The 288,358-nt window shown below is 41.1% G+C and overlaps 1 protein-coding gene across 3 annotated transcripts; it reads right to left on the bottom strand.

The window, feature by feature from the left end:
* Positions 1-143,806: 143,806 nt before the first annotated feature.
* syk (spleen tyrosine kinase) lies at positions 143,807-275,748 on the bottom strand. Of its 3 annotated transcripts, none has more exons than XM_072281690.1 (14): positions 275,395-275,748; positions 232,495-232,955; positions 214,619-214,779; positions 204,769-204,907; positions 195,352-195,433; positions 193,350-193,399; positions 185,802-185,864; positions 174,934-175,024; positions 172,210-172,387; positions 166,185-166,388; positions 164,868-165,057; positions 162,563-162,703; positions 152,628-152,740; positions 143,807-146,293 (listed from the first exon to the last, which is right to left on the bottom strand). In XM_072281690.1, the coding sequence occupies exons 2-14, from the start codon at positions 232,894-232,896 to the stop codon at positions 146,218-146,220; spliced, it is 1,890 nt and encodes a 629-aa protein (XP_072137791.1). In that variant the 5' UTR covers positions 232,897-232,955; positions 275,395-275,748; the 3' UTR covers positions 143,807-146,217. The 3 variants fall into 3 exon arrangements, with proteins under 3 accessions (XP_072137791.1, XP_072137792.1, XP_072137793.1); XM_072281691.1 differs by having other exon boundaries at positions 232,495-232,950; XM_072281692.1 differs by lacking the exon at positions 185,802-185,864.
* Between the last annotated feature and the right edge of the window lie 12,610 nt (positions 275,749-288,358).

The following is a 288,358-nucleotide window of genomic DNA, read 5'->3' as shown; positions in this document are numbered from 1 at the left end:
TAAATTGATATTAATTGAGAATTTTGTGACAGTTTACTTGCTCATTTTAAGTTAAACTCTATCAGCTAGCTTGAAGAACAGGTTTTTCCTTTGCACTCAATGAACAGGAGTAAGTGCTGGACCCATAAAACTGGTTGAGAGTGCTTATGCGAGAGCAATAATTTAAAAAATCAGTGTGTAACACTTGATTGGAAGTGCTGTAATAAGTCTCGGAAGAGATGGGGGGAGAGCCAGTCTGTGGCCATTTGACGTCAGCCAGACTGAAATACTTTCAACACACAACGGTGCTATTGTCGTCGACAGGTTTGATGACATTATCAGCATTAGAAAGTAGGGGGAATTTTGACCTTTCAATGGAAATGTTAAGGTGATTGCATCAGTTTGTTGCCAGCATGTTTTTAGGCAGACTTCAGATAATTTGTCAAGCAATATACAAGCATCCAGACAAACTCCTGTTTAATCATTTGAGTCATAAGCCATGGTCTAGTGAAATGCTTATTTTATCATATTTGTTGGCAGCAAGCCAGAATAACAAGGGGATTTTGCTCAACCCTTCACCTCACTACTAACCTGTATTAACATTTAATAAGCAGAATTTTAAAGTAAATTGTCATCAGCGTGTTGTCACCATTTTACATCAGGCCAAAGATCATCCATAAGGACTAAGAAATCCCACAACAATGTAGGAGGATTTTCTATCCTGCTCAAAGGTTGCTTGGATACTTTGTACACTGGGAATGTACTTCTGAACTTTTGATCTGGGTCCTTTACTTATTTCTATCTATTGAATGTGTAAGAAGGTTTTATTCTTTAAGTTGGTTGATGAAGTTCATATTAGAAAGCACAAAATTTGAAACCCAATAAAATTGGCAAGTAAAATCATTTCAGTGATCAGAGGCTATAAATACCAGCCTGTTTGCATTATGGTTAAAAATCCATGTCTTTAGTATGGATTAATGTATGTGCAAGTTGCTGAGCCTGTGCTGTAACTACAAATGATACACAACAATTGGGTTAAAATCAATCATATGAGTGCTGCTGAACCTATAAGAATGGCAAATGACACAGGCCTCAAACTCCAAAACACAATTTAAGTGGTCAAGTCGAGACCTAGTTCAGCATTAGTTAAAAGGCCCAGACCCCAAGTCAGTTTTTTTCAGCTTTTCATCTTGGCAATTGCTCCTGACTCCACTGTCCTCCACAACACTTGTCCCAACAATGATCTCTGCATGACTGGGCCTGAGCATCATTCTATCATACCTCTCCGATCTGCTTCACTCCTTGAGTTTACTGCACGGGTTTAGGAAAAACAGTCTTCTGTTCAGGTTTTCACGTGCAAGGTCTGCTCGTCTCTGCTTGATGATTGAGCTCCACATGTGGTAGAATACTGCACTCTGGAAGCCTTGCACAGAATCACCAGTGGCTGCCCCTTTTTGCGATGTGTTTTGTAATTTCTAGTTCAAGATCTATGAATTGTTGTGGTTCCTGTCACTTACAAAATTCAGCTGGCCAATAGGTGGAGCTATAGAGCTACCTCATGTTCAAACATCCCCATCACAGTAAGTACTTCATCAGTCTTTCATTTTTAAATACTGTTGCGGCTGTTTAAATCTTTAGCTCTTCCTCTGGCTATGATCTGAAATGTAGCTGAAATGAATTTATTTGTCCTTCTCCTTCAGTCTTCCTCTCTTCTCCATTTTCTATCAGCTTGGGAGCCTCTCCCACTGAAACATCATCAACAACTCACTATTCCTCATTGATGAACTTCAGTACAATAGGCTTCACCTTCAAAAACTACATATCTGCCCAGCCCGCTGGCCACCTGCTCTTCCTCCTTGGAAGAGTCTGCACTAATCAGCTCAAACCCACAAAAAGGGCTAAAAGTCTTCCTCGATTCTGAGGAACTGCCTAAAGGAGATAATCAAAATACAGAGAGTGCTCGCAAATGGAACCTGTCCCTTAGGCAGTGCATCAGCAGTATATTGGAAACAAGTTAACGGGGATAAGAGTGAGTGAGAAATATGTGAAGCACAGGAATTTAGGGTGGAAAGAGAATCTGGAAGAGAGTGGACTGTGAACAGACTGTGGCAAATGAGTAGATTGGTGCAGATGGTCAGAGAGGCAGCTGGTGGACAAGAAGAAAGAGAGCTTGGGCTAGTATGCAGGAGAAAGCGTTTAATGCTAGAACCATGAAATAGTGAGTTCAATGTCTACCACTGTAAAATAACATCTTCTCCAACCTAACGTGAGAGGCTTGCCCGGAGGTTGATTTGTTTCCGAGATGTGAGGCCTATTCCAGCCTGCCGGGAGTGAGGGTGAATTTATGGCCTTGATCAGGCATGTGGGATTGAAAATCTCTAAGGTTTTAACACAAAACATAGTGCAATACTCATTTGGTTTAAACACATCAATACTTCCATTGGTTTCGGGAACAATTGTATAAAACTATGAGGGGCAGTGATAGGGTCAATGTACACAGTCCTATTCCCAGGGCTGGGGAAATCAAGAACTAATGGGCATGTTTGGAGAGGGGGAGATTGAAAAGGATCCTGAGGGGTTTTCACTCAGAGGGTGGATAGTATATGAAATGATCTGCCAGAGGAAGTGGTTGAAGCAGGTATGTACATTAATTGCATTTAAAAGGTAATTGGATAGGTACAAGGATAGGAAGGTTTTAGAGGGATATGGACCAAATGTGGGTAAATGGAATAGCTTTAATGGGAATCCTGGTTGGCATAGAACAGATGGCCTGAAGGGCTTGTTTTATGCTATATGACTCTACGACTATATTTCTATTACGTATCACATGGAAACAAGATATATATATTTAAACAGAGAATCTGGATTATATTCAGTTGATATCCATATGTTTTCAACTATATTCTATGCCGACCAGAAATAAATTTGCTACAGATTTTGGAGGACTTCAGAGTTTTATGAAATGATTTGCTTAATACATTTCATACTTTAACCAAGTGAAGTTATACCCAATGGTGAAAGTTAACCACTTCCCTGAATTTTCCTTTACTCAAATTTCAAGAATTTGCAGCCTTTTGGGAGCTATACTGTAATATTTTACTTCAGAATCAGAATCCAATTTATTATCACTGGCATGTGACGTGAAATTTGTTAACTTAGCGGCAGCAGTTCAATGCAATACATAATCTAGCAGAGAAAAAAAATAAGCAAATCAATTACAGTATACGTATATTGAATAGATAAAAAATGTGCAAAAACAGAAATACTGTATATTAAAAAGTGATGTGGTGTCCAGGGGTTCAATGTCTTTTAGGAATCAGATGGCAGAGGGGAAGGAGCTGTTTCTGAATTGCTGAGTGTGTGCCTTCAGGCTTCTGTACCTTCTACCTGATGGTAACAGTGAGAAAAGGGCATGCCCTGGGTGCTGGAGGTCCTTAATAACAGACGCTGCCTTTCTGAGACACCACTCCCTAAAGGTGTCCTGGGTACTTTGTTGGCTGGTACCCAAGATGGAGCTGACTAGATTTACAACCCTCTGCAGCTTCTTTCAGTCCTGTGCAGTAGCACCCCCTCCCCGCAATACCAGACAGTGATGCAGCCTGTCAGAATGCTCTCCACGGTACATCTATAGAAGTTTTTGAGTGTATATGTTGACATGGCAAATCTCTTCAAACTCCTAATGAAGTATAGCTACTGTCTTGCCTTCTTTATAACTACATCGATATGTTGGGACCAGGTTAGATCCTCAGATATCTTGACACCCAGGAACTTGAAGCTGCTCCATCTCTCCCCTTCTGATCCCTCTATGAGGATTGGTATGTGTTCCTTTATCTTACCCTTCCTGAAGTCCACAATCAGCTCTTTTGTCTTACTGACGTTGAATGCCAGGTTGTTGCTGCGGCACCACTCCACTAGTTGGTATATCTCACTCCTGTACGCCTTCTTGTCACCACCTGAGATTCTACCAACAATGGTTGTATCATCAGCAAATTTGTCAATGGTATTTGAGCTATGGCTAGTCACACAGTTATATGTATATAGAGAGTAGAACCCTAAGCATACACCCCTGAGTTGTGCCAGTGTTGATCGTCAGTGAAGAGGATATGTTATTACCAATCCACACAGATTGTGGTCTTCTGGTTAGGAAGTTGAAGATCCAATTGCAGAGGGAGGTACAGAGGCCAACATTCTGCAACTTATCAATCAGGATTGTGGGAATGATGGTATTAAATGGCTTTACATCAAAATAAAATGTGTAATCTGATTTCAAGTGGATCACCTGTTTTATGGTTATTTCCTGTTTACATAGAAGTATAAATATTAAAACAAATTAGGTGTTTTAGCAGGTTTTGAGATGTGTTCTGTGCATTAAGCTTACTCTAAAACTATGTTAATATAAGTCAATATAAGAAAAATACAAAACTTTCCCCATTCCCGGTTTTTAATTCAGGCATCTTGGCCCTTTCCTCTCAGTCCTAATGAAGGGTCTCAGCCCAAAACATCAACTGTTTACTCTTTTCCACAGCTGCTGCCTGACCTGCTGAGTTCCTCCAGCATTTTGTGTGTGTGTTACTTTGGATTTCTAGCATCTGCAGATTTTCTCAAGTTTGCAAAAATATTGACTGTAATTGTGCTGAGTATGAGAAATGCAAGCATTAACGTGTTTCTTTGAGTTTCCTGGTTCCTTATGGCAACAGAGACCAAAGCCTATTTATTACAGTTGGATTCATACTGCATCTACAATATTGACAGTAGGTTTCAGATGAACATGTGCACCCCACCTCAACTATAAATGATAAATTAGAAAACTACTTTTTAAAGCTATTGAAAGTCAATATATGATAGCAGCAAATTCCCAAAGGAGCTAATGGGGTAAATTCAGTAGGCAGGTCCTTCTGCATGTCTTCAATTAAAATGACAACATTTGCATATATGTATTGATCATTAGTAGAATATGCTGCCAATCTTCAGTTATTCACTATTAATGAGTTTTTATCAAACCACTGCAATACAACTGTAATAAAAACCTCTTACTTAAGTAAAAACTAATCAATGACTTGAGAGAGAACTTGAAACTATCAGGGCACTGGAGCAGGGATCCAATTGCAGACCCAGTATTGTGCACACAGTGATATTAATTGAGTAACAAATCCCAAGGTGCAAACAAAGTCAGCATCAAAGTTGAGGCAGAGATCAAAACATCCAGAGAAATCCAAAAACCAGAATCAAGAAACAGGCAGAGTTGATATTAAGACGGACAGAGTACAGATACAAATGCTAGAAAAACTCAGGAAAACTTACTGGCACAATCTAGCAACAAACAGGTGAAAACACAGGACTAAAATACACTGGGCAATAAACAGAGAGGCAGGTGATTGGTGGAGCACAATGAGACACAAGTGGCAGCAATACAGATAATAATGAGGAGCAGATGAGAGATGGAGTACTCGGTAATCCAGGGGCCGGAGTAGAGCAGGAGTGGGGACAGCAGCACATGGCAATACAAAACTACAGACTGACAGCTAGGGGCAAACACACTAAAAGACAAATTTCAACTGGAGGTACTGACAGAATCTTAAAAATACATTTGATAGGGTAGATGTTTAGTAGACGACGTGTCCATTTGTGGGGCATTCTAAAACTAAGAGCCATAAATATATATGTGTGACTAGTAAGTCTAATAAGGAACTGGCAAGAAACTTCCTTTATTCAAAGAGTGAAGGGAGTATTCAACGTGTTACAACACAGGGAGCTTGATGTGCAGCTTTCATATAACATTCAAATATCTATTTGAAAATTGAATTAATTGATATTACAGAATGCTTCTGCCTTCTTGGTTCATCTGCTTTTTTTTTTGATTTTCACTTAAAATGTTGGCAAGTTACCTATCTATAACAGGTCACAGGCACTATCTATATCTATTTCATTCTACACATAGTACCATATGTATAAATAGCAAAGATCACATAGTTGCAGTAAAAACAGGAACCATGGCTGACATTTTTTTTGTGAATGCAGTACTGAGGTCAATTGCAACAGCAGACTTATCATCACCCTGGCTGAGATAAGCTAACCAGCCTCATAACAAGGCTCAAACATAGGCCTTCTCAGTTTGTGTGGGATTTACTTAACAGTAGATATAGCTTATCAATAGAAGAATCTGGACTGTCAATTCTCTTTTTAGGATTAACTGTTGCTGATGTTATGTCCCCTGTGACTTTTCCAGATCAGTTGCAGGGCTGAAGATGATATAGTCACACAAATGGAGTTTCTATCTAATTGCCACCATTACAGACTGTACAAAATAAACTGAGATAAAAAACCAAGGAAATTGTTTTAAGAGCGCAAGTAGATGCCTGAGTTGCTTGAGGTATGTATTTAATTTCTATGAAGACAGTATGCACTAAAAAGCTTGGTACGTTGAAAACAGGTGTAACTCTCAGGTTCGGCCAACGGCGTTAGTCTAGGGAAGACAGTCTCTGGCCCCACCAAACGTGTGAAATCGGAGGTGCAAAACCTCTTGCTTGTGTGGATGTTGTGTGATCTGCTCCCCCGTTACAAACCAGTACCACAAAATAACGGACAGTACACCATATGAAATTAAGTGGTTTAGTTTTATAATTCTTAATTTAACTAAAGGGTTAGTAAAGAAAAACAAAAAGAAAAGGGCCCATTTTAATGAAACAGTCTAATGTACACAAGTTGGAGCTCACGGTTTCCTTTCCATTGGTCCTCCATCGATTTCCCCAGGCTTTGCTGACACCCGGCCCCACTCCAAGTCCCATCCTTTCTGATGTCTGTGACCTCTCCTTTCTGGCATCTTCTTGCTTCATCTTCCTTTGAACAAAAGACCCAGATCACCTCAGTCTCAGGCACACAACAAGAAAAAAACACTCCCTTCATTGGACGCCGCACATTCCAAAGCCCCTGTTATCTCTAGCCATAATCCAAACACTGCTGCTACAGAAAAACAATTACATTAGCAGCAAAACCTTTCCCAGGGTGCTACACTCTTTCCCCACCAAATTTAGTCATGTTCTCATGACGCTGGGATAATTTGCCAACCCTTCCTACAAAGCACACAAGTCCAACCCAGGTGTGAAAGGCAGTGACATAGCTCCCCAAAGCAGTAGGGGCCACACTCTGTTCCTCCGGTGCTACATAAGCCAGCCTATTTGGTGGTCTCCTGATTCTTTGCAAACTCCGTACCCCCTCATCTACTGCTTCATGTTGCGACACTACTGGGGGTACTTCTGGTCTACCTGGCGAGGCCTCCCCTGGTCGATCACTCGTGCCCACCTGCAATTCGGACCCCTCTGTCCCTTGGCTGAGCCCCAATTCATCCCTTGCAGGGTCCCGCTGAAACCCAGGCTGTCCACAGATAGCACCCCCCCGCCCCCCATTTCACCTGACTCAACATAAGGAGGGTTGGGAACCTCTTCCTCAATCAGTGTGGTGTTAGCAAAAGGCAGCATATACCACACCCTCATTCCCTCATCCTCTGAATCAGTGTCCCACTCAGGGGCGGGGCCGATCTAATCTCTCCTGCTGTTGACTTTCAGTCCCCCTGCACCACCTCAGAGTCCTCTTACCAGGTGTAGGCTCCAGGTCAGGCTCTGGGTCAACCTGCACCTCTTGTTCCAGAGGCAGGAGGTGGTTCCGATGGAGAATCTTGACAGGCCCATTCCCATCCTCTGGTTTCACCTGGAATACAGGTACGTTTGGCATCTGACTCTCCAACACATAGGGTGTAGCCGCCCAGCGAACAGCCAACTTGTGCTTCCCAGGTAGCTCCAAATTCCTTATGAGGACTCGGTCTCCCGGCATGAGCTGGGAGAACCTAACCTTTTAATCATACCTCCTCTTATTTCCTTGATTCTACTTGGCAGCCGCGACCCCAGCTAATTCATAAGCCCTTTTCAGCTCCCTTCTCATATCAGACACATACTTCAGATAAGTCTTCGGTGGTAAGTCGTCCTCATCAGTCCCAAAACAAAGGGCGGTGGACAACCTCGCCTTGCGCTCAAACATCAGATAATATGGCTAGTACCTGGTAGCTTCATTACGGGTACAGTTGTAGCAATGGACCAGATGTCCAATATGTTGACTCCATCTGCTCTTCTTGCTGATCTCCATGGTTCCAAGCACGTCTAGCGAGGTCTGATTAAACCTCTCAGGCTGGGGATCACTGCAGGTGATAAACAGAAGTCCTCAACTTCTTGACTCCGAGCATGCTCAGTAACTCGTGGATGAGCCTACTCTTGAAACCCCATCCCTGATCACTAGTATCCACCTGGGAAGGCCATAACAAATGAAAAACTTTTCCCATAACACCTTAGCCGCTGTGGACACTCTCTGATCCTTGGTAGGGATAGCTTGCACATATCCGGTGTAATGATCCGTGATGACGAAGACATTTGCCATGTTGCTGGCATCTGGCTCTATTGACAGGAAATCCATACACACTAGGTCAAGGGGCTCCGCACTCTGCAAGTGGGATAAGGGAGCTGCCCTTCAAGGCAGTGTCTTCCGCCGTATGCATCGAATGCATGACTTGTAGTATCCTTTGACCTCCGGTTTCATTCGCGGCCAGTAAAACCGATCTCTGAGCAATCCATAGGTCTTTTCAACCCTCAGATGTCCAGAATCATCATGAATTGACTTCAACACAATCCTCCAATACTTCTCTGGCAGAACCAGCTGGGAATGCCGAGGTTGGTCCGGAGGTGATGTGACCCGGTATAGGATCTGGTTCCTCAACTCTAATCTAGGTTATTCTCTCAGTAATGGAGGCATCGCGGCGTGTTTCATCTTCTCCGCTTGGGCCCTGTCTCCCTTTTCGACCGCTGACCAAATGGTACTGATGCCCGGGTCATCTCGCTGAGCAGCTGCCAGTTCCCCAGAACTCAATTCCGGCAACAGGTTTGTCTCCAGAGCTGTCAGGTTACAGTAAACTTGTGGAATGGCGTCATCAGAATCTCCCAATTGATCTACCGCTTGATCCTGCCCTTGCCTTCAAACTGCCTTCACCGTGATGGCAAACTGACATATGGCCTTCACTCCCGGGGCAGGAACGCTCTCCCACTCTTCCTGTTTGTCCAGACCCTCATGCGCACGTCAGGACAAAGCATCAGCATCAATATTCCTACTTCCCAGCCAGTACTTCAGGCTGAAATCATAGGCAGACAATGCCACCAACCACCGATGGCCTGTGGCATCCAATGTCGCTGAGGTCAGGATATAAGTTAGAGGGTTGTTGTCCATCCTCAACTCAAACTTGGCACCATAGAGGTAGTCACTCAACTTATCCACCACAGACCATTTCAATGCTAGAAACTCCAGCTTGTGTGTGGGATAGTTTTTCTCAGAGGGCAAAAGACTCCGGCTGACAAACGCAACAAGTCTTAACCCGATGCCCTGATCCTGATACAGGACACCCCCTAGGCCCTCTCTGCTGGCATCCATATGCAGTACACACAGCAACTGGGGGTCTGCAAAAGCCAGCACAGACTCCTGTGTCAGCAGCTCCTTCAGCGACTGAAAGGCCTCTTCACATTTCACGTCTCACCTTGGTCCAAAGGGCTCCGAAAGGCTAAGGTACTCTTTACCCTCCTCTCATTTTGTCCTCCTCCCTTTCTGTCCACACAGAAGCTGATTTAAAGGGTGACTCAATTTTGCTTAGCCCTTCACGAACCTCCGATAGTACCCACAGAACCCAAGGAACGAGGGCAAAGTGCTCACAGTTTGGGCCCTTGGCCATGTGGTCACTGCCTCTATCTTAGATGGATCTGTAAATACTCCATTCTGTGAGACTATGTGCCCAGGGCATCAAAGGGTATGGGGTGAAAGCAGGGGAGTGGGGATGACTGGATGAAGTAGATCAGTCCATGATTGAATGGTGGAGCAGACTCGATGGGCTGAATGGCCTACTTCTGCTCCTAAATTTTATGGTCTTATGGTCTTATGAACAGATGTCTTGCAGAATTGGCACTTGTCCAGTGAAAGATTTAACCCTTCAGCTTCCAGACAGCCTAGCACCTTCAGTAACCTCGCTTCATTTTCCTCCAAGGTGGACCCAAATACTGTGAGTTCATCCAGATACACCAATACTTCAAGCAAGTTCATATCCCCACCGTTTTCTCCATGACACGTTGGAAGGTTGCGTGGGCTCCTGATATGCCCTGGGGCATCCTTTTGAACTTCAAGAATCCCAGGGAACATATAAATGCCGTCTTCTCTTTGTCAGCCTCACTCATGGGGATCTGGGAATATCCACTCCTCAAGTCCAGCACACTGAACCACTTCGCACCACTCAGACAGGGCAGCGTGTTTTTGATCCTTGGGACTGTACTGTATACTGGTCGGGGACGGTACACCGGTTCAGTGTCCTATAGTCCACACACATCCGTCCCTTCCCATTCTTCTCCCTGGCCACTACTATTGGAGATGCATAGAGGCTTCTGGACTCGGTGATGACCCCAGCTTCCTAACTAACACAAATGCTGCAGAATGTCTTCCACCTCTGCAGGGGCCAGTCGTCGTGACCTGTCTCTGAACGGAGAGTGTGATGCATGGTCTTGGAACAACACACATCAAACTCATCAGTGGAAAGGGCATCTTCCAGTTTCAACATCTTCTCTATCAACCTCTTCTTCCAACCCGCAGGTACCGGGGAGTCCCTAAGGTTGAATGACTCAGTAGTCAACTTTCCCCAGTTTGCAGAGGGTTGCGTCTTGACTTGTCTCACTGGGACGCTAGACATTATCGTCACCGGGAACAGACACGCCAGGGGCATCCCCTGCTTGAAGGTGACCTCCCTCTTCGCAGTGTTCCTGACAATCACTGCCATCCTGTGCGCCTGTACAACCGAGGGCTTCTGCAATTCGGGCCTCACCAGTACCCCAGCAGGTAATCCTGACTCCTCCTCATGGTCTTCCGGAGTGTCCACTAAGAGGACCTCGCCCTCGGGCATCTCAGGAAATTTGGGGGTACCCATCACTCTCGCTACTTTCCTGGGTTGTGATACAAATGGCTTCAACTGGGTGAACCACACAGTCCCTCATCTAAACTCGTTATCCAGCCCAATGCAGCCACGCTCTTCCGCAAAACAGGTCGAAACACCAGGTGAACGGACAATGTTCTCAGAAAGCTCTCTCCAGCTTTCTCCTTGCAGGCTCCCATGAGCCTCCTCACAGGAGGAGTGTTGGTCCCCTCAAGAATTGAAACGCCGCCCTTCTCAACAGGGTCCAGACAAACCAGCACTAATGTATCAAGGACCTCAGACACTCCCACATCGGCCTCCGAGAACTCCAGCTTCACTGACAAATAACCATCGTATGGATAATCACCAGCACTAGACCCCAGATCTCCAGTGCTCTGAGTGGCATCAATGGTAAATGTGTCAGATACCAATTGTAAAACAGACGGTACAGCAAAGTGACCTGCAACCCTGTGTCGAGTATGGCTCTAGCATAAATACCCTCCATCTGTCGCGATACACTGGAGCTTGTCCCCACTAAGCCTTCAGGAATAGGGTTTTTCACTTTCGAGGGTTCCTTGGTATATTGCTGGGAACATGTCTCCCCTGAGACACCAGGCCATTCCCTCACTGAGTCTCCTCTAAGTTTCCCCGTATCTCTCTCTGCTTAGGTACCTGGGGGTTCACTCTCCAAGGGGTTTCCCATCGTTCACACTCCCACCTGAAGTGCCCCTCTTCACCACAGTTATAACAGACAATACTGGCCGCTCCCCTTCTCGCGGAACCCAGCTACCAGCAGTCCTCTGTGTAGTCCTTCCCTTTAGGGGGTCTGCCTCCCTATCAGTTCCATCATATGGGGGGCCACACCCACTGATAACAACCGAGACAGCTCAGTTCTCAACTCTGCCATGATCTCCTTTACCACTCCCCGAGTTGGGCTATCTGTGGTCATTTCAACACAAGCGGCTACTACCGAGGACTGTACCCTGCTGACGGAGCCCTCCTGTGCCTCCAATGCGTTCTCCTCCTCCCGTACTTCTCTGATCAGCTCAACAAACGAGGGTGGGGGGCACGTCTTACGAGGCAGTCGGAGACCCCAAGCGATCAGGTCCTGGGACTGGGCGCCCTTTGCTATCTGGTCCATTATTAACTGATCCACCTCAGCCGCCTGAATGACCCCTCTGTGCTGCAAGCAATTTAGCTGCCTCTTTAGCCGAAAGATGTAGGCAGAAAGCTTTTCCCCTTTCTCCTGACGTGTGTCCTGAAACCCCATCATGAGCTCCATTGGACTTCCTGTCGTGCTAAACGCATTTTTCAGTACTTGCATGTAAGTGGCAGCAGTGGCAAGGGGTTACTGGGACTTTACAGCTCTCAGAACGTCAGCAGCACAACCCCTCAAACTCTCAAACAATCTCTGTCTCTTTACGTCATCAGAGCACTGCCGCTCATCTAACAACTGAGAGGTCTGCTCTGCACAAGTCTCATACTCCTCTTCCCCCTCGGGGATGGTCTTTATTCCACGGCCCCCCTCTCCTGGGGCCCCAGTAGCACCAGGCAGTTCCACTGTTGTTACTTCAGTGCTAGTTTGAAATAAAACAAGATCTGTGCCCACCATTTTATCAAACTTCAATCCCACAATAGTAATTTTACTGACAGTTTTAACAGTACTTCAAAGTCGAATTAACAATTCATCTGGAATACAAATATCTACCCCACTCAACACGCATGCATTCATTACTGGTAACCCCGTGGATGCACACCACTCAACTCCAGCGGCATCCATACTAGCACAGACTTAAACACGCAACCCATTGGTTCAATGCACAGGGCAATCACACAGCATCAAACGAAATTGATCTCGGACGAGTCCCCACAATTGTAACCCTCAGGTTCTGTTGGCTGCGTAAGTATAGGGAAGACAGAATCTGACCTCGCCAAACATGTGAAATATGAGCTGCAAAATCTCTTGCTTGTGTGGATGCTGTGTGATCTGTTCCCCCGTTACAAATCAGTACCACAAAATAACAGAGAGTACACCATATGCAATTAAATGATTTAGCTCTATAATTCTTAATTTGACTAAAGGGTTAGTAAAGCAAAACAGAAAGAAAAGGGCCCATTTTAATGAAACAGTCTAATGTGCACAAGTTGGAGCTCACAGTTTCCCTTCCGTTGGTCCTCCATCGATTTCCTGTGGGCTTCGTCAACTCCCGGCCCCACTCCAAGTCCTCTCCTTTCTGGTGTCTGCGACCTCACCTTTCTGGCATCTTCTCTCTTCATCTTCCTCTGAACAAAAGATCCAAATCACCTCAGTCTCAGGCATACAACAAGAAAAAAACCCTCCCTTCATTGGACGCTGCACATTCCAAAGCCCCCGTTATCTCTAGCCATAACCTAAACACTGCTGCTCCAGAAAAACCATTACATTAGCAGTGAAACCTTTCCCAGGGTGTTACACAGTTAGCACCCACTTCCCAGAAGATATCCTTAATCAAGGAATGACTCTGTTGCGGACCCTGGAGTTACTATAGTTTGGCCACATATAATCAGATAGCTTTCCACACACAATCACAAACAAGGGAAAATCTGCAGATGCTGGAAATCCAAGCAACACTCTTAAAATGCTGAAGGAACTCAGCAGGCCAGGCAGCATCTATGTAAAATTGTTCAGTCAACGTTTTGGGCCAATACCCTTCAGCAGGACTTGCCCTGCTGAAGGGTCTCAGTTCAAAATGTCAAATGTACATTTTTGCCATAGATGCTGCCTGGCCTGCTGAGCTCCTCCAGCATGTTGTGTGTGTGTCTTGCCACTCTTAATATTAGTGTGCAAAGATATCCAGACTGGTATGAGAATCCTGCTGGACTCATCTTGAATGGCTAAACAGACCTTATGTGCAGAAGATATCTCATCTGTATCATTTGTACAACTTACTATTTAGATAATTATGTTTAGAGTCACAGAGACATAGCCCAACTTGCTATGCCATCCAAGATGTTGATCTAAGCCAGTCCCCTTCGCCTATAGTAGGCCCTTACCTTCTTGGCCTTCTCTATCCATACACCTGTCCAAATGTATCTTTAAAAATTATATTTGTTCCTACCACTATAACTTCCTCTGGTAATTCTGTTTCATATATCAACCACCTTTCTGCTATGTAGTTCAAGACAACCAAAGTAAAAGAAGTTCTAATGCAATGCAATGGGATTTTTATCCTGATCTATTCAGGATTACCATCAACAATAGTTAATCGGATAAGCATTATAAGTCAAGATTTCCAGAACGGAATTGCTTTATTATTGCCATGTGCGTCATCCAGGTAGAGCATGCCATTCATAAGGTAGTAAAAAGAAAATAGAATGCAGTGTATAGTTCTACAGTTACAGAGAAAATGCAATGCAGGTAAACAAGTAAAGTGCATGGGCCATGATGGGTTAGATATGGAAATCAAGAATTCATCTCCAGCATATGAGAGGTCCATTCCAGAGTCTGATAATAGTGGGATGGAACCTGTCCTTGAGCCTGGTGTTCTGTTGGTGGTTCTGAGGTGCAGTTTTGATTAAGGGGGGTACATAGCCAGAATCAAAGCATGTATATCTTCACACCTGAACCTTACATGAAACTTTCAACTCAGCGAAGTTATTTGTGAAATTCTGGGCAAAACATATTACAATAAATTATCATTATATTCAGAAATATTAAATGGAGTGAGGAAATTGCTGTCACTTGGATCTGGCTGCATATCAGAAGATTTTTATCTGATTCTATACAATCAAATAATTCATAGAACAAGTATTATATTTACGGTCATCTTTGTGAAAATAACCCAAATGCAAAATTAGATCAAGTAATTCAGTACGGGATCCATTCGACTTTGTCCGCAGTTTTCCCAGCATCAGATGTACAAGAGACAATATCGTTTGTTGTAAAATACACAATTGATATTAATTACAGCTCCCAGATCCAGAAAACAACACTTGATTGATAGATCAGTACAACTTGTGAAGTTTTCATTTTCAGAAGCATTAAATGGCTGTTTGACTCACAACAGGACGTTTCACGAGGTTGCTCCAAATTTGACTGAAAGTTGATTGCATATCTCAGAATGCTCAGACTGTGCTCAATTTATCAAAGAGTGTTTTATGGAGAATTTAATCATTCAGCAAATGATATAAGGAGCATCCTGGGGGTCCCTTTCCTTACGAAAAGGAGATTTCTCTCCTCTTGCCTGATGAGGTGCTGTGCCAGAGAAACTTTCTTACAGTAGCAATTTCTGGCTCAGCAGAAGATATGAAGCAAGGTACTTTTTAATTGTATTTTTATAGGCCTTATCTATATGCAGGAGGCAGATATTCATGGGTAGGATAAAGGAAGAAGAGAGGAGGAGGTGGAAATGTGCAAGGGTGTGTGTCTGAGTGACTGTCACAATTAAATTAGTATTTATAGTGCTGTAAAGGTCACATTGACATGTCTTGATATTTTTACATCATTGCGCTGTTGTAGGCAAATTTTCCCTCCAAGCATTTATCTGATTCATCAACATTTCCTTATTCCTTCTCTCTCTGACTCTCTCTTTTCCCTTACTTCTCTTGCCCCCCCATCTCCCTGTTAATCTCTATCTCTCTATCTCCATTTCTATCTCTCCAAGGAGAAGCTAAGTGATCATTATATCCCCGGTCTCCCTCTTAAACGCAGCGTATGATGCTGCTCTCTGGTTGCCATGCAGAGGAAGCCTTTGCATGCTCATACCCTTCCTTGATTGTTACAGGGTAAAATGCCAGCTGCTGCAATGAATTGAGAGTTCTCCTGTTGCGATCTGCACAGGGCTCAACTCAACACATTTCCCTTCTTGGACACAATACTGTCATTTGCTTCCTGACTCTGTTCAGTGATGCGTTTTGCCATTTCTGTCATCGTCTCTATTGGATCAACTCTTTGATCAGCTCTTGTCTCCCTCTTACAGAAATTAATTGGTTTATGTTCACATTCCTAACTTGGTGTCCTATTTTCCCAAAATCTTTCTTTGCACCATGTAACCCAATCATCATTCCAACGTCCCATTTCTGATAGTCAAGCTTTTCTGGACAGAGTTAACACACAAACTTTGTCATATTGTTTAAAACTTTTCTTTTCCTAGGATGAATCAGAATTTTCTTTGCATCTCAGCTGCCTCTCTCTACTCCCCTTGGTTGAAAAAAGCTCAGTCACGTTCTACAGATCAGTGATCAGCAGGAGTATAACCGGTTGTGGAATATGATATCAACCGGAAAAATAAACAAGCCACTGCAGGTGTTCTCTTCCAGACTGACATTCCCAGCACAAACCTGCAGTTATCCACAGCCGACTCCCTTTCGCAGATCACCCACACGCTCAACTCCACATTCCCTGAACAGGCACTCTGTTCTAGCATGGAAGGAAAGCTCTTTATTTATTTATTTTAGTTATTTCAGAGAAGGCCCTTTGAGCCGTGCTGCACCAACAACCCAAACAACCCCAATTTAACCCTAGCCTAACCATGGAGCAATTTAAAATGACCAGTTAACCTATCCGTTACATTTTTGGATTGTGGGAGGAAAGTGGAGCACTTGGGAAAACCCATGCATTCCATGGACAGGACACACAGACTTTTTACAGGTGACGCCAGAACTGAACTCCAAACTCCGGCACCCCAAGCTGAAAAGAGCATCACGCTAACCACTACACTACTGTGTCAGGTGAGTCGATGGAAAGATTCAAGGATGTTCTCAAAGCTTCCCTGAAAAATTCCCACTGAATCCTGAAAAACCCTGGCCATTCTCAGCAGCATATGGGGTGATACTGAGAACCCCGTGCCCATTCACCAGGAGCACATGGATATCCACCATGAATTCCGGAAGGAGTGAATTACTTTACAGTCTATGCAGTCACTCGTCCAGTCAGTCACCTGCTGCCACACATATAGTCAAGTATGTGCATCCCATATTGACCTCGTTAATCTCTTCAATGATCAGAATGAGAATGGCAGCTGGTTTTCCTTGATCCTGAGGAAGCACTGGTAGAAAATATCTAATTTAGGTCCTGTGTTAAACTTGATTACTATTGGAATCTTTCTCTTGGTGTGTTTTCCAAAATTCTCACTGATTTCTCATTGGGCAATCATGGTTATAATGAGACAAGTATGTGCTTAATATCATTTATTTCACGAAGTGCTCAAATAGAAATGAACAACGTGGAAGACTAATATCTGGGACTAGCTTGTCAGGCAAACCAGGAGATGAGACAACAGATCTCAACTCTGGTGGCAAGTTCAGTTGCAGTTGAGGGCATATTGTATTTCTTCTTGATCCATTTCAGATTCAGAATCAGATTTAATATCACCAACACACGTCATGAAATTTGTTAGCTTTACCGCAGCAGTACAATGAAATAAATGATAAATAAATAAATATAGAGAAAAAATGGAGGACCTGAAATGTCAACTGTACCTCTTCTGAGAGATGCTGCCTGGCCTGCTGCGTTCACCAGCAACTTTGATGTGTGTTGTTTAGTTTAGATAACATTTTTGAAGAAACACTGTACACATGTACTGTTAAGACAACAGAGCCACTTCCGTGAGATACTTTTAGAGAAGAAGAAATGTCCAACACTCTTCCAAAACATAAATATTGATTACTGTGGCAGAAGGTCAGATAACTCTGTAGTTCTCTTAAAACATTACAGCGATTCAGGAACAGCTTCTTCCCATCTGTCATTTGATTTCTAAATGGACACTGAACCCACGAACACTACCTCACTACTTTTTTATTTCTGTTTTCTTTTTTGCACTGTTTATTTTAACTCAACTATTTATTAGATGTATTAATGTAACTCCATTTTTTCTCTATATTTATTTATCATTTATTTCATTGTACTGCTGCGGTAAAGCTAACAACTTTCATGACGTGTGTTGGTGATATTAAATCTGATACTGAATCTGAAATGGATCAAGAAGAAATACAATATGCCCTCAACTGCAACTGAACTTGCCACCAGAGTTGAGATCTGTTGTCTCATCTCCTGGTTTGCCTGACAAGCTAGTCCCAGATATTAGTCTTCCACGTTGTTCATTTCTATTTGAGCACTTCGTGAAATAAATGATATTAAGCACATACTTGTCTCATTATAACCATGATTGCCCAATGAGAAATCAGTGAGAATTTTGGAAAACACACCAAGAGAAAGATTCCAATAGTAATCAAGTTTAACACAGGACCTAAATTAGATATTTTCTACCGGTGCTTCCTCAGGATCAAGGAAAACCAGCTGCCATTCTCATTCTGATCATTGAAGAGATTAACGAGGTCAATATGGGATGCACATACTTGACTATATGTGTGGCAGCAGGTGACTGACTGGACGAGTGACTGCATAGACTGTAAAGTAATTCACTCCTTCCGGAATTCATGGTGGATATCCATGTGCCCCCGGTGAATGGGCACGGGGTTCTCAGTATCACCCCATATGCTGCTGAGAATGGCCAGGATTTTCAGGATTCAGTGGGAATTTTTCAGGGAAGCTTTAAGAACATCCTTGAATCTTTCCATTGACTCACCTGACACAGTAGTGTAGTGGTTAGCGTGATGCTCTTTTCAGCTCGGGGTGCCAGAGTTTGGATTTCAATTCCGGCGTCACCTGTAAAGAGTCTGTGTGTCCCGGCAATTTTCTTAATGCTCGCAACACCAGAATGGTCAGTGTGCGGCATCTAAAATCTTTTCAACTCCTCTATTGCTATTAAACAGAATCATACTATTAAATCAAGTCATATAATTAATTATATTACAGTCTTCAGTCTTCATGCAAACACTTGATTTTTTTCTTTTCCTTATATGTGTTTACAAACGATATTGCATCTTTAAAGCCTCATTCAGTAAATCGGATATCAATATACCTGTATACAAACTTTTCTGTAAAGATCATGTTTTCACAACTGGGGTCTAAAATATCATGTTATAGCAGTGATAACACAACGACAATTGCAGTTTGTTTTAAATGTTTATGCACTATCATGCCAATCAATTTAAATAAAATAATAGCCAGCCTTTGCTTTGGGGTTGTCAACTTTGAAACAAGAATTGCTAACAAAACCCATCAGTCTCTGACCAAAGGTTTACCTGACAGAATTTTTTCATTCCAAAGATAATTTCCTATGCTTCCTTCTAAATATGAATCTTTCCTTCCATTTTCCGTCAATGTCTGTGAAGTGAACTTAATTGTTTTAACTGTTATCGGGACTATCGTCCATTAGATATTTTAATATAGCTTCCACTTCATTTAAATTGCCAAGCACTTTTCAACATTTATGCTATATAGTAGTGAAATAACCTAGACTATTTCCAAGATCCAATTTACATAAATCATATAGTTTTTGCTATTCTTTGCCCATCCTCACTTATCCCATTTGGGTGCATTAGGACTGTGTCCTGAAAGACCTTACATATTTAAGTGTCTGCTTAAATGCCTCTTAGTATTGTATTTGATTACATCACCTCCTCTGGCTGTGTGATGCAAACATTAATCAACCTCTGTGTAAAAACTTACCCTTCTGACCCCTTTTAAAGCTCCTTCCTCTCACCTTAAAATCTGTTTCCACCTCTCCCGTCCCATCCCAAACCATGATGGGAAAAAGATTTTGACTATATACTGCATCTATAATCATCTTATAATCTTCCACACTCCAATCTCCTTTGCTTCAGGAGAAACAAGCCTAGCCTATCCAATCCATTCTTTGTAATCCATCTAGGTGAATCAGCTCTGCACTCTCAAAGAAACTCTCATCTTTCTTACAGTGCAGTAACCAGAGTGACACACAGTACTCAAAGTGTGGCCGAAAAGTTGTAAAATCTGACTAAAAGATGGCTTAATACTGTATCAAGAAAAAGTACCCATGTTCTATTTTTTTAAGTTTCCTTAATTTCATGATTGCTTCCACTTTTACTTTGACTGGTTGCAATCCATTTGTAACTACTTTTAGTCTAAAGTAAACACTTCTTTCTGTATGAATGAAAACTTGCTTTTCTTGACCTTTACAACGTACTTATGTACTGTCTGAACTTCTCTTCTAATACAACAAGATTTTCTTCCTCAGTACTTATGGTTATTACTCCTCCATCGTGATTGCATGGGCAGTGTTCTATATCTTGTAGTACATCTTCCATTGCAGTTTGACAGACCTCTGGTATAATCTCACGCTATAAAATATGCATGAATAGCATCTCCTATGTACATAAATTGACAAATATTTCTGATCCTCCTGATTCAACTTAGCACAAGCATGTGAGAGGTCTACTTTGGTGAATACTTTAACTCCTGCCAATATATCGATCTTTGAAGTAGGCTATGGCTATTGGTACATCATCAACTACCTCGCTCAGTGTATGATGTAACCACCAGAGATGAAGGCCTTGACTGTGTTTGGTACAACCACAATGATGTAGCTCAGTCACTCCAGCTTGTCTTCATTAGAACCCATTCAAACTACCTAATACTTCCTCCATCTGCTTCTTCAATGAGCCTGGAAGATAGTTAACATCAAGGCTGATGGCAGATATACTGTATTTTGTACCTGGCTTGACATAACAATGACTACTATAAATTGTAATAGTCATGGAAGTATTTTCTCTAACATCTCAGCATACTTCCCCAATAATATTTCTAAACATGACTTTAAAGCATCCATGCTGAACTCTAACATTCTTAGCTCATGGTTATTCATCAATGATAGTTAATCACTTTAATCAGCTACAACCACTGATAGCCGAATTTGTTGTTTGATGTGACTCACAAAACCTTTCATCTGTCTCTGTGTCTTCAGTATATTAACATGAATATGTTTTCGGGTCCACTGTGAGCTTTGACAGTGATATTTGATTGAAATGACCAAGATAAACATTCTTCCCCATGATTGATCAACCTGCTACTAGGCAACGCACACAAAATGCTGGAGGAACTCAGCAGGCCAGGGAGCATCCATGGAAAAGACTGTTGTCGATGTTTTAGGCTGAAACCCTTCAGCAGGACTGGAGAAAAAAAAGCTGAGGAGTTGATTTAAAAGGTGGGGGGGGAGGAGGGGAGAGAGAAACAGCAGGCGATAGGTGAAACCTGAGGAGGGAGGGATGAAGTAAAGAGCAGGGAAGTTGATTGGTGAAAGAGCCATGGAGGAAGAAAAGGGGGAAGGAGCACCAGAGGGAGGCAATGAGCAGGCAAGGAGACAATATGTGAGAGGGAAAAGCGGATGGGAAATGGTGAAGGAGAGGGAGGGGGTGTGGTTGGGGGGCACACCCAGAAGCTCTAGAAATCGATGTTCATACCATCAAGTTGGAGGCGACCCGAACATAATATAAGGTGTTGTTCCTCCAACCAAAGTGTGGCCTCATCACAACAATGGAGGAGGCCATAGACAGACATATCGGAAGTGGAATTAAAATGGGTGGCCACTGAGAGATCCCGCTTGTTCTGGCAGATGGAGCGTGGGTGCTCAGCGAAGCGGTCTCCCGGTCTACATCGGGTCTCACTGATATACAGGAGGCCAGACTGCGAGCTCAGAACACAGAATATGACCACAACAGACTCATGGGTGAAGTGTCGCCTCACCTGGAAGGACTGCTTATGGTCCTGAACGGTAGTGAGGGAGGAGGTGCAGGGGCAGGTGTAGCACTTGTTGGGCTTGCCAGGAGTGAGATCAGTGGGGAGGGGTGAATGGACAAGGGAGTTGTGTAGGGAGCGATCCCTGCAGAAAGCAGAATGTGAGGGGGAAGGAAAGATGTGCTTGGTGGTGGGGTCCTGTTGGAGATGGTGGAAGTTTTGGAGAACTATGTGTTTCAGAGAATTATGTACTACACTGCAAAGTCTCTTCCAGGGATGCATACCCTGAAGAAGTTTAAATCTTCCCTTCGACGGGAGTGCAGTGAAACTCTCTCTCACTGCTCCCCCTCTGTGATCTCTGTGGCCCTCCGATCTTTGACCACATGCTTACTAAGACCCATTACCATAGCCACGTATCCTTTCTGGAACAGGTCTTTGCCGCCAACTTGTACCACACGGTTTTCAGATTCGTTTTCAAGCTTCTTGGTTTGGACCCTTTGAGAACCCCAGGTACTCAAGTTCAATTGACTGTTTCTCCCACTGCTTCTCCCACCACGTTCTACGCAGAATGCTTTCCACGTTGAGGAGCTATCTATTGTCCCTATCTCAGTCACTTCCACAACTCCAGGATTCTCTCTCTGCCACCTGTAATGGACCTGACCATTACTTTATCCTCCGCTGGATCCACGATTTCAGTCACCGGTTCTTTGACTTTCTCATGTCCGGCAAGGATTGGAAGGTCACCTGTCTACAGACCATGGAACCTGCTGACTCCAAGGCCAGCAGGCCCAGATGTCTCCAGACTGCGAACCCTGCTGTCGACCTCAATGGCTCTAATGATCCAGAGCAGATTCAAAACCTGGTCTCCACCGCCATCAACACAGGTTCCAATGACCTCAGATATCTCCAAAGTGCAGATTGTACCACCTCCAACACCAGCTCTGGCCTTGGCCTACTGGCTGGGTCTTCATACTGCCACTGGAACCCCTATCTTCCCTTCCCCGCCCACTACTCCGCAATCTCATCTCTCTCTCAGGTCCCGCCGCCAGCTCTTCGGTCCTCGGAGACTCCATCTTCCTCTCATCCTGCCATTTCTGAACAGCCCAAACGTCCCATTTCCTCAGACACTACCAAGCCCCATTCCTCCCTCCTATCCCAGCTCTCATCCATGTCAGGTCTTTACCATTCTCTCCGACCTCCCCCTCTCTGAGGCAGAAGGTTCTGTTCTCAGTAAGGGCCTCACCTTTGCCCCCCTGCGCCCACATCTGGGTGAGTTCCATGCCCACCATGACATGGAGTTCTTCTTCAGCTATCTCCGTCTCCGAGACTTTTCCTTTGGCAAGGGCTCTCCGCCCCATACTGATGATCCCTTCTCCTGACTTCAACCCTCCTCCTCTTCCTGGACACTCTGCCCTGGTCTTCTGCCTACTCATTGCCAACTGCCGATGGGACATCAACTGTCTAGACTTCAACACTCCTCTCTCCTATTCCAACCTCACTCCTCCAAACACTTTGCTCCCCAGTCCCTCTGCACTAATCCTAACCTCATCATCAAACCTACTGATAAGGGGGGTGCTGTAGTAGTCTGGTATACTGACCTCTAACTTGCTGAGACCCAGCGCCAACTCACAGACACCTCTTCTTACTTACTGCTCATACAGGCCTCCATCAAGGGACACCAGACATTGTCTCCCACACCATCACTGACGTTAATGACTCTGGGGATCTCCCATCCACCAACACCAACCTCATAGTTCCCACACCCTGTACCTCCCGTTTCTACCTTCTGCCCAAGATCCACAAACCCACTTGTCCAGGTAGACCCATTGTTTCAGCTTGTTCCTGCTCCACTGAACTCATATCTGCATAACTCAACTCTGTTTTATTCCCCCTAGTTCAGTCCCTTCCTACCTACATCCATGACACTTCACATGCTCTTGATCTTTTCAAGGATTTCAAGTTCCCTGGCCCCCATCATCTTATTTTCACCAGTCCCTAGACACCTCCATCCCCCACCAGAAAGGCCTCAAAGTCCTCTGTTTCTTTCTGGACACCAGACCCAACTAATTCCCCTCCACCACCACTCTCCTCTGCCTAGCAGAACTTGTCTGCTCTTTAAATAATTTCTCCTTTGGCTCCTCCCACTTCCTTCAAACAAAAGGGGTAGCCATGGGCACTCGCATGGGTCCCAGCTATGCTTGCCTGTTTGTCGACTATGTGGAACAGTCTGTGTTCCAAGCCTACACTGGTGGCTGTCCTCCATTTTTCCTACACGACATCGACGACTGCATTGGTGCTGCTTCTTGCACCCATGCTGATCCCATCGACCTCATCCACTTTGCCTCCAACTTCCACCCTGCCCTGAAGTTTACCTGGTCCATTTCCAACATCTCCCTCTCCTTTCTTGATCTCACTGTCACTGTCTCTGAAGATAGCTGTTATAATAGACACTGATGTCTATTATAAACCTATGGACTCTCACAGATACCTGGACTATATATCTTCCCACTCTGTTACATGTAAAAAAACGCCACCCCCTTCTCTCAATTCCTCTGTTTCTGCTGCATCTACTCTCAGGTTAAGGCTTTACTTTCTAGAACAAAGGAGATGTCCTCCTTTTTCAAAGAAAGTGGCTTCCCTTCCTCCACCATCAACAATGCCCTCTCCCGCATCTCTTCCATTTCATGCACGTCTGCTCTTACCCCATCCTCCCGCCACCCTACCAGTGATAGGGTTCCTCTTGTCCTCACCTACTACCCCAACAGCCTCCGCGTCCAGCACATAATTCTCCGAATCTTCCGCCATCTACACCAGGATCCCACCACCAAGCACTATCTTGTCTGCCCATCGACTCCCTCTGGTGCTCCTTCCTTCTATTCTTTCTTCCATGGCCTTCTGTCTTTTTCATCAATCAACTTCCAAGCTCTTTACTTCATCCCTCCGCCTTCCGGGTTCACCGATCACCCGGTGTTTCTCTCTCCTCTCCTCCACCTTTTATATCTACCCCACAGCTTTTTTTCCTCCAGTCTTGCTGAAGGGTTTCGGCCCAAAACGTCGACAATACTCCTTTTCTCAATGCTGCCTGGCCTGCTGAGTTCCTCCAGCATTTTGTGTGAGTTGCTGGGATTTCCAGCATCTGCAGATTTTCTCTTATTTGTAACCTTCTACTATGTTGGTGCATTGATCATTTAAACATTCTTTTGTCTTTAAGTAATGGTGCTTTTCTCCATTCTCCCTGGTGGTATAAATGATACACGACCATTATTCATTGTTCTCACTGGCTTCATGCACTGTGTAGACTTAGTTCTTCGGTTCCCTTTTCACAATGCAAGCTTCTCTGTTGTGGAGTTATAACTTATAATACACATATGGGTATTTTTAACATTGTTGTGTACTATCCTATTAAAATGTCTAAACATGATTATGAAACTTGGAAGGTTTCTGTTCCATCTATTACAGCAACTTGGACAAACCTTACACATGCTTTGCACCGTGGGGTAACAGCAGGACTCTACCACGGGTAGATAAGATTGCCCAACGCATCATCACTAACCCACACATGAAGGCCAGGAGCTGGACTTGGTTGTCATAGGCTATTTGAGAAGCATTTATTAGGTAGTGGGAGCTTATCCACATTACCACTCCTGGCTATAACAACCTTAAGGAACCCTTATATGACAACCTCAGTATTTTATGAACTGGACAGGCTTTCATTCCATTTACCTGCAGCTAATGCATGTTGGTGTTTAAGTCCCAAGAAGCTAACTACATTTTATTCTGTACCAATTTATTACATTGCCACCTGAAACCCATAGCCAGATGCCAAGTACTCTCCAAATATCCGGACCTGCCTCTCAGTTTTTTCGCACGACCTTACTCTCCCTTTTCTATTTTCTATTTATGATTTATAATTTAGATTTATAATATTTACCATCGATTTGTACACCAGGGAGCGCGAAGCGCAGAATCAAATGTTGCTGCGATGATTGTACACTTTAGTATCAATTGTTTGGCGACAATACAGTATAAAGTATAAACTGTAGATGGCCAGAATGTTTATGTCTATTGCAGAAATGTCAAATACCAAAGGGCATGGCTTTAAGATGATAGGGAGAAGGTTAAAAGGGATGTGTGACACTCAAGGCCAGAGGGTGTCTCTGAGATCATTCTCACAAACCTCCTCTGGGCCTTCTCCAATGCCAGAACAGTGCATGCTTCCTTCAATACAGTTATGGTGCCCATAACTGCTCAAAATACTCCAAATGTCATTTAACCATTGCCTTATAAAGCCTCAGCATTACATCCTTGCTTTTATATTCTAGTCCTCTCATAATGAATGTGAACATTGCATTTGCCTTCCGTACTACAGTCTCATTCAGCAAGATAACCTGAAGGGAATCCTACACCAGCACTCCCAAGATTCTTTGAACCTTTAATTTCTGAACTTTCTCCCCATTTTGAAAATTGTCTATGCTTTTATTCCTTCTAGCAAAGTGCATGACCATACATTTCTCTATGTTGTATTCCATCTACTATTTCTTTACTTTTTCTCTCAACCTATTTAAATCCTTCTGCAGAGTCACTGCTTCCTCAACAGTGCCCGATCCTCCACTTATCTTTGTGTCATCTGCAAACTTGGCCATATAATATGAAAAGTAGTTCACCAAACAGCAACTCCTGAGGGACACTACCAATCACTGGCAGCCAACCAGCAAAGCACCCCTGTATTTCCAGCTCTTTGCCTTCTGCTGGTCTGCCAATTTTCTGTCCATGCTAGTATCTTTCCTGTAATACCATGAGCTGCTATCTGTTTAGCAGCTTCATGTGTGGCACCTTGTCAAAAGCCTTTTGAAAATCTAAGTAAGCAACATCCACTGACTCTCCTTTGTCTATCCTACTTCTTACTTCCTCAAAGAATTCTAACAGGTTTGTCAAGCAAAGTCTACCCTTAAGGGGAATATGATGACTTTGGACTATTTTACTATGTACTTCCAAGTACTCCAAATTTTGCCTCCCCTTCACACCTATTTTCAAAGACTGGAGTGACGTTTGTGAATTTCTGTTCTTCTGGCTCTAGTGATTCTTAAATGGTTGCTACTAATGTCCCCTCTCTTCAGCTTCCTCTTTCAAAATGCTAGCGTGTAGTCCTTCCAGTCCAGGTGACTTGACCACCTTAGACCTTCGAGCTTTCAAGGCAGCTTCTCCTTAGAAAAATACTTGTAAAACAAAATACTTACTCAGTTTGTCCATATTTCTTTGTTCCTCATTACTAACTCTCCAGCATGATTTTCCAGTGGTCCCATGTTCAATCTTGCCTCTCTTTTACTATTTGTGTATTTGAAAAAGTCTTTGGACATCTTCTTATATATTATTGGCCAGCTTTCCTTTATATTTCATCTTTTCTGTGCTATTGCTTTAAAACTTCCCAGTCCTCTAATTTCCAGCATTATTGTATGCCCTCTCTTTTGCTTTTATTCTTCCCTTGTCAGCCACAATTGCCTCATCCTCTTGTTAGAATGCTTATTTTTCATTGGTATGAAATGATCCTGTGTCTTCTGAATTACTCCCAGAAACTCGAGCCATTGTGGCACTATAGTTATCCTTGCTTCCTTCTCCTTCCTGATGTAGAATCTTGACATGAGATGTTAACGTGCACCTTTGGCTTCTGCAGATGCTGCATTTTCCAGCATTCTGTTTTTCTTTTAATCCCAGTTTCCTTCATCTTCAAATGGAATGTACAACCTTTACAGGTAGAAGAAAAGTCTGCTGACCATATTGATACATTGTGTTAACTGATCAATGCTATTAAGAAGAGATTTATTTAGAGTGCTGAGAATGAATTGAAAATACTTACTTAGCATAAATGCATCACAACCAGTTTCAGCAACTTTTGCAACAAATGACAGATGTTCAAAGGTCCATACACAGTCTGAATGGAAAGAGATTCATTAGCACATAAAGCTGGATATCAGACCAATCTATTGTAACATGTAACCCTTCTGACGAATGAAAATCCTGGCTAACTTGTGCAGATGTTGGTAATACTGACATAAAATGAGTGGTTAGCTCTGATCATCTATATCCTATATCGGGGCATAGAAAAGGTGATAGTCATGGGGGATTTCAATATACAAGTAAATTGGGAAAATCAGGTTGGTGCTGGATCCTAAGAGATGGAACTTGTAGAATGCCTACAAGATGGCTTTTTAGAGCTGCTTGTAGTTAAGCGCACTAGGGAGAAGGCAATTCTGGATTGGGTGTTGTGTGATGAACAAGATTTGATTAGGAAGCTGAAGGTAAAGGAACCCTTAGGAGACAATGATCATAAAATGACAGAATTCACCCTGCAGTTTGAGAGGGAGAAGGTAAAGTCAGACGTATCAGTATTATAGTGTAATAATGGGAATTACAGAGGCATAATTAATAAACTACATATGAGTGTAGTTGCAATTACTAAGGAGAAGGTGCTTGGGAAAATGGAAGTTCTAAACGTAGGTAAGTTATCTGGACCAGATGGACTATACCACAGGGTTCTGAAAGAGGTAGTTGAAGAGATTGTTGAGACATTAGTAATGATCTTTCAAGAATCACTAGATTGTGGAATAGTTCCAGAGGACTGGAAAATAGCAAATGTCACTCCACACTTTAAGAAGGAAGGGAGAAAGATGAAAGGAATTTTTTTTCCAGTTAGCCTGATTTCAGTGTTTGTGAAAATGTTTCAGTCCATTATTAAGAATGAGGTTTTGGAGTACTTGGAGGCATATGATAAAAGAAGCCAAAGTCAGCATGGTTTCCCTAAGGGAAAAGTTAGAGTCATAGAGTCATGGAAAAGCACAACACAGAAGCAGATCCTTCAGCCCATCTAGTCCATGCCAAACCATTTAAGCTGCCTGCTCCCATCAACCTGTACCGGAACAATAGCCTTCAATACCCTTACTATCCAGGTGCCTATCCAAACTCCTTTTAAATGTTCAAGTCAAGCTTGCATGCAAGACTTGCACTGGCAGCTCGTCCCACGCTCCCATGACCTTCTGAGTGAAGAAGTTTCCTCTTATGTTCCCCTTAAACTTTTCACCTTTTACCCTTAACCCATGACCTCTAGTTGTACACCCACACAACCTCAATAGATAAAGTTTGCTTGCACTTACCCAATCTATACCCCTCATATTTTTGTATAACTATCAAATCTCCCCTCAATCTTCTAAGTTCTCAGAATCAGGTTTATTATCACTGGCATGTGACGTGAAATTTGTTAACTTAGCAGCAGCAGTTCAATGCAATACATAATCTAGCAGAGAGAAAAAATATTAATAAATAAAATTAAAATAATAATAATAAATAAATCAATTATGCATATTGAATAGATTTTTAAAAACGTGCAAAAACAGAAATACTGTATTTTTTTTAAAAAGAGAGGTTGTGTCCAAAGATTCAATGTTCATTTAGGAATCGGATGGCAGAGGGGAAGAAGCTGTTTCTGAATCGCTGAGTGTGTGCCTTCAGGCTTCTGTATCTCCTACCTGATGGTAACAGTGAGAAAGGGGCATGCCCTGAGGGCTGGAGGTCCTTAATAATGGATGCCGCCTTTCTGAGATACCACTCCCTAAAGATGTCCTGGGTACTTTGTAGGCTGGTACCCAAGATGGAGCTGACTAGATTCACAACCTTCTGCAGCTTCTTTTGGTCCTGTGCAGTAGCCCCTCCATACCAGACAGTGATGCAGCCTGTCAGATCTTGACACCCAGGAACTTGACTAAAGTCCTAACCTATTCACCTTTCCTAATAATCCAGATCCTCCCATCTTGGCAACAGATCTTGTTGCAAGCCATGACAGTTTTACTTACGTCCACTACACCCCCAATCTTGGTGTCATCTGTAAATTTGCTGATTCAATTAACTACATTATTTTCCAGATCATTCATATAGATGACAAACATCAATGGACCAAGCACTGCTTTCTGTGGTACACCACTAGTCACAGGACTCCAGCCATCTACTATGATCTATTACCACTCTCTGGCTTCTCCCACAAAGCCATTGTCTAATCCAATTTACTACTTCATCTTGAATGCCTAGCGACTGAACCTTCTTGACCAACCTCCCATTTGGAATCTTGTCAAATGCCTTGCTGAAGTCCATATTGACAACATCCATTGCCTTGCCTTCATCAACCTTCCTGCTAACTTCCTCAAAAAACTCTATAAGATTGGTTAGACATGACCTACCATGTACAAAGCCATGCTGAATATCCCTAGACAGTCCATGGCTATCCAAATTTTTATATCTGGTCAGAGGGTGGTGAATCTATGGAATTTGTTGCTATGGGCGGCAGTGGAGGCCAAATCATTGGGTGTATTTAAGGCAGAGATTGATAGGTATCTGAGTAGCCAGGGCATCAAAGGTTATGGTGAGAAGGCGGGGGAGTGGAACTAAATGGGAGAATGGATCAGCTCATGATAAAATGGTGGAGCAGACTCGATGGGCCGAATAGCCGACTTCTGCTCCTTTGTCTTATGGTCTTATGGTCCCTTATAATATCTTCCACTAACTTTCCCACTACTGATACCAGGCTCACTGGCCTATAATTTTCTGTTTTATTTTTAGAGCCTTTCTTAACAGTAGAACATTATGCCTCACTTCTACAGACTCTGTATCCATCTCCTGACTAAATACAGATGTAAAAAATTCATTTAACCCTTACATACTGTTCGGGTCAAATTTGACCCGTTTTGACATTTGACAGCAGTAAAAACACCCTAAATGTCATTTTTTTTAGCCGAAATTTGATGACTTTTCGTAAAGTGACCCAAAATGTGCAAAAATGAAAATATTTTAAAATTTTATACTTTTGTACAAGTGCTACAAATTTTTGTACATTGAGGCTGTTCTGGGTCAGATTTGACCCGTATCTATTGAAATGGATTTTAGATCTCTGAAACATTAATTAAGGATTAATCACCCATTTATTAATGTCAGATCGGCTATTTATACATTCTAAATAGATCTGTGGTTCAAAATTTGGTATAGACACCTGTTATGAGGGGATTCTTGGGCCAGGTCAAAATTGACCCGGACCATACTGTGGAGGTATGGAATATGAATAAGTTGCCTAGGTTAAGATCTTCCCATCTCTTTTGGCTCCAGACACAGATTACCATTCTGATTTTACAGAGGACCAATTTTGTCCTTTGCAATCATTTTGTTCTTAACGTATCTGTAGAATTCCTTAGGATTCTCCTTCACCTTGTCCGCTGGAGCAACCTCATGCCTTCTTTTAGCCCTCCTGATTTCTTTCTTAAGAGTTCTCTTGCATTTCTTATACTCCGTAAGCACCTCATTTGTTCCTACCTGCCTATACTTGCTATGCACCTCCTTGTTTTTGCTTAACTGAGGCTTCAATACCTCTTGAAAATCGAAGTTCCCTAAACCTGTTTACCTTTCATTCTGACAGGCACAAACAAGATCTGTACTCTCAAAATGTCACTTTTGAAGGCCTCACACTTACCAAGTACACCTTTGCTAGTAAACAGCCTGTCCCAATCCACACTTGTCAGATCCTTTCTAATACCATCAAAATTGCCCTTTCTTCCATTTAGAATTTCAACCCCATGGACCAGACCTATCTTTCTGCGTATTTGCTTTGAAACTAGTGGCATTATGATCACTAGATACAAAGTGTTCTCTTTCAATAAACTTTTGTCATCTGCCCTTCCTCATTCCCTATTAGCAGATTAAGTGTCACACACTCTCTCGTTGGGACTTCTATGTAATGATTAAGGAAACTTTCCTGAATACATTTGATAAACTCTATCCCATCTTGTTCCTTTTACAGTATGGGAGTTCCAGTCAATATGTAGAAAGGTAAAATCACAACCTCATATTTCCTGCAACAGTCTGCAATCTCTCTGCAAACTTGTTTCACTGAATCCCTTGAACTTTGGGGTGGTCTGTAATGTAGCCTCTTTAATGTGGTCATACTTTTCTTATTCCTCAGTTCCATCCATAATTCCTCACTAGACAAGTTCTCCAGTCTGTCCCTCCTGCAACCAAGTTTCACTAATGGCTGGTGGTGGTATCCTTTAGTCTCGCTAGACCATGGATCTGTGCCTGGAAAGGTTCTCCAGGGCACAGGCCTGGGCAAGGTTGTATAGAAAACTGGCAGTTGCCCATGCAGCAAGTCTCCCCTCTCCACGACACCGATGTTGTCCAAGGGAAGGGCAAGGACCGATACAGATTCGTACCAGTGACGTCGCAGGAGTTGCCAGAACGAGGTTGTAGGCAACGTCAGACTGCCTTAGGGACTTCAGCTCCGGATTTGTCCTCAGGGTTTACTCCCGAAGCCTTCCCCATGAGTGGGTATGGCCACAAGGCAGCGGAGGTTTGAAATCAGTTTTCCATCTCTTAGATGGACTGCCCTCCCAGGCTGACGAGCTCCATCTACCCGAAGCACTGGTTTTAAGGTGCCAGGACCCACATTTGCCCCTTCTCCTGTCAGTAGAAACAGTTCCGCCGGGCTTAGAGGCTAAGCCACACAAGAAGGCCAGAAGTTGGACTTGGTTGTCAGAGGCTATTTGAGGCGCATGCCGTGAGGAGCACTTTTGGGTAGTGGGAGCTTGTCCCCACTCACTCCTCTGCTTGACAACCTTGGAACCTAATGGCTACAATATCATAATTCCATGTGTGTTGATCCATGTCCTAAGCTCATCTGCCTTTCCTACAATACTTGTTAAATTAATATATATGCAGCTTAGAACATTAGTCGCACATGCTCAACGTTTTGATTTCTGACTTTGTCTGAGGTCTAACAACATCTGTCTCCTCAAGCTCTCCACTATCTGTTCTGGCACTTTGGTTCTATACCCCTACAATTTTAGGTTAAACCCATCCCTCCTGTGCGCACTAATAAGCCTTCCCACTAAGATATTAGCATCCTTTCGTTAAGGTGCAAACCATCTCTTCTATGTAGGTTGTTAAAAAGCATTGTTTTTCTTCATGTATATGAAGCTGCACATAAACTGGGGAAAGGCTTGGCTTTTTCAAGATTGTCATCCATACCAACACGGCGTACAGACCTTTAGAGATAAAGAAAATGAGTATTCCTTGTAATTTACTGTGCCAGATGTTTTGTTTACCTATAGTTTCTTTATAAGAGCAGAAGACCATAAGACATAGGTGCAGAATTAGGCCATTCACCATACTAGGTCTGCTTCACCATTCCATCATGGCAGATCTATTATCCCTCACAACCCCATTCTCCTGCCTTTGTTAGTTAGGGGAACAGGAAGGATGTTCTGTGGATGAGAATAAGATTCCTGGATGATATGTTGCCTCCTGGGTGCCAGGGTCCGGGACATCTCGGATCGAGTCCATAAGACCATAAGATATAGGAGCAGAATTAGGCCAATCGGCCCATCGAGTCTGCTCCACTATTCAATCATGGCTGATTCTTTTTTCCCTCCTCAGCCCCACTCCCTGGCCTTCACCCCGTGACCTTTGATGCCATATCCAATCTAGAACTTGACAAGCTCTGTCTCAAATACACCCAACAACCTGGCCTCCACAGCTGCCTGTGGTTATAAATTCCACAAATCTACCAACTTCAGGCTAAGGAAATTTCTCCACATCTCTGTTTTAAATGGACGCCTCTCTATCCTGACGCTATGCCCTCTTGTCCTAGACTCCCCCACAATGGAAAACATTCTTTCCACATCTACTCTGTCAAAGGTTTCAATGCGATCCCCCGTTACCCTTCTAAATTCCAGTGAGTACAGACCCAGAGCTATCAAACGTTCCTCATACAATAACCCTTTCATTCCCAGAGTATTCCTTGTGAAACTCCTCTGAACTCTCTTTTATTCTGTGCTTTTCCAGCACATCTTTTCTTAGATGAGCCACGCAAGACTGTTAACCCTTAGCATTCTTAAGTGGGACGGTGAACAGACAGAGGTTGTGGTACCAATGATGTAGGTTGGAAGAGTGACAAGGTTCAGGAAGTTAGGCGCTAAGTTAAAGCATAGGACCTGCAGGATTGTGATCACAGGATTGCTACCCATGCCATGTGCTAGTGAGGTCAGAAATAGGAAGATTATGCAGCTTAACACGTGGTTAAGAAGTTGGTATAGGAGGGAAGGCATCAGAGTTTTTGATCATATGGCTTTCATTCAGGGAAGGTGGGACCTGTACAGAAGGGACTGTTTGAACCAGTTTCCTCTGATAATATACTGGACCTAAAATCTGCCATTCCTCCAAAGATGCAGAGGAGAATCATACTATTCTCTGACCATGACTGCCATTTTGAATAGAGGGCATCAAAACAAAATGTCTGATTTGAGATAAACCTATGCATTGGACGCACCAGTGAACCAAATACTAACTATTTAGGCAATGGCTGTCATTAGTTACACACATATCACCAAAATTCAAAGGTGTGTGAACTAATGTTCAGTTAGCACAGATTCAACCCTAGATCTTCCTGATCGCAGATGATATGACTTATTTATCGACTAGGATCACATAAAATGGAGATACAGGATAGTGATCCCAAAAGCTCAGTAGAAGATGTTTACAAAAGCAGTCCATACAAAACACTTCGGTATCAAAAATATAAAGGCAGTGGCCAAAGGATTTGTCAAATTGTATGCCATTGGCTAAGACATAGAAGAATAAGCCAATAGATGTACAGTAATACACACCAAATGCTGGAGGAACTCAGCAGGCCAGGCAGCACTAATGGAAACGAGTAAACAGTCATCGTTTCAGGCTGAAAGTTTGAGGTGTAAAAGTGTCAAGATAGACTGTACCAATAGTTTCACATTGAATATTATCAAAAGGTGAAGCCCAGTTTTTGGTTATTAATTGTCAGTTATTTGAAAAAGGCTCACATACCAGTATGAATGTACAATAGAATAATTAAGATCTATACCACAATGGCATTATGACTAGAGTATCTGCAACAAGAGAAAATCTGCAGATGCTGCAAATGCAAAGCAACATACACAAGATGCTGGAGGAACTCAGAAGGCCAGGAACATCTATGGAAAAGAGTAAACAGTCAGTGTTTTGGGCCGAAACCCTTTATCAGGACTTGTGTGTGTTGTGTGGTTTGTGTTTGAGTGTCTTGCCTGGAGAATCTGTGTCAGATTACTGTCCCAAAGTATACAGATCCTCTCAGCTTTAACTATTCTTGATTATGAAAAACAGTGAAATAAATCAGTTTTCCTTGTCTTTATCACCCAGTTTCCAATGTGAAAGCAGAAAGATTAATCAGAATGGTAAGGAAGGTTTTGAAAAACAGGTCAAGGAAATACAGTCATAACACAATTCTTAGTATTCTCCCTAAGCTATGATGCCACATCTTATTCTCCAAAATGATATACTCCTGTTGGTCTGTTAATCAACTGAAGGCTCAGACTGTCAAATGTTGTCCCTTGAATTTGTTGCAGGAAGTAGAGAAGTTTTAAACAGAAACATAAATCACAAAGAGAATTTCTGCATGACAGAGTCCAAATAGTCTAAGACTGTTGAGAGATAGTGAAGTTGTAGAGATAATAGAATGTGTTCCACAAAATCCATGTTGACATAGTGTACAACAGTGAGCAAAGCAAGGATTGTAGAATTGAAGATGTTCCTGAAGTGAGTTGCATAATAGGACAGGTTTTGGTCAACTTGTAATCTTACTCATGATAGCTATTATTAAGTGCAGAGTGTTAGGTTCTATAACTACAAAACATAAAGCTTATTGCAAGAAAAATGCAGCCAGGGATAAATGTGTCTACTTTGTTTTCACCTTAATGAGGCACGCACATATAATGTAGTTCTGTAATGACATATGCCATTGAGGTACTTTTGCATTTAACCTGTAATGAATTATGTAAACAACAAACAATGCTTAGTCAAGAAATATATTTACAATACTACTGAAATATTGACTGCACAACACAGAGCTAGGTGAAACTCCAATATCTGACAAAGCTCCAAGCCCACTATATGTTAATTCAGCACCTGGAGAAGATCACATCAAGTGCATAAACAAATAACTCAATTAAATCTGTAAAAATTCAGAGATTGTTTTTGAAAAGGATGTAGCATGTTGCGTGTAATAATGGTTGTGAATAATTGATCTTATATGAAGGCTATTATTTCTTAAAGGTCTGCGGCATGTGGCTAAATGCTCTCTCTCAGCTACACAAGGTAAATTGAGTGCTCTAGGTAATCTTCTAATAAGGTGGGACTTATTCTGAGCTTCTTGTATCTCTTGTACTTTCTTACACACTTTGAAAATGGACATTGTTGGAAGTTAGAGCTCCACAAAAAATAAACGCTACAATTTATAAGGTATCCCATCTTGCCTCAGATCCCATTCTTGGATATTCCCATCTCACTGACCAGCCCTCATCAGCATCTTTCTTCAAAATGGTACTTCAATAACTCCCACTCAACTTCCTTCAGTATCATTGTTGATGGGAGGTTCTACAGTTGGTTTGGGATGCCTCCCTGGATCATACTTCCATCTTTAAAAGCTTTCTCAAAAACGCATCCACTTAACCAATTTTTTTTTTGCTGATTTTCTTACTAGTGCTCAGTGACTGTTTTTCTTTTAAAAAAAAATCTTGAGATGCCTTTTACTATATAAAACCAAATACTTTATACTTTATTGTTGCTAAACAATTGATACTAGAACGTACAATCATCACAGCGATATTTGATTCTGTGCTTCCAGCTCCCTGGAGTACAAATTGATAGTAAATATTAAAAATTTAAATTATAAATCATAAATAGAAAATAGAAAAATGGAAAGTAAGGTAGTGCAAAAAAAAACCGAGAGGCAGGTCCGGATATTTGGAGGGTACGGCCCAGATCCGGGTCAGGATCCGTTCAGCAGTCTTATCACAGTTGGAAAGAAGCTGCTCCCAAATCTGGCCGTACGAGTCTTCAAGCTCCTGAGCCTTCTCCTGGAGGGAAGAGGGATGAAAAGTGTGTTGGCTTGGTGGGTCATGTCCTTGATTATCCTGGCAGCACTGCTCCAACAACGTGCAGTGTAAAGTGAGTCCAAGGATGGAAGATCGGTTTGTGTGATATGCTGCGCTGTGTTCACGATCTTCTGCAGCTTCATTCGGTCTTGGACAGGACAACTTCCATACCAGGTTGTGATGCGCCCTAGAAGAATGCTTTCTACGGTGCATGTATAATAGTTAGTGAGGGTTTTAGGGGACAGGCCAAATTTCTTTAGTTTTCTCAGGAAGTAAAGGTGCTGGTGGGCCTTCTTGGCAGTGAACTCTGCTTGGTTGGACCAAGTCAGGTCATTTGTAATACTGACCCCGAAGAACTTAAAGCTTTTGACCTGTTCCACTTGCGCACCACCGATGTAAATGGGGTCGTGCGGTCCGCTACTCCTTCTGAAGTCAACAACCAATTCCTTCATCTTGCTGATGTTGAGGGATAGGTTATTGTCTTCGCACCATGCCACAAGGTTCTTAATTTCCTCTCTGTACCCAAACTCATCATAAACCAAATGGTTATTATGTTGTGACTTTGAATGTGCCACATGGAGAGTGGAGCTGTAAATGTAGAAGCTCCTGAGCAGACGTTCTGCAAGAATCTCTCATGATTGCATCTTGAAAAAAATCTCACTGAACTCTAAGTACATTGAGATCTTATATAACACTCTACGAATAGAAAAAATAATAGCGGGTGATTAAATGCAATTTCAACTTTGATATGCCGAGTTTGGGCACATGGCTGAAAAGAGTTATAATTTTTACAATATGACAACATTTAAACTGACTAGAACACCATCAAATGGTCTGTGTCTGGTCAGAAGGCTTCTGAGCATAAAATCTTTGACACTAAAAATATCATTATGTTGAGGGATGACTCCCTGGATGTATAAACATTTCAAATATTGATTAAGAGGACAAATATATCTTTAACTGTGCATTAAGTGACAGGAAGGCCACTTAATTCCTTTCATGATTTCAATCTGTGAGTTTCAATAGAGGCCAAGTAATAGGATTGTTTAACCCTAAATAATTTATAATCATACAAAACCAGAATGGTTGGTTTTGCTGTCTTTAAAGTATTGATGGGTAGCATAGTGTTTCACAGAAGTATTAATAAACAGATTATATTGTCATTTTTCTGACTGTTGTACTTGAAGATTGGTGCTCATTGGCAATATTGATTGCTATCCACTTAGTTCCTAATTATAACTGACATTCAATCCCAAACAGTTATTTGAGCCAAGGATATATGACTAACAGTACAGCAGACAGGTTGAAAAATAATAAAATATTTGATGCATTGTGACCCTGCATTGCTGTATCCCCAATAACACCAATGCCGAAAAATGTTAATGTGGAACAGTTACAAGTGTGAACCACACAGGAAGAGGAACAAAAACCTCCAGTCCTTGCTTCTTCTGTTTGTGATCAGCTTGCTTAGCCACAAACTGAACAGCTTATTAAGAAAACTCCAAGAATAAGTAGACTGAAAAAAACCATAAATTCAAATAACCACACATTGACCACAGTGCAGACCTGTATGTACTGGTAATTTGCTTCTTGAAATCAAACGTTCCTACCGTCTTTAAGAGAAGGATTAGATATGTACTGGTCATGCTGTAAATATTCATGGCAGCGCTATCTTAAAACTAAGTTAGTGTTTAAATATGATGTTTAGAACTGGTAATTAAATTGAGCACCTGCAACCTCAAAAAACATCTATTCTTGTCTGGGGAAAAGCAGAGATTTTTCCCAATGTTCAAGGCAACAATTCTTCCTTTTAAAATGTTATGCAAAAATATTGGAGATTAGAATTGAAATAAAGAGCCAGGGGATATGTAAAATGAGATGCCAAATTCCCAGCACTTGTTTTACACTTGAGTGCAGGATCAAATTCTTATCCTAAGCCAATTCTTTTCCTAATCTGCATTTCGGCAGATTAATATGCAAAAGATTCTAATTTAAAATTTATCAAAACTCCATTAGTTAGCACCATGACACTTGCTCAATAATTACGTCCGCTGAATGTCAAGTGGAATTAAGGATGGATTATTGAAATAAGTTGTAGTGACATCAAAAGCTAATAGCCAAAGTTAAGCAATGTATACATAATACTAATTCCAAGACTAGTTTACTCCCTGGATTCTTTGCCTGATCTTTAGTAACAAAACATCATAGGTCTTTTGGAAAAAAATATTTATTCCTTTGACATACTGTTAAAAAAATTGGAATGCAAAAGAATCAGACAAAGCAATTATAGATGTGCAACATCCGATATACACCTGTGTAGTTTGAAGTAATTGATTCTAAAGCTAGTTATTATTTCCCCCAATTGTCATTCTGGCTTTAATAACTTTAGAGAGATCATAGACTCCTGAATTTTCATGTTATTTAGACATCTGACCGAAGTGGGAGCAAGTTTATCATTTTAATATAAGATTAAGGCAATGATTTCCTCTCAAAATTGGTCAATTTTAGGACTTTCATAACAAAGTTTAAGATAACTGGTACAAAACCTAACTGGTTTAGGCATTGACACCCACAACAAGTAGTCTTCATTTTCTAATAAACACAAGAAAACAAAAGAAGTGCAAGGGTATTAAATTGTCCCGTGATTAGGCTCGGGTTAAATTAGGGGTCGCTGTGTGGTGAGGCTCGAAGGGCTGGAAGAGTCTATTCTGTGCTGTATCTTCATAAGCAAATAAATACAATTAAATACCAGCTAAGCGTTGAGGAATTCTAGCTCTTCTTCAAGTTCGTAGTACAGTGACAACACCAGCATATACTGTCTGTAATAAAATCGGTCTAATTTAATCTATCCAATTAGCGCCACATAAGTTGATTCTTAATCATCAGAAAAATAAAAGTTGTGATTGTCAGAAGTCCAGTCAAGTGGGACTCATCACAAATAATCTGCTGGTTAATACTCAGTTTGTGTTTCATCAGGATCTATCATTGACACTAAGGCATTTGACCATGTGACATAAAGGCGGACTGGTAAAAATGGTCAATGAGAATCCAGAGCAACATCTATACAACTGTGAGGGCTAAGCCGAAACCAAAGGAAGATGGTAGTCTTTGTTGAAGAGGGTCATTTCATCCTAGAATATTGCTGAAAGAGTTCCCTAGAGTAGTTTCAGCAGCTTCATCAATGGCTTGTTCTCCATCTTAAAATAAAGCAATGATCTCCTCCAGCAAGCAGGTCTGATCACTTCCTCTTGGCAATGAAGGGATTTACCAGTGTTGACTCCCCCATCACTAGCATCCTGGTGTTCAGCAATGGCAAACCGCAATAAACAGCTTCTGTAGGTTTCTTCAACAGCAACTAACTTAAAACGCCTAGCATCTAAAATAGTGGGTAGATGGTAATATATTTATCAGCAGGTTCTCCTCCTCACTCACATCTCAGCTTGAATATATCATTGTTACTTCATCATCACTGGATTAATAATCCTGAATTCATATCCAATGGTAATGTGTGTGGTGTTTCACCACAAGGACAATTAGAAAGGACAGCTCATCACCATCCAGTCAAGGGATAGATGACTGAACATTTAATATTGACTTTATTCGGGAAGCAGAGAGCTTTGATCCAAAAACAAGCGGAGAGCTTTTCCCCGCACTTCCCGTTTCTACCTCCTACCCAAGATCCACAAGCCTGCCTGTCCAGGTGGACCCATTGTCTCAGCTTGCTCCTGCCCCACCGAACTCATTTCTGCATACCTTGACACTGTTTTATCCCCCCTTGTTCAATCCCTTCCTACCTATTTTCGTGACACTTCTCACGCTCTGAAACTTTTCGATGATTTTAAGTTCCCTGGCCCCTACCGTTTTATTTTCACCATGGATGTCCAGTCCCTATCTCCATCCCCCATCAGGAAGGTCTCAAAGCTCTCCGCTTCTTTTTGGATTTCAGACCTAACCAGTTCCCCTATACCACCACTCTGCTCCGTCTAGCAGAATTAGTCCTTACTCTTAATAATTTCTCCTTTGGCTCCTCCCACTTCCTCCAAACTAAAGGTGTAGCCATGGGCACCCATATGGGTCCTAGCTATGCCTGCCTTTTTGTTGGTTTTGTGGAACAATCTATGTTCAAAACCTGCATTGGTATCTGTCCCCCACTTTTCCTTCGCTACATCGACAACTGCATTGGTGCTGCTTCCTGCACGCATGCTGAGCTCGTTGACTTCATTATCTTTGCCTCCAACCTTCACCCTGCCCTCAAGTTCACCTGGTCCATTTCCGACACCCCCCTCCCCTTTCTAGATCTTTCTGTCTCTATCTCTGGAGACAGCTTATCTACAGATATCTACTATAAGCCTACTGACTCTCACAGCTATCTGGACTATTCCTCTTCTCACCCTGTCTCTTGCAAAAATGCCATCCCCTTCTCGCAATTCCTCCACCTCCGCCGCATCTGCTCTCAGGATGAGGCTTTTCATTCCAGGACAAAGGAGATGTCCTCCTCTTTTAAAGAAAGGGGCTTCCGTTCCTCCACCATCAACTCTGCTCTCAAACGCATCTCCCCCATTTCACGTACATCTGCTCTCACTCCATCCTCCCACTAGGAATAGGGTTCCCCTTGTCCTCATCTACCAACCCACCAGCCTCCGGGTCCAACATATTTTTCTCCGTAACTTCCGCCACCTCCAACGGGATCCCACCACTAAGCACATCTTTCTCTCCCCCCACCTCTGCTTTCTGCAAGGATCACTCCCTATGTGACTCCCTTGTCCATTCGTCTCCCCGATCCCTCCCCACCGATCTCCCTCCTGGCAGTTATCTTTGTAAGCGGAACAAGTGCTACACATGCCCTTACACTTCCTCCCTCACTGCCATTCAGGAACCCAGACAGTCTTTCCAGGTGAGGCGACACTTCACCTGTCAGTCGGCTGGGGTGATATACTACGTCCGGTGCTCCTGGTGCGACCTTCTATATATTGGTGAGACCCGACGCAGACTGGGAGATTGTTTCGCTGAACACCTACGCTCTGTCCACCAGAGAAAGCAGGATCTCCCAGTGGCCACACATTTTAATTCCACGTCCCATTCCCATCCTGATATGTCTATCCACAGCCTCCTCTGCTGTAAAGATGAAGCCACACTCAGGTTGGAGGAACAACACCTTATATTCTGTCTGGGTAGCCTCCAACCTGATGGCATGAACATTGACTTCTCAAACTTCCGCTAATGCCCCACCTCCCCCTCGTACCCCATCCGTTATTTATTTATTTATTTATTTATTTATATACACACATTCTTTTTCTCTCTCTCCTTTTTCTCCCTCTGTCCCTCTCACTATACCCCTTGCCCATCCTCTGGGCTTCCTCCCTCCCATTTTCTTTCTCCCTAGGCCTCATGTCCCATGATCCTCTCATATCCCTTTTGCCAATCAACTGTCCAGCTCTTGGCTCCATCCCTCCCCCTCCTGTCTTCTCCTATCATTTCAGATCTCCCCCTCCCACTCCCACTTTCATATCTATTACTAGCTCTTGCTTCAGTTAGTCCTGATGAAGGGTCTCGGCTCGAAACGTCAACTGTACCTCTTCCTAGAGATGCTACCTGGCCTGCTGCGTTCACCAGCAACTTTGATATGTGTTGGTTGTAATAAAAAACATACTTATGCAATGATTGCTCCAGGTTTAAGTCAGGACAAAATTCAAGTGCAGGAGGAAAGATTACAAACTATCTTAAACATTTACTGGGAAATACAGACAGTATACATTTTTAAATGTGGCAAGCTGATATTTTTCATAATTTTAAAATTTCACCATAATATCAGGTGATTAGCAGAACTTCTCGCATCCTGCTTTTATACTTTGTAGAGTTCAACTGGAACCCCATTAGTGCAAAATATTGGCAAATTTATAGCACAGTAAATGGAGAAAACTTAAAGCATAAGAAGCTTGGTAAAGGGAAGTAACACCTTTATCGATGGAGAGAGGCAGAAAGAGAGAAAGAAGCAGATGGCTACAACAGGATTTATATATTATACATAAGTTCCAGGCAATTAAAATGTCAGATGAAAAGTTATCGATCTGAAATGTTAACTCTGTTTCCCTTGCACAGATGCTGCCTCACCTAATGAGTGTTATCAATTTATCAGTCTACACTACGGATTTCTAACATCTGTAAAAATATTTTTGAACTGAATATTTATTCATTTTTTAATGATAGTTAGGGATTTTTCAAAACTCTTGCTAAATTCTTTGGTATTACTGTTCCACAGGGCAAGAGGAGTAAGACATTTTTCATTGACCAGCCTCTTGCACTTGATACTGGCTCACACAGAAAATGTAAGCAGAATTAGAATCAGGTTTAATATCACTAATGTCACTTAGTTTGTTGTTTTGCAGCAGGAATACTTTGCAATACATAATAAAAAGCTATAAATTACAAATAGAAGTACAGTAGATTCTGGTTAATTGGGCCATTGGTTAATTGGGGCAGCCACTTATTTGGGACAACTCAGAAAGAGCAAAAAAAATTGAGAGAATAGCCAGGAGTCCTGTCAGTTATTTGGGACACTATGTTGCTTAATTGGGACAGGCAACAGTTGCTCAACATTTTTTAACTAGCGTCAGTCATATGCAATTCGTGTGGTTGTTAGACACTACACTGTGCTTAGAGCGAACAGATTTGAAATAGTATCACTTGCGTGTTTGTGTTCAAAAATCAGTAATTTTTGTCATTGATAGTTGGCGAATAATAAATAGTAAGACAGTTCAGAACTGTTTTGCTCACTGTGGTTTCAATCATTCAGGCTTGGAGATGCCAGAAACGGCCGGGAATGAATATGAAACATTTCTACTACTTCAACAAGTTAGGAACTACGAAGGATTTGAAGGCATCGATAATCATCTTTAATGTTACAATTAAAATGACAATTTGGAGTATGAAATCATTAAAAGCGCTGTATGAAGGCAGTACATTGTCAGCACTAGATGTCTGTACTGATTTTGATCATCTACAGCCAATCAAAAGATCATGAAAGCATACACTGAATGAATCACTCCACTGATAAATATTAGAAACTAATACACAGCTTTATAGTACAGTAATAATTTTGATAGTGTTCTAATTTATTCTAAATTTTATTTAAATAGATATTTTGTTTCTCAGTTAAATGATGGTTCATCTTTTTTATTCCTTTTTAACTGTTTCCACAAAAGTTTGGCTAATTGCAACAGCCACTTAATTGGACCAAAATGTACTCATCCTGATGTGCTGGAATTCACTGTATATATAAAATTTAAATTAAATTAGTATTGCAAAAAGAGAGCAAAATAAATAAATAAATACATGTAGTGAGGTTGTGTACATGGGTTCAGTGTCCATTCAGAAATCTGATGGCAGAGGGGAAGAAAATGTGTGTCCTTGTACCACCTCCTTGATGGTAGCAGTGAAAAGAGGGCATTTCTGAGGTGATGGGTGTTCGTAATGATGGATGCCATCTTTTTGATGCATCGCCTTTGAAGGTTTTTTGGATGTTGGGGAGACTAGTGGCACAATGGAGCTGGCTGAGTTTACAACTTTCTGCAGATTTTTATGACGCTGTGCAGCGGCCCCTCCATACCAGGCAGTGACGTAACAAGCTGGAATGCTCTCCATAGTGCATCTGTAGAAATTTGCGAATGTCTTTGGTGACATACCAAATATCTTCAAATTCCTAGTGAAATATAGCTGCTGCCATGCCTTCTTAGTAATTACATCAATATGTTGGGCCCAGGATAGATCTTCAGAGATGCTGGCGCCCAGGAACCTGAATCTGCTCACCCTTTTCACTGCTGATCCTTCGATGAGGACTGGTGTGTGTTTCCTCGGCTTCCCTTCCTGAAGTCCGCAATTAATTCCTTGGTCTTGCTGGCATTGAGTACATGATTGTTGTTGCAATGCCACTCAACTAGATGATCTACTTCATTCCTGTACACCTCCTTGTCACCATCTGAAATTTTGCCAACGATAGTTGTGTCATCAGCATATTTATACATGGCATTTGAGCTCTGTCTAGCTAGACAGGCATGGGTGTAGAGTGAATAGAGCAGAGGGCTAAGTACGCCTGCTGAGGTGCACCAGTGTTGACTGTCAGTGAGGAGGAGATGTTATTTCTGAGCCACACTGATTGTGGTCTCCTGGTGAGGAAGTCAAGTTGCAGAGAGAGGTACAGAGGCCCATGTTTTGGAACTGATCGAGGTTGATTAGAACCGAGCGTATGGTTGTGTTGAACGCTGATCTATAATCAATAAACAGTAGACTGATGTAGATATTGTCAGTGGCTGGGTAACCCAAGACCAAGTGGAGAGCCAGTGGGATTGTATCCGCTGTAGAGCTATTGTGACATGAGACAACTTAGAGCAGTCCTGGGTCCTTGCTTAGGCCAGGGTTGATTCTGGCCATGACCAACTTCTCAAAAGTACTTCATCATAGTAGACGTGAGTCCAACTGGGAGATAGTCATTGAGGCACCTCACCTTGTTCTTCTTGGGCACTGATATGATTGTCACCTCTTTGAAGCAAGTAGGAACCTCTGACTTCAGCAGTGAGAAATTGAAGATGTCCTTGAACATTCCAACAGTTGGTTAGCATAGGTTTTCAGTGCCCTACCTGGTACACCATCAGGGTCTGATGTCTTGTGAGGGTTCACCCTCTTGAAAGATGTTCTGCCATTGGCCTCCAAAACAGAGATCACAGGGTCACCAGATGTCACAGGGATTTGCACAGGTGTATTCTCCCTTTCAAAGCGTGCATGAAAGGCATTGAGCTCATCTGGGAGTGAAGTGTCACGGCCATGATGTTAGGTTTCATGAAGTAAAGGCCCTGTAAACCCTGCTAGAGCTGATGTGCATCCAATTCCGCCTTTGACTTCAATTGGAATTGTTCTTTCAAATAGCCTTTTGTAGGTCACGATTGGACTTCTTATATAATTCTGGATCTCTGAAAGGACCTCAGCCCTCAGCTGACCAAGAATCTCCTAGTTCACCCACAGATTTTGGTGTGGGTATGTCTGGTATGTTCTCAAAGGCACACACTCATCCACACAGGTCTTGATGAAGTTGGTGACAACTGTGGTATATTCATTCAGATTTGAAGATGAATCCCTGAATATTGGCCAGCTCACAGTCTCAAAGTAGGCTTGAGAGTGCCCCTCTACCTCCTTTGACCACAACTTCTTGGTCCTCACCTTTAGTACTGCGGTCTTAACTCTCTGCCTATATACTGACAGTGGAAGTACAACCAGATGATCGGTCATTCCAAAGTGTGGGCATGGGATGGTATGGTAAGTGTCCTTGATGGTGTAGAACAGTGGTCAAGTGTATTGGCTCCTCTGGTTCGGCAGATGATATGTTGGTGGTAGTTGTTCAGAGACTCCTTCAACCTTGCCTAGTTGAAATCCCCTGCAATGGTAGGGAAACTACCTGGGGGTGCTGTTTTGTGACTGTTGATCATGGTGCTCAGCTTCTCCAGTGCCTGCCTGATGTTGACCTGAGGTGGAATGTACACTACCAGGGTGATGGCAGAAAACACCTTCGGCGGAAAAATGAGATGACATTTGATTGCCAGATGTACCATGTCAGGTGAACAGGACTGAGACAGAACTGCCACGTCTGTGCAATATGATAACTTAATCATAATGCATACACCATCTCCCCTAACTTTAGCAGACTCAACTGCCCTATCTTTGTGGAGAATGGTGAAGCCATTGGGCTGCAGTGCTGGGTCAGAAATGGTGGAGGTGAGCCATGTTTCCTTGAAGCAAAGTACACAGCAGTCCCTGATGTCCCTCTAGTACTGCAATTTTGCTCTGTGATCTTCAATTTTATTTCCCAGAGAATGTACATTCACAATCTGGATAGTCTGAAGTGGGGTTGATGGCCTTTGCATTCCAATCGTACCTGCAGACTGGCTTGTCTTTCACACTTCATTTTCCTTAAAGGAGAACTGCACTTGCTGTCCGGGGTCTGCTGATCTTGAGTATTGACTGATTTTTTAAAACTTCTTAAGGCTTTGATTGGATCTCAGCTCTAGTAGTCCTATAGAGGAATATTTGATGATTCCTGTCAGAGCAGCATGCAAAAATGTACCCTTTCAAAATTAAAGTCGTACTTTATCATTACTCACTTGATTTCAATTGTTATCCTTTCCTCTTCCAATTGCATCAGTTCTTCATCTATCAGTTCTTGGTCATGGGATGCCAAAACTTCTTCAACATCATCGTCGTCAGCTTTCACAAGCCAAACTCACGTTGTCCTTACTTCGTTCACCACGATCAAAACGCTTAATTATGTCTAGTCTTACGCTAAGTGTAACACCCTTACGAGCTCTTTTAGGCTTTTCCGATACCTTAGAACCCATCTTGCGAACGGCTGCTCACAGGCATGTGTTTAAGCAATGCCGGCTAGAATGCCATTCCGAATCCGGGGCAGAGCGGCTGCTTGGGGCGCACGGTTTTTTTTATCGCGCGCTGCTTTTCCCCGCACGCTGCCTTTCTTCATAACAGTGAAGACACCTTCTGTTAGCGAAAACAGGGAACTAATGTAGGTCTTTCGTAACAGTGAGGTTTCGTAAAGCGAACGTTCGAAAAGCTGGAGACACCTGTATCCAGTCTGCAACAAATGGAGTATTTTGAATGTATTCAAAAATTATCAAAACAAAATCAATCAAGCGATTAAAAATTATTAATGTGATTTCATGTAAAAATTGCAAAAACTAGATATCTGAACAAATGTAAATTACATACTGTCTCTCAGTGGGATTTGCATTCGTTTTTAAAGGGGGAGCTCTGCCATTATACTTCATGATGAGTGTCATATCACAGAGCAGTCTGGAAAAGGGTAGTGAAGAGTGGCCAGCAAATTCAGGACCTTCACACTCACACCTACATTCATGAGAAACCCAAACTCTGTCACACTTCTACACATTACCGAGCCAATGCTTCATCCAAATATGGGATAAAAATGTTCCTGTAAAATTGTAAGCATTTAAAAATAAAGTCAGCATTGTTTTGTAGCCAACTAATTGCAAACAGCAATGGACCATAAATACCAAAGGAGATTAGGATGCAGTTTTGTTTTTATGTAGCTAGCTGAGAGAGCCATAAATGATGGTATGGGAGGCTACTCTCAGGTCAAGACTGAGTACAACATTGAGACAGGGTGCAATGACATGAGATAAATTGTCTCTGATACCAGACTCCACAAAGTGACAAAGCATGGCATTACTAATCGTTTGTATCCCAATACTTAATGATAACATCAGAAACAGAGAATTTTAAATGATAAACTTTAAGAACTATCATTGCACTTTTCTATTTCCAAAAAAGAAGTTTAACGCAGTTAATGAATTACATACTCTTGTATTACTAATGAAAGAGAACTTTCCAAGGATGCTGGCAATCTTCTGCTCGTGTGATAATCAGAGATTTAGAAATCCTTATATAATGTGATGACTTCACTTTGATCTATTTCATACATGAGAACTTTGATTTCAGTTGTACTGTGGATCAAGAAACACACCTAACTTATTAGATTGGTTAAAAGTTTAGGACTAACAAAATTCTGCCAAGATACTGTACATGAAATAGTCACTCATTCATCACTCTCACAATCATTGTAGAATACAGAATTATCTTATCCTCCTATTTATCATTAGGACATGTAGCATCCTGGAACACATACAACCTTATTTTTGTTTTGTAATTCTTATTTGCAATTTGTGGCTCAGTGGATATTTTTCTCATCTCTGGCTCAAAGGATTGTGGGGTTGCCTCTGCCTAGACATTAGCAGTCTAGCTTGGTACTCAAGGAATGCTGCACTATCAGAGTCCTCGAAGGATGGACAACGAATGCCAACCATGACAACAAACTGAATAAAAATACCAGCTAAACACTCATAACAATAGATTTCACTGTTCAAGTTTTGGAAGCACTGCCATCAAGTGGTTCAGTCTTACAACTGCCACCTGTGGTCAGGACGGTTTTATCTGTCCATTTGTCTATATGGCTGGCTGCCATCTTGTCAATATGTCGGGGTGTGTGTGAGGGAACGTTGAATTCTGTAGCAGGAGAGAGAGTTTACAAGAAGCAGGTGGGCCAGTCGGTATATTCTGGATGCCAGAGTTCCTGAGGAGACATTGGATTGTGGATAATTAGGCACTTGGTAAAGGCCGAAAAAGAAGCTATGCTTCAGTAGGACGGCCAGTGTGGGAGCAGCTATTGTGTGAGTGGGCCAGTGTCAAGAGCTCGGGCTTTGGCTCACAGAGGCGGCAGTGAGGAGAGGCAAAAGCTGTAAGTCGATTTTTTTCATTTAATTGCAAAGTTAGAGCAGTGGGGATGCCAGGCAGGATAGTGGAATGCTCTCCTTGCAGGATATGGGAAGGCAGGAAGACCTCCAGGAAGTCCATTCAGCTTCAGCTTCTCTCAGACTGTGTTAAGGAATTGGAATGGAACCAGATAAACTCCAGATCATTTGGGAGGCTGAGGGTTTTTTCAACTGGACGTACAGGGAGGTAGTTACAGACGAAGTGCAGGGCACAGATAAGTGGGTGACTGCAAAGAAGGGGAAAGGGGATAGGCAGTCAATGAAGAGTGTGGAAAAGAGTACAGTCGATGTTTCGGGCCTGGACCGTTCAGCAGGACCGCTTTGGATACTGTTGGGGAGAATGATCCAGTCAGTTCTCTGGCACTGAGTCTGACTCTGTGGCTCAGAACGGGGGGGTGGGGGGTGGGGGGGGAGGTGGGTAAGGAAAGGAGTGCAGCAGTGATAGATGATTTCTATATTTAGAGGAACAGAGAGGAGGTTTTGTGTATGTGAAAGAGACTCCTGGATAGTACGATGAGGGATGTCTCACCTCAGGTCCAGAGTATTCTAAAAGGTGAGAGTGATCAGCTGGAAGTCATGGTGCTGAAGAGAGAATATAGGGAGTTAGGTAGAAGGCTGAAAAGCACGATCTCATGGATAGTAATCTCTGGATTGCTCTCTGTGGCATGTACCAGTAAGGGTAAGAATAGGGTGATTTGGCAGATGAATATGTGGCTGAGGGTGTGGTACAGAGGGCAAGATTTCAGATTTCTGGATCATTGGGATCTCTTCTTGGGAAAGTATGGCCTGTTCAAAAAATATGGAATACAGCTGAGCCTGAGGCAGATCAATATCCTTGTGGGCAGGTTTGCTGGAGACGAGGGGAGGATTTAAACTAATTTGGCAAGGGGATGGGAACCGGGGTGATAAGGCTGAGTATGGGACAGTTGGTAAAGTAGATGCAGTGTGCAGTGAGGCTGTGAGGAAGGACAGGCAGATGATAGAGCAAAATTGCAGTCAATAGGATGAGTTAAAGTGTAACAGGGAGCAAAAATCAAAACGGGCAATGAATACGGTACTGAAGGTGTTATATTTCAATGCACGCAGTATATGGAATAAGATAGATGACCTTGTCTTGTGGTTAGAGATTGGCAAGTATGATGTTGTGGGAATTTCCGTATCATGGCTGAAGATCATAGTTTGGTGTTTAACACCCAAGGATACACATTGTATTGAAAGAACAGTCTGGTAGGCAGAAGGATAGGGTTGGTTCTGTTGGTTAAAAAATAAAATCAAAACCTTAGAAAGAGGTGTCATGGGATCAGAAGATGTAGAATTGTTGTCGGTGGAATTAAGAAACTGCAAGGGTGTAACGATTCTGATAGGATTTATATACAGGCCTTCAGACAGTAGCCAGGATGTGGGTTACAAATTGTAAGGCATATAAAAAGGACAATGTTACAATAGTCATGGAGGATTTCAATATGCAGGTAGATTGGGAAATCTGATTGGTGCTGAGTCCCAAGAGAGGGTATTTGTAGAATGCCTATGAGATGACTTTTTAGAACAGCTTGTGGTTGAGGCCATGATGGAATGACAATTCTGGATTGCGTGTTATGTTATGACCCAGACTGGATTAGGAAACTGAAGGAAAAGGAACACTTCAGAGGCTGGATTCTTAATATGATAGAATTCACCCTGCAGTTTGAGAAGGAAAATCTAAAATCAGATGTATCTACATTACAGTGGAGTAAAGGGAATTACAGAGGCCTGAGAGAGGAGCTGGTCAAAGATATTTGGAAGGGGACACTGGCAGGGATGGAGGCAGAACAACAATAGTTGGTGTTTCTGGGGACAGTTCGGAAGGTGCAGGAAACATATATCTCAAAGATGAAGATGTATTCTGAAGGGAGGATGAGGCAACCAGGCCTTACAAGGGAAATGAAAGACAGCATAAAAGCAAAAAAAGAGGGCATATAACAAAAATTAGTGCTATGGTAAAGGACTGGGAAGCTTTTAGAAACTAACAGAAGGCAACTAAAAAGCCATAAAAAGAGAAAAGATAAAGATATGAAGGTCAGCTAGCCAATAATATAAAAAAGAACACAAAAGGTTTTATCAAATATATCAGGAGTAAAAGAGAGACGGGAGTGGATATCAGACTGCTGGAAATAACGCTGAAGAGGTAGTAATGGAAGACAAAAAAATGCTGGATGAACTTAGTAAGTATTTTGTGTCAGTCTTCATTGTGTAAAACACAAGCAGAATGCCAGAAATGTGAGAATGTCAGGGAGAGTTTATGTGATTACTAAGGAGAAGGGGCTTGGGAAGCTGAAAAGAAGGCAGATAAGTCACCTGCACCAGATGGACTACACCCAGGGGTACTGAAAGAGGCAGCTGAAGACATTGTGGAGGCATTAGTAAAGATCTTTCAACAATCATTAAATTCTGGAATGTTTCCTGAGGACTGGAAAATGGCAAATGTCACTCCAGTCTTTAAGAAGCCAGTTGACCAGACTTCAGTGGTTGGGAAGATGTTGGAATTCATTATTAAGGATGAATTTTCAGGGCATTTGGAGGAACATGATAAAATAGGCCAAAGTCAGCATTGATTCTTTAAGGGGAAAACTTGTGTGACAAAACTGTTGGAATTCTTTGAGGATATAACAAGCAGGATAGTCAAAGGAGAGTCAGTGGATGTTGTTTACTTGGATTTTCAGAAGGCCTTTGACAAGATCCCCTATCTGAGACCATTTAGCAAGATAAGAATCCATGGTATTACAGGAAAGTTACTCGCATGGATAGAAGATTGGCTGACTGGCAGGAGACAAAGAGTGGGAATAAAAGGGACCTTTTCTGGTTGGCTGCCAGTGACTTAGACTTGTGCCATGATGTTGCAGCCACTTCTTTTCACATGGTATGTCAATGATTTGGATGAAGGAATTAATGACTTTGTGGCCAAGATTGCGGGTGTTGACAAGATATTTGGAAGTGTAGGTGGTTCTGGGGTACCATGCTGTCTATAAAGGACTTGGACAGATTGGGGGAATGGGCAAAGAAGTGGCAAATGGAATATAGTGTAGTAAAGTGTATGGTCGTGCATTTTGGTAGAAGGAATAAAGACTACTTTCTAAGTGGAAAAAAATTCAAAAATAAGAGGTGCAAGGGTACTAGGGAGTCCTCATGCAGGATTTCCTATAGGTTAGCAACACACACAAAATGCTTGAGGAACTTAGCAGGCCTGGCAGCATCTATAGAAATGGGAAATAGTCGACCTTTCAGGATAAGACGAGGAGGGGCCTCATCCCAAAACGTCAGCTGTTTACTCTTTTCCACAGATACTGCCTGGCCTGCTGAGTTCTTCCTGCATTTTGTGTGCATTGCTTTGGATTTCCAGCAATTGCAGAGTTTCTCATGTTTGGGTTTCCTAATGGTTAACTCACAAAGTTTCACGCCATTATGGCTCAGGGCAATGGAGTTCAGAGCTCAATCTCAGTGTCCTCCATAAGGTGTTTGTCTGTTCTCCTAGTGGATTGTGTTGGTTTCCTCTGCATGCTCGAATTTCCTCCCACAGTCCAAAGATGTACCGCTTAATAGGGTAACCTAACATTGTAAATTGACCCGTGACTAGGCTAGGGTTAAATCAGGGGTTGCAAGTAGCATAGCTCGGAGGGCTGGCAGGGCTGATCTGTGCTGTATCTCTAAATAAAATAGAAAACTAAATCAATAAATAAAGTTTGAGTCAGTGATAGGGAAGGCAAGTGCAATGTTAGCATTTATTTCTAAAGGACTAGAACATAAAAGCAAGCAGTAATACTAAGGCTTTATAAGGCATTGATCAGATCACACTTGTGGTATTATGATCAGTTCTGGGCTTTTTTCAAAGAAAAGATGCGGTGGTTTTGGAGAGGGACCAGAGGAGTTAATGAAAATGATTCTGGGAGTGAAAGGGTTAAAATATGAGAGCATTTAATGGCCTTGGACCTATTCTTGCTGGAGTTTAGAAAAATTGGGGGTGATCTAATTGAAAGCTATCAAATATTGAAAGGCCTAGATAGAGTGGATGTGGAGAGGATGTTTCCTATTGTGGGGAGTCTAGGACTACAATTGAGGGACTCCATTTAGAACAGAGATGAGGAGAAATTTCTTTTGCCACAGGGTAGTGAAGCTGTGGAATTCATTGCCCACAGACAGCTCTGGAGACCAAGTCATTAAGTATATTTAAAGAGGAGGCTGATAGTTTCTTAATTAGTCAAAGCTTCAAAGGTTATGGGGAGAAGGCAGGAGAATGGGGTTGAGAGGGATAATAAATCAGCCATGATGGAATGGTGGAGCAGACTCGATGGTCTGAAAGGCATAATTCTACTCCAATGTCTTATGGTCTTATCTCAGAGGATCTATTAAATTTCATAATATTGTTACCTGGCTTAAAAAAGGTTTGGAAAATTGAATGGTCTGAAATTCCTTTTAATGAACATGTCTGGGCATGTTTACTCCTTGAGCCAAAGCAAACCATCACAATGAAATTTCCTTTTTCCACCCTTCTCTCGATCTTTGTTGATCATTGCTTTTATGCATTTAGTTTAGTTCTAAATTTTGCCATCAAGAACTACTTTGATAGTTCTGGCAACGAACTTGCATCTGCTTCTGTGTAATTTATGGATTAGTCTCATTTTCAAAGTTTTTCCTGCACTTGCTATTTCTGGAGCATATTTTGAGTTCTGCAGAGCTGTCATTGCTATGATTTAGAATGACTTGCAGCAATATTTCCATGAAGTGGCTTAGAGCCTCCCAACTACAACTTCTGTTAACACACTCCAAATGCTGGAGGAACTCAGCAGGCCAGGTAGCATCTATGGAAAAGAGTACAGTCGGTGTTTCAGGCCAAAACCCTTCATCTGGGCTGGAAAAGAAGATGAGGAGTCAGAGTAAGAAAGTGGGGAGAGCAGAGGACGAACCACAGGTGACAGGAGAAACTGGGAGGGGTGAAGTAAAGAGCTGGGAAGTTGATTGTTGAGAGATACAGGGTTGGAGAAGGGGAATCTGATAGGAGAGAAAGAAAAAGGGGAGGAGCGCCAGAGAGAGGTGATAAGCAGATATGGAGATAAGGTGTGAGAGGGAAATGGGAATGGGGAATGGTGAAGTTCGGGAGGCCATTACTGGAAGTTCGAGAAATCGATGTTCATGCCATCAGGTTGGAGGCTACCCAGACGGAATGTAAGGTGTTGCTTCTCCAACCTGAGTGTGGCCTCATCGTGACAGTAGAGGAGGCCATGGATAGACATGTTGGAATGGGAATAGGAAGTGGAATTAAAATAGGTGGCCACTAGGAGGTCCTATTTTTTTCTGGTGGGTGCTTGGCAAAGCGGGTCTCCCAATCTGCTCACCGATATACAGGAGGCCATACTGGGAGCACCGGATACAGTAGTTGACCCCAACAGACTCATAGGTGAAGTGTTCCCTCACCTGGAAGGACTGTTTGGGGCCCTGAATGGTAGTGAGGGAGGAGGTATAGGGGCAGGTGTTCCATTTGCAAGGAAGAGTGCCAGGAGTGAGACCAGTGAGGAGGGATGAACGGACAAGGGAGTTGTGGAGTCATGCATGGAGAAATCCCTGCAGAAAGCAGGAAGTGTTGGGGGGGGGTGGGTGGAAGGATGTGCTTGGTGGTGGGATCCTGCTAGAGATGGCGGAAGTTCCGGAGAATTATGTGCTGGCCACGGAGTCTGGTGGGATGGGAGGTGAGGACAAGAAGAACCTTATCCCTGGTGGGGTAGTGGGAGGATGGGGTGAGGGCAGATGTGTGTGAAATGGAAGAGATGTGGGCGAGGGCAGTGTTGATGGTGGAGGAAGGGATGCCCCTTTCCTTGAAGGAGGACATCTCCTTAATTCTGGAATGAAAAACCTCATCCTGAAAGCAGATGTGTAACCTACTGACTCTCACAGCTACCTGGACTATACCTGTTCCCACCCAGTTACTTGTAAAAATGCCATCTCATTCTCTCAATTCCTCCACCTCCGCCGTATCTGCTGTCAGCCACTGCTCCCTCTAAGCTGCGCAGAACACAGCCACACAGTAACTAACATGGCCCCCACATACATAGCTTTTGTTGCATTGCAGCTGTAAATTTCTTTTATATACAGTTTCATTAAAGTGCTGCTCAGTTTTGAGCCTGCGTAAAAATTTCCTACTCAAAGCAATGGTTGGTCTCTGCAGTTGGAAGAAAATTAGAGGGAACATTACATGGGGCCATTATAATCATATACACTTTTAGGATTTAAAATTGTGTAAAGGATGTTGATTGACTGCTGATTTGTGTATGCATATATAATCTTATCAGGAGTCACTCTGGCAAACATTTGAAAAGGGTGGTCTCACACCCTTTTGCAAACTGAGAAGTATTGCTGGGTTATGACTTGAATCAATGATATGACACCAGCCTTGTAAACTAGATCTCAGCAACTTAGCAAATACCAGGTGCTCAGTCTGCAAATGAAGTGATACGGTACATTGCATTGTTCATTCAGGACATCCAAATGTATATCACAGCCAGTGAAACATTTCTGGAGTCCAGTGTAACAGAGGAAGCGAAACCACTAACTTAGTGACAGCAAGCTCCCAACAAGCTGTTCTACCATAGTGACTACATAATCTGCTTTTAGTGATGTTGATTGAGGGATCAACATTTCTGGGACACCATAAGACATGGGAGTAGAAGTAGGCCACTCAGCCCATCGAGTCTACTCCACCATTCCATCATGGCTGATTTATTAGAGTAGAAGTAGGCCACTCAGCCCATCGAGTCTACTCCACCATTCCATCATGGCTGATTTATTATCCCCTTCAATCCCATTCTCTTGCTTTCTCCCCTTAACCATTGATGCCCTGACTACACAAAAATATATCAGCCTTTGCTTTAAATATACTCCATGACTTGGCCTCCATGGCCATCCATGTAATGAATTCCACTGATTCACTACCCTCTGGTTATGGAAGTTCCTTCTCCTCTCCGTTATAAATAGATGTCTCTCAGTTCTGAGGCTGTTCCTTCTGGTCCTAGACTCACTCACTACAGAAAACAGCTTCTACTTCTGGCTAGGTTACAATGGGAGTCCTTATGCAGGATTCTCTAACGGTTAACTTGCAGTTTGAGTCAGTGGTAAGATGACACCTGCCCAGAATGCTCCTTTCGTCGACATCTTCTGGATAAATCATGAAACCATCTTTTCCACTTCTTTTATGTCTTTTACGTTTGTTTCTCATCTTGGATGTGATTCTGGAACAGTTTGGAGCCTGCGGTTTTGCAGTTTGGAGATCGTCTGGGTGTTTCAGCACTCTGCAGTCTCCGAGAGGATTCCGGGAGGCAGAGGCAAACCTCGTGGCGAGGAGGCTGCAGGATGGCGTGTGGGCCGATGCTTGACCCCATTTTGCTGATCATACCTTCCATTGTTCACCATTTAAAGCGAATGAGGATGATTGCAGCATCCAGGTGGGTGCGGAAGTTTGGAGATGGTTTGGGTGCTTCGGTGCTCTGCGGTCTCCGAGAGGATTCCGGGAGGCAGAGGAGATGAGTTATTAACTTCAACCTTTCTGCATAATCACTCAAAGAGCTGAACTGCATGTGAATGTAACGAGAGCTATGTAACTCATCTCCTTCTACCTTAGGCCACAAACTTATCAGTCACTCCTGCTGTGGACCACTTGCTGGAGGACCAAGACGCTGACGTCTACAAAGAAGGGATCCGTATGCTCCACGACTGCTGGACTAAGTGTGTAAATGTAGGAGGGGACAATGTTGAAAAATAAATGTGCTAGGTTTTCTAAAATTGACTCCTTCTACCTTAGGCCACGAACTTATCAATCACCCCTCATTGACCATTTAAGCTGCCTACTCCCATTGCCCTGCACCGGGACCATAGCCCTCTATACCCTTACTATCCATGTATCCATCCAAACTTCTCCTGAATGTTGAAATTGAGCTCGCATGTATCACTTGTGCTGGCAGCTCATTCCACCCTCTCACAACCCACTGAGTAAAGAAACTTCCCCTCGTGTTCCCCTCAAACCTCTCGTCTGCAGTCTTCTGTGTCTCCATGACCTCTGTGTAACATTGCACCCCGCAGAGCTGACAGGAGTTGCCGTTTGAAGATGTTTGAGCTGATCTTCACCAAGCATGGTAAATCCTTCAATTTTTTGAAAAGCTGTATCTCTATTGACAAAGATCTCCTCAGCTGTCACATCCCATTGCCTTTTGACCATCCATCCAGGGGGCCTCCTGGCCCCATGCAAATAGAGGATGCATCTTCCTTCCTTTGTGGTTTCTTTCTCCCTCTCCCCTACATAATTAAAAAGCTTTTCTATTCTTCTTATCAGAGTGGATAATCTCACATTATTCTCCACATGCCATTTAATTCTCACTTGCTCAACCTGCTCACATCCTGTTGGAGACTTTCCATCTTGCTTGCCCACCTATCTTTGTATTGTGATCAAATTTGTCTGCAGTGCATTTGATCTCTTCATCCAAGTTACTAACATAAATTGTGGATTGAAGCACTAGCAGTGATACTTCTGGTGCTTACTCATTACAACTTGCAACTCTGAAAGTGATCTATTTATCCCAGCTCTGTTTTCTGCTCTAATCAATCTGTTCTAAACATTCTTAATGTCTGTAGTAACCTTTTACCCTGTGCCTCACTGAACCTATTCAAGAAATTTAAATACATTACGGCTACACATTCCACTTTATCCTTGTAACATCCTCAAAGATCTCAAATATAATTTTGCTTTCATAAAACCATGTTGTCTTTGCGTGATTGTGTTTTGATCATCTAAGGTTCACAACGCTGCTCTATAGGTGCCTGCCATGCATTAATTTAGCTCAGTGATGGAGCTCCAAGCTAGTAGCAATGTGATTAACAATGGCTGAATGCTGAATTCACCAAAGCGAGTGAACTGGGGGATTTTGCACAGTTAATCTTGCAGGTTACACACGATCGTGGTATCGTATCTGTTTTCAAGTGTTGTGTAATTTAGGTTACTGTGACTATAGGCAAGGTCACCACAGCCTTGTTTTGCATTTTGCAGTGTGAACTCTTGCTCATGAAAATGTACCAGCTGATAATAGAGAACTGAGAATGTTGCAACTTGTTCTCTGCACTGCGTCTGAAAAGTATAATATACAATTGCATACTGCAGTCGGAGTTGGAAGGAGTGCAGAATAGAATCGCATTCCATTCCTTACCCTCAACCCCAGCATTCTAAATAAGCACACAGAACAAGAAAATCACAAGCCATCAGGAAAGAAGCACATTTTTTATAAGTGACTTATTCCCTCCAGTTTATTTTCCACATCCTTCTCATCATATTGACATTGTCATGCATGGCTGAATGTTTTTAACATCGTTTGAAGAAATCACACATCAATAAACTAGATCTGCTTTTGATAAATGTACTTATTGTCCAATGACTAACAATGTGGGATTATAAAATTGCACTACACAAATTACGTGGAGTGCTGCTGTGAGTCACTAGGCCTATAGCTGCTAAAGTGGTGTTTGATTTATCTCATTCAATTTACTGCTCATCCAATCTTCCGAAATACACAGTAACCTATTGTTCAATTGCTGCTGTTGAGTTACAAAGTGAATCTTATGACAAGCCAACTAAATCTGTCCAATTTATAAAAAGTAGATTTATTTTAGAGTAGAAGTCTAATTCAGTCAAAAAATACATTTTACTTACAAATCAAACCAGATGTTAGCACACTATACTTGGAACAGTCAGGCTAACAGGATATCCAGGTCAGTTTTTTTGTGCACCGTACTATACGACTGCATTTGTTCAGTGCCAAATTAATCCATGATAAGCATGTGATATTGCTCACATAGTTACAGAGGCCAATTAGTACATCATGTAAAGCAATTCCAGATCAAAAGCATGAGTGGGGGTGACTTGACAACCTCTGAGAATGAGCATGAGGGTTGTGCGTGATTGTTCTGATGCAAGAAACTCTTTGGATCTGCGCTATTTGCTGGTCTTTCAGTATCCTTCCAATACTAGCCACCTTGTTGCTGAACTTTGCACGTCAGCAGTGCCTCAGGATTGCGAGAGGCCAGCCGCGGTTAAAATGAGATGATGGTTTCCTCACCTCTAGAATCTCTCCTTACATCAACTGCCCACATGTCAGAATCTCTTACGAGTTGCAGAGAGAGCAAATATGCATCTCTTAAATTGTTTCTCCTCATGACAACCCTATCCCTGAACACTTCCCCTTGATTATAGCCACAAATTTAAAAATAATGGCAGCACAATGAGAACACCATAAAGTTAATTTAGACCATAAGACCATGAGCAGAATTACTAGGTGCAGAATTAGACCATTCGGCCTGTTGAGACTTTTCTGTCATTCCATCATGGCTGATTTATTATCCCTCTCAACCCCATTCTCCTGCCTTCTCCCTGTAACCTTTAATCCCCAGATTAATGAAAAAGCTAGCAACCTTCACCATAAATATACCCAATGATTTTGCCTGAACAGCTGTCTGTGGCAAAGAATTCTACAGATTCACCATCCTCAGGCTGTAGAAATGTTCAATTCTGAGGCTATGCCCACTGGTCGTAGACCCATCCACTATAGGAAACATGAACTCCATCCAGACCTTTCAATATTCGGTAGTTTTCAACGAGATTGCCCCCTTCCCTATTCTTCTAAACTACAGCAAGTCGCTGGCCAGAAGGAACGACAGTCTACAAGTCAGTAAATTCAAATGAATCAAGGATAGTGGAAGCAGACAGATTAATTGTCTTTGTTCTTGCCGCGTGTTTGGGGATGGAGGCTGCCATTTCGTGAAGACACTCTGTTCTCCATTTTGTGAGTATGAAGGATTTAGCTTGATCAATGTTTTAAAGAAGACACAATGATGCTCCAGTTAATCTGCTGGACTACAGATCATTTCCAAATAAGTTATTTGTGAGATGTTCTTTGGTTGGATATAACATGCAGATTTGTGAATACTGAGGTTGGTGCCTGCCTGGAGTGATTCGAGCTGGTTGCTGATCGAAAGTAAAAAGCCATAAATTATCAACTGTCACTTGCTGGGAAGAAGGCAATGTATGGAAGTTGACTTGGAGTAGAACCAATAACAAAGTGTTAAAAGTCAGACAAAAGACCTGTAGCCAATGACACTGGAATGCAATATTTGAATTGATAAGGAATGGATATAAAAGAAGTGGATGTTTCGTGTGTGCTGGGTAACTTTGAAGAATAACCATCGCAGACAGAAGCATGAGCGACCATCAGTGGAACACGCGGTGAGTGAACCGGGAATACAAGGAACTTCTGGCTAGTGTAGACTCAGGAGAGTCAGGGAAACTTAGCAGGCGTGCCCACAAGGTATGTAGTGTATGAGTTCACGTACTTGTTAGTTTAAACAACAAAGGTACTTGTCGGTAAACACAGATCTCTCTGTGCCTCACTGATCATTGTAACAATGGATGATTAGTTGAACAAAGTACAGGCCCGGAGCCATGAAACACTTTTCATATGTTAACCCTTTCATTCCTGGGATCATACTTGTGAACTTCTTCTCAACCTTCTCCAATGTCAGCACATCGTTTCTTCAATAAGAAGCTCAAAACCACCCACAGTACTCCAAATGCAGTCTGATCAATGCCTGATAAATCCTCAGCATTACATTCTTGCTTTTATTGTCTGGTCTTCTCAAGATGAAAGCTAACATTGCATTTGCTTTCCTTACCACTGACTCAACCTGCAAGTTAACTTCTAGGGAATCCTGGATGATGACTCCCAAGTCCTTCTGCACTTCTGATTTTTAAATTTTCTCCCCAAATACAAAATAGTCCATACCTTTATTCCTTCTTCCAAAGTGCATAACCATACATTTCCCTACATTAAATTCCATGTGCCACTTCTTTGCCCATCCACCAATCTAGCTAAGTCCTTCTGCAGAAATCCTGCTTTCTCAGACTACCTGCCCCTCCTCCTATCTTTGTATCATCTGCAAAATGGGCCACAAAGCCGTCAATTCCTTCATTCAAAGCATTGATGTACGACATGAAATAAGGCAGTTCCAACAGTGACCCCTGTAGAACACCAATAGTCACTAGCAGCCAAATAGAAAAGGACTCCCTTATTCCCACCTTTTGTCTCCTGCCAGTTAGCCAATCTTCTATTCATGCTAGTATCTTTCCTGTAATACCATGGGCACTTATTTTGTTAAGCAGCCTCATGTGTGGCACCTTGTCAAAGGTTTTCTGAAAATCCAAATAAATAACGTCCACTGCCTTTCCTTTGTTTATCCTGCCTGTTATTTCCTCAAAGAATTCCAACTGATCTGTCAGGCAAGACTTAACGTTTAGAAAACCATGCTGACTTTGGCCTATTTTATCATGTGCCTCCAAGTACCCCAAAACCTTATCTTTAATAATAGACTCCAATATCTTCCCAACTACTGAAGTCAGGCTAATTGGCCTATAATTTTCTTTCTTCTGCCCTCCTCCTTTCTTAAAGAGCGGAGTGACATTTGCAATTTTCCAATCCCCAAGAAACATTCTAGAATCTAGTGATTCTTGAAAGATCATTACTAATGTCTCCACAATCTCTTCAGATACCTCTTTCAGAAAACTGGAGTGTAGTCCATTTGGTCCAAGAAACTTATCTACCTTCAGACTTTTCAGTTTCCCAAACATCTTCTCCTTAGTAATAGTAACAAACTCACTTCTGCCCCCTGACCCTCTCACATTTCTGGCATTCTGCTAGTGGCACCCACAGTGAAGATTGATGCAAAGTATTTATTAAGATCCTGCATCATTTCTTTGTCCCCCATTACTACCTGCCCAGCGTCATTTTCCAGCAGTCCGATATCCATCCTCACCTCTCTTTTACTCTGTATATATCTGAAAAAACATTTATATTATTGGTTAGCTTACCTTCATATCTTTATCTTTTCTTTATTTATGGATTTTTTAGTTGCCTTCTTTAGGTTTTTTAAAGCTTCCCAATCCTCTACCTTTCCATTGACTTTTGCTAAGGCAAATGCAATGTTAGCATTCATTTCCAGAGGACTAGAATATAAAAGCAAAGATATAATGCTGAGACTTTATAAAGCACAGGTAAGGCCTCACTTGGAGTATGGTGTGCAGTTTTGGGCCCCTTATCTTAGAAAGGATGTGTTGACACGAGAGAGGTTTCAAAAGAGGTTCATGAAAATGATTCCAGGATTAAACAGCTTGTAACATGAAGCATGTTTGATGGTTCTAGGCCTGTATTCACTTGAAAATAGAAGAATGAAGAGTGACCTAATTGAAACCTATCAAATGGTGAAAGGTCTTGATGGAGTGGATGTGGAGATGATGTTTCCTATTGTGGGAAATTCTAAGACCAGAGGACGCAGCCTCAAAATAGCGGGGTGTCTTTTTAGAATGGAGATGAGGAGGAACTTCTTTAGCCAGGGAGTGGTGAATCTGTGGAATTTGTTGCTTCAGAAAGCTGAGGAGGCCAAGTCTTTATGTATATTGAAGGCAGAGTTTGATAGATTCTTGATCGGTCAGGGGCAGGAAGGGATGCAGGAGGAAGGTAGGAGATTGGAGCTGAGAGGAAAAGTGGTTCAGCCATGATGAAATAGCGGAGCAGACTTGATGGGGCAAATGACCTAATTCTGCTCCTATATCTTATGATTTTATCTTATTACATGTCCTCTCTTTTGATCTTAAGCTGTCTTTAATTTCCCTTGTCAGCCACAGTTGCATCATGCTCACTTTAGAATACTGCATCTTTTGGATATATCTTTCCTGGACCTTCCAAGTTTCCCCCAGAAACACTAGCCACTTCTGTTCTGCCATCATCCCTTCTAGTGTCCCCTTCTAATCAACTTTGGCCAGCTTCTCCCTCATGACTCTAATTCCCTTTACTCCACTGTATTTTGGATACATTTGATTTTAGCTTCTCCTTCTCAAACTGCAGGGTGAATTCTATCATATTATGATCACAGGCTCCTAAGGGCTCCTTTACCTTACGCTTCCTTATCTAATCTGGGTCACTACATAATGCCCTGTCCAGAATTGTGGTTTTCCTAGTGGGCTCAATCACAAGCTGTTCTAAAAACCCATTTTATAGGCGTTCTACATATTCCCTCTCTAAGGATCCAGCATAAACCTGATTTTCCAATCTAACTGCGTATTAAAGTTCTCCACTATTATTACAACATTGCCCTTTTCACAAGCCTTTTCTATCTCCCATTGTGGCCCACATCCTAGCTGCCTTAGGAAGCCTGTGTATAACTCCCATCAGGGTTTTTTAACTCTTGCAGTTTCTAACTCTACCCACAAGGGTTCTGCATCTTCCCATCCCATGTCACCTCTTTTTAAGGTTTTGATTTAATTTTTTACCAATAGAGCAACCCCACCCCCTCTGCATACCTGCCTGTTCTTTTGATACAATGTATATACTTGGATGTTAAGTACCCAACTCTGATCTTTCAGCCACAACTCAGCAATGCCCACAACGTCAATGCCATTTGCAAACTGTGCTGCAAGATCATCTACCTGGAGACTGGGAAGAGAAAGAGAAGTTATTTAGTTTTTACTAATGTTTACTGTTTTTAATTACTCTTAGTGTTTAATAATTTTGATTATATTTAGTTTTTTTTTAAAATTTTCAAATATTGTGGAGTTTTGAATATCAAAGACATTTAGAAACTTCTATATTCCTGGTTTTGCCTGGAGTCAAAGTACCAACTTCTGTCAGTGGTTGTCATGGTGATCTGGGGACAGGCCTCTCCACAGAGGCCTACTTATTGCTGATCATGTCTTACCACATGGCATAGGGGTACAGAGATCCAGTAAAGCTTAGCCCCCACATCAGCACAGATAGATGTGGCAGGGCACCGATTGCATGCAGCAAGACTCATTGACGGGCCAAGAGCAGCCTGATCCAATTCATTGAGATTCCAATGCAAATGCAGTCCAAAATAGATTTCTGCTGTACTTGGACAAGATATTTCTATTCTTTACATGCTACTAATGGCATAGTAGGTTGTTGCTTGTGTCTTTGAGAGTAAAGGCAAAAATAAGAAATTAATGAGCCTGAACTGAGAAAGGCTGGAGAGGAGCTGGCAGGAACTTCTGAATTGCACTCACGTTCATCAACTCACACAGCGACCGAAACTCCTTATTCCTCCACAATGTTCCCTGTCATACAGCATTTTCCAGTGTAATCCTCAGAAATCAGTGAACTCACAACAGCCTGCAGTATTTAGGAACAATTCTTCTGGTCTTCAAATACTTAGGTTATTTCTTCAGCGGTTTGATCAGGGCACGACTGCGCAAGTGCGTGGACATCAATCAGAACAGCGAGAAGAGTTTAAAAACAAGAAGAGTTTAAAAGGAGACAGTTATTTCTTCAGCGGTTTGATCGAGGCACAACTGCACAAGTGCGTAGACATCAGCCAGTTAGAATAGCAAGAAGAGTTTAAAAGGAGACAGCTTTATAGAGCAGGTGCTAAAGTAGAGGGAGACAGAGTAGGAAGGCTTTGACTCAACGGGGCTTCGGCGATAATGGGTCAAGGCGAGGTAGGTTGCCTGTTAGAATATAGAATATAGATATGTGTGTGAGGCCAGTGTCATGTGCTCGGTGTCAGATGTGGGAAGTCCCGGAGACCCCCAGCCTCCTGGATGGCCACATCTGCACCAGGTCCACCAAGGCTCAGCTCCTTAGGGACCATGTTAGGGAACTGGAGATGCAGCTTGATGACCCTCACCTGGTCATGGAGAGTGAGGAGGAGATTGAGAGGAGCTATGGGCAGGTAGTCACATGGGAGCCTTGGGAGACAGATAAGTGGGTAACAATCAGGAGAGGGAAGGGCAAGAATCAGATGCTAGAGAGTACCCCTATGGCTGTCCCTCTTGACAATAAGTACTCCTGTTTGAGTACTGTTGGGAGGGATGGCCTACCTGGAGGAAGCAACAGTGGCCGTGCCTCTGGCACAGAGTCTGGCCCTGTGGCTCAGAAGGGTAGGGAAAGAAAGAGGATGGCAGCAGTGATAGGAGACTCTATAGTTAGAGGGTCAGACAGGCGATTCTATGGATGCAGGAAAGAAACGCGGATGGTAGTTTGCCTCCCAGGTGCCAGGGTCCGGGATGTTTCTGATCATGTCCACGATATCCTGAAGTGGGAAGGAGAACAGTCAGAGGTCATGGAACATATTGGTACCAACGACATAGGCAGGAAAAGGGACGAGATCCTGAAAGCAGATTACAGGGAGTTAGGAAGGAAGTTGAGAAGCAGGACCAGAAAGGTAGTAATCTCAGGATTACTGCCTGTGCCACGTGACAGTGCGTATAGGAACAGAATGAGGTGGAGGATAAATGCATGGCTGACAGATTAGAGCAGAGGGCAGGGATTCAGATTTCTGGATCATTGGGACCTCTTCTGGGATGGGTTGCACTTGAATCTCAGGGGGACCAATATCCTGGCGGAACGGTTTGCAAAGGCTATTGGGGAGAGTTTAAACTGAATTGCTGGGGGTGGGAACTGAACTGAAGAGACGGAGGAAGAGTCAGTTGGCTCACAAATAGAGAAAACTTGGAGACAGTGTGAGAGGGAGGATAGGCAGGTGATAGAGAAGGGATATGCTCAGACCGATGGTTTGAGATGTCTCTATTTTAATGCAAGGAGTATTATGAACAAAGCAGATGAGCTTAGAGCATGGATCAGTACTTGGAGCTATGATGTCGTGGCCATTACAGAGACATGGATGGCTCAGGGGCAGGAATGTTTACTTCAAGTGCCAGGATTTAGATGTTTCAGAAAGGACAGGGAGGGAGGCAAAAGAGGTGGGGGTGTGGCACTGCTGATCAGAGATAGTGTCGTGGCTGCAGAAAAGGAGGAAATCAGGGAGGGATGGTCTACGGAGTTTCTGTGGGTGGAAGTTAGGAACAGGAAGGGGTCAATAACTCTACTAATAGGCATCTGTTAGTCTCGTGAGACCATGGATTTGCGCCTTGGAAGGTTTCCAGGGTGCAGGCCTGGGCAAGATTGTATGGAAGACTGGCAGTTGCCTATGCTGCAAGTCCTCCCTCTCCACGCCACCGATGTTGTCCAAGGGAAGGGCACTAGGGCCGATACAGCTTGGCACCGGTGTCATCGCAGAGCAATGTGTGGTTAAGTGCCTTGCTCAAGGACACAACATGCTGCCTCAGCTAAGGCTTGAACTAACAACCTTCAGATCAAATGACCAATGCCTTAACTACTTGGACACGTGCCAACACCACTGGGTGTTTTTTATAGACCACCCAATAGTAACAGGGACATCGAGGAGCATATAGGGAGACAAGTTCTGGAAAGGTGTAATAATAACAGGGTTGTTGTGGTGGGAGATTTTAATTTCCCAAATATTGATTGGCTTCTCCCTAGAGCAGTGGGGTTTAGATAGGGTGGAGTGTGTTAAGTGTGTTCAGGAAGGTTTCTTGACACAATATGTAAGTAAGCCTACAAGAAGAGAGGCTGTACTTGATCTGGTATTGGGAAATGAACCTGGTCAGGTGTCAGATCTCTCAGTGGGACAGCATTTTGGAGATGTGATCACAATTCTATCTTCTTTACAATAACATTGGAGAGGGATAGAAACAGACAAGTTAGGGAAACGTTTAATTAGAGTAAGCGGAAATATGAGCTTATCAGGCAGGAACTTGGAAGCATAAATTGAAAACAGATGTTCTCAGGGAAACGTACAGAAGAAATGTGGCAAATGTTCAGGGGATAGTTGCGTGGAGTTCTGCAAAGGTATGTTCCAATGAGACAGGTAAAGGATGGTAAGGTACAGGAACCATGGTGTACAAAGGCTGTTGTAAATCTAGGCAAGAAGAAAAGAAAAGCTTAGTTCAGAAAACTAGGTAATGGTGGAGATCTAGAAGATTATAAGGCTCGCAGGAAGGAGCTAAAGAATGAAATAGGAGAGCCAGAAGGGGCCATGAAAAGGCCTTGGTGGACAGGATTAAGGAAAACCCCAAGGCATTCTACAAGTATGTGAAGAGAAAGAGGACAGGACTGATCAAGTATGACAGTGGAAAAGTGTGTATGGAACAGGAGGTTCTGGAGGATTGGAAGGTTGCGGATGTTGTTCCCTTATTCAAGAAAGAGAGTAGAGATAGTCCAGGAAATTACAGACCAGTGAGTCTTACTTCAGTGGTTGGTAAGTTGATGGAGAAGATCCTGAGAGGTAGGATTTATGAACATTTGGAGAGGCTTTGTCAAAGGCAGGTCGTGCCTTATGAGCCTGACTGAAGTTTTTGAGGATGTGACTAAACACATTGATGGAGGTAGAGCAATAGATGTAGTGTATATGGATTTCAGCAAGGCATTTGATAAGGTACCCCATGCAAGGCTTATTGAGAAAGTAAGGAGGCTTTGTGGATCCAGAACTGGCTTGCCCACAGAAGACAAAGAGTGGTTATAGATGGGTCATATTCTGCATGGAGGTCAGTCACGAGTGACGTGTCTTAGGGATCTGTTCTGGGACTCCTACTCTTTGCGATTTTTATAACTGACCTGGATGAGGAATTGGAAGGATGGGTAATTAAATTTGCTGATGACACAAAGGTTGGGGTGTTATGGGTAGTGTGGAGGGCTGTGGGACATCAATAGGATGCGAGACTGGGCTGAGAAGTGGTTGATGCAGTTCAACCCAGATAAGTGTGAAGTGGTTCATTTTGGTAGGTCAAATATGATGGCAGAATATAGTATTAATGGTAAGACTCTTGGCAGTGTGGAGGATCATAGGGATCTTGGGGTCCGAGTGCATAGGACACTCAAAGCTGCTGTGCAGGTTGACTCGGTGGTTAAGAAGGCATATGGTGCATTGGCTTTCATCAACCATGGGATGTTGCCTGGATTGGGGACATGCCATGTGAGAATAGATTGAGTGAACTTGGCCTTTTCTCCTTGGAGCAACGAAGGATGAGAAGTGACCTGATAGAGGTGTACAAGATGATGAGAGGCATTGATCGTGTGAGTAATCAGAGGCTTTTTCCCAGGGCTGAAATTGTTGCCACAAGAGGACACAAGTTTAAGGTTCCTGGGAGTAGGTACAGAGGGGAGATGTCAGGAGTAAGTTTTTTATGCAGAGAGTGGTGAGTGCGTGGAATGGGCTGTCGGCGATGGTGGTGGACGCAGATATGATAGGGTCTTTTAAGAGACTCCTGGATAGGTACATGGAGCTTAGAAAAATAGAGGGCTATGGGTAACCCTAGTTAATTTCTAAGGTAAGGACATGTTCAGCACAGCTTTGTGGGCTGAAGAACCTGTACTGTTTTGTAGGTTTTCTATGTTTCTATGTTTCTATGTCAAACTCCCATTATTTAACAAATAGCTCTAGAAGTATTATAACATGATAGCCAACCACACCCTCCCACCCCTCCACTGATTACAATCAGACCATCAGAGTGCTGGGAAACCACTTCGCTGAACATCTACGCTCTGTCTGCCAGAACAAGCAGGATCTCCCAGTGGCCACCCATTTTAATTCCACTTCCCATTCCCATTCCCATAGGTCCATCCATCGCCTCCTCAACTGTCGGGTTAAGGCCACATTTAGGTTAGAGGAATAACACCTTACATTCCGTTTGGGTAGCCTCCAACCTGATGGCATGAAATCGATTTCTCAAACTTCCAGTAATGATAATGCCTCCATCACCACCCCAACTCCACCATTTCCCATCCCCTTGTCCCTCTCTCATGTTATCTCCTTGCCTGCCCATTGCCTCCTCCCTCCACCCCCTTTCTTCTTTCTTCCATGGCCTTCATGTCTCTTTCACCAATCAACTTCCTAGCTCTTTGCTTCAACCCCCTCCCCCCTCCAAGTTTCACCTTTTGCCTGGCGTTTCTCCCTCCCCTCCCACCACCCTTCAAATCTACTCCTCGGCTTTTTTTTCTCCAGTCCTGCCGAAGGGTTTCGGCCTGAATCGTCAACTGTACTTTTTCCCATAGATGCTGCCCGGCCTGCTGAGTTCCTCCAGCATTCTGTGTGTGCTGATCAGACCATCAGAGACCGCTTGTGCAGAGTGATCAAGGGAAAGCTAATTCGAAGTAGTCATTTCAAATGCAATTTATAGATCATCTCCTGACAAATGCCATGTCAAAGTGAAGTAGAAATCCACGACTACTGCTGTGGTTCTACCCTTCTCTGCCCTGGTGTTCCTGAGAAACTCTGCCCCCACTGCTGCAGCAAAGTATGCTACATAATGCAGCAGACTGTCATCTACTTTGAAGATGATCTCAAGCAGTTCTTATATGCTCGATAAGAACTGGCAAAAAATGAACAGGGACTCTAAATATAGATCAGTCTGATGTTCCTTAACATTAGAGAGGAGAGTTCCCCAATGTAATTTCCAGTGATCTAGCTAAGATAACTAACTCTTTGTTGCTGGACCCCAGAGATAAATTATAGGAACACACTTCACAATTTAATATTTTTAGTCTATTTATTTGGAGAAAAACCGTTTTCATATCTGACACACCCAGTGGTAAATGCACATTGATGAAATAACCAGCTCAGGTTTGGAATGAACTTGAATTCTTTTCTTCAAATAAATGCTCGTTAACTTGGTTTACTGTAAAGAAAAAATATTTTGAAGTATTGCTGTTACTATCATTTTTCTATCCATTTTTATTAAACTAGGTCTTTCAATTTCTTATAAATGCTGACAGTGCCTGCTTCTTTATCATTCATAATAGAGAAAGAAAATATTGTAGATTGTTAGCAGAATAACCATCACGTCATTTAAGAGTAAGATTGAACCATATAAAAATAGGCTAAGAAATGACAGCAAGCATTAAGTTTTCATTCATTTTCATCAGCCGTACTTTCTAATCTATTAAAGGACAAATTCAATTTTTCCATTTCTGTAACCAGCCTGTGGAATAAGGTGGTCTATAATATGGTTGGGTGCTCTGTTGTCGCCACCTAATGGTCAGTCATCTTTAAATTTAGAGATATGGCGCAGTAACAGGCCTTTTTGGCCCAATGGGACCGTGCCATCCATTTACACCCAACTAACCTAATAACCCATACTTGTTTGGAATGTGGGAGGAAATCAGAGCACCCAGAAGAATCCTACACTGTCACAGGAAAATGTATAAACGCTTTACAGACAGCGCTGGAACTGAACCTGGGATGCTGGCACTGTAATACTACACTAATTGCTATGCCACTGTGTCACCTAATGACAGAGAAGCAGGGAAGTCAAAACGTGACATGTTCACCAAAACTAGAATCCCTCTTCACTTGCTTTAAGTTGAACTAATTTTTTTTAGGTCATGAGGACATGCAGTCCTCTTTTATTGTCATTTAGTATGCATGCATTAAGAAATGATACAATGTTCCTCCAGAATGATATCACAGAAACACAAGACAAACCAAGACTTAAAAAAAACCTGACAAAACCACATAATTATAACATATAGTTACAACAGTACAAAGCAATACCGTAATTTGATAAAGAACAGACCATGGGCACGGTAAAAAAAAGTCTCAAAGTCTCTCGAAAGTCCCATCACCTCATGCAGACGGTAGAAGGGAGAAACTCTCCCTGCCATGAATCTCCAGCACCGCAAACTTGCTGATGCAGCACCCTGGAAGCACCTGACCAAGGCCGACTCTTGAGTCCGTCTGAAAACTTCGAGCCTCCGACCAGCCCTCTGACACCGAGCACCGAGCACCATCTCTGCCGAGCGCTTCGACCCCGGCCCCAGCACAGGCGATAGGCAAAGCCGAAGATTTGGGGCCTTCTCCTCCGGAGATTCTTGATCTCAATGATAATTTTCATTTTCAGTATGAAATAAATGTCTTATTGACACCCCATGAATATTATATCTGTATTTTAAGATGTTGTATCTTCTAAGAGAAATTTCATGATAATACATTGCAAGCTGATTGGACAGGCTTTGAACATTCAATAACTTTAACTGCTTATGGTTACAATCTCATTGTCACTGATATTTCTCTCCTAATACCCTCTGTGTAGCCTAGGCTAACCAGGAGGTATGAAGAAAAGGTAAAGATTTCTGGCAAAACTGTCTCATGTATTAGACAGTGCTGACTATCTCATAAGCTTCCTACAGAACTGAGATTACTTCCTGAATGAGTACCAATTGATTATATAATTACAGGTTGGTACCCCTTATTCGAAAATCTAAAACCTGAAAGCCTTCAAAATCAAAAATTTTTTTGATTGCTGACGTGATGTCACAAATGGAAAATTCCATAAGGTTCTGGGAAGGTTCCCAGGCAGCGTTTAGATCTCTGCGTACCAGAGACATTTCTGAGAAGAGACCTCACATCTGTAATGAACAGAAGTTAATGACAAAATTTAAAAAGCGGCATAAAGCAAAAAATGAAGATCTTGAATGTGTATTGAAAGAGTGGATTCATCAACGTCGGAGTGAAATATGCCACTTAATGATATGATCTTTAATGGCAAAGTGAAAATTGAAGGTAATTGTGAATATTCAGCAGGCTGGTTGCGGAACTTTTTTAAAAAAAGGCACGGCATTACATTTTTAAAGATTTAATATTTTTAAAGATAAAGTATCTGCTGAGCATGAAGCAGGAGAGTATTTACTTGGAGATTGCCAAGATCGCCGCTGATGAAAATTTAACACCAGAACAAGTCTACAATGCTGATTATTTTTATACCTTACGTAAATCCTAAAAAAAGTAAAATACAAATACAGTGTACTGTAAACTTTTAATCAAAACTCTGCATCATAGGTGGAGATTGAAAACCTGCTGTTTGTTGCTGTTAAACAGTTAATTCAGATATTCTGAAGCTGTCATGGTGCTTTTGGTACACTGCACACATTATATTTTCATGACATTGATTGATGGAATGTAATAATCATTACTGTTCAACACATATATGTGATAAACAAGTGTAAGACAAAGACTGCTTACTGGTGGCACATAAATTCAGAGTTGTAAATGATGGTGCTTCATTAGATAGTCTAAAATCTGAAAAAATCCAAAATCCAAAACACTTCCAGCCCTGATAAAAGGTCTTGGCCTGAAATGTCAACTGTTTTTCCTTTCCATAGATGCTATCTGCCCTGCTGAGATCCTCCAGCATTTTGTATGTGTTACTTCTTTTATCCACTGCTGCCTCTGGTTTCTTTCTCTCCGTCTCTCTGTCTGTTTCATCTGTCTCTCTAGGTCTCTCTCCCCTGAATCTCTCTGTCTCTCCATCTCTCACATGTCTCTCTCTCTCTCTCACCTGTTTCTCTATCTCTCTGTTTCTCTCACCTATCTCTCTTTCTCTCTCTCACCTGTTTCTCTATCTCTCTGTTTCTCTCACCTATCTCTCTTTCTCTCTCTCACCTGTCTCTCTCCAATTCTAAAGTGGAATTTATTTTTTCTCACTTTTTGTTCACACTTGCTCCATTTTCCATAAATTTCATTCAACTCATTATATGTGGAAGTTCAGGTAATCTCCTTGGGTTGTGAGTGCATAACTCATAGACACCCAACATATAAACAAGCTCCTTTAAAATTATTAAACTCAAAACTCTGTACTTTTGAGTGTACACATACATTCATTCCAATGAACAGCAGAACTAAATTCATCTCTGTCTCCACTTTCAGTAAATGTTCGTCCTTACCTGTCTTTTGTACTTTTGATACCATTCATCACAATTTGCAGATATATGATTACCAAATCAAGTGACTTTTATGTATTCTCCTGACTTACAGACTATACAGACTAAATTGACTTATGGACGTCTGTAAAAATGAAACCTGTTCATTATAAGACCATAAGACATAGGAGCAGAATTAGGCCATTCAGCCCATTTAGTCTGTTCTGCCGTTCCATCATGGCTGATCCTGGATCCCACTCAGCCCCATACACCTGACTTCTCGTGTCCTTTGATACTTTGACCTATCAGGAAATAATAATGGGCAAAATAATGGCGGATGGAATACAGTGTTGGGAAATGTATGATTATGCATTTTGGTAAAAGGAACAAAAGTGTAGACTATTATCTAAATGGGGAGAAAATTCAGACATCAGAGGTGCAAAGGGACTTAGGAGTCCTTGTGCAAGACTCCCAGAAGGTTAGTTTACAGGTTGAGTTTGTGGTAAAGAAAACAAATGCTCTGTTGGCATTTAATTCAAGGGGAATAGAATATAAAAGCAAGGAAATAATGCTGATCCTTTATAACAGAAACATAGAACATAGAAAACCTACGGAACAATACAGGCCCTTCGGCCCACAATGCTTCACTGAACATGTACTTACTTCAGAAATTACCTCAGGTTACCCATAGCTCTCTATTTTCCTAAGCTCCATGTACCTATCCAGGAGCCTCTTGAAAGACCCTATCGTATCCGCCTCCACCACCATCGCTGGCAGCCCATTCCACGCACTCACCTCTCTCCGTGTAAAAAGCCTATCCCTGACGTCTCCTCTGTACTTACTTTCAAGCACCTTAAACCTGTGTCCTCTTGTGGCAACCATTTCAGCCCTGGGAAAAAGCCTCTGACTATCCACACGATCAATGCCTCTCATCATCTTATACACCTCTATCAGGTCACCTCTCATCCTCTGACTCTCCAAAGAGAAAAGTCTGAGTTTACTCAACCTATTCTCATAAGGCATGCTGCCCAATCCAGGCAACATCCTTGTAAATCTCCTCTGCACGCTTTCTATAGTTTCCACATCCTTCCTGTAGTGAAGTGACCAGAACTGAGCACAGTACTCCAAGTGGGGTCTGACCAGGGTCCTATATAGCTGTAACATTACCTCTCAGCTCTTGAACTCAATCCCATGGTTGATGAAGGCCAATGCACCGTATGCCTTCTTAACCACAGAGTCAACCTGTGCAGCAGCTTTGAGTGTCCTATGAACTTGGACCCCAAGATCCCTCTGACCCTCCACACTGCCAAGAATCTGACAGCCCTCCATACTATCCACAACACCCCCAACTTTGTGTCATCAGCAGATTTACTCACCCATCCCTCCACCTCCTCATCCAGGTCATTTATAAAAATCACGAAGAGAAGGGGTCCCAGAGCAGATCTTTGAGGCACACCACTGGTCACTGACCTCCATGCAGAATATGACCCATCTACAACTACTCTTTGCCTTCTGTGGGCAAGCCAGTTCTGGATCCACAAAGCAATGTCCCCTTGGATCCCATGCCTCCTTACTTTCTCAATAAGCCTTGAATAATACACTAGTCAGGCCGCACTTGGAGAATTGTCAACAGGTTTGGGCCCCTTATTTCAGAAAGGATCTGTTGTCATTGGAGAGAGTCCAGAGGAGTTCACGAGGATGATTCTGGGACTGAAGGGGTTAACATATGAGGAGCATTTGGCAGCTTTGGACCTGTATTCACTAGCACTTAGAAGAATGTGGGGGGGGGGGATCTCACTGAAACCTACTGAATGTTGAAAGGATTAGATAGGGTGGATGTGGAGAGGTTGTTTCCTATGGTGGGGGTATCCAGAACTAGAGGGCACAGCCTCAAAACTGAGAGGCAATCCTTTTGAACAGAGGTAAGCAGGAATTTTTTTAGCCAAAGGCTGGGGAATCTGTGGAATGCTCTGCCACAAACAGCTGTGGCGACCAAGACTGTGAGGATATTTAAAGCAAAAGTTGATAGTTTATTGATAGGTCAGGGCATCAAAGATTATAGTGAGAAGGCAGGTGTATAGGGTTGAGTGGGATCCAAGATCACCCATGATGGAATGCCACAGTCGACTCGATGGGTTGCATGGCCTAACTCTGCTCCTATGTCTTATGGTCTTATTGAATGTCCTGATAAAAAAAATCCATATTAAAAATACTTCGTGTCCTCAAAAACAACTTCAAATAATCCACAACTAATGGAGATGACAAGTTAATCTATCTTTAGTGTTGAGTGTAAAATATTGGCCCTCGAGGGATAAAAAACTTATCATCTATAAAGTTTTAATTTTGAAGGGAAAGATGATCAAGTTATTCAAAATAATAAGCAGTTGTAATGGAATTAATTAGATGAAACCATTTTCTCTGGCAGAACAGATGAACACATTCTGAGATAATTAATGTAAAAAACAAAAGGGAACATAGACATAGACACAGAATAGTACAGCACAGTACAGGCCCTTCGGCCCACAATGTTGTGCTGACCCTCAAACCCTGCCTCCCATATAACCTCCCACCTTAAATTCCTCCATATACCTGTCTAGTAGTCTCTTAAATTTCACTAGTGTATCTGCCTCCACCACTGACTCAGGCAGGGTATTCCACACACCAACCACTCTCTGAGTGAAAAACCTTCCTCTAATATCCCCCTTGAACTTCCCACCCCTTACCTTAAAGCCATGTCCTCTTGTATTGAGCAGTGGTGCCCTGGGGAAGAGGTGCTGGCTATCCACTCTATTTATTCCTCTTAATATCTTGTACACCTCTATCATGTCTCCTCTCATCCTTCTTCTCTCCAAAGAGCAAAGCCCTAGCTCCCTTAATCTTTGATCATAATCCATATTCTCTTAACCAGGCAGTATCCTGGTAAATCTCCTCTGTACCCTTTCTAATGCTTTCACATCCTTCCTATAGTGAGGTGACCAGAACTGGACACAGTACTCCAAGTGTGGCCTAACCAGAGTTTTATAGAGCTGCATCATTACCTCGCAACTCTTAAACTCTGTCCCTCGACTTATGAAAGCTAACAACCCATAAGCTTTCTTAACTACCCTATCTACCTGTCAGGCAACCTTCAGGGATCTGTGGACATGGATCCCCAGATCCCTCTGCTCCTCCACACTACCAAGTATCCTGCCATTGACTTTGTACTCTGCCTTGGAGTTTGTCCTTCCAAAGTGTACCACCAAACACTTCTCCGGGTTGAACTCCATCTGCCACTTCTCAGTCCACTTCTGCAGTGGGATCAACAGTTGATCTGCCACCTGTCTTCAGGAGAGAGAGGTAAGTAAAGACAATGGAGCAGTATTTGGAAATGTTAATGAAGAGACGGGAGAGCTTAACGGAAGAAGACAGAGGTCTGGGAAGTGTCAAGACCAGCTCCTCTTTGAACCCTGAACTGTTTGAAGTGATGGACAGGCGATACCCCAGCAGGGGGATAAAAAGGGACAGGTTCGCTAAGGCAAGACACACATGACACCCCGAGGTAACGAGACCCTGGAAGCGGTGCGTCTCCCACAAGTCGGTGGGAGTTTTTGGAGGGCTGGTCGCGGGACCAAGCCATAGACGCACGGGGTGGAAAGGAACGATTGGCGGGAACCTGGTGTGTGTCGGCCCTTGCCTGGGTGCCAGGTTCACTGTAGAGGAAATGGAGGGGTCACAGTCGGTGACCTCAGAAGACATTACAAAGGGCTCGCCCGAAAGCTAACTGCGAGGAATATCGAAGGTCTGTGTGGAAGCCGTTTTTGAATATTCATTCGCTTTCTCTCCCTCTCTCCCACAGCAGTGATTACTGTGAACTGAACTGAACTCAATTGAACTGAACTTTGCGTCACTTTGAAACTGGCCATTTACCCCTAGACGACGATAGAGCTTGATTGATCCTATTATCCTAGTTTCTGTGTACATGTGTGTTTATCATTGCTGAACTGTTGTATTCATTATCCTTTTGATTAGAGTAATGTGTTGCTTATTTCTTTAATAAAACTTTCTTACTTCCAGTAATCCAGACTCCAACTGAGTGATCCATTTCTGCTGGTTTGGCAACCCAGTTACGGGGTACGTAACATAAGTGGGGTTCTCGTCCGCGATTTTGAACGCTAAATTTGGGACGGGGTAAATTGATTGGGTTAAAATTCCCGAAAGAAAGAAAAGGCAAACAGCAGAAATGGAGATTGAGGAATTTCTAAAGGCGCCGACCTTGGAGGCATTAGAGGATGCCAGGAAAGCGGAATTGGTAGCTGTGGCCAAACGGTTGAATCTTGTTAAGGGGAAGTTGACAATGAGGAGAGAGGAGATACACAGAGCTATCATAGAGCACTATGTATCTAAAGGTGTGTTTCCCCAAGGGGAGCTGGAGGTGGCGTCTATTGAAAAACCTGCTGGAGACGCGGTACAGGTGCAGCTTGAAAAACTGAGACTCGAGCACGAGTTCCGGGTACGGCAGTTAGAACACGAAGAGAAGCAGTTAGAAAGGCAGGAGAAAGAGAAACAGTTAGAAAGGCAGGAGAGAGAGAGAGAGTTAGAAAGGCAGGAGAAAGAGAAACAGTTAGAAAGGCAGGAGAGAGAGAGAGACAGTTACAACGACAAGAGAGAGAGAGGCAGTTGGAGCGAGAGGAGAAACAGAGGGAAAGGGAATTTGAGCTGGAGAAGTTAAGGTTAAGGGCAGAGCAGGGGCCCGTGCCGAACCAAGGTAGAGGGTTCCGGGCGACCCAGGAGGTTAGGGTGGTTCCCCCATTTGACGATACTGATGTGGATCGGTACTTTCTCCACTTCGAAAAAGTTACTACAAGTCAGGACTGGCCGAGGGATAAGTGGGCTGTTTTGCTTCAGAGTGTACTGAAAGGGAAAGCCCAACAAGCTTACTCAGCTTTGTCCGCGGAAGATGCCCAGAGGTATGAGGTGGTGAAAGAGGCCATCCTCAGGATTTATGAGTTGGTCCCGGAGGCATACCGGCAGAGGTTCCGGAATGTGAGGAAGCAGTGGGACCGCACGTATTTAGAGCTTGTCCGTGAGATGCAGACATATTGTGAGCGTTGGTTTGCCTCGAAGGGGGTAGAGGGTGATTATGACAGACTGCTACAGCTGATCCTGATTGAGCAGTTTAAAGGTTGTGTCCCTGAGGGTATGAGACCCTACCTAGATGAGAAAGAGGCAGCCACGTTAGCCGCAACTGCTAAGTTAGCAGATGAGTACGCGTTGACGCATAGAATGAAGTTTGCCCCGAGTAAAGGCTACCAGAAGGGTAGTCAGGATGGCGGGGAGAGTCCGCCAGAAAAGTCAGAAAATAAGCCGGGGACTAGTGAGAAGGATAAGGTAGACCAGGAGCAGTCTGGTAGGAAGTCTCCTGGGGTCGTCTGTTATAATTGTGGGAAAGCCGGACACTTTGCGTCCAGGTGCTTTGCCCCAAAGAAGGAGACGGGAAAAGGAAAAACGGCGATTTTGACTGGCTGTATCGAGCTGGTAAGCGAACCACTAGGAGAGGAAAGGTCTACCAAAGTTCAGGAAGGGTGCGAGAGGTTTATCTCGGCTGGATTGGTGTCAGTGAAGGAGGGATTAAACCCAGTTCCAGTGCGGATCTGGAGAGACACGGGAGAGTGTCAGTCATTGATATTGAAGAGTGTATTAGAATTTAGTTCAGAGACCCAGACTGGGGAGGTCAAAGTCAAAGGTATTGGGGAAGGGACAGAGGCAGTCCCTTTGCACCAGATACACCTACAAAGCAACCTGGTCTCTGGACTAGTCACGATCAGGGTGAGGCCCGAATTACCGATGAAAGGCGTGGAAGTCTTGCTCGGTAATGACCTCGCCGGGGGAATCGTGTTCCCAGCTGTGAGATTGACAGGTCAGCCTGCCAGCATTGAGGCCCTGCCCATGGACTCACAGGTTCATCTGGGGACTCCCGAAGTAAATTTAGCTGAGACGTACCAGGAGAAGGTAGAAAATGAAAAGAAGGAGTGTAGTGAAACAAGAGGTAGTGAGGGAGCTGAGACAGACTTAGCATTAGCCAGGAAGGAATTTGTGCAGGCGCAGGAGCGAGACGAGAGGCTGATGGTTTTGGTGGACACAGCTCTCTCTGACGCAGAATTAAGAAGGGAGCCAGTAGGCTATTGTGTGGAGGAGTAAGTGCTAAGGAAAAAAGGGAGACCAAGTACCGTACCCGCAGATGAGGAATGGGGGGTGGTGCAAAAGAGTTATGGGGATGAGATTTTTAACCTGGCCCACAAGGTACCCCTCGGTGGACATTTTGAGGTGCTGGAGGAAACAGTTGGTGGAATCATGAAAGAGGTTTACCGGCTGCACAGGAGGAAGGATGTTATTGATTATGGCAGGTGCGAACTGAGACGGTCACAGGCTTTTGATATGCTAACAAACCTAGTCGGTGTTAGCATGGAAATCAATGAAGCTAGGGTCCCCCTGATAAGAAAAAAACACCATTTTGAAAAGATGAGTATGGTATCGACCAGATGAGAGGAGGCTATTGTTTTGGCCAGCTCTGCTGATAAAGTCTCTCCCTTAATCCCCGAAAAAAGCGACTCTTTAGGAGAAGTAATTAAACGACTCGTGTGTTTGATTGTCCCGAGGCGATGCAAAGAACGGGACGTTGGGTGGTGTTTGTCACGCTAGGCCAGCCTAGTGAACAACAACCCTATAGAATGACTAATTCAGTGACAAAAAGGCTAACGAAGACAGAAGTGTGTATTGGCGACGTAATACGGCTGTCTGAAGCCAGCTTGATAGTGAACCTTGAAAAAAATGAGCTCGGCCACACGAAGGCCACTTATCTGGGAATTGTGGTGACACAGGGGCAGCTGGCAGCGATGCAAGCTACAGTGGCAGGCTATCTCTGACATCCCAACCCCGACAGACAAGAGGGTCCTCAGAAGGCTCTTGGAGATGGTGGGGTACCGTAGGAAGTTTTGCAATAACTCTGCGGTTACTACCCCTCCCCCTCCTACTAAGCCCTTGTGAGAGAAAACTAAGTCGGAATGGGACGACCCTTGTTATTGTGGTCCGGGACGAAACCCAATGAGAGGTTACATTGATCGCAATTCATCAGTGTTTTTGGCCACTATGAAGTTTGCTAAGTTGGAGCCTGGTTTAAGGGATTATTAATAACACATATAAAAGGAACAGAAAATGTGATTGCTGACTGTCTGTCAGGTGTTGACAACTTAAAATTCGCTGTATTAGCCAAATAGCTGATAAAGATGTATATTTGTGTGTATAAAGTAATGTATTCATGTTTGTAATTTTTACCCCAGTAAAAATCCTTAAAGGTGAGGGGCGTGACGAAGGTACACATAGACCAAGATATTGACTGTCCTGTGCTATCACCGGTGGGATCAACAGTTGATCTGCCACCTGTCTTCAGGAGAGAGAGATAAGTAAAGACAATGGAGCAGCATTTGGAAATGTTAATGAAGAGACGGGAGAGCTTAACAGAAGGAGACAGCGGTCTGGGAAGTGTCAAGACCGGCTCCTCTTTGAACCCTGAACTGTTTGAAGTGATGGACAGGCGATATCCCAGCAGGGGGATAAAAAGGGACAGGTTCGCTAAGGCAGCACACACACGACACCACGAGGTAACGAGACCCTGGAAGCGGTGCGTCTCCCACAAGTCGGTGGGAGTTTTTGGAGGGCTGGTCGCGGGACCAAGCCATAGACGCACAGGGTGGAAAGGAACGATAGGCGGGAACCTGGTGTGTGTCCGCCCTTGCCTGGGTGCCAGGTTCACTGTAGAGGAACGGAGGGGTCACAGTCGGTGACCTCAGAAGACATTACAAAGGGCTCGCCCGAAAGCTGACTGCAAGGAATATCTAAGGTCTGTGTGGAAGCCGTTTTTGAATATTCATTCACTTTCTCTCCCTCTCTCCCACGGCAGTGATTACTGTGAACTGAACTGAACTCAATTGAACTGAACTTTGCGTCACTTTGAAACTGGTCATTTACCCCTAGACGACGATAGAGCTTGATTGATCCTATTATCCTAGTTTCTGTGTACATGTGTGTTTATCATTGCTGAACTGTTGTATTCATTATCCTTTTGATTAGAGTACTGTGTTGCTTATTTCTTTAATAAAACTTCCTTAGTTCCAGTAATCCAGACTCCAACTGAGTGATCCATTTCTGCTGGTTTGGCAACCCAGTTACGGGGTACGTAACACAACCCATAAACCTTCTTAACTACCCTATCTACCTGTCAGGCAACTTTCAGGGATCTGTGGACATGGATCCCCAGATCCCTCTGCTCCTCCACACTACCAAGTATCCTGCCATTGACTTTGTACTCTGCCTTGGAGTTTGTCCTTCCAAAGTGTACCACCTCACACTTCTCCGGGTTGAACTCCATCTGCCACTTCTCAGTCCACTTCTGCAACCTATCAATGTCCCTCTGCAATCTTCGACAGTCCTCTACACTATCTACAACACCACTAACATTTGTGTAATCTGCAAACTTGCCAACCCACCCTTCTACCCCCACATCCAGGTCGTTAATAAAAATCACGAAAAGTAGAGGTCCCAGAACAGATCCTTGTGGGACACCACTAGTCACAACCCTCCAATCCGGATGTACTTCCTCCACCATGACCCTCTGCCTTCTGCAGGCAAGCCAGTCCTGAATCCACCTGGCCAAACTTCCCTGGATCCCATGCCTTCTGACTTTCTGAATAAGCTTACGGTGTGGAACCTTGTCAAACGCCTTACTAAAATCCATGTAGATCACATCCACTGCACTACCCTCATCTATATGCCTGGTCACCTCCTCAAAGAACTCTATCAGGCTTGTTAGAAATGATCTGCCCTTCACAAAGCCATGCTGACTGTCCCTGATCAGACCATGATTCTCTAAATGCCCATAGATCCTATCTCTAAGAATCTTTTCCAACAGCTTTCCCACCACAGATGTAAGGCTCACTGGTCTATAATTACCCGGACTGTCCCTGCTACCCTTTTTGAACAAGGGGATAATATTCGCCTCCCTCGAATCCTCCGTACCATTCCTGTGGACAACAAGGACATAAAAATCCTAGCCAGAGGCTCAGCAATCTCTTCCCTCACCTCGTGGAGCAGCCTGGGGAATATTCCGTCAGGCCCCGGGGACTTATCTGTCCTAATGTATTTTAACAACTCCAACACCTCCTCTCTCTTAATACCAACATGCTCCAGAACATCAACCTCACTCATATTGTCCTCACTGTCATCAAGTTCCCTCTCATTGGTGAATGCCGAAGAGAAGTATTCATTGAGGACCTTGCTCACTTCCACAGCCTCCAGGCACATCTTCCCACCTTTATCTCTAATTGGTCCTTCCTTCACTCCTGTTATCCTTTTGTTCTTCAAATAATTGAAGAATGTCTTGAGGTTTTCCTTTACCCTACTTGCCAAGGCCTTCTCATGCCCCCTTCTTGCTCTTCTCAGCCCCTTCTTAAGCTCCTTTCTTGCTACCCTATATTCCTCAATAGACCCATCTGAACAGGTCAAGAGCCGATGTAATTTGGATTACACAATCCATAAAGGTAGTGAATGCAGATTCAATAGTAACATTTAAAGGAGAATTGAATAAATGCTAAAATTGCAAGATGATCGAGAAAGAGCTGGAGACAGTCAATAATTATGTAGTTCTTACATGCGTGGATAGATTAGCCTTCTCCAAAGTTGTAAGATATTGTGGTTCTAAAACCATTGTCAATGCATCTCCTAGACCAGTTTTACTACTAAAATAGGGATTTCTTCCATATTCCCAAGCCCTGAAGACACTGGCACTATGAAAGAAAGACACCTATTGCCAAAAAGCAGTGTGGCAGCAATTAAGTAAGAACAAGTTTCACTGATAGAAGAAGGAGCTTCCCAAGGATTCTTCCAAATTCTTAACCTTAGTTTAGTTGACAAGGCTGAAAGTTGAAATATCTAAGTGTGAACCTGAGAGGGATCTTCTTCACTTGGAGGATGTTTGACTGTGGAATGAGCTGCCAGCGGAAGTTGTTGGATACGGGTTCAATGTAACATTTAAGAGACGTTTGGATGGTACATGGTTGAGGGAGATAAGGAAGGATATAGTGCAGGTGCAGACCATGGGACTAGGCAAAAAATGAGGCTGGCATGGATGAGATGGGCTGAAAGGCCTATTTCTATGTTGTGTTATTCTATACCTCTTAAGAGAAAAGATACAAGGCATTTTCCTTCCAAAATGCATTCAGCAGAACTTTCTGCTGCAGGAGCAGGATTTGGCACTGCTTTTCTGCTTTTGTCTGAAACTAGCAGCAACCGAGCTATAAGGCTGAGCTGAACAGAAGAGTCCCTCTAACTGATGTAGAGATGCATTTTCATTCGAAAAAGTTGCTTGCTCCTTATTTGAGCTTCTGAGAAAAGTAGCAAAGAATACAATGTACTGTGTTGCAGCTGTGTAAGTGCCTTAGCATTCTTTTCCTTTACAAACATGACTCTGTGCAAAGAGAGACATAGAAAAAAACATGGAATATTTCCCAACACATCTTGGCAAGAATAACAAATTGGGAAATATTGTGAATAGTCATAAGGCTCTGTGTTGTCTGAGTCAGGAAATGTCAGAGCTTGGTTAATAAATAAAAGCTGTTCAAGCATCTATAAGTATGTGCTTCTTGACTATAGTACTTGAGCAACACTTATTCTTGATATATTAATGAACATCATGGTGTGTGTCTATGTAATTAAAGAAACTGTAATAATCATAACCACCAGCTGTTCTTCTGAGAAGTTCCAATAATCTTTTGCAATAGGCTTTCATAACTGATCCACATGACATAACAAATAGTCCAATATGTTTGGCTTTAATCTCCAGCATGACCCAATTGTCCTGGAACACTGTAGGGCCTGGCAAACTTTAACATAGTTTTGAGTGCCAAACTTTTCTTCCTGGAAGTTAAACCAAGGAAATCTTGGTAATCCATTAACTGTGTGGGATGCTTGATTCCTTTAAAAGAAAATTGGAAAGTTTGATTTTCTTTACCATAACCATTCTCAGATTATTAACATCACCATATGGGTTTCAAAATGTCTAACTAGAATGTTCATTCAAATGCTCCAAAAATTGTCTGCTAATTGCTACAATATGGAATTGGGAAAAATGAAAAAAAAATGGTTTATAGTTCTAATAAAGCATCTCCCTTTGAGATATCAATAGGTCAGTTTTGTATTCTGAGTGGAATCTGATAAGATAGCAATGTTTAGGGGTCATTTAGACAGACAGATGAAAAGACAAGGAACCAAAGAATATAGACCATGTGCAGACAGATCTGCAGTTGCAGTTGTGATCATGGCTAGCACAGACTGTGGGCCAAAGGGCCTTTTCCTGTGCTATATTTTCTAGGTTCTATTCTCTGTTTTTCTATGTATTATGGCGTTCTTTCCCCTCAATCAAGTGGTATGAAAGAAGAAAGTCTCATGTGAATGAACTGTAGTCAGCTTCTTTTTATTTGTAAGAACTACAAAAAGAATGAGACTCATCCCTTCTGCCTAAACAATGTCCATATACTTCTGTTTCCTGCATGTTCATGTGTGTGTCTAAGAGTTTAGAGTCATAGAATCAGCACAGAACCAGGGCCTTTGGCCCATCTATTCCATGCTGATCCATTTAACCTGCCTACAGCCATTGACCTGCACCGGGACCACAGCCCTCCATACCCCTACCATCCACGTGCCCAGCCAGACTTCTCCTGAATGTTGAAATTGAGTTTCTTGAAACCTCTAATGTACTTGCCTCCACCACCACCCGGATGTGCAGTCCAGACACCAAAAGCACTCTGCACAAAATACTTGCCCCACACATCTCCTTTGAATTTAGCCCCTCTTACCTTAATGCCCTCTGGTATGAGATATTTCAACCCTGCGATAAAGATACCAGCTGTCCAATTATCCCTCTCGTAATCTTATCAAGCTCTATCAGACCTCCTGTCAGCTTCTGCTACTCCAGAGAAAACAACCCGAGACTGGCAACCTCTCAATATAGTAAATGCCCTCTAACCCAGGCGGCATCCTGGTAAACCTCTCCAAAGCCTCCACATCCTTCCTATAATGGGAAGACCGAAACTGAATGCTTGTTCTACCTTGGCCACTAATGTATTTCTAGGCTCCAGGGGTCACTTCTCGTCTGTTCAATAGGCTGTTGTGGGAGAAGCAGAAAAATGAAATGCAATTACTTGAAACTCAGTCCAACAAACCAATGGATTTAATTATCAGTTACGAGTCCACAGGTATGATCATTGTGATGTCAGTAAATAATCATATAAATATTTTGAACTTTTTAATTCAAGTTAGTAGGAAAAGTTGATTATACTGTATGTGATTGTAGAAAGACTAAACAAATCATATTACAGATTTTGATATGTTATGGGTATTGACTCTTATGCGTAGGTCTCCAAATCTTCAAAGTGCACGGATCGGTGATGAAAACAGTAATCCACTTACAACAAGCACTAGATGTAAGACATGATGTACATTGACAGAGACAAGATGGAGACTCCCTCCTCCCTCACACTCTCTGCAAATTAAAACTAACTTGTATTCGCTCTTTCCTAGTACCGTATTGAAATGTTAAATCTTTCTTTTTCCACAGACACTACCTGACCTGGTTTTTGCTTTAGTATTGGTTTAGGGAACCTTTCTCTGAACTGCTTCCACACATTAACATCCATCCTTCTTTAAATATGCCGCTATGTCCACTGAATGCTCTGTATAATTGAAGCATAATCTCAGCTCCACTTTCCTGCACTGTCCCGTATCCTTCGATCCCAACAATATCTAAAATGCTAGCAAAGGCAATTCTTAATTAATTTACTTACTGGGCTTTCGTGTCCTCTGACAGAGCGTTCTAAAAAATGACCACCTTCTGAGCAATGTAATGTCTCCGCATCTCAGTCCTAAATAATATACCAATATTTCAAAATGGTGCTCTCTTGTTCTAGATCCCCCATCAAACCAAAATGATCACATCGTATAACCACTGCATCTGTTATGTCTACATCTACTGTAGCTTTTTCAAAACTCTGGGATGTACGTCATACTAGTATGACATTTTTTAACCTGTATTAATTTCCTTCAGTTTTCTTGCTAGAAAAAATGTATTCTCTATTATTTCTGACAAGAGTTTTGTGTTGCTTCCTTGAAGATGGACACAAAGGAATTCTTTAATTCTCTGCCATTTGCTCATTTCCCATTATAAATTCTCCCATCTCTCTCTGTAAGGTTTGCCTTTTGGCTTTGCCAGTCTTATCCTTCATGCATACCTAGAGAAGTTTTAATAGTCCATTGTTATGTTTCTCACTGTGTAACCCATCCAATTTGTACAGGTGCCACTGGCCCCATATGCAGAAGCCATGCCCAAAAAACCTAAATGCTTTCACAGCACCACTGATTCATTCAGTGCTCTATTCTCCTATTTCTGAACTTATGCAATATCTATTAATATGAACCTCTGTATTACAGCTGCTACTTTGTGCATATTTCATCAGCAGAGTTTCTAACTATGCTGTGCCAATTCTCACATTTAGTCCTCCATTACTTCTTTGGGGAATTTATAGCAAATCTTGTCAGTGAAAACACCTCTGATAGGAAAGCAGTGATGAATGGAGAGGCAATTGAAACTGCACATTAAACAAACACAGCAATATCAGTACAGAAACTTATAGTCATAGAGAACTACAGCCATGTCACACTGTTATTCTGCCTAGTCCCATTGACCAGCACCTGGACCATAGCTTTCCATACACATTCCATCCATGTACTTACTTTAAATGTTGCAATCTAACCCATATCCACCACTTCTTTCAGCAGCACATTCCACCCTCACACAATCCTCTGAGTGAAGCAGATCCCCTTAAATATTTCACCTTTCGCCCTTAACCTATAGCTTCTAGTTCTAGTCAGAATCAGAATCAGATTCAATATCACCGGTATAGGTTGTGAAATCTGTTAACTTTACGGCAGCAGTACAATGAAATACATGATAAATATAGAGAAAAAAACTGAGTGACTTTAAGTATTTATACGTCTATTACATAGATAAGTTAAAGTAAGTGGTGCAAAGCCAAAATAAAAAAGTAGTGAGGTAGTGTTCATGGGTTCAATCTCCATTTAGAAAACAGATAGCAGAGGAGAGGAGGCTGATCCTGAATCACTGAGTGTGTGCCTCAGACTTCTCCACCTCCTTCCCGATGGCAACAGTGTGAAGAGGACATGCTGTGGGGTGGTGGGGATCCTTAATGATGGACGTTGCCTTCCTAAGGCTCCGTTCCTTGAAGATGTCTTAGATACTATGGAGGCTGGTACCTATGATAGAGTTGACTAATATTACAGGTTACTGCAACTTATTTTGATCTTGTGCAGTAGCCCGCGCCCCCCCCCATACCAGACAGTGATGCAGCCACAGTACGTTTGTAGAAGTTTTCAGGTGTTTCAATTGACAAACCAAATCTCCTCAAATTCCTAATGAAATATAGGCTCTGTCTTGCCTTCTTTATAGCTGCATCAATATTTTGCACCCAGCTTAAGTCCTTAGAGAGAGTGACACCCAGGAACTTGAAATTGCTCATTCTCTCCTCTTCTGACCCTTCTATAAGGATTGGGTTGTGTTTCTTCATTTTACCTGTCTTGAAGTCCGCAGTCTGCTCCTTGGTCTTACTGATATTGAGTGCAAGGTCATTGCTGCGACACCACTCCAATAACGTATATCTTGTTCCTGTACGTCCTTTCATCACCATCTGAAGTTCTGCCAGCAATGGCAGTATCATCAGCAAATTTATAGATAATGTTTAAACTACACCTAACCAAACAGTCATGGGTGTAGAGAGAGTAGAGCAGTGGGCTAGGCACACAACCCTTTGAAGCGCCAGTGTTAATTGTCAGCGAGGTGGAGATGTTATTTCCAGTCAGCACATCTCAGTGGAAAAATCCTGCTTGCATTTACACTATCTATATCCATTAGAACTTCTTTTTGCTATGTTTCAGGGAATAAAGTCTGAACCTATTTCAATCCATGCCTGCTGGATTCTTTCAGATGCCATCAAAACTGGCCTTTCTCCAATATATAATTTCAACCAGATAGTGAGTGCTATTCTCTTCCATAATTATCTTTAAACCAATGGAATTATTATCCCTGCATCCAAAATGTTCCCCTGCACACACTTATGTGACCTGCTCTGTCTCATTCCCTAAAAGAAGATTGCACTCTCTCGAGTTGGGACCTCTATATATGGATTAAGGAAACTTTCTTGAACACATTTAACAAACTCTATCACATTTTACAATATGGGAGTCCCAGGCAATATGTGGAAAGTTAAAACTTCCTTAAAAAAATTGACAATTGAATGGATGGTATTTTCCAAAGAACATTGAAAATCAGAACTGAGATAACAGGTGACCTAATGCAGTCTACCTTCTCTTCCGTCCTTTGTGGCAAATTCCCTTGGTCAAAGCTCAATAAAATCCGATTATTTTTTCATTTCAGAGTGTAATAAAAATTTAAACTCAAGTTGCAGATACTCCATGTTGCAAAAATGTTCTTTCACAGTTGAATAATTACTGAAGTACACTGCTCAAAGGAAATTTAGTTACTTATTTATTACGAATTTACATATATTTCACTATATATTACCTTGTGATTTATTTTCTTGTGGGCATTTATAGGAAAATAAAGAAATACAATAGAATTTAAGAAAAGCTCTCTACATAAATAAAGACTGACAAACAACCAAGAAGCAAAAGAAAACAAATAGTACAAATAGACAAATAAAATTGAGAAGATGAGTTGCAGAGACCTTGAAAGTGAGTCTGTAGGTTGTGAAATAAGTTCAGAGCTGAGGTGAGTGGCTTTCTATGTTGGTTCAGGAGCCCAATGGTTGTAGAGCAATAACTATTCTTGATCTTGGTGGTGTGGGACATAAGGCTCTTATATCTCCTGCCCAATGGTAGTAGTGAGAAGAGGGGATGGCTTGGATGACGTAAGTCTTCGATAATGTATGCTGGTTTCTTATGGCAATGTGCTTTATGGTGAGAAGGGCTTTGCCTATGATTGTCAGGGCTGTACCACCATTTTCTGTAGACTATTCCATTCCTGGGCATTGGTGTTTCCATACCAGGCCGTGATGCAATCCATCAGAATACTCTCTACTACGCATCTATATAATGTTGTTGATGTTTTAGATGACATGTCAAATCTATGCAAGCTTCTAAGAAGTTGTACAGTAGGTGCTGTCATGCCTTTTTTGCGATGGCACACAAGTGCTGGTAGCAGGACAGCAAGGAATTTGAAGGTATTGACCCTCTCCAACTCTGATCCCTTAATGAGGAGTGGCTCATAGACCTCTGGCTTCTTCCCCCTGTACACCATAAGACATTGGAGCAGAAATCAGTCATTTGGTCCATCGGATCTACTGTGCCATTTCATCATGGCTGATCCATTTCCCCCTCAACCACATTCTCCTGCCTTCTTCCCCTGACCCTCCATGCTCTGACTTATCAAGAATCTATCAACCTGCGCCTGAAACTCATCCAATGACCTGACTTCCACAGCTGCCTGTGGCAATAAATTCCACAACTTCACCACTCTCTGACTAAAGAAATTCCTGCTTATCTCCATTCCAAATGGGCATCTCTCTATTCCAAGTTTGTACCCTTTGGTTCTACTCTGGTTTGAATCAACTTTTCCACATCCACTCTATCTAGGCCTTTCAACATTCGATAGTTTTCAATGAGATTTCCCTCTCCGGCTCATTTTTCTAAATTCCAGTGAATACAGGCACAGAGCCATCAAATGCACCTCAAATGATAAGCTTTTCATTCCTGGAATAATTCTCGTGAACCTTCTCTGTACTCTGTCTGGTGACAACTTTCTTAGATAAGAGGCCCAAACCTGCTCACAATACTCCAAGTGAGGCCTCACCAGTGCCTTAAAAACCCTCAACATTACATTCTTGTTTTTATATTCTAGTCCTCTTGAAGTGAAAATTAACATTGCATTTGACTTCCTCATCACCGACTCAGCCTGCAAGTTAATCTTTACAAAATTTTGCACAAGGACTCCCAAGTCTCTTTGCACCTCAGAATTTTGAATTTTCATCCCATTTAGAAAATAGTCTTGGCTTTTATTTCTTTTACCAAAGTGCATGATCTTACACATCTCAACACTAAATTTCACCTGCCACTTCTTTGCCCATTCTCCTAAACTGTCTAAGTTCTTCTACAGACTCCAGGTTCCTCAACACTACATGCTCATCCACCTATCTTCATATCGTCTACAAACTTGGCCAGAAAGCCATCAATTCTTTCATCTAAATCATTGACGTACAACATAAAAAGAAGTGGTCCCAACATCGACCCCTGTGGAACACCAGCAGCCAATGAGAAAAGGCTCCCTTTATTCCCACCCTTTACCTCCTGCAAATCGAGCAATGCTCTATCCATGGTAGTACCTTTCCTCTAATACTATGCTGAATTTAGCCTATTTACCATGTGCTTCCAAGTTTTTGAAACATCACTCTTAACAATTAACTCCAACATCCTCCCACTCACTGAGGTCAGGCTAACTGGCCTATAATTTCCTTTCTTCTGCCTCCCTCCTTCCCTTTGTGAAGAGTGGAGCAACATTTGCAATTTTCCAGTCCTCTGGAACTATGCCAGAATCTAGTGGTTTTTGAAAGGTCATTACTAGTACCTCCTCAATCTCTTCATTTGCCTTGTTCAGAACCCTGTGGTGTAGTCCATCTGATCCAAATGACTTATCTACCTTCAGACCTTTCAGCTTCCCAAGCACCTTCTCCCTAATAATAGCAACTGCACTCACTTCTGCCTTCTGATACTCGTGAACTTCCAGCATACTGCTAGTGCCTTACACAGTGAAGACTGATGCAAAGTACTTATTCATTTCATCCGCCATTTCAGAGTTGATAATCAGCTTATTGGTTTTGCTGATGTTGAGTGAGACGTTGTTGTTATGACATCATTCGACCAGATTTTCAATCTCCTTCTCTGTTCCAATTTGTCACCACCTTTGATTTGGTCAACAACAGTGGTGTCATCAGAAAACTTAAATATGGCATTGCAGCTGTACTTAGTCACATAATCAAAGGTAGAATGTAAATAGAGCAGGTTGCTAAGCACACAACCTTGTGCTACACCTTTGCTGATGTTGACTGTGGAAAGGATGTTGTTCCAAATCTGTACTGACTGAGGTCTTCAAGTGAGGAGATTAAGGAACCAGTTGGACAGGGAGGAATCGAAGCCTGGGTCTTGGAGCTTACTGATTAGTTTCGAAGGGATGATAGTTGTAGTCAATGAAGAGCATCCTGCTGCATGTACCCTCACCATCCTGATGTTCCAGAGCTGAGTGAGGAGCCAATTAAATGGTAACTGTTGTGACGGTAGGCAAATTGGAGTGCATCCATTTTCTTTCATTGATATACTCTATTACATTTTCCTTTCCTTCATAGTGATAGTCTACATTTGAGTAACACGATTAATATAAAAAGCAACTCATGATACCTCAGAATTGAGACAGATAGAGGAATGAACAGAAATGAAACAGAAGCTTAGTTGAATTGCCATTATGTTTGTAAAGCTGCAAAGTGATGAGGAAAGGATGAAGCACAGAATGCAGCACAGATGAGTATTCCATCACTTGTCCTAGGATAAGAAGAGGAGGGATACACAAAATGGCTAGTGTAAGGAGACAAAGGATTGCAGGCAGAAATCTTACGATTTGGTAAGTTCCAGAAGAAGGATATTCAGAAGGATTAAGTCTGACCTATCCATAAGACCCTGATGGCATCGTCAACCATATGGAAGATGACTTTACAGCTGAGGATTATGTCAGAAAGGGCCAGCTGGCATAGAAAGAAGATGAGTTGACAATGATAGGTTGTTATAAGACATAAATCATTAGAGGAAAATACCTGTCTTGTATTGCTTCATATTTCCTTGATTATTACCTTTATTTTCTGTGCTCAAAACCACAGTTTCCAAATTTTATTTTCATCTTTGCTGACTTTGTTGATCTCACCCAGTGGTCATGTTTCTTCTGCAGTCTGTGGATGTTGATGCATACAATCACAATGATGCTAAACTTGCAAAGCGCAATTTATTTGTAAAGCAATAATTCAATATAACTATCCCATTTCAACGTCAGCTTGGTCTTGATCGGCCTGATAATCTTTTCCTCCAAAATCTAAATAAGAATCTTGGCTTTACTACTGCCTAACTATTATTTGTTTGAACAAAATCCTTTAATCATGTATTCGCTTTAATTGATTTATATTAAATTACATTTCTAGTAAAACAACATAGTATTTGCCAGAAAATACTGAAATCACTGTTTGATATTCAAAGTGAAAAAAAACTCTTAAGTTTACAATTTAACTTCATAAATTATTGTGACATTAGTGAGAGTTCTCCAGAACAGCAAGAAATTGGGGATGATTCCAATTACGTGATGTTCTATGCTCCAGCTTCTACATGAAATGCTCAAAAGGGAGTTAAGGGCTAAAGATCAGGGACTACTCGTAATAGATATTTCCTTTGTCTTGATCCTGAAAGATGCCAAGTCATGTGTGTGTATGCCTGTTGTCTCATTGGAGAAGGTGAAGTTGATTTGGATCTAGGTTAAAAGGCCACTGTCCTAAGTGCATATCCAGTACGTCTGATCTTCATTTCAGGTAGAGGGAGACCTGGTAACAAATTTGTGTTACTTATCTATTTGTAGGACACCTCAAAATCTTCCACAATGTAGCTTTGAGGCCTCAGCCCCTCTACTCGTTGTCCAATTTATAAATTGAAGCACATTTTCCAACTATAAGTTTAACACAGATATTTGGCAATCATACTGCACAAAGTTTGGGTTGGATACGTTACTTATTCTGGCCCCGGCAAAATCTATTCCTGCTTTCTGAAATTGAAGAATTCGTGTTGACCTCCTGACATGATAACATCTACAAAGATTTATCACTTAGTTTAGAGGATATGAGCCTAAAGCAATTTGTAAAATTTGCCATTGATCTGGCCACTATTCGGTTTGTGTTTCTGAGTTTTCATTACACTTCCCCTTCTGGTGGAGGATGAGGTGCATTTTACTTCACTGTGGATTCTTGATAAACACCTTGGAAATCTGCCACTTGAGTTAAAAAATTCCAGCCTAGCGGAGGTTGAACTCAACAGTTTCACTGCTTTTAGATATGGGATATTGGCAGCAGTTTCTGTTTTCACCAAATTCAGTAGAAACCTCACTGGGGGAATTTGAAAGCTGATTTCTAGGTACACTTTCATATAGTATTTGGAAATACTTCCATCAGGATGATATCCAGGGCATTTTATGGAAGAACAGTTGAATGAAACAGCTGTTGAGGCAAAGAACAAACTTTGGTCAAAGGAACTATGTTCCAAAAGAAGAGGGAATTGAAGAAGTTTGGGGGTGTGGGGTGGTGGTAGAGGTTGAATTTTATAGAAAATGACCTGATCTTTGAAGATATATAGAGCAGTAATGAAGTGCACACTGACTAAAAAAAAACCTTCTTGGAATTAAATGTTTGCACATATTCAGGCATCCTTTACTTAAGGGTATGCAGAGAGCATCTGCTTTTCATTTCTGTCTTCTAAATCTATGCCTAATTGGAACTGAATACATTTGTTCAGACATATATTAGATAGGAGTGTGGAATTCCCCAAGTCCAGCCTGACTTTGACTCATATGCCACAGCTGCTTTGCTTGGTTCCAATAAAAATTGACTGTAATATAATGCGTTTGACATTATGCTCTCAGAAAAAATATAGATATTATTTCTGAGGTAAAGGGTATTTTGAGACCAATTAACATCCTAGGTTGTGCTTCAGTATGGAACTCATCCGATTTAATCTTATTGTAGTCTGGTAAGGGTTAATAAATATGTAATTATTTATATCTTCCAGAATGAAGAAACAAGAGAGTTTGGTCAACATTGACAGTTGAACCGTTTAATTTTCATTTTTAGTGTCCAAATTTACCTTTTATGAGGACAAACAGATGTCTTATCCGAGACACACCACAAGCATGGGTGAACCATTGGCTTCACATTTTTACGGAAATTGAACTGCATGCCATGGTCTCTTTTCCACACACAAGGTTCGCTTGCGATGTAAAAAATAAACTTACTCATATCAGATTGAAGCAGGCTGCTACTGTCTAACCAGACTTTCAAAGTGGGGATAGGCTGTGGCTTCAGCTACTTGCAGAGTGGGACCAGCTGAGATGAATGTGGACTCCCACAGAGGATGGCTTGCTTCCGGCAGGTGTCCCAGACACTGGGCCATCAGATCCCACCACAGATCCTCATATGCAGAAAGTTGTGCAAAAATATACACTTACTGTCTGATGTGAGAAAAATGGACTCTTCCGTTGGTTAGTATCGTGGAAAGATCAAGAATAGTCTGTGGCAACATCCAGTAAAGCTTCCTTCATGAAGGTACAGCCTGAAGCCTTTAAATTAAAAAAAGCAAAAAGTACAAGGGGGAAATAAAACCACCCTGTTTCCCATTAAACATCTAAAGACAAGTTACAGGTCTAGACATTTAAAAGCTATTTTTAAAAACTAAACAATTTTGAATATTATATAAGTCAAATCAAATCACATAAAATAAAATTGTTAAAAGTATTTCAGGGTGAAATCTTTTAAAGATAAATTGCTTTTTACATTTAAAGTTATATCTGGCATACCAGCAAAGGCTAGTTGAGTGTTTCTCTTGAAGACGTACTAAAGCAGTTTGTTTACATCAGATAATGTTTTCCTCCCCAGTATCTGATCTATTATTTCACTTGCTATATTTTTTCTATATTTTACTGATATGCTGGCCATATTTCTGATTTCTGCTCAAAATTTGTGAATATAAATCTAAAATTAAAACTGAAAATCACTGGATTAAAATATCTGAAAAATGTATTTGTTGTCATAATATGTTGGAAATTAGTCAAGTGCAGCATACCTATATGAACTATCTAAATTGTGATACTCGCAATATGGCTTGCTTGTAGCTTTTTCACTTGAATGCAAACAAGAAATAGTTTTTGCTTACAGTGCCAAAAAGAGAGCCTGGAAAGTGGACCCATTTTCCCAAAGGTTGTCTTCCCATTCTCTACTGATATGTTTCACATGAGGATAATTTACAGTATTTGTTCCTCATAATGCTTAGCTTGATGAAATATTTTTTAGAATACTGACAGGTACAGAGGAACAGAGGGCTCCAGGAGTATATCTGTATAATTTAAAGCATTCTGAGCTGGTTAAAGAGGCAGAGAGTATGGCTATTTACATTAGTTGAGGTTTAGAATATGAGATTAAGGAACGCCCGAGTTATATATGTCACTAGCTAGATACAGCTACAGTGTCATTTAATTTAACTGATATGGTGATCACAGTTTTGAGCTTGCGTCAGTGGAAAGATACAATTACAGTGGAGAAGGCACAGTGGTGATTCAGGAGGATGTTGCTAAGCCTAGAAATGTTTAGCCAACAAGGACTAATGAGTAAATTGGTATTTTCTTTGGAACAAAGGAGGCATAAGGGAGATTTGATTAAGTTTATAAAAGTACTTGTGAGCCATTGCACGAATAAATAAATATTTTGCTTTAGCAGATGGGTCAAAATATATGTAAAAGATTTAATGAGATTGATTAAGGGATAGTGGGGAGATGCACAGAGGGAAATTGTTCAGAGAGTACTGCCAGAAAGGAAATAGAAACAAAAACCTTCCAATGTTTCAGAAGTGCTTGAATGTGTATTGGAAAAGTCATGGACAGAAGGTCTTAACAGCAAATGCAAGAAAGTGGGATTAGCTATTTCAAAGACAAAGTTCAAAGTAAATTTATTATCAAAGTACATATATTCACCATGTGCAACCTTGAGTGACATTTTCTTGAAGGCATTCACCGTAAATACAAGAAACATAATAGAAGAAATGAAAGATTTTTTTTAGGAATATATGGGTTGGCACAGCATCGAGGGCTGAAGGGCCTGTACTGTGCTGTAGTATTCTAGTGTCTAGTGTCTAGTGTCTATGACGCCCCCAGCAGGACAGACAAACAATCAATGTGCAAAAGACAACAAGCTGTGCAACTGCAAATAGAGAAAAAAAAGAAATAATAGTAAGCGATAAATATTCTGAATATGAGATAAAGAGTCCTTGAAAGTGAGTCCTTAAGGTTGTGGGAACAGTTCAAGGATGGGCCGAGTGAGGTTGAGTGAAGCTATCCCCTCTGGTTGAGGGGTAATAACTGTACCTGGTGGTGTGCGTCCTGATGCTTCTATACTTTCTTCCTGATGGTAGTAGTAAGTAAAGAGTATGGTCTGGATGGTGGGGGTCCTTGATGATGGAAGCTGCTCTCCTGCAACAGCGCTCCATGTAGATGTGTTCTATGGTGGGGAAGGCTTTACCCAGGATAGACTGGGCTGTATCCACTACTTTTTTCATTCAAGGGCATTGGTGTTTCTATACCAGGCTGTGATGAAACCAGTCAATATACTCTCTATGACAGATCTACAGAAGTTTGTCAAAGTTTCAGATGACTTGCCAATTCTTCCTTAACTTCGAAGTAGAGGCGGTGCCATGGCATTTACAGTATGTGCTAGACCAGGGGTGGCCAACCTTTTACATTCCATGCGTCAATTTTTTCACTCACCAGCTCAGATACGATTTTTTCATGCACGAGCTCTATATTAACATATTTTTACAAGAACTGAATGGGGGTACAAGAGTTATATGGCGCATCTGAACACGTGAGTGAAAAAATTGATGCATGAAATGTAAAAGGTTGGCCACCCCTGTGCTAGACCCAGAACAGATCCCCTGAAATTATAACGCCAAGGAATTTAAAGTTGCTGACCCTCTCCACCTCTGATCCCCCGATGAGAACTGGCTCATGGCCTTCAGTTTCCTCCTTTTGAAGTCAATAATCATCTCCTTGGTTGCTGACATTGAGTAAGAGGTTGTTGTGGCACCACTCAGCCAGATTTTCAATCTCCCTCCTACATGCTGATTCCTCTCCACCTTTGATTTGGCCAATGACAGTTATTTTTGATGACATGAAAATATGACCTTCTTATCTGTCACAAATTTTCTTGGATTCTCTGATGTTTATCTTAAGGCAACTATGGAATTCGGGGACCAATATTTATACTACTATAAGGTCTCAGAAAGCTGCCATCATATGGCATATTTATAAATTTTTGAGTTAATTTATTCTTGCGTATAATGAGCTAAAATATTTTTTGTGATTTTGATATCAGTAACACAGCTGTTTAGCTTAGGAACCTAGAGATAATTTATTCTTATTTTATGGACGCTATTAAACATTGAATCAGGCAACAATGAGTAGTAACTTTGGGCTTCCACATCATTCACTTTTGTGGACTTCATTGGAAGAGTTTTCCCAAATCTTTCTGTCAAAGTACAGTGAGGAACAAAAAAATCTGCAAGCATCACTTCCTTAGTATATGTTCATTTACTGTGTCAGAGTAACTTAGTGGGATCACATATAAGAACAGAAGACTCAGGTTTTAGTACCAATTCAACAAAGTAGTACAAGTGAACAGACAAATAAGGTTTGTGCAGTTTACGGATTTGCAGTTGATACAGTTGATAAGGGGGAATAAAATCTTGTCAGCATTTATTCTAAGTTGTCAGTAAACCAAAGAAACCTTACTAGGCATTGCTTTATGCTAAAAATCAGTTTAGCTATACTAAACTTAAGTCCATAAAGAAGACATTTACCCCTTTGAGGCTCTGCTGCCTTGTTGGAAGTGTATTCTAGTTTGCTCAAGCTGCTGTCCTTTCATTGTATTCTTGAAAACTGTTGTGTTTTAGGTATCTAAACCATTCAAAATAATTTCACAGGCTATAAAATCAATTTGCTCAACCAATCTAAATCCAGAGACAGAGTTATGTCTTCACTCTATCATCAACCTCAACCAAGAGTCTTAGTCTCAAGTATGTCGACTTTTTGTTCTTAACAATATTGCTTTAGTAGAAACTGCTACAAAATCAGTGCTTTCCAGGAGACCGCATTAACTTTGATAAAGAGTTACCAAACCTCAAAGGTACATGTGGGAGGCACGTGCTTTCTTTCAAAGGTTTACTCATCGCTAGAATCAATGTATTTGTGGTCTTCAATCTATTGCACATCATCACCCGCATTTGAATCACGTGACCTGAATTTAAAACCAAATCTTTGCCTCGTGTTTCATTTGGACTAAGCTATTGTAACCCAAGAGTATTGCTATCAGCATGAAGACAAAAGCTAAAGAGCAAGCAGATGGCCTCTTGATAGCTAGGAGCAGATAAGATGTTCGGCATTACTCTCTGTGGGTGAATGTTCAACCTGTCTTCCCACATAACACATAAGTGAGCATGTAGGCTATAACAACCACTTCAGAAAAGCACCTGCATCTTTTCAACCATTTTTGCACATAGAGCTAAAATCTTGCTTCCGGAAAATAAGCTTCCGGAAACCAACTGTGGTTCTGGCTTGTCTGTATCTATGTGTACTGCTACTGGTCTTTTTAACCACCTGTTTGTGGGCCTTGTTTTAAGCTCCTTGGTTTACTTTACAAATTCTTGTATTATTTCTGATACAGAGGAATCAGCCCTTATGAAATATAAGCATCGTAAACACTAAATACCACTAATTTCAACTTAACCTTACACAAGTTCAATTTGTTGCTTATTTTAATTAGAACAACTCTCAGCATGAAACGTCGACTATTTATTAATTTCCAGAGATGCGGCCTGACCTGCTGAATTCCTCCAGTATTTTGTGTGTGTTGCTTTGGATTTCCAGCATCTGCAGAATTCCTTGGTGTTTATATTTGATATTTTGTAATTTTATTTGAATTTCACTACATTTTCTTTCATAACCTTATGAGGTTATTGAGGTGTACATCAAGGTATAATGTCATTTTCCGCACTGGCCATTTCCTGTTGAAATTCTACTCCTATTCCTGTTGAGATTCACAATTTTGAAAAACTAAATTCCTCCGTATCTCCCTCTTAAATAGTCATAATCTTAATTATAGTCATACTTTATTAATCCCGGGGGAAATTCGTTTTTGTTACAGTTGCTCCATAAATAATAAACAGTAATAGAACCATAAATAGTTAAATAGTAATATGTAAATTATGCCAGTAAGTTATGAAATAAGTCCAGGACCAGCCTATTGGCTCAGGATGTCTGACCCTCCAAGGGAGGAGTTGTAAAGGTTGATGGCCACAGGCAGGAATGACTTCCTATGACGCTCAGTGCTGCATCTCGGTGGAATGAGCCGCTGGCTGAATGTACTCCAGTGCCCACCCAGTACATTATGTAGTGGATGGGAGACATTGTCCAAGATGGCATGCAACTTGGACAGCATCCTCTTTTTAGACACCACCGTGAGAGAGTCCAGTTCCATCCCCATGACATCAGTGGCCTTACGAATGAGTTTGTTGATTTTATTGGTGTCTGCCACCCTCAGCCTGCTGCCCCAGCGCTCCAGCAAACATGGTAGCACATGATAACATGATAATGGAAGACCCATTACCTGAAATTACACTCTCTAGTTCTAGATTCTCTCAGAGCGACAACGTCCTATCAAATCAATGACAGCATTGGATGCCAGAAATATTAAAATCACAATACTGCAAAAGTAAGCACAAAAATGGCAGATATATGATCTGAACTTTTTTTTAAATACTGCCAAGATTAGTGATTTTTAATATGCTTTTATTTTGCATTATTACTACACAGTGGCCCAGTTTCTACCAGATGAATCAGAGTGGAATCTGCTACATTATGTAAGCAGAAATACTGAGAGTCACTTTGGATAACCTTCAAAGTGTGGCACTGGGATTATGATGGATAACATCTCTGGGCCCATTGATTGCAAGGTGATGCAATACCTGCCTGCTTATTTTCATAAATGCTGCATCTAGACTCTGCTCCCTTCAGAGTTCATTGGGTGCCTTGGGTCATAAGGGAGTCTGAAATCACCAATATTAAGATAAAGTATGAAATGAAAATAAAGCACTCTGTTGCTTTTACATAGATAGTGTTTGGAAATAGTATCCAGGAAATGCCAAAAAAGTGTATAAATAATTTGTTACCATTCTACATTGAATGCTGTGATAGCCATTTATTCCGCACTATGTTATATTTATAGTTACATCGGGGAGTAATCCAATACATTCACACTCTTTCCAGAGGATCATATTCTGCCTCTCATAATGGAACAGTTAAAAGAGATGAAAGATGACCTTCATATTCAGAGGGCTGAGGGGCTGTGGTGGGGTGGCTGGAAGCTATGTGACTTAGGTGCTTAGGAGGACAAGAATGGGGGAGGCTCTGCAGGCATATGTTCAAGAAAGTGGCAACTCCTAAGTGACTGGAGAATAGCAACAGGAACCTACATTCACTCAGGAAGAGAATGAATAACACCAATCAAAATATCAAGGCCGTTTCCCCAGAAGTTGGATTATGCAAAATTATATTCTTTTTAATGCAATCAAATTTCTATGAAAATGAAAAGTGGATGAAAATCAGCAGCTTAAAGTATGGATCACAAAGCAAGAGAAGAAATTGCTGGAGCCCTTACTGAGATATTTTCACTCGGCCTTAGAAACTGCAATTTTCATCACGACTCCATCTCTTCTTTTCTACCAATCAAGAAAAATTGCAGGCTTTACCTCACCCTCACACGTTTACTAAAGCTGCCAAATCCACAACTCAAAATAGTACAGTGGTGCCACAGCAGTTAATTTGCTGGACTGATAATAAAGATAGCTAGGCTAACAATGCAGAGATAAAGTTAAAGGACCGGACCTCAGGGTGGTGATCTCAGAAACGGCTATCTGTGCCAAGTGCTAGTGAGACAACAGACAGGAAGATAATACGATTTAACACGTGGCTAAGTAGATGGGGCAGAAGGAAGGGCTTCAGATTTTTGGATCATTGGGTTCTCTTCCAGGAAAGGTGGAACTTGTACAAATGGGACAATTTGCACCTGTAATAGAGAGAGACCAATATCCTTGTGGAATGGCTTGCTGGTGCTGCTGTGTGTAAAGTAGAGTTGCTGTGAATGGGAACCAGAGTGCCAGGGCAGTTAGTGGAGTAGTTGTGGACAAAATAGATATAAAACCTACAACAAAGACAAGAAAAGAAAGGTTGAGCATGGTAGGGCTAATGTTCTGAGTTGCATCTATTTAAGTTCAAAGAATATTGTAGGCAAGGTAGAAGAACTTAGTGCATGTGAAGTCATGATATTATTACCATTAGAAAGACTTGGTTGCAGGTTGGGCAGGACTGGCAGCCTAATATACTGGGGTTCTGTTGTTTTAGACTTAATAGTGGGGAGGGGTGACTTTACTCATCAGAGAAAATGTCACAGGCATGATCAGACAAGACAGATTGGAGGGCTTGTTTTTTGAGGTTATATGAAAGGAACTGAGGAATAAGAAAAGGATGACCATGTTAATGGGATTATACTCCCAAAAGTTAGTGGAATTTTAGAGGAGGAAATTTGTAGAGTGATAGCAGACAGCTCAATAAAAATTGGGTTGTGATAGTAGATGATTTTAACACTCTACATATTGAATCTCAAAGTTGTGTATGGTCGACATGCTTTGATTATCAATTTACTTCGAGATTTGACTTTGAATGTTGACTGGAACTCCCATACTATAGAAGGGCCAAGTGGCATAGAGTTTGTTAAGTGTGTTCAGGAAAGTTTCCTTAATTGATATAAAGGGATGCCAACTAGAAAGCGTGCAATACTGGATCTCTTATTAAGGAACAAGACAGGGCTGGTTGCAGTAGCGTGTGAAGGAGAATATTCTGAATCTAGTGATCATAATTCTCAGATTGAGATTCTAAATTGGAAAAAGGCCAATTTTGATGGCAACAGAAGGGAAACGGCAGGTATAGATTGGGATAGGCTGTTTTCTGACAAAGGATACTTGGTAAGTGTGAGGCCTTCCCGTTCTTTCAATAGGAGTCTTTGATTGGAATACAGCACAGGTGCAATAGGCGCGTTCCCACGCAAGTCTGGCAAAGAGCTTTACAAAGTAGGAATTTTTTTCAACTGAAGTCTTTGAATGCAGTACTGTGCAGACACAGTAGAAGCATTCCCGTACAAGTCTGGCAAACAGTTTTAAAATGTCATTCTCCATAAAACAGGTATATCATTTAGTGGAGCAGTCATCATGGGCGAGGCCATCATCGGATTGGACTGAGTCAGGCTTAACAGGGGTTTGGCGAGAACAGGCAGAGGCAAAGTAAGTAGGTAACTTTACTCTTGAGAGAATAGGGAGTATATCCACAGGGCCAGTGTTCTGTTCTGGGGGTCAGATGTGGGATTTCCAGGAGCCTACCAGCCTCCCCGACGGCCACAACTGCACCAGGTACATCGAGATGCAGCTCCTTAGAGACCATGTTAAGGAACTGGAGCTGCAGCTCGATGACCTTCGGCTTGTTAGGGAAAGTGAAGGGGTGATAGATGGGAAGAACAAGGAGGTATTCACCCCAAGGCTACAGGAGATAGATAGATGAGTGAGTGTCGGAGAGGGAAGGAAGAATGTCAAATAGTGGAGAGCACCCTTGTGGCTGTCAGCAGTAACAATAAGTACTCCATTTTGAGTAATGTTTGGGGGGGTTGACCTGTCTGGGGGAAACAACATCAACCATGCCTCTGGCTCTGTGGCTCAGAAGGGCAGGAAACTGAAGAGGATGGCAGCAGTAATAGGGGACTCTATACTGAGGGGAACAGATAGGTAATACTGTAGTCACAATTAAGAAATGGATGGTTGTATGCCTCTCAGGTGCCAGGGTCTGCGATGTTTCTGAACACATCTACGATATCCTGAAAAAGGAGGGTGAGCAGCCAGAAGTCGTGGTACATAGTGGTATCAGCGATATAGGGAGAAAAAGGGAAGAGGTCCTGAAAACAGAATACAGGGAGTTAGGAAGGAAGCTGAGAAGCAGGACCTCAAGGGTAGTAATCTTGGGATTGCTGCCTGTGCCACATGAGAGTGAGGATAGGAATAGAATGAGGTGGCAGATAAATGTGTGGCTGAAGAATTGGAGCAGGAGCAGGGATTCAGATTTCCTGATAATTGGCAGGTGTGACCTGTACAAAAGGGACAGGTTCTCAAGATCACAAGACAAAGGAGCAGAAGTAGGCCATTCGGCCCATCGAGTCTGCTCCGCCACTTCACCATGAACTAAACTATTCTCCCATCTAGTTCCAATTTCCGGCTTTTTCCCCATATCCCTTGCTACCCTGACTAATTACATACCTGTCAATCTCCTCCTTAAACACCCTCAATGATCAAGCCTCCACAGCTATATGTGGCAACGAATTCCATAGATCCATGACCCTCTGGCCAAAAAAATTTCTCCTCATCTCTGTTTTAAATGGGTACCCTCTAATTCAATCAGAATAGGATCCCTTTATTCCCACCCTTTACTTTCTGCCTATCAGCTGATGCTCCACCCATTCTGATATCTTTCCTGTAATTCCATGGGCTCTCATCTTATTAAACAGCCTCTTATACGGCATCTTATCGAAGGCCTTTTGAAAATCCAAATACACAACATCCACAGCCTCTCCCTTGTCAATCTTAGTTGAGGTTACCTCAAAAAATTCAGATAGACTGGTGAGGCAGGATCTTCTCTTCATGAAATCACGCTGGCTTGGGCCTATCTTGTCATGCACCTCGAGGTATTTCATAACCTCGTCCTTGAGGATCGACTCCAATAACTTTCCAACTACCGATGCCAGACTAATAGGTCTGTAATTTTCTTTTTGCTGCCTCCTTCCTTTCTTAAATAGCAGAACTACATTTGCGACCTTCCAGTCCTCCGGAACCATGCCAGAATCTATTGATTCCTGGAAGATCATTTCCAATGCCTCCACCATCTCCAAAGCCACCTCCTTCAGAACCCATGGGTGCACCTCATCTGGACTGGGAGACTTATCTATTCTTAGTCCATCTAGCTTCCCAAGCACTTTCTCTCTAGTAATCTTGACTGTACCTAATTCTATTTCCTGAGACCTCTGGCTATCAGGTATGTTGCTAATGTCTTCCACTGTGAAGACTGATGCAAAATACTCATTTAGTTCCTCTGCCATCTCTTTGTTACCCATTATAATGGAGAGGAGAAGATGCTGGTGCGACACAGCTTGCAGCAGCCACTGCGGTGAATGATATCTGTTATCTGTCAAGTAGGGTGCCGTGCACGATCCTGATTTGATGGAGACAGACATGAGAGCACGGAGGAACATCTGTGAAACTTCTGAAATGCTTGTTTCGCTGCCGCCGCTACTGTGTGATCCAGCATCTCCGGAGGGGAAGGCCCCGAGTCCTTGCCTTTGCTTGTTGATCAGCGGCTGGGGCGGGGTTGAAGCGCTTGGCAGGGATGGTGCTCGGTGCTTGGTGTTGGAGGGCTGGTCGCAGGCTAGAAGTTTTCGGACGGACTCGGAGTCGGCTGTGGTCGGGAGCTTCCAATGGTGCTGCATCGGCAAGTTTGAGGGACTGGAGGTTCATGGCTGGGAGAGTTTCTCCCTTCTACCGTCTGCGTGAGATGATGAGGCTTTCGGGACTTGAGGCTTTTTTTTACTGTGCCCATGGTCTGCTCTTTATCAAATCAGAGTATTGCTTTGCACTGTTGTAACTATTTGTTATAATTAGATTAGATTAGATTATGAGGACATGCAGTCCTCTTTTATTGTCATTTAGTAATGCATACATTAACAAATAAGACAATGTTCCTCCAGTGTGATATCACAGAAACACAAGACAGACCAAGACTGAAAAACTGACAAAAACCACGTGATTATAACATAATTATGTGGTTTTGTCAGTTTAGTCTTGGTTTGTCCTGTGTTTCTGTGATATCTTTCTGGAGGAACATTGTAAATGACAATAAAAGAGGACTAAGTGTCCTCATAATCTAATCTAATTTCTTCAGATCATTTTCAATCGGTCCTATATCTACCCGTGTCACTCTTTTACTCTCAATATATTTTTTAAAACACTTAGCATCCTTTATTATGTTAATTGCCAACTTCCTTTCATAATTCATCTTTTCTTTCCTAATGACTTTCTTAGTTTCCTTCTGTAAGTTTTTAAAAGTCATCCAGTCCTCAGTTTTCCCACTAATTTTTGCTTCTTTGTACATTGTCTCTTTTGCTTTTATTTTAGCCTTAACCTCTCTTGTTAGCCACATTTGTGCCATTTTTCCCCTCACAATTTTCTTTTTTCTTGGAATATACTTTTCCTGCACTTTCCTTATTTCTTGTAGGAATTTCATCCAATTCTGCCCTACCGACCCTCCATCTAGCTTACTTTTCCAATCGACGCCAGTTCCTCTCTCATACCACTGTAATTTCCTTTGTTCCACTGAAATATTGATACTCCTGATACCAGCTTCTCCTTTTCAAATTTGAAACTGAACTCAGTCATATTATGATCACTATTTCCAAGGGGTTCCATTACCTCCAGCTCCGTAATCGCCCAGGTTCATTACACAGCGCTCAATCCAAAACAGCCAGTCCCCTGGGGGGCTTCTGGACAAGTTGCTCCAAAAAGACATCCCGTAGGCATTCTACAAATTCCCTCTCCTGAGATCCAGTACCTTCCTGACTTTCCCAATCCACTTTCATATTAAAATCGCCCATAATTATCTTGACATTTTCCTTCTGACACTCTTTTTCTATTTCCAGCTGTAACTTGTAGTCCACATCCCGGCTGCTGTTTGGAGGCCTGTATATAACTGCTATTAGTGTCTTTTTACACTTGCTATTTCTTAATTCTACCCACAAAGATTCTACCTCTTCTGATCCTATGTCCCTTCTTTCTAGTGATTTGATATCGTTGCTTACCATCAGGGCCACGCCACCCCCTTTACCTACCTTCCTATCCTTCCTGTACACTGTATATCCTGGGACATTCAGCTCCCAGTCATATCCATCATTTAGCCATGACTCGGTGATGGCCACAATGTCATATATTTTAACCTGTGGCTGTACAACAAGGTCATCCACTTTATTTCTAATGCTGCATGCATTTAAGTACAGTACATTTAGATCAGTATCTGTTACTGACTTTCCTATATTTCTATTGCACGCAAATTATCTTGTCTATTCACCTGCCTGTCCTTCTTGCCATCTTTGCTGCACAGTACCTTTGACTTATTTCTGTTTTCCTCTTCCTCGACCCTAACACCCTGGTTTCCTTTCCCCTGCCAACTTAGTTTAAAACCTCCCTAACAGCTATATTAAACAATCCCAACAGGATATTAGTACCCTTTGAGTTCATCGTTTTTGTGCAAGTCATACCTCCCCCAAAATAGATCCCAATGATCCAAGAATTTGAAGCTCTGCCCCCTGCACCAGTTACTTAGCCACACATTCATCAGCTTAATTCTGCTATTCTCACCATCATTAGCGTGTGGCTCAGGCAGTAATCCTGAGATTATTACTCCGGAGGTCCGGCTTTTCAATTTTCTTCCTAGCTCCCAGTAATCTTCCTTCAGGACCTCCTCTCTTTTTCTGTCTATGTCATTGCTACCAACACGCACCAAGACTTCTGGCTGCTCACCCTCTCTCCTCAGAATACTTTGGACCCAATCTGTGGGTTGCACTTGAATCCGAGGGGGACCAATATTCTTGCAGGCTGGCTTACTTGAGGTGTTGGGAGTGGTTTAAACTAATATGGCAGGGGCTTGGGAGCCAGTATGATAGAGCTGAGGATGAGCCAGAAGGTTACAAATAGATGATGGGTGTGACATAAATGTAAGGAAGGACAAGCCAATGATTGGATACAAATACAGACAGAGCAAAGAGTTAAATTGTACCACAGAGGCAAAATTCAGAAGGGCAAAGAATGCAGGACTGAAGGTGCTGTATTTAAATGTGTGTAGCATTTGGAATAAGGTGGACAAATTCATGGCACAATTAGAGATTGGTTGGTATGACGTTGTGGGCATCACTGAGTCATGGCTGAAAGAATGCCATAGCTGGGAGCCCAACATCAAAGGGTATACTTTGCATCAAAAGGACAGGCAGGAAGACATTAGGGGTGGTGTGGTTGGGAAAAGATGGAGTTACATCTATAGAAAAAAGGTGACTTAGGGTCAGAGAATGTTGAATCTTTGTGGGTGGAGATAAGAAACTGCAAGGGTGAAAGAAACATTATGGGAATCATATGTAGGCCTCCAAATAGTAGACAAGATGTGGGGTTGAGATTGCAAAGGAAGCTGGAAAGGTCTTGTAATTAGGGTAATGCCGCAACTGTAATGGAGGACTTCAATACACAAAGAGATTAGAAAAATCAGGTTGGTGTTGGATCACAAGGGATGGAATTTACTGAATACCTATGAGATGGCTTTTTGGAACAACTTGTGTTTGAGCCTACTTGGGGAAAGGCTATCTTAGATTGGGTGTTGTGTTATAACCCAGGTCTTATTAGGGAGCTTAATGTAAAGGAACCCTTAGGAGGCAGTGATCATGATATGATTGAATTCATATTGCAGTTTGAGAGGGAGAAGCATAACTCACATGTATCAATATCACAATGGAATAAAGGGAATTAAAGGGGTATGAGAGAGAAGCTTACCTAGGTGGGATTGGAGGCGGATACTGGTGGGGATGACAGCAGAGCAGAGGTGGCAGAAGTTTCTGGGAATAGTTCACAAAGCACAGGATAGGTATGTCCCACAGAAGAAAATATTTTCAAATGGCAGGGATAGGCAACCGTGGCTGACAAGGAAAATCAAAGACTGCATAAAACCCAAGGACAGGGCATATAAGGTAGCAAAAGTGATTGGGAAGTTGGGTGATTGGAAACCTTTTAAAATCCAACACAAGGCAACTAAATAAAAAGGGAAAAGATGAAACATGAGGGAAAGCTAACCTATCATCTAAAGTAGGATATTAAAAGTTTTTTTCAGTTACATAAAGAGTAAAAGAGAGGCGAGAGTTGATATGGTCCACTGAAAAATGTGCTGGAGAGGTAGTAATGGGAGACAGAGAAATGGCAGATGAAATTAATGGGTATTTTGCATCAGTCTTCACTGTGGAAGACACTATCAGTGTGCCAGGTGTTGAGGTGTGAAGGAAGAGAAGTGAGTGCATTTGCTATTACATGGGAGAAGATGTTCAAAAAGCTGAAAGACCTAAAGGTACATAAGTCACCTGGACCAGATGAACAGCACCCTAGAGTTCTGAAAGAGGTAGCAGAGAAGATTGTGGAGGCATTACTAATGATTTATCACAAATTATTGGACTCTGGCATGGTTCTGGGGGAACTGGAAAATTGCAAATGCCACTCCACTCCTTAAGAAGGGAAGAAGGCAAAATAAAAGGAAATTATAGGTCGATAAGCCTAACTTCAGTGGTTGGGAAAGTGTGGGAGTCTATTATTAAGGATGAGGTTTTGGGGTACTTGGAGACTAATGATAAAATGAGTTGAAGTCAGCAAAGTTTCTGTAAAGGGAAATCTTGCCTGATGAATCTGTTGGAATTCTTTGAGGAAATTATAAGTAGGATAGATAAAGGGGATACAGGCATATTGTATATTTGGATTTTCAGAAGGCCTTTGACAAGGTGCCACACATGAGGCTGCTTACCAAGTTAAGTAGGAACAAAAGAATCCTTTTCTGGTTGCTTGCCTGTGACTAGTGGTGTTCCACGTCGGGTTGGCTTTGGGACCTCTTCTATTTATGCTCTATATCAATGACTTAGATAATGGAATAGATTGCTGTATTGCCAAGTTTGCAGATGATATGAAGATTGGTGGAGGGGCAGGTAGTGTTGAAGAAACAAGAAGGCTGCAGAAGGACTTAGACAGATTAGGAGAAAGGGCAAGAAAGTGATAAATGAAATACAGTGTTGGAAAATGCATCGTCATGCACTTCGACAGAAGAAATAAAGGTGCAGACTATTTTCCAAACGAGGAGAAAACCCAAAAATCTGAGATGCAAAGGGACTTGTGCAGAACATCCGAAAGGGTTAACTTGCAGGTTGAGTCGGTTATGAGGACGGCAAATGCAATGTTAGCATTCATTTCAAGAGGTCTAGAATAAAAGAGCAGGGATGTGATGCTGAGGCTTTATAAGGCAGTGGCGTTGAATCATTGTGGATAGAGCTAAGAAACTGCAAGGGTAAAAAGATCCTGGTGGGAGTTATATAGAGACCCCCAAGCAGTAGTAAGGATGTGGCCTACAAATTACAAATGGAGATAGAAAATGCATGCCATAGGGCAATTCTGCAGTCTTCCTGGGGGACTTCAATATGCAGGTATATTGGGAAAATCAGGTTAGTGATGGATTCCAGGAAGGGAAATTTCTAGAGTGTCTAAGGGATGGTTTTTTAGAGCAGCTCATGGTTGAACCCACTAGAGAATCAGCTAGTCTGGTTCACTGTTGTGCAATGAACCAGAATTGATTAGAGAGCTTAAGATAAAAGAACCCTTATGGGGAAATGATCATAATATGATCAAATCCACCCTGAAAGTCAGAATTATCAGTATTACAGTGGAGTAAATGGAATTACAACGACATGAGAGAGGACTTAGCCAGAATTGATTGGAAAAGAACACTGGCAGGGATAACGGCAAAGCACCAATAGCTGGAATTTCTGAAAGTAATTTGAAAGTCACAGGTTATATCCATCCCAAAGAGAAAGAAATATTCTTTCTGTGGACACAGGAAAGAAACACAGTTAGTAGTTTGCCTCCCAGGTGCCAGGGTCCAGGATGTTTCTGATTGCATCCATGATATCCTGAAGTGGGGATGCGAACAGTTAGAAGTTGTGGTACATATTAGTAGCAACGACATAGGTAGGAAAAAGGAAGAGGTCCTGAAAATAGACTACAGGGAGTTAGGAAGGTAGTTGAGAAGCAAGACCTCAAAGGTAGTAATCTCGGGATTACTGCCTGTGTCATGTGATAGTGAGTATAGGAATAGAGTGAGGTGGAGGATAAATGTGTGGGTGAGGGGGCATGAAGTGTGTGAAGTTACCATAAATAGAGAAACTGTTCTTGGGAAACTGAAAGGTCTGAAGGTAGATAAGTCAACTGGATCAGATGGTGTACACCCCAAGGATCTGAAAGAGGTGGCTGAAGAGATTGTGGAGGTATTGGTAAAACCTTTTTTAAGAATCACTCGATTCCAGAATGGTTCCAGAAGACTGGAAAATTGCAAATGTCACTCAACTCTTTGAGAAGGGAGAGAGGCCAGTTAGTCTGACCTCAGTGGTTGGGGAGATGTTGGAGTTGATTAATAAGGATGACGTCTCAGGGTATTTGGAGGCACATGATAAAGTAGACCATGGACAGCATGGTTTCCTCAAGGGAAAACTTTGTTTGACAAATCTGCTGGAAGATTTTGAAGAAATAACAAGTAGGATAGACTGAGGAGAATCAAATTTTCAGAAGGTCTTTGATAAGGTGACACACATGAGGCTGCTTAACAAGCTACAAGCCCATGGTATTACAGGAAAGATTCTAGTTTGGATAAAGTGGTGGCTGTTTGATAGGAGGCAAAGAATGAGAATAAAGGGAGCTTTTTCTGGCTGGCTGCCAGTAACTAGTGATATTTCACAGGGATCTGTGTTGGGACCGATTCTTTCTATATTATATGTCAATGATTTGGATGATGGAATTGATGGCTTTGTGGCAAAGTTTGCAGACAATATGAAGATAGGCAGAGAGGCGGGTAATTTTTAAGAAGTAGGGAGGTTACAGAAGAATTTAGACAGATTAGGAGAATGGCCACAGAAATGGCAGATGGAATACAGTGTTGGGAAGTGTATGGTCATGCACTTTGGTCGAAAAACTTTTTGACTATTTTCCGAATGGAGATAAAACAGAAAAAGACTGTGATGCAGGATTCCCTAAAGGTTAATTTGCAGGTTAAGACTGTGGTGGGGAAGAGAAATGCAATGTTAGCATTCATTTCAAGAGGACTAGAATATAAAAGCAAGGATGTAATGTTGAAACTTTATAAAGCACTGGTGAGGCCACACTTGGTGTATAAGTGAACAGTTTTGGGCCCCTTATCTCGGAAAGTATTTGCTGAAACTAGAGAGGGTTCAAAGGAGGTTCAAGAAAATATTCCAGGATTGAATGACTTGTCATATGAAGAGTGTCTGATGGCTCTGGGCCGGTATTCACTGGAATACAGAAGAATGAGAGGTGACTTGTTTGAGACCTATCGAATGGTGAAAGGCCTTGATAGAGTGGATGTGGAGAGGATGTTTCATATGATAGGAGAGTTGAAGACAAGAGGACATGGCCTCAGAATAGAGGGGTGTCCTTTTAGAACAGAGGTAAGGAGGAGTTTCTTTAGCCAGTGAGTGGTGAACCTGTGGAATTCTTTGCCGCAGTCAGCTGTGAAGGCCAAGTATTCATGTATATTTAAGGCAAAGGTTGATAGATTCTTGATTGGTCAGGGCATGAAGAGACATGGGGAGAAGGCAGGATGTTGAAGCTGAGAGGAAAATTGGATCAGCCATGATGAAATGGCACAGCAGACTCTATGGGCCAAATGGCCTAATTCTGCTCCTACATCTTATGGTCTTATGCAGAACCAGAATCAGATTTAATACCACCAGCAAATGTCATGAATTTTTTTAACTTTACAGCAGCAGTACAATTAAATAAATATCGAAAAAAAACTGAATGTACATCAAATATATATATATATATATATATATGTCTATTAAATAGTTACGTTAAAATAAGTAATGCAAAAAAAACAGAAATATAAAAGTAGGAGGTAGTGTTCATGGGTTCCATGTCTATTTAGAAATTGGATGGCAGAGGAAGAAGCTGTTCCTGAGTTGCTGAGTGTGTGCCTTCAGGCTTCTGTAGCTCCTTCCTGATGGTGATAGTGTGAAGAGTTTTAAGACCATAAGGCTATGAGTCCCTAAGACATAGAAGCAGAATTAGGCCATTCAGCCCATTGAGACCACTCCACCATTCATGGCTGATCCTGGGTCCCACTCAACCCTATACACCTGCCCTCTCACCATATCCTTTGATTCCCTGGCCAATCTTAAATAAACCCATGGTCTTGTCCTCCACCGCAGTCTATGGCAGAGCATTCCACAGATTCACTATTCTCTGGGTAAAAAAGAGTCCTCCTTACCTCTGTTTTAAAAGGTCACCCCTCAGTTTTGAAGCTGTGTCTTCTAGTTCTGGATACCCCCACCATAGGAAACATACTCTCCACATCCACCCTATCCAGTCCTTTCAACATTTGGTTGGTTTCAATAAGATTCCCCATGCAGTGAGTACAGGCCCAAAGCTGCCAAAACACTCCTCAAATGTTAACCCTTTCTTTCCCAGAATCACCCTTGTGAACCTCCTCTGGACCCTCTCCAATGAAAACACATCCTTTCCAAGATATGGGGCCCAGAACTGTTGACAATATTCCAGAAGTGGCCTGACAACTGTCTTATAAAGGCTCAGCATTGCTTTTGTATTCTATTCCCCTTGAAATAAATGCTAACATTGCATTTGCCTTCCTTACCAGAGATTCAACCTGTAAATTAACCTTCTGAGAGTCTTGCACGAGGACTCCTAAGTCCCTCTGCACCTCTGACGTTTAAACCTTCTCCCACTTAGTTAATAGTCCACACTAGTTTTCCTTTTACCAAAATGCATTGTCATACATTTCCCAACTCTGTATTCCATCTGCTACTTTTTGGCCCATTCTTCCAATTTGACTTGGTCCTGCTGGAATTGCATTGCTTCCTCAGCACTACCTACCCCTCCACCTATCTTCATATCATCTGCAAACTTTGCCACAAAGCCATTAATTCCATTAATCATTGACAAACAATGTCAAAAGTAGCGGTTCCAATACTGACCCCTGAGGAACTTCACTAGTCACTGGCAGCCAACCAGAAAAGACCCTTTTATTCCCACATGCTGCCTCCCACCTATCAGCCCTTCCTCTATCCATGCCAGCATCTTTCCTATAATGCCATAGGATTTTATCTTGCTCAGCAGCCTCATGTGTGGCACCTTATCAAATGCCATGTAAGTGACATCCTTGTTAGGCAAGATTTCTCTTTACAGAAACGTTGCTGACTTCAACTCATTTTATCATTAGTCTTCAAGTACCTCAAAATCTCATCCTTAATAATAGATTCCAACAATTTCCCAACCACTGAGGTTAGCTTTACTGGCCTATAATTTCCTTTCTTTTGCCTTCCTTCCTTCTTAAAGAGCGGAGTGACATTTGCAATTTTCCGGTCCTCCAGAACCATGCCAGAGTCCAATGATTCTTAAAAGATCATTACTAATGTTTCCGCAATCTCTACTGCTACCTCCTTCAGAACTCTAGGGTTCAATTCATCTTGTCCAGGTGACTTATGTACCTTTAGGTCTTTCAGCTTTTTGAGAACCTTCTCCCTTGTAATAGTAACTGCACTCACTCCTCTTCCCTCACACCTCAACACCAGGCACATTGCTAGTGTCTCCATAGTGAAGACTGGTGCAAAATACTCATTCAGTTCATCTGCCATTTCCTTGTCCTCTGTTATTATTTCTTCAGCCTCATTTTCTAGTGGTCTTGTATTCACTCTCATCTGTCTTTTATTTTTTATATACTTTTTAAAGCTTTTTCTATACACTTTTCTTTTGCTTGCTAGCCTGCTTTCATATTTCATCTTTTCTCTCCTAATGATTTTATTTTGTTGCTTTCTGTAGGCTTCTAAAAGCTTCCGAATCCTCTATCTGCCCACTAATTTTTACTTTGTTTTATGCCCTCGCTTTTGCTTTTGCATTAGCTTTGTCAGCCATGGTTGTACTATTTTGCCATTTGAGTATTTCTTTTCTTTTGGAATACATCTATCCTCTATATTCCTCATTTTCCCTGAAACTCAAGCCATTGCTGCTCTGCTGTCATCCCTGCCAGCATCTCTTTTCAGCTTACTTTGGCCAAGTCCTCTCTCATTCCACTGTAATTTCCTTTACTCCACTGAAGTACTGCTTTGTCAGACCTTACTTTTTCTCTATCAAGTTTCAAGTTGAACTCAATCATATTGTGATCACCTCTTCCTAAGGGTTCCTTTACCTGAAGCTCTCTAATCGTCTTTGCAATCCAATAAAGTATAGCTGATCCCCTAGTGGCCTTAATGACAAACTGCTCTAAAACGCCATCTTGTAAGTATTCAACAAATTCACTCTCTTAAGATCCATTACCAACCTGATTTTCCCAATCTACCTGCATGTTAAAATCTCATATGTCTATCTTAACATTGCCCTTTTGATATGCTTTTTTCTGTTTCCTGTTGTAATCTGTCGTTCACATCCAAGCTATTGTTTGGAGGCCTGTATATAACTGCCATCAGTTCCTTTTACCCTTGCAGTTTCTTAACTCAACCCACAAGGATTCAATATCTTCTGATCCTATGTCACATCTTTTAATAATTTGATACCATTCTTTACCAGTAGAGCCAAGCCCCACCCTCTCAAAGCATTTCATCACAGTGGATGTAAGTACTACTGGATGGTAGACAATGAGGCAGGTTACCATGTTCATCCTGGGCACTGGTATGATTGAAGTCTGCTTTAAGCAGGTGGGTACTTCAGACTGCTAAAGCGGGGATTAAACATATCAGTGAACACTCCAGCTAGTTGATTAGTACGGGTCTTAAATACTCGGCCAGGTATCCTGTCTGGGCCAGATGCTTTCCATCTGCGTTTGCCCTCCTGAAGGACGCTCTCACGTGAGCCTCAAAGACTGAAATCACAGGGCCATCAGGGGCTCTAAGAGCTTGTGAAGATGCCTTTGTGTTTTGTCAGTCAAAGAGAGCATAAGAGGCATTGAGCTCATCTGGGAGTGAGACTTTGTTGTCACTTGATTTTACTTTGTTGGAGGTGGTAGCATTTAACTACTGCCACAGCTGTGGAACAACCTTCTATGATTCATTTTGGTCCAGAGTAACCACTTCGCATGTGAGATGGCTTTCCAGAGGTCATACCTGGACCTCTACTTTTCACCAGACCTGAATGCCATTGATCTGGTTCTCTTGCTTCATTCAGAGCTTCTGGTCAGGAAGACTCTGAATGATTTTGTGAGGACACACTGGTCCATGACTTTATAAAGCCCACTGACTTTATAAAATCCATGATAACCATGGCATATTCTTTGAGATCCCCGATGATTCCTTGAACATGGCCCAGTCCATCAAGGTCAAACTGTAAAATTTGATGAGATATACAAAATTATGAGGAGTATAGATAGGGAAAATGCAAGCAAGCTTTTTCCTTTGAGGTTGAGTGAGGCTAGAATTAGAGTCATACGTTCAGGGTGAAAGTTGAAATATTTAAAGGGAACTTTTTGTCTCAGAGGGTGGTACGAGTTTGGAACAAGCTACCAAAGGAAGTGGTGGATGTGCGTCCAATTGCAACATTTATTAGAAGTTTGGATAATTACACGCATGGAAGCTGCATGGAGGGCTATGGTCTAGGTGTGGGTCAATGGGACTAGGCAGAATAAGAGTTTGTCATGGACTTGATGGGCCAAAAGGCCTGTTTCAGTGCTCTGGTACTCTTTGACTCTCTGACTCTACAAGGACAGAATATGCTGGAAACACATTGCAGTAAAGGCCAGATCCATGGAATTGGAAAAAAAGGTAGTTTTGCAATTAAGGTCTTTTCTTCAGAATCTACTACTGTTACCTGCTGTGTGTTTCCAATATTACCTGTCTATTATTTTAGACAGCTGGCATTTGCACTTGTGCGATTAGCAATGCAGAGGTTAGATGGCAACTTTGGATTTTAATTTTGTTCAAAACTGGCACTGGAAAAAAAGTCAGACTAGGCATAAGTAATAATGATCATATAGCTACTGGATACCATAAAATCCATGTAATCAACTAATACCTTCGGGGAAGGAAGTCTACCATCCTTACCTGGCCTGGGCTGCATTAACTCCAAAGCCAGTTTTACATGCCCTCTGAAATCGTAATGGACATGGACATGGAGGACATGGTCCTGACGAAGGGTCTTGGCCCGAAACTTTGACTGTACCTCTACCTAGAGATGCTGCCTGGCCTGCTGTGTTCACCAGCAACTTTTATGTGTGTTGTATGGACATGTAATATTCACTCCAAGTCTAAAGTCCTTGCAAATTCCTCCACATGAGCATCTAAGAATTGGGATCTCAACTAGGAGGTCTACCCAATGTATTTATGAAACAACAGTCTGACACTGTTATGCTTATGGACATCTTTTCAGGCCTTTCCATCACGATTATTGAATATATCTTGCCTTATGGACAGGATTCACCTTCCCTGGTAATAGGGACTGGTGGAATATGGCACAGTGGTACGCAGGTAGGATGGAATTGACCTGAGAGTACTCAGCATTGACACCAGAAACCATGAGGTCTCCTGGCATCAGACTACACCATGGCCAATGAAACCTTCTGACTATCAGCTGCCTTCAGTTGATCAATGGGTGACCCTTCATGTTGCAGAATAGCTGGAAGAAGCACTGAACAAAGCGAGGGACCAGAGTCTATACTGGATGGGAGATTTCAATGCCTATTGCAACGAGTGACTAAGCTGGCTGAGTTCTGAAGAACATATTAGAGCCAGCAGAGAATGAACCAACATGAAGGATAATCCTGCTGTCTTGTTCTCATCAGTTTACTTGTGAATCTGTCCAGAATTGCACTGCTAGAGGTAACCACTACCACCAGTCTCAAGGACAGCTTCTATCCCACTGTTATAAGACTATTAAATGTTTTCCCAGTACAATAAGATGGACTCTTGACCTCACAATCTACCTCATTTTGATTTTGCACCTTATTGTTTACCTGAACTGAAATTTCTTTGTAGATATTACACTTCATTCCACATTCTGTTTTTACCATGTTCTACCTCAATGCACCATGTAATGGTTTGATCTGTAGGAGCTGTGTGCAAGACAAGCTTTTCACCGTATCTTGGTACTTCTTGGGCCCTCGGATCCCAGTGGAGAGTAGGCCATTGATGACCTCCCGTCTCCATCGTCCAAAGTCGCTGGTATGGTTGGAGTTCATCAATGATTCTGCAAACCATTTCATCCACTGAACTGGGGATTGGCTTATACAGCTTTACCAGAGCCCTGTTGGCCAGACTTACCCGTTTCCACCTCTCAAGATGGGGATGTAGGGTTGGACTTTGAGAGGTGTATTTCGGTACATGGAACGATAATAAACCAATTTCAATTCCAATTTTTTGTGGAAGCAAAGTCCTGCTTTTACATGAACATGTGTGGCATTACAATTGTGCTAAACAGGATAGAACTGATGTGCCTACAAAATGGAATGTCTACCATGCACTTTGCATGAATAACAACAGCAGAAGGGCATGCCACAACAGTCCATGTACACATAGCCTAGCATGTCCTTCACCTCGTCATCACATTCAAGACTGGGGTCAACAGTGGATCAATGAAGAGTGCATTATTCATGTGGGGAGCAGCAAAAGGCATTCCTGTATATGCTGAAGATTCCATCTGATGAATCTTTGCTACAGGACCACTTGCTATGTAGAGCTTAGTGATATCACAACAAACTAATCAAATCAAAGCTCTGTAGCTCCATTACATCTAGCCTTGAATGCTGGCAGACAAGAATATTCAGTCTGAAAAATAGTAGGATTCAGTACCCTGATCCTAAGGACTAGGCTGAAGGATCCCAGCTGTGTTCTGCCATAAGTGCTTAATGGATGATTCATTTTGCCTTCTGCCTCACTTTGACAAAAATTCATCTTTAGCCAATTTGGTTCATTGCATGTGATATCAAGAAGTGGTTGAGAGCAGAGACAATGAGACCAAGCAACATGCTGGTTGTTGAACTGAAGATTCATTCTTCACTACTATGCACCTCTCTAACCAAACTGTTCCAGTACATTTTGACACTGAAGTCTTTCTAATAATGTGCACAATTATACTATTCACAGAAAGGAAGACAAATCTAATCCAACTACCCTTTTCGATCGATGGAGGCTTTGGTCAAAGGTGCTATGAATTAAGCTGTTTACTGATGCCTTGTTTGGGTTTGACCAGGATCATCAGGTATTTTATACTATCATAGCATTGGTCTAAGTATGAGCTAAAGAACCAAAATCACATATACAGTTAGTAAATTGTGAAAACGCTAGAGAGAGTTCACAGGTCAGGCAGCATTTCTGGAAAAGGAAACAGAATAAATGTTTCAGTTCAATGACCTTTTATTGAGTAATGTACCAGTTTGGGGAATAATGTGCTGACGTTATTCCCCATGCAAAATGTCCTTTGGAGAATTGCAAGGGAATTTTGATTACACTGTCTTGGGGGTGAGACAACAAGGCCTTAAAAATAAAGTGCCAGACCAACAGAACAGCAAGTAAAATACGCACATCTTCCTTTGCTGCCAAACTGCAAACACTTCCCACAACTCAAAACTCCATGCTTAAAGAGCATCCCCAGATACCCACATATTCATTCCATTCCTGAGCCCTTTCTCAGACCTTCTACTGTTTATTCCTCGATCTTTCATCTGTTGTTCCTTTTTTCGAGTGATTTACTATTTACCCTGTTATTCTCCAAGCTCCTTGCCTGGTAAATCACAGGATCCCAGCCTGGTCATAGCTCCAAAGGAGACCATTCAACTCATCCATTATATAAGTGCATTCCAGCTAGTTCCTTCCTCTTGCCCCCACTCCCCCAAAGTTCTGCAAATTCTTTCCTTTCAGATAGTTATCCAGCTCCCTTTTGTTCTCTATGATTGAATCTGTCTCTGGTTTATTCCAGACCCTCAAAACATTGTAAGAAATAATTTCCAATTGTCATGTTTTACAAGTCAACTTCATTCTTTGACGCCTGGTATTGACATCTCTGCACATGGGAACGATGGAACGACGGCTCTCAACCTATTTAGTCTATCCCCTTCATGATTTTAAATACCTTTATCTCTTCTGTTCCAAGAAGGACATTCCCATTTCCCCCAGTCTAATTCCAGTAAATCTCTCGTACATCTTCTTCAAAGCCTTCACATCCATGCCAAACAGAAGCACCCAGTACTGAGCACAAAACTGCAGTAGGAGTTGAAGAAATGTTTTATGTATGGCCATATTGGCCTTCATGCTCTTATACTGTGTACAGTACCTCTATTTATAAAGCCCAAGATGCCATTTGTTTAAAAGCACTTTCCTCATTTCATCTATTAATCTCAATATATCCTCAGAGTTTTCTGATCTTGAACCCCTTTGAAAATTGTGATCTTTAATGAGTACTGTCTCGGTTTATTCTGTCTACTGAAATGAAACAATTCATACTTTATCTGCTACCTATCCACTCTTTCTACCAACACTCCTTTTTCACTCAAAAGATCATACTCTTTCTCAGTTCATTATGCTATCAAAAAAATAAATTACTTTTGTCCCTTAGGGAATAAATTCTACTGTTATTACCTAATATAGTTGGATTTTAATTTAAGATTTATGTTGTATTCATTACAGAAGTGCCTAAACTCCAAAGAACTTTAAGAATGACTGGTCCACTTGAGGAACTTGATCCATTTTTAGGTGAACAATAATCATTGTCCTACCTCATCTGCAATATTTAGTGAAAACAGAAATTTCTGGAAATATATAATTCCTTTCACAGGCCAAAGAAAAGGACAAACAGAACAGAGATAATTCTTACCCAATACCTAACAGCAGTAGATCATAGCACAGAACTGCTTAATTTGGCTATGGGTGGTTTACACATTTAAATTCTTTTTCTATCCAGCAAGCCCCTCAGAATCTGTTTAGAGGAACAATAGAGGAAAAATGTTCTCCAGACATTTATCAAATTGTAAAGACCACAATTAAAATATTGGTTGACTTCTCTTTATAGGTGTTCTGACTTAGCAGAATGTTATATCTATAAGTTATATTAGCATTTTATTTCTATTTCTGATACATTTAAATTACACATTAATTTTCAGATCAGTTTAAATACACTAACGATATGTCCAATGAAAATAATGTAAAACACTATTATTGAATTATTTCAATGGAGAATTAGAAATCTACTGAAGTAATTCAATCGTAACATTTATCTGAACACATATCTATTTAATTTAGAACCTGAATGATTGCTGCTGGTCCTATTTCTTTATCTTACTTTCCATTTCATTACATACATAAAACACCTTATATTGTAACATCAATGCATCTATTTGCAGTTCCCTCACTTGCAGTTACATGGCATTGTTAAATTTTGAGATATACATATCAGGCCACATCGTAAATAAGGGTCCACCTTTGATAACGTTGTGGCTTCCTTAACAGGACAGTTTGTGGCGAAGGCATATCTTACACAGTTAAGGAATTTTAAGACGAGGGTGTAAGGTGTCTTTGTTAAATACACTGGTTTAAATTTAGTAAAAGGTTCTTTATTTTAACTTTACTGAGTTGTGGTTACTTGGCAGTTTTTTATTTTTTTAAGAGGATGCTGGCATGAGTGGCACGTCAAGAATTTATTGTCCAACCTGTGAGTTGTCTTCCTAAACTGCTGCATTTAGTTTATGGAAAGTACATTTAAGTAAGGATTGCTGTGAAGTTGAGGGTTTCAGCACTAATCAAGGAAGGATGATGGATTTCTAAATCGGAATGGTGCATTACATGGAATCAAGTTTTAGGATGGTGTTGTTCTCTTGTGTTAATTTTCTTAGTCTTCCTAGACAGAGAAGGTCCTAATTCCTGGAAATCTTGTTGACTTGATTAAATGGAAGGCTTAATTAAATTAATCTTATTTCATGAATTGATGGGATTTTTGGAAGTAAGGGAAGAGAAAGAAAGTAAAGGGAAATTATAAAATCATTACTGTTGCTACACAACTTCCTGGGTGAAATATACAGACCCACCAAAATTAATCATCCTAATTGGTTAACCAGAGGCTATCATATATGGGGTTGGAATCATTTCCTAATACTCCAAAGTCTTTGGCAATCCCCTTTATATTGCAACATTACAGAGTTGATTTGTAACTGAAGGCTACACAAGTGCGATGAACTTTGGATATTACACATCAAGCCACACTGTTAAAATGAATCCACTTCTGACAATGTTGTTGCATAGAGCACAGATCAGGAAGGAGAAGGGCTGCCCTCAACTTGCCTGGATGAGTGTAGCTCCAAGAACACTCAAAAAGCCATAACTTTGTCAAAGGAGGGTCCGTTATACGAGTTGGCCCAAAAAGATTCATAAAGGATACTGGTAGTCAAAACCCTCATCCCAAAATTCAATAACTAAAAAAAATCTAAATGTTCGAAAGATGGGCTTTGCTAATGACTGGTCCGGTATTAATTTTATTCTCTTCTGTTGCAACAGAACAGCTTGCTAGGCCATTTCCATTATGGTCAAGATCCAATAGCGCTGCTGTAGATTTGAAGTCAAGTTTGGAGTAATGGCAGTAAGCTTCCTTCAAGAAGAACATTATTGAGTCTGTTTTTTAAAAAATAAATCCAGATTATTAAGTAAATGAATTTAAATTTCATAACTGCAGTGATGAAACTTGCTCGTGAAATTTGGATTCTCGGAATGATTCCAGGATTGTTAAGGGCAATAAACATATACACATACAATGGATTCCAGTTAATTGAGACCAGTACATTTTGGGCAATTTGTTGAAGATGCAAAGGAATAGTTAAAAGAGTATAAAAAAATACAAACTACCATTCAAGTGAGTAACAAATAATAAATTTAAATGAAATTCAGAACAAATTAGAACATTATCAATACTACTACAATATCATAAAACTGTATATTAGTTCCTAATAGTTATTGATGGAGGAATTAATACAGTACATGTTGCCATGTTCTTTTAATTGACTGTAAATGTACAAAATCAGCACAGCCATCTAGTTTTACAGTACCTATAAAAAGTATTCAATCCTTCCCCCCCCCCCCCCGGAAGTTTTCATGTTTTATTGTTTTACAACATTGAATCACAGTGGATTTAATTTGGCTTTTTTGACACTGATCAACAGAAAAAATACTCTTTAGTGCCAAAGTGAAAACAGATCTCTACAAAGTGATCTAAATAAATCACAAAAAATATAAAACACAAAATAATTGATTGCATAAGTATTCAGCCCCCACGCCCCTTTAATATGACACACTAAATCATCACTGGTGTGGCCAATTGGTTTTAGAAGTCACGTAATTAGTTAAATGGAGATTTGTTTTTGGAGACCTGTGTGCAGTCAAAGCATTACAATTGATTGTAGTAAAAAACACCTGTATGTAGAAGGTCCCACTGCTGGTGAGTCAGTATCCTTGCAAGAACTACATCATGAAGACAAAAGAACACACCCAGCAACTCTGCAAAAAGGTTATTGAAAAGCAGAAATCAGGAACTGGATAGAAAAAAAATTTCAAGTCACTGAATATCCCTTGGAGGACAGTTAAGTCAATCATCAAGAAACAGAAAGAATATGGCACAGCTGTAAATCTGGCTAGAGCGGGCCATCCTCAAGAACTGAATGACCGTGCAAGAAGGAGACTAGTGAGGGAAGCCACCAAGGGATCAATGACGACTCTGGAGGAGCTACAAGCTTCAGTAGCTAAGATGGGAGAGACAGCCCATACAACCGTTGTTGGGTGCTTTACCATTCTCTGCTTTATGGGAGAGTGGCAAAGAGAAAGCAACTGTTGAAAAAACACTGACATGAAATCTCAGCTAGAATTTGCTAGAAGGCATGTGGTGGACTCTGAAGTTAGCTGGAAGAAGGTTCAATGGTCCAATGAAACCAAAATTGAGCTTTTTGGCCATCAGACTAGATGTACCGCGCATCTTCAAAAGCACACCATCCCTACCATAAATCATGGTGTTGGTTGCATCATGTTGTGAGGATGCTTCACTGCAGCAGGCCCAGGAAGGCTTGTGAAGGTGGAGGGTAAAGTAAGTCTCTAGGTGGCCTCCCTCCCAGTCATTCAGTTCTTGAGGACAGCTAGATCTAGGCAGATTTACAGGTGTGCCATATTCTTTCTATTTCTTGATGAGTGACAACTGTACTCCAAGGGATATTCAGTAACTTGGAAATCTTTTTCTTTCCATCCCCTGACTTGTGCTTTTCAATAACCTTTTTTCAGAGTTGCTTAGTGTGTTCTTTTGTCTTCATGATGTTGTCATGGTCCAGATCAGGGTCCCTTTAAATTTAGCTTGTTTATGTTACGATCTGGACCATTGATTCCCTGTTTTCCCGTGTCCCTCGACTTTGATGATTAGAGGCAATTAACACTCGGCTGAACCGGTGGTTTATAGTTTCCAACTTTCAGCCGTTCGGTGTGGGAGCGTCTGCAAAGACTGCCAAAGTCACGGCGTGCCAATGTCATCTGGCCAGAGCAAGCCTTGTCTCCGCCCAAAGCGAGTGTTGGTAATTCGCCTTTCCTCACCGGAACAACCCTGTCCAGTTACCTCGCCGAAGCCAGCCTGCAAAGTTTCCTCATCAAGGTGGGTCCGTCAGTAAACCTGCCGGAGAGAATCAAGAGCCACTGTCTACTGTTCCTGGGCCAAGTCGAGAGCTCGCCACTACCCGGAGGTTCCAAGCACCACGTCCTGGCTCCGGCGGCATCCAAGTACCACGTCCACGTCCTGGCTCCGGTGGCTTCCAAGTACCACGTCCACGTCCTGGCTCCGGTGGCGTCCAAGTACCACGTCCATGTCCTGGCCCTGACGGCGTCCAAGTACCACGTCCACATCCTGGCTCTGGCGGCGTTCAAGTACCATGTCAAGTCCTGGCCCTGGCGGCTTCCAGTTCTGAGTCAAGTCCTGGCCCTGACGGTCTGTGATTCCTGTCCTACCCCCTTGTCTGAATCCTTTCTCTGCAGACCCCGCCTGCACTTTGGTCTAGTTCCATCACCGGGGCTAGATAGATACTGTCTGGTGTTTATTCGTGTTGGTCTTGTCTTGTCCTGTCCTCGCCTCCATGGGGTAAGTCAGGTCGTCTTGCCGTTGCCCCGCGGAGGGTCATGAGTCCCGGCCCTATGTCCTGTACCCAAGGAGGGGTCCTGGCTCTCTGTTCTGTGTGTGAGTCCCGGCCCTATGTCCTGTACCCAAGGAGGGGTCCCGGCTCTCTGTTCTGTGTATGTGTCCATGGTTCCATGTACCTGCTCTCCCGAGACCGAGGCTCTGTGTTCCCATGTTCCTCCTCTCCCTAGCCCATGTCATGTCCATGCCTGGTTCTGGGGTCCGAGCCCGAGGCAAGACCCAGGTACTGGGTCCTTGCCCAGTCTCGGGCTCGGAGTCCATACCCTAGCCTCTTCATGTCTCCTCTAGTTCTGGGAGCCGATTCTGAGTCCTAGCCCAGACTCTTGGTCCCAGCCTAGTCATAGTCCTCAGTCCTTGTCCAGTTCGCTACTCCTGCTCCTGTCTAGCTCTCCTGATATCAAACAATAAACTAAATTTAATTAACCTCACAAGATGTGTCTCGCATTTGGGTCCACCCTTGCTCCCAATGCCCCTCCATTGTGACAGATGTACTTCTAAAAGTAAATGGCTGCACCAGTGATGATTTGATGTGTCATATTGGGTGGCAGGGGGTGAATTCTTATACAATTCATTATTTTGTGTTTTATATTTGTAATTTATTTAGATCACTTTGTAGGGATCTGTCTTCACTTTGACATGAAAGAGTCTTTTCTATTGATCAATGTCAAAAACCCCAAATTAAATCCACTGTGATTCAATGTTGTAAAACAATAAAACATGTAAACTTCTGGGGGGGGCGGGGTTGAATACTTTTTATAGCCACTGTATATATATATATATACACACATTCATATATATATATAGCATTCCTTGATTTCCAAAGTTGCAACTCACTCATGATCTTCAGAGAATCATTTTGAAACAACAGAAGGTTTATAAACAGGCAAAAACCACAGATCATAAGTGAATTATTTTCAAGTTGTAACTCAGAAGGTGTATCAGAGATCATTACAAGGAAATAATCTGTTTAATTTCAATGTTATTAACTTCATAGACCCCACTCTTTTGGTATCACTCTTTACAGAGACTTCTGTGGTAAAGCTATATCAGAAGGAATTGGAATATCTTTACCCTTCTTCCACAACAAAACATGCCTCTCGATGGTACTTTTTTAATACCTATCCTTCTGAGATTTTGGAGGCACTCTCCTTTCCTTTTACCATCTTTGCAAAATCCATTCTTGAGGTGGTAGATCTCTCCAGAATCTGGAAGAGCGTTGTTTGTAATGCACATGTAAATTTGCGAGCTGGCTACCCAGGTCAAAATCAAAATTGGGTTTATCAACATCAAAGTCAAGTTTATTGTTGTATATACAAAAACATTTATGCACAGGTGCAATGAAAAGTTTACTTGCTGCAGCATCACAGACACAGAGCATCATACATACAGTACTTACAAGAAAAACAAGTTGAGCATACGTTATACACAACTGTATGAGAAAGAATATGATTAGAAGCAATGACAATGAAAGTCATTTTAGTGCAAAGTTGTCGAAGTGATCATAGTGTTGCTAAATTATAGTAATACGGTTTTGCCAGTTGGTTCAAGAATGAAATGGTAGAAAAGAAGTACAGTAGTAGGCCTGGAACCTGGTAGTTTGAGTCTTCAGGCTTCTGTACCTCCTGTCCAATGGTAGCTACAAAAAGATGGCCGGGCGCAGATGGTGGGGACCTTTGATGACAGATGTTGCCTTTTTGATGCAGAGTCTCCTCTGCAAACTACCAATACTGGAGAGGGGTGTGCCTGTGAATTTTTGGACAGAATCCACTACTCTCGGCACGGTCTTTTGATGTGAGGTCTTGCAATAGATCAATAGAGCAACACACTCTGGCATTGATCCGAAGTAATATTTATATTGCAAAATCCAACAATGCTTTGCCATGGTAGATCACAATGTCTATTGTACCTTTAAATACAGCATTGGGGTGAAATACATCATTATTTTAATAACTTTAAAACTGCTCCCAGAAACATGTCCATACCATGATATTCTGTAATGCAAAGTGTCAAGAAATGAAAGCCAAAAATAAAATAAAATTGATACAATTATTTCATGAAAATATATTTTATTCTGTGTCTCAGATTCCCTTTTTTTTGGTAGTGATTGTGAATTCTGTGAGGTTGAATTTCCCTTATCCAGACATCTGTAATGCATGAGTTATGTATATAGCAGTTTCGAGGTTAAGTCTTGCAAAAATGGTGATTAGATCAATAGTGCAGTCAGAGCAGAATAAAGAGAAATGTGAGATTATTGTTAGAAAGAATCCAAATGTGGTGTGTCAAATGTAGGGTTCCAGACTATTGCTAAAGATTGACGTGCTGTTACAAAAGCTAAGCAGGTAAACAGAATCTTAAAGGGATGTTAAGCAAAGAGTTATCCTCCTACAACCATTTAGAGCTTTGTTAAGACCACACTTGGAGTACGGCCTACAATTCTGTCTCCTTATTTAAACTTGTCTTCGAGGCACTGTAGAGATGGTACATTAGATTGATTCTTGGGATGATATTTGTTGTCCAATGAAAACATATTGAGCCGAATAAACTGCAGTGTAGTCTAGAATAATGGGATGTAAGGCACTGGTGAGGCCTCACCTCACCAGTATTGTGAACAGTTTTGGCTCCTTATCTAACAAAATATGTGCTGGGAATGGAGAGGGTTCAGAAGAGGTTCACAAGGATGACTCTGGGAATGAAAGGGTTATCATATAAGGAATGTTTGTTGACCCTGAGTCTGTACTCGCTGGAATTTAGAAGGATCTCAATAAAACCTTTCGAATGTTGAAAGGCCTAGACAGAGTAGATGTGGATAGGATGTTTCCCATGGTGGAGGAGTCTAGGACAAGAGGACACAGCTTCAGGATAGAGGGCGTCCATTTAAAACAGAAATGCAGTGAAATTCCTTTGGCCAAAGGGTGGTGAACTTGTGGAATTTGTTACCACCAGCCGCTGTGGAGGCTAGGCCATTGGGTGTATTTAAGGTGGAGACTGATAGGTTCTTGATGGCCATGGCATCGAAGGTTATAGGGAGTGGGGCTGAGGAGAAGGAAAAAAGGATCAGCCATGATTGAATGGTGGAGCAGACTCAATGGGCCAAATGGCCTAATTCTGCTCCTATGTCTTAAGGTCTAATGAGGAAGCAATTTATATGCAAATAGGATATATAAGCAATTTTTTCCTTCTGCTTTGTTTTCATTTTGAATTTCATCAGTAATATTACAGTTTCTTTTTGGATAGCTTTGCAGATGGATTAGTAAATTAGTGAAGTGAGTTGGGGAGACAGCTCAGAAAATGTACAGGAAAAGCGTCCTTCTCATTGCTAGAGTAATCAAAGACATCACCTGCCCCAAGCATTCTTTCTTCTCCCCTCTTCCATTGGGTATGTAACACTAGGCTTAAGAACAACTTCTATCCCACTGTCATAAAACTATTGAATGGTTGATGATCAGACGGACCCCTGACCTCATAATCAACGTCATTATGATTTTGCACATTATTTTCATCCGGCTTTGTTCTTTCTCTGTAGCTGTTACGCTTTATGCTGCATCTGTGATTGCTTTACCTTATTTACTTTGTGATGAATTGATCTGTATTAACAGTAGACAAGACATGCTTTTCACTGTATACAGTATGTGAGAATGATAATAATACCAATTGATGAGCTAATAACAAAGGACATTGGATACAAGTCAACCTGTCTAATAGCTGTGAATCAAATTTTCAATATCTGTTTATTAGCTGGATGTTTGGATTGGAGCTAAGAGGCAGATTTCCCCTTGTTCACCAGCACATCAAATTGCAAGGTATGTGTATGAGGAAACATCAGGTGGGAAGCATTTGACACACATAATAAAACTCTCTCAATCTTCAAGCATTTGAAAAAATGGTGTTAATAGGGGTAGTTGGTGATGAGGGGATGAAATAAAATTTCATTGGTTATAGCAGGGGTCCCCAACCTTTTTGCACCGTGGACCGGTTTAATATTGACAATATTCTTGCGGACCGGCTGACCGGTGGGGGCGGGGGGTGGTGGTGGTGTTAATCATGACCGGAATATAGGTGGTAAGTCAACTAAGTCACTTATAAGTGGCGAATACACTCAATTTTGTTTCTAAAAGGGTTTATCTAATGAATTTAATATTAAACACACAGCACATATTTTCCTCGTATGAACATATAAAATCATTGCAACACACCAATATCGCTGAATCAGTGGGAGCCCTGGGCTTGTTTCCCTGCAACAAGATTGTCCTCTATCGAGGGGTGATGGAAGACAGTGATACTCGAAGGGGGTTCCTTATGTTCAGTCTATTCTGCAATTTAGTTTTTGTTGCTTTCATTGCAGAAAATTCTGCTTCGCAGAGATATGATGTGGGAAATGGAAGCAATGTTTTCAGTGTTTTCGTGGCTATCTCAGGATATTCAGCCTTGACTTTGATCCAGAATGCCGGCAGAGATGTTATGTCAAACATACTTTTCAGCCTGTTGTCATTTGCAAGCTTGAGGAGTTGATCTTCTTCCCGTGCTGACATGGATGACGCACGGGTAATGACCCCGCGTGCGTTCAAGTTCAACAGTGGGCGTGACAGGGAATGAGGAAAGGTGCAGCTGACTCATATCGTTTCATATCGCCAAATCATAACGTTTCCTCATGGCCCGGTAGCACATGCTTTGCGGCCCGGCACCAGTTCGCGGCCGGGTGGTGGAGACCACTGGGTTATAGGACTGCTGTGGCACGGCTCAAATGTCTTCTGAGTGCATTGTTCAGACAATTATTTACACAGAATACAAAAAAGGATAATGTGTCCCATGTTATATACCTTTTGATCTGTATGTGTAATTTTGGAAAGCAGGATTACTCTACTCAGTGCCTCTTAAATCTATTGTCTGAGAAAAACCGGTTAATTAAACAGTCACTAGGTGGCAACACACTGCCACCTAGTGACATTTTGCTGTACCTGCTACCTTATGAAAGAGCAGATGAATGCTCATGGTTACCATAATAACCACGTAAGATCAACACAAATAAAGGATTAGTTGGTGTGGGATGACATTCATAAGTTTAAAACTTCTTGGAGTGCAAGAAGGGCGAGACTGCGCAGGCGCGTGACGTCAGCAGGACCGCACGGGGAGTTTAAAAAGGCGGTAGCAGAGTGTAGGGCTTTGGCTCCAACGGGCTTCGGCGAAAAGCGGGAAGAGGCGAGAGCGAAGCACCAACTCTTTTTTCTCTCCCCCCCCCACCCCTTTCGCGAATCGGCCTGGACAGACAGGAACAGCAGGGCTCTCACAGCTAACGGTTTAAAAAGTTTGTCTGTTTGGCGAGGTAAGTGGGTGAGTAGACTTATTTTTCCTGTTTCATTCGTGTAGAATTAGATAGCATGCCTGCAGGGTTAGTGCTTTGTTCAGGGTGTCAGATGTGGGAATCCTGGGAGACTTCCAGCCTCCCTGATGGCTACATCTGCGCCAGGTGCACCGAGGTGCAGCTCCTCAGAGACCGTGTTAGGGATCTGGAGCTGCAGCTTGATGACCTACTGCTTATCAGGGAAAGTGAAGAGGTGATAGACAGGAGCTACAGGGAGGTAGTCATCCCTAGGCTACAGGAGTCAGTAGTCATCCCTAGGCTACAGGAGTCAGAACACTGGGTCACTGTCAAGAGAGGGAAGGGAAATGCCCGGATAGTGGAGAGCACCCCTGTAGCTGTCCCCCTCAGCAACAAATATCTTGTTCTGGATGCTGTTGAGGAGGATGACCTGACGGGGGACGCCCACGGTAACCGGGTCTCTGGCACTGAGCCTGGCGCTGTTGTGCAGGAGAGAAAGAGGGTGAAGAGAAATGCAGCAGTTGTGGGGGATTCCATAGTCAGGGGAACAGACAGGAGATTCTGTGAGCCTGACAGAGATACCCGCATGGTGTGTTGCCTCCCAGGTGCCAGGGTACGGGATGTCTCGGATCAGGTCCTGAATATTCTAAAGGGGGAGGGTGAGCAGCCAGTTGTCTTGGTACATGTTGGTACCAATGACATAGATAAGACAAAGGAGGAGGTCCTGAAGAGAGATTTCCAGGAGTTAGGAAGGAAGCTGAGAAGCAGGACCTCCAGGGTAGTAATCTCGGGATTGCTACCTGTGCCACGTGCTAGCGAGGGCAAGAGTAGTCGGATCAGGCAGATGAATGCGTGGCTGAGAGACTGGTGTAGGGGGCAGGGCTTCAGATTCTTGGATAATTGGGATCTCTTCTGGGGGAAGTATGACCTGTTCAAAAAGGACAAGTTACACCTGAACCCGAAGGGGACCAATATCCTGGCGGGAAAGTTTAATAGAGCTGTTAGGGAGGGTTTAAACTAATTTGGCAGGGGGATGGGAACCGGAATGATAGAGCGAAGGAAGGGGAAAACAGAAATAAATCTAAGATATTGAGCAGTAAAGATGTCAGGAAAGACAGGCAGGTGATGGGGCAAATGTGTAGCCATTGGGATGAGTTGCAGTGCAATAAAGTTGCAGTGAAATCAAAGCAAAAAGTATCAAATACTGGTCTTAAGGTGTTGTACTTAAATGCACGCAGCATAAGGAATAAGGTGGATGATCTTGTTGTACAGCTACAGATTGGCAGGTATGATATTGTGGCCATCACTGAGACCTGGCTAAAGGATGCATGTCCCTGGGAGCTGAACGTCCAAAGATACACGGTGTATCGGAAGGATAAGAAGGTAGGCAGAGGGGGAGGCGTGGCTTTGTTGGTAAGAAATGATATTAAATCATTAGAAAGAGGTGATAAAGGATCGGAAGGTGCAGAATCTTTATAGGTTGAGCTAAGGAATAGCAGGGGTAAAAGGACCCTGATAGCAGTTACTTATAGGCCTCCAAACAGCTGCAGGGATGTGGACTACAAATTACAACTGGAAATAGAAAAGGCTTGTCAGAAGGGCAATGTTATGATAATTGTGGGGGATTTTAACATGCGAGTAGATTGGAAAAATTAGGTCGGCACTGGATCTTAAGAGAGAGAATTTGTAGAATGTCTGAGAGATGGCTTTTTAGAACAGCTTGTTGTTGAGCCCACTAGGGGATCGGCTGTACTGGATTAGGTATTGTGTAATGAACCGGAGGTGATTGGAGAGATTGAGGTGAAGGAACCCTTAGGAGGCAGTGATCATAACATGATTGAGTTCACTGTGAAATTAGAAAAAGAGAAGCTGAAATCTGATGTGTCTGTGTTTCAGTGGAGTAAAGGAAACTATAGTGGCATGAGAGAGGATCTGGCCAAAGTTGACTGGAAAGAGACACTGGCGGGAAAGACGGCAGAGCAGCAGTGGCTGGAGTTCATGCGAGAAATGAGGAATGTGCAAGACAGGTATATTCCAAAAAAGAAGAAATTTACGAGTGGAAAAAGGATGCAACCGTGGTTGACAAGAGAAGTCAAAGCCAAAGTTAAAGCTAAGGAGAGGGCATACAAGGAAGCAAAAATTAGTGGGAAGACAGAGGATTGGGAAGTCTCTAAAACCTTACAAAAAGAAACCAAGAAGGTCATTAAGAGAGAAAAGATTAACTATGAAAGGAAACTAGCAAATAATATCAAAGAGGATACTAAAAGCTTTTTCAAGTATATAAAGAGTAAAAGACAGGTGAGAGTAGATATAGGACCAATAGAAAATGATACTGGAGAAATTGTAATGGGAGATGAGGAGATGGCAGAGGAACTGAACAAGTATTTTGCATCAGTCTTCACTGAGGAAGACAGCAGGATACCGGACACTCAAGGGTTGCAGGGAAGAGAAGTGTGCGCAGTCACAATTACGACAGAGAAAGTACTCAGGAAGCTGAATAGGCTAAAGGTCGATAAATCTCCTGGACCAGATGGAATGCACCCTCGTGTTCTGAAGGAAGTAGCTGTGGAGATTGCGGAGGCATTAGCGATGTTCTTTCAAAAGTCGATAGATTCTAGCATGGTTCCGGAAGACTGGAAGATTGCAAATGTCACTCCGCTATTTAAGAAGGGGACAAGGAAGCAAAAAGGAAATTATAGACCTGTTAGCTTGACGTCGGTGGTTGGAAAGTTGTTGGAGTCGATTGTCAAGGATGAGGTTACAGAGTACCTGGAGGCATATGACAAGATAGGCAGAACTCAGCATGGATTCCTTAAAGGAAAATCCTGCCTGACAAACCTATTACAATTTTTTGAGGAAATTACCAGTAGGCTAGACAAGGGAGATGTAGTGGATGTTGTATATTTGGATTTTCAGAAAGCCTTTGACAAGGTGCCACACATGAGGCTGCTTAACAAGATAAGAGCCCATGGAATTACAGGAAAGTTACATACGTGGATAGAGCATTGGCTGATTGGCAGGAAACAGAGAGTGGGAATAAAGGGATCCTATTCTGGTTGGCTGCCGGTTACCAGTGGTGTTCCACAGGGATCAGTGTTAGGGCCGCTTCTTTTTACATTGTACATCAACGATTTGGATTATGGAATAGATGGCTTTGTGGCTAAGTTTGCTGACGATACGAAGATAGGTGGAGGGGCCGGTAGTGCTGAGGAAACGGAGAGTCTGCAGAGAGACTTGGATAGATTGGAAGAATGGGCAGAGAAGTGGCAAATGAAGTACAATGTTGGAAAATGTATGGTTATGCACTTTGGCAGAAAAAATAAACGGGCAGACTATTATTTAAATGGGGAAAGAATTCAAAGTTCTGAGATGCAACGGGACTTGGGAGTCCTCGTACAGGATTCCCTTAAAGTTAACCTCCAGGTTGAGTCGATAGTGAAGAAGGCGAATGCAATATTGGCATTCATTTCTAGAGGAATGGAGTATAGGAGCAGGGATGTGATGTTGAGGCTCTATAAGGCACTGGTGAGACCTCACTTGGAGTACTGTGGGCAGTTTTGGTCTCCTTATTTAAGAAAGGATGTGCTGCTGTTGGAGAGGGTACAGAGAAGATTCACTAGAATGATTCCGGGAATGAGAGGGTTAACATATGAGGAACGTTTGTCCGCTCTTGGACTGTATTCCTTGGAGTTTAGAAGAATGAGGGGAGACCTCATAGAAACATTTCGAATGTTAAAAGGCATGGACAGAGTGGATGTGGCAAAGTTGTTTCCCATGATGGGGGAGTCTAGTACGAGAGGGCATGACTTCAGGATTGAAGGGCGCCCTTTCAGAACAGAAATGAGAAAAAATTTTTTTAGTCAGAGGGTGGTGAATCTATGGAATTTGTTGTCACAGGCAGCAGTGGAGGCCAAGTCATTGGGTGTCTTTAAGGCAGAGATTGATAGGTATCTGAGTAGCCAGGGCATCAAAGGTTATGGTGAGAAGGCGGGGCAGTGGGACTAAATAGGATAAAATGGATCAGCTCATGAAAAAATGGCGGAGCAGACTCGATGGGCTGAATGGCCTACTTCTGCTCCTTTGTCTTATGGTCTTATGGTCTTTAAATAAGAGATAATTTAAAAAAAAACTAAGCTGTAGAATATTAGAATCACATGAGAGTTCTGTCAGTTAATATATGGAGTGAATAATATATTATATATTGTATTAATAATACATAATTTATTAATAATATATTAATAAGTATACAGTACATTGATACATACAATCAGAGACTACTTTATTATGTTCATCCTGTACCTAATATAGTGGCCACAGCTGCTGTAATCTATCCGCTTCATGGTTTGACATGTTGTGCATTCAGAGACCCACTTCTGCACACCACTGTTGAAACATGTGGCTATTTGTGTTACAATCACTTTCTTGTCAGCTTGAACCAGTCTGGCCATTCTCTTCTGACCTATCTCACTAACAAGGCATTCTCGCTCACAGAACCAGCCGCTCACTGGTTGTTTATTGTTTTTTTTTTGTTTTTTTGTACCTCATCTGGCGCCAACAATCATTCCATGGTCAACGTCACAGAGATCACATTTGTCCCCCATTCTGATGTTTGCTCTGTACAACAATCGAACCTCTTGACCGTGTCTGTAAACATTTATGTGTTGAGTTGCTGCCACATGATCAGCTGATTAGATATTTGCATTGATGAGCAGATGTACAAGTGCAGCTAATAAAGTGGCAACTGACTGTGTGTGTGTACAAATACATAGTTTTTCTCTCCCCTTATGGATGGTCAGTATGTTTATATTTCCCCTCAATCTCAGGCCCTTTACCAGAGGTCTGGGAGTTTGAGTGTTTGGCGCATGTGCTCCTCTGGACTGAGATCTCAGATATTGTTCCCGGGAACTGGAGCCGCTCTTCCAGTCCAGGTGTCACAGCTACAAGTGCTCCTATCCCCACTGGGATTACTCTGGCTTTAACTTTCCATATCCTTTCTATCTGCTCTTTGAAGCCCTGGTATTTCTCCAGCTTCTCAATTTCTTTCTTCCTGATGTTACTGGCTTTCTGGATTGCCACATCTATTACTATTGCTTTCTTCTGTTCCTTGCCCAGCATTACTATGTCTGTTTGGTTTGCCAGTACCTGCTTATCAGTCTGTATTTGGAAGTCCCACAGGATCTTAGCTCTGTCGTTCTCCACTGACCTCGGGTGTTTCCCATTTGGACTTGGGAGTGTCCAATCCATACTCAGCACAGGTGTTCCTGTAGACAATTCCTGCAACTTGCTTGTACCATTCAGTGTATGCTGTTCCTGCCTGCATGTCGCATCCTGCTGCTCTGTGCTGGATGCTCTCAGTGGATTCCTTGCACAGTCTGCATCTTGGGTCTTGTCTGGTGTGATAGATCCCTGCTTGTATTACCCTTGTGCTCAGCGCCTGTCCTTGTGCAGCCATGAGTAGCGCCTCTTTATATAAATATTTATATACACATGTATAGTGAAATACAGCTCTTAACATGAACTAACCTTTTTAATAAAAGTCAGAAGCCTCAGATGAAAGCTGGTGGTAAAATGAAAGGGGTGAACATCCTCTATAAACCAGCATGACTAATGACTGCCTCTGGTCTTGGTGGTGAGTCCCATGGTGGAATTGGGGGGGTTGGATGATGGCCAAATATCCTCCAGCATGTCTCAGACAACCACATTGCTGACATGGAAGTCGAAGGTGCTTTGGTGATGATGGTGGCTCCCTACAGATTTATCACCCACCTTGGAGCTTGATCCAGCTCACTGAAAATTTAAGTGACAAAATCCACTTTTTCATTACATTATACATCATAAGGTTTGAATTTAAAAAAATCTCCTGCAGGTGTTGAATATTTGAACTAAAGACAGAAAATAGTGGAGAGACCCAGCAGATCAGGCAGCAAGAGAAAGAGAAAGAGCAGATCAGTGGACAGAGAAACGTAGATAATATTTCAGGTTAAGGATCCTTTTCCGGTCAGAAATATTAATGCTGTTTCTTTTTCCATATTGAGACTATTCTACACAAAGTTATATCTAGTCTTGGAACATTATCTCTTAAAACTTAAAAATATCTTATTTTAGAATAATTTTGCCAGATTTGTCTGCTCCCTTTTCCCAGCATTCCTAATTCTAGTGGGGGAACAGTATTGTTTGATACAAAAAGCAAGCTGTGGGGAAACTCAGCAAGCCAGGTAGCATCTGTGAGTGAACAGAGAGTGTAGGGGAGAAAACTAGTACAAAGGTATGAGGCAAAAGCTGGTGATTTATAGATGAAGAGTGAAAGGCAGGAGGAGGAAGGGAGACTGGAAATATCAATAGAGGCTAGGAAGAGTCCCCTTCTACCCTGGCCTTTCACCCTACTAGGCAATGCATCCAGCACATCTGAGGAGACATCTTAGGTATCCTGATCTCATGGTCTCACCTTGAGAAAGATACAGTGGAGGCAGAAACATTGCTGTCCTTAAAAAAAGACAAGATGGACAGAGGTGTAGTCGGATCACGAACAAGAGACAATCTGCAGATATTGAAAATCCAAGCAACACACACAAAATGCTGGAGGAACTCAGCAGGCCAGGCAGCATCTGTGGAAAAGAGTACAGTCAACATTTCAGGTCGAGACCCTTCAGCAGGACACTGGTGATTTCCTCCAGCACTTAGTGTGTGTTGCAGAGGTGTAGTCAATGCAGCCGTGTAAGACAATGGGTTTGTTGTAAATGTCAGTAGATAATTTGTCTCCTGAACTGGAGAGAGAAATAGTCTAAGTGAATTTTTGGGCAGGGTGGAAGCTGGTTGAGCAGTTGGCAAGATCAACAGGTCCTGCGTGGGGGCAGGAGGCAGCACTAATACAGTCATTGAGTTAGCAGAGAAAGTGTTGGAGAGCAAAGCCAGAGCGGGTTTGGAACAAAGAAAAGACAAATGTAGCTGGGCTCGTTCGATTCATAGAAAGTGCGAGGAATCAAAGGGGAAGTTCGGGGGAAGCACAAGTTTCAGCAGGAGGGGGAGGGTTTTACTGGAAAGCAGCTGGTTGGATCTACTGAATGGTTTTTAGAAAGAAACAGAAAACCTCTAAGCTTTCATGATGGGGAATGGATGTGTAGAGGACAAGGTGTCCATGGTGAAGATGAGGTGGTGGGGGCCAGGAAATTAGAAGTTTTTAAAACAGTGGAGAGTATACATGTAGATGGGAAGGGACTGGGCAGGGTGGGGGGGGGGCAGGTGAAAGATAGAGTCGAAGTATGAGGAGATGAATTCAATGCCAGACAGCTGCTCACTGGGTAGTTCTGTTTGTGAATCTTTGGTAGGAGTTAGGACTGGTCATCATGGGCTGTAGACTGCAGAGGGGAGACTTCCAGAGGTGATGAAGCCATAACAGTACAAAGACAGAGAGCTAATGATCACCAATAGGCCCATGATGTAAGGGAAGGTACGAGGAGGAGTCTGGGAGTTGCCATCTGGTCATGGCAAGGTCGAGGTCAGTTTGCCAGATCAAAATGGTGTCGCCCTCGCCTGTGGGGTTGATGATGAAGTTGGAAATGGTACAGAGTGAGCAGATCGCTACACATTTGGAGGGGTGAGTTTGGAGTGGGTGGGGGAGTGCAGAAGTCAAGACGGTTGATGTTGAATTAACCAAACATGGAATATTACAGAACAGTGCGGGCTTTTTGGCCCACATTGTTGAAGCAGTTGGAGATGAAAAGACTAGAAGAGGGTAAAAGGCTGAAGTTAAGTTGATTGTCATATGTAAAAGTACATGTATGCACAATGCAATGAAAAGTGTACCTCCTCAGCTCCACAATCACGTAGCTTTAGACATACAATACTCACAAGAAAAACATAAACATAAATAACACAAAATGCCCACTAAAGAACACAATTAGAACAAAACAAATTTCATTGTACTGCAAAGTCATTGCAGTGCAAAAGGGTGTTCAGGGGCAAGAGGAGCACTGGAGATGGGAGAAATGGTTATCAGTGGGAGAGGGGGTGGGCTAAGGACTCATTACCAAACAAAAAGGCATGGAGGTGGAGTGCTTAAAAATCATAGGAGGGTGGGTCTGAAACTTTTGAAGGTATGGGCGAAAGAGTACAACGTTGGTGCCCTTGCTGTAGAAAGGCTGCTCAACATCAGAGAGGATGGTAAAGTCATGGTGGGGGTTGGTGCTGGGGTCAGGTGCCAGGTCAGAAGACGGGGGCAATGGAGTCAGGGCACAGGTGCCTGAGAGATGTGATAGTGGGAAGGGGGCTCAGAGGAGATGGGAGAATGATAGATTGGGTTCTTGTGGATGGACAGGAGAGTTTGGCAAGATCGGTAGAAAGGAAGAAGTGGTGTCAAGGGTTTCAGCCTGAAGCATTGTCAAGATAAGTAACTTAGAATCTTGGACTAAGAAGAGCTCAAAGGAAGCGATGGCACTTTGTGAGTTCAATATCAGTTAAATTAAGGAACCCAGAACTTTTATTTGTATTAATGAGCAGGAAGCTATCAGAGTATTGCAGAATCTACCTGGTTTTTCAGCACCCATTAAGTCTGAGCATTCACTGTTTCAAAGACTACATGTACAGTGTTGTTTGACTATCTGCTTCCTGAGTTGAAACAAATCTCCATGAGAGCGGCAGAGAGACCTGTGGAGAGCCTACAAGGAGGGAGAGGGAGGGGTAAGGGCGAGGAGGAAGGCAGAGAGGGGAGAGGGGGAGTGAAGGGGTGGCAGGTGGGGTAGAGGGGAAGGAGAGTGGGATAGGGGAGGAGGGAGAGGGCAGGGTAGAGGTGAGAGGGAAAGGAGAGAGGTGGGTAGTGATGTGTGCAGTGCAGGAGATAGTGAAAGAGAAGGTAGAAACAGCTTCTGTAAGGTTATTTAGAATCATATGAAGGGTGATTGGCAGATGGAACCAAATGCAAAAGGCTTGGGAAGGGTGGACCAAGGGAAAAGAATCACAGGTCACGGGTGGGTGTTGGGCAGTTGATAATGAAGCTAGGTAACTGGAAGGTGTGGGAATGGAATGGAAGGAGTACTTAGGTGGACGAGTGGATGTGTGGGTACCTGAAATTGGAGATATCAATGTTCATAGCATTGAATTGTTGGCTACCCAAGTAGAATATGAGGAATTGTTCTCCTATTTCAAATTTGGCCTCACCATAGCAGTGCATAAGGTCAGAGATAGATGGGATGGTGTATAAATAGACAGGGAAGTTGAAAAGACATGGCACCATAAACTCAAGAAGATCACAGTGGCCAGAATACAGATATTGCACAAAACCGTTTCTACTTGCTCTTGCTGACATAGAGACGGTTATATTGAAAGCATAGAGTGGAATTAATGAAGTTGGAGGGGTGCACATGAATCTATACCTCACTTCAATGTGTTGGTTAGGTCCTGGGTGGTGATGGGGCAGGAGATATAATTATTAATCCTCCTACATCTGCGGGGGAAAATGCCAAGGCATGGGGAGGGGTGAGTGGACAGGGATGGGCAGACCAGGGAATCACAGAGTAAGTGCTCTGACTGGGAAACTTCCAGTAAGCTTTTCAGTTTTTCTGTGGAATAGATTGAAGATGATTCAAAACCTATTTTTTTTCAAGGAGCCAGAATAATTCTAGGAAAGAACTACCCACACTATATGACTTGATAGTTCCTTGACCTGGTGAGGCATAGAATCATCCTGCTTTGGAAGATAATAGTGAGTAATAAATAATGTATGCTCCTACAGTTTTAATTTTCATGCCCTTTTATGAGGGAATATGGTTTACTAGTTTCCTGGTAGTAGCTAGGTACTTGCTGCATCACAATAACTTTCTGCATGCACTGAACCACTTGCAAGAGCCAACATTAATACACAAAGTGGCTCTCTTAACATTTACATAATAACATTCAAACAAATACTATTTTTAAATCCATAAGGATTATCCTTGAATGGAAAATCCTACAAAAAGTAGTGGATATGACTCGGTCTGCCATGGGTAAAGCCCTCCCCACCATTGAGCACATCTATACAGAGTGCTATCACAGGGAAGCTGGACCCCCACCACTCAGCCCATGCTCTCTTCTTGCTGCTACCATCAGGATGAAGGTACAGGAACCTCAGGACTTGCAGCACCAGGTTCAGTGAAAGTTATTACCCCTCAAACATCAGACTCTTGAGCCAGAGGGGATAACTTCACTCAACTTCACTTGCTCCATTACTGAACTATTCCACAACCTATGGACTCACTTCCAAAGACTCTTTATCTCATGTTCTCGATATTTATTGTTTATTTGTTTATTGATTTATTATTATTTTCTCCTTTGCATTTGTGTAGTTTGCTGTCTTTTGCACATTAGTTGGTTACCTGTTGGGTACGGCCTTTTAGTTATTCTATTATTTCTTGGTTTTACTGCATATGCCCACAAGAAAACAAATCTCATGGTTGTGTATGGTGATATACATGTACTTTGATAATAAACTTATTTTGAACTTTGAATGCCACCAAATTGCCAACATCAGCAATGCATTTTCCAAGTGATCTTCAGTGTCTTTCATTATGTGGAGTCAATTACATTGCTTTGTCTGTTGACTAGTTTGGAACTACTTAATAGAAAGTAACCGATAACTAATACAAACAAAAAAATTAATACCATTAAGACTGAAAACCTAAGGGCAAGTTTATAAAATTAGGCAGTCACTCATTTGCTAAGAATGTTAGTCAGGAATTTGGGTATGAGATATAAGATCGATATAAGATCTATGGAGCAGAATGTTGAGTCCACCTGGGTAGAGATTAAGAATAGTAAAGGGAAAAAAATCACTAGTGGGAGTTGTCCATAGGCCACCTAATAAAAATATTGCAGTGGCAGAGGCGATTAACCAGAAATAACTGAGGCTTGTAAGAATGGAACGACAGTTGTCATGGGGGATGTTAACTTCCACATAGATTGGGTGAATCAGGTTGGTCAAGGAAGTCTTGAGGAGGACTTCATAGAATGCATCAGTGATGGCTTTCTTGAGCAGCATGTTAGTGAATCTTCAAGGGAAAATGCTATCTTAGATCTAGTCCTGTGCAATGAGACAGGTAAGATTAATGATCTTGTAGTCAGGGATCCTCTTGGAAAGAGTGATCATAGTATGATTGAATTTTGCATTCAGATGCAGGATGAAATAGTTAGATCTAAAACTAATGTATTATGCTTGAACAAGGGAGACTACAACAAGATGAGGGAGGAGTTGGCTAATGTGAATTGGGAGCACAGGCTATTTGATAGGACAGTTGAGGAACAGTGGAATACTTTCAAAGAGATTTTTCACAGGGCTCAACAAAAGTATATTCCAGTCAAAAGTAAGGACAGTAAGTGTGGGGAGTGCCAGCCTTGGATAACTAAGGAAATAAAAGATAGTATCAAATTAAAAGCTCATGTGTACAAAGTCGCAAAGAGTAGTGGGAGACTGGAGGATTAGGAAAACTTTAAAAAGCAACTAAGAACAACTAAACAAGAAATAAGGAAAGGGAAGATAGAGTATGAAAGTAAATTAGCACAAAATATAAAAACAGATAGCAATAGTTTTTATAAACATACAAAGTGGAAGAAGCAGGTGGCTAAAGTCAATGTAGGTCCCTTGGAAGACGAGAAGGGAAATTGATATTGGGTGATAAGGAAATGGCTGAGGCATTGAGCGACTACTTTACATCGGTCTTTACAGTGGAGGACACATCTAATATGCCAAAGAAGGATGTTATGGACAAATTGGGAGGTGAGGACCTCGATAAAATCACTGTCACTAATGAGATAGTGATGAGCAAACTAGAGCACCTGAAGGTAGATAAGTCCCCTGGTCCTGATGGGATGCATCCCAGGGTGCTGAGGGAATTGGAGGAGGTTATAGTAGACGTGTTGGTAATCATTTATCAAAATTCTCTAGACTCTGGGTAAGTTCCGGTGGATTGGAAGACAGCAAATGTCACGCCACTTTTTAAAAAAGGATGTAGGCAAAAGACTGGCAACTATAGGCCAGTTAGCTTAACATCTGTAGTCGGGAAAATGCTTGAAGCTGTCATTAAGGAAGAAATAGCAAAACATTTAGAAAGGAGTGGTTCCATCATACAGGTGCAGCATGGATTCAGAAAGGGCAGGTCTTGTTTGACAAACTTATTGGAGTTCTTTGAGGACATAATGAGTACAGTGGATAGAGGAGAACAGGTAGATGTCGTATACTTGGATTTTCAGAAGGCGTTCGATAAAGTGCCGCACAAGAGACTTATAAACAAAGATATAGATGCATAGAGTCGGAGGAAGTGTATTGGTTAACCAATAGAAGGCAGAGAGTTGGTATAAATAGGTGTTTCTCTGGTTGGCAGTCAGTGCTGAATGGGATGCCACAGGGATCAGTGCAGCTGTTTACCATTTACATTGATGATTTGGAAGAGGGGACTGAGTGTAGCGTAGCAAAATTTTCTGATGACACTAAATGAGTGGAAAAGCAAATTGTACAGAGAATGTGGAGAGTTTGCAGAGGGATATAGATAGGTTAAGTGAGTGGGCCAAGGTCTGGCAGATGGAATACAACGTTGGTAAATGCGAGATCATCCACTTTGAAAGGAATAATAGAAGAGCAGATTATTATTTAAATGGTGAAAGGTTGCAGCATGCTGTTGTGCAGAGGGACTTGGGAATGCTTGTTCATGAATAGCAAAAAGTTGGCTTGCAGGTACAACAGGTTATTAAGAAGGCAAATGGAATGTTGGTCTTCATTGCTAGAGGGATTGAATTCAAGAGCAGGGAGGTCATGCTGCAACTATACAGGGTACTGGTGAGGTCGCACCTGGAGTACTGTGTGCATTTCTGGTCTCCATACTTGAGGAAGGATATACTGGCTTTGGAGGCAGTGCAGAGGAGGTTCACCAGGTTGATTCCAGAGATGAAGGGGTTAACCTATGAGGAGAGATTGAGTCAGCTGGGCCTGTACTCTCCGGAATTCAGAAGAATGAAGTGGGATCTTATAGAAACATACAAAATTTTGAAAGGGATACATAAGATAGAAGTTGGAAAGATGTTTCCATTGGTAGGTGAGACTAGAACTAGGGGACATTGCCTCAAGATTCAGGAGAGATTTAGGATGGAGATGAGGAGAAACTGTTTTTCCCAGAGAGTGGTAAATCTGTGGAATTCTCTGCCCAGGGAAGCAGTTGAGGCTTCTTCACTAAATACACTTAAGATGCAGTTAGATAGATTTTAACATAGTAGGGGATTTAAGAGTTATGGGGAAAAGGCAGGTAGATGGAGCTAAGTTTACGGACAGATCAGCCATGATCTTATTGAATGGCAGGGCAAGCTCGATGGGCCAGCTGGCCTACTCCTGCTCCTATTTCTTATGTTCTTATGTCCTTATGTAATTAACATTAATGTTTCATGTTTAAATGATAACTTGGCTCTTCTGTAGACAAGGTGCCAGATTCAATATTCAATGTTTTCCTAAAACATGTCCACGTTTGACATTAATGTCTGTTATGGAATTGATCATTACACTAGGCCCTTTTCCAAGTTTTAAGCTTGTTAAAACTTAGCAAATAATTGATGATGGAGATTAGAAAAGGATACACATGTAAATGATAGGACCTGCTATCATTTTCTTACTGATAACAACCAATGTGGAACAGGGGTATTTATCTGCACTTTATAGAGAAAATAGTGTAATCTGTTAAAGGAGGATTTAACTTTGGATTTGAACTAATCTACTATAATGGGAAAGTCAGAAACAAATAGAGAATTGCTGGAAAAATTCAGCAGGCCAGACAACATCTGTGAAAAGAAAAACTCTCTCTGAAACCCTCCATAGAACTGAAACCTTAACTGAACTGCGGTTAACTGGTTGACCAAAGGTCTCAGAACTGAAATGTTAACTGTTTCTTTAGGATGGTGGTAAATGTTGGTAGCTCAGTTTGAGGCGTTTGATGCTGTATTGTTCGCCGAGTTTGGCAATTGGCTTGCAGACGTTTCCTCACCAGTAGAGGTGACCTTCTCAGTACGCAGTTTTTTGAGTTTCTCTCAGGGACTGCTCCTGTTCGTTTGCTTCGGTCCTGATTGGCTACCACATCAGTTGACCTTTGAATTCTATTGGCTCGCAGTCCTTTGGCTCTTAGGGGCTCAGAGATGGCATTTATTTCGATATGTTTGTTTATGGAGTTATCAGAAGAGTACCATGCTTCTAAAAGTTCTCATGGCTCTTTCAAGTTTGCCTGCGCTAGAAACTTTGTGGCGTCCCAGCTGAAGTGGTGTCCTTCTCAGTTTTCACGTATCTGTTTCTTTTTCCACATACGGTATGTCGCCTGGCGAGCTGAGTGTTTCCAGAATTTTCTGTTGATATTTTATACTTTAATTATAGATCTGACTTGCATAAAGATTTTCTGGATTTGACCCATATTTTGTGGTACAGAAATAGTCCATAAATATTGGTTCACAGAAAGGAAACTGATGCATACTAATGCTCTCTAATTGTGATTAAAATTTACTGGACGTACTCCCTCTGAATTTTGTCTTCTCTTTGATAGTTTTGTCCACATCTTTTAATATACACTTATGGGTGAGAATGAATCAGAGTATGTGGGAATGGCATTACTATTAACTAGCTTTGGGCTGTGGTCATGGTCTTACATTGTACTCTACTTTTAATTTTTTTTTACAATTATGGCCCTTTTGGCTCAGTTTGCAAATTCTTGACAGTACAATTCCATAACTCATGACCACAAAGCAGCAGGTAATTTCAATTGATCCAGGCAGGAGCCAGACTGAAAGAGCTCTATATTTCCATAACCATTAAATTTGTTACCTTACCACTGTACTTATCGGCTTTGATCTTGAACTTCAGACCAACTTTGGTCATGTTAACAGATTCAGTATTATCTCTAGCTTTAAGAAGGCACAACTTTAATGAAAACACTTAGTACATCTTTTCCATCTTTCGTAATTACGCATCACAATGACATAAATTGTAGGAAGGCACGTCATTATTACATTAACTTAATGTCTGCAATTTTGTCTGTGACTGGGACAGAAATCACTTTGTATTGAAGAGAATTCTTCTTTTAGTATCCATGTGATCATCTGTGACTCTCCTGAGCAAGCTTCCTTTATTAGTACTGGGTTTTCTTTCTTGCCTCTCCCATGCCAGGTGGCAAGACACATTGAGTCCCAATGATCTAACCTTCATGAATCTTGAAACATTTGAGCTTGTGTTTTGAAAGCAGAATCTTCCATTTGGTGAGTTATTGGTCAAGTGGATACACAAAAATTTTAGTGATTCAGTATTATCATACAGTAATATTAAGTTGTTTCAATGTGATATTAATGTTAATTACAGGTAGATGCAACCTGCCTGATCTAACAAGGTTGCAGGTAGAATCTCGATATGATAGGCTCTGTTGTATTTTAATTGTAGTCAGATAAACGGATCTCTTATTCAAACTTCAACTAAAAATTTGTAGTTTAAAATGTGATCATGACTTTCACATTCTTAGTTCTCAGTGCATTTTGTGTATATTCCCATCAATTTTAATTTCTGGGCTAAGCTTTGAGTTGCTGGCATGCTGGAAGTCGAAAGTGATGGGGGCAAAACATGCACAGAGGTCTCACACACACACACACAAACATACACGAACACACACAACCGCAGCACACACCCTCAGAAGAGGAATAGTGGGCAGAGTGTGCCGCTTGGACTCACAAATCTGCCTCACCATTCAAGACCATCATGGCTGATCTGCACCAGGTTCATCTTATCTTCTCTGCCAATTCCCCAAGGGCCTCAATTCCCCACTGTTTCAAAACTGTGTCCACCACCTCTTCAAATACTCCTAGAGATCCTGCCGCCGCAGTCCACCCAGGTGTACAGATCTAGAGATGCACCATGCACTGTGTGAAAGAAAATGATATATTTGTTCAGGTTTTCTGACCAACTAGATTGAGTGATAAAGGAAGTATGAGTCAATTTCAACTTGACTATTGAATAGATGTTGAAAACTTGGGGGTTCAAAGTTCCAAATTCAGTAGAAAAATCTGCTCAAGAGGTTAAACAGAGCAGGAAAGGTGACTAATTGCCCCTTCAGCTACATCCTGATGTGTATTTGTTTCTAAGCACCTAATTCTGCCCTTTTAGACAATTCTAGCACATCACTCTTAACATGAGCTCTCCATTCGTCTTGAAGGTTCAACCACCCCACCCCTTCCCCCCTCCCCGGTATTTTTTTCACCTTCTGCATATCCCCATTTCTTCAGCCACCATGGACATTCGCTTCCATAGTTATAGAATGTCACGTCTCTTTCTTATTGGCGTCTTTTGAAAAGTTCTCTATCCATCCATTCATTCACCCAAAACAACACATTCCATGAATAGGGTCTTTCAAGGCAGCAGCCAAAAAGGCTACCATAAATACCATAGTATTTAAAGAGGTAATTGCCTGGCAGTCATTTAGCTCTTTGTATGTGAGTTTCAAGTAGCTTGGAAAATCATTTGGTCCCATAGTTAAACTTACTAACCCATCTTAAGTATCTGTCTGGACACATGACAAATGTATTAAGATGAGAAACTCGGCCCTCCAGTGGTGCTACATATGCAGAGTCTTACACGGTCAGGTTGGATGTAGGAATGGAATGGAAGCAGCTTTTAATACGGTTAACCATTACATTCCTCTGCTTCGGTTTCCAAAACCACGTAATCATGTGACTCATAACTCAAACCACTTGCCTCTTTCTAAATCACAGACAGAAAATTTAAACTGCATTGCTTTGCATATAAATACCTGAATATTTGTTTAATATTTAACTGACTCAAGAGTGACAGTGTTTTGTGCGGCCTTTTACCATGGTAAATATAAATCAAGAAGTACCTTATCATTAAATTTTACGAGTTTTGAATTCTTGGAAACACTAAAGCAGTGCCGATATGGCAAAATTAAACTTAAGCCAACGTTTCTATTGTAAGATCCCTATTACCAATGAAGCTACTGTTCTTTAGAAAAATAGTTGACGGAGGATTCAGCATAGGCTATGTAGGGTCAATTCCTTAAATACCGTGAATGTCACACAACCAGCTGAATGATAAAGGGTAAATTGATAGAATCCTGAAATAAACAGTTTGCTCTTTGAGGTCTTCATCTCCCAGGTGGAAATAAAGCTTTTTGTTCTTTCTACATTTATTTCATATATATTGCATTGAGGCAGTTTCATTTTTATCACTGAGTATAACTTGCTTATAAACAGCATGGCAAATACAAATATTATCAAATTCTATCCAAAGAATCTGCAAGATTCTTATTAAGTATTCTACTCCTTTGAAATGGCGTAGTGGAATTCACGCAGCTTGTGCTCCACAGTAACAAATCCTGGCCGTTCATTTGCTCTGGAGAGACAAAATAGAAATGCAAAATAACTTACAACTTGCAGTAGGTTAACCTAGCAACATAATGCTCACTTTCTTTATATAGCATTCCCAGATGCAGTTTCTCTCCTGCTATTGACAGACTGAATAGATGAGAGATGTTATCAAAATAAAATTCTCAGCAAATTACAACTTCTATCCAGCAGTAAAGGATGAGGCAATCCCAACAATGCAAAACCTTGCTGGATGTCTTCCTGATGCTCCTGCATTTAGCCTAATGTCTCCCTCCTACATTAAAGAAGCTATTTCAACTTCTTTTTGAATAGCATGCATAATGTGAATTTTTAGAAATCAAGAAGCAAAGCTAAAGGTAGGATCTGTATTTGAAATACACTTTGTATACTAAATAAGAACAGAAGCTATTTTTTACCATTTGGAAATGGGTTGGAGAGGTTAATGGATGTCAAAGGACCTGATGTAAATATTGTGAAAAGACTTGCATTAATACAGCACCTTCCACAATCTCAAGGTGTCCTGAGATGCTGTTTAGCCAATGAAGTACTTTTTTGAACTGATCCAGGAAAAATGCCAAAAATCTTTCCTTCTCTAGATTCAATTACTTGTTGTAGTGATGGTGTATGGAAGATTAGAATTATCAAGGGGAGGACTGTCCACTCTTTTCCAAAATTTGCCATAGGATTTTCTATGTACACTTGAAAGGACTTAGATTTCATAGTTCATCTTAAGGTCAGCACCTTTGACAATGCAGCATTTGTTCAGTTTTAGGATAAATTTTGTGCCCAGTTCTCGGGAGTGGGATTTGAACACACAATCTTTAGCCTCATAGAAAACAAATATATTAATGAATCTCTGGTGATCACAGAATGTTGCAAAGCTCCATCAATTGTTTTACTGGTGTCAGAGGGCAATGATCTGGGAGTAGCCGATTACAAGCACGTGAAATCTGATTTTCTTGGTGTCATGTCTTTCACTGCTTTGGTCTTCATCTTTTAGTTACTTCTTAGAGTTATATTGCATGGAGAAAGATCTTTCGGCTCCTATGTGTTCATGCAGATCAAGACGTTCATTCAAGCAAATTCCATTTCCCAGCACTTGGCCTGTATTCCCATGAAACACTTGTTGGCTGTGCACCTGATGACAAGTTTCGAAAATGTACCTACTGTATCTGCCTCAATTACATCCTCTGGCAACTTCTTCCATATATTTACCACACACTGGAAAAGTGGTCTCCTTAGGTTCTTGTTAATCTAACCGTAAAACTATGTCCTCCCGATTTTGTTTCTCCAACCCTGGGGGGACAACGACCACTCACCTTATCAATGTTCTTCATGATTTTGTAAATTTTAATCATCTCTATGAGAGCACCCTCTGAGTCTTCTACATTACAAAGAATAAAAGCTCTAACTTTTCCCTGTAACACACATCAAAGTTGCTGGTGAACGTAGCAGGCCAGGCAGCATCTCTAGGAAGAGGTACAGTCAACGTTTCGGGCTGGGACCCTTCGTCAGGACTAACTGAAGGAAGAGTTAGTAAACTACTAGCTCTTCCTTCAGTTAGTCCTGACGAAAGGTCTCGGCCCGAAACGTCGACTGTACCTCTTCCTAGAGATGCTGCCTGGCCTGCTGCGTTCACCAGCAACTTTGATGTGTGTTGCTTGAATTTCCAACATCTGCAGAGCTCCTCGTGTGAACTTTTCCCTGTAACTCAGTCCTTTGAGTTCTGGCAACATCCTTGTAAATCTCTTTTTCCGCACACTTTCCAGTTTGATCATTGTTTCCAATCACTGATACCAAAACTGAACACAATACTCCAGCTGTGGCCTCACCAATGCTTTGTTACATTGCAACATAACCAAACAGCTTCTATATTCAATGCCAAGGCTGTTGAAGGCCAACATACCAAAAGGTTTTTTAATGCCCTGCCTATCTGAGACTCCCCTTTAAGGAAACTATGCATTTGTACTCCAAAGTCCCTCTGTTCTACATCAGTACCTATATTACTGCCTACATACAAAGTCAGGAACCAAAAGGGCGAGTATGGTGGGACTAATGTTTTGAGTTGAATATATTTCAATGCAAAGAATATTGTAGGGAAGGCGGATGAGCTTGGGGTATGGATCAGCACGTGGAATAATGTCATTGTTGCCATAAGTGGTTACAGGAAGGGCAGGACTGGCAGCTCAATGCTCCAGGGTTCCCTTGTTTTAGATGTGATAGAGTGGGAGGGATTAAAGAGGGAGGAGGACATTACTAGTCAGGGAAAATATCATGGCAGGGTTCAGCCAAGACAGACTGGAGAGCTCATCTAGTGAGGCTTTATGGGTAGACCTGAGATATAAGGAAGGCATGACCACGTTAATGGGAGTATATTATAGACCACCCAAAAGTCCATGGGATTCAGAGGATTTGTAGAGAGATTGCAGACTGTTGTAAGAAACATAAGGTTGTGATTTTAATTTTCCATATATTGACTGGGACTCCCATACTGTAAACGGGCTGGATCTGAAAGAATTTGTTAAGTGCATTCAGGAAAATTTCCTTTACCAGTACATAGAAGTCCTAACTAGAGACAGTGTGATACTAGATTTTCTATTTGGAACTGAGACAGGGCAGGTGACTGGAGTTTGCGTAGAGGATCACTTTGTATCTAGTGATCATAATGCCATTAGCTTCGAGGTAATTATGGGAAAGGATAGGCCTGAGCCTCGGGTTGAGATTCTAAATTGGAGAAAGGCCAATTTTGATGGTATCAGAAAGGAACTGGCAAGTGTGGATTGGGACAGGTTGTTTTCTGACAAAGGTATATTTGGTAAGTGGATGCCTTCAAAAGTGAAATTTTGAGAGTACTGAGTTTGTATGTTCCTGACAGAATAAAAGGCAAGGATAGCAGGTTTAAGGGGACTTTGTATTTTGCAAAACATTGAGGCCCTGATTAAGAAAAAAGAAGGAGGGGCACAGCAGATATAGACAGGCAGATATAAATGAGGTACTCGAGGAGTATAAGAAATGCAAAAGAACACTTAAAAAGGAATTCAGGAGGGCTAAAAGAAGACATGAGGTTGCTTGAGCAGAGAAAGTGAAGGAGAATCCAAAGGCAACTACAGATATATTAAGAGCAAAAGGATAGCAAGGGACAATATTAATCCTCTGGAAGATTAGAGTGTAATTTATGTGTGGAGCTGAAAGAGATGGGGGGAGATCTTAAATGGATTTTTTGCCTCCGTACTTGCTCAGGAGATGAACACAGAGTCTACAGATGTGAGGCAATGCAGCAGCAAGGTCATGGACCATGTGCAGATTACGTAGGAGGATGTGATTGTTCTCTTGAGGCAAATTAGGGTGGATAAGTCTCCAGGGCCTGACAATATGTTCCCTCAGACCTGGTGGAAGGATAGTGCAGAAATTGCAGGGACCCTAGCAGAGATATTTAAAACATCTTCAGCCATGGTGATGTGCCAGAAGATTGGAGGATAGCTAATCTTGTTCCACTGTTTATGAAAGGTAATAAAGCAGGAAATTATAGACCAGTGAGCCTGACATCAGTAGTGGGAAAGTTATTGGATGGTATTCTAAGGGATAGGATACATAGGATAACAAGGGATTGGATGGACAGGACTGATTAGGGATAGTCTACATGGCTTTGTGTGTGGTAAGTCATGTCTAACTAATCTTAGAGTTTTTCGAGTAAGTTACCAGGAAAGTTAATGAAGGCAAGGCAGTGGATGTTGTCGGCATGGACTTTAACAAGATCCCACATGGGAGGTTGGTCAAGAATGTTCAGTCACTTGGCATTCAAGATGAGGTAATAAATTGGATTAGACATTAGCTTCACGTGAGAAGCCAGAGAGTAGTTGTAGATGGTTGCATCTCTGACTGGAGGCCTGTGACTAGTGCAGTGAAGCAGGGATTGGTGCTGGGTCCATTGATGTTTGTCATCTACATCAATGATTTGGATGATATTGTGGTAAACTGGATCAGCAGATTGGTGGATGGCACCAAGACTGGAACTATAGTAGACAGTGAGGAAGGCTATCAAAGCTTGCAGTAGGATTTGGACCAGGCTGGAAAAGTGGGCTGAAAAATGATAGATGGAATTTAATGCAAACAGGTATGAGGTGTTGCACTTTGGGAGGACTAATCAGGTTAGATCTTACACACTGAGGGATATGGGAATACAGATCCATAATTCCTTGTAAGTGGTGTCACAGGTAGATAGGGTCGTAAAGAAATCTTTTGACATATTGGCCTTCATAAATCAATGTACTGAGTACAGGAGTTGGGATGTTATGTTGAAATTATATAACGTGTCAGTGAGGCCTAATTTGGAGTATTGTGTCCAGTTTTGGTCACCTACGTACAGGAAAGGTGTAAATAAGATTGCAAAGAAAATTTTCAAGGATGTTGCCAGACTTGAAGAACTGAGATATATGGAAAGGTTGGTACTTTATTCCCTACCATGTAAAAGATTGCAGGGAGTTTTGATTGAGATATACAAAATTATGAGGGGTATTATGAGGGTAACTACAAGCAGGCTTTTTCCATTGATGTTGGCTGAGATGACAACTAGAGGTCATAGGTTAAGGCTGAAAGGTGAAATGCTAAAGGGGAACATGAGCAGGAACGTCTTCACTCAGAGGGTGATGCGAGTGTGGAACAAGCTGCCAGTGTAAGTGGTGAATGCAGATTCAAATTCAACACATGAGAAATTTGGAAAGGTACATGGATGGGAGGGGTATGGAGGGATATGTTCTGGGTACAGATTAATGGCTTGGCATAAACTACATGAGGTGAATGGCCTGTTTCTGTGTTGTGGTGTTCTGTGGCTATATGACTCCACCTTTCCACTCAGTGTATAAGTTCAACCTTGATTGTCCTTGCAAAGTGTATCACTTTCCACTTAACTGAAGTTAATTCCATTTGCCATTTCTCCGGCCACCTGCACAGCTGATTAAGATGCCACTGCAGTTCTTGATACCCTTCTTTACTGACTATGAAACCACCTATGTTAGTGTCACCTGCAAGCTTCATAACTATTCTTCATATACTCTCATTCAAATCATTAATATTGCTGATGAATAAAAATGGACCCACCAATAATGACTGGCCACAGCATTATTCACAGGCCTCCCGTCTGAGAGGCATCCTTCTGCCATTACACTCCGTTCCCTGCCATCAGACAATTTTATATCCAGTTTGCTAGCTCTCCTTAGATGCCATACGACCTAAACTTCCAGAGTAGCCTGCTATGTGAACTCTTGTTGAAATCTATATTGACTACATCTACTGCCCCTCTCATGAACTATCCTCATCACTTTACAAAAAAACTCTATCAAATTCATAAGATAAGATCTCCCACATACAACATCTTGATGGCTACCCCAAATGAAACAAATGTAAGGATATTTTATCCCTCATAATGCTTTCCAGCAACTTCCTTAATACAGATGTTAAGCAAACAGGTCTAAAATTACCTGGCCCATCCTTGCAGTCCTCCTTAAATAAAGGTACATTTCCTATCCTCCAGTCTTTAGGCGCCTTCCCAAAGGGTAGCGAGATTGCAAGATCTCAGCAAGGGCTCCTGTATTTTCTTCTCTAGCCTCCCATAGTGTTCTTGGATATACAAGTATCTCAGTGAAGGCTCTGCATTTTCTTATCTAGTTTCCCATCACGTTATTTGATATTCCTCAACCAGGCAGGTTGATTTGTTTACTTTCATACACCTCAACACATGCAATACCACTTGCTTTTTCACATGGGAGACAGTAAGGGGAAAGCTGCTCAGGAAATCACTGAAATAATTAACTCTAGGTCTAACAAAGGATAAATTTCTGCCTACATGAACACGACTTCCCTCTATATAGTTTATTTCATAATAACCTGCACTGGGTATTTTGGGTAATAAGCCACTAAGTCACTTTGATCACACAATGAAGTCACTTGGTACATTAATTGTTGTAGCTACAGCTCATCTCGCTGGTATGAACTGAGAAACGCAGCAGGGTACTGCTGAGTCTTTTTAATTTTCCCCTCAGCTTATATTTTTCTGTTCTGGGCCCTTCCCCTTACAAAGTGGGTTATTGATTACTCAATAAATTAATAACCTACTTCTGTAACCCTTAAACTACACCTTAGGTCTGTGCCATGTACAGTAATAACTCTAGAAACTATGGTATATTTTCCTATAAATGGAATCAGAAGATAATGGAAAATCATTTCAAAATTCATAATCAGCAATATCCAAGATAAGCAGAGGGCAGAGGGTGTAAAATAACTCATGTAATGTAGGGCCTCTGTTTTGCTACAGATCCAGCTGAAAAAGGGGGGAAAATACTCACTTGTACGTCCAGCATTCTTGCATCAATTCAAACATTTCAACAGGACATCTGGCTGGTATTTCCAATCGCTGGCCTGCTTCGATCATTTGTACAACTTCTTGGCCCTTCATTCCCTGTGCAGATAAGTTCAGGCTCTTTTAAGACATTTTGCAGTCAAATATAATGAATAATGGACAACATCTTACAGCATTTAATCTTAGATATGCAAAATGGCCATAACATGTGATGCCAGGTAGAGAGTTCATGTTGTATTATTACAGGTCAAAGGTTCACAATCCTGGCTAATCAGCATTTGTGGTATTATTATAAACCCTTCACACCATTACTGGAATGACTTATAAAACCTGGGCTAATTCCCCCTCGCCACCACACCTTTGCTGTCACACACCATTCTCCACATGTTCAGCAAATGATTGGCATGGTGTGCTCGAAGTGCACTACATCTGCCAAGGATTTAGCTTGTTTGAATTTGTTGTTTCAGACCACTTGAACCACAACACAGGCCTTGAGGGCCTTGAGAAAAACTCTTCCCCTTCAGAATCTCTTAAAAATTCTTCCCTTCTCTTTAAAACTATGCTGCCTTATTTCTCAAACACCAATCATCGGGTAAATTTCCCTACCTACTCCTTGTGGCTTATAATTTTATATACCTCTGTTATCAGATCAGTCCTCACCCTCCTTTGCTCCAGCGAAATCAGGGCCAGCCTATGCAATGTCTCCCCATAACTAATGTCCTCTAATTTGGGTGACATCATGGTCAATGTCCACTGCACTCTCTCCAGGGTCATCACATCCTTCCTAAAATGCAGCAATCAATTCGAACACAGTCTAACCAGTTCCAATATAATCTCCCATCATTTATATATCATGCCCTGATCTATCAAGGAAAACATGCCCTCTCCTTTCTTTACCGTCCTATCTACATGTGTTGATACTTTCAGGGAACAATGAACCTCAATCCCAATGTTCTTGTGTTCATCAGCACTACTTAGTGCCCTACTATTTACTGAATGTGGACCCCCCCCCCGCAATGTTTGACTTGCCAAACTGCATAACCTCACACTTGTCTGAGCTAAATTCCATCTGCCAACACTCCACCCATCTTTCCACCTAACCTGTATCCTGCAGTAGCTCCAACCTTTTGTCTCATCTACAAGCTTACTAATACAAAACTCATAAATTTACATCCAAGTCATTAAAATATATCACAAGCAACAAAAGTTCCAGCACTGATCCCTGTAGTACACCACTTGTCACAGAGTTACAATCGGATAAAATACCCTGCCACCATTATCCTCTGCCACCCATCATCAAGCTAATTTAAAATCCAATTAGCCAGCTTGCCTTGGAAATCAAGTTCAAATTTATTGCCATCTGACTCTACATATATACAACCAAAGAAAACAAAGTTCCTCCTAAACATTGGAAACAACGTTCCTCATATACCTAAACCTTCTATACTAACCACTGTGCAGGACCTTGTCAAATGATTCAGGAGGTTCACGTAGATGATGTCTACTAACTTGCCTCCATCAATCTTCTTAGTTGTCCCCTCAAAAAACACAAAACTGGTGAAACATGGGTGTCTCCAATACAAAGCAGTGTTGACTACCCTTGATCAGACCCTGTCTTTCAAAATGTACATAGATCCCATTCCTTCAAATTTTCACCAGTACAGTGGATTCCGGTTATACATCTGACCAATATATTTAGGCCAATTAGGCAGCTGCCCCAAATTAACCAAAGTATCATGGAAATAGTTAAAAAGGTATAAAAAGGACAAATTGCCATTTAACATGGTAAAAAAATTATGCATTTAAATGAAATAAAGATCAAATTGGAACACTACCAATAGTACTGCAGTACTATTAAACTGTGTATTAGTTCCCAACAGTTATGGACAGAGGAGTTCATCCAATGTACGCTGCTGTGTTCTTTTGATTGACTGTAAATGAACAAGATCAGCACAGACAACTAGAGCTGATAATGGACTGCATTTATACAACACTTTCATGACTGCATCCTCCATAGCTTCATTTTCATTGTAACATTCAAGATGGTTCCTGATACCTTCATAGTTCCTAACTTGTTGAAGTAGTGAAATAATTTCATTCTCACTCCAAGCCATCTCTAGCATCTCCAAGACTGAATGCTTGAAACCACAGTGAACAAAACGGTTCTGAATTGTCTTACTGCTTATTTCTCACCAACTGTCAGTGACAAAAATCACTGCTTTTTGAATACAAACACACGCAACTAACACTATTTAAAACCTATTCACTCTAAGCATGGTGTAGTGTCTAACAGCCACACAACATGCACATGACTGAAGCTAGTTCCTGTCCTAATGAAGTGGTGTAGTGTCCCAAATAAACAAAATGAATCCCAGTTATTTTCTCAATTTGTTTTTGTTCTTGAAGTTATCTTAAATAAGCTGCTTCTCCGATTAACCATAAACCACTGTATTTTCCCTATCACTAGCACAAGGATTATTGTGCTGTGGTTATTTGGCTTAACCCTGCTGCCTTTAAACATAGAAATAACCTTGGAACCTTCAGGTAATTATTAATTTCTTTAGTCTTTGCAGATTTTGCTGGATTCTTTTTCCAGGCTGCACAGAAAATTAGCTGATCTGTGGGAAACAGCAGGGATTTGTTAACAATAGATCTTGCTGGTTTATTTTATGAGATCAATACCACGTCGGTTAGAAGACCAACCTGGAAGTTGTATAAATGTACAGTTCAAAAATATGAGCTGCTTCAAAAATGTTAAAGGACACAGAAATAATGTTAATTTTGTGATGTGAGTTGATAATTGATAATTGGAGATGGAACACAGACTGCAAGGGTAAAGGTCATCTTCTGCAGGTGATAAAATATGGTAAAATATGTTCCCCAGGAACAGATGGTGGGGCTTTACGTCCTTCACAATATATATTCTCACTTGCCTGAAGGAGTGGGGAACTGCATGGGAGAAATTAGTTACACTATTGATCCAGACAGCTTCCAGCCAGAAACAAAGATAACTTCAGTGATGCCTGATCTGTGGATTGAAGCTGTTACAGTGTTGGTTTTAATGAGTAATGGTAGCCACCAGAACAGTACCTGGGGGTGGGATGTCTGCAATCTTTCTGATATTTCTCCAGTAAGATTTAGCTTTGCCAACCCAGTTAAGAGATTCCTCACAAAATTCACCACTAATGTAGGATGTTTCTCAGCTCTGCAGAAGACATCACCAACTGATTGTTTACATTGCAACACTTCTGTGTTTTCACTATTTACAATTTTACGTGACAGTTATAATGGTGTGAGAAAGAAAACATTGATACAAAATTATCTTAAAGTAAGGACATTAATAATTAATATTTAACACTACTAAATAATGCTCGATAGTTTCTATATTTGAATAGATAAAACATTGTGGGATTTAGGTAAAGATAATGCCAATCTATTGTCTAAAAATTTTTATTAGACCATTTGAGAACCAGGCAGAGAAACTGACAAAAAAAAATTGAGTATTAGGATGGAGCTCAACTTCCTAGGCTCTTTATACACACTCCGTAAGTATACAAATTCTCAAATAAGGCTGAAGAATTTCCCTTGATTTCAGTTTAGTTTGGGGAGGCAACTCGAAGTCCAACACACTCAAATGAAGCCTGATGTAGAGCCTGGAACCTGGCAGAGTCAGAGGAGTTCCCAGTATGCTGCCTGGCAGACATGTGGGTAGAATAACCACCCCACTGTAAATTTTCCTTAGTGTGTGGATCTGTGGTAGAATCGGGGGTGGGGGGGGCATCGATGGGAAGCTCGGGCCATCAGAGTTCAGAAATCAAATCTGATACCTTCTGCTAGGAACTTATATGTCCTCCTTGTGAACACGAGTTTCCTCCGGTTTCCTCCCACAGGAAGACATAGCGGTTAGTAGATTAATTGCTCAGTGTAAATTGTCCTGTGATTAGGCTAGGGTTAAATAGTTTAGTTGCTGGGTGATGCGGTTTATTAGGCCGGAAGGGCCTGCCCATGCCATACCTCTAAATAAATAAATATATTGGATTAGTGTAACTGTATGCCCGATGATTGGTGTGGACTTGTTCTCTTGAAAGGCTGCTTACGTTTTGTATGACTTCAGACTCTAGAAAGGTAAGTGTACTCGTCTCGCAAATGGTGGGACTCCGATAGGTGCTCATGTTTAGATTATAATCTGGACCCTGTAGACAGTTTTATTTTCTATGTTTAGCATTGCGGGGAATGTAGGAGGTGAAAAGATGCACTTGTGCCAAGCCATGACAACTATAAGGCTTCTGGGAGGCAGAAAGGCCTAATGCCAACCCAGCTCAGCCACTGACACTGTAGGTTAACAGTCACAGAGCACAGAACATAGAAGAATACAGACCAGAAACAGGTCCTTTGGCCCACAATACTTGTGCTGACCAAGAAGACAATTAAAAGACTATTAGAAGACTATTCCCATTTGCCTGCACATGGTCTATGTCCTTGCATTCCCTGGCTGTTCAGGTTTTTATCTAAATTCCTTTCAATTGTTGCTATAGTAATGTCCTACTGGTGTGAACACATCACATTGTCTTTTTGTATCATATGATTTACTGAAGCTAAGAAAGTGGAATGTAATTGAGCAAAATGCATGCATCTTTTATCTAGAGTTGAAAGTAACTATTTTATTGTATTGAATTGTAGAAATGAGTGGACACCCATCAATTGAAGAATACAGTTAAGAAGGGTGTGCTTAATGGGATAGCCTGTGCCTTTGGAATTGATTGGGATTTTTCAATTGAAGATGCTCTTAACTAAAATTTACATTGTAGTCCAAATTAGTGTTTACCCATGAAACTCCTCTTACCCTTTATAGCCATCAACAACAAAAACAACAATGTGCTAGATATTGCCTTTAAGATAACAAAATAATCAATCAAGATGCGACCAAACCTGGAGAAGGCAGCTGACCATAAGCTTGACTAAAAAGCAAAACCTTATTGAACATCTGCTAGGAAGAAAAGGCAGACTGAGAGATAGATAGGGAGACTTCCATTAAACTTCATAAACCTCATTTAAGTCTCATGTTTATCTAGCTTACCCATAACTGTGTTGACACTGCTCATCTTAATCACTGATAATATTCATGAGATCGACACTTGAACTACTCACTAGGTAGAGCTAGCTGGGTCTACAATTTTAAATTTGCTTAGCGATACAGTGCGGAGTAGATCCTTCTGGCCCTTCGAGCCACGCCGCCCAGCAACACCCAACAAACCCTATTAACACTAACCTGATCACAGGACAGTTTACAATGACCAATTAACCTTCCAGGCACTTGTTTAGACTGTGGGAGGAAACGGGAGGACCTGGAAAGCACCCAAGCATTCTGTAGGGAGGATGTACGCAGACTCCTTACAGAACGGCATCAGAACTGAACTCTGAACTCTAGAACAGCCCAAGCTGTAGCAGCATCACGCTAACCACTACACCACCTTTTAAAGTTCTTAGTAGTTCTCTCTTACCCCATAATAGATGTTTATCCTATCATGCTCATTTGCAGTTTTGAAATCCCCTATTAAGTCATTCTTCAATTTCCTGTTCTCTATACAAATAAATTCTTGTCTACTTAATCTATATTGATAGGTATGACATCTTATTTCAGATATAATTACATCTTTTTATAATTATCTATTAAATAATTTAACAAACTCTCCACTGTTTCTAAATCCTTTTTATAATAGGAGACAAGAATTGCTCGTAGATCCTAAGTGCTGTCTAATGAGAATTAATTAGAAATTAAGTAATCTCTACTTTTCAGTTCTGTCTTTCTAGAAATGAAGCATGGTGCTTTGCTTTCTTTACAAATGCCTTACTGACTTGCATTGCTAATCTTAGTGTTGTTTGTGTCCACAACCCCAGATCCATCATGCGCCTCCACTCCATCTACACACGAGTTCAAAGAAAAATGTAGCGTCTTTGCTCTTCCCAGGGCTCAAGGTGTTAGCTTCCAAGAAGTGATTATACAAGTAGGATTGCATTCCCTAGAATGTAACATTTAAAGGTGTTGATTTAGGGTCAATGATTTTTAAAGGTTCATTTATCAAAGCATGTATCCATATTCAACTCTGCATCTTATCCAGGTAGACACGAAACAAAGTAAGACCATGAAAGTCATTCAGGGAAAAACATCAAACCCTCCACCTCCCACGTACAAAAAAGCAAAAAAGGACAGCATCTGATCTGACCCCCCCCCAAACCCCCCCTCCCCCGCACAAAACGGAACAGGAGCATCGACACGCCATCCCACAAAAAATGAGCAGAAAACTATCAGGACATCAACCCCCAAACAACCTTCGCTCACACAACAAAATGGAAAAGGAACGGGGAATTAAATAAAACACAAAATATAAAAACCATAAGCTTGAAAAAGCCCACAGTCCATAAACGCAACATTCCAATCCATGAACTACGATACCATCCTACAATATCACCAATATTCATCGAAAGAAGCAGATAGCCTAGGTTGCAAAAAAACTTTTCTGTGATATCTATCTGAGAGGCCGAAGTTAGAACATCCTTCAAGAGGGTGAACCATCACAAGTTATCAGGCCCCAATGCTATACCGGGCAGGGTACGTTGGAGTGTTCAAAGGCATGTTCATCCTCCCACTGCTGCAGTCAGTGAGAGGGTGAACACCTGCTTCAAACAAGCATCAATCATACCGGTGATCAAGAACAGCAGAGGGAGCTACCTCAGCAACTATCACCTGACAGCACTCATACCTACTGCGATGAAGAGCTTTAAAAAGTTGATCGTGGCTAGAATTAACCCCTTCTTGCTCAAGGACCTAGATCCACTGTAATTTGCCTACCATTACAACAGCTCTACGGCAATGCAATCTCAATGGCTTTCCATTTGACCTTGGACCATCTGGATGTCAGCAATACTTATGTCAGGTTGCTGTTTATTGAATTCAGCTCACGTACAACACTATAATCCTCTCAGGCTTCAAAGTCTGGGCCTCTGTACCTCCCTCTGCAACTGGATCCTTGATGTCCTCATCAGGAGTCCACAGTCCGTGCAGATCAGAAATAACATCTCCTCCCTCGCTGACAATCAACACCAGCGCACCTTAAGGATGTGTGCTTATCCTACTGCTCTACTTTCTCTGCATTCATGACCGTGTGGTTAGGCACAGTTCAAACACCATCTATAAATTCGTCGATGATGCATGTTGTTGGCAGAACGTCAGATGGTGATGAGGAGGTGTACTGGAGTAAGATAGATCAGCTAGTTGAGTGGTGTTGCAACAACTACCCTCCACTCAACATCAGTAAGATAAACAAATTAATTGTGGACTTCAGGAAGGTGAGATCAGGGAACACATACCAGTCCTCTTCAAGGAGTCAGCAGTGGACAGGATAAGCAGCTTCAAGTTCTTGGGTGTCTACATCTCAGAGGATTTATCCTGGGTTAAACACATTGATGCAAACGCAAAGGTCCACCAGAGATTATAGTTCATTGGGAGTTTGAGGAGATTTGGTATTTTAGATTAGATTTTTTAGATTGTGAGAACACTCAGTCCTCGTTTATTGTCATTTAGAAATGCATGCATGCATTAAGAAATGATACAATGTTCCTCCTAAGTGATATCACAGAAAACAGGACAAACCAAAGACTAACCCTGACAGAACCACATAATTATAACATATAGTTACAGCAGTGCAAAACAATACCATAATTTGATGAACAGCAGACCTTGGGCACAGTAAAAAAAAGTCTCAAAGTCTCAATCGACTTCCGAGTCCCTGATAGCAGGCGGCAAAAGGGAGAAACTCCCTGCCATAAACCTTCAGGCACCGACAACTGCCGATGCATTGGAAGCACCCGACAACAGCCGACACTGAGTCCGTCCATCCGAAAACTTCAAGCCTCCGACCAGCCCCTCCGATACAGCCTCCTGAGCGCCATCCTCTGCCGAGTGCCTTCGACCTCGCCCTGGATGCCAAAACAAGCAAAGCCGAGGATTCGGGGCCTTCTCCTCTGGAGATTCTGAACCACACAGTAGCAGCGGCAGCGAAGCGGGCATTTCAGAAGTTTCTCCAGATGTTCCTCCGTACTCTCACGTCTGTCTCCATCAAATCAGAATTGTGCACGGTACCCTACTTGACAGATTACAGATATCATTCACCGGAGAGGCTGTGTGCGCTGCATTGCAGCGCCATCTTCTCCTCCTCCTTAGGTATGTCACCTAAGACTTCAGCAAATTCCTACAAATGCATTGTGGAGAGCACTCTTACTGGTTGCACAACTGCCTGGTATGGAGGCTCTAATTCAGGGGTTCCACATCTGTGGTTCATGAAGCCCTCGGTTAATGGTAAGGCTCCATAGCATAAAAAAGGCTGGGAACCCCTGCTGTAATGCATAAGATCAAAAAAAGCAGTAGAGGGCTGTAGACCCAGCTAGCTCTATCATGGGCACCAGCCTCCTTACCATCAAGGCCATCTTCAAAAGGAGGTGCCTCAAGGAGCTGGCATCTATTATTAAGGACCCTTGCCACCCAACACATGCCATCTTCTCATTACTACCACCAGGGAGGAGCCTGAAGATGCACATTCAATGTAGCTTCTTCACTTCCACCGTCAGATTTATTAACGGTCCATGAACCCATGAAAACTACCTCGCTATTTTGCCCTCTTATTGCACTATTTATTTATTTTTCTATATTTCTTATTATAACATAGTAATTGCTATGTATTGTACTGTACCACTGCTGCAAAATATCAGGATACAACAGGGTCTTTTAAGAGCCTCTTAGATAGGTACATTGAGCTCAGAAGCATAGAGGGTTATGTGCTAGGGAAATTCTAGGCAGTTTCGAGATTAGGTAACATGGTTGGCACAACATAGTGGGCTGAAGGGCCTGTAGTGTGCTGTAGTTTTCTATGTTCTGTGTTCTATTTCACAACATATGTCAGTGATTCTGATTCTCCACAATTGAAGGAGCTGAAGATAATGGGGATTATTACTTAAACTTGAGACCAAGCTATCTTAGCTATATAAAGAACAAGTAAATACCAATAAAGACTGATGTGATGAAGGACTATTTGGGAGCACCAGCCCAGTGGAAGAAGGGAAGTAAAACCTGAGATGTTTAGGTAATTCTTAGCAACTGAAGTGATTTGAATGAGCTGTGTGATTCAATTGACATCAGTAGATTGAATCACTCTTAGCTAAGAGTGAGCTAAACCATTGTGGTCAGAAGATCTCCAAATTGAAACATTGTAAAGGGAACAATGGCGCAGATGTTTCCTGTTTCCTCCCAGTATTATAAGATTCATAGAAGGGGCAAAAAGTGAACATTCTGGAAGATTAGAATAAGGAACATTAGAAATCCAAATAGCAATAACTGTCATGAAGAAGAGGATTCTGAAGTCTCACTCTTGGAATGAACCTGGCCAGTTGCTCCAGAATGGACAATCTCTAGATCTGAATCCATCAGGAAGCTCATAACAGTGTATTAAATCATGGAAGTGTTTAAGTAAGGTCGAATGGTCATTTGCATAGTTGACCAGAGGAGAAAGTTCAACAATATTCAGAGCAAAAGTTTGAAAACAAGGGTTGGCACAAGAAAGGTGCAAGGTCAATTACTAACCTTAAATCTGAGGTTGATATTTTGGTAGTCAAATATACTGATGAATGTTCACACACAATGTCAGTGTATGAGATACAATGAGCCAAATGCTTTACTTTGATTCCTACAATATTCGTGAAGAAAGGCTGATTAACACAATACTGCCAAGTCTGTTTCCTCCTCCATCAGCAACTACAGCAAAGATTTCAATAACATCACAGCAAGCTAGCAGAAGCCTTTGATTTCAGCTGGAGGAGGTGCATAGTTCATGAAACTAACATTGTTTACTACATTAGAACAAAACTTACTTTGTATGGCTTCTGCCCATAGGAAAACGCTTCCCACATCATCACACCAAAGCTCCAGACGTCACTTTTGCTGGAAAACTTGTAGTAGTTAATAGATTCTGGTGCATACCATTTTATTGGCCATTTACCTGTACTTTTGGCCTAAAACAAATGTCAGAAGAACAAGAGAAAGAAACTGGTGATATTGTAGCACTTGACTTCTTAACAAACGTAAAATGCAGTATCATAATAATTATTTAATCGTGTATGTTGGCACATTAGTGCTAACACTAATCTCAGGTAGTGAATAGTCAGTTTACCAGAGTGAGATAAGACATCTGGTTGAGTAGCATCTCAAAAACACCTCTCACTCAACATCAGCTAAATCAAAACGCTGATTGCTGACTTCAGGAAAGTGAAGGAGAATGAAAATGTGCCACTGTACATTGAGGAAACAGCAGTGAGGAGATAGTGCTTTGAATTCCTGGGTGTGAACATATCAGATGACTGGTCCTGGGTCCAGCACAAAGGTGCAATCATAAGGAAAGTGCGCTGGCATCTTTACTTGTTTAGGAGGTTTGATTTTTTTATACCAAACTTCTACAGATGTTCTGTTGAAAGTATCCTGACTGACTGGCCATGGCATTTTTTTTGTAGCTGCCATTGGGCAGGAGATACAGAAGCCACCTGGATCAAGAAGAGCTAAATCCCTTAAACCACTTATTTGGCTCTTAAGCCAAATGGCAAATGCTTACTCATTATGGCTTAGCACATTAGGAACACTTTGACAGTTTGCACCAAAATAGACTTTGTTCTTCTGTTCTAATTATGTTTTCTTGTAAAAATATTGTGTATAAGTTATGTTTAATTATATCTTTCTGGATTATATAATATGATTTTATGTATGATTATACGATACTATGTGCCTAAGGTGCTACTGCAAGTAAGCTTATCATTGCACCTGTGAATTGTGACAAATCTTTTCCATTAATTGGATGGTGCTAGTGAAACTTAGAGATGTTTTGCAGGCAGCAAACATCAAATATACTTTTTCTGGAGTACGATTGCCACAATCAGCCTGTAATTTCTATTTGGGAGTTGTGCTTTTGAACTGTCTGTATACCCGATGTTTTCACGGCGTTCTGAATGATTCAACAAACTGGACTCTCGAGAATGCAGGTACGGCCACAGTGGCCATTGCTGGATTGGACTCAGGGCCAGTTTGAAGTGGCAAGAGTGAATAAATAAATTGATGTTTAGCTGATTTAAGTACTGAGCCAGATTAAAATATTAAGGTGTTGAGGCCAAGGGAAAAGGAGGAGCATAGCGAAGAAGCTCCTGGACTGGCTTCACTATCTTCCATGCAGCTATCAGGCTCCTGGACCGGCTGCAGCATTGAACTGACTCTGTAGCTGTGGAATCACTTTCAGAACTCTGTGCTTTATGTTTGTGTATTACTTATCTACTGTTTTCACTGTTTGCATGATTTGTTCCTTTTTTTGCACATTGGATGTTTGATCGTCTTTGTTGTGTAGGTTTTTTTTCATGGATTCTGTTGTTTTTTTTGTGGCTGTCCGCAAGAAGACAAAACTCGAGGTTGTATATAGTATATATAAATGTACTTTGAACTGTGAACTTTGAACTTTGCATGTAAAGAAGAACAAACTGCGCCAAAGAAACGTTCTGCAAGTTGGGCATGTAACACCAGGAAGAAAGTCACAAGGAGAAAAACTGTGAAGTATATATTATTGTCATGAATAAACTGCAACTATTCGAAATAAACATTCATTTTAAATATTTAAAACACAATTTTGGTGCTTCATTATAAGCAGGGCAATTATGTTCCAAATTCTTCTGAAAGATTTAGCTTAAAACATTCATGTAAAGACAGCTGAAAGCTTGTCATTAATGCTGATTGTGGGGAGGCTGATGAATGATATGGGGAGAGGAAGGAGTAATGAGGTGCTAATGGTGAGTGAAAAGACAGTGAGGTGTGAAAATGAATGCCCAGACAGACTGCTCAATAATACAATAGGGTGGGACACAATTATGAAGAAGTCACAAAGATAAACTCAGAATATTAAATAGAGATCTAAATATCCTGTAGATTGGTATCATTTTGTGTTTTAAAAGATGACTGATTCAAGTTAATTATGCAAATGAGAGGCACTTCAGAGTTTGCAGATGATAAAGGCTTTCATTAAGAGGTGGATGAATAGATATTCCAGTTATAATCCATCATTAATTACTTAGTTTGCAACATGGGAAATTTATGATTGAAATCCAAGATATACTGAGGTCAATAAAGGGCATTTTTACGACTTACCTTGTAGTAATTCTCCTCAGAGTTTATGGCTTTTGACAGACCAAAGTCGCTGATTTTAGCATAATGCTGAGTTACAAGGAGAACATTCCTTGCCGCTAAATCTCGGTGCACGTAATTTTTCTCTTCTAAGTACTTCATGCCCATGGACACCTGATGCACCAATTCAACTATGTTGTTAATGCTAACGTCTCTGAAAATAAAGGACATTTTAATTCAATTATTATCTGGGGAAGTTAAAATGAATGATCAATAATTATAAGTATCGCAGCATACAGATTATCTATTCTTATAGATACTTTCTATTGTCTTATCTCCCTTTTACTTAGATCAGCAAGGTTGAAGTGTATACATGAATGGGATTTAGTGGATGATGGACATGGTGGAGAGCATTGGAATGATTGTGTAGGGAGGTGACAAGGTCATGGATGGAATAATGACACCACTGAAGGTAACATTACCCCAACTAGAATGGAAAGCTTAGAGTTGGTTGCTTGGCTTTGAGATAAGTTGAAGCTTAGATGCTTTTGCCCTGTGCCAGCAACCTGGATGAAATGGTGCCTTGGAAAAAGAGTTTGTTAACGATGGTCAAAATTCCTTGTTTGACTGGAGGAAATCAGATCTCATCTAACACTAGATATTGTACAAACCAGTGCAAACTGTTGCAAAATAATGATAACTTTTAATCCTATAGCCATCTACATAAGGAATGCTGCCTATAGCAACTACCAGTTGTAATTAAAATTAACAATGGGAATTTGAACTTCTCTTATTAATGGACAGAATGTGTCTACAATACGCTTGCATGTTACACAAAGTCCAAGTAAACAGGAGCTGATTTATTGTTATATAACACTAAATCATTATTCAGATTTGTTCATCAACAATTGATTCTCTTCTGTTCTCTACATGAAACAACCAGACAGTTCTACAGAAGACTTATCAGAATGGCTGATTCTTTAGAATCAGTAGTTACAAGTTATGCTAAGTGCTGCTTCTAATATATTAAAAAGCCTGCTGGGTTAATAGTTAACAAGGTGTTAATTGTTTCTGGCTATTTAGTAACATAACCCCTTTAAAATGCAGTTTGACATTTGGCAATCAATTCATTTGGGTGCAGAAGCAAAGTAAACAAAATTAATAATTATAAATCTTTTGTTGCAATTCAAAAACTTATTTAGTACATAGACAAAATGACAATAAGTATTTTTTGGCCTACTTGAATATGTGACTGAAAGCCTTCAAATTTGCGGCCTTTGAAGACCTAATTGATTTGTTTAATAGTCCAGTGTGAAGAAGTATATGAAAAATCAAACTCACTTGTGAGTCATTAGAAATTTATTCATTTGGCCTTGTTCAGCGAGTTCCATCACCAGCATTAAACACTCTCTCTCGCAGATGCCAATCATGCGCACGATATAGGGGTTATCAAGTTGATGCATGAATTGTGCCTCCTTCATCAGCTCATCCTTTACTGCAGGATCATCACTCTTTAATACTTTTACTGCTACGCTTATATTTTTCCTGTTAAAAGAAATCCAAAGATATAATCCCAAACATTGACACATGCATAAGAATGGAGTACTTCAAAAGTTGTCAGGTTGCAATTTACATTTCCCCAATACAAGATGTAAATTTAGAATCTTGATCCCTGCACCAAGTTCTCTGAGAAGATTTTTGAGTATTTTGTAACTAAATTGATTATTATTGTCTCTGTTGTTGGTTATGTTATGAAATAAGAACTAGGAGCAGGAACCAATGGTTGAACCCGCTACTCACCATTCAGGTGAATCTACTCCACTATACAATGAGATCTTGGCAGATCCTAAGTCTCAAGCTCGCTTGCTAATTGATCAGTACACCCTCCATTTACCTTATTGTTTTCAAACATTATCTATAACAGCCTAAGCACCCACCAGCCTTCGAGGTCCAGAATTCTGAAATATTTACCCATTTCTGATTCATCAGACATTTTCCTGTCTCGATCTGAGATGGCCAGCCCTTATCCTGAGGTTATTTTTTCATGTTCCTGATTTTTCACGTAACGAAAATAGCCTCTCAGCATTGGCACAGCCATTAAAGCTGCTACCACACAGTTCTAGTGACACCGGCACACTCCTGATCTATGGTGATATCTGTGTGAAGTTTGCTCTTCCTCCCTGGACTTTCCTCAGGTTTCCACCCACATCCCAAAGACATCTGGGTTATTGGGTTAATTGGCCACTGTAAATTGACCCTAGTGTATAGAAAGAACATAGAACAGTAGAGACCAGAATCAGGCCCTTCAGTCCACAAAGTTGTGCCGAACCAACTCAATTAGTAAAAAATGGCCAACTAATCTTCTGCCACACAGTGTCCATTTCCTTCAATTCTCTCGCATTTATGTGCCTATCGAAACTTTTCTGAGAAGTCCCTAATGTATCTTCCTCTACTACCACCCTGGGCAACGTTTCCCAGGCATCCACTACTCTCAGTGTACAAAACTTGCCCCTCACATCTCCTTTGAACTTAGCCTCTCTCACCTCAAATGCATGCCTTATCATACTACTCATTTCAACCCTGGAAAAAGATACTGCCTGTCTACTCTAGCTATACCTCTCATGATCATATAGACCTTTATGAGATCTCCCCTCATCCTCCACTTCAGAGAAAACAACCCAGGTTTGTCCAACCTCTCATTATAGCACATGCCCTGTAATCTAGGTAGCGTCTTGATAATCTTTTTCTGCATCCTCTCCAAAGACTCAACATCTTTTTGATAGTGGGGCAAACAGAACAATGCTCCAGATGTGGCCCAACTAGAGTTTTATAAAGCTATAACATAATTTTCTGATTTTGAAACTCAGTGTCTTGACTAATAAAGACAAGTATGTCATGTCTTCTTAACCACCCTGTCAACCTGTGTAGCCACTTTTAGGGTGCTATGAACTTGAAACACAAGATCCCTCTGCTCCTCAACACTGGTCTTGGGGGTTTCAAGGGTAATGCACTTAACAGTGTACTTTCTCTTTACACTTGACCTACCAATGTTCAACACTTCAGATTTGACTGGGTTTAACTCCATCTGCCACTTCTCTGCCCATATCCACAAATGATCTATATCCCATTGTATTCTTTGCCAGTCTTATAAGCTAACCACAACACCACCAATCTTTTATCATCAGAAAACTTACTAATCCACCCACCTACATTTTCATCCAGGTCATTTATATAGAACATAGAAATCTACAGCAAATTACAGGCCTTTCGGCCCACAATGTTGTGCCGAGCATGTAAGCTACTCTAGAAACTGCCTAGAATTTCCCTAGCACATGTACCTATCTAAGAGGCTCTTAAAAGACCCTACTGTATCTGCTTCCACCACCACCTCTGGCAATGTATTCCACACACCCATCATTCTCTGTGTGAAAAACTTACCCCTGACATCCTCTCAGTATCTATTTCCAGGCACCTTAAAATGTCCCCTTGTGTTAGCCATTTCAATCCTGGGAAAAGGCCTCTGGCTATCCACATGATCAATGGCCTTCATCATCTTATACACCTCTATCAGGTCACCTCTTATCCTCCGTCGCTCCAAGGGGAAAAGGCCAAGTTTACTCAACCTGTTCTCATAAGGTACGCCCTCCAATCCAGGCAACATCCTTGTAAATCTCCTCTGCACTCTCTCTATAGTATTCACATCCATCCTTCCTGTAGTGAGGTGACCAGAACTGAACACAGTATTCCAAGTGGGGTCTGACCAAGGTCTTGTATAGCTGTAACATTACCTCACGGCTCTTGAACTCAATTCGATGGTTAATGAATGCCTACACACCGTATGCCTTCTTAACGACACTGTCAACCTGCGCAACAGCTTTGAGTGTCCTATAGACATGGAACCCAAGATCCCTTAGATCCTCCACACCGCCGTGAGTCTTACCATTAATATTATATTCTGTCTTCAGATTTGACCTACCAAAATGAATCACTTCACACTTCACACTTATCTGGCTTGAAGTCCATCTGCTACTCCTTAGCCCAGTTCTACATCCTATCAATATCCCAATGTAATATCTGAGAACCCTCCAGACTATCCACAACACCCTCAACCTTTGTGTCAACAGCAAATTTACTAACCCACCCTTCCACTTCTTCAGTCAGGTCATTTATAAAAATCACAAAGAGGAAGGGTCCCAGAACAGATCCCTGAGGAACACCACTGGTCACCAACCTCCAGGTAGAATACGGACTATCTACAACCACTCTTTGCCTTCTGTGGGCAAGCCAATTCTGGATCCACAAAGTCTCCTTGGATCCCATGCCTCCTTACTTTTTGAAGGAGCCTTGCATGTGGAGCCTTATCAAATGCCTTACTGAATTCCATGTACACTATATTCACTGCTCTACTTTCATCAATGTGTTTTGCTACATCCTCAAAGAATTCAATCAGGCACGACCTACCCTAGACAAAGCCATGCTGACTATCTCTAATCAGATTATGTCTCTCCAAATGCTAATAAATCCTCCCTCTCAGGATCTTCTCCAACAACTTGCCCACCACTGAAGTCAGGCTCACAGGTCTATAATTTGCTGGGTTATTTATACTTCCTTTCTTGAACAAGGGAACAACATTTGCAGCCCCCTAATCCTCTGGTACTTCTCCCGCCCCTATTGATGATGCAAAGATCATTATAAGGGGCTCAGCAATCTCCACCCTTGCTTCCCACAGTGGCCTGGGGTACATCTCATCCGGTCCCGGTGACTTATCTAACTTAATGCTTTTGAAAAGCTCCAACACATCCTCTTTCTTAATGTCTATATGTTCAAGCTTTTCAGTCTGCTGTAAGTCATCTCCACAATTGCCAAGGTCTTTTTCCCTGGTGAATATTGAAGCAAAGTATTCATTAAGTACCTCTGCTACCTCTTCCGATTCCATGCACACGTTTCTACTATCACACCTGACGGGTCCTATTCTCACACGGCTCATCCCCTTATACATCACAAACAGCAGAATTCCCAATGTAGGTCCCTGCAGAACACCACTAATGACAGACCTCCAGCTAGAATAAGCCCCTTTGACTGCTATCCTCTGTCTTCTACAGACAAGCCAGTTCTGAATCTAAATGGCCAATTCACCATGGATCCCACACAGCTTAATCTTCCACATGAGCTTCCCTTGAGGGACCTTGTCAAATGCCTTAATGAAATCCATGCAGATAGCATCCACAGCCCTACCTTCATCAATCACCCTCATCACCTCGTCAAAAGACTGAATCAAATTAGTAAGACACAACTTGCCTTGCACAAAGTCATGCTGGCTCTCCCTAATTAGGCCACAGTTCTAGTTAGATGTGTGGCAGAATGTTAGGAAAATTGATGGGAAAGTGGGGAGAATAAAAACGGGATTACCATAGGATTAGTGTAAAAGGTTATTCATGAGTGGGATGGATTCAGTGGGTCGTAAGGCTCCATGATAATCTTTTTACCCATGTACAATAACCCCAATTCCCTATATATAATAGTCTCTGCCTTGACTACTTAATTGTCCAAATGCTTCTTAAATGCAGTGATTGTTTCATTCTCTTTCACAGTACAATCCAGATATCAACCTTTCTCTCTAGAAAACAGTACTCTCAGACCCCTTTTTTCCCCTTTCCTTAAATCTATGGCACCTTATTTTTGATATCCCTATCACGGGAATAAAAGATTCTGACTACCTATGCCTCTCATAATCTTATAGACCTCTATCACATCAGCCCTTAGCCTCTTTCACTACAAGGAAAACAAGTCCAGCCCATCCAATCGCTCCCCAAAGCTGAATTCTTCCAATCTAGGCAACATCCGGATAAATTTCCATTGCATTCTCTCCATCAATCACATCCTTCCCCAAAGGCACAAGGACCAGAACTACATGTAATACTGCAAGTATGGCAACTTTTTGCTTCACTGCTGTACGTAGAGCCAAGACTGCCTGGAGAATACATCAGAATGCTATGATGTCGAGGTTGGAGTCTGAGATACATAGAAACCATAGAAACTACAGAACAGAAACAGGCCTTTTGGCTCTTCTTGGCTGTGCCGAACCATTTTCTGCCTTTTCACATCTGACTCTAAGTCAGTTTGAGGCAGGTCAACATTATTGGTTATCTTCTGTTTCTTCACAAGTTCATGATACAAGTTCTATAAATACATTCAATGGTCAAGTAGCCTATCAATCCTGCTGTCAAAGGTGACATTGTAACTGTTAATAAGGTACTGGAGTGTCACTATTGCCAATAAAACAATTACAAGCTCTATGATACGTCCACTCAAATGGCATAACTCCTGTTGGGAGGACAAAAAATGTGCAATCAACTACACCCTTGAAATGCTGTTTAAGGAGACAAACAAAATCCGATAAGGCATTTTTAGGATTGTATAGTTTGCAAAGCTCAGAACATTTGGAGAGTGAGGATCAATTTAGTCTATTTAAAGGTGCAAAAATTGTGATTCTGAGAGTAAGGTGGACAAAATCATGTAACCCCAACACCCCTTTTAACAGTTCTGAACACACCCAGTCTTGTATTATGACAATATATGTTGATATTTGACCTCAATTAGCCAGTTATTCTAATATTGATATATTTTCAAGGTAATATAATATTGTCACCTTTCTCACAATGACACTTTGCCAGGAGGGATAATGTGCAAGTAATATTGTATATTCTTCATAATTATGGAAATATAACATGAGATTGCTTAAGTACTGAAAAGATTGCTTAATTTAACTCTGAGTATTACTTGCATGTTTTAACTGTTAACTTCTTTAAAATTGAGCCATATGACATCTTTAACTGATCCCTAACCTAACCAAAGCCCAAGCTGTAGGGAATGGCTAAACAGGTTTGGACTTTATTCCCTGGACGGTAGGAGAATGAGTAGGAGAGTGTAGGAGATTTGATAGAGGTGAACACAATTATGAGGGGTATAGATAAGGTAAATGCAAGCAGACTTTTTTTCCACTGAGGCTGGGTGACACGAGAACTCGAGGTCATAGGTTAAGGGTGGAAGGTGAAATATTTAAGGGAAACCCAAGGGGGAACTTCTTCACTCTGTGTGTGGTGCAAGTGTGGAACGAGCTGACAGCGGAAGTGGTAGATGCGTGTTTGATTGCAACATTTAAGAGAAGTTGGATAAGTAAATGGAAGGGAAGGGTATGGAGGGTATGGTCTAGGTGCACAGTCTGGATGAGCCAAAGGGCCTGTTTCTGTACTGCGGTGCCCCGTGACTCTAAAACACACTTAGGAAACGAACATTTCATAAAGCTGCTTACAGTGTATTTTCTGTGTCATATCAGTTTGTTCCTTCTAAACATGTAAACACTTACTTCCTCATTCTGTAAATTCCTTTCTTTACTGTACCAAAGTTACCAGATCCAAGTTCCTTCTCTTCCAGTATGAGGCAATCATTTTGCAAGTAAAGTGTCTTTCCCTGCAGCTCGTCAGGGTCAGCATACGGACTCTCATAAACGCTGGTATCCATGGGCATGGCATCTTTCCGTACACCTACAGTGTGGCAGAGAGGTACTCAGTACTGAACTCAACTCTGGTCATACAGTGCACTCATTCAGCAGTTATTAACTTTATATAATTAACCAATTTGGCAGCATTAACCCATACTGCTTGTGGTAGCAGACCGAGATTTCAAAAGAAAACAGGCTCTATTTTCATTATTGGTTCTTAACTCAGCTGAATTTCAGGAATTTGGGAAGGAGCTGGTTGGATATTTGATTATAAGAGTGTATTTCTGTGGGGATGGGAGGAGAGGGTTGTAGCAGATGGTAGTGGGAAGGGGGAGTGGTTGTCTCTAAATCTTCCATCAAGGCAGCCGCAGGGAAGCTGTCTCTCCTTGGATAAAGTTATGATGGAGAATGTGGAAAATCATGTGGAAATTCATCTCTATGCCTTTAATAATATCAAGACAACACACACAACACAGATGGGATGGGGGGGGGGGACATATATTGCATTCACTCTTAATTTTTAAAACTGATAACTGTCAGGAATGAAACACTGTAATGGTGTGCAGGATGTAATCCATAGCCATAATATTCCAGTCAGCATATCTCAAATATCAGCCAGCCAGTTAGTAAAGGAGATTCATTTTATTTTTTATTATCTAGAGATATATTTTGGGAGAGGCCCTGCTGACCCTCCAAGCCACACCACCCAGCAACCTCCAGCGACACTATTTTAACCCTAACCTAATCTCGGGTTAATTTAAAATGACCAATTAACCATCCAGTATGTCTTTGGACTGCGGGGGGAAACCGGAGCACCCAGCGAAAACCCACACATTCCACAGAGAGAAGGTACAGAGAATCCTGGCAGAAGACACTGGGACTGAACTTGGAACTCCGAAGCCTCGAGCTGGAGTAGAGACATGCTGTAGTAAAAAAGAAACTTTGGACGGGGAGGATGGGGTAAGGAAACAAAACAATGAGTATTTCAGTTGTGAATATCTCAACGGGTATGATTTCAAAACTTGAAAAATGCTTTCAAAATTAGCCATAAGGGTAGGTTGGACAAACTAGGACTGTCTTCTCTGGGGTACCAGAGACTGAGGGGAGATCTGATAGAAGGTTATAAAGTTATGAGAGACATAGGGTAGAAAAGTCAAATTCTAGAGGACAAGCTTTAAGATGAGAGGTGCACACACAAAATGCTGGAGGAACACAGCAGGCCAGGCAGCATCTATGGAAAAAGCACAGTCGACATTTCGGGCCAAACCCCTTCGGCAGGACTCGTGAGAGTGTAATGTTTACTTGTAAAGATGAGAGGTGTAATGTTTAAAGGAGAGTTGCAGGCTAACTATTTTTAAACAGAAGAGTGGTAGGTGCTTGTAACATGCTGCCAAGGCACATGAACATACAGGGAATGGAGAGACATGGATGAAGTGCAGGAAGATTGGTTTAATTTAATTTGGCGTCATGGTCGTTAAGGACATAGTGGGCTAAAGTGCCTATTTCTGAGCTGCAGTGTTCTGTGTTCAATATGTTTCTTGAATGGCCAGATCAAAACAAATCATATTGCAGATTGGATAATCTGATAGCAGAGTCTAGAGGACACAATATTTTAAGACATGACCAAACAGGCAGACCAACTTATTCTAAGACTTTGTAGAGAGTGAGCTAACAAATAAGACTAGTATTTTTGAAAGGTAAATTCAGTTAATTTTGTAAGGCTGGTCATTGTCAGACAAATTGCAAGAATGATCTTTCGTGATGTCATACTCAGTTTCACCTTGTTAGCCTCCAGTATTAATGTGCATTCCTGAAACTCCTGGAGCTTTGACCACTCCCTACTTGTGCCAATGTACTCTGGGCTTTACGTGGGTGAGCAATCATGAATGTAGGGACAAATCGCTTCTCCGCATCAGTTAAATAATTACCTTCCTTGGAAAGTCCAGTACAATGAATTTTGAGATCCTTATGTAAAGCAATGGGCTTGCATATCGGCAGAATTTATACCGGGGTTAACAAAATTATTTTATTTTGCTGCTTAGATCACACATTTGCTCTATTGCTATCTTGCACATACCTTCCAACTTTATATCAAAGAATAAAATAATTTGGAAACGTTTCTATCTTTTTGTGCAATTATGAGTGCCACCATGAATTGCTGATTGATAAACACTCTGTGATGTGCCTTGAGATAATTTGCTATGTTAAACATGAGGAAATCTGCAGATGCTGGAATTTCAAGCAACACACATAAAAGTTGCTGGTGAACACAGCAGGCCAGGCAGCATCTCTAGGAAGAGGTACAGTTGACGTTTCGGGCCGAGACCCTTTGTCAGGACTCTACAGTCGACGTTTCGGGCCGAGACGTCGACTGTACCTCTTCCTAGAGATGCTGGCTCGCCTGCTGCATTCACCAGCAACTTTTATGTGTGTTGCTTGCTATGTTAAAGATATTTATAAATGGAAATTATTGTAGCAACATTCACATGTTGCTGCAATTCACACTGCTGAAATGTCATTATTGACCTTTTTTATTATAGCAGAACAGAGAAGTTCATTGTTAACAGATAAAACAGAATCAGGACTCACCTCTTTCTACCACTTCAGTCTGTCTATTAGGCCTGGACATGTATGGGTTCAAAGTTGTTGCAATAACAGAACGGTCAACCATTGTTGATTTCTAAAAAAATACAAATCAATGTTAATTAGGCCTTATTATAATGTCTTCATTTGGTAGGGAGAGCTGGATTGAATAAGTATTGTAATTTATCAAGATCATTGTATTCTAAGCATGCAAGTAAAGCGTATGCCGCATGTTAAATCAGTGTTTATTATGCTAGCCCACTATAAGGAGGTAAATGCAAGCAGTGAAATGTATTAACGGTACACAGAGGAGCTAATGAAAGGCCGACACATAACAAGAGAAAACATTGTTAGGTTACAAGTTCTTGTGAGAAGATCGCCATTTTTCTTCTACTTTGTTTTGCTTATTTGAAGGCAAGATCATTCAGACAGTTCCGAAGCAACTTAAGTGTGAAAGCCTTGATGGTTTGATGACCAGCATCTGCAGTGTTGCTGAAACGGCGATTTGCCACTGGAATGTACCTTCCTAACCCTCTTCCCAAATGCATCCAAAACCCCTTATATGCTACAGTTTCTCCCCACGGTCTCAACAAATTGATTTTCCACAAACATAATCTGTTCAGAAGCTGTCTCTCTGCTTGATCCTTCAGCTCATTTCCATTCATTCCTAGGGACTGAAGTTCCTCTGTTGGCCTCCCCATTGAACTGATGTTTTTAATCCAAGGGTCAGTCCCAATCCGCTTAATCTTACTGCCTTTGCCTCTCTCAGTTACTTTTATTTTTGAAACAGTTGCTAACAACTAACTTGTGTTTACTCTTGGATGCCTTTAAAAGCACCCTTGTCAAGTATAACTAACTGCATTCTAAATTCCTGAGCACCTTAGAATCAGGATGAGAGTCAGGTTTAGTATCACCATCATATGTCGTGAAATTTATTAACTAAATGGCAGCAGTACAATATAATACATGATAATATAGAAAAAAATAAATTTCGGTAAGCATATATATGTATATTAAATGGTTAAAATAAAAATAGTAGTGTAAAAACAGGAATAATAAAAAAGAGGTAGTGTCATTTCAATGTCCTTTTAGGAATTGGATGGCAGAGGGGAAGAAGATGTTCCTGAATCACTGAGTGTCTGCCTTCAGGCTTCTGTACCTCCTTCCTGGTGGTAACAGTGAGAAGAGGGCATGTATGTAAACCTCTCTGTATGTAAGCCACACTCTTGAAGTGACATATGATGGAAACCATGACTTGCTAACACAGTATGCAACTAAAATAATGTTCCCTACCATCCTGTCTCTTGATTGTAGCTTTGATCTCTCTTAATAACCTTCTCTAACTGCCTTCTTTCAGTGAGAGTTTGGATATGCTTCTCCACAATGATTGTTGTTCAAATGCAAGAGCTTGTCCCCTCTTCTTTTTATGGAACTTTTGTCTTGCTTTTCCAGTAATTTGTAATTAAATCAATACAATTTTAATGTTGGAGAAGTATTTCAACCAAGTTCTTCCCTGACACCAAGTTCACTATCTTGGAATCAACAGCAAAATAACTTTTTCCTTTTGTGATTACTTTCACAGTATAACACCGCAAGAGAATTACTTGTGGTTGGGTCAAATGTGACATATCAATGGATATGATTCATAGTAACACACACAAAATGCTGGAGTCTAAAGCATTGACTATCTCTCCATTTCCATAGATGCTGCCGGAACTGCTGAGCTCCTCCAGCATTGTGTGTGTGTGTGTGTGTGTGTTCAGATTTCCAGCATCTGCAGACTTTCTTGTCTTCAGCATGCTTTCAGTTCAGTGCAGAGGTCAGGTTAATTTTTCTATATTTTCCTGCGGCAGTTTTAAAATGCGCAAGGAATAATAATTTTAGCTATCTTTGTGCTAGGTTGGATGAAAACAGCTCCTGGATTCAAAACACTAAAAATTGTCAGATAAATATTGCAGTGTGTTTAACATCAGTAACAACAGGGGGCAGTGCAGCATTAGTTTTTTAGAGATCAGTTTAATCTAATCGCCAGACTGTTCCTTCTTCCCACTAATAACATTGCTAAAAGACACACCTTTCTCATCAGTGAGTCTGTGCTCCACCTTTCATAATTTTTGTGCTCACTAAGTAGAGGATTGAAGTGAATGCCTTTATCCAAAGCTGTGGGGAATGAAAGATAGCAATAAAGTAATCAAACAGTGACTGCAACTAAAACCACTTGCCCCTTTCTTGGGTTGCTTCATCTGGACAGATTGCAGCAGCAATAATCTGCTTAAATGTTCCTTGGGAGCTTAAACAAGAAAAAAATCTGTAGATGCTGGAAATCTGAGCAACACACAAAATGCTGAGTTCCTCCAGCACTTTGTGTGTGTTCCTTGGGAGCTCAGCTTGGATTGCTGCGATCTGCGTCTAACATTCATGTCCAACCCACAGGTGTCATTCACACAAAGTTGCCAAACACGAGGCGTTTTTCTTTTCTGCCGTAACATTAATGAAACTTGTGAAAGATGAGAAATGTGTGCAAAGAACCTGATGAAACTACTAATATGATTTAATCAGTGCTCCTATTGGCTAAGATGTCTTTTTGGAATGTAATCTTGTAAAATTGCCTTTGATAAATACTTGGCTGAATTACTCTTCCTGATAATTCTGCTTGCCTGCCTGCATGAATTACTGAATCTGATTCTGTACCATGTTTCCCAGTGAGCATTTCTCTAGTGGGTCAGCAAGTTACACTCCAGTAACCAGGGTTTCATCCTGACATTGAGTCTGTGTGGAGTCTCCACGTTCTCCCTGTGACCTCATCACATCCCTCTGGTGTTCTGGTTTGCTCCTATGTCTCAAGGGTGTTGCTTCGTAAGTTAAATGAACCACTATAATCTGCTGGAGCATGTGAGAAAGTAGGTTAAAGGGAAGTAAGGGAACAGAACTACAGGGAGTGTATTAAGTGTCAGTGCAATAGGACAAATTTCCTCCTTTGTTCCAGGGAGAAGTACTTTGAATATGAAAAACTATCATATCAAAACCATGGTTCAAACAATAAGTTATGGCTCTTTATATGATACCTGCACCATCACACATTTATTGCAACTGTTCCTCTGATTATTATTTTTTCAGTGACCAAATCATATGTTCTTTCATATCTTCTGTTGCCAATGAGTACAGACCTCAAAGTGTTCGATGCAGAGATATCAACACTGGGCATACTTAGATTGCGATCAATAGTCAAACAAAAGAGGCAGAATGCAAACCCATTAAAACAAATAAGACTGTCAATCTTTTCAGAGTGATACGTCAGATTATATAACCAGTAGTTTTAATGCTATTGACTTGATGTGAGTAATCTTAACATTAGGGACATCATACTAATTAACAATGGAATGAAGAATGATATATACTGTAAATAAGAACTAAGAAATAGGAGCAGGAGTAGGCCATCTTGCCCGTTGAGCCTGCTCCACCATTCAATAAGATCGTGGCTGATCTGGCCATGGACTCATCTCCACCTACCTGCCTTTCCCCCATAACCCTTAATTCCCCTACTATGCAAAAATCTATCCAACCTTGTCTTAAATATATGTCCTTAGGTACCCTCCACTGCTTCATTGGGCAGAAGATTCCACAGTTTCACCACTCTCTGGGAAAAGCAGTTCCTCCTCATCTCTGTCCTAAATCTACTCCCACGAATCTTGAGGCTATGTCCCCTAGTTCTAGTTTCACCTACCAGTGGAAACAACTTTCCTGCCTCTATCTTAACTATCACTTTTATAATTTTATGTTTCTACAAGATCTCCTCTCATTCTTCTGAATTCCAGCAAGTACAGTCCCAGGTGACTCAATTTCTCCTCATAGTCTTACTTATCGTTCCTCAAGTAAAGAGACCAGAACTACATGCAGTACTCTAGGTGCTGCCTCACCAGTACCCTGTACAGTTGCAGCATAACCTCCCTGCTCTTAAATTCAATCCCTCTAGCAATGAAGGCCAACATTCCATTGGTGTTTTTGATAGCTTGCTGCACCTGCAAAGCAACCTTTTGTGATTCATGCATAAGCACTTGCAAGTCTCCCTGCACAGTAGCATGCTGCAATTTTTTTTACCATTTAAATAATAATCTGCTCTTTCATTTTCCCTTCCAAAGTGGATGACCTCACATTTACCAACATTGTATTCCATCTGCCAGGCCCTTGCCCACTCACTTAACCTATCTATATCTCTCTGCAAACTTTCTGTATCTTCTGCAAAATTTGCTTTTCCACTCAATTTAGTACCAACAGTAAACTTAGATACACTACACTCGGTCCCCTCTTCCAGATCATTAATGTATATTGTGAACAGTTGTGGCCCAGCACCAACCCCTGTGGCACACCACTCACCACTGCTTGCCAACCAGAGTAACACCCATATATCCCAACTCTCTGCTTTCTATAAATTATCTATTCCTCTATCCATGCTAATACATCACTCACAACTTTATGCATCCTTATCTTATGGATAAGTCTTTTATGTGGCACCTTATCGAATGTCTTCTGTAAATCGAAGTAAGTAATGGCCATCTGTTCCTCTCTGTCCACGGCGCTCATTCTATCCTCAAAGAATTCCTGTAAGTTTATTGAACAGGACCTGCATTTGCTGAACTCATGCTGCATCTGCCTGATGGATCCATTTCTTTCTAGATGCTTCAGAATTTCTTCTTTAATGATAGCTTCAAGCATTTTCCCCAAATACATATGTTAAACTAACTGGCCTATAGTTACCTGCCTTTTGCCTACATCTTCTTTTGAACAGTGGCATGACATTCACCATCTTCCAATCCGCCGGGACCTGCCCTAGTCCAGAGAATTTTGGTAAATCATCACCAAAGCCTCCAATATAACTTCTACCATTTCTTTCAGTACTCTGGGATGCATTCCATCAGGACCAAGGGACTTATCTATCCTCAGGCCGGCAGATTTTCTCAGCACTACCTCTTTAGTGATAGCTATTGTATCAAGGTTCTCACCTCCCATCACGTTCATAACATCTCTCTATGGCATGTTAGATGTGCCCTCCACCATGAAGACTGACACAAAATAGTCATTCAAAGCCTCAGCCATTTCCTTATTACCTAATATCAATCCCCCCTTCTCGTCCTCCAAGGAACATACATTCACTTTAGCTAACCATTTCCACTTTATATAATTATAAAAACTTTTACGATCCGTTTTTATATTTTGTGCCAGTTTATTTTCATAAACTAGCTTCCCTTTCTTTATTGCTCACTTAGTGGTACTTTGTTGTTTTTTAAAGTTTTCCCAATCTTCCAGTTTCCCACTACTTTTGGCAACTTTGTATGCACGAGCTTTTAGCTTGATGCCTCCTTTTATTTCCTTAGTTATCCAAGGCTGACTCTCCCCACCCTTACTGTCCTTGCTTTTAACTGGAATATACTTTTGTTGAGCACTGAAAAATCTCTTTGAAAGTCTTCCACTGTTCCTCAACTGTCCCATTATATAGCCTGTGTTCCCAGACTACACTAGCCAAATCTTCCCTCATCTCACTGTAGTCTCCATTGTTTAGGCATAATACACTGGTTTTAGATTGAACTATTCCACCCACCCTCCATTTGTATGAGAAATTCAATCATACTGTGATAACTTTTTGCAAGAGGATCCCTAACTGCAAGATCACTAATTTTACCTGTCTCCTTGCACAGGACCAGATCTAAGATAGCACGTTCCCTTGTAGATTCAGTAACATGCTGTTCAAGAAAGCCATCATGGATGCATTCTATGAAGTCTTCCTCAAGACTGCCTCGACCAACTTGATTCACCCAATCTATGTGCAAGTTAAAGTCGCATATGAGAACTGCTGTTCCGTTCTTACAAGCCTCAGTGAATGATTGTTCTTCTCCAGGAAGTGTCGGCCCATCCTCAGTTCGGCCCTAGTAGGGACTGAGGGTGCGCAATCATTGTGGTGGTATTTGTTGCTGCATCAATTAAATGCAACATGGTGTTGATTTGGTAGCAGGTGCTCAAATGCACATAAATGATCAGGATCAAGATCTCCAAGGCGTTGTGCAAAGATCACAACCTCTGGTAATCTTTGTCACAGAGACCAAAAACATCAATCACAAACGGGTGAGATTCATAGGAACCAGTTCATAAGGAGTCTTTATCAAAGCTGCTATGCCTTGGGCCCTGTTCAAGAAAAGGGCTGTTGACCTGAAATTGCTGACTACAGGTGCAGTCTATGTGGAATCCATGCATTCTCCCCGTGACTGCATGGATTTCTCCGGCTACTCTGGTCTCCTCACACAACCTGAAGGTGTGCTGCTCGGTCGGATTTTAAAGTATTGTTTTAAAACGCTCCTAGTTTCATGTCAGTGACTTGTAGAACCTGGGGAGAATAAGTAGCATAATTCAATGGTTGATATCCGGGGTGGACTCAGAGAACCAGGGGCACTGTGTATGTGCTGTGTGACACAGTAACTCCAGGCCATATTGATGGACAGATGGTGGAAGTGAAGTCCGACTGAGAGCTCAGGCAGTGATCCAGCTCAGGATCCACAGGCAGAAAGAAGACATAGAAAATATTTAGTCAGTTTGTTTCAATGATTTGGTATACTTCCTGGATGCACTGGCACCCTTGTTGGACCAACAGCTTTTGAAAGCTTTCCCAGCAGCTTGGGCTGGATCTGAGATGTCTCTCCTAGTGGCATCAGCTATATATTTTATCATTTTGCTTCCCAGTTTGGACACTTTCAACAGACTGTTGGCATGCCGTGTGTGAATACAGGGTAACTCTGAGAACTTACACAACAGGAGCACTCGAGCTGTAGTCCAGTTAGTAACCTTCAAAAGTTATCTTTTTTTTGTTCCCAACAGAAGAATTCATACCATGCAAAGCCAAAGGTGCTGTGCAGTTTATTGTGAATGGTTAATCTCTTTGCGTGTCGAATGTCTCACCACCACTGTGGCTTTGAACGTAACAGAACTTTGATTACTTCTCTGGGAATACAACCATGTGAATGCAATTTGCAAGGTTAATTTGCTGGTTGAGTTGGTGGTGAGGAAGACAAATGCAAAGTTATCTTTCTTTTCGAGGGGATTAGAATGTAAAGGCCAGGATGTAATGTTAAGGCTTTATAAGGCACTAGTGAGGACGCATTTGACCATATAATATAACCATATAACAATTACAGCACGGAAACAGGCCATCTCGGCCCTTCTAGTCCGTACCGAACTTTGGAGTATTGTGAGTAGTTTTGGGCCAGCTTATCTAAGAAAGGATATGCTTCCATTGGAGAGGGTTCAAAGAAGGTTCACTAAAATGATTTTGGGATTGAAAAGATTATCATATCAGGAGCGTTTGATGGCTCTGGGCTAAGACTGATGTGACGAAACCAAAAACAGTGGCAGCGATTTATCTAATATGCCAGCAGGTGAAGCTAAGGGGATGGCCGGTGAGCCCCTGGAGATGAATCTGTAGATGTACAGGGACAGACAAGATTTGAAACATGGACAACTGGAAATCCAAGTTCAAGGAGGATCTGACCAAAAGAAGGGAAGGTGGAATTAGAGGAGGAGCACTGTTCTGTCTAAGCTGCATGGGTGCTTGGCCACGCAGTAACTAAAATGCTCCCGAGCATATAGTCATTGTTGCTGTGCAGTTGGAAAGACAGATGAAAAAGAAATTATATAACGTGAAAGATATTTGTTGTACTGTATTTCATTATACCCTTCATTAATAAATAAAATCAAAAGTATGTGATTTTTCAATTTTCATTCTAAGTATTCACAGTAGGCGTATTACAAAAAAAGCACTTAAAGTGCTGCACATTTTTCAGACCATGCAAAAAATTCCTGCTCAGATCAATGGTTGGTCCGCACAGCTATAAAATAAATTAGGGGTTATGTTGACGAGGAGTTGGGGAAGGTATGAGTACAATAACCAACTGGACCACTGGAGGCGGGGGGGGGGCAGATTGTGGCGTTGGGGGTGGGCAATATGCGGTGGGTGGTGCTTTCAGGAGAACAAGGAATGGTGTGTCCAGTCGTTAACTAAAGGGGAATGGTAATGGGCTTATCTACACTGCAAAACTGGCCACGACATTGCTGCTGCTCCTCGTCTCAACAGTGATTACTAATACCTTTCTCAGAATGTTGTATGAATGTGCTTATCATCTAAACATATTAAAGCGTTGGGTGTGCTCATGGATTTCAACACACTCAGTCATGGGAGCACTGATTCCCACCCCTCTAAATGACTCTGAATACTGGGCATGGAATGAACCCATCATGAATTTGTGAACTATGATGATTGATGGGACTGCGAAAGGGGATCCGTTTAAGGGATGGTCTGTACTGGCATATATGATCAGAGTAAGACCAAAGTACCAATGTTGAATGTGATACAATACAGGAATAATTGCCACTGCTGTTACAATGAGCAGGTTCTGATGGGGAATAGCTCATGTACATATTGTACTACGGTGAGAATTTGCTGTTTTGGGCCAGGTTTTTTCCCTACGTTGAATGGCACCCAGGCCTACCCTTGGCTTCCCATGGGCTAGTCTAGCTGTTGCTCCCTGGGGTTTGCTGTGCCATGTATGTATCATATTGAAGACCTGGCCAACCACAGGACCCATAAGTCAAACCATCAGAAAAAGGTCTCTCGGAGGCTGATCAGTTCTGGATGAACTCTTCCTCCAATATAATATTGCCCTGTTATCAAGGGAGGTCACCCTAATGGCTTCAGGCAGAATAGAATGGCATTGGATTATATCCTGGCAAAGGAATTAGGTGCCGGTGCCATAATAGGTCAGGAGCATCGTACATGCATCCTTTATGAGTCTGAGGTTTGCCTGACCATGTCCAATGGTTAGATAAGATATCGTACGTAATGCAGGATATCAGTTTCATCACTATTACACAGCGTTAGGATTTTGGTGGCCCTTTGGAGGGCCAGGAGGCTGATGGGTTACCATAATGGTCTGGGGTTTTACTATAATCATTTTGCTTTTATGCTCAGTAGGTTTGCAATTTGCCTGTAATATGGTAGGACATCTGTGTGGGTTGTATTAAAGCCTGTGGGCTGAATGTAATGGGGTTGAAACATTTGGGAATGGAGGAATTATAAATGGTTAATCTTAGTGCTTGTTGAATGTCTCACCACTACCGTGGCCTTGAATGTAACAGAACTTCGATTACTTCTATGAGAATACAACCATGAGACTTACGTGGGAACATGAAAGTTGAAAGCAGGGGTGGGAATAGTAATGCGATGAGTAGTGACAGGTGATGATTGGTTTTGGTTCCATGGTTTGAGATGGAGCCATGTGTTGGTACACTTACTGTGGTATTCCATATCAGTGGAAAGAGTATAAAAATAGAGCGGTCGAGGGACTTGAGGGTAGTTTCTCGGGGCCCCACAGCCAGAGTGGTTGTGAACTGCACTGCGAATTGGCAGAACGGGAAGTGTGCTGTAGTGAGAGGGGCATGTGCATACCTAGACAAGAATCTTAATACTTGATCTGTTCTGACCCAATAAATATAGTTTTAAGAAGATAATAGGGGTTTATGTCTTTCTGCCAATCCGGGCCAGTCCAAACCATTAGTTGTAACAAAACATGCAGAAGATGCAAGATTACTTTAAGTACTAATAAAAAGGGCAAAGTTAGGAAACTTGAGAAATATTGAAGAAATAGTTTCATTCGCCAATCCTTGAATTGCAATTCGATCGTGCTTCCATGTTCACTCCGGCACTACGTGCAAGTTGAAGAATAATAATATCGAAGCAGCCTAGAGGCCAATCAAGAAGCTCTCGGGAAGCAAGTGCTCAAGGGGCACTTAAAACCAGAAACACATAACAACCCTGCTCGCTACGTCAGTTCACTTATGTACAGTTCTGAATGAAGAACATACTCATGCATTTGTTCAAACAAATTTCATCTCTAGGTTGAACAGACACAATAAAATCAAAACTGTCAGTATGACATCAACAAGAAATAACATAATTTCAAGCAAAACAAGTACATTTATTTTCATACCAAACATGTCAAGGTCATGCAATTGGGAGATAGGGACTGTAGCAGAAGTTTGTAAACAAAAAGATATTAGGCTGTAGTCAATGACAAAACCTGAAGTATTTGTTGAAGTCAAATGATCTCTCCCAGAGAGGAATGAAGTCTGGATGAAGATTTCCTTGGTCATGACATTGTGTTCGTGTTGGATCCAGTGCTGGCATCAATAAATTATTTAACATATGTGAATTGGTCTAACAAAAAAACAAAAGACCCCTCCAAAACAGTCCAAATACTTATCCAACAACTACACATGTAAGGAAAGCAGGAAGCCTCCAAGAAAAAAGCTACTAGATTAAGTTCATAGCTGTCATCCATTTAATGTGTATCATGATACTTTATATATTTTGCACCAATGCTCCAAAAATGAGGGGAACAGTGTGGGGCAAATTTATGCATCAACATTATATTCTCTTGATAGACATATGTTCTATACTGTAATCCTGATCTACAGGCGAATCTTGTAGTGGGACTCCTTTGCAACAAAGCAAGATGACCAGCTGAAAGATCCAACATTTAGACAGTATAATTATGATCAAGTCAGCATGTAATTATTAATGATTAAAGTGAATGCCATTTGTATTATGATCATTACATTAATTCACAGCATAGGGAATTGAGTTTGCATGCTTTAATTTCTGCACATTCTTTAAAAATGGTTAGTAAAGAGTGCAGAGAGAAAACAACCTTAGGAAATTTATTAGTAGCTACATTCAAATATTAGTTGAGGTCATGCATTAAACACGGTGTTAGGGACTCAACAACCCAACAAACCTGTGGAAAATTGTAATATAGTAACAATGAGTCAAGCACCTTTTTGAAACCAGGCTGTGGAAAGGGTATGATTCTGGACAACATTCCACCTTCTCCCTCATTCTGGAAACCACAATTTCAAAAAGGAAAATTGAACTTCTGTTTTAAGTATCTGCACACTTAATATATATGATGGCCTATTCAAATAAAAATTCACATTATTTGTTTTCAAAGCATCGAAAAATTACTTATGCTATAAATATTATTATTTAAATGGAAATAAAACTAGTACAAATATACCAGTAATAAAATGTGATGACATAAAAATCCTAATGATCTTGATAATATAATGACAATAATTTAATCAATCTAGGACACTGCTGAATAGAATTTGCCCTTTTCACAGTTGAAAATACCCTGCAGGGCTGGCGGGAAAGAGGGCTGGTGATCATAGACTTAAATTGGACTTGGTTCTTCAAAATGTCACTGAAAAATGGCTAGTGCGTGTTTCATCTCAAGACCCTTCATCTGGACTGATGTTCTAGATGAAGGGTCTCAACTGAGTATATGAACAATCCATTTCTCTCCATAGATGCTGCCTGACCTGCCAAGATCCTCCATCATTTTGGGTGTTGTTTCAGATTCTAGCATCTGCAAGGTCTTGTATCTGTGGATAGTGTTCAGCCTAGTTTCTTCGGAGTATTTTTGGAGATCTTTTAGTTTTTTGAAGAAGCATCCATAAAGATAAATTAGGGTAGGAGAGTGCATGTTTCTTATTTGGACTTTAGCAAGGTCCTGCATAGTAGGCTGATCTGGAAGGTTTGATCCCACAGAATCCAGGGAGAGATAGTTAAGTGGATGTAAAATTGGTTTGGAAGTAGGAAGCAGAGGATAATGGTTGAAAGTTGTTACTGTGAACAGAGGCCAGTCATGGGTGGTGCATCATTGAAATCATTATTGGGATCTTTATTATTCAAAATACTCAGTGGCCACTTTTTATGGGAAACCTATAGCCCTGCTCATTATTGCAAATAGCTAATTAGTCAATCATACAGCAGCAACCCGATGTATAAAATTATTCACACATGGTCAAGAGGTTCAGTTATTGCTCAGACCAAACATCAGAATGGGGAAGAATTGTGATCGAAGTGACCATGGACTAATTGTTGGTACCAAAACGGGGTAATTTGTGTATCTCAGAATCTAGTGGTCTCCTGTAATTTTCATCCAAAATATTCTCTAGAGTTTATAAAGAATGCTGCAAAAAAATCCATTAAGCAGCAGTTCTGTGGGCAAAAATGCTTTGTTACTGAGAGACGTCAGGGGAGAATGGCCAGACTTGATTCAAGCTGACAGGAAGATGACAGTAACTCAAATAACCACACATTACAGCAAAAGGGGATCTGAAAACGCTTCCAACCTTGAAGTGGATGGGCACAGGAGGTGGCTAATGAAGTGGCCACTCTGTGTAGATTTCAAGACAGATAAGTTGCATTTTAGAAAGTCAAACCAGCATAGGACCTGTACTGTGAATACTAGGGTACTATGGAGAGTAATGGAACGGAGAAGCAAAGGAAACAAGTGCATTTAGACCATTGAAAGTGGCTTCACCAGTGGATGGAGTGGTGTAAAAGGCATTTAGCATGCTAGTCTTCATCAGCCATGGCACTGAGTGCAGGAATTGGGATACTATGTTGCAGTTGTTGGTGAGGACAGGATTAGAGGGCCTGAGCTAAGGGGAGAGATTTCTCAGGCTAGAAACGTGGAGAATAAGAGGTGACCTTATAAAAATGTTTCAAATTATGAGTGGCATAGATAAGGTGATGGAAAATCTTTTTCCCAGGGAAGCGGAGTCTAATACCCTGTAGTAGGGGATGTAGATTTAGGGTCAGAAGGAAAAGATCTGAAATGGAACTGAGGGCCAACGATTTCACACAGAGAATGGTGAGTACATGGAACAATCTGCCAGAAGAAACGGTTGATGCAGATGCAATAGTATCATTTAATAAGCCCTTGGATAGGTACATGAACTTAGAGAGATATGAGCCAAGAGCAGGAAATTGGGACTACTTGGGTGGGCACCATAGTCAGCATGGACTCACGGGGCTGAAGGGCCTGTTGTATTGTTCTGCAACTCTATGATTCTAGTTTAATGTTTGTGGTGTTTAAAACACCACTTGGTCCATAAGAGTTTATTTCCTTAGTGCAGTCCTTCTGGATGTAATGAAAGTGTAGACTGCAGATTTTCGACTAGAATGTGGTGGCAATGAATGACAATGGCCATAGCTTGTGACTTCTCCTATTTTTTTTTTCTCAGCGTCACATCAAAACCATTGTTGTGTACCATAAGCACTCGTCAGAAAACATGGACCAAGTTCCTCATGGCAGCTTAATTTCAGTGGAACTTCAGGAACTATTAGCCTCATAAAGGCTGTGCTACACTTAGCACCTCACAGGTCTTCCTCAGGTATTTGGGAGCCCAGAGAGAAGGGTGGGATGTACTTGTCAGCTGCTGTGGGGCTGCAAGGTGGTAACAAAATTTTCTTGTGCCTTCTCCCTTTGCCCTCATTGCCTACAGCAATTGGCAACTAGTACCGTCTCACCAACTAGTACCGGAAGCACTGAGCCAGTTACCCACTCTTTCTGCATCTGCTCACTCTCCTGTCACATTGTTTCTGTTCATTTCCAACCTAGCGGCTGCTTTGGGTTGCAAACTATTCTCAGGAATGGAACCCTGTCATAAGCTGGGAACTGCCTGTCCACATCATACTTCTCTGTCTCATTTCGACATCTGCGTTATTTCTGCTTGTTGAAAGAGGAACTACAATACCACTAGTCAGCTCTGCCCTAATTCAATGATATTGCAGCCGTTAGTATCCCATCACCATCAACAGAGTTTCCCCAGTCATGGGAAAAAACTACTTCTTCAGAAATGTGATTTCAGGAATACCTGAAATAGAACATGCAGTGGAAGAAGCAATAAACTAGATCAATTATTTAGACAAATAATAGACTTTTCTTGATAGCTTGGCCTCTTTGCACTTTGTAAAAACACCTTGCTCGTGCAAAAATTGTCGTACACCTCTGCAGAAGGAGGATCTGCTAACAGCACAAAATGGATTGAATTGAATCTAAGTAATTGCTTTGTTTTTTGCCTTAAAGTTTCAGAATTAAAACAAAAAAAGGCCACTTTACATTCACTTCCTTTCCATTCTTTGGAGTTCAAAAATTCCAAGAGGTGCTCATCCACACAGAGAAAAACATGACCCTCAGCTTGGTAAGGAGGTACATCTGATATTCAGTTTTGTATTTGGCTCTGTCCTTTGTTTTTCTTTCCTTTCCAATATAAACAGATTTTAATGGATTATTTAAAAACGCAAACAACAGGAATTTTGCAGATGCTGTAAATTCAGGCAACACACATCAAAGTTGCTGGTGACGCAGCAGGCATATTGGCGAGACCCGACGCAGACTGGGAGACCGCTTTGCTGAACACCTACGCTCTGTCAACCAGAGAAAGCAGGATCTCCCAGTGGCCACACATTTTAATTCCACATCCCATTCCCATTCTGACATGCCTATCCACGGCCTCCTCTACTGTAAAGATGAAACCACACTCAGGTTGGAGGAACAACACCTTATATTCCATCTGGGTAGCCTCCAACCTGATGGCATGAACATCGACTTCTCTAACTTCCGCTAGTGCCCCACCTCCCCCTCGTACCCCATCTGTTACTTATTTTTATACACACATTCTTTCTCTCACTCTCCTTTTTCTCCCTCTGTCCCTCTGAATATACCCCTTGCCCATCCTCTGGGTTCCCCCCCTCCTGTCTTTCTCCCTAGGCCTCCTGTCCCATAATCCTCTCATATCCCCTTTGCCAATCACCTGTCCAGCTCTTGGCTCCATCCCTCCCCCTCCTGTCTTCTCCTATCATTTTGGATCTCCCCCTCCCCCTCCCACTTTCAAATCTCTTACTCACTCTTCCTTCAGTTAGTCCTGACGAAGGGTCTCGGCCTGAAACATCAACTGCACCTCTTCCTAGAGATGCTGCCTGGCCCGTTGCGTTCACCAGCAACTTTGATGTGTGTTGCTTTAATGGATTATTTCTCAGTTTTCATGCGCTTTATTTCCATTTAAATTAGAATTGACCTATGAGGGATTTGCAGGACAGGATTAATTCCTGACTTAGTTCCAACCTGTTAGTTAGGACATTTAAGGAAATTTACACTGAGAAACAGTCTGTCAGTGAATAAATAGTTTTCTCAGTAGGCTTTATAACATTTTTCAAATAATGTTATCAAAAATATCAAGTACTAGCATCAATAATAATAATCACTGCAATAATAACAGACCCAGAAATTTCGTATTTTTGTAAACTTGTTAAACAGCACAAAATTAGTCCTTCAACTATATTTTCTCAGAAAATAAAATTTGTAGCTATATCAATTAATTTCAAAATGAATAATGACTACTGATTGTAGATCTTTCTGTTTATGTTTAATGCTACTTATTAAACCAGCTTAGAGTGTAGTTGGGAAGTAGGAACTTAAGCAACATTGTCTAAAATACTGTGCAATTTGCAACTGCATTCATTTTTTTGAAGCAGGGGTGCTACTTTCGCACAAGATAAATATTTAAATTTGAAGAAAATGTCATAAGTTGCTAAACAATAAGGAAGCAGTAGATTTCCATGGTTTTATCACTTATGGCTATAAACAGAAAGGAGAAAAAAACTATGGATTAAAGAGCAATTAGAAACATAACTGATAATTGAAAAAGTAAGCAATAAATGGATGAATTTATTACAGTCATAGTAATAAGAATGGAGTGGAGGTGAGTTTCTGTGATAAATGCATTTGAATTGTCATCCAAGTACATACCTGCAAATAAAATTGGTATTGCTGGATACATGGAATATCAATTAAAATATTAATACAATAAATTAAAAGTAAAATGTTGCTATAATGCCCCACCTAGAACATCATGTGTAGTTCTTGTCAGCACACCATACAAATGGATAATGCAAGAAAAAGAATGGGACTTAGGTTTAGGAATTTAAACTGTGAAGATAGTTAAAATGTTGGACTAAATATTATTGAAGGTGTTGAAAACTTAAATTAGGTCACCTCAGGGTGTCTAATACTAAAAGATAGTTAGAGGTAATATGACTGGACTTGCATTCTGAGGTACAGACTATTGACTCACAGTTTGAATCACTTGGCAGCTGGCAAAATAAAGTCACATAATGAAACATGGAATTTAAAAAATAGTTGGCCTTATCAATAGGATCAATGAAATTCCTGCACTGTTTAAATTTGGTTCCCTGGTATCCCTTGGAGAAGAAAATCTGCTGTTTTTATCTGTTTTAAACTGCAGATTCACAAGTGTGGATAATTATTAACTGCTTCCTCTGTCCCAGTTCAGCAGGGAATGCAGCAATGAATACGGAACTACCCTCTACGTGTGAGAGTAGAACTGTTCACAAGTGGGTGAACAAAATTAATAGTGAGGAGGGATTTCAAGCAAAATAATCTCTTGGAAAGAGATAACCAGACAGGTTTTGTTACAAATAAAAGTGGGGCTAATCGCGTCTTTTATTTATTGTTCAAATGGGACAGCTACTACACAAGACACACATGCAGCTAAATGAGGGAAGCAGAAGCTGCTTTCCCAGAATTCATTTCCCCTGTAATGGCTGTTGACTGTCTTGCCTCACTTTTCATATAGATCCTTTATGTACTCTATAGATGAGGGTTAAACTCACCAGGAAAGATTAGGCATGTTACTCTAGAAGAGGAAATTATTTAATGTGGTGGAAGTCCTAACTGCTGCTGAACAAGGCCTCCGGCACTAAACTGTAATGTAACTTCTACCTACGAAGAGACTCATTCTTTACATTTTAATTACAACTGAAAGTTTAACAAGTTATTATCTTAAATGTCTTTCCATCTCTTTACTCTCTGCATCTGATTTGACATACAGACTTGAACACAGGGATATGGTAGCAGAGTGGCTGCTTTACTGGACTGGTGGGTCCATCATTAGACCAATAATTGAGAAGATTCATTGAATGATCCACCAGCATGAGTTTAAATCTCACCATTTAAGTACATTAAGTGTAAAGCTGATCTTAGACGATCAGACCATGTGTTTAATTTATTGTCAATGCCCGCTTGGTTCATTAGAATCCTTCAGAAAAAAAAACTTTCAGCCCCACCTTGCAAGGGTGTTGCAGATTTATACTTTTACAATGAACAGAAAAAAGGAAGCAATTCCCAGAACTGCAGTGTAGCAACTAACTGTGAATTACATCTTTACGAATCGAAGAGCACAGCGGAAAACCCCAGCTGTGAGTGTTTTATACATACGAGGGGTGATTGATAAGTTTGTGGCCTAAGGTAGAAGGAATCAATTTTAGAAAACCTAGCACATTTATTTTTCAACATAGTCCCCTCCTACACTTACACACTTAGTCCAGCAGTCATGGAGCATATGGATCTTGGACCTCCAGAAGGTGCCCATGGCAGGGGTGATTGATAAGTTTGTGGCCTAAGGTAGAAGGAGATGATTTATACAGCTCTCATTACATGCACATGCAGTTCAACTCCTTGAGTGATTATGCAGAAAGTTTCAGGTTAATAACTCATCAGTTAATAAATGATCAGGGGTGATTGATAGGTTCATGGCCTAAGGTAGAAGGAGATGAGTTATTAACTTCAAACTTTCTGCATAATCACTCAAAGAGTTGAACTGCTTGTGCATGTAACGAGAGCTGTATAAATCATCTCCTTCTACCTTAGGCCACAAACTTATCAATCACCCCTGTCGCAGGCACTTTCTGGAGGTCCAAGATCCACATGCTCCACGACCGCTGGAATAAGCGTTTAAATGTTGGGGGGGGGGGGCTATGTTGAAAAACAAATGTTCTAGGTTTCCTAAAACTGACTCCTTCTACTTTAGGCCATGAACTTATCAATCACCCCTTGTACAAGAAATGCTGAAAGAATGAAGAGGTGGTAAAAGTCACTGGAGACTGCAGATTACGTACCACATCTATTTACCTGGCCAGCAATCTGTACTATGAAAGAGTTGATTGTGAACTTATTTGTAGGTGAGGGGAAGGAACTATAATAAAATCTATTTCTTATTCGATATAGGGGCACTAGCTTAGTCAATCAAGATGGTGTAGAATTTCACATTTTGCCTTGTTCAACAATCACAGACCTTGGGTTCAAGTCTGCAACTCCAAATACAGTTTTTTTTTTTGTCTTCATCAATATTGTAGTGGGATGAACTAAGAAAAGACAAGTACAAATGTGTATATTCCCCAGTCAGAGAGCAAAAATATAGAGTTAAGTTACAGAGACCCTTAACCACCATCAAAAGGAGTGCAAAAAGTACCTTAGAGAGTTGAGTAACCTGAACTAAAAGTTACTTTAGATAAGCACTGTTCGTACCGCATATTGTTATTGTGCAATTTTATTTCTAGGAGACCTCCTGAGCCAAGTTTTTCAAGTTTTTCTATAATTCGTTATTTATTGTGATTGAAACAGAGATTGAAAGATCCTGCCAGATATTCACTCTGTAATTAAGTTTATCCTTACCCGAGGATGGTGACCTGGAAGGGGTGGTGCTGGGGTTAATCCAAAAGAATCTAGACAAAAAATTACAACAAGACTATTAATGGAATTTGATTCCATATTTATACATTAAGTCATTCTTTATCTGGAATTTCAATATTTCTTGAATAAAGGCAATGGGGAAATTTCATAATTAAAACAAAATGCAATTTGAAATAATTAACATAATTATTGTTAGGAGCTTAAACCTACAAGATATGATCACATGAACAGTAATGAACTATTTGTGGTGTAAATGTGTTAGTGATAAATTGAAAATTTAGTTTTAGTTGCAAGTGTCACAGGAATTAACAGTTTTGCAGGCTCCGCGTTGAAAAATTCATAGATGTGTTAAGAAACCAGGACTGAACCTTCTGAACTTTATTAGTGGATTATTAAGTGGTATGGTGACACAGCTATTCATGCTGTTGTCTCACTGCACTAGTGATCTAGATTCAGTTCTAACCTCTGGTGCAATCTATTTAAAAGTTGCACATTTTCCTTGTTACATTTCCCTCTGACACAGTATTACTCCAGGGTGCAGTGGTTTCTCAAATACCTCAAAGAGATATGGGTCGGTTGGTTAAGCAACCACTTTAAATTATCCCTGATTTTAGGAGCTGGTGGGATAACTTTATTTCTTTATTTATTGAGATACAGTGTGGAATAGGCACTCCTGGCCCTTTGAGCTGTGCTGTCCAGCAATCCCCCGATTTAATCCTGGCCTAATCATGGGACAATTTACAATGACCAACTAACCTACCAACTAGTACGTCTGGACTGTGGGAGGAAACCGGAGCACCCGGAGGAAGCCCACATGGTCACAAGGAGAACGTACAAGCTCGTTACAGGCAGCAGTAGGAAAATCATGGAGAGTTAATGGATATGTGTGTGAGAAATAGGTCATAATGAAATGTGGGAATGGGATTGATGGAACTGGTCCAAGAGTTGTCATGGAATAAATGTCATAAGGAAATATAGAACAATAACTTTGTGGATGTAATAATATTGCAACTGATCCAGTATACAATGTAATTCTATATATCAACCTCAACATACATTACTTCTAGCTCTTCAAAAGGGCATGTATTTTCACTCATATTGCAAGTGGAAGGTTTCAGTAAGAAGGCACTGGTAAACATATTTATTAACAACAGGGTTATTAAATCATCTCCCCAACTCCATTACCATTACTATTAAGCCAATGCTGTGTACTAATAAGACATTGCAATTAATCTTAGAAGTCTTCTCACAAACTCTGTCTGATCTATTGAGAATTTTCAACAGTTGCTCATTTAATTAAGGATTTCCAGCATCAGCAGAAAATGTCAGAGACTGGCCAGTGTAGCATTAGGTGAGCGAATCAACGTCATCTCAGTGCACTCGGAAAGAACTGATCACAGTCCTTTGAGAAATGGGTGGACAAAATAAAACGAGAAGACTTTCTACCCTAGATGTTATCAACTGGGTTTTGCTGAAGTCAGCGTGCCTCTGCTGTTGAGTGGCAAAAGCCAATATCCACTCTTGCAGCACCACATATCCTGCTGAACTCAATGTCCTGAGGAAAGGTTATAACCCTAAGGAAAGACAGAGCCACAAATTTGTGCTCCTCGACAAGTCTGTACTCTGGGTGAGGAAAGATTAAAAGCAAGTGGAAGTCCTCAGATAAATACTATGTGAAGATTGGTGGCAAGCATGAATGTATGATATATACATACAGTTTCTGAAATACATCTTATGGAAATGTTTGTATGATGCTGCATTTCAATAAAAAAATGAATTAAAAACAAAAAAAAGCAGAAGTAAATAAAAGCACAATAAAATAAAATCTTAAGATAAAACTTTATGAAGTTAATCATCCAGATAAATTTTCTAGCAGTTTCTTATGTATTAAATCTTATATTTACACACTTGTGCAACAAGTATCTGTTTTCACCCACTGACACCAGCCTAAAGTAAAAGCAGTTGTGAAAGAGCAGTAACGTACCGACTGGATGGTCCGGATTTGGACATGGCTCCGTTAGAACACGGAGAAGGCCATCTGACTTGTAACAGTAGTGGTCCACCATCTGGGGAGAAAGTTTTAAATTAAATGAAAAAATCTGTAGCATAATATCTCACTCCTAAGCACACGCATAAGTCCTACTTCCACACAAGCCATAAACCTCACATACACAAAACACGTACTCAAACACAGAGCAGGCACACAAACCAAACTTATATGAAAAAGCACAAAGCACTTCCACAAACATACAGCATATGATGGCAAGACTTGAGGCAGAGTTTTGCTTTTAGTGTCATTAACCATTTGAATTACCTTCCATATTAAACTACTTAACCAGATTTTTCCCTCAAATTTCCATTCAAACTCATGCAAATTACTGAATATAAAATTATCCATGAATCAACTAAGTTTTAGAACAAATATTCTAATGTACATTAGTAAGTGTTCTTTATACACTTGTAAGTGGCAACCTGCTACACAAATATTGCATAACGTAAGCATAACGAAAGCAATTTGTGTCAGACTCTGATACGCATTATCAAAATGACTTCAAGAAACCATACAGAGCCAATAAATAATTTCATTATTGTACAGCAGTCAGAAAAGCAAATGTTACATTAATATTTAAAACCTCTCAAAGTGATTAGCATCATTGGAAGGACACCCAGTTTCAGGAGCAAAATGGGTTTCCAGTTTGGTCTTGGAAAAGCCTGCAGAAACTCAATTTAAACCATAAGACCATAAGATATAGGAGCAGAATTAGGCCATATAGTGCATCAAGTCTGCTCCACTATTTCATCATATTCTTCTTAGCCTTAATCTCCTTCCTTCTTCCCCATATCCCTTCATGCTTTGACCAGTCGAGAATCTATCGACGTCTGCCTTAAATATAGAGAAAGATTGACCTCCACAGCTGCCTGCAGCAATGAATTCCATAGATTAACTACTCTCTGGCTAAAGAAATTCTTCCTCATCTCTGTTCTAAAAGGACATCCCTCTATTCTGAGGCTGTGTCCTCTGGTCTTAGACTCTCCCACCATAGGAAACATCCTCTCCACATCCACACATCCACAGCCTTTCCCCATTCGATAGGTTTCAATAAGGTCACCCCTCATTCTTCTGAATTCTAGTGAATACAGGTCCAGAGCCATCAAGCACTGTTTATATGACAAACTGATCAAATGTGGAATCATTTTCATAAACCTCCTTTGAAACCTCTCCAGTTTCAGCACATCCTTTCTAAGAAAAGGGGCCCAAAACTGCTCACAATACTTCCATGAGGCCTCACCAGTGCTTTATAAAGTCTCAATATTACATTGTTGGTTTTATATTCTAGTCTAACATTGCATTTGCCTTCCTCACCACAGACTCAACCCGCAAATTAACCTTTAGGGAATCCTGCAGAAGTACTCCCAAGTCCCTTTGTGCCTCAGTTTTTTGCATTTTCTCTCCATTTAGAAAATATTCAATCTTCTTATTTCTTCTATCAAAGTGCATGACCACACACTTCCCGACACTGCATTCCATCTGCCTCTTCTCTGCCCATTCTCCTAATCTGTCTAAATCCTCCTGTAGGCTCTCTACTTCCCCAAAACTACCTGCTCCTCCAACTTTGTGACAAAGCCATCAATTTCATCATCCAAGCACAAGGAAATCTGTAGATGCTGGAATTTCAAGCAACACACATAAAAGTTGCTGGTGAATGCAGCAGGCCAGGCAGCATCTCTAGGAAGAGGTACAGTCGACGTTTCGGGCCAAGACCCTTCGTCAGGACTAAAAGAAGAGCTGAAAGAAGAGCTAGTAGGAGATTTGAAAGTGGGAGGGGGAGATCCAAAATGATAGGAGAAGACAGGAGGGGGAGGGATGGAGCCAAGAGCTGGACAGGTGATTGGCAAAAGGAATATGAGAGGATCATGGGACAGGAGGCCTAGGGAGAAAGAAGAGGGGGAGGGGGGAAGCCCAGAGGTTGGGCAAGGGGTATAGTGAGAGGGACAGAGGGAGAAAAAGGAGAGCGAGAAAAAGAAAGTATGTATATAAAAAAAACAAATAAATAACGGATGGGGTACGAGGGGGAGGTGGGGCATTAGCGGAAGTTTGAGAAGTCAATGTTCATGCCATCAGGTTGGAGGCTACCCAGACAGAATATAAGGTGTTATTCCTCCAACCTGAGTGTGGCTTCATCTTTACAGTAGAGGAGGCCATGGATAGACATATCAGAATGGGAATGGGACATGGAATTAAAATGTGGGACCACTGGGAGATCCTGCTTTCTCTGGCAGACAGAGCATAGGTGTTCAGCGAAATGATCTCCCAGTCAGCGTCGGGTCTCGCCAATATATAGAAGGCCGCATTGGGAGCACTGGACGCAGTATATCACACCAGCCAACTCACAGGTGAAGTGTCGACTCACCTGGAAGGACTGTCTGGGGCCCTGAATGGTAATGAGGGAGGAAGTGTAAGGGCACATGTAGCACTTGTTGAATTTCATTATCCAAATGATTAACGTACAATGTGAAAAGAATTAGTCCCAACACAGCACTGTGGAACGCCACTAGTCACTGGCAGCCAACCAGAAAAGTTTCCTTTATTCGCACTTTTTGCATCCTGCCTGTCAGCCACTGCTTTATCCATACTAAAATCTTTCCTGTAATACCATGGGCTTGTAGCTTGTTAAGCAGTCTCATGCGTGGCAACTTGTCAAAGGTCTTCTGAAAATCCCAATAGGCAACATCAACCAATTCTAACCTGCTTGATATTTCTTCAAAGATTTGCCAGGCAAGATTTTCCTTTGAGGAAACCATGCTATGTTGCTATTTACATTCTTCACTTTCTGCACTTGCTTAGGGTGATGTAGAGTGATTTGCACTGAAATAACTCAATACAACCTGAGCGAACTGTAGACCAGAGCATGAATGGTTGCAATTCTTTGTGTTAACCCATTTTTGTTGTCATCACCTAACTTAGGTGCCCACAGTCTAACTAGAATAGTAATGGGCTGACAATGTCATTTCTTAGGTCTTCAAGCAATCTTACTTTGGAAAGACTGGAATAGTTATTGAGTGAAAACAAAAGTGAAATCTATTTCAATGAAACCTCTGGGGAAATGTTCAAGGGAAACAAATAAGGATCTCTTTCTTTCTTCTGTAAATAGTTTCTTGTAGCTGAGAAGAATAAAATTGATGATAAGTGGGCAAGATGCCATTGAATGAAATTTGACTTGAATTGATTTGAGCAGCTGAGTTTTAATGGAAATGGACAAGGTTGAGAAATGGTCAAGTGGAGAAATTTCATTATCTGTCGAAGGAAGCTCAGGTTTGGATGAAGCAGAGGTCAGAATGAGAATCAGAATTAGGTTTAATATCATTTGCATATGTCATGAATTTTGCTGTTTTGTAGCGGCAGTTCATAGCAATATATTTTAAATATATAAATTAGAATAAGTGTATATAAAAACAATTAACTTCAATAAGTAGTGCAAGAAAGAGGAAAACAAAAGTGATGTAGCGTTCATGATTTTATTGTCCATTTGGAAATCTGATGGTGTAGGTGAAGGAGTTGTTCTTGAAATATTGAGTGTGTGTTATCAGGCTCCGTCACTCCTTGTTGATGTTACCAATGAGAATACGGCATGTTCTGGGTGATGGGGGTCCTTAATGATGGATGCCACCTTTGTGCTGCATTGCCCTATCAAGGTGTTCCGGATGCTGGGTGTGTTAGTGCCCATGATGGAGCTGGCTGAGTTTACGACTTTCTGCAGCTTTTTCTGATCCCGTGCAGAAGCTCCTCTATACCAAATATTGATGCAACCAGTTCAAATACCCTCCACGGTGTACCTGTAGAAATTTGCGAGTGTCTTTGGTGACATACCAAACCTCCTCAAACTTCTAATGAAATGCAGCTGCTGTCGTGCCTTCTTTATATCTGCATCAATTTGTTTGGCCTAGGATAGATTTTCAGAGAAGTTGACACCCAGGAACTTGAAACTGCTCACCCTTTCCACTACTGTTTCCTTGATGAGGACTGGTGCGTGTTCCCTCAACTTTCCCTTCCTGAAGTCCACAATTAATTCCTTGGTCTTACTGATGTTAAGTTCAAAGTTGTTTCTGCAGCACTACTGGACCAGCTGACCTACCTCACTTCTATATGCCTTATCGTCAGCAACTAGAATTCTGTGGACAATACTTGCATTATCAGCAAATTTATAGATGGCGTTTGAGATGCGCTTAGCCACACAGCGGTGGGTGTAGAGAAAATAGAGCAGTGGGATAAGCACACATTCTTTGGGTGTGCCGGTGTTGATTGTCAGCTGGGAGATATAAATTCTGACCCACACTGACTGTGGTCTCCTGATGAAGAAGTCCAGGATCCAGTTGCTGAGGGAGGTGCAATGGCTCAAGTTTTGGAACTTGTTGATTAGAAGGGAGGGTATGATCCTGTTGAATGTTGAGCTGTAATTTTCCAACTGACCCAAGGCTGAGAGGAGAGCCAGTGAGATTGCATCCGCTGTAGACCTATTGTGGCCATAAGCAAATTGTAGTGGTCCTGGTCCTTGCTTAGGTAGGAGTTGGTTCTGGCCATGATCAACCTCTCAAAGTAATTCATCACTGTAAATGTGAGTACAACTGGGCAATATTCATTGCCCACCCTGCTCTTTTTGGGGACTGGTATGATTGTCTCCCTTTTGAAGCAGATGGAACTTCCAACTGCAGCAGTGAGAAAAGGAAGATGTCCTTGAACACTCCAGACAGTTGGTTGGCACAGGTTTTTAGAGCCCTACAAGGTTCGCCATCAGGGCCTGATGCCTGGTGAGGGATCATCCTCTTGAAAGATGTTCTGACGATGGGATGGCCTGAGAGACAGAGATCACCAGGTCACCAAATGCTACAGGAGTTGCACAGATGTAGTTTTATTCTGTTTGTAAAAGCTTACATAAAAGGCGTTGAGCTCATTGGGGAGTGAAGCACCACAGCTATTCATGATGTTTGGTTTCCCTTTGTAGGAAGTAATGACTTGCAAACACTGCAAGGGTTAACATGCACCTATTTCCATCTTAAACCTCAGTTGTTTTCTTGCTCTTAAGATAGCCTTCTGTAGCTCATACCTGGACTTCTTATATAGTTCTGGATCACCAGCCTTGAATGCAACAGATCTAGCCTTCAGCAGACTACAAATCTCCTGGTTCACCCACAGCTTTTCGTTTCAGAATGCCCGTTATGTTCTCAAAGGTACACACTCAACCACACAGGTCTTGATGAAGTTAGTGACAACTGTGGCATATTCATTCAAACTCGAAGATGAATCCCTAAATATTGTCCAATCCACTGACTCAAAGTATTCCTGTAAATGCTCCTCTGCCTCCCTTGACCATACCTTCTTGGTCTTCAGCACTGGTGCTGTGGTCTTTAGTCTCTGCCAATATGCTGGTAGTAGAAGTACAGCCAGGTGATCAACTTTTGAAAGTGTGGGTGTGGGATGCCATGGTAAGCGTTCTTGGTGATGGTGTAACAGTAGTGATGTGTGTTGACTCAGCTGGTTCCACAGGTGGTATGTTGGTGGTAGTTGTTCAGCGACTTCTTCAAGCTGGCCTGGTTAAAATCCTTCACAATAACATGGAAGGCATCAGGATGCCTTGCTTTGTGTGTGCTGATTATGTTGCTCAGATCTTCCAGTGTCCACCTGATGTTGGTCTGAGGCGGAAAGTACATCGCTACCAAGAAGATGGTAGGAAACTCCCACGGCAAATAAAATGGATGATATTTGACCTTTAGACATTCCAGGTCAAGGGAGCAGGACTGAGACAGAACTGCCACGTATGTGCACCATGATGAGTTAATGACAAAGCATGCTCCACCTCCTTTACCTTTAAATGCCTGAGCTGTCCTGTCTTTGTGGAGAATGGTGAGGCTATTGGGCTGCAGTGCTGCGTCAGAAATGGCAGGGAATAGCCATGTTTCCGTGAAGCAAAGGTCACAGCAGTCCCTGATGTTCCTCTGGTACAGCAATCTTGCTCTGAGGTCTTCAATTTTATTTTCTAGAGGCTGTATATTTGCCAGCAGGATAGCTGGGAGTGGAGGGTCTAAGGCCTCAGCATTTCAATCTTACTTGTAGACCGGCATGCCTACCCTGCTTCCATTCTCTTAAAGGGGAGCTGCACTCTCAACCTGAGCCTGCAGTCTTGCATCCCTTGATTTTGAGTATCAACAGATTTTGTAAATGTCTTAAAACAATGTTCCTTACTGAACTAGCCATGGCGGTGACTGTAGTAGTAGTCCTAAGCAGGAATATCTGATGATTCCCCTCGGAGCTGCACACAGTCACTTACTGGCACCATCTTAGACTGAGTGATTACCTGGTCTCAAGGGAGAACAAAATATGAAAAGGGAAGAAGGCTAAAGATAATTAAGAACTGAAAGCTAAATTTAAAGAACATTTTTAAAGCTTCCTTTAGGGGAGACATTACAAAAATAAGTAATTGAAATTTAGAAACAAAAATCAAAACACTACAGTTGATGGAAATCCAGAATAAAAAGTGCTGGAATCACGCAGCAGGTTGGGCAGCATTGGTGGAGAGAGAAACAGAGTTAATGTTTCAGCTCAAAGACCCTTTGGCAGAAATGAAAAAAATAGAAAAGAAGATAGTTATAAATTGCAGAGGATAGGGGTGGGATAGAAGAGACAAAAGTAATAATGAGGCCAGGTTACATGAAGATAAATACAATTTCTGAAAATCTAGGAAATACTCAGCAGGCAAGACATGATCTTTGGAAAGTAAAACAAAGTTATATTTCAGGTCAATGATACTTCATCAGCCCAAGAAAGTGTGAGGGAGGGATGGCTTGGAATCCATGTTTGGGTTAGGCCAGGGCTGCTATGAGGATAAGCTGTGGAGGCCACCCTGTCAACAAGCCAAGAGGGAGTGAGGTCTGGTGTACTTTCAGTGCACAAATAGATGCATTGATATTCTTCCTTGTTCTCACAGAGAACTCAAATATTTTGCTGCATATTCCCACTCATAGTCTAACTCTTCCCCTCTCTTCCTGAATCTCTTTTTGCCTACCTCAAGCACGTAGACTCCCACAATTATATCGACTATACTTCCTCTCACCCTAACTCCTATAAGGACTCCACTCCATTTCCCAACTCTTTTTTTCGTCTCTGACATGTTTATTTGATTGACGAGTCTTTCGTCACATTGCCCTTCCTTTAGCCCATGAACAAATTTCAACTGGCCTCACAAGAAATTTGTCAGCAATAGCATCAAAAATAGCACAATATTATTCTTAAAGTTACAATTTAATTAATTAACATGACAAAAATGAAATGGAATGAGTGAAGGAAGAAGGGAAGCGATTTGATAGCGGTATACAAGATAAATAGATAAATTTTTGATGAGGACATGATGGCCAATTAGATAACCTTCCAAGAGCATCCATCCCTTACTCTACAGCTAAGAATCTTCTTAAAACACTTTTCATGCAATCAATTACTCTGAAGCTATTAATGGGCATGGAATGAAAGAAAAAAATATTGAAGTCATTCATTATACTGAAATGAAACAAAAATAAAAATATGAATATTGCAGTCAATCAGTTGACTTTATTGCAATGCAGTTGATAGTGAGGGTTTAATACTATCAACAACACTGCATTCTAAAACCTGCCTGTACTTTGAAACAGTTTACACCTTATCATCAGCATGCTACTTCCTATAGATTGCAAGATGTGCATATTTTTAAATTCTTATCTTTATCATTCTCCCTGCGACTTCCCACTGACAGTGTGCTCGTTACCGGTGTCAAGGAACTGCACTCGATTAGTCAAGCACCAAACCACTGAGTTGTACCCAACTTCTGCTAACAAGCCAACCAGCTTTCAATATTTTGTTTTTCTTTAACAGTGACATTCTCAAAACGGCACAATGTTAATTTCAAACCATGCATTACAAAGGGAAGGTTACGTGTAACTTCTCAAGAAAAAGTGTGAAAAGATATGGTCATCATCAAGGATCCCGACCATCCAGGCCATGCTCTCTTCTCACTCCTCCCATCAGGCAGGAGGCACAGGAGCCTTAGGTCCCACACCACCCGTTTCAGGAACAGTAATTATCCTATGACCATAGGCTTCTGCAGCAGCAAGGATTACTCACTCACCTCAACTCTGAACCGATTTCACAAAATGCAGACGCACTTTCAAGGACTCTAACATATATTATTTATTTTTAAGTATTATAGCAAAGTGTGGAGTTTAAAGAGTCTGATGGGTTCAGCTGGGAAACTTTCCAATCTCTAATAATCTGATGAACACCAGGACCAGTAAATCAAAGGCTACTCTCTGCAGATACCAATGAAACCGTAGACTGGAAGGAAGGAACTTCAGGCAAGTGAAGGAAAATAATACTTAAAATTGCTAGATTGGTCAGTGATAATTTATAAAATAGAAGAAAGTGCAGCACCATATGGACCTCCTGGCCCAAAATTTTGTGTTGAACTATATAAATTTACTCCACAATCAACCTAACCCTTCCCTCCTATGCAGCTCATAACCCTCAATTTTCTTACATCCATGTGTTATCCAAGAGACTCTTAAATACCCCGATGGTATTAGCCTCCACCACCACCCACAACAGTGCATTCCAGGCACCTATCGCTCAATGTGTGAAAATAAACTACCTCTGACATCTGCCCTAAGCTTTCCTCCAATTACCTTTAATGGATATCTTCTGGTATTAGCCATTACCACTCTGGGAAAAGAGTTCTGGCCACCCACTCTATTTATCTTATATACCACTATCAAATCGCTTCCCTTCTTCCTTCACTCATTCCATTTTATTTTTGTCATGCTAATTAATTAAATTGCAACTTTAAGAATAATATTGTAAACACGAGGAATTCTGCAGATGCTGGAAATTCAAGCAACACACATCAAAGTTGCTGGTGAATGCAGCAGGCCAGGCAGCATCTCTACGAAGAGGTACAGTCAATGTTTCAGGCCAAGACCCTTCGTCAGGTCCTGAAACGTCGACTGTACCTCTTCCTAGAGATGCTACCTGGCCTGCTGCGATCACCAGCAACTTTGATGAGAATAATATTGCGCTATTTTTGATGCTATTGCTGACAAATTTCTTGTTAACTTGCTGTGTTCACTTTAAGTGTATTGTCACATAACAGGACAGAAAACTTTTGACTTTTTTAAAAAGTCTGTATTTTTTAAATAAAGGGAAAAGTTCAGCTACCATAAAATAATAATTTGTACTTAGTTCTGTTAAAGGTATTTTTGTGACTGATAATATCCATTAATTTCAAAATAAATATGCGAAGTTACGTTTCAGTGTAGCTATAGAAATCATTGAGGGAATGACTATTGAAGTAATCTAAAAAAGTTGATCTCAATATTATCACACCTGCCAAAGAGTGTCAAATTTTTTCCCATCTGGAATGGATAGCTTCCCTGCTTTGTCCCTGTCAATCCGATAATGATATATTTTGCCGTCGTGAAACAAACACAGAGCATAAGATCCCTTGTCATCACGATCTCTTACTCTGTAAAGAAAAAGAATTGCAATCATTATTCAGGCAAAGTCACGATGTAAATGTGCTACAGAAATTTTTTCAGGTGAGGATCTATTATTACGAAGTGATCCAGAATCCAATATGTAAACTGTTTCTCCTTCCGCAGATACAGATTGTTTCCAGCATTCTCTGCTTTTAGTTCAGGTTTCCAGTGTCTGCAGCTTTTTGATTTCCAAAGATCATACATCTAACTTTTATAGCTATTCTGTTTTATTATATTTAGTGATGCAGTGCAGAATAGGCCTTTCTGGTTCTTCAAGCTGGACCACCCAACAACCCTTGCCAATCCCCAGTTTAACCATAATCTAATCACGGGACAATTTACAATGACCAGTTAATCTACTAGCCAGTATTCTTTGGACTGTGGGACAAAACCAGAGCACCCGGAGAAAACCCATGCACTCCGAGGGATAGATGCACATACTCTTTAAAGAGGACGCCAGGATTGAACTCCAAATTCAGATGCCCTGAGATGTGATAGCATCAAACTAACCTCTACATTACTGTGGTGCATCAAAAATTTGTGATACAACAACCCATTTATTCCTGGAGTTAGCCTAGCAAATCTACTTTGGATTCTTTAAATGCTGCTATATCCAGAAGTGTCCACTGCGCTTCAGGTGCAGCCCTACCAACACATTGCAACAAAAATGCTGTTATAAACTCCAAACTCATAGTAATAAAGGCCAACATAAATTTGCCTTCTTATTTACTTGACGTGCCAGCATACTAACTTTATGTGCTTCGTGCCTCTATACTCCATTTGCAAACTTCCTCCATTATAAAAATAGTTTGCCTTTTGAATTTTTGAACTAAGGTACTTGACCTTACACTTTTCTACTTCAAATTCCATTTGTTAGGTCTTTTCCCATTAACACAACCAATATAAACTCTGTTGCAGTATCCAGGTATTCCAATTAAACCATGCTCTATCACATATTATTTGCATCATCTGCAACCCTTGGACACCTTCCATTCACTAATAAGTAATTGCGGACCAAAAGACTAATCATTGGAGCATTTCACTAGATACTTCTTTCCTTTTTGAAGAAAAAACATTTATTCTGACTCTTTTTTAAAAATACGATAACCAGTCTTCAGTATATGTTAATACATTTCCCCAATAAAGTGAATTCTTAACTTGTACACCAGTCCTGATGTGACACCTAATCAAATGCCATCTGGAAATCCAGATGCACTACACCTACAGCTTTTCCTCTACTGATTCTGCTTGTCTAAAATAATTTCCATTCATAAAACAGTGTTTGAGTGCATTAGGCTTATCTGAATTATTAGCTACTTTTTCCGTGATTATCAATTGCAACTGCTTCCCAATAACCGGTAATAATTGGCATAGATTATCTTGGTTTTTTTCTTCCCTTAGTCTGAACGAAGGGTCTCAGCCTGAAATGTCCACTGTACCTCGTCCTATAGATGCTGCCTGGCCTGCTGCATTCACCAGCAATTTTTATGTGTGTTACAACCTTTTAATTTGGCCATAGTAATTCCTGCATTTGTTTTAGAACATAGAGCACAGAACAGTGTAGCACAGGAATGTTTCCTTCAGCCCAACACACAAACATTGTTAAGATATTACTTGTCAGTTTACTCACATCATCATTTTACTCCTTCCTTATCAACCTTATAGTCATAGCATCACGGAAAAGTACAGCACAGAAACAGGCCCTTTGGCCCATATAGTCCATGCTGAACCATGCTGTTGATTCCTGAAAAAATCCCAGTCGCTGGTCTACCACTAGCTTTGCCGCTTTGTATGCTTTAGATTTTGTTTTAATATTGCCCTTTGTAAACCGTGCATGATTTCAGAATCAGAATACTACCACCGTCTTCCATGATGTGAAAATTGTTGTTTTGCAGCAGCAGTACAGAGCGAAGACCTACAATTACTGCAAATTACAAAATAAATAAAGAGTGCAAAAAAAACCAGAATAACAAGATGGAGTTCATGGACCATTTAGAAATCTTATAGCAGAGGGGAAGAAGGTGTTAATGAAATGTTGAGTGTAGGTATTCAGGCCCCTGAACCTCCTCTCTGAGGGTAGTAATGAGAAAAGGGCATGTCTCAGATGCTGAGGGTCTTTAATGAAAGATGCTGCATTCATAAGGTACCATCTGTTAAAGATGCCCATGATGGTGGGGGTGCTTGTGCCCATGAGACAGCTGGCTGGGTCTACAACCTCTACAGCCTCTTGCAATCACGTGCATTGGAACCTCCGTACCAGGCTGTGATGCCACTAGTCAGTATACTTTCCACTGTACTTCTCTCAAAATTTGCAAGAGTCTTTGATGACATACCAAATCTCAAAGTTCTGCCATGCCTTCTTCGTGATTCTGCCAATGTGTTGGGCGAAGGATAGATCAGCGTTGAAACCGAGGGACTTAAAACTGCTCATCCTTTCCACCACTGACCCCTCCATGAGGATTGGTGCATGTTCTAATGACTTCCCCTTCTGAAGACCATAATCAATTCCTTGGTGTTACTGATAAGGTTGCTGTTGCAACACCAGTCAGCAAGCTGATCTATCTCATTTCTGTATGCCTCCTCATTACCAACTGAGATTTTACCAATAACAGTAGAATCATCTGTGAATGCATAGACGTGTTTGAGCTGTGCTCAACCACACAGTCACGAATGTTGAGACAGTAGAGCAGTGGGTTTATCATGCATTCATGAGGTGCACCTGTTGACTGTCAACGAGGAGGAGATGTTTTGATTGTGGTCTCCTAATGAGGAAGTCAGGGATCCAGTTGCAGAGGGAGGTACAAAGGCACAGGTTTAAAAGCTGTGGAGATGATAGTATTGAACATTGAACTATTATCGATAAACAGAATGTTTTGCTCTGACTCGGTGCTCCAGAGCAGAGTGGAAGACCAGTGAGGTTAAATCTGTTGTAGACCTGTTGCAGGAGTAGGCACATTGCAGTGGGTCCAGGTTCTTGCTCAGAGAGGAGTTATTTCTAGTCATTATCAGCCTTCTGAAACACTTCATAATGATAGATGTGAATGCAGCCTAATCACTGAGGCAGCTTATCCTGCTCAATGCACACCAGTAGGATTGAAGCAGGTGGGAACCTTAGTTCACACCAGTGTGAGGTTGATGAAGTCCTTGAACTCTCCAGCCCATTAGTCAGCTCAGCTTTGCCGTATCTGCCAGATCCACCATCAGGCAGTGATGCCTCGCAAAATTTCAGCCTCTTGAAGGATGTTCTGATAACAGCCTCCGAGGCAGAGATACCAAGGTCACCGGATGCTGTGGTGTAGTTTTTTTATTTTCCACAGGTGTAGTTTTGTTCTCCCTTTCAAAGCATGCATAAAAGGCATTGTGCTCATTGGGGAGTGAAGCATTACTCTTCTTACGCTGTGAAGTTTTGCCTCAGAAGAAGAAGTGGCATGCAAACCCTGCCATGGCTGTTGCTCATGCATTTGTACCTTCCATCTCCTGATTCACCCAGTGATTCTTGTTCAGTAAAATTCAGTACATTTTCAAAGGCACACACTCATTCACATGGACCTTGATGAACTTAGCGATAGCTGTGGCATTTCCATTCAGACATGGAGGTGAATTCCTGGATATAGTCCAGTCTACCAATTCAAGGAGTCCTGTAAATGCTCCTCTATTTCCGTTGACTATACCTTTGTGGTCTTCAGTCTCTGCTTATACGGTGGGAGTAGACTCACGGCCAGATGACTAGACTTGTAAAGTGTGCGTGTGGGATGGCACAGTAAGCGTTCTTGATGTTGGTATAAGAATGATCAAGTGTGTTAGTTCCTCTGGTTCTGCAGTTGATGATGTTATTTTGTCAAACTTCAAGTTAGCCTGGTTGAAGTCTTTGGCAATGATTGGGAAGGGATCAGGATGAGGTATCTTGTGACTGCCGATCATGGTGCTCGGATCCTCCAATGCAGCATGACATTTGCCAGGGGTGGAATGTACACTGTTATCAGGATAATGGTGGTGAACTCCGCCAGCAGATAGAATGAATAATACTTGACTGTCAGATTTTCCATATAACAATTACAGCACGGAAACAGGCCATCTCGGCCCTTCTAGTCCGTGCCGAACTCTTACTCTCACCTAGTCCCACCAACCGGCCCATAACCCTCCATTCCTTTCCTGTCCATATATCTATCCAATTTAACTTTAAACGACAACATTGAACCTGCCTCAACCACTTCTGCTGGAAGCTCGTTCCACATGGCTACCACTCTCTGAGTAAAGAAGTCCCCCCTCATGTTACCCCTAAACATTTGCCCTTTAACTCTCAACTCATGTCCTCTTGTTTGAATCTCCCCCATTCTCAATGGAAAAAGCCTATCCACATCAACTCTATCAATCCCCCTCATAATTTTGAACACCTCTATCAAATCCCCCCTCAACCTTCTACGCTCCATGTCGGGAAGTAGGACTGAGACAGAACCACTGTCTCTCTGCATCACAATGAAGCAAATGTCACCACCTTTTACCTGACACCACTATCCAGTCCATGCAGTGGATAGTGAAGCCTTCAGGCTGGAATGTCTGGAGTACTGGGGGTGAGCCATGTCTCCTGTGAAGCAAAGCACACAACAGTCCCTGATGTCCTTCTGGTGCTACAGTCTTGCTCTGATGTCTTCAGAGCAAAGTTGGGGTGGGATTAGGGCCCTGTACTTCCTTCTGTTTTTCCATATTAACAAGAAAGAACAAGACAATCTTTGCCAGTTATTTCTGAACAAATTACTCATAAGGTAGAAGTATTTTGGCAGCTTGTATTTTTCATATTATAGTCACATAGTATTATTCCTATGTTATTACTCAAAGTATAGCAACTGGTCATTTCCCTTCATCTTTGAGGATAACTGATTGGCTAAACACTGCCACTTCCAGCAATAAAACATTCTTTAATTGAGGAAAGAACTTAAGCTCAATTAGAATAATTGTTGTCATGATTTATTGCAGTCTTTTAGAAATTTGTTCTCAGGTCAATTTTTGAAGGATTTTTTTCCCTAATATAACTGACATCTGTTCCTCACCCGCTAGTTCCAGCCAACCACAGAACCAGGTGCAAAAGGCAAAAGCAAGATGACTGCACAAACCACAGGTTGATTTGTTCATTCTTCACTTTAACTGACAGCAACATTAGAGTAAAGCATCAACAAATTAATTTCACGTAATCTCAGGGCCACCAAATCAAACAAAAAAGAGATAGTACATGCAAATGACCCGGTAGAAATGGAAAATGTGGCCCAAGCTACCACACAAGTAAAACTGGTGACTTTAGACCAGCTCGGTATTAATTACTCTACTATGGCTTCCTATAGAAAATTCTTGAAAATAAGCTTTATATAGACATTGATAGCCTTTCTGTAAAAGGTTGGTATTACATCAAAAGGCTACCTTTCCTGGCTCCCTTTTCAGTGGCAAATCCCTTAATTTTGCTTGTGCTTGTATAACCACATTCATTCAGTGCAATTCATATTTCCCTTTGTTGCAGTTAGGGTCCAGGTTGCACATTTATTACAGCCCCTTGACATTCTTTTAGAAATTGTATAATCAAAGTCCATCTGGTAACCACAAAATATCTTCTGCCCTTGCTCATGCAGGAGAATTGGGGATATTAAGAGGAGTTTTTCAACATTTGCAATTAAGGAGAAAAATGCAACTTCATTCAGATGGAACAAAATGTTCAGCCTCCATACTGTTCTAAATAACTAAATGTGCAGTGAACTTGCAGTCAGGGTCTAGCAAATACAATTTGGATCTAATGTCAAGCTAAATTGATGGGAGGCTCAAGTGCAGAGCTGATGCTCTTCAGCATAGTTATAATATCTACAACTAAGTTTTATCCCTTTGTGCATACATTTTGCATTAGGTTCTGTCATTGGAGAAGGCCCAGATTAGATAGTAATCTCACATCTATTTCAGGTGGACAAAGTACTTGTCCGCTTACACGTCAGCCTCACAGATGCAAATTTCTCCCCCATTCAAGAGGAACTTCACATGGAAAGGGAGGTCATTTTTAACTATGAAGACTTGGGTGATTAGAGAAACATGGTACAAATTAATGATTTTGTTTTTATATGATAGTTTGGCAGATTGGTTCATAAAAATGTTGACTGGTACTTGAAAGAAGAAAGGACTTCCAGAAGGCTTTTGAGAAGGTGACAAATGACAGACTTATCAGCACAGCTGAAGCACTGGACATGAAAGATAGTATACATATGATACAGGTGAATGCGCTTGTTTTTGGACTGGGTGTGAATGGTGGCCTTCCTGGGGATCAATGTTATGTCCATTGTTTTCTTTTTGGTCTATATTAATGATACAGACTTGGACTGGTAAGGCTCATTTTCTAAATTTGTGGAGAATACAGAACCACGGTATTGGGAGCTGATGAGGATAGTGAGATATGGCCGCAAGATATAAACAAGCTGGTGGATTGGGTGGGTGAAGGTTAATGTGAAGAGATCTGAGGTGATGGATTTGGTATGAAGAAAATGATATGGAATAAAAGATACAGTGCTAAAAGGAGGGCAGAAGCAGAGAGACCTGGGTTATGGATACAGAAGTATTTAGCATTGAAAGGGCCGATTATGAAAGAGATTAATGAGGCATACAAAATTCTGAGCTCTATTAATGGAGACATAGAATATAAAAACAAAGAAGTCATGTTGAACCTCCATTCCTGCTACTCTGGTGTGAATGAGAGTATTGCATTCAATTCTAGTTGCCACATTTTAGGAAGAACATGAGGACATTAAAGAAGGTCCAGAAAAGAACTAGGAGAATGTTTCTTGAGGTGAACAAAGGCTGGAACTAAAGATTTGACAGAAGTATATAAGATGAGGAAGAGCTTGGACAGAATGTATCCATTTGATGAAGAAGTGAAGAATAAGAATTAGAGGTGAAAAATATCGAAGAAGAAATTTTAAGAGCCATGTGGGTAAAAACATTTTTGTGCAGATGCATGTTTGGAATCTGCAATGCACTGCCCACTCGTGTGGTGGAGGAAGGTTCACTTGTGGTCTTCAAGAGAGAAATGAAAAATATATGATGAAAAATTTGCAAAGCTACAGATAAGAAGACGGGGTGGCGAATGTGATCAATTGCTTTGATACAGAGCAGGCATGGTCACGATGGACTGAATGAGCTCCTTCTGTGCTGTAGCCATTATATGATTTAGTTCAAAATGCCTGTGTTGGCTTGGTTGAAAGGCTGTCCAGTTAATCTCATTTAACTAATCTTTTCCCTTAAACCTGCAATTCTTACCCATTCATGTATTTATCTAATTCTCCCTTAAATGATCAATCCACCACCCCACTCGGTAGTGTATTCCAAATACTGTCCAGCAATTTATTACATTAATATTTTTCCTCATGCCTCTTCTGCATCTTTTGCCGAGCATTTTATATCAGTAATCTAATTTCAAAACATAAGCAAAGGAAAACATTTTATTTTTTAATCTGATTTACTGATTTATTCAGTTTGGTGATCTGTTTCCCATTCTGCATGTGGCATTCCACTAAAACACTAACACCACTGATGCCAGTTAGCATTTGCTTCCTTGATATTTGGTGTCAATATTTTAACTGGATCAGAACCAAGGAATCAAGAAAAGCTTTCTGTATTTGTAACTTTATTGTATGTTCATTTAACCCAAGCAGAACTGAGAGTGAGGATCTGCAAGCACTTGCGTTAAAAACACTTTTAATGTTAAGGCACAGTTAGTGTCAGCACCTGTCTGTACTTAACCACAGGTCAGTGCAGGAAGTACATGTACAATCATTTGAATTGAACTGCAAAACCACAAGCTTCCACTAAATATATAAACTTGAGAACAATTTTTTTAAAATAATAGTTACATGGTCTCTTTGGCACTGAATTGATTCTTATAATAATTCCATCTCTAGTAACTCTATATTTATTTATTGACTAACAGATAGTTAAGTAATAAGTATGTATAATACCAGGGGGCACTGTATAAATTTTAAATGGAAATATTTGTGGGTCAGAACTTAATACTCCAGGATCCAATACCAGAAGTTCAGGTACAGAATCAGTGTCCCCACCATGTTATACACTCAGTGATCATTTTAAATACCTACTTGTTAATGCAAATATCTAATCAGCTAATCAATGTATAAAGGCATGCGGACATGGTCAAAAGATTCAGTTGTTATTTAGACCAAACGTCAGAATGGGGAAAAATGTGATCTAAGTGACTTTGACCATGGAATCATTGTTGGTGCCGAAAGGTGTGGTTTGAGTATCTTCGTGCACGACAGTCTGTAGAGTTTACAGAGAATGGTGCTAAAATCATAAGAAAAAATAGCTAGGGAGCAGCATCTCTGTGGGTGAAAATGTTTGTTAATGAGTGAGGTCGGAGGAGAATGGCCAGACTGTTTGAAACTGACAGGAAGGTGACAGTAACTCAATAACCGCATGTTACAACAGTTCTTTGCAAAGGAGTATCTCTGAATGCACGGCATGTCAAATATTGAAGTGGATGAGCTACAGTGTTTATGTTCAGGGTAATCCCAGTACAGGCCAGCTTCCAGGCAGAATACAGCACCAGAGCAGAGCGAAACTGACCACCATCTCATCTAATCCCTCACTTTGAATAGAAGGTGTTACTAGGAGAATGAGTATGAATTGAAAATCACAATCAGAATGGAAGTTGGTTTATTATCACTAACATTCATACAGTACATTATGGAATTTGTTACTTTGTGGCAGCTATACAATGCAAAAAAATATCCTAGGTTATAGTACGATATAAAAATCAGTAAATAAAAATTGCAAAATGAGAGTAAAATAGTGTTCATGCACTATTCAGTAATCTGATGATGTAGAAAAAATAGCACTGACCCAAGGAATGGACCCTCCACAGATAGTGCTGAGACAGCTGAGCACTTCCAGCATTCCGAGAATATCCTGTCCCACCACTACCGTGACACCTAGTTCTCCTTATCTCAGCTCACTGCACAGTTTCTGTCATGCTAAAGCGACTTAAACTTTATTTCAGCTTTGCTTTATGTAAGCTAACACCAAACTTCAAGATCTGCATGCTGTCTCGAAGAACCCTTAGCAGACAAGTGTATTTTCAGCTTAACAGCAAGGCCCCTTGCTCCAATAACTGGACTCACCCAAGCCTTTCCAGGCATTCCTGAAATTAACAACCCCATGGCTTCATTCTCAGAAAGTCTCTAGCTTGTTTGGATCATCTACTTTCACCACTGCACTTCCTTCCTGTTTTTGTCAGGGGAAAACATCAGAGAAATCGGTCCGATTTTCAGTCACTTGTGACTTTTGACCCTGCTTTTACTTTTTAAATCAGGACCCATCAATTACTTCAGCTTAATATTCCCTCTGCAAACTTACACAACTAGTGTAAGATGGAAACTGAAAAATTAATAGAGGCCACATACCCTAAATTGGAGAGATTCTCTACTTCAGAAGTTCTGTTTTGGGAAAGTGCAAACAACTTTATTACATTGTGAGCAACAACTGGAGCTACTCAATGATCGCACAGGACACATTTCCAAATGACCAACTTCCTGATGGCAATTACCTGAAAAATTATTTTAAACTGAATGAATTAATTCACTTCACAGCACAGGTAAAAACCTCACAAATACTTAGGGAAATATGTAGAAGGCTTCAACGTCAATTATTTTACTCACAAAAATTTTCCATTTGTCCGCGGGCCTCTGAGCATGCAGCGTTCAGCATCATCTCGGGATTTCTTCCCATGAAACCAAGGCATTCGCTCATGGGCAGTTGTTGCAATTAGTTTCTCCAACTGTGGCTTTTGACTGATGATTGCTTGTTCAAGAGCATCCCCCTGCATATGGAAATAGAGTTTGTTTCACAGTTTGGCATGAGGGGCTTGATATCTATCTTCAATCCATTTTACAAATAGCATTTAAAAACAAAACACCCGAAATTAAATATCTTGCCACTCAGCATCACTCAAAAGAAATGTAGTGGATGCAAAATGCTTGGATTTCCAAAAAACTTTTAATAAATACCACAATTAGGACTTGCAACATGGGGAACACCTCTCAAGTAGACATTATGATAGCCTCAACATAGGAACTACAGAGTGTGGATAAAGTTAGGTAATATCTCAGAATGGAAAATGGTGGTGGGTGATGTCTCCCAGAAGTTAATGCTGGGACCACTGTTCATCACAATTCACAATAATAGATCTGGATGCATGAAACAGAAGTAAAATTTCAAATATGGAGACACCATTAGAGCATTAAGGTAGAAGTGGATGGCAGCAAATAAAAACAAAGATTTTAATAAACCTGTAGAATAGGTAATCTGTTCGCAAACAAGTGTTAATTTCAAAGAAATGCATGTTGCTGTGTATGTTCACATCAGCTTTGGAAACCAAGGATGTGAAGTTCAGCTCCATAATTGAATAATTCGGGTAACACAGGTGCTATTTCAGGCTCAAAAATGTGTGCATTATGCATTGGTGCACATCCTGGCACACTGGAAGTTACAATGCTGAAGGTGTTAACTGGTTCACAAACACCTTTCTGTATGGAAATCTACTGATAACTCATGATGCCAACCAGGGCATATTACTGATTGATGACAACATTGCCATAGTGGAGCTAAATGCTCTAGCTAAAACCCTCTCTTAATCACCTTCAAATGCTTGCCATGAAAATATATCCTCTTGAGTACTATCAACTGGGTATCAGAGAGAATTAATTACCATTTTATTAGAGATAGAGCACGATAACAGACCCTTCAAACCCATAGAGCTCACACTGCCCAGTTACACCTATGACTAGTCTACCTACCAACTGTTGTGTATTTAATATTTGAGTAGTATTGCAAATATACCATTAAACATTCTTTGTTGTTTACATCATTCATTATGGGTTACATGTAAAAGTATGTCAATGGCATGCTGTGTGTCATTATGTCACCATATCAATGCATGTGCCTCACTAAAGTAAAAATGAAACTAAGCACATGCATATCTTGGACTCCCTTGTTTTTCTTTCAATTAGCTTGATATTTTGGAGTTACAAAATTTAACAGTGGTGATGAGGAAGTTTTAAATGAACCTGAGATGACTTCCTACCTGCTGAACCACAGGGAGATATTTAAGATTTTAAAAGTGCAGCAAGGCATTCGAGTTTAAAAAATAATAGCACGTGGTTTCTTCAGAAAAGGTGACCACTGAGTTTTAAAAAATGCAGGAAACAGACAAAATTCATGGCTTCATAAATAGTGAGTACAGGGTGATAGTCATAAATTAAAAAAGCAAAAGAGGCTAGCTACATTGGAAAGAAAGATGTGCTCGATTGCACAAAATACAAGTTGACATTGTATACTGAGTGAAGGGCAGTATTCTGAAGTAGATAAAATAGTCAATGAAGAATAAGTTCCAGTTTCACTGAGTGCATTGGTGGGTGGAAAAACATATAGTTTGCTTAGAGCTTTAACTGCTCCAACCAAACCATCCGAAATGAGCTTTGCAGCTTTTGTGAAAGTAATCCAAGAGAAGTTAGAACCAAAACTGTTGTTGATTTCAGAATGCTTTAGGTTTGATAAATCGATTCAAAAGGAAAAGGAGCGTATTTCAGCATATGTGACTGAATTGAAGAAATTTTCTGAACATTGTCTGTTCAATAATGGGCTTAATGATGTACTGAGAGATTATTTAGATTATGGAATCTTACAAGAAAGCGCTAAAAAGAAACCCAGCTCCAAACTGAAGCACAACTTATATTTAAAAGAGCAGTTGAAATAGCTGTATCAATGAAAACAGCAGACAGAGATGTAATTGAGTTGCAGTCAAGAACAAAAGTGTGTGTGAACAAAATTGCAATGTTTAAACCAAAACTTGCCCGGCTGAACAACTGTGTTTCCATTGTGGCAGGGACTCACATACACCAAGTCAAGCAGATTTAAAGGCAAAATTTGGAGAAAATGCAAACAAGTAGGACACATACAAAGAGCATGTCAGGCAGACATAAATGAATGAAATATACAAGGAAGAGAAAATGCTAAAATGTCAAGTTACAGTTTCAAAAAGAACTAATCTGCATGCTGTTGATGAAAAATCTGATAATGATGAGAATGACACTGGACTGTGTAGCCTTGAAATTAACAGTATGAAAATCAACAATAGACAAGCAATAATGACAAATTAATTCAAATGGAATGGGACACTAGTTCGGCTGTTACAGTAATTCCACAAAATGAGCTTGAATGCCATTTCAAAGATACTGAACTGATGCCTGCAGATATACAACTAAGAATTTATACTGGAGAAAATATAATTCATGTGAGAATGACATTAGTAACAGTGAAATACAACAACTAACAAACCACATTGGACTTGTACATGGTATAAACAGGAAAACCAACATTGTGGGGCTGAGACTACTACAACTTGATTAGAAATCCATCCACCATTTGCATGCCACATTGCCTGCAATAAAGTCAACTGAAGGTGACTTAAGGTACTGGATGATGCCACAGTAGTGTTCAAGGATGGCATTGGAAAACTCAAGCATATAACCATATAACAATTACAGCACGGAAACAGGCCATCTCGGCCCTTCTAGTCTGTGCCGAATGCTTAATCTCACCTCGTCCCACCTACCTGCACTCATATCAAGGGTAAAATAGTGTTAACTGAAAACGCCACATCCAAATTTTACAAAGTCTGTCTGGTTCCTTATACCATCCATGATAATGTAGCCAGTGAGCTAGATCATATGAAGGCTAAAGGAATTCTTTCCAAGATTGAGTGGAGCCCATGGGCAATGCCAGTGATCCCAGTAGCTAAGAGGAATGGATTTGCCAGGATCTCTGGTGATTATAAGGTCACTCTTTTTCCTGGAGATCACAATTATAGGATCAAAGTCAAGAGGACAACTAATAATGGAAATGCTAATGAGTTGATCCGTTTACCTTTGGAAGAGGAAATGCCTGAAAATTTGACAAAAGAGAACACGCCTCTTGACTTATTCTCCCTAATACAACTCGAAAATCTCCCTATTACAGCAAAGATGATCCAAAGGGAAATCAGAAAAAATTCTTTATTGTTTCAGGTTCACATGGCAACCCAAAATAGTTGGAATGTGCAACAGAAATTCCAGTTCCCCCATTTTTACCAATGACCACAATGGTCTCGCCATTTTCAGGGGTTGCCTTGTGTGGCGATTGAGGGTTGTTGTATCTACCAATGCTGACAGCTAAAATGTTGGAGGAGCTACATGCTGGCATTTAGGTGTGGTCAAAATAAAAGTGTTGGCTTGAAGCTTTGACTGGTGGCCTGGGATAGCTCAGCATATTGAGCAGCTTAACGTGCACTGTTCAGGATGCCTGGACATCCAGGAGAAAGATATGTAGAGATGGCAGAACCACTTCTGTGATCCCAGAGTCAACTCCTACAACTAGCATGGAGGAACGTCAGAACGTGAGATTGCTTCACAGCCACAAGTCTCACCTGCCAAGCAGAATGACCTCCCTGGTCCGGAAAGACATTATCCCACAAGAGTAAGAGATCCTCCACAGTGATTAAATCTTTAGGCCTGAATTGGAGTTACGAAACATAACACGAACCTGTACATCTTTGGAATGTGGGAAGAAACCGGTGCATCAGGAGGAATCCCACACAATAGCGGGAAGAACGTAAAACTCCATAAAGATAGCGGCGGATGTTGAACCCGGGTCTCTGGCACTGTAATAACATCATACTAACTGCCTTGCTATCATGCTACAACAGTGTCTAAGGAAACTAGGAAGCAAATGAGAATTCCTTCTGCTTCGTATTGGGAGAATGGACATCAAAAGGAAGGGTGCATGGTATTGATGAGGGAAACCAAGAATCTAGAGCAACTTTGTGTCATACTTTACCTTCTAATGGAGAATGGCTCTGTTTCCTATTCATTGGAACAGAGAGGAATTTCAATGCAAAGAGAAGGTCTCCAACCCTTAGGAAGCAGGTAAACCTAGGGACTTGGAGAGACATTTGTCCTCCTCCTTGCCCATAACTTGTAATTTTATCTCATTGTTTCCTTTCAGCTGTTGGGTTTCCCAAATCCTGGAAATCCAGACAGACTTTAGTTAAAACTATACCTGAATTTAGATGTGATGCTCAATTTTCACCATTTTTCTTATTTTCCTGACAACCCGTACCAAGTATACAGACTGCCTGGGCTTTGTATCACCCAAGTTGAAATCTTAAACAGGTAAATTGGTTGCATTTCAAGTTTACATCTCATCTGACTCCAATCCATTTGATTTTTGAGATTAAAAGATAATACACACCAAGGTTCATAGTTCAAAGTAAATTTATTATCGAAGTACATATATATTACCATATACTATACTACCCTGAGATTCATTTTCTTGCAAGCATTCACAATAAATACAAAGAAACACAATAGAATCAATGAAAAACTACAGACGAAAAGGGACAAACAACCAATATGCAAAAGACAACAAATTGTGTAAATACAAAAAGGGAAACATAATAATGATCATAATAAGAATAATAATTGAGAAGTAAGTAACAAACAATATTGAGAAAAGGAGTTGTACAGTTCTTGGAATTGAGTCCATAGGTTGTGGAAACAATGCTGATCTCATTCTTGGAGTGAGTAAAGATATTGACTCTGGTTCAGGAGCCTGATGGTTGAGTAGTAATAACTGTTTCTGGTTCTGGTGGTGTGGGAGCTAAGGCTTCTGTACCTCCTTTCTGATGGCAGCAGTGAGAAGAGACCATGTCCCAGATGGCATGAGTCCTTAATGATGGATGCTGTTTTCCTAGGACAACTCTCCTTGTAGATATACTCAGTGGTGGGGTGGGCTTTACCTGTAATGGAGTGGGCTGTGCCTGCCCCTTTTTCTATGCTTTTCCATTCAAGGGCATTGGTATTTCCAAACCAGGCCATGATGCAACCAGTCAGTATTCTCTCCACTGTGCATCTATAGAAGCTTGTCAAAGTTTTAGATGACATGCAGAATCTTCACCAATTTCTAAGAATGCCGAGGCACTTCCATGCCTTCTTTGGATTGTCAGTTACGTGCTGAACCCAGCCTGATCTTTTAAAATGATAATGTCAATGAATTTAAAGTTACTGAACTTTCAGCTGTGTGCAAAGATATAAGCTGTAGTAATGAACCACAAGATCCATCAGCAAAACTTGGAGCTGTACATTATAGTTAAGTTATTTTAACAGCTTGATATCTCAGATGCAGTATCTGAGATATTCTTATAGTACCATTCTTATAGTACTGAACATTACATTTTACGGGTATGGAGCCTCATTCATTCAGATTCAAATTATCATTGGTGATTTGCTCAAATTAAAAGGTTCAATTAATTTATCTTTTTCTTATCCCTTATTTATCTCTCTTTCTTTCACACAAACACCTCTGTATTGTTCTGTACATATTTTAGCTTTAAGTTAAATATTCTAGTTTACAATTCCTAGTTCAGACTCTCCCTTAGGAAACTTTGTTTGTTGAAGACATATACAGTTGTTTTTCAGGTTGTATATCCTTTGCAGAGATTGATTAGTAACCACTGTTCACATGCTATAATGCTGTAGTCCCCAACTGTGTAGTGTACTCAGTCCATTGCCCCCTGCTCCTTCACAATCCCAGTTCACAGCCACTTCCTCCTCTGAACACACCATTCATACCACTTTGGACCATAAGACCATAGGATTTAGGAGCAGAATTAGTCCATTTGGTCCATTAGGTCTGCTCTGCTATTTCACGATGACTGATCTATTTTCCTTCTCACTCCCAATCTCCTACCTTCTCCCTATATCACTTTATGCATTGACTAATCAAGAATCTATCAATCTCTACGCAATGACCTGGTCTCCACAGTCTCCTGTGGCAATGAATTCCACAGGTTCACCACTCTCTGGCTAAAGAAATTCCTCCTCACCTCAATTCTAAAAGGATGCCCCTCTATTCTGAGGACGTGTCCTCTGGTCCTAGACTTCCCCACCATAGGAAGCATCCTCTCCATGTCCACCCTTTTGAGGCTTTTCAACATTTGATGGGTTGCAATGAGGTCATCCCTCATTGATCTAAATTCCAGTGAGTAGAGACCCAGAGCCATCAAACACCCCTCATGTGACAAACCGTTCAATCCCAGAGACATTTTCGTGAACTTCCTTTGAACCCTCTCTAATGTTCCCCCCCCCCCCCGAGTTGCAGCATCAAATCAAATCATAGCAAACATAACATGGGCTTAAACTATTTAGAAATAAAGAGACATCACAGAAAACTCTGTATCATACAATGTGTGATCACAGGGTGAAGGCAATTACAGGGTGGATTCCACGTAAGGAAAAATGTAAAAAATCAGTGAGAAAATAATTGGACTCCATTAGAAAACACTTGTTAAAATTCCTTGTCCAACCATTCACCTGACTATACCATAGAAATAAACTATGCCTTGTCTGAGAGCTATCTTTGTTCCTTTTCTTTCCATAGACCATTTAACATTCAAGACTATGAACCACTTGGTGGCTTTTTGATCACATTATTTGCAAAGTTTTCAAAAGAGTTCTCAGTTGTAACAAAGATAAATAAATACACTTGAACATTCTTACTCTGATATTCATACAATATTACAATAACAATGAAAAATCTGAAGGCAGGATAAACATTGTCTTTTTTGACAAGTGAATTGAGTTTATAAGTGAAGAATACTTCGCATTTTAAATTAATTTCAGTTACAATTACTCATCTTCTGTTTTTAAGACAGAGAGTTATCATAGGAAAATTGTGACACCCACCATACATGTTTTCTCTGGTGAATGAATAGCATTGCTTACATCTATTATACAGTGGATGCATTACTATTAAAGAACATTTCTAACCAACTGATAGTTTCCACAACTTCAGCTGCTTATTTCATACTGTAACCTTTCATCTTGTAATTTTATATCAACATTTAGACTACAGTTTCTGCAGAAACCATACTCAACTTGTCCACTAATCAAACTAGGATTAAGTGTAACATTCTACATGGACATCACGAATAGGAGGGTGGCTAAAGTGAGGGTTGGACCAAGAAGAAACATATCCCTGGGGATGGAGAAAGTAGGGGAAGTCTTTAATGAATATTTTTCTTCAGAAAGTCCTTGACAAATGTGAGGACAGCATAACACACTGGAACATGTTAACTTTAAGAAAGAAGATGTGCTGGAAGCCTCACAGAGGCCTGAAGGCACACACTCAGCGATTCAGGAACAGCTTCTTCCCCTCTGCCATCTGATTCCTGAATGGACTTTGAAGATTTGGACACTACCTCACTTTTTTAACATACAGTATCTCTGTTTTTGCACATTTTTAAATAATTCATTCAATATATGTAATTGATTTACTTGTTTATTTATTATTATGATTTATTTTATTTATTATTTTTCCCCTCTCTGCTAGATTATGTATTGCATTGAACTGCTGTTGCTAAGTTAACAAATTTCACGTCACATGCCGGTGATAATAAACCTGATTCTGATTCTGAGCGTGACTGAATTCCTCAAGATAGTGACAAGACAAATTGATGAAGGTAGAGCAGTAGGCGTGGTGTATATGGATTTCAGCAAGGCTTTTGACAAGGTTCTCCACGGTAGGCTCATTCAGAAAGTCAGGAGGCATGGGATCTAGAGATACTTGGCTGTATGATTCAGAACTGGCTTCCTCTCAGAAGACAGAGGGTGGTCATAGGAGGAGCAACCTATATACAGAGATTTTTAAATAGTATTTTTACATTTGGGATATTATTTCTATACATGGTATGCTTCGTGCTTCTTACCAGAAGGAAAAATAGCACCTTTCATGATTTTGAGATCCTATAAGAGGTTTAGGACTATTAAAGTTTGTTTGAAGTTTAGGAACCTTTGTGATGAATGAAGTTTCCATATAATGAACTATGTCATTTATACCAAATGATTGGGGGAATAAATGTTGGACATGATGTAAGCCATTTAAACAGCTTCAGTAGGAATTGTATTGCAGTTGTTATGTGACTGGATTAATAATCCAGAACTGATAAAGGCAACTAAGAGCCAATAATATTGGCAGGCGACAGCAGAGTTTTATGATCTGAGGTACAAAAGTGAGCTAATAATATTTTTATGATAAATAATAAACAAAACTTGTAACCAAGTTAATTATAATTTCTATATGTTAAACATTCTCAGAACTAGAGACAGAGAGAGACAGGCAGAGGTAGAGAGACAGAGAGACAGAGAAGAATGTAAGAATACAGCCAAAAATGGAATAGAGTGAAAGGCAGAACACACTGATGTTCAGGTGAGAGATTGTCCAGAGAGAGATGCTAGACAGTGAAAATAAAAGACTGGAGCTTGGCAATCGAAGTAAGGAAGTGTATAGACTTTTCAGACTGGAGATAAGTATCAAGTAAAGGTAAAGATTTATAAAGATTATGAAGAAAAAGATACGCTTTATTTGACACGTACATCAAAACCATACAATGAAATGTGTCGGTTTGTGTCAAATTAAATCAGCGAGGACTGTGCTCAGGAGCCCACAAGTGTCACCACGCTTGTGATGCCAATCAGCACGTCCACAACTCACTAACCCTCACTGTACATCTTTGGAATGTGGGAGGAAACTGGAGCATGCAGAGGAAACCCACGTGGTCACAGGGGGCACGCACAAACTCCTTACAGACAGCGGCAGGAATCGAACCCTGACATACATCTGCACAAACCACTAAACTACTGTTCCATTCAGGCATCAGCACCAGGACAACGGCTTCTCTAAATAGACAAAACTTTGAAATAAAGAATACTATTTGCAGCTAGAATTAAAGTTGGAGTCATCATGAACTGAGAAAGGTAATATTACATTTAGAAAGATAAAGACAGCCTGAGAGAATGGGTGGATGGGTAGCAGATGAAGTATGAAGCATTACATTTTGATGGTCAGAACAAGCATAGACAATATTAACCAGATGACAGGATTCTAAAAGGGATATCAGAAAGCTTTGGGGATTTATTGAAGCTGATAGAGTAAATTAAAGAAGTGATTAAAAACATATTGCTTAATAAATAGAGGCATTTAGTACAGGAGCAAGAAGCCATGATGAACCTTCATAAAACACTGGTTCAACCTCTACTGGAATTTTGGGCTCATTTCTGTGTGATTCTGTTTAGCAAGGATGTGAAGACTTTGTAGACCTGTGAGAGAGATCTACTAAGACTATTCCAGAGTGAAGAAACTTTAATTATTTGGATATTCTGGAGAAAATGGAATTCTTCTCCTTGGGACAGAGGATAGACTAAATACAGTAGATTAAAAGACATTGTTCCAATTGGCAGAGGCATCAATACCTCAATAGAGTGAAGGTGATTCTCAAAGAATAAGAAGTGACATGCGGAAATTATTTCTGTCAATGTTTTGAGGATCTGGGATGCACTGCCAGAGATGGTAGTGGAGGCAGAATCAATTGTAGAGCACAAAAGGGAACTGGATGAACTATCTGAAAGGAAAGACTTTGCATTGCAGCAGAGAAAGAGTTGGGGGATGCAACTAACTGGATGTTCTTGTATAAAGTTGGTACAGACCCATTGGATCGAATGGTCTCCTTTGGTGCTATGACAGGATCCTATGATTTAGTGGAAGCTGGGAGCTTAATGAATAACAGGATAAATAGTAAATCTTCTGAAGAAATGAAATTAAGTATTGTGGACTGAACAATGGAAGGTCTGAAAAGCAGGATAGATAAGTGAGGGGACAAATCAAGTACAAAAAGATAAATACATGGGACAAAGAAAGGCTGGATTGAGGAAAAGAGCAAGCAGAACTGGAAAAAAGGCAACAATTAATATCTAACATTCTTGAAATCTCACGAAAGAAGAAGAGGATCTTGTACTATCAGAATGCTATCTTTTGAGGAATGGTGCTAAAATGGATGGTGTCAGTCTAAATTTTGTATTTGTGTTCTTGACGAGGAATTTGAGTCCACAGGCATCTGAGTCAGAGATTGCTGTCACTGAGCCACGGCTGGCAAACTCCAAAGGATGTCGAAGGAAACTACCTAAAATAATTGTTATCTTAAGCAGTGTGACAAAAGATGCCTGATTTTTCATGGCAGTAAGTGAAAGCAATTTATCAGGATTGAATTCAAACCTTGATTGCATAGACTAAACAAGATAGGAATGTACACAATTTGGACTCCCCTTTTGTAATTCATCCTCATTGAAGTTAATAGAACTGAATTTCTGAAGCAGGATATTGTGTACGTTTGTTAATGCCTAGTACATTTAGTACAAGCAATCAAGTAAAAAAAATCTATTCAGATATTACTCATTGTTTACCACTAATGCATTGGTCATGGTCAGAGCGTGCTATTATTTGCTAATGTGTCTAGATATTCTTAAGGACATTGCTTAATTCATGCTCTCCAACAATAACCACATGACTATGTCATATCCACAACCATATCTGACGATGGAAATGCATCATCACGAACGTGTATCAGGAAGAAGTGTACCAGACATCACAGATCCCTGACCCATTATAAAAGGGGATTGTAGAGTCAACATTTCACACTTTTAATTGAAAAAGCTCACCCTGTATGTCACAAGTACAGTTCATTATTTACATTTGAAATTCTTCAAACTATGTGAGTTTTCCAATCATTTTGGAGAATCAGATTTAAAATCTGGAAATAAAACTCTTGGAAAAAAGTCATTCTAGTTCACTATTGGCTGTGGAGTTCATCCACATTCTGAGAATGAAGTTAACAAGGTAGACTGTGGTCTTCAATCTAAACCCACAATAAGCTTTGCATTAACTCTGCTAGTTCTATGTAAAGATGAAGTTATGTTGAGGTTAATGGGGAAACAGGATCTTCTGATAGCTATCACAAATGGTGAGCCAATGCTATCCAAGTTATTTCTTGCAATTATTGCGAAGTGCTAGTGGTTACAGCACAGAAAAAGACCATTCAGCCCAACCAAATTATGCCAGTGCTGTTGCATTACATGATCCTCTCCTCTCGCATCTAAACCCCTTCAAAATACTAATAATGGTGGAAAATTCGGCATATCAGGCTACTTCAGCGGAAAGAGAAGAAGAGATAAGGTTTTAAGTCTGAGACCCTTTGTCAGAATTAGAGTTCAAAAGACATATAGATTTGTAGTTTTGAGCAATGGTTAAAAAGAGGATATGAGGAAACTTCTTTTCTACTGAGTAGATATGCTGTAATGATTCATATGTTCCTTATGACAATTTCAACCATCCTAAGTTTACAGAAGATCTCTTGAATTCCCTATTGGGTTCAGCTACGTGAAAATAATTTATGCACATTTACTCAACAAAACTTTTTCGCAATTCTGTTACAAACAAGAGAAAATCTGCAGGTGCTGGAAATCCAAGCAACCACACGCAAAATGCAACCTTTTAGGACTGCTGAAGGGTCTCGACCCGAAACGTTGACTGTACTCTTTTCCATAGGTTCTGCCTGGCCCACTGAGTTCCTCCAGCATTTTGTGTGTGTTGCTCATAATTCTATTAAGTCATCTTTGAGTCTTTTTGCTTGGTATAAACTCCTAGTTCTGGGTTAAATCCATTACTTCGTCTTCTCTAGTATGGTACTCATTTATCAGGTTTTTCATAATGTGTAAACCAGATTGTTCACAGACAGCTTCAATGTAAATTTAACATGACTTATCAGCCTTTCAATTCATACTCTGCGTTCTTTACTTTAGAAGGCTAAGATGAGTAACTTCTTCTGGCGGTCCTTATATTCCAACCTGTAGATTCCTCATACTCCCATTCTCGGGTTCCTCTGTTCCTCTCCTTTATCTAGATACTCACATTGTAAGAACAATAAGCAGTCTATGTTCTTCCTACTGGAATGAATTACCTGTACTTGTTTACACTTACATTCTCTTCCTTTGTCTTTGTCAGCTTTAATAATAGCTTCCCCACTCATCCCTAAGTTGGTGTCAACTACAGTTTTAAAATGTACTTCTGGTTACTAATGTTAATGTTGATTATAGAAACATAGAAACATAGAAAATAGGTGCAGGAGTAGGCCATTCGGCCCTTCGAGCCTGCACCACCATTTATTATGATCATGGCTGATCATCCAACTCAGAACACCGCCCCAGCCTTCCCTCCATACCCCTGACCCCCGTAGCCACAAGGGCCATATCTAACTCCCTCTTAAATATAGCCAATGAACTGGCCTCAACTGTTTCCTGTGGCAGAGAATTCCACAGATTCACCACTCTCTGTGTGAAGAAGTTTTTCCTAATCTCGGTCCTAAAAGGCTTCCCCTCTATCCTCAAACTGTGACCCCTCGTTCTGGGCTTCCCCAACATCGGGAACAATCTTCCTGCATCTAGCCTGTCCAATCCCTTTAGGATCTTATATGTTTCAATCAGATCCCCCCTCAATCTTCTAAATTCCAACGAGTACAAGGCCAGTTCATCCAGTCTTTCTTCACATGAAAGTCCTGCCATCCCAGGAATCAATCTGGTGAACCTTCTCTGTACTCCCTCTATGGCAAGGATGTCTTTCCTCAGATTAGGGGACCAAAACTGCACACAATACTCCAGGTGTGGTCTCACCAAGGCCTTGTACAACTGCAGTAGTACCTCCCTGCTCCTGTACTCAAATCTTCTCGCTATAAATGCCAGCATACCATTCGCCTTTTTCACCGCCTGCTGTACCTGCATGCCCACTTTCAATGACTGGTGTATAATGACACCCAGGTCTCGTTGCACCTCCCCTTTTCCTAATCGGCCACCATTCAGATAATAATCTGTTTTCCTATTTTTGCTACCAAAGTGGATAACTTCACATTTATCCACATTAAATTGCATCTGCCATGAATTTGCCCACTCACCCAACCTATCCAAGTCACCCTGCATCCTCTTAGCATCCTCCTCACAGCTAACACTGCCACCCAGCTTCGTGTCATCCGCAAACTTGGAGATGCTGCATTTAATTCCCTCATCCAAGTCATTAATATATATTGTAAACAACTGGGGTCCCAGCACTGAGCCTTGCGGTACCTCACTAGTCACTGCCTGCCATTCTGAAAAGGTCCCGTTTACTCCCACTCTTTGCTTCCTGTCTGCTAACCAACTCTCCACCCACACCAATACCTTACCCCCAATACCGTGTGCTTTAAGTTTGCACACTAATCTCCTGTGTGGGACCTTGTCAAAAGCCTTCTGAAAATCCAAATATACCACATCCACTGGTTCTCCCCTATCCACTCTACTAGTTACATCCTCAAAAAATTCTATGAGATTCATCAGACATGATTTTCCTTTCACAAATCCATGCTGACTTTGTCCGATCATTTCACCGCTTTCCAAATGTGCTGTTATCACATCTTTGATAACTGACTCCAGCAGTTTCCCCACCACCGACGTTAGGCTAACCGGTCTATAATTCCCCGGTTTCTCTCTCCCTCCTTTTTTAAAAAGTGGAGTTACATTAGCCACCCTCCAATCCTCAGGAACTAGTCCAGAATCTAACGAGTTTTGAAAAATTATCACTAATGCATCCACTATTTCTTGGGCTACTTCCTTAAGCACCCTGGGATGCAGACCATCTGGCCCTGGGGATTTATCTGCCTTCAATCCCTTCAATTTACCTAACACCACTTCCCTACTAACATGTATTTCGCTCAGTTCCTCCATCTCACTGGACCCTCTGTCCCCTACTATTTCTGGAAGATTATTTATGTCCTCCTTAGTGAAGACAGAACCAAAGTAATTATTCAATTGGTCTGCCATGTCCTTGCTCCCCATAATCAATTCACCTGTTTCTGTCTGCAGGGGACCTACATTTGTTTTTACCAGTCTTTTCCTTTTTACATATCTATAAAAGCTTTTACAGTCCGTTTTTATGTTGCCTGCCAGTTTTCTCTCATAATCTTTTTTCCCCTTCCTAATTAAGCCCTTTGTCCTCCTCTGCTGAACTCTGAATTTCTCCCAGTCCTCAGAAGATTGTGACACTGATCATTGCATAGCATCGTTGCCACACTTTGACAATTTAATTAGATTTGAGATGGAATTTGACTAATTTGCTCTCCATTCTTCTCTCCACACAAACTGCTGCCTAACTTAACCGTTTTTGTTTTGCAGTTTTCCAGCATCTGCAGTGTTTTAGTTTTCTACCCATTCCACTGTGTGCCCTCTGGCTCAAGGTATTCTGACCGTTGTCATGGGACTTTATTGAGAGCTTTTTGGAAATACAAGTACTTCAAATCTACTCTGTCAGCCTTATTCAACCTTATAGTCACTTTATCAAAGAATTCTGTAAAGGTTAGTCAAGCATGACTTTCCCTTCTGGATTACATACAGAATTTTTTTTTAATATTTTCAGTTTCCCAAGGTTTTTCAGTCACATTTTTAATTAAGTATTCCACAATGTTTCCTTTTTGTAAATACTGTTAATTGGGCCATCGGTTAATCGGGATAGCCTCTTATTTGGGACAACTCCTAAAGAACAAAACCTAATTGAGAAAATAGTCCAGATTTCCTTTGCTTATATGGGATACTATGCTATTTAATTGAGACAGGAGACTGTTGCTGAATAGTTTCTAGCTAGTGTCAGTCGCATGTGCTTGTGTGACCATTAGACTCAACACCATGCTTCAAGCAAAGAGTTTTTAAATTGCAAGTGTTGGTGTTCTAAAAGCAGTGATTTCTGTCACTGGTAGTTGTTGAGAAATAAGCAGTAAGACCATTCAGAACTGTTTTGTTCACTGCGCTTTCAAGCATTCAGGTTTGGAGATGCTGGAAAGGGTCAGAAGTGAAAGTGAAATTATTTCACGACTTCAAAAATTAGGAACTATGAAGAATTTGAAGATATTGACAAACAAATTGAACATTACAAGGAAAATGATGATTTGGAGGATGCAATCATCGACAGTATTGTATGAAGGCAGTCCATTATCTACCCTAGGTGTCTGTGCTCATTTTGTTCATTTACAGTTAAAAGAACATGACATGGATGAATTCCTCCCTGCCAATAAATATTAGTAGTATTGGCAGTGTTCCAATTTGTTATGTATTTAATTCAAATATATAATCTGTTACTCAGTTTGTCTTTCTTATACATTTTTAACTATTTCCATGAAACTTTGGCTAATTGGGGCAGCCGCTTAATTGGACTAAAATGTACAATTAACCAAAATCTGCTGTATATCTATTGTTTGGTGTACATTATAGACGACTCACATTGATTGTTCACCTGTTCTCTGGCACTGTTTTCTAATGAATTCTGATAGGTATACAGCAGCAGAATTCAGATAGTCTTATATAAGAGGCATAGATCAAGTGGATAGCCAGAGACTTTTTTCCCCCAAAGTGGAAATGGCTGATACCAGGGGGAATAAGGTGATTGGAGAAAAGTATAGAGGGGGATGTCACAGAGTCATAGAGAAGTACAGCACAGAAACAGGCCCTTTGGCATATCTAGTCCATACCAAAACCATTTCAAGTCCTCTGCCCATTGACCTGCACTTGGACCATAGCCATCCATATTCCTACTATCCATGTACCTTTCCAAACTTCCCTTAAATGGTGAAATTGAGCTTTCATGGACCAGCTGTTCTGGCAGCTCATTCCACACTCTCATAACCCTCTGAGTGAAGATGCTTCCCCTCATGTTCCCCTTAAACTTCTCACCTTTCACCCTTAAGCCATGGCCTCTGGCTGTAGTCCCACGCAACCTCAGAGGAAAAAGTCTGCTTGCATTTGATCTATCTACACTCCTCATAATTCTGTCACCTCTATCAAATCTCCTCTCAATCTTCTACATTCTAAAGAATACAGTCCTAACCTATTCAATTTTTTCATATAATTCAGATCCTCCAGACCCAGGAACATTGATTTATGAAGGCCAACGTGCCAAAAGCTTTCTTTACAACCTCATCTACCAGTGACAGCACTTTCAATGAATTATGTATCTGTATTCCCAGATCCCTTTGTTCTACCACACTCCTTAGTGCCCTACTGTTCACTGTGTAAGATCTACCCTGGCTGGTCCTACTGAAGTGCAAAACTTTGCAAGTGTCTGCATTAAACTCCATCTGCCATTATTTCAGCCCATTTTTCCAGCTGATTCAGATCTCCCTGCAAACCATGGTAACATTCCTCACTGTCCACTATACCTCCAATCTTGGTGTCATTTGCAAATTTGCTGATCCAGTTAACCACATTATAATCTGGATTATTGATATAGATGACAAACAACAAAGGAACCAGCACTGATCCCTGCGGCACACAGCTAGTCACAGATCTCCAGTCAGACAGGGAACCATCTACCTCCACTCTCTGGCTTCTCCCACAAAGCCAATGCCTAATCCAATTGACTTCCTGAATGCCAAGCCACAGGACCTTCTTGATCAGCCTCCCATGCAGGACCTTGTCAAATGCCTTACTGAAGTCATTGCAGATAAAATCTACTGCCTTGCCTTCATCCACTTTCCTGGTAACTTCCTTGAAAAACTCTATAACATTGGTTAGACATGACCTACCATGCACAAAGCCATGCTGACTATCCCTAATCAGTCCCTGTCTATCCATGTGCTTATATATCCAGTTCCTTAGGATACCTTCCAATAATTTTCCCACAACTGACGGCAGACTCACTGGCCTATAATGACCTGGTTTCTGTTTAGAGCATTTTTTAAACTGTGGAACAACATTGGCTATCCTCCAATCCTCTGTTACCTCTCTTGTAGCTAAGGAGATTTAAATATCTCTGTTAAGGCTTGGGTAGGGTCCGAGGGAACACCTTGTCAGGCTCTGGAGATTTATCCACCCTGATATGCCTCAGGGTAGCAAGCACCTCCTCCTATGTAATCTGTACAGGGTTCATGGTTGAGGCCACTTTGCCTCACTTCTATAGACTCCCAATCCATTTCCCAAGTAATTACAGATGCAAAGAATGCATTTAAGATCTCCCTCATCTGTTTTGGCTCCATACATGTAGCTTTCTATGTTATATTTTCTACATACAGTACCTTCTAGCAATATTGCTAACTTTTTCTATCATGAGTTCCAAAGCCATACTTTCTAAGTGATACATTATTTAGCATGGCTAATGCAAAAATGGCACTAATCATTTAGCAACCTACAGTAATTAATACTTCATGGGCTATCTCATCAACATCATTTGTTGCCAAATAACTTAAACATTAATAACGGCAGTAAAATATGAGTGAACTCTTCGTTATCAGACAGAACTTATTGAAAGCGTGCAATGGATTTGTTATAACTTTTTTAAGCTGTATTCCTCAAAGAAATCAATCTGTCTGTCATGCCGTACAACTATCTTTGAACCCAGCGTTCCTATATGTTTATTTACCTTTGACCTCTTTCCTGTTTATCTCCAAAGAAACATTGAGGCTGTAGTGCTATTGCGTACATCACAGCAATATAACATGATGGTTTCGCTAAGCTAATGAACTAAGCTCGGACTCTTACTTTTCTAGCTAATACATGCTCACAAACATTTAAGCTAGAGACAAATAGGAAATCTTTGTTACCTGCAAGTTCCATGTCTGTTGAACGTATTCCCTGATGAGATGGTCCTTCAGGTCTTCAAATGGTCCAACTTTCGGTTCAATTCCACTTGGTCGATTACATGGTTTTTTCAGAAGACAGACAAGGCCATCAGTTGATTCAGTATGGTATTCACAAACATCCACAGGACTTTTGTGGGACTTTCCACCAGCTATGAGATAATTTCCACTTAATTCTCTTTCTATAGTATAGTGGTAACACTTATTACCATATGCCACAGATAAGGCAAAGCCCCCAAGGTAGTTGCGACTTTGACGTAAAAGATAGAGGCCATCAGCCATTCCAGCCTGCTTCAGGAAGCTCTCTGCTTCATCTCGTGTGATGCTGCCAAAGAAGTAAGGTAGGTGATTTACTCTCTCAGCCATTTTCTTTGCTGAAGTTTATAACTGGCAGAAATGTTTCGTTGGACTTCTGAACTCCTAGACTAGCCATGAAAGAAAGACAAGAAGCAGGTGTTATCATTACAGTATCCATTGTCTAATTAAGAATACATGCAATAAAATTTAGAATTTCAACGATCCACATTGTATTAAAAAAATTGACATAAGAATACAGAAACAATGAAAGCACATATGTACTGCAATGTTTTGTTCATAATATTTCCTTAATGATAAATAGCCCTTCAAATCACAGAGTCATTGAGTAAAATGGCATAGATGTAGGCTCTTCAGCTCAACAAGTCCATGCTTACCATAGTAACCACCCAGCAATCCAAATTTCCTGTGTCCGTCCTATATCCCTCCAGCCACCGCCCCTCCACGTACCTATTAAATGATTCTTAAATACACTCAGTGGACACTTTATTAGGTACACCTGTTCATTAGTGCAATTATCTAATCAAAGATCAAAGTTCAAAGTAAGTTTAATATCAAAGTACATATATGTCACCATATACAACCCTGAGATTCATTTTCTTGTGGACAAACTCAACCAATCCAAGAATCATAATAGGATCAATGAAAGACTGCACCCAACAGGACAGACAAACAACCAATGTACAAAAGAAAACAAACTTGTGCAAATATAAAAGAAAAGTAATAAATAAATATTGAGAGCATGAGATAAAGAGTCATTGAAAGTAAGTCCATAGGTTGAGGGAACAGTTCAGTGTTGGGGCAAGTGAAGTTGAGTGAAGTTATCCACACTGATTCAAGAGCCTGATAGGCTTCGAGCTGTGCTTAGCCTCACGATCACAAGTGTAAAGAGAGTAGAACGGGGGATAAGTACATAGCCCTGTGGTGCACCTAGGCTGGTGGAGGTTGTGGAGGACATGTTTTTGCCAGTTCAAACTGTCAGGGGTCTGCAAGTGAGGAAATCAAAGGATCCAGTTGCATAAGGAGGTATTAAGACCAAGGTCTTGATGCTTATTGATCAGTTTTGTGGGGATGTTAGTATACGTGCTGAGCTGTGGTCAATGAAGAGCATCCTGATGTATGCATCTTCGCTGTCCAGATATTGCAGGATTGAGTCAATAGCCAATGAGATGGCACCTGCTGTGGACCTGTTGAGACAGTAAGCAAGTTGGAATGGATCCCAGTCAGTTCTGAGACAGGATTTGATATGTTCATCATCTCTCAAAGTACTTCATCACAGTGGATGTAAGTGCTACTGGACGACAGTTATTTCACCTCATCCATACTTTTAATACGGCCCAGTCAGTATTGGGGAATTTAAAATCCCACACTTACACAACCAGATTATACTTACAACAAGGAATATTTTATCTACACACCTGCTGTTCGGATTCCTGCTGACTATTTGATGGTCTATAATACAGTCCCACTAGATTGACACTCCCATTCCTGTTTCACAGTTGTCCCCATATGGCCTCACTGGATGAACCCCCATAAATCTCACCTGATACGTGCACCCCTATTGGAAAGGGTGCACCCTCTCCTTGTAACCTGTACCTCCATCACACCTGCAGCATCCCTGTCCTGAAAAATTGAGCTATCAGTCCTGCTGTTCTCTCAGCTATGTTTCTGTTATGGTTATAACATTTCAGTTCTCAGAGCCAATCTGCACTCTGCGTTCCCCTGCCTTACCTGTAAACATCAAGCATTGAAATAAATGCAATTTAACTGAGCAATCCTTTCCCTGCCTGAATACCAGCCTTGCTCCTGCTTTATCCCATGACTTGCTTCTGCTCAGAGTCCCAACCCCTGCCAATCCAGTTTAAACCCTGTCATGCAAATCGGTATAATACTTATAGTAACACTTTAACTTTACGATCAATTGGAATGTTCAATACTCTAATTTACCATTACTTTGCAACCTGTTAACTGGCAGTAAAGTTACTTTGTGTAGAAGAATAAAACTAATCTCACTTATTTTGTAGGTTGATTGAAATTCAAGCAACGAGTTCAACTTTCAGGTACTCATTTAATTGATCTTAAAAATGATTTTAAGCCAAGTTCCAATAATAATTCTACATGTTCTTATTTGAATCTTTTACTGCCTCACACATCTTTTACAATCTGTTGCACTCCCACTTTTATTGGCAATTTAATTAAGTTTGAGCCGAGACTAGCTCATGATTACAACCCGATCCCCAATGGATTTTATTGAATATTAACCTTACTCCACAGTTATGTGCATGGAGCGACATATTATGCTGTTAGTATACAAACTTGCTGTAATTTAATAAAATTAATTAAGGTACTTCAATTTAAATTATTTTGTAATTTAATTTTATTATATGAAATGGACACTCATGCAAACTCATTCAAGTTTAATTTTATTCAGTCTCAAACCGTTGCATAGCAACAGAACTCTACTTGAAGCTAAAATTCTGAGATACTTATGTAAATTGCTTCAACATGAGTATGCAAGTGAGGGCGTGGATGGGAACAGTGCAGTTAGCCAAAAGAAGTAAACTACTTTAGTGTCCTCGTTGACTGAGTGAAACATGAGAACATTGGATAATGACTGGTGAACCTATACACTCAACAATAATTTTTTTAGTGCAGATATGCCCAGCTAATTTCCCATCAGCAAAATTCATTAAAACCATAAGACATAGGAGCAGAATTAGGCCATTCAGCCCATCAAGTCTGCTCCACCATTCAATCATGGCTGATTTATTTTCTCTCTCAACCCCTTCTTCTGTCTTTTTCCCATGTCAAGAATCTATCAAGCACCATTTTAAATATAACCAGCGACATGGCCAGCAAAGCTGTATGTGGCAGTGAATTTCACAGATTCACCAATCTCTGGCTAAAGAAATTCCTCCTCATCTCTGTTCCAAAGGGACATCCTTGTATTCTGAAGCTGTGCCCTTTGGTCCATGAGTATCCCACTGTTGGAAAAATTCTCTCCATATCACTATCTAGGCCTAGCAATATTTGGTATGTTTCAACGAATTCCCTTCTTATTCTTCTGAACTCCAGTGAATAAAGACCCAAAGCCATCAAACGTTCTTCATACATTAACCCTTTTATTCCTGAGATCATTCTCATAAACCTTCTACAGACCGTTTCCAGTGTCAGAACATGCTTTCTTAGATATGAGGCCCAAAACTGCTCGCAATACTCTAGATGGACTCTAACCAATGTATTCTGCAGGCTTCCTGCTTCCTTAATACTACCTAACCCTCTGCCTAACCTTGTATCATCTGCAAACCTGGTCACAAAGCCATTAGTTCCAGCATCTAGATCATTATATAACATGAAAGTTAGCAGACTCAACCTGCGGAACACTTCTAGTCATCAGCAGCCAAGCAGAAAAGATCCCCTTTATTTCCACTCTTTGCCTCCTGCCAGTCAGCCAATCTTCTATCCATGCTAGTACCTTTTCTGTAATACCATGGGCTCTTATCTTGTTCAGCAGATTCATGAGTGGTACCTTGTCAAAGGCTTTCTCAAAATCCAAGTAAACCACATTGACTGAGTCTCCTTTGCTGCCAATGGTGAAGCTATTAAACTCTGAATCACATACAGATCCAAATTTGACAGACTACAGAGAACTTGGATCTTTGTCTCATGGCCTGCCAGAGCCTGTTTGGATGATTACGCTGCACCAGAAAAGCTTGCTCCTGTTTGTAAAGTCAGGCTGCTACCCCAGTTTGCGGAAAAATTAGAAACTGAAGGAGAACTTACACCACTGCAAGCATGTCACACAATCAATGAAAGCATTACTTCACCAAATATAGAAGTTAGCTGATAACCATACGTCACACAGCCACTTTGTTCTAACTTAATGACTGAGAATGGTGTTGGCAGGGTATAATAGTGGCAAGGGTTCTGAGTTACCATTACATTTTGATGGTATACCCTGATATATGATTCATATGCTAAAGCTACAGAAAGTTGTAAAATTAGTCAGCTCCATCTTGGGTTCTAGCCTCCACAGCATCCAAGACATCTTCAAGGAACAGTGCCTCAGAAGGGTGACATCCATTATTAAAGGCCCCTGTCACCCAGGGCATGCCCTCTTCTCCTTGTTACTGTCAGGTAGAGGTACAGAAGCCTGAAGGCACATACTCGGCAATTCAGGATCAGCTTCTTCCCCTCCGCCATCTGATTCCTAAATGGTCATTGAACCCACGAACACAACCTCACTGTTTTTTTTAATATCTGTTTTGCACTACTTTAATCTCTTTAATATACATACTTTATTTCCTTACTTATTTCTTTTTTTCTTCGTATATTATCAAGTGTTGCATTGCATTGCTGCTGCTAAGTTAACAAATTTCATGACACATGTCAATGATAATTAACCCGATTCTGTTTCTGATACATGGATAGAATACCTAGAATTGTGGTGGAATTTGTAGCAGCACTGTGACTGTGAGGCAGTGGCTAGTAGAGCTTAGACACCTGACTTCCTGAGCTGAAGGGTTGCGTGTATGTGGTGTTTGCACATTCTCGCTGTGGCTGTGTTGCTTTCCTCTGGGTGCTCCAGTCCCTTCCCACATCATAAAGACATGAAAATTGTTAGTTAATTGACCCAGTAACTTGACCCTGGTGTGTAAGTGAGTAGTGGAATCCAGCGGGAGTTTGATGAGAAAGTGCAGAGAGTATAAAATGGCATAAACGGGGGATTATTGTAAAGGGGTGTTTTTTTGTCAGTGTGGACTCGATGGTTTGAAAGCCTCCCTATGAGGCGTCTTTCTGTGACATCCTAATGAGCCTTGACATAACATTTGTTCACTTACTTGTTCCATGCACCCAATCACTGGAATGTGCAAAGTGGAGTTCGGTAACATAAGACCCAGTTGAGATTTTGTGATAATTTGGGCAGAGTTACTTCACAAATTGCAGCACAAAATAATCTGAGTATCAGAGTATTGTCAACAGTTTTTGTCCCCATATCTCAGAAAGGATGTTTTGTTATTGGAGAGAGTCCAGAGGAGGTTCACAAGGATGATTCTGGGAATGAAGGGGTTAATGTATGAAAAGTGTTTGGCAGCTTTGGGCCTCTACTCACTGGAATTTAGAAGAATGCCTGGGGATCTCGTTGAAACCTACCAAATGTTGAAAGGACTAGATAGAGTGGATGTGGAGAGGATGTTTCCTATGGTGGGGGTATCCAGAACTAGAGGGCACAGCCTCAAAATTGAGAGGCGACCTTTTAGAACAGAGGTAAGGAGGAATTTTTTTAGCCAGGGTGTAGTGAATCTGTGGAATCCACAAACTGCAGTGGAGGCCAAGTCTGTGGGTATATCTAAGGCAGAAGTTGATAGCTTCCTGATCGGTCAGAGCATCAAAGGATATGATGAGAAGGTAGGTTGTCTGGGTTGAGTGGGATTGGGGATTAGCATGATAGAATGGTGGAGCAGACTCGATGGGCTGAATAGCCCAATCCCGTTCCTATGTCTTATGGTCTAACATTGTGCAACTTAACAAGAGGCTCGCCCAGAAACGGCAAATATTTCTTACAGGTGTCTTACTGTTGTGGGACCATGAATATTCCAGCAAGATTTATAAAGGAACTTCGGCCCAATGTCAGATCGTAAGAGCCAGTCATTTAACCCTCCTCTTACCTCACCACCCACCCCCTCCCCGACTCCCACTCCCGCTAATATCCCCACACTCTACCCTTCAATGAAGCATTTGGCTTCTTCTCACTCAACAAACCAATTACCTTGGACTGCCCCCCCAGAGTTCACCAGCTTTATATAAAGTCTACGTTTCTTCCATTATTGCTTCCAATAAGCTGTAAACGTATGATGTTTTAAGCAGTAATGTGCTATATGTGTAGAAAAAGCAACCATTTTGCAGGTAGCAATCTTTGGACCATCATAAGAAACACACTACAGCTCCCTACTGCTTCCTATGCCTTTGCCTGTCTGCATTACACATGTCTTCTCTATCTGGCTGCGAATGCATTGGGCACTGACTATAAATCTGAGCCAGCTGTCATGAATAGCGTACTGCAGCAGACAATAAGGATTTAAATTCCCACCACATCACTTTCAAGTTTAAGTTGAAGTTTAATTGTCATTCAACCTTACATGACCACTCATGAATACAGTCAAACAAAACAGCGTTATTCTAGGGCCAAGGGGCAAAACATTGTACCTACAGTCATAAACAGTACGAGGCACATATAAGGTAGCAAGCATACAGTATACAAAATACCAGTAAATTACAGTCACACAAAAAAATATAGTCCAAGCCCCTGAGTCCATGAAAGTTACAGCAGTCTGCAGTCAAACTCAAGACGGCTTGTCTTCTGCCGCATGAACGATGGAGGGGCAGCACTAACTGCAGCTTAGATGACGCGCCACACTGCCACAGTACTTCAGTGTAGTGCACCGAATCCAATGCCTCTCTCCTGGGTAGCTGTAACCAGGCGACGCCGCAACTTGAGGCCTAATCCTCGCTACGACAGAGACCACGCAGGTCCCCTGCCATCTGCCAATACACCAGTGAATCGGACTTGCAGCATTGTACATTAACAATGCCCAAGAGTCCTGCGATCACAAGAAAAGCAACTAAGATGATCACTCACTGTAAGACTGCACATCACCTTCACCCACCGACTCCTCCGACATCCCTCTGACGCAGACAGCAGCACGATTCACACCAATTCTGGCTATTTCAGTTTCTCTGCCAATGAGCAACTTGCCGATAGGGTAGAGATGCAGTACTTTAAGTTCTTACTGTCCAACAGGGTCTTACTATCGTAAAAAGTTCTGTTTAAAAAAGATAATACCTCCTCTGGTTGGCCCTGTAGAAGCTATTGGACTGAGTATGCTGCCATCTTACCAGAAGGACTACTTGCATGTGAAATCAGCTTGGCACAATGCTATTTTTTAATTCAATATATATCTGCCTTCACCTTCTCAGTCTTGATAAAATTACTATTTTCCAGGGTTACAAAAGGCTATCAAATCCTGAAATATATCAGATCTGTGCACCTTTCAATGCCTCAATTACTTTGACTTAGACATTTTGGTCAGAGCAACCATGTTAGATATTTTTCTAACTATTGAGAATGTTTGCTGATTATCAAAGTTTTACTGCACGATCTTGCTTTATGATGTGAGCAAAGCAGACTATCCCATTTCCCTATTTATGTGAATAAATAGATTTAATCCCTATTGCTTATTTCATAAACTGTAAGTTTTGATCAGGTATACAGTAACACAAGTTATTGACCATCCTGTAAGTACAGCCAACTCAGTCAAGATGAAAGCTCATTTTCAATCACAGTGAGCCAATTATTTAATTGCCTTTTATATTAAATTGCTTTCACTTCCATTTGGAACATACATACCCAATAAATATTCACTCCATGGATATCACAGTTCAACGTTGGCTGTGTTTATAAGTAGTATAGAAGATAGGATATGGAAAATCTATATTTTGGACTTAACTATAATAGCTCTTAAATTGTTGCATCAGTAATTTCACCAGTGCAATACCCAGGTATTGTTGCAAGGAACCCGACTACACAGATACAACCCAAACAGAATTCTAAGTCTAATGGAACCTAAGCAGTTGAATTGGAATGATGTGCGCAGAATCTGATCACGCCCTATTCCACTCCTTGCTTTGCTTTCATAATGTAGATGTTTTTTCTGCATTGTTGTTATTTGAGGCAATACTGCTTATACACGAGACTGAAATGTAAATTGTTTAGCATTTGTATACCAAATAGATTAAACATCAGCGTGCCACTGAAGACTGTAAGGTGCATCCACCCCATCAGCCTTTCTCCACATGGATACAATGGACTGGGCAGGAACTACCAGTATCAGGAGTCACCATGGTACCTCTCATTTCATTTAAATTCATTTAAAGCAGATCACTTTGAAGAGATGCTATCCCCAATAATGTGCAGTTGATTACACAGAAACTAGACCTCTGTCAATAAAAGCTTGTTTTTCCTACAGAAGAGATTTTGGTATTCTTACTGGCTTCATAATGTACTTTTTCATCAAACACCATGGACATTTTGCATCACACATAAAAGTGACCGTTATTAAAGGATAGAGATTTTTAGCATGGACATAACTAAACTTCTAATACATCTCTTCTTCAAACTAATAAAGCAGCTGAATTAGTGTCATACCTGATCTAAATTTTATTTGCCTCATTATATCATAATAACTCCAAAAATGTATATTGGAAAGGAAAAACAATAAAGCAGCACCTATAAAGGGCAGTAAGCATTTTCACATTCCCAAAGAACTGTTAAGAAGACATTTTTTGAATGGAAGAAAGACAATTGGTCATAGTGAAAGATGTAGAAATCCTGGGTCTGAAAATCCACTATTGGTTATTAATATTTATTAATATTAATAGTTATTAATCCACTAATAGCCAGTGATATTAATTATTATTATTATCTATCTCTTCACTCGGCCTTGGATCACCTGGACAATTTTAATACCTATATCAGACTGCTGTTCATTGACCACAGCTCAGCGTTCAGCAGAATCGTACCCCCAGTTCTAATCAACAAGCTCCAAAACCTGGGCCTCGGTACCTTCCTCTGCAACTAAATCCTTGACTTCTCACTGGGAGACCACAGGCTGGGCAGATTGGAAATAACATCTTCTCCTCACTGCATCACCTGAGCCCTGACTCTGATTCTGACATCATTGTGCTGCATTGTCGACTCAGTGCCAGCGCACTGCTTTGAATTTTCCATTTCAGCACACTTGAATAATTGCATTCTGCAAATGCAGCTTTACCTTTGGTTTTCTATTCCCAAAGCCATTTTTCTAAACTAGCTGATTTATTAAAACAGTGCAATCAATTTGAAAGCCAACAGCCTTGGACTAACAGTAGTTTTTGCAGTCTCTCTGTGAGTCTGGGTTATCTCGGGTAATGATGAGTTTGAGTACAGAGAGGAAATTAAGAACCTGGTGGCATGGTGCGAAGACAATAACCTATCCCTCAACGTCAGCAAGATGAAAGAATTGGTTGTTGACTTCAGAAGGAGTAGCGGACCGCACGACCCAATTTACATCGGTGGTGCGCAAGTGGAACAGGTCAAAAGCTTTAAGCTCCTCGGGGTCAATATCACAAATGACCTGACTTGGTCCAACCAAGCAGAGTTCACTGCCAAAAAGGCCCAACAGCACCTTTACTTCCTGAGAAAACTAAAGAAATTTGGCCTGTCTCGTAAAACCCTCACTAATTTTTATAGGTGCACTGTAGAAAGCATTCTTCTAGGGTGTATCACAACCTGGTATGGAAGTTGTCCTGTCCAAGACTGAATGAAGCTGCAGAAGATCGTGAACATGGCGCAGCAAATCACACAAACCAATCTTCCGTCCATGGACTCACTTTACACTGCACACTGTCGAAGCAGTGCTGCCAGGATAATCAAGGACACAACCCACCCAGACAACACACTTTTCGTCCCTCTTCCCTCCGGGACAAGGCGCAGGAGCTTGAAGACTCGTACGGCCAGATTTGGGAACAGCTTCTTTTTAACTGTGATAAGACTTCTGAACGGATCCTGACCCACATCTGGGCCGTACCCTCCAAATATCTGGACTTGCCTCTCGGTTTTTTTGCACTACCTTACTTTCTATTTATGATTTATAATTTAAATTTTTAATATTTACTAACTTTTACTATTTTTAATATTTAATGTTTGTAATTCAGGGAGTGGGAAGCGCAGAATCAAATATCGCTGTGATGATTGTACGTTCTAGTACCAATTCTTTGGCGACAATAAAGTATAAAGTATAAAGTATAAATTCACCTTCTATGAGTGCTTCAGTACTACCATTACAGCTTCATGGATCAGCAATACCACAGAGTTTCCAGGATTACAAAACAGCGTGGTGTCTGCGTTGCAAATTGGACACTCAGTCATGCACATTCAAGGAAGAGGTGAGAGATTGTCTCCAGCAAGCACTGTAAATCTATTTAGAAATGTTTCCCTTGAACTTAGTTCACAAGCTCTCATGCTTTGCCTCCATTAGCAGAGCATTCTGTGGCAATATGGAGGCTGACAACACAGTGCAAATTTGGCAATCCTAAGGATACTGCTGTGTATCGCCAGGAAGTGTAAATCATATATTTTCAGATCCAGTCTGTAAATAACACAGCAGCTGAGAATTAATCAGCATGAACCTATAATAAATATTCTGTGAAAACTGAGCTGTACTATTTTCAGTACATGCATGGTTTCAGTTTAAAAGTGCCAACTAGGATTAGTTAACTGATAATATAAAAGGTAAAGTTTGTGCTGGACATGTCACTTCACTCTGGGAAAAAAAACTGAAAATATTCAGTGCATTCTCCTGGAAGGATCTAATCTCACTTCTGTGAATACTGTACCACCAAATTAATAACAGCAGATCCATTTTTATAGAAATATTTCATTCTTTGTCACTATTTCACTCTATGGTTTTAAGTGACAAATGAGTTGACAGTCCAGCAGGTTTTCTTTTCTGTAATCAAGAACGATGTGATTTGCAAACTATTCTTAGCACACTCTGGTGTTACATTTCTGTTCAGGTTATTTCCATGCAATTGCTAATTTGCTTACTATTAATATTGCTTTAAGTAGCACAGCGAGTATTTTAATGGAAATGCACGAAAAATTATTTTAAAACTATGTTTTAATTTATTGCAGCTGATTGGTGACTCCTGAAATTCGCAACATATTGAATGCAAAATTTGTTGCAATTGAAGGCTTACTTTGAAGAATAATCCAAGACAGGAACAGGGAGTCACGCAGTTACAACAGCGTCACTTCTAACTTGCTGAGAAGTTGGTATTTCTAAAAGTGATGGTGTCAAGGTGAGGTTGATGGACTCAGTCCGTGTAACACTCAGAAGGCCTGCATTGAGGGGTTGAGGGGCTGAGAGACTGACTGAAGTGTACAGTGGCCACTAATGGACAGGGTGAGACCAGGTTGGGTGAAAGCTCCTCAATTATTATGACCCCAGAAGGCCACATGAGTGGTGACGGTCCTAATGGCTTTAAGGAGTGAAACTGAACACTGCTTAATGCATTGACATTCTTGTACATAATTTTATTATGAATGAAGTTTATTTTGATATAAAAATGAGTACTTGTTTCAGTAAATAGACATCTATTCAAGTGTAAAATATGACGCACATAAATCCTGAATTGGTTAAAGCACATGCTATGCCAGTTTGAATGGCCTCACAGGAACTAGGACGTGATATGCCCAAGGAAGTTAAGGCTCACGTGAGTAGGGGAGCTCTGGGAAAGTACAGCAAGTTTGTCAAACTTGATGCATCCCTACAAACTCATTTTGCTCTCTTTCTCCCATCCCGCTCCCTCCTCTGTTGAGCCATGACAGCTGCCTATCTCATGCACAGTTTAACTTCCTGTAGCACAAAGCATGTAAACAGCCTTAGTATGCACATTTACAACCTACAGGACTCAAATGAGACTCAGGTTTCAAAATTGTGGTTGTTCCTTTATAACAGAAGCAGCCAGCCGATCAATGCAATGCATGGGTTAACTGCTAAAAATACATAAGTATATGTTTACAAGCTCTTAATTCAATTACAAATTTTAACTAAATCAGGTGTGTGTGTGTGGGGGGGTGGAAATCAGATCTGGAAAAAAAATTGCAGACTCTCATTCTGCTAATGTCTTTTTAGGGCTAGAAACAAACTAAACTCTTAACCTCTTTCTATTACCCTCTTCAAAACAATGAGGATCATTTTTATATCGTTATCTGGATGTAATGCTGGGCCCTGTCAATAGTTTCCAGTATACGAAACCAGGCAATTTTGAGGATCAGCTACGAACTTGGAGTTATAGAGCCACACCCAAGCAGTATTTCGGAAAATGCAAATTCAAAGTTCAAAATACATTTTGTTTTCAAAGTACTTACAAATCATACAGCCTTGAAATTCATCTGCTTGCAGGCAGCCACAAAAGAAGAAACCCAAAAGAATCCTATTTAAAAAAGACCAACATCCAATGCACAGAGAGAGAGAGAAAAAAAAAGCACGAATCCTGCAAACAATAAAAACGAGCAACAGCATTCAGAACAAAACTGAGTCCATAGACACGAAGCCTGGAGAAAGCAGAGCAGGCCCGTAGCTTCAGTCTCAGGTCATCACACAGCGGGGCAAATCACCACCAAGCCCAGACATCTCACCTCTCCCGGAAGTTCCGGGAGTCTTCTGCATATTGATAGTGGCTCCTTGATGCCCGCAAATTATATACGATGTACTGGAAATCGATTTTTTTGAGAGCAAGCAAGCAAGAGAGAGAGAGCAAGAGAGAGTGCAAGAGAGAGCAAGAGAGTGCGCGAGAGAGTGAGAGAGGGAGCGAGAGTGTGTGTGAGAGAGAGAGAGAGAGAGAGAGAGAGAGAGAGAGAGTGCGAGAGAGAGAGAGCACCATGGCAGAGTGTTCCAAAAAAAGAAAATATAAAACGTACATCACCCCAGGCTACACTAAAATGTACCCCTGCCTAATCGGGGTCAAAAATAATGACAGTGTTGCTTGCTGCACTGTTTGCAACAGTGACTTTTCTATTGCCCATGGTGGGTTAAGACTGTAAAAGACATGTTGAGGTGAGTTTAACAGGTGTCATTCATTCATTAGCATAGCTAACGTTATTTAAACTAGCTGGCTAGCTGCTAAGGAGCTACTCTATTGCAGACATCCCACCTCTCCCGGAAGATCCGGGAGTCTCCCGCAAATTGAGGATGCTACCTCCCTGAAATGAGTTTTTGCAGAGTGGGATGTCTGCAAGCCCACAGACACGAAGCCTCAGAACCTCAGCACCGTGGAGAGCAGAATAAACATTGGGGAACAGCGAATAGAACTGGCCCCGACCCTTGCCTCCTATCCCTTTTCAGTCCATCTGGGCTAGCGTTTGAATTGTCTGAACACCAGGCCATCCCTTGCACTAGGCCTGGACCCCGTCGCAGCGATACACTCTGGGCCTGGATCCTGCCGCCATGACCTTTCCAAGTTGGCCTGGGGCTTAGATCAACCCGGCCTCATTCTCAGTTTAGGGGGAGAGGCTCCAAAGTAGCTCCACTCCAACCTCACCTTTCGCTCACCTTCATTGTTTGCAGGGATCATTTACCACAATTTACCACAGAAAAAGTGTTATTAATGAGGTATTTAGTTGCATTTATTGCTTCATGAACCATCAATAAGCTGTCAGCCATCTTAAGTAGTGCCATTTTTACGGATATTGGTCAAGCCCAGGCAGTCTGAAATTTTTTGATCATTTTAGACTCAGTTGGATGCTCAATTTCATAGTTCAGCTACAGATAAATCTGTCCCAGAGCACAAAAAAAGATGCATTGCAATGCTTTTGTCATGAGTGTTTGCTTCATTCTGGGTGCTTTACCACACTAATTTAAGCAGATGTAAAAAATATCCAGTGTTGCATAACTTGAGATTCAATTTCTTCCTAATGGATAGTCAGCTTCGTGTTACAGTAAGGAGATGTCAGAACGACTCATATTTTTATTTTAAGAAGAATAATGTCAACAAATTCTGTGGCTCAAGATCAGCATCAAGCACTTTCAAACTTAAATACTCAAACTCAAATTCCTTTAATGTTTAAAACTCTACTGATTCCACCTTTGAAGAATTCAGAAGATTTAAAATGCGAAGCACTAGATAATCTATCCTATCTCATTCACAAAGGTCCAGCACCTTATCACATCTAATTGGACGAAACATTTCCTTTCAATTGATTTGCATTGAACTTAATCGGTGAACTCATGGCCCAGGATATCCCTTTACATGACCAGTACCGTCAGGCAACTCAACAAAAGCTATGAAGAAGTGCCAGGTGCACTCAAAACATATCTAAGAATGGAATGTTAACCTGGCTGCAAGCTATGACTGTCAAACAGTGGAAGTAGTGAGCTACGACATTCGCACAACCAACAGATTAGAAGGAGCTCTGTAGCATTTCACATCCACCCTTAATGAGGCAATCCATTATTCCTATTTTGGGTGGGCAAATCACAAGGACATACCATGGTCACCACCTTCAGTGAGAACTTTCAAATGGGTCATTTATATCACCTTGCTTCTCAAATCCCAAGAAGACAGTACTTCCACAGGAGGCTGAAGAAATCTGGCATGTCTCCATCGACCCTTATCAATTTTTATCGATGCACCGTGGAACACATCCTATCTGGATGCATCATGGCTTGGTATGGCAGCTGCTCTGCCTATGACTGCAAGAAACTGTAGGGAATTGTGAACACAGGTTGGCACGGCACAGAAAGTAGTGTCCCCGCCATGGACTCTGTCCTCACTGCTCACTGCCTCTGTAACGCAGCTAGCATAACCAAAGATCTCAGGCACTACGGACAATCTCTCTTCTCCCTACTCTTAGTGTGCACAAAATACAAAAGCCTGAAACCACACACCACTAGGCTCAAGGACAGCTTCTATCTTTTTGCTGTTATAAGACTATTGAATTTTTCTTTAGTACAATAGGATAGACTCTTAACCTGACATTTTCCTTGTTGTGAGCCTGCACATTATCATCTGCCTGGTGTACTTTATTCCTCACTGTTATTATTTCATCTTTTACTACCTCAATACACGGTTGCAATGAGTTGATTTGTATGGACAGTATGCAAGACAATCTTTCTTTGTACCTCAGTGCACATGACAATAACAAACCAACTTACTCATTAGATTCATTCCAGTGGATGCTGTGAACACAGCAAAGGCAATGACTTGGACAAGGTCCCACTTACAGTGCTGAAGGATTATGCTCCATTCCCCCAACTTCAGGTAGCAATGAAGGAGGAAATTCTTTTGCCGTTTCTTGTCATCAAAACCCAGGATAATTCCAATCCTGATGCATATCACCTCATCATTCCGCCCTCAGTCAACAAAGTAATAGAGCTGATGACTAGTAACACTAACACCCAAGTACCTGGTTCAGGGTAAGATGGTACCAATTGTTGTAGATCACTCAATTTATCCTCAGAACTTTACTGGAGGAATTGGTTATTCAGTGTCCTGCACCCAGCCATCTTAAGCTGCATCATTAAAGTATTTCCTTCCATTGCAGGGCTAGAAGCAGTGATGTCCATTGAGGATTGCAGTGTTCAATTCTATTCATAATACTTCAGATAATGAATACTCCATGCTTGCAAGCCGCAAGACATGGACAACATTCAGGCACAACGTGCCACATATGCCAGTGTGAAGACCAATTTAAATACGGAAAATCTAATTATCAACTCTGAAAATCAATGGCAGTACTCCAACGTGTATACTTTGGGACCACATTAATCAGAATCTTAAACAAATATACAATATGAAAATTTATTTCACTCAGCAGGATGAAAGCTGGAAACTCCACGGTGAGTAATATACTCTCAATTCCCTACAATTTTTCACCATTTACGAAGTGCATGTCAGGAGCATACTGGATGATTTTCCCTTGATTGGCTGAATGTAACTTCAACAATACCCATGCTCCCACCCCCGACAATTAATTGCATTTTCCTATACAACATCCCTCTAACTAATGGATCCCAAATTTCCAATCCACTCCCTCAACCCGAGACTCTTTGCCTCATAAACCTTGACTCCGGCCTCTAAAATAGGGATGAGTTTCCTTTGTGCTTACAGAGCACAAGAAGGAAGGCCTCAAATATACAAGAGCTGTTCAGCTGTGCGAGTTTCCTGGATGCTTGGGTGCAGTTCTATTTTCAGCAGTGGGCTCTCAAACAATACATTTCTGGATTTCCCATAAACAGACCAAGTAACAAACCTCAAAGTTATACTGTAGAGTCATGGCTTTTTACTGCAATTTAGCAGTTCTCTAATGGTATTTCACATTATGATTTTATTTAGAAAAAGAAACAAAGAACATTTACTGGGGTTGGGTGATGAATCCACGTGATTTCCTGTTCTGTGGTTTCTGTATTGCTGGAAAAATGAAGTCCAAATGCCTGATCTACTTTAGCCTTCTGTCTTGTCGATGGCTGTTCTGAGTTTAGCTACAAGATATGAAGATTTGCAGATGTGCTCAGCAACTGAAAAATATGCTTTGCTTTCTTTCTTTCTGTCTCACATCCCTTTGATGCTGGCTAATAAAGGTACAAAACAGTGCTAATATTAACCTCCCATTTTACCTTATTCTCTGCGTTTGATAACATGGGTCAGAACATCTGTGCTAAGTCTCACAATACAAAGTAAAACAAAGGACCGATAATGAAAAGAAATTTCTTCATTCAAAGGATGGTTAACTGTAGAATTCTCTTCTATAATATTAGTGTTGTCATTTTTACAGGACAGCCTACAATGCTATTTCACACACATGGAACACTCTATTCAACTACGACAGTCACCTCACTTTGCCCCTTTTATAGGGCAAAGTAGCCTATGTTAGAAGATGGCACTGTAAGTGGTTGTTGGGTACTAAATATCACAAGGTGCCTGACTTCAAATACACATTTCTTTAATCAACTGAAGGCTGTCCTAGCACAACAGAGAACTTCATCATCATATTCTGCAGATCAAAACTTCATTCCTGACACAAAAAGTTTGACAACAGGCATCCCTGCTCTCCCATATGCTCCTAAGACCAAAGTAAGCACCTCAAGTCACTGGAAACATGTCAGTGTTATCTGCACAAAATTCTCCAAATTCACGTGAAGTTAATTGAACTAATGTCAGTGTCCTCTCCCAGGCCAACAACCGTGATCCTTCAAGGTAGAGATGAAGCATTTGGGATGGCATTAAGAATTCAGATGCTGTACATTGGGAGCACACAGGAGCATTGCGTCAGCAGCACATCATTTCATAAACTGTCCTCCCATCCCATCAACCATCATCACTTCATAAACTATCCACCCATCCCATCAACCATCATCACCTCATAAACTATCCACCCATCCATCAACCATCATCATCTCATAAACTCTCCACCCATCCCATCAACCATCATCAGTTCATAAACTGTCCACCCATCCCAACAACCATCATCACCTCATAAACTGTCCACCCATCCCAACAACCATCATCACCTCATAAACTATCCACCCATCCCATCAACCATCATCACCTCATAAACTATCCACCCATCCCATCAACCATCATCAGTTCATAAACTGTCCACCCATCCCATCAACCATCATCACCTCATAAACTGTCCACCCATCCCATCAACCATCATCACCTCATAAACTATCCATCTCATCAACCATCAACACCTCATAAACTGTCCACCCATCTCATCAACCATCATCACTTCATAAACTATCCACCCATCCTATTAACTATCATCACCTCATAAACTATCCACCCATCCCATCAACCATCATCACTTCATAAACTATCCACCCATCCGATCAACCATCATCACTTCATAAACTATCCACCCATCCCGTCAACCATCATCACTTCATAAACTATCCACCCATCCCATCAACCATCATCACTTCATAAACTATCCACCCATCCCGTCAACCATCATCACTTCATGAACTGTCCACCCATCCCATCAATCATCTCCTCCCCAATTTGTGGAAGAGTCTTTAGTTCACACATTGGTCTCACTGGTCACCTTAGAACCCACAAAACCAACATGGAAGCACGTCAGCTTTGATCACAAGAGTGTTTACGTCCGAGGGGGAGGAAGGAATAATACGTTCCTTTCTCGTCTCAAAATCTAGGCTGGAGGACCATATGCCAACCAACATGGGCTTGGATGAAATGGGGCCCTTCACTGAAACAGGATGAGTGAAGGTATACTTGTAATCTTCCCTTTCAGATACCTCCAATTCTCAAAGGACTGTTTTTTCTGCAATACGTGTCATTTATTAGCGTCAACCCTCACCATAACCAAGTTATTTTGCCTTTCTACTGGAAAATTGCAAGAAATTCCATTAAGCTATCAAACGTTGGCATGTATTTTGAAGGAATAATCTCAGTTGAGCAATATTTTCTCTATTGGATTGCAAAGCCATGAACACTACCTCAATTCTCTTTGTTTTGCATAATTTTAATCTAACTATTTAATATACAACTATATACTTACTATAAATGATGTGCTTATTTTTTTCTGTCTGTATTATCATGTATTGCATTTTACTGAAGCTGCTAAGTTAATAAACTTCACGATACATGCCGGTGATAATACACCTGATTCTGAATCTGAGAGTCATCTGCTGTATCAGCAAGGGAGCATGAAGTATTTTACGGAGGAAAATTCAAGGGCCCATTTTCAGTTCAACAATATTTGTGTTCCCATCACTGGTACTCGAAGAGTTCTCATGCTTCTGCCCACAGCCAGCTTGTTCTGTCTGCTGCCACGTATGTCAGATTTAGCAGCTAGGCCACCAATGCCCAGTTACTACCTCTTAACCATTACAGTAATGTGTTGCCTTCTCTATACCATTTGAGTAGTATATCACCAATGTGTCTGTCTCCACTCAGAAATTAGAATTTTAGTGTTACTCCATAAATATTGGCTATTTCATATACCTTTTCCATAATACTGAATGGATATGGAGGATGTTGGAGAAGTGCATGGGTTTTGTGCCTTCATATTGTCTGACTGGACTAGTGCAGCCATTTAAACATCTACAGCTCTCCATTACAGCTTCGCTAGAGGGTTGAGTTGACAATATGTCAGCAGCACTTCCCTCCATTCTGTTAACATTACTCTTTTTGTTGGCTTAATCCCCAGCAAGCCAACTTGGAAAGAAGTTACTTGGGATAAAATTGCAGAGGTGGACAGACATTTTATCGTCGTAAAATGCAACAAACCTTGAACTGTCACCATTTTATTTTGCTGAGCACTGCCTTCAAGCTTTCAAAATTCCAAGCTTCTTCTGGAGGGGTAACTAAGCAGTTCATGAACGCAGAATGTACAACATGATAATTATGTGCATCATTCACTCACTCCACCACAATGCACAGTAGCAGCAGTTTGCACCATCTACAGGATATACTGCAGAAACTCACCAAGACTACTTACCTAATACACCTTCCAAACCATGATCTCTAACAGCTTGTAGGTCAAGGGCAGCATAAGTATGGGAACACTATCATCTGGAAGTTACCCTCCATAGCATACACCATCCTAACCAGGAAATATATTGCCATTCCTTCATTATTGAGTCAAAATCCACTCTAACAGCTCAGTCTGCAAAGCTCAGATCCTTTGATGGAATCTTAAAAAAACCTCCCTTATTTAAGAATATTAATTTGCCCAAGCAATATTGGCAAGTTGATTATCTTCTGATTAATATGATGTTGCGGATTGGTGGTGATTCACACATAATATTGCTTGACTTGTATCATCTATCACATAGGCATAAGGACTTTAGGAAGGAAGGAAGCCCCATAGCCGTAATAACTTCATTACCTCAAGTGTATTTTCTGACATCTTATGTATCTAAGTAACACATGGCTCCTGCTTTAAAGCATTAATAGGTCGCAGACTTTCCTTGTGATGGTACTCAAAGTCATTTGTAATTAGGACTCAGGACAATCTTTTCCAAGTAGCAACATGTGCTGGATACCAGTAAATTGCCTGTATGATCAACATTTTGCTTGGAATAGTAGTCAGCATCAAAATGATAACATTTTGCCAAAGCTCTCTTCAAGAATACCTGAATTAAACTGCTTTAGACAATAACAAAAGCAACAAGTCAAGAAGATGTAAAGTTAGTACAAATAGGAAATATGAAAATGAAAATGAAGCAAGGGAAATTATGCTAACAAAAAATGTCAGAATCAGAATTAGATTTGTTGTCACAGACATATGACATGACTAAATTTTTGTTTTGTGGTACAGTGCAATGATAAAAAAAATCTATAAATTACAAAATTAAATAAATAGTGCAAAACAAAAGAATAATGAAGTAGCATTCATGAACCATTCAGAAATGTGAGGGTGGGGGAAAATAAACTGTTCCTATATGACTAAGTGTGAGTCTTCAGTACTTGATGATAGTAAGAAGAAGGCATGTCCCAGATGGTGAGGGTCCTTAATGTTTTTTAGAGTCATTAAACCAAGGTTTTGTACTAACCCATAATAGAATACGTAATAAGAATATCACAAAATTGAGAGAAATCGAGGCTCTAATGTTAATATGTAAATTAATGAATTGAAAGAAACAAATAAAATTAATGGAGCTAAAAATAAACATTATAATCAGCAACATCTTGTTTTACAAAGGAAGAGAAAGACTAGTAATTAATTTAGACTTGAATGATATCAAAGTGGCTGGAGGCAATCCCTGTAATTATCCTTTTAGAATCAGGCTGTACTGTAAGGTTACCACATTTCATTCACTCATGCTGTTATACAGTAATATTATGAATGGTAGATGAGGGAATTATTCTGTACATAGCAGCTATTTCATTCATTAAAACTGAATGGATATAAATCTTAGATATGGATGTGTGTCTTGTGCCTTCACTTAGTTTGACCAAAGTGGTGCAGTCATTAAAACATTTCCAGCTCTCCATCAAAGAAAACTAGCTGCAGTAGGGGAGGGAATATTTCCCCCCTATTAATATAGACCTGAACTCTGCAGCTTGCCTGATGAAATTTCACCCCGGCTGTTAATCAACCCCTTTCTGAGAGAGCAGAAAATGTACCAAAATAAACGATGCATAAATTTACATGTCTAAAGCATATTTCTGAAAGTAACTAAGGCAACCTTAATCAATTCCTCACAGCAGAATTGTATCTCTGAGAACCAAATTAAAAAATTGCAAAACAAACAAAAAGACAAATTTACACTTCATAAACCAGCTTCTACTTCCTTATATGTTCTATTAAATAACTGAATTTTATCTCTGAGAAAACAATTAGTCAACAGTTTCACTTCCCTATTAGATTATGTTTATATAATTGCAAAATTTGCATAAATCATTAAGTTACACATGAGAATAGCATTTCATTGGTGTTGTCACATAGCTGTGAGTTCTATATGAAACAATTCCAATCTTTTACAGTCTTGTATTATCAATCAATATGCCTTCTTTCCTGTTTAAACATGAGACTACCTTAAAAGTTTTTTAACTGAATGATTGTGTTCAGTACAAAACCTGCAATGGTATATAACTTATTGCACCATGCTGTGTAATCTAAACATGGATATAATGATATAATGAATAAAATCAATTATGAAATGTAATCGATCCAAAAATTAATTTTGATTTTGTTCAGCATATTGACACGGTTTGATCATTGCGAAAACTCAGCTGAAAACCAATAATTCTTCTTTTAGTCATCTACATGCTTTTACTTGTGTATTGTTGTTTACTTCAATATGGCAGCCCTTATATCCCAAGTATGCCCAAAAGTGCAAGTACTCAAAATCCACAGCCACTGACTTGTCAAAGTTAGCGGCTTACTACAATATTCCATTGATATAACACTTTTAATATTGTCAAAACATCGCAAGCCTTATCCAGCAAACACTGGCTGTTCTGGAGAATTTCTTCAGCTTGCATACTTGTCATCCATACCACCAAAGGCATATCTAACAAGCCCAGTTTTGAAATATTCTAAGGTTAGGCAGTGACTCTGGAGCGTATCTGAACTGTGTAATGATTTGGTCTGTATGAACTGTATACAGGACAAGCTTTTCACTGTATCTTGGTACATGTGACACTAATAAAACAATACCAATAACTTTACAATGATCTAATTTAAATTCCAGAACTGCCTTAGTAGAATTTTAATTCATATCTCTGGATTGTTTGTTTTAGTCCAGTAATCCAGTAAATTAACACTATACCAAAATTGTGCACACAATAAATCTCTTTTAAGAATATGTTTTGACTCTACATGATTTATGATGCCTAGTTTAGGCTGTGAGAACCTCCTCCCAATGTGTTCCTGGAATATTCTGGCTCAACACAAATTAATCCGGAGATCAGCCTTGATTCCTGATACCTTGTGAAACTCCTACTGCTAAAAATACAACACAAGTACATCAGTACAGCCACCGAGTTTCAGTCATTACATTAATGGTATATTTGGAATATATTGGTAGAAGAAGACACGTAGAGATTAACAGTAAATGATGATCTTTATCTTTATTTTTATCACCATGGTATTAAGAACTTGAAACAGAAAGATGATGTCTCGAGGACAAGTAAGTTCAAAATTATCATCAGTGAAGCATGCTACCAGCTGTTGTTGTGTTGTTGTTTTACATGGCAGGTGTTTTTCTCTTCACACTTCTAATTGTTTTTTGTCAAGCCGCTCCTCTGGCTCATGGCTACATCAATGGACCGAAGCAAAGCTATTTCAGATCTTGGTGATAGGGCATGTTTGGACCAGGAGGGGGACGTGCTGGGTTGGATCACCACAGGGGCAAGCTGTGGCTTGTTGGGCGCCCCATCAGAGTAGTGCTTGCACTGTTTTGGTATGTCGATTGCTGAGCCTATTTGTGGCTGTCTCTTTTTTTTCTGGTCGCGGTAATGAAGCTCAGGAGGAGCGAGGTGGGGTTGTCGATCAGATCTCTGCCAGGAGGGCACGTTGGTGTGCCACTATTGCCGCCGTTCAGTGTGCTCGTCATAGGATTCAAGGCTTTTTAAGTCGTAGAAAATTTTTCTGGATTTGAGTTGGGAAGTTGGAGGAGCATTTTCGATGAGTTTAGAACTGGAATGTTGTTGGGCATATTTTGGATATGTTTGTATAATTTTGCTGAAGCTGTTTCTTTACAGATCTCCGGGGTGCTATTCCACTCATTGTTGGGAGCCATTGGACGGGAGTGTGTTTTAGGGCTCCTGGGATTATTCCAATAGAAGTATGGAGCTGTGTATTGATGATGTTTGTGTGAACACTTCTCTCCCAGGTGGGTGCACAATATTCGGCGACTGAGAAACATAGCATTCGGCTAGATGTTTGTAGGTCTGACTGGTTAGCACCTCATTTGATTCCTGATATCTTCCTGATCAAGGCCATTCTGGATTTTAGTTTCTTTGCAACATCTTGAAGGTGGATCTTGTGTGCTATCAGTAATTACTCCATTACCTCAAAATGGCGGCGCGTACGGTCGCAGCAGCTTCTATGGGGTCAACAATAGGTGCTACTGTTTTACTTAAATGTACATCTAATGATTGCAAGATCCTGCTAGACATTACGACCGTAACGTTCTGCAGGTATACACCATGGGCGAGTTGCTCGCTGGCAAAGGTAATGAAGGAGCTGTACAACATGCTGCTGCCTGAGTCGATGGAGGCTTATAGTCAAATAGTGAGTGTGTCGTCATCTTGTGACTGCAAGACCCCTTTGGACTTTGTTAACGCCGCAAGTTCACTGATATATTGGATGGTTGCAGGGGTGAATGGCGTGGGAGCTCCCTGGCCCCAGTCATGGCAAGGAGTAGGCCTCAAGCCATGATGGCACCTGTTTGCAGCCACCCGGTGAGGGGATGAAGCTATTGCGCTCCACTAGGTGCAGTGTGGTGCAGCATCCAGAATAGAGTCGGTGCTGCCCTCCCAGGGTTTCACTTGGCAGAAGACAAGCTCTGTTGAGGTCGACGGCAGATTTTTTTGGAGGTGCTCAATGGATTCAGGGCCTCAAGCTGCAGAGTTGCTTGTTTTGAAGTAGCCAGGGGAGAGTTCCATTCAACCCCATACACCTGCCTTCTTGCCATATCCTTTGATGCCCTGACCAATCAGGGAACTTCCAGCTTAAATAAACCCATGGACTTGGCCTCCATTGCAGTCTGTGGCAGAGCATTCCACAGATTCACCACTCTCTGATGAAAATAATTCCTCCTGTGCCCTCTGGTTCTGGATACTCCCACCATAGGAAACTAGATCACACTCCACCTGATCTAGTCCTTTCAATATTCGGTAAATTTCAAAGGGATCCCCCGCAATCTTCTAAATTCCAGTGAGTACAGGCCCAGGGCTGCCAAATGTGCCTCATATGTTAACCCTCCATTCCCAGAGTCATCTAACAATGCTAAATGTTTCCAGCCTTTTTGCTTTGGATTTCAGATTTTGATCAGCAGCGGGGATTTTGATTTTTAATGCAGATTTTTTAATTTTATCCATTGCATTGCTAGTGCAAATGATTATATCTCACCATCCTGGGCATGGCCTCTTCTCATTACTACTATCTAGGAGGAAGTACAGGAGCCCAAAGATGTTAACATGTTAAAAACAGCTTCTTCCCCTCTGTCTTCAGATTTCGGAATAGTCATGAACCCATTTAACACTTCCTCATTAATTTGCTCTCTTTTTGCATTGACAGAATAAGTTGTCAAATGGATTGCAGTGTGTGAATTTATGCACAGTTCACTTCAGGCCTCAGTTAAAAGTTGTTGGAAAATATATAATCATAAGAAACTGATTCTATCCAGAGGAGACTTTGGAATAAGACATTAAAATGAAGCTGTGTCTGCTCTCCAAGAGGAACATAAAAGATTCTATAAACCTATTTTGAAGCATTCCAGGGAGTTATTCTCCATTTTCCTAGCCAATATTTATCTCCAACTAAGCTTCTGCGAGTAACAATAAAGATCATTATAGGTATTTTGTTGGACCTTCGTGTGTGCATTTTGTGTGATACATTTCACCAAACTATCAAAGCAGCAACAGTTCAAACCTACTTAATCGGCTTTGGAACACAGTGAAAATGGTATATGGTATAACTACTGTTCTTGCTCTTCCAAAGAGTCAAGATTAATTTGCGGATTTCACATAACTGGCATCAGACCCAACATCTAAAATGGGCATATGTAATAATGATTGTGCCTTCATTTTTAGGACATGATAGTCAGTGAATATGTTGTGAATTTTTGCTTTAGTTACCAGAGGCTTGGCTATTAATGCAGGGAATGTGTGTTCAAACATACAGTAGTTTAATTTTTTATATTAAAGTTTAAAATCTGGAATTTAAATACTGATATTCATAAAAATGAAGCCAATGTCCTTTAAAAGAAAATTGCTGATATTAACTGTTTGCCATTAGACTTTACAACCTACTTCATTAGGGTCTTGGACCTTATTGTCCACCTGCACTGTACCTTTTCTCATGATTCTGCAATCTGCTACTGTTTTCCTTCGTACTGATGTGATGAAATAATCTCTGTGGATGGCATGCAAAACAAAGTGTTTCACTGCACATTGGTACATGTTTCAACAATGAATCAATTTTCAATTTTACCATTATGTGACTGCTCTCACACCAATCCAGTTAACCATTAAATAGAGTCTGAAACGCCCTTGAAAAACACTCAGTCGTATGAAACCAGCACTAGGGTACAAGAAAAGGGCCCACAAGAGCCAGTTTGGATAATAGCTGTGGATCTTGCCAGTGGCACAGATTCTGAAAATGAATGAAAATAATGTGCAATGAGATTTCTTCAAAATTCCAAATCCATTCTAACTGATGCTGATCAGCATACAGTTTGTCAATAGACAATAGGTGCAGGAGTAGACCATTCAGCCCTTCGAGCCAGCACCACCATTCACTGTGATCATGGCTGATCATCCACAATCAGTACCCTTTTCCTGCCTTCTCCCCATATCCCTTCACTCTGCTATCTGTTTGTCCATAAATCTGTTTTCTTTTCATGAAAACTGGATCCCTGATACTGAATCACGTTTACTAATAAGTTCCTTAATACAAAACACAAGTCTTCGAAGTGGATGCAACTGCACAGAGCACCAAACATTTCAGGGGTGCCCTCTTCAAAATATTGTTGCCAAGATTTTTCTGCAGAGTGTCACAGATACAAGTCACCCAGACATCACATCTGCGAAGCTGATGTAAAGAAATTCAGTTCATTTTAAAGGCAGCATGGAATGCTCATGGGTTAAGCTTTAACCATGCATTCACAAGTCCAATGTACGGTTTCATAAATCATTCTGTTTTTATCATATGCTTTCTACATCAGAAGACATATAAAGTCCAAAAGACCTTTATAAAAACATGTGGAAGATAAGATGGCTCAGGGGCACTGCTAGTAAAACCATTGCCACACTGGGTTCAATCCTGCCCTGGGTGCAGTCTGTATGAAGTTGGAATATTCTCTCCGTGACCACACGGGCTTCCTTTGGATCCTCGGTCACTTCCCTCACTAGAAAAGTTGCAGGCTGGTGGCTTAATAGGCCACTAGTGGGTAAGTGGATGGTAGAATCTGTGAGGTAGGGTGAGGAGGGGGTTAACGGCACTGCGAAAACATTAAGTGGACTAGGGTTGGATTAGTGTAAAAAAATGGTTTATTGATTATCAGCATTGAATTGGTGAGCCAAAGGGACTAGTTCTTTCTTCAGCTCTGACTCAGTAAAGATTATTTCCACTAGCAAGAAGGGCAGAGGGAAAGCTTTCCATGTTCACTTTTAGAGTGGATCAGATAATGGTTTTTGCATAGCAAAGAAATTTAAAGTTCAAGAGGAAAAGGCAAGTAGGTGGGACTGAGCCCATGGCCAGATCAGCCACAATCTTATTGAATGGCAGAACAAGCTCAATGTGCAGATGTCTTGCTCCTATTTCTTATGTCCTTAGATGATAGCATAGCAGACAAAGATCTTCAGAGATAATCAGAGACAGTCATGTTTAGTGCATACTATCATCATTTACTCCCTAATTGTCAGCATTTTTGGATTTTCCACTATGCTGAATTTTCGGATCAAGCTTCACCGTTAATTTCCCATCATTGATCCAATGTGGGACTCCAGGTACAGCTTGCAGCTCCCAGCGGTTACCACAGGGATGCTTGCTACAACAACAGCAAGGCCATTCATTTCAGTGGGGGCACAGCGGTGAGAGACAGGGTTGAATAAAAATCCTCCATCACTTTCATTAGCAATGTCTGCTTTAATGGTTTTTAATTGCTTAAAGGTGATTAAGATGACTGAATTTTAAATTGTGATTACTTTGGAATTTTTTGTTTGTCTCATTTATTTTTGAGGTTCTGTGTCCAGCATTAGTGACTTGGTCAATTGTGAAAGATTTTTCAACCACTTTCTAGAGTGCAAGAACTAAGAACAGGAATAGCACATCAAGCCTTTTTTATGCCATGGACCCCTAACCGAGGGTATAATCCTTGTGCGTCAATGGTGCGACCACAGTAGGTGATCCTTTGTTTAAAGAATTTACACTCGCTACACCGTGCTCTGAGTTTGTAATCTTCTAACCTTTTTTAACCCTGTCTTGAGATTTTGGAGATGTTCCTCACTGGTAAAAATGATGTCATCCTGGTAACACTGAGTGCCTCAGCAGCCTTGCTGAATCTGGCCCAAGGCTTTCTGCTAGAGTGCAAGTGCAGATATTACTCCAAAAAAAGCCTATTATAGCAATAAAGCCCTTTGTGAGTGTTTATGGTAAACAATGTAGACTCTTCTTCCATCTCCATCTGTAGCTAGGCCTCAGTCCACTTTGTTAAAGTGTTTCTATCCAGAAAGGTTTGCAAAGATATCCTCTATCCTGGACAAAAGGCATTGATCTACTTTCAACATTGGGTTGATGGTGACCTTAAAATCACTACCGTTCCTGATAGGTCCATCCTTCCTGAATACTGGGGTCACTAGTATTGCCCATGGGCTCCACTCAACCTTGGAAAGAATTCCTTCATCCTCCATGCGATCTAGCTCACTGGCTAAGTTGTCATGGATGGTATAAGGAACCGGATAGGCTTTGCAAAACTTGGGTGTGACATTTTCATTTAACACTATTTTACCCTTGATATGTTTGAGTATACCAATGCCTTCCTTGAACACTGCTGTTGCATTATCCACTACATTTCTTAATTCACATTCAGTTGACTCTATTGCAGAGGATATGGCATGCAAATGGTGGATGGATCTCTAAGCAAGTTGTAGTTGTCTCAACCACTCATACCCCACAATGCTGGCCCTCCTGTCTTTACCACATACAAGTCCAATGTGGCTTGTTGGTTGTGGTATTGCACATTTTCAAATATAATTCCCACAGGAATGATCTTTTCTCCAGTATAAGCTCTTAGCTGGATATCTGCAACATATCTTTGAAATACTGCTCAAACCCATTTTGTGGAATGACTGATACAACAAAACTAGTGCTCAGTTCCACTTTAGTTAATTTGCTGTTCACTTCTGGTCTAAGCCATATTGCTTGTTAATTGTTAGCTTTCATACTGTAAATCTCATGGCTATACAGTCCACGTCACTCCCATCATTATTGGATTTTTCATCAGCAGCAAGCAGAATGGTGCTCTTTTAGAAACTAAAGCTTGACTTTTTAGCTTTGTCTCGTCCCGGTGCAGTCCATTACTTTGTACCTGCCCAACATGCTCTTTGTATGTATCCTATTTAGTTGCATTTTTTGCAAGTTTCACCTTTAAACCTGAATTAATGTGGTGTATCTGAGACTCTACCACAACAGTAACACAATTTGTTCGGCCAGGCAGGTTTCTGTTTAGATGTTGCAATTTTTTCATGTTCACTTTCATTCCTGACTGCAACTCAATTGCATCTCTGCTTTTTCCATTGATACAGCGATTTCAACTGTTCTTTTAAATGTGAGTTGTACTTCAGTTACATAGAACATAGAATAGTACAGCACAGTACAGGCCCTTCAGCCCACAATGTTGTGCCGACCCTCAAACCCTGCCTCCCATATAAGCCCCCACCTTAGATTCCTCCATATACCTGTCTAGTAGTCTCTTAAACTTCACTAGTGTATCTGCCTCCACCACTGACTCAAGCAGTGCGTTCCACGCACCAACCACTCTCTGAGTAAAAAACCTTCCTCTGATATCCCCCTTGAACTTCCCACCCCTTACCTTAAAGCCATGTCCTCTTGTATTGAGCAGTGGTGCCCTGGGGAAGAAGCGCTGGCTATCCACTCTGTCTATTCTTCTTATTATCTTGTAAACCTCTATCATGTCTCCTCTCATCCTCCTTCTCTCCAAAGAGTAAAGCCCTAGTTAGGAGCCATTTTTGAATGCTTTCTTGTAAGGTGAGACAAACTAAATGACCTCTCAGTGCATCATTAAACCCATCACTGAATTGACAATCCTCAGACAACTTCTTCAACTCAGTGACATATGCTGAAATGGGCTTTCCTTCCTTTTGATTCCACTTATAAAACCAAAAGCATTTTGCAGTCAATAAAGGTTTCAGTTCTAAATGTTCCCGCATTACTTTCATCTCATTTCAGCTAGTTTGGTTAGAGCAAACTGCATGCACTTTCACCAATTACTCTCAGCAAATCAAGCACTCACTTTTCATTGGTTATTTCATTTACTTTAAAATATTGCTCAATTCACTCACTATACAATATCCAGTTATCTCTTGTGAAATTGAATGCATTTATCTTTCCAATGTGGCCAGTCATTTCTGCTTTTGTTTTTATTTATGATTATAATCACACAGTACTCACTGCTTATGAACCCATGAATTTCATTTGTTTTCTGCTTTTTTCTTTTAACTCAATTGTATTTCTCTCCCCTTGTGAAGATAAAAAGTGCTTTGCTTGTTTTTTTTTTAACTCAAATGTCTCGCTGTGTTTTTTTTAAAAAACTTAAAAATCTTGTTGCGCTTTAACAGGTAGATAATCACCTTGGGCTTGTTTAAAACTTCCTTGTTGCGAATGTTATGACTTCATTGAAACCCATTGAATGTTGAAAGGGCTTGATAGTGTGGATGTGGAGAGGAAGTTTCCTATGATGGGAGAGTCTAAGACCAGAGGACACAGCCTCAGAATAGAGGGATGTCCTTTTAGAACGGAGGTGAGGAGGAATTTCTTTAGCCAGAAAGTGGTGAATCTGTGGAATTATTCCCCATAGGTAGCAGTGGAAGCCAAGTATTTATGTGTATTTAAGGAAGAGTTTCATATATTCTTGATTGGTCAGTGCATGAAGGTATATGGGGCTAAGGCAGGATATTGAAACTGAAAAGAGAATTAGATCAGTTATGATGTAACGGCAGAGCAGACTCGATGGGCCAAATAGCCTAATTCTGCTCCTATATTTTATGGGTTTATGATCTTAAGTTATGTTTCATTCCTCCAAAACAATAAATTAATTGAATGAAAATCAAAGGACCCCAGGAGAACATGTCTTAGTTTCATTTTTACTTTTACTAAGTTGCATACTTATGACATGGTGGCATAATGACATATGTCATTCACATACTTTTACATGTAACATATAATGAATTGAAGTACTATGCAAAAGTCTTAGGCAGATATATATAGCTAGGGCGCCAAAGACATTTGCACGATTTTGCGGTAATTTTATGTATTGTACTATACTGCTGCTGCAAAAGAAAACAAATTTCATTACTTATGTGAGTCATGATAAACCTGAATCTGATATGGGTCTCTATTGTGGACTGAGAGTTGGAAGGTGGCAAGGAGAGGGGAATCATGCTTGAGGGTGTCTGCACCCACGCAACTCCCTACCCCGGCACTCTTCCTCTGCCACTTAATACACACCCCTCCCAAGGCACTCCACCCTTGGCATTCCCAACATCCTTTCCTCCAGCCAAATTTACAAACTCACCTCCCACTCCACGTTAACAAATACAGTACTGTGCAAAAATCTTAGGTATCCTAGCTATATACATCTGTGTAAAGAACAAAGAATACTTAATCAAACGATATATTTACAATATTATTCAAACATTACTGAAATGTTGCTGATTGACTGTCCTAATGCTACAGTACTTCCTTCCTGATGGTAAGGAGTCAGAGAGATTATTGAATAGACACAAGGGATTATTGACAATGCTAAGGGCCCTGTGTACACAGCACTCCTGATAAATATCTCTAATGGGTGGAAGAGAGACCCCAATGATCCTCTCAGCTGTACTTTTTAGGCACTTGCAGTCAGTTGCCTTGCAATTCCCCTACCAAATCATGACACAGCTGGTCAGGACATTCCTGTAAAAACTCTATAATAAAATTGCAAAAATGGACACTGTGCCTAGAAGAGTAATCAAAGGCCTGTGTTCTGCATTGCATGTAAGAAAGTGTTACAAAAATTGACAGTTTCCCCTCTCAGACCTGTAGCACATTTTGAAAGCTTTGCATTTTTCATACTGTGGAGATCAGTCTGTCACAATGGCGGGGGCATTGGGAGCGAGGGTGGACCCAAATGCAAGACACATCTTGTGAGGTTACTTAGATTTAGTTTATTGTTTGATACCAGGAGATCTAGGCAGGAGCAGGAGTAGCGATCTGGACAAGGACTCAGGACTACTACTCGGCTGGGACTAGGGGTCTGGGCTAGGACTCGGAATTGGATCCCGGAACTAGAGGAGACATGAAGAGGCTAGGGGTATGGACTCCGAGCCGGAGACTGGGCAAGGACCCAGTACCTGGGTCTTGCCTCGGGCTCGGACCCCAGAACCAGGCAAGGACATGACATGGGCTAGGGAGAGGAGGAACATGGAAACACAGAGCCTCGGTCTCGGGACAGCAGGTACATGGAACCATGGACACATACACAGAACACAGAGTCGGGACCCCACCTTGGGTACAGGACATAGGGCTGGGACTCACACACAGAACAGAGAGCCGGGACCCCTCCTTGGGTACAGGACATAGGGCAGGGACTCATGACCCCCCGCGGGGCAATGGCAAGACGACCTGACTTACCCCATGGAGGAGAGGCCAAGACAAGACAGAACATGACCCCCTGCGGGGCAACGGCAAGGTGGTCTGACTTACCCCATAGAGGTGAGGACAAGACAAGACAAGACATGATCCCCCGTGGGGCAACGGCAAGATGGCCTGACTTACCCCATGGAGGCGAGGACAAGACAAGACCAACACAAAAGAACACCAGACAGTACCTATCTAGCTCCGGCGATAGAACTAGACCGAAGTGCAGGCGAGGGCTGCAGACGAGGGCTAGAGGTGAGAGGGCAGAGAAGGGATTCAGACAGGGGGAGTATGACAGGAATCACAGACCGCCAGGGCCAGGACTGGACTCGGAACTTGGAAGCCGCCAGGGCCAGGACTCGACTGGGAACTTGGAAGCCGTCAGGGCCAGGACTCGACTCGGAAATTGGAAGCCGCCAGGGCCAGGACTTGACTTGGTACTTGGATGCCGCCAGGGCCAGGACCTGGACTTGGATGTGGTATTTGGATGCCGCCAGAGCCAGGACGTGGTACTTGGAAACTCCGGGTAGTGGCGAGCTCTAGACTCGGCCCAGGAACAGTAGACAGTGGCTCCTGATTCTCTCCAGCGGGTTAACTGACGGACTCACCTTGATGAGGAAACTTTGCAGGCTCGCTTTGGCAAGGTAACTGAACAGGGTTGCTCCGGTGAGGAAAGGTGAATTACCGGCACTTGTTTCGGCAGAGACTGGGCTTGCTCCGGCCAGATAACATGGGCACACCGTACCTTTGATGACTTTGCAGATGCTCCCGCACCGAACGGCTGAAAGCTGGAGATTATAAACTACCAGTTCAGCCAAGCGTTAATTGCCTCTAATCACCAAAGCCAAGGGACATGGGAAAACAGGGAATCAACGGTCCGGATCGTAACATAAACAAGGTAAATTTAAAGGGACCCCGATCTGGACCATAACACAGTCAGCCTGCATTACCCCTACATTACTCTGCTATATGCAAAATTCACCAGGGTCATAATTGCTTTTCCCAACATAGCCTGTGCCTTTAGCAAGGATGCAATAAACAACATTCCCAGTATGCATATGATTTCAGCATACCAGGTAACTGCTCATAATTTAACATCTTCTACCTATTCTTGTTAGCTCAAACACAGATCATTACAAGTCATGTGCACTGATCATTTCCCTCTGGTTTGTCTCCTATCATTCAAAAGGCTTTCTCTGATTTCATTTTGTATCAACTTCTTAATTTCCTGCCCCTATTCCCACTTAACTGCCACAACCCAACCTTCCTCTTTTTATCATTCCCCTTTCCAACAACTATTGTGACCTAACAAAAAAAATCTTCACTGTTTCCTTTCTTACAAACTACTGCCCGATCTCCAGTCTTCCCAAACTTTATAATTAATTGAATAAATTTGTAACGTTCCAAATTATGTCCATCTTTCTGGTAGTCTTTGTTTCAATCCTTCTGTCATTGAATCAAGATGGTTCTTATCAAAATTCATGATTTTTTGATTATGACAAAGGAAATCTATCTCTCTTATTTATTCCTGTTCCATCCTCAGCCATTGACAAGGCTGGCATTATCCTCCTGCAACACCCCTTCACTATCATCCAACTAGGTGAGATGATCAGGTTCCAATACTATCTTTCAACCTTTAGCCAAGGGATTACCTACAATGTTTCTCTTTCCACACCTACAGCATTAACTATGGTGCCCTCTCTCCTGGTTCTTTCTTATGCTTCTCTCTTATGCTTTCTCCATTCTACTTCTCATATACAGACCGCTCTCCGATAAAAGCATCCCAAAACATGCACCAAGTTTTGCACAGCTCCATCTCAATTCACCATCCAACCACAAGTAAAGTTAAATTATCTGTCTTCAGCAATTATGCTATTCATCTCCTAATGCAGGTCAATTCCTGTTGGATAATTATCTCTGACTTACTCAAGCAATGACTATTTTACCTCACCCTCACCTTCCAGTCCTGCCAGAACTTCATCCTTCCCTTTACCTAAATTCTTCCAGAAAAATCGTGCCCTTTCAATTCTGGCCTTTTAATCATTCTCAAATCTAGTGGCTCTGCCATTTTCACCTTTGCCTTTTGTGCCCTGTGAAATCGTTAAACCTCATTTTTCTGCTTCAAGATTTTCCATAAAATCTAAGTGCTCAACTAATAGGTTAACCTGTTCTCCAGATGTGTGAACTCTGTTATATCCCATGTTCTCCCTGTGCCCTCACATGAACTTCATCAGTCACTTCAGAAACCTCAGACTGGAGTAGAAACACCTTCAATTCCAAGGGTCTGCTTCAGAAGCCTAAATTTGTATAGCAGCATGAGTCCAATTAGCCTGGGACTTCCCATTCAGGTGTTGATACAGTATTTGAGGCCTCAGCAGCAAGTACACTTCTCCAGCAAACTTCTTAGGTGCTAACCTGGGAAATTCCTGTCAGTCTTCCACAGGCGATAAGACCAGAGCTGAGTCTCAGCTCCCATCGATAAGCGTTGATAAGAAATTTGATATATTTCTCATATAAAGAGATATTTAAATAAAATAAAATGCTTTGAATAATTAAACATCAATGTTAAGTTCATTAAAAACACACAAAAAAACACTAAAGTAAGTGTGCAAAAGAATAGCACTTTCCAACAAATCTCCAGTTCATGGTGCCTGAGGATTGTGATTTAGCACCAGGCCTTTTTTGTGTTGGGACTGCAGAGACAGATTCCTCAGTTTAAGATGGCTTGCAGTAGCCAGTCATAGCATGGAGTCCACTGATGGAGCAGAGTGAGAACAGAGTCTGTCTGATGATAATGTCTGAGTGTGTTTAAATTCTGTATGTTGAGGAAATTGCCTTGAAGTGGATTCTGGTAATTGTTCACTTAACCTTGCAGCAGATTTGGAGGACTTTTCAGAGGTACTGCTGGTAATATTTCTAGTGCCTTGAGTTGCTGACTGCAGATCATTCAGGTCATTGAAGGATATGGGTGGCAGGAGGCACTAGAGACCATGGGCTTGATGCCAAGTTTAAGGTCTCGGCATTCAAATCCCCCAAAATTCTGCTAGTACATTAAAGTTGATGGCAAATGTCATGATCAGTGTCTGGCTTCACCAAGGAGTGGATCCTGAGGTATCCCAAGCAGGTTTGGATCTCCTATCTTAGAAAGTATGTGCTGAAGCTGCAGAGGATTCAAAGGAGGCTCACAAAAATGATTCCAGGATTGAATGGCTTGTCATATGAAGAGTGTTTGATGGTTCTGAGCCTCTATTCACCAGAATTCAGAAGAATGAGGGGAGACCTCATTGAAACCTATTGAATAGTGAAAGCCCTTGATGGAGTGGATGTGGCGAGGACGTTTCCTATGGTGGGAGAGTCTAAGACCAGAGGACACAGCCTCAAAATAGAGGGGCATCCTTTTAGAATGGAGATGAGGAGGAATTTCTTTAACCAGAGAGTGGTGAACCTGAGGAATTCGTTGCCGCAGGCAACTGCGGAGGCCAAGTCTTTATGTTTATTTAAGGCAGAGTTTGATAGATTCTTGATAGGTCAGGGCATGAAGGGACACGGGGAGAAGGCACAAGATTGGGGCTGAGAGGAAAATTGGATCAGCCATGATGAAATGGCAGAGTTGATGCGATGGGCCAAATGACCTAATTCTGCTCCTTTTTCTTCTGGTCTTATGCTACGGAAGGCAGTTCACTTTGTCAAGTCCTTGTTGTGAATGATTATTGCCGGAAGACATAGCAGGAGAAATCCTGTGAACAACCTTTATCTTGCAAACATCAAGTATAAGACCCATCCTCTCGCTTGCTTTAATGACCAATTTGACACTAACATGGAACTGGGCCTCTGAAAACAACTGTTGTCTGCATTCTACAGATCACAGATCCTGGGGTAACCTCAGTCTGTTGCGCGGTCTGTACAGTTTCCCATTAGTTCTATAAATTAACTTCACTTCAACAGAGGTGAGGGGCAGTATGCTCTGAGACAGACAAGAAAAGTGTGAGAACAATATCACAACTTTGCTTGATATTGATCTTGGCTGAGATTGCTCTGTAGTAGACTATTGATTTGATCGTGGCTTGCAATCAAGTGTAAGATTGTCGCCATCTTACATTTACAAAGCAATTGTAAGATGGAGACAGGTTTCTGTGGGCAGCTAAATTCAGCAAAGGGCCTCCACAATTCTTCCCATTTGATAGAGGCACCGGTATTACTGAGTTTGAAAAGGCCGTGATTGTGGATGGGACTTACCGCTAAGGGCAGTTCCATTTGGACCCAAAGTCTACAGCGAACTTAATTCAGCTCATCTCCGCTTTAGTGTTTGTGCGATAAAACCCCTTTGAAATACTGTGTTAAAGTGTTAAAGATACAATTTAAGTATAAGTCGTTGCTGTTATTCACTCTTGCAGGTAAATTTTATCCGTGCACCCAAATCTGAAGGGGTCTCAAAACCCCCTGTGGCGTGTACATTATTTCAATTGAAGTATATTTTAGAAGCTATATATACTGTACTAGCTTTATGGCATTGCAAAGGAAATAAACAAGTTAAAATCTTTGTTATAACACAAGCCTGAGTTACTGTTTTGCTCTTCTTATGAGGTTCATGTTGGTATGTTCAGAGAGTTACACTGAAATCAAAGTAATTGATTCACCACAAAATGTAGGTCCCTTGGTGCTGCAATTGTTGAATCAAATACAGATTGGAACATTGGTTATTTCTCAAATCCTAAGACTAAGGAAAATCTCTATACATCTTTTGTACATTCAAGAGACTTGCGCTCAGTTTCAAAACTTACAATGCATCTAAATTTCAAATCCCAGTTTGACAACATGAATATAATTTGAAAGTCAATAACAACACAATATAATATTCCTCTTTTAATATAGAGGCAGGGAATTGATCTATACAACTGAGAAGCAACAATGAACTTTGTGTCCAATTCTGGTTGCAACATTACAAGCAGGACGTGAGCATATAGCAATGTCCAGAAAAGATTTACAAGAATGGCTCCTGGGCAGAGAACTGATAGTTACAAAAATAGATTGGAGAAATCTGAGTAAAGATATGATAGAACTATATAAAGCAAGGAAGGACCTGGACAAAGTGGAAGGCTTAAGGATGAGAGGTCACAGATGCAAAATAAGGAGTGATATGAAAAAAAGAGCTTTTATTACACAGCATGTGGATAGAATCTGCAATGTTCTACCTTCAGCTCTGGAGGCAGGTTCAAATGTTGCCTTCAAAAAGACATTGGATAAATTTATGTGTGTGTATGAGGAAAATATGAGGAAACAATATATATAGCTATACAGAAAGAGCTAAGGGATGAAACTAGTGAGTTTTTCTGGTAGAAAGCCAAATGGTCTCCTTCAGGCTGTAATTGCTTTCTGGTTCCATGATTTCTGTAATGAAAACAGAAAATGGCAGTAATATTTAGAAAAATGGAGTTAACTTTTCAGACTGATGATCTTTCATCAGGGTTCAGATGGTCCCAGAAATGTTAACTCTGTTTTTCTTCACATGTGGTATACTATCTAGCTAGTTGTATACTGTCCAGTTAGTTGAGTATTTCCAGCATTGCTATTTTTATTTCAGATTTACCTAATCTACAGAATTTTACCCTATCCTTCCAGTTTGGAAGGGGAAGGATTAGCAAACATTTCTGATAATCATTGAATTGCCAGTCTTCCAACCATCCAGTAAAAAGTGAGGCATGTTTGCAATGGGAGACAAACCACTTGATCTTGACATTGGTGAGTGGTTCCATCTTCTAGTGATCAGGATTAGACAGAGACTACTTGACGTGGCTGAAAGACAGTGAGGCCTCTGACTAACTAAGACTTATGGGGACCTCTAAGTATTTTAGGAGCTCCAAGGGGTGTGGGGTTGCAGACAGGAAAGGACTACAGACTTTAATAAAGCTTAGTGTTGACTTAATTATGTAAAGGAGTAAATAAATCTCCTACTTTACCTCAAATTTTCCTTTCATCTTTACTCTTTGGACTGGTAAAAATTAATTTAGCATCTACTGAATTTGAGAAGCTTTATTTACCATATCTACTATAATGAATAAAAAAAGTGACAGCAAGTGTTAAGTGTTAGCGAGAACACTATTAACTTAAAGTTGGCTCTTATGCATAGTTAATATTCTTAGCAAAATAAATTGGAACACATATAAATAAAACAACTGCAAATAGAAAAACAATTATTCCCTAATATAAAATAAAATAAAATTTGGACACGTAATAACTTAAACTCTTGGAACATCTAGTAAATTTAAGAAAACAAAATGAAATACTGCATCTGAATATAGATCATGGGAGCAAATTGTACGTACAGCAATGGATGGTACACATGCACATTCAACTTAAATACATTTAGTTATCTCTCATAAAAGATATTTAATTATATGGTACAATTAACATTTTAATGATAAATGTTTGAGTTATTTATACATTATCAAAAACATAGTTCATCTAACACAGGGGTTCCCAACCTTTTTTATGCCATGGACCTCTACCATTAACAGAGGAGTCTGTGGACCCCAGGTTGGGAACCCTTGAATTCTAACACATTAACACTGCTAGACATAACAATTTTGCACATATTTTTTATTGATTAATGAAACACAGTTGCATTTATTCAAAATAATTGTAATATGTTAGAATATCTAACAGTCAAGTTCGATATTCATGTAAAGCAATGGAGAGTAAATGTTAACAAAAGCTGAATTCTACATAAATTAATGTCATCCAAATATCATATGGGCATGAAAGCCCAGCTCCATGTTTATTTCAACAAACAAATCACATAAAATCTTGTTGGTGTTTTCAAACACTTTTGTTGTAAGACATTCAGAAATATATGCAACTGTTTTCGACTGAGAATGTGCACCGAAAAATATAAATGTGCAGAAGCAATTACTGATATTACTTGGTGATACTCTCAGTAGCATTAAAATTCAAACTTTAAGATCTATGGATTCCACATTGCTGCCATAAACTTTAAACTAAGATCAGTCTCAATTTTTTGGTTTTGAGAATTATTATCCTTATCATTCTTAATTGCAATAGTAAGAATTTTTTCATATTTTTTATTATGTAACTTGCAAATTAAATGTAACATTTCTCGGTTAAATTCATCTGTATTTGAATTTGCAATTTACAATTCAGTGAATTATTCCCCAGCTTTAAGAACTATAATCATTTTGTAAAGTTAATTACTATTTGTCATGAGAATTAAACCAAAAGCACAACATTGTTATTGTATTTCTAAGCCGTTGTTATTGTGCAATTTGTTAAAAGACTTCCACAATAAATGGTTATTAAATAATTTTCAGCATTAGCTTCATATTGTGCTTTTCTACAATGCAATTAGACAAAACCCATTTATCTGGTACCAATAGCAAGTAAATTTAAAAAATAGTTTACATTGGTATCATATTAGAAGAATTAGTCACAAGAATTAATAGTGATAAATTAATGATATCTTTTATTTCTCTCTACACTTACTTTCTGATATTACTTGCATCAAATGATGACTGGAATTTTTCCAGTTTACACACATTCTCACTGATTTGCCTTAACAATATAGCTACAAAGTGTAAAGAAAATGCTTATTAATTTCATGAGTTAATGAATATACTGTATACCAAGTAAGTTTTTGCCATAGGTATTATACTCACTAAGTAATTTAACTTATAATTTTATCTCACAGATAGATTTTTCCATTAAGCTACATCAAGAACAACATCAGTTGCCTGATGCTACGCATCTTTGGAATAAAAGCTGAGGAATGAATTTACGGTCCTTTTCAATATCGAAGGTCAAGTCAAATATGTTCCAGATAAGATTGAAAAATGCATCAAAATTTAAACTGAATGCAAAAAGTACACATTTTTCTGGAATACACACATTCTGTGTATTAACTTCTATTCACTGAGTAGATATAGCACCCACTCTATTTAAATCAAATTCACTGCAAACTTACATGTCATAAAGCTTTTAAAAGAAATTCACTGAATATTCAAATGATGTTGTGTACCTAAACAAACCCTGGAAATCACCTGCACACACTTCCATTTTTTTTAATATTGCAAAATGCAAATTATTAGCTAAATTTAGCTTATGATTTTCTCAGCTTCTACATTTATGCCCAATTTAGGAAATAATCTTGGATCAGGAATTCTTTGTATTCCTTGTTTAACCATGACTCTATAGAAGTAAATCTATATTTACCTGAAGGAAGACAAAATGTGATTAGCCAGAATTGTTCATACAGGAATCACTATTATAGGAATTTGGTTCCCACAGCATTAACTAAGATGTGTGGTTTTTTTCCTCAAAGTAATTTAAATTGGATGTTTTGAGAGCTGACAGAAAACTTGCAACATGGACAGCCATTTGGCGCAAAGAGTAAAGCAGCATTCCTTACCCTCCAGTCCGGATCTGAAAGCTGCAACTTTTCAAGAATACGTCCAAGTCTGATTTTAAATCTGATTAAGATTAAATCATTTTAAATCTCTTTTAAATCTGATGAAGATTTCTACAGCCCTACCTCTTTCTGGGCAAAAAAAGATCTTTCCTCATCTCCCTTCTAATCCTTCTACCAATTAATTAAAATTTAATCCACTAGATGTTTTGTCCACCTGCTGAGGCCCATTTTGATAGTGCTAGATTTATATTGCAGTTATTGTTCTAAGTCATTAGTTACTGACTGGTTTGCAATCAGAGATACACTCATGGCCTGTTTCAGTGCTGCAGAGAGAAAAAAAAACAAGACTTAACTGAGCATGTCTGAATATGGAGATGGAAGACAAATTTTTTCCCAACAATTATAGATGTAAATATTCGCAAAGTCCAGAGGAGATACTCCCCATGTTCTAAAGGCCCCAGTTTTGTGTTTGCCAGCGCTAGGTTGGTTGAACAAACCATCTGTGTGTCACGCATTAATATTACAGACAAATAGAAAAATGTGTGAAATTAACATTTCCATACCCAACTTTTACAAAGAGGGAGGGGTATATATGCAGGTTAACCCAAATCCCTTCACATTTTTGTTAAAATGAGATTATGAATGTGCTTTAGGCAAGTAATCATTGTGGTTAAAGGAAATGCCGGCAGTTTTCAAAACGAAGCAAGTACTTCTAAAATATTATCTTTCTGATGATATGCTGGTGAACAATAAACAGCAATGAAATACTTGTTCAAATACTCTTGTTTCCTTAATAACTACTGCTGATAACCACAGCTGTGCTGCAGTAAACAAAAGTAACGGGATATTTTAAATCCAGCTGACTCCACTACACTCACATTTTACCTGAAGATTGCAGTTAGATAGTGCGGTTCTCTCAGTCGCTTTCTGAGGCTGAGATGAGAGAGCTCTACTGAGCCGAATCGAATGGTTGTACTATAGATGGATTAATCCAAAGAAAGGTCTGCAACTTGTTTACAACTTGGACAAGTCCCTACGCGTTTCACAGCTGTGGGCCTGCATTTGTCGTACGGCCACCCTCACAGTGTGCTACAAAGCGCGGCATTTCTCATCTCGCTGTGTGCATACAGAAGAAGCGAGCAAACAACCTGTCATGTTTAAAAACTGCAAGCCCTTTATGACTGCACTTGAAATATAGATCAATGTGGGGTTCACATTCTCAAAATAATGACGCCAACTCCCGACGAGGAATTTTCCTCAGGGGATGGCTCAACTTGCTTATGTCTCCATACAAATGATAAGTACTTTTCTTTATAAAAAGTTCAAATCACTCAGAATTAAAATATCGCCAGTCATTGTCCCTGTCCCTGCAAAATGGTTTCTGGTCAGAACCGTCAGATTGCAACATTTTCAAACCAAATTGATTAATCAGACGATACTCAAGCATATTATTTAACATCAGATCCATTTTCAGCTGCAACGTGTATTCCATCTCTCTCCAACCCCACCACTGCTACCCTTTCTCCCACCCAGCGCCCCAACCTGACCCACACGATGGGCAAACTATTAATTCAAACTATACTTAACCGGAGATTGGCAAGTGATGTCGACTCGCTTCCCAACCCAACTGCCACCAAACTTTGGTTTCCAACCAAATTTGTTCAACTACTGACAACACCGCTTTCGCGGCATGGGATTAACCGCCCAGAAAAACGACGAATTTAATGAAGATGAAAACGGCCGCCTGGACTGAATCAGCCAAACAGTGACGCTAATTTCCCGCTTCCAATTTTTCCTCAGGAGGGCAAGGATTCGCTGTCTAAGAAGCCAATTTGTTTCTTTCTTCCGCCAACACTGGTTGACTGTTTTCTATTTTACTGCTTATTTTTAGTCCTTTGCTTTTTACAATAAAAATAAGGCAATAAGATCACCGTGATATTCAGTTCTCAGAGCTTTCGTAAACAATGGTGTACAACTAATTATATGTTTGTTTAATGAGCAGATTTGATCTGACCGCGTCAGTATCATTTCCAGACCTGTCCTTGGTCTCCAATAGGTTCACGCTACAGTGGAATTTGTCGCGTTAGCTGCACTATCAACGTTCCAGTCAACTGCACTGGATCAAAGTCCGCTCGGCCGTTGCTAAGATGATAGTTGATTGTATCACACAAAGAACTCTGAACACATTCGTTGTCAAAATAAAATGCAGTATAATTAAGGGCATAGAATCAATATCCGGGACAAGGAATCGCTACAAGCCAACTTCTCCATATTCTCTGGTTGCAAAAGTGCCAAGAGGAACGCAGTACGTTGCAAAACTCGAACCTAACTCCACGCGCAAGTCTTGTGAGCTGTACTACGCAAAATGTTAAAAAATGGAAACGACAACATTAACTTTTTAAAAATAAAGATAAAACTTTCGCAAAATTGCATAATCATAAGGTGATGCAAAGATAACGCGGCTACTTACAGACCCCAGACTTCGCTTTCGCGTTTCCTTTAACTCCAACGTGCTAACCTCTGTCGCCTTCTCTCGCCGAGTCCGCTGCTCAGTCACAAGCCGATGGGCTCATATTATGAGATAAAATAATGAAAGATTGTTCTTGATAATTATATGTAACATCACAACGATGCTGACTGAAAAAGAAAATCCCTAGGAAAGAATATGAGGGATGCAACGGCACTTCGGCTAATACTTATGTAAAGAAACAAAACACTCCACACTCTTATTTTATCCAGAATACGTTAAAGTTTCAGCTGTTTGGGACAAGATGTTAACCGACATAGAGAGCTGCAGAAAAGGGCAGTTACTTCCTCTTTCAGTCTAGAGTCCAGTCCTCATTCTAACTTCCCCAAGTCAATTTATTTTGAAAACTTCCTCCTTTGACAAATCGACAAGCACACCCCTCATGAAATTTATCCCTGGACCAATTCACAACTTCGAAATTTTCAGTTATGGGAAAAGATAGCAATTTTTGCTCTGAATACAATTGTTATCAAGTCCAGCAGATTTAACTAGGGTAAATACATAAACACTGACGTGGACAATGTCTAGATGCCCCCAGAAATTAATAAATCAAAAAATAATCCCTTTCATGGTTATATTTAATTCAACACCCCTTACACTTTTGAGAAGATCCTTCCACAAAAGAAACTTTAAGTAATCTTGTATATGTTTAGAGATTTGTACAGTTCTATACATTAAACTCATAAGTACTTAAATTGTAATTGCTGACTGTGTGAATAACAATTTTAATTGTCATATTTTGCATTAGCTACAAAGAATTCTCAAATAATCAGATTGAAAAGCTGATACAGCAGTATTTTATTTGTCCATAAATAATCACAGATGCTGAAATAGTACAGAAAATGCCGGAGGTATTCTGCAGGACAAGCAGTGTCCATGCAGAAAGGAGAGAATGAGTTAACCTTTCAGGCTGATCATCTTTAATCAGACAAAAGATCTTTGACCTGAAACATAATTCTGTTTCTCTCTCCTAAGATGCTTCCTGTGAACTTCCAACACTTCTTGGTTTAATTTTATTGTTAGTTCTTCATTGCATTGAGAAACTCATGGTTAGCAGTGTTTAAATCTTGCTGCTGGTGAGGTCTATTTGCCTCTGTGCTGAACTGAGGGTGTGGCCTGCAAGCAATATTCCCTCTAATTTTTAGTAGTCAGCATGTGCAAAAATTTTATGTATGTGGTGTAAATTTTTTTCTGCGACAGAAGTATGTGCGCACTGAATGCACAAATGGCATAGTTTATGTAGGTTTACATAATATTTGACATAAAACTGCACAGAATAACAACAAAATAACACGTATTTACATCACTCAGTTATTTTTTCTATTTTTTCAGTTAGCTAAAAGATTATTTTCAATAAGAATAATTATTAATTTCTACATTATTTTAGGTAATTAACCTTTTGTGAGCACATTAAATTCCTTTGTGCACTGGTTGAAAAATGTGTGTGCGCGTGCACACTCACGCACAGCTTAGAGGGAACAGTGCCTGCAAGTAATGGGTTCCTGGATCGACTGTGACTGGCTTCATGGCTGTGGACTCACTTTTGTGAACTTCAGTTCTGAATCTTATTTGCTTACTTTAAATGTTTGCACAATTTGTTTTTTTTTCTGCATGCTGAGTGTTTGAATGTGTTCTTTTTTTAATGGGTTATATTGGATATCTTTGTTTTGTGGCTGCCTGTAAGGACACATATCACAGGGTTGCATATAGTATACATACTTTGATAATAAATGTACCTTGAACTTTAAAATTGACTTGAGCTTGTCAATTTGATGAAATTTGGGTTTGATTCATGGGGATACTACCTCACCTCAAAAACACACTTGAAATATTAAGATATGAAGTTGAAAACCTGACACTTGAAAATGTCACATGTCCCAAATGTATGCTATATCCAAATCCAATTGACCTCAATGATTAATATCTGTTTAGTGAATCATAATAGATAGCTCAGATAGAGAGAGGAAGCTTCACAGTACATTGCTCAGAAAAATAACCAAAGATGAGCAACACCCAGTACACATGAACCAATCAAACAGGCCCATGATTTTCATAGCTGCTTATTAAACACCAGCAAGCTCATGGGAACACAGAACCACAAAATAAGCCAATCAAAATACCAAGGATTTCAGACTTGATGCATTGGTCAGTTTGCATAGCCTGGTGTTGCACTTCCTCCAGCACATGTTAACATGTGTTACTGTATAACCTTCATTTCTGAGCTCGGTAAACACCTAGAAGTGAAATGTTTTCAAGGTCAATATACATTGATGTAATAGTTTCCTGAAAACAAGCGTGAAGATATTTCACAATACCTGCAAGAAGGCCAACAATAGGACCAAAAATCTTAAAAAAGAACCTCAGACAGTAGGACCTCCTGAGCAAAATAACTTCACCCTCTCAATGGGATCATGGCAAACTGCACCTCCTAGGCATTGCTGCAGAACTTTCATAAAGGTAAAGGTCATGAAATCACCTTATCCTAATTCCCACCTGATCGCAATTATTTGCATATTGTTGTCCTTGGAAGTTTGGATAATTATTCCGATAGGAGACAGGAAAATGGAAGCTGGAATAGGCCACCAGGACCCTCAAGGCTGTCTCTCCATTCAATATGGTCATAGCTGATCTATGCTGTCCTCAACTCTTCTCCTGTTCCACTTTCCCCTTGTCCTAAATTGCTTGACCTTTAAAATATTTACCCTACCCTTTCTTAGATGTATCTTTTGATATAGTTTCCAGCATCCTTGGGGACAGAAAATTTCAAAGATTCACTACAAGCTAACTGAAGGGGTTTAAATGCACGTTTATACACCTCTATCAAGTCACCTCACATCATCCTTCACTTCAAAGAGAAAAACCCTTGCTCGCTCAACCTATCCTTATAAGACATAGTCTCTAATCCAGGCAGCATCCTAGTAAATCTCCTGTACATCTTCTCCAAAGCTTCCACATCTTTCCCATAATAAGGTGACCAGAACTGAAAACAAAATTATAAGTGTGGTCTTACTAGGGTTTTATAAAGCTGTAAAATTACCTAGCAATACTTGAACTCAGTCCCCTCACTAATAAAGGTCAACAAAGTACAAAGTTCAAAGTACATCTATTATCAAAGCATATATACAGAATACAGCTCAGTGATTCATCCTCCGATGGGTAGCCATGAAACAAACACCATGGAATCTGTTCCTAGAAAAAACATCACATACCTAATGCACAAAAGAAAAGAACAAATTGCACAAACAGCAAAAAGTGAGCGAACAACACACAGAGTATCAACATCAAACCGGGAGTCCAGAAGCCGCCAATTTTTGTTCAGCACACCTCGGTTCAGCGCTGCTAGCTGACTGCAGGCCACAGAACCAGCCTTCAGCAAAGCGCCCCAGTCCTCACCTTATCAAACTGCCCAAAACCAGCAAAGGGTATTCAGGATCCAGTAACACATGCAACTGGATCCTCAAAATCCCCCAAAATGAGTCCATAGCCACGAGCCTCACTTGCACTCACTCATGAGCCCAAAATTCCTGCACTTTTCTCTGACAGTAGCTAGCGAGAGGGAGAGTGTTGTAACCGAGAATAATGTCACATGAAAGACACTGAAACTAGTGGAGATAGAAGCTTTTATTCTAGCAAAATGAGTATACAGGCATCATATTGGAGACACTCTTGGAAGAGGAGGCCTGCCTGACCCAATTTTTTTTTACGAGACATTGTTATATGCTAAAGATCAAAGATAACAGCAGGACAATTCTATAGCTTCAAAATGTCCATGAAGGTTCTCATTCGTCTAGGTGATGGTATATCAAGCAGTAGTAAATCAAGGCAACTGGACTTGCTGTGTTGTCTAGAACGTGTTTCGCCACTCATCCGAGAGGCTTCTTCCATTCTGATCCATGGTGGGTAGCTTCCGTCTTATAAACTCTCATTACCTCTATGACTCTTAATAACCCTCATGAAATTGCTATAATTTTAAACAACTCACAGAGTTAATAAATTGGAAAATTACTCGCCATGGATCAGAACTGAAGAAGCCGCTCAGATGAGTGGCGAAGTATCTTCTAGACAATACAGCAAGTTTAGTCACCTTGATTTAATACTGCTTGATATCTATAGTTGCAATGTACCTACAACACTTTCTTTGAATTACATATAGTTTCCAAAGGGAGGGAGGAGAAGATGGCGGCCGTTCCGAATGAATATCATATATGTTAACTAGGGGAGCCGTGCACAATCCAGATTTGATGGAGACAGCCGTGAGAAGCATGGAGGAACACCTGGAGTAACTTCTGAAAATGCCCGCTTTGCTGCCATTGCTACTGTGCGATTGAGAATCTCCGGAGGGAAGACCCCAAATCCTCGGCTTTGCCTATTGCCTGTTGCCGGGGACGGGGTCGAAGCGCTCGGTGTCAGAGAGCTGGTTGGAGGCTTGGAGTTTTCAGATGGACTCGAAGTCGGACTGTGGTCGGATACTTCCAGGATGCTGCATCAGCAAGTTTGCGGCACTGGAGGTTCACCGTCTGCGTGAGATGATGGGACTTTCGAAAGATTTTGAGACTTCTACCGTGCCATGGTCTGTTCTTATCAAATTACGGTATTGCTTTGTACTGTTGTAACTATGTGTTATAATTATGTGGTTTTTGTTAGTTTTTAAGTCAGTTTGTCATGTGTTTCTGTGATATCATTCTGGAAAACATTGTATCATTTCTTAATGCATGCATTACTAAATGACAATAAAAGAGGACTGCGTGTCCTCATAATCTAAAAAAAAGCACCTTGCTTTTCACACCCACTCTCCAGACACCCAAAATTAACGTTACTCCCCTCTAATTCTAGGCTGCATTCCTGTATACGCAGGCATCTGAGGACTAAGTGGAGTTTTTCTTTTTTTGTGATTGAACCCTACCTGCAGTTCCAGGAAACCCATTGTTCTGAGTTGCATTTTAAATTCAATCTGCAACCCACATGCAAATCTGATGAACGGCTGTTGTTGAAATTAATATTTGCTATATACTCTGACTCCGGAATACGCCCTAAGAGAAAGGAAGGCCATAACTTATTAGTAGAATCACATTCGAAAGAAGATGAAGTAAAAGAAGTAGTTTCGTGAACTACAGGAATTCTGCAGATGCTGGAAATTCAAGCAACACACATCAAAGTTGCTGGTGAACGCAACAGGCCAGGCAGTATCTCTAGGAAGAGGTGCAGTTGACGTTTCAGGCCGAGACCCTTCGTCAGGACTAGTTTCGTGAACTGTTTACAGGACATTGTACTGTTCGCTGGTGCCGTCTTGAAGTCCGACTAAGTCATACGTCCTTTTAACCACTCTAGCAACTTGTGTGGCAACTTTGAGGGATCTATGTATGTGGGTCCTAAGATCCCTCTGTTTCTCCACACTGCTCAGAATCATGCTATTAACTCTGCAGTCTACCTTCAACTTTAACCTTCCAAAGTGAGTCCCTGGGCTGAACTCTATCGGCCACTTTTTAGCCCTGCTCTTCATCCTGTCAATGTCTTGTTGTAACCTATGAGAGGCTTCTACACTATGCACAACTCCACCAACCTGCAAACATACTAACCCTGTCCTCCACTTCCTTATCATACACCTTATTAAAATCCATGTACACCACACCCACTGCTCTACCTTCATCAGTATGCTTTGTCACATCCTCAACGAATTCAACAGGCTCATGAGGCATGACCTGCCCCTCACAAAGCCATGCTGACTAACCCTAATCAGACTATGCTTGCAAATCCTTACATTAGATTCACTAGAATGATTCCGGGAATGAGAGGGTTAACATATGAGGAACGTTTGTCCGCTCTTGGTCTGTATTCCTTGGAGTTTAGAAGAATGAGGGGAGACCTCATAGAAATATTTTGAATGTTGAAAGGCATGGACAGAGCGGATGTGGCAAAGTTGTTTCCCATGATGGGGGAGTCTAGTACGAGAGGGCATGACTTAAGGATTGAATGGCGCCCATTCAGAAGAGAAATGCAAAGAAATTTTTTAGTCAGAGGGTGGTGAATCTATAGAACTTGTTGCCACAGGCAGCAGTGGAGGCCAAGTCATTGGGTGTATTTAAGGCAGAGATTGATAGGTATCTGAGTAGCCAGGGCATCAGAGGTTATGGTGAGAAGGCGGGGGAGTGGGACTATGGGAGATTGGATCAGCTCATGATAAAATGGCAGAGCAGACTCGATGGGCCGAATGTCCAACTTCTGCTCCTTTGTTTTATGGTCTTATGGTCTTATGGTCTTTAAGAATCTTGTCCAATATTATGCCCACTGAATTAATACTCAGGGTTATCCCTACTCCCTTTATTGTACAAAGGAGTAACACTTGCCACCTTGCAATCATCCGATACTACTCCTGTGGCCAGTGAGGATTAAAGATGGAACAATTCTTCCCTTGCTACCCACCATAATCTGGGATATATCCCATCGGGCACTGTGGTCTAGCCTATCTAATGCTTTTAAGGTCCCTCTCTCTGGTGAATGAATACCGAAGCAAGGTTTCAGTTAAGGATCTCCCCTACCTCCTCTGACTCCAGGTACATGTTTCCTATTCCGTCTCTGATTGGTCCTACCCTCAGACAAGTCATCCTCCTGTTTGTCACATACATGTAGAACTCCTTGGGGTTTTCCTTAATCCTACTTGCCAAGACCCTCTCAAGCCCACTTCTAGCTCCCCTACATCCATTTTTCAAGTCCTTCCTGTCTACCTTGTAACTTTCCAGAACCCTGTCTGATTCTTGCTTCCTAAACCTCAAGTAAGGTTCCTTCTTCCTCCTGACAAGATGTTCTATGTTTCTTGTCAACCATGGTTCCTTCACAGTGCCATCCTTTCCATGCCAAACCTTTCCAGAATCCCATGGCAGTGCTATTCTTGGAATCACAATGTTCTCATCAAATGGAGAGCATCCAACCACTCTCTTGCTCATGTCTTGTAAATGGTGGATAGGATTTGCATTGCATTCCTCCAATCCCAGTCCTCCAGTTCTTCAGTTTCAAAATCATTTAGTGCCTGCTCAGGCTTTGGAGGAAATTGCAGCCTTCAAGTAAAGCAGTAATGAAGGGATTAAAAGGTACAAAAGACAATGAAAATGTTTACTATACAGAATCTTAAAGGTTGTCTTTTGCTTAAATCATTTGTTGGACATTAGGAAATTCAGTTGCAGGTGGAAAATATGAAAATAAAAAGTATTTTGTTGACAGTCGCACAAAAGGCATGTTCTGACAGTGAAATAATAACCATTGCATGGGTACATATGACTCAGTATCTGTTGGGAACTGATAACATCTGCTTTATTGTACATTTTTCAGAGCTATTGTAAGCATCTCAAAGCACCGGAAAAGTAGTATTTTGGAAATATTAGTAGTGATCTTTCAAGAATCATTATATTCTGGAATGGTTCCAAAGGACTAGAAAATTGCAACCATCACTCCAGTCTTCAAGAAAGGGAGATGCAAAAGACAGGAAATTTTAGGTTGGTTAGCCTGACTTCAGTACAGTAGCTGACCAGATCTTAGAGTCCATTATTAAGGATGAAGTTTCAGGGTAGTTGGACATGATAAAATAGGCCGAAGTCAACATAGTTTCCTTCAGGAGAAATCTGGCCTGACAAGTCTGTTGGAATTCTTTGAAGAAATAGCAGGCAGGATAGAGAAAGGAGACTAAGTGGATGTTGATTACTTGGACATTCAGAAGATCTTTGACATGGTGCAGTACATGAGGCTGCTAAACGAGATAAGAGCTCATGATATTACAGGAGCAATAACAGCATGGTCAGAAGATTGGCTGACTGGCAGGAGGCAAAGAGTGGTATTAAACAGGGCCTTTTCTGGTTTACTACCAATGACTAGTCATGTGCCACAGGGGTCGGTGTTGGGACCACTCCTTTTCACGTTATATGCTGATGTTCTGGACGACAGAATTGATGTCTTAGTAGCCAAGTTTGAGGATGATACAAAGATAGGTGAAAGGACAGGTAGTGTTGAGGAATCAGAGAGTCTACAGAAGGACTTGAACAGATTAGGAAAATGGGCAAAGAATTGGCAGATGGAATACAGCATGGGGAAGTGTATGGTCATGCACTGTTATAGAAGGAATAAAGGCATAGACTATTTTATAATTGGGGAGCAAATTCAGAAATAGAAGATGCAAAACTTTTAACTTGAGAATATAAAAGTCAGGATGTAGTGCTGAGGCTTTATATGGTATTGGTCAGAGTGCATTAGGGGTACTATGAGCATTTCTAAGAAATGACGTGCTGGCATTGGAGAGGGTCCAGATGAAGTTTACATGAGTTATCCTGGGAATAAAAGGGTTAATATATAAGCAGAATTTGATAGCTCTGGGCCTGGGAGTGTGGAGAAGCGAGGGGGGTGGATATTGAAAGGCCTCAATAGAGAGGGTGTGGGGAGGATGTTTCCAATTGTTGAAGATTCTAGGATCAGAGGGCACAACCTCAGAACAGATGTACAGCCCTTTAGAACGGAGATTGGGGGAATTTATTTCACTAGATTTTGATGTATCTGTGGAGCTCATTGCCACAGACAGCTGCAAAGGCCAAGTCATTGGGTATACTTAAAGTGGAGGTTGATAGGATCTTAATTAATAAGGACATCAAAGATTGTGGGGAGCAGGCAGGAAAATGGGGTTGAGAGGGATAATAAGTCAGCCATGATCATATAGGAGAGCAGACTCAATGGCCTAATTCTGATTATGTATTATGGTCTTATTGACATTGTCCTTGCAAAATCATCTATATTCACCAGTGAGAAATATCACTGTCCTCTCCCACACCAGCACTCCAGAATTGTGGCATAATTTGACTCCACTGGGCATGTCACATTGCCTGACACTAGATTCTCAAAACAATACTCCAACCTCAGTCACAGAAAGTGATTAATAGATAAACATAGGTAAAGATGCAAGGATGTTTTCAAATCTTCTTTGAAAAATGCATATCCCCTCTGATTCTTGGCACGTGACTGCTAAAAATGGAGAAAAGAGACTACAGGATATGATTGGGAATCTCAAGTCCATGCATTGAGAGCATGTAGAAGCCCTGTATAAAAGCAGAAAGTGTGTGCCACCTCTCAAACCATTACTTGTCCATCCCATCAAACACTTAGTTTGTAGTTCCCACATTGGTCTACGTCAGAACCCACAAAAATAGAGTGGAAACAAGTCATCCTCAATCCCTAGCGATTTCATAAGAAGAAAATGGTTGTATGAGCCAATGGTCTGACAAGAATAATATTAGAAGCATCTGCCACAGTGCCACCTAAAGGAGAAAGAAATATTTACAGTGAATTTTTGATAACCAGATTTCGTTGTACCTGGACTGTTGTCCCAGATTGATTCCAACAGTTCCTGCTTGTACTTACCTGGGCTGAATGCTGAAGGCTGATCTCATAGCCTGCCGTAGTCCCATGTTGGATGGCATGGTGTAGATTTCAACTCGATCTCAAGCAGTAGTGCAAAGTCCTACCTTCAAAACATTCTTGACAGTCTTTGCCAGAAACACAGTTAAGTGTGGAGCTCTCCCTGCTGTGAAACTGGCCATGGAGTTTAGTTTGTTTTTAAGTGTCCCTGGCATTTAAAAATAATATATTTTAAAGAAATAATTTAAAAATCATTGTTAAATGATTAAATTTTTAAAAACTGCAGATAAAGAGATTAAGAACAAGTACTTCAAAATAATTAAAAACATTAAACCAAAGGAAAACAATTTCAAAAAATCACCTTTTGCAGCATAACCTACAGTCCTAGAATTCTTACTGAATGCAATGATGTCTCACATTCTGTTCCTTTGAAACGACTGGTCACTGAGAGTAAGAATCACTCTGATAAATGACATCAGCCAAGTCTTATACTCTCTTTCTTGCTCAGCTGGACCATGTATTGGACTATTATTACATCAGTAAGAAAATAATATTAACATACTGCAAAATCATCTCTAACAAATGCTCTTCCTCTTCATAGACAGCCCTTTGGAATTAAGAATGACATGCTCCCACATTAGTTCTGTGGGTTCTGAAGTGCCTTTGAAGCCAATATGGGAACCACAGATATTGCCACAAATGGGAGAGGAAGTGCCTGGTAGGGCAGATGGCTGGTTAGGTTGGAAAGTAATGCACACCTTCCTCTATCTATTCTGTGCTTCTGAATGTTTCTGAATGCTTCTGCAAGTTGAGCTGTCATAGGCGAGAGATTCCGAAAAGTCAATGGAGAATGTTGTAACTTTTTCAGGAAGCTTTGAAAACATCCTTGAACTTTTTTTCTTGCATCTACATAGTAACCTTTTCCCAGGAGAGAGCTCAGAATGGAGTGTCAGTTTTGGCAGTCCGGTGTCAGGCATGTGAGTGATACGTCTAATCCAAAGGAGGTGGCTGAACATGCTCAATATTGGTCTGAGAGTCAATGCTGGTGTTGATTCCCTTACCCTTCCAGTAACATTAGTGGATTTTACAGAGACAGCATTGATAGCATGTTTTCAGAGCCTTTACTTGCCCACCATAGATTGTCCAATCCTAGAAATATATACGAAGCCAGGGATTACTGCTGCACTATAGGCTACGAGTTGCAGGTTGGAAGTCTTGAACCTCTAACACTCTTTAGTTCAGTCATGGACTGGGTTGGCATGCTGAAGGATGTAGTAATTTTTATCATTGAGATTAGCCCTGGCCGAGACATGGCTACTGAAATGTTCTCTGTTTCCCAAGGTTTCATCATAGATCTTTATTGCCATGGTATGGCTTTGTACAGTGAGGTCAGGTTGGAGGAGAACCTTTTATGTGGATAGAAACATAGAAACATAGAAAACCTACAGCATAATACAGGCCCTTCGGCCCGCAAAATTGTACCGAACAGGTCCCTACCTTAGAAATTACTAGGCTTGCCCATAGCCCTCTATTTTTCTAAGCTCCATGTACCTATCCAAAAGTCTCTTAAAGACCCTATCGTATCCGCCTCCACCACCATTGCTGGCAGCCCATTCCATATATTCACCACTCTGCGTAAAAAAAACTTACCCCTGATATCTCCTCTGTACCTACTTCCCAGCACCTTAAACCTGTGTCCTCTTGTGGCAACCATTTCAGCCTTAGGAAAAAGCTTCTGGCTATGTTGAATTTAAGGCCATTTTCTTCTTAGTCTTCATTGGCAAATGAGTTGGTAATGACTAGGAGCTCAGACTCAGAATAGACTCAAAAGCTGCTCTTTTCTTGCATACCTCAGCTTACCTTATTGGACTCGGGAACCATTCAATGGTCTTATCGTAGCAGGGTACAAGCTGACCTTGAGTCTGTTGGTACGAGCTTTCAGGCTGTTTACTTTCCATCTGATTAGACGGGGGAGAAGAGAGCATATCCAGCGGAGGAGTCTTCTTTAGTTGCTTTACCGAAGCAGCGAGAGTTGTGGACAGAATTCACGGAAAGGAGGCTTGTTCCCCTATGTACTGAGCTGCGTCCGCATCTCTCTGCAGTTTCTTGAAGTCATAGGCAGAGCAGCTGCTATCCCAAACAGTGATAGGATGATTTCTACGATGCAGCAGTATAAGTTACTGTACTGAGGGTTAAAAAGGACATGTCAAATTACTTTTGCCTTCGGATAATCTAGAGGAACTAGTGAGCTTCTTGGCTGTGGTGCCTAGGTCATTGAACAAAGACAGGCTATTAGTTATGTTTACGGTAAGGAACCTGAAGCTTTCAACCCTCTCAATCTCAGCGCGCTTGATATAAGCAGGAGCACATGCACAGTCTCCCTCCCCGCACCCACCCAATCATTTTAAAGTCAATGATCATCTCTTTTGTATTGCTGGAAATGAAGGGAAGGCTGCTGTCGTGATACAGTACACTTCTATCATTTCATCCTCTGATGCTCCAGAGAATCATGACACTCCTTTTCCCAACTGAACCTCTTTAAGTGTTTTAAAAGGACAAGATTGTGGCTGTGATAGCTGCGGCAACAACAGATACTGTTTGAAATGGGCTCACTAATACACTTCAGGTTCATTTCCATCGCCTTAGATTTTGTGGGGTGAAATAGCACAAGTCTCTTGTGGCGTCTGAATACATCTAGCATCCTTAATTGCCATTTCCATTGACACGGCAACCTTCCATGCAAATTTGAATACCAGGTTATGCATGCCCTACAGTTTTAATTGTAGTTGTTCATCTATTATTCCACAAACAAAACTATTATATAAGGTGTAATCTGAAAGGAATACAAAACTGCCATAATAAATTCTCCAGTGAAACAATGCAGGGCACAGGTCCTCAACACAGGAGCCCCTCAGAGCTGTGTACTAAGCCCCCTCCTTTACTCTCTGTATACCCATGACTGTGTCACCACCCACAGCTCCAATCTGCTAATTAAATTTGCTGACAACACTACACTGATTGGCCTTAACTCAAATAATAATGAGGCAGCCTACAGAAAAGAAGTCATCACCCTCACACAGTGGTGTCAAGAAAACAACTTCTCCCTCAATGTTGCAAAAACAAAGGAGCTGGTTGTGGACTACAGGAGGAATGGAGACAGGCTAACCCCTATTGACATCAATGGATCTGGGATTGAGAGGGTGAAAAGCTTTAAGTTCCTCTGCATAAACATCACCGAGGATCTCACGTGGTCTCTACATACAGGCTGTGTGGTGAAAAAACCACAACAGTGGTTGAAGAAGTTTGGCATGAGTCCCCCAATCCTCAGGAGTTTCTACAAATGCATTAAGATAGAATATACTGTATATACATCAAAAAAGTCACAGTTTTCTTGTAAAACAGAACACTAAACCTATATAGATTCAAGCTCCTGCTATGTGTTTCATTAACATGAAACCTGTGTGCTAAATTACTCTGTTGTCAATGAATTCCAAGCTTTGAGTTTCTTCCTGAGGGC

The sequence above is a fragment of the Mobula birostris genome, chromosome 17 (genome assembly GCF_030028105.1).
Source record: "Mobula birostris isolate sMobBir1 chromosome 17, sMobBir1.hap1, whole genome shotgun sequence".
Classification (NCBI taxonomy): domain Eukaryota; kingdom Metazoa; phylum Chordata; class Chondrichthyes; order Myliobatiformes; family Myliobatidae; genus Mobula; species Mobula birostris.
This window is presented reverse-complemented; position numbering and strand designations above follow the sequence as displayed.

Excerpts from the sequence above, each read along its gene's own strand:
- syk (XM_072281690.1), bottom strand. The coding sequence starts at position 232,896 with ATGGCTGAGAGAGTAAATCACCTACCTTACTTCTTTGGCAGCATCACA. Across the intron at positions 165,058-166,184 it reads AAATTTCTAATGACTCACAA|AGACGTTAGCATTAACAACA; the intron begins GTGAGTTTGATT and ends CTTTATTTTCAG. Across the intron at positions 152,741-162,562 it reads ATGGGCAGAAGCCATACAAA|GGAATGAAGGGCCAAGAAGT; the intron begins GTAAGTTTTGTT and ends TTATCTGCACAG.